This window comes from Schistocerca piceifrons, chromosome 3 (genome assembly GCF_021461385.2).
Source record: "Schistocerca piceifrons isolate TAMUIC-IGC-003096 chromosome 3, iqSchPice1.1, whole genome shotgun sequence".
In the NCBI taxonomy this organism is placed as follows: Eukaryota; Metazoa; Arthropoda; class Insecta; order Orthoptera; family Acrididae; genus Schistocerca; species Schistocerca piceifrons.
Genome location: NC_060140.1, coordinates 889,997,690 through 890,286,047, shown reverse-complemented (window position 1 = coordinate 890,286,047; position 288,358 = coordinate 889,997,690). Strand labels below are relative to the sequence as shown.

The 288,358-nt window shown below is 40.4% G+C and overlaps 1 protein-coding gene across 2 annotated transcripts; it reads right to left on the bottom strand.

The window, feature by feature from the left end:
• Positions 1–99,061: 99,061 nt before the first annotated feature.
• LOC124790061 (beta-alanine-activating enzyme) lies at positions 99,062–279,269 on the bottom strand. 2 transcript variants are annotated; one of them, XM_047257624.1, is made up of 15 exons: positions 278,897–279,269; positions 278,198–278,536; positions 249,309–249,587; positions 221,586–221,770; positions 206,321–206,409; positions 182,502–182,775; positions 172,624–172,917; positions 154,647–154,801; positions 153,667–154,454; positions 141,618–141,763; positions 120,470–120,633; positions 108,924–109,196; positions 107,722–107,838; positions 104,646–104,805; positions 99,062–99,377 (listed from the first exon to the last, which is right to left on the bottom strand). In XM_047257624.1, the coding sequence occupies exons 1-15, from the start codon at positions 279,112–279,114 to the stop codon at positions 99,253–99,255; spliced, it is 3,606 nt and encodes a 1,201-aa protein (XP_047113580.1). In that variant the 5' UTR covers positions 279,115–279,269; the 3' UTR covers positions 99,062–99,252. The 2 variants fall into 2 exon arrangements, with proteins under 2 accessions (XP_047113580.1, XP_047113581.1); XM_047257625.1 differs by having other exon boundaries at positions 154,647–154,798.
• Positions 279,270–288,358: the final 9,089 nt, after the last annotated feature.

Below are 288,358 nucleotides of genomic sequence, written 5' to 3'. Positions count from 1 at the left end.
TTTTTTTTTTTTTTTTTTTTTTTTTTTTTTTTTTTTGAGTCATCAGTCTTCTGACTGGTTTGATGCAGCCCGCCATGAATTCCCCTCCTGTGCCAACAACCTCTTCATCTCAGAGTAGCACTTGGAACCTGCATACTCAATTATCTGCTGGGTGTGTTCCAATCTCTGTCCTCTACAGTTTTTGCCTTTTACAGCTCCCTCTAGTACCTTGGAAGTCATCTAGTCACCCTGTCCCTTATCCTTGTCAGTGCTTTCCACATATTCCTTTCCTCTCCGATTCTGTGCAGAACCTCCTCATTCCTTACCTTATCAGTCCACCTAATTTTCAACATTCGTCTGTAGCACGACACCTCAAATGCTTCGATTGTCTTCTGTTCCGGTTTTCCCACAGTCCATATTTCACTACCATACAATGCTGTATTCCAAACGTACATTCTCAGAAATTTCGTCCTCAAATTAAGGTCTATGTTTGATATTATTACACTTCTCTCGGTCAGGAATGCTCTTTTCCCCCTGCTAGTCTGCTTTTGATGTCTGCCTTGCTCCCTCCGTCACTGATTACTTTGCTGCCTAAGTAGCAGAATTCCTTGATTCATCTATTTCGTGACCATCAATCCTGATGTTAAGTTTCTCGCTGTTCGCACTTCTGCTACTTCTCGTTACTTTCATCTTTCTTCGAGTTACCTCTCAATCCATATTCTGTACTCATTATGCTGCCCATTCCGTTCAGCAGGTCATTTAATTCTTCCTCACTTACACTCATGATAGCAATGACATCGGCGAATCGTGTCACTGATATCCTTTCACCTTGAATTTTAATTCCACTCCTGAACTTTTCTTTTACTTCCATCATTGCTTCTTCGACGTACAGATTGAACAGTAAGGGCGTAACACTACATCCCTGTATTACACTCTTTTTAACTCGAGCACTTAGTTCTTGGTCCTCCACTCTTCATTATTCCCTCTTGGCACTTGTACATATTGTATATTACCCGTCTCTCCCTATAGCTTACCTCTATTTTTCTCAGAATTTCGAACGCTTTTTCCTGGTCGAAAAATGCTATGAACGTGTCTTGATTTTTCTTTAGTCTTGCTTCTATTATCTACCGCAACATCAGAATTGCCTCTCTGGTGCCTTAACCTTTTCTAAAGCCAAGCTGATCGTCATCTAACACCTTCTCAGTTTTCTCCTCCGTTCTTCTGTATATTATTCTTGTCAGCAACTTGGATGCATGAGATGTTAAGCTGATTGTGCGATAATTCTCGCACTTGTCAGCTCTTACAGTCTTCGGAGTTGTGTGGATAATATTTTTCCGGAAGTCCGATGGTATGTCGCCAGACTCATATATTCTACACACCACCTTGAATAGTCGTATAGTCGTTTTGTTGCCACTTCCATCAATGATTTTAGAAATTCTGACGGAATGTTGACGATCCCTTCTGCCTTATTTGATCTTAACTCCTCTAAAGCTCTCTAACATTCTGATTCTAATACTGGATCTCCTATCACTTCCAAATCGACTTCTGTTTCTTGTTCTATCACATCAAACAAATCTTCCCACTCACAGAGGCCTCTCCGCTCTCTCCTCTGCATTTAGCAGTGGAATTCCCATTACGTTCTTAATGTTACCACTCTTCATTTCACCGAAGGTTCTTTTGACTCTCCTATATGCTGAGTCAGCCCTTCCAACAATAATTTCTTTTTCGATTTCTTCACGTTTATCATGCAGCCATTTCGTCTTAGCTTTCCCGCACTTCCTATTTATTTCATTCCTCAGCGACTTGTACTTCTGTATACCTGAATTTCCCTGAGCATTTTTGTACGTCCTTCTTTCATCGATCAGCTGAAGTATTTCTTCTGTTACCCATGGTTTCTTCGCAACTACCTTCTTTGTACCTATGTTTTCCTTTCCAATTTCCGTGATTTCCCGTTTTAGAGATGTCCACTCCTCTTCAACTGTGCTGCCGACTGAGCTATTCCCCATTGCTGTATCTACAGCCTTAGAGAACTTCAAGCGTGTCTCGTCATTCCTTAGTACTCCTGTATTCCACTTCTTTGGATATTGATTCTTCCTGACTAATCTCTTAAACTTCAGCCTACTCTTCGTCACCACTAAATTGTCATCTGAGTCTATATTGCTCCTGGGTAAGCCTTACGGTCCAGTATTTTATTTCGGAATCTCTACCTGACCATGATGTATTCTCAATGAAATCTTCCCGTACCACCCGTCCTTTTCCAAATATACCTCCTCCTCTTGTGATTCTTGAACAGAGTATTCATTATTACTAGTTGAAATTTATTGCAGAACTCAATTAGTCTTTCTCCTCTCTCATTCCTTGCCCCAAGCCCGTATTCTTCTGTAACCTTTTCTTTTACTCCTTCCTCTACAATTGCATTCCAATTCCCTATTATTGTTAGATTTTCATCGCGTTTCACGTACTGTATTACACTTTTAATATCGTCGTATACTTTATCTATTTTTCATCTTAGTTTTGTACAATAAGCATTTTTGCTACGTTTCTCCGTCAGTCGGGTTATCTGGCGCAGAGAACGATATACATATAACACAACATTAAGTAATGTTCACGAAGCCATCCACATGCTATGTGGGGTTCAAGGTGAGGTGATCATCTGAAACTATTGTTTACTGTCTTCATGTCGAGGCCTGATTGTGCTACAGAAGAAATTAAGTTTTCTACCTATTTAACAAATTGTTTAGACTCATGCAGTAATTTATAAAATTATGTATTAAAAAAAATTTAAAATGTTGTTGGCTGAAACAATAAATGTCGGTATTAACAAGAGTGTTATTCAAGAATTCCGTAAGTTGTGCAGCTTCAGATCTGCAGGGTACTGAATCAAGGTTGCAATATTCACAGTGCAGAGTGTGCTTAAGATTTCCTTTCCAATTTCCTACCTAGCTGTTTGCAATTCGTTTAAAGAAGAAAAACACAGACGCAGTATTCTAGTTCTCCACCAAAATCAGTACCAGCAGCTGCTTCTGACAGTGGCCGCAATACCACTGTGCTGGTGAGCCACAACTATGCTCTCTGTCGTTGCCATAGTGACGGCTAAGATGGATAATTGGCGATGTGGGAGATTAGTTAAGTTGTATTGCAATAAGGAACAATATTCCTGCCCTAAAACCATAAATCTAATATCTGAATCGGGCATCTTAACTGAAAATAACTCATATTGTTTAATGAAAATGACGAAAAAATAAAGTAAATTTAGCAGGATAATTCTATGCTATTCCAAGAGGTAACTCGAAGATCACAGAGTTACCAAACATCTTCTGCGATGTTACCAACTGAATTAACCAGAGGAAGGATACATATTCACAACCAAAGTGTTTCTTGAGAGAGTTTGGAAGTGAGAAGAACAACTCACATCTCAAAGACATAACCGCTGAGTTGAGCAAGGGCCAAAATAACAAACATACACTCCTGGAAATGGAAAAAAGAACACATTGACACCGGTGTGTCAGACCCACCATACTTGCTCCGGACACTGCGAGAGGGCTGTACAAGCAATGATCACACGCACGGCACAGCGGACACACCAGGAACCGCGGTGTTGGCCGTCGAATGGCGCTAGCTGCGCAGCATTTGTGCACCGCCGCCGTCAGTGTCAGCCAGTTTGCCGTGGCATACGGAGCTCCATCGCAGTCTTTAACACTGGTAGCATGCCGCGACAGCGTGGACGTGAACCGTATGTGCAGTTGACGGACTTTGAGCGAGGGCGTATAGTGGGCATGCGGGAGGCCGGGTGGACGTACCGCCGAATTGCTCAACACGTGGGGCGTGAGGTCTCCACAGTACATCGATGTTGTCGCCAGTGGTCGACGGAAGGTGCACGTGCCCGTCGACCTGGGACCGGACCGCAGCGACGCACGGATGCACGCCAAGACCGTAGGATCCTAGGCAGTGCCGTAGGGGACCGCACCGCCACTTCCCAGCAAATTAGGGACACTGTTGCTCCTGGGGTATCGGCGAGGACCATTCGCAACCGTCTCCATGAAGCTGGGCTACGGTCCCGCACACCGTTAGGCCGTCTTCCGCTCACGCCCCAACATCGTGCAGCCCGCCTCCAGTGGTGTCGCGACAGGCGTGAATGGAGGGACGAATGGAGACGTGTCGTCTTCAGCGATGAGAGTCGCTTCTGCCTTGGTGCCAATGATGGTCGTATGCGTGTTTGGCGCCGTGCAGGTGAGCGCCACTATCAGGACTGCATACGACCGAGGCACACAGGGCCTACACCCGGCATCACGGTGTGGGGAGCGATCTCCTACACTGGCCGTACACCACTGGTGATCGTCGAGGGGACACTGAATAGTGCACGGTACATCCAAACCGTCATCGAACCCATCGTTCTACCATTCCTAGACCGGCAAGGGAACTTGCTGTTCCAACAGGACAATGCACGTCCGCATGTATCCCGTGCCACCCAACGTGCTCTAGAAGGTGTAAGTCAACTACCCTGGCCAGCAAGATCTCCGGATCTGTCCCCCATTGAGCATGTTTGGGACTGGATGAAGCGTCGTCTCACGCGGTCTGCACGTCCAGCACGAACGCTGGTCCAACTGAGGCGCCAGGTGGAAATGGCATGGCAAGCCGTTCCACAGCACTACATCCAGCATCTCTACGATCGTCTCCATGGGAGAATAGCAGCCTGCATTGCTGCGAAAGGTGGATATACACTGTACTAGTGCCGACATTGTGCATGCTCTGTTGCCTGTGTCTATGTGCCTGTGGTTCTGTCAGTGTGATCATGTGATGTATCTGACCCCAGGAATGTGTCAATAAAGTTTCCCCTTCCTGGGACAATGAATTCACGGTGTTCTTATTTCAATTTCCAGGAGTGTATAAACCAGTGACTTTTACTCAAATTTCTGTAACTAGGTTTAAGGGCCAGAGTGTTGTTACACCCACTGTATGCTGTTCCTCAGAAACCAAAAACTGTCATAATGATTGTCGTCTTTTTATCTTAAGTGTGTTGGTAAGCTTTTTCACTTGACGCTGTTCGTTTCTTGGATCACCTGCAGTGGTTATCGTATAAACATTATGTGTAGGTAAACCATCTTTTGATCATTATAGATTTTTTTAAAATGTTTTCGTTAAGAATGCGGTAATTGGCACCCGCCACAAAGCAGAGGAACACAAATAAAATACAACAACATCAGCATTAATTGCTGAACGTGAAGATCCGCAGATAAATTTCGTAAGTTACTAATCGTTTACACTTCTGAAAGTAAGAAAGGTTAGCGCATAACAAAACCATTTTCAGTGATCGAAGAAATGGGCTCAAAATGTCGTGTGAAAATGAAACCAGCAAATGTATACATTGCAATTTCGATTCCAGCACCTGCCAACATGAAAGAAGAAGCAGTTTTCAGCAAGATGTATAAAAAGTACTAATGTGTAGATAAGCTATTCTTAAGGAAATCTGCCATACAGTCTACAAAATCATAAAAACGAAAAATATCACCTACTCAAATGATTTCAGTACAGCAGCTGATAATGTTTTGCCAATAAAGTGTGAATGACCTAATGAAGTGTCTTGAAAGGAGGATATAAAATGAACATCAACAAAAGCAAAACGAGGATAATGGAATGTAGTCGAATTAAATCGGGTGGTGCTGCGGGAATTAGATTAGGAAATGAGACGCTTAAAGTAGTAAATGAGTTTTGCTATTTGGGGAGCAAAATAACTCATGATGGTCGAAGTAGAGAGGATATAAAATGTAGACTGGCAATGGCAAGGAAAGTGTTTCTGAAGAAGAGAAATTTGTTAACATCGAGTATAGATTTAAGTGTCAGAAAGTCGTTTCTGAAAGTATTTGCATGGAAGTGAAGTATGGGAGTGAAACGTGGACGATAAATAGTTTAGACAAGATGAGAATAGAAGCTTTCGAAATGTGGAGCTACAGAAGAATGGGTAGATCACATAACTAATGAGGACGTATTGAATAGAATTGGAAAGAAGAGAAATTTGTGGCACAACTTGGCTAGAAGAAGGAATCGGTTAGTATAACATATTCTGAGGCGTCAAGGGATCACCAATTTAGTATTGGAGGGTAGCGTGGAGGGTAAAAATCGTAGAGGGAGACCAAGAGGTGAATACACTAAACAGATTCAGAAGGATGTAGGTTGCAGTAGGTACTGTGAGATGAAGAAGCTTGCACAGGATAGAGTAGCATGGAGAGCTGCATCAAACCAGTCTCAGGACTGAAGGCCACAACAACAACGACCTAATGAATGAACTATTCAGTTTGCAGTATATGACAAGAAGGAACTAAAATAACAGTAAGATGTTCACCAATTGAGTGAACACAGATCAGAAACAACACAGCAGTTAAAAGGGATTTACGTTTAGTGTGCTTGTGCGTTATGTTGGTATGAGTGTATGTACAAAGTATTTTTTATTTGAAGTTCAGCATTTTTTTCAGTTACAGATCGGATTTTACATATTTGTATCTCATGACTGTTGTTCAAGCGCTGCAAATTGATTCTCAAGTGAGAAAAAACTCTTTGAGATGTATTATTTGCGCTGGATTTAAGGGAGGGGTAAAAGCAGCGGAGGTAGCTCAGTACTTTTGTGCTGCTTGTGAGGCGAGTGCCAGAGACAAAATTATGCCATAAAATGGTGTTCACGTACCTGACATGAATGATTTTTCGCGTTTCTGACAGGAATGATTTTCCACATTCAGTGGCTTATTCAATGATTGTTCTCGCCAGTGTATCCGATAATATCCGAGTGTGATTAACTGGGACCTTTTAACGCTTGTGTGACATCTGCATTCAATGGGCAAGATTCAGAAGTCTCGTATAGGAGTACCTCATGTTCAAATTCAACAAGAATTTTTGCTTGAGCATCAGTTCATTCGTAGAACATACCCTTCCAATCTTTTTACTGGTGGCTGGTGCCTTTATGTAACCGTAACTTCATAGAAAGGAATTAATAGCTGAATCCTAACAACAAAAACATCTTCTCAAGAAACCGGACCAAGAGAAGTAGCGCAACGGTTAGCACTCGGGAGGCTGACAGTACAAATCCCTGTCTGCCCACTCTGACTAATATTTTCTGTAATTTTTCCTAAGTCGCTTCTAAGGCAAATGCCGGGATGGTTTCTGGAAGGGGCACGGCCTATTTCGTTTCATGTGCTTCTTAATACGAGCTTGTGCTCCATCTCTAACGACCTTGTTGCCTACGGGACATTGAAAACTATTCTCCCTTTAAGCGAAGGGCTGTGTGCGTTCTCAAAATACGATATTTTCATCTGTTGGCACAAAGAGGCTGTTGTGTACTACGAACTGCTCCCCAGGGATGTGTCCATGGTGGCTGGAATTCGTTTTAATAATTGAGACGCCATGTATTTGCAGTACAAGGAAACGATTAAAAATATTGCGTCAAGTGTCGTCACTTCCCTATAGCGGCAACCTGATCTACGCTGATTTCAGAAAAGAAGCTATCCAGCAGCTTAGTTGGAGCCCATCTCTTATTGCACCGTTTCTCCTGATTTTGTGATATTAGGAATTTATCTTTTTCGCTCCTTCTCGAATCGCCAACTGGAAAATTCCTTTCCAGACGAAAAGTCGCTTCAAACATGGCTTAGTATCTTTAATTCCAAAATAGTAATTTTCTGTATACGGGGAATCGAAAAACTACCCAAGGGTTGGCAGACAGTTCTGTCAATATTTTTTTATTTTTTATTTACTCCCTCCATTACATTTATCGGTTGTGTTCAGTAAACTAAAGAATATCGACAATAAAAACATAATGCAAATGAATTACAATTTATCAGGATAACCTCTCGACGAAAGTTTATTTAAATCAAAACAAAAAGTGTCTGTAATGCGAGCTACCAAAAATTTCACATGTTAAAAAGATAGTGTCCACTTCTGGCCTAACTATGGTCTATGTCTACATAAATTCCCTTTGATAACCCAAGTATCATTACAGGACTACGACGAAAATATGGAAAGATAGCAGTGAGACCAGCACACAAGAAACCCAGTTAACAAATTATTCAATGTGTGAGTGAGTCATCGTTCCTGTATCTCGATCGATACGGGAACACAACCCCTCTGAGGTGCGACAACGCGCGGTTTAGAGTCTCTGGGCTCGAAAATTAGTCTTACATTTGCTTGATTCTTGGCAACGGTACCCCATAGCTCTCACAATCAGGTAAAGGAAAAAAATAGTGTATTAAGGTGTTTTTCTTTCAAGAAATTTATTTAAATTTCGGTACTACGCAGGTTTTTAATGTGGTTGGAAATGGAAAATTTTTATTGTTACTTGTCAGTCGCCATTCGTTTTCCAAAATATTAAAAGTACTCCATACCCATAGGTCTAGCCTCCTCCCTGCCCCCTACAAACTATTGTATGGGCAACTTTGAGCACACACCACTAGGTAATGTGGAGTCTTCAGATGTGATCAGTTGCTAACTCTCGGTCGGAAAAAGTGTTCAAAAGAAAGCCAATACCCCACGCAAATTAGGAAATATGGGGACAATAATTTATAAAGTTTTGAAACCTTGGGAAAGCACTCATAGGAGATATAGTAATAAGAAATAGAAAAATTACCTCTAGTGGCTGAGCATTCCCCTCCTCACCCCGTTAATGCAGTTTTTTTTTACCTTTTTCAATTTTCACACAAAACGGCTCACTTTTCGAAGACATCTGTTATAACAAAAAATATTTCTAGTGAAATTCTGCTCGAATAAGTCATACGCTTGTTTTAAGAAAGATAAACAGTTTTCGAGACATTCTGTCTAGAAGATTAAAAATCCATTATTCTATGAATTTGGCATAATTTTCAAATTCAATTTTAGTTCATTCAAATCTTTCTTCTGTTTCTCCACAACTATTGGCCTTTTATGCGTGTAGAAACATTTATGAGGCACATAAATGCTAGTATTAAAATCTGCAGGAGGCAAAAAAAAAAATGAGAGAGTGAAATTCCTTTTAAAACCGACATTTATTGATTCAGAACAATTCTGCTATACTGTATTTTGTTCAGTATTATGCAGCTTAATATTTATATGGGACTCAAAATAATTTATCATGACAATTAAGAATTAGTGTACAATTAATCAACAATTACTGACATTGTAACATGTTTACAGTAATCCTATGTACAACAACCGCACAACAAGAAAACGGTTCAAATGGCTCTGAGCACTATGGGACTTAACATCTATGGTCATCAGTCCCCTAGAACTTAGAACTACTTAAACCTAACTAACCTAAGGACATCACACAACATCCAGTTATCACGAGGCAGAGAAAATCCCTGACCCCGCCGGGAATCGAACCCAGGAACCCGGGCGTGGGAAGCGAGAACGCTACCTCACGACCACGAGCTGCGGACAACCGCACAACAAAAATACCGTGCTATCTGTGAAAAAACTTATGTTCTATACAATTATTTACGGAAAACCACCTTCAAAAATTCTGTCAAACCACTGCAAGTCACGATAGTGTCGCTTTGTGCTCGACAGCTTTTACACATGTTAATCTTCATGCACTTGCATTTTATTCCGCAACATTGAGTGCAGCTGTATGAAACCGGTGCTAATATCTTCTCTGGAGCTGCCACAGTTCCAAGCGAATTGGAGAGATTGCTGAATTCCCTGAATCCCTAGCATCTGGCGTCTAAACTCTTCCCTAATTATAGCTGGACTCTTGGAGACACTTGGTAGGAGAGTAGGAGGCATCTTGCGTCAATAGTAGGTGGCAAACGAGAGCGTATGATAGTGTTGCTTGCCTGACCGACAATTAAAAACATTGAAATCTAGTATCATATAAAATGTCATCACAAAGGCTTTATCTTGTTTTTGGATAGAGAGAGCGGATGAATTTTCAACATCACGTTGCTTAATATATTCACAGCGAAATACCTTACACACTTCAATCACTCCAACATTTTGTAGAACCGTGGGAGCCTAACCCTTCTCTTCCTTGCTGACAAGTATCAAAATTTCCAGCTCCTCGACGACTTTCAGTCAGTTAGTTAGTTACATGTTCCCTGTTACATATTCCATAGATCTTTTAAATGATTGTTTTATCGAGATGGTGTGGAACGAATTAGATTATAAGTTATGTATACATGATTAGCGTTAACATTGCTGGAAACATTTTTAGTCGTACTATACTCATGCAACTGCACTTAAAAATATTTTTGTAATACAAGCTATTAGTTTTTAAAGAGAAATTCGTTCATGAAATAGGAATTGTCTATGGGTAATAACTTTAGTTTAGCTACCTGTCAAACATTTTATGTTTGCTGGGCAAAAAAATAAAGATTTTTGTTACTGCATACAGAACTCCTTTCTGAGCTACTGACAGCTTCGGCAGTGGGTAATAAAGGACACGTTTTCCTCTAGTGTTGTAGTTATGGACCTCATTGTGTTTCTTAAATTGTGATGAATTAGTTATGACAAAATTCATTAAAGAATATATGTATTATAGCGGAGCAATTACAATTTCTTGCTCATAGGGGAGACACCAGCATGACACCCGTGGGTGAACATTATATAGTATTCTTGCAGCTCGCTTTTGTGCAATCAATACTTCCTTTCTATTGCAAGAGGAGAGTTAATCCAGAAAATTATTCGATAAAACATTATTGAGTGGAAATATGCAAAACATGTCACGAGGTTAATTCGTTTGTTTCCAGGATCAGCAGTTAAAACAAAGAGCTAAAGTAGGAGTACCTCAACTGAATTGTTTGAGAAGCTCAGTAATATGTTTCCTCCAGTCCTATACACGCAAGAATTTGGAGCATTCTATCCAATTCAGTGACTCTTGCTCATGTGCTAAATCAATTGTTGGTATGACTTTATTTGTTGTACAGAAGTGAATACAGCAGTTCTTTTTAATGAACGGAGAGTAAGTTTTCTGAGAACCACTAAGTAATTCTTTAGAAAATATCATTTACAATCTCTTCTGCTGCTTTCATTCTAATGAAATTTGTTATAACACTTGTTCCAGTTCTGCCTGTTGAATGTTAAGAGGAAGTTCACTTATATAGGGTACAGGAATCCATCCAAAACTGAATGAAGCTGGACATGTGTAGGAAAAAACGGCAGCAACAGTGCCAGGGGAACGGTGAATAAATGTGTGGGGAGAGATGTTAGATTGTTAGATACCTAATCCTGATTTCAGTAATACTGAACACACAGGAAAAATCTTCAAGTTGAAAATATAGGAAATAGTTCCATATACTTAATTACTCTTTCATTTAAATAACGGACTAAGCAACAAAAGCTGAAAAAATTATGCATTAACATAATATCTGTAAAATTATTAATAAGACTTAAAATATGCATAAGACTTTTTTGCATAAAATATTATAATAAATATTTTTTTTTGTTACAGTTCTCTTCTAAAAAAAGAATCATCTTCTAAAAATGAACATTTTCCTGAAGTTTCAAAACTTTATAAATTATTTTTCCCATTTGCTGTATTTTTGACTAATTTGCCTGGGGTACAAGTCGTGCACTGAATTTTCCGGTCGCATCTAGGAAGAATATCGAACAGCAAGTTGCAGGAAGGAAATGTCGTTCAAGATTGAAGCCTTCATGAAAGATAAAGTTTTATTCGAATCTTGTGGCGTGATTCTGTTATTATAACCCAATAATACCTTTTGGCGAAGGATAGAATAAACTTCTCTGCCTCGTGATGACTGGGTGTTGTGTGCTGTCCTTAGGTTAGTTAGGTTTAAGTAGTTCTAAGTTCTAGGGGACTGATGACCATAGATGTTAAGTCCCATAGTGCTCAGAGCCATTTGAACCATTTGATAGAATAAACTAATAGTAACATCTCAATCCACAATTCTTCTAGTATTTAAGCGTTACTGTTACCCTAATTACCAATGAAGAAATCATGTATGGTAAAACATGATAATGAGGAACTACTGAAAAATGCTCCTGCAGGAGCACAAAAAACGCGAATATGCTGCTCTTTAAAATACTCTGACAGAAAAATGTATAACCACCTGCCTCAACCCTCATTCTGCCTTCTTCACCAAAAATTTTGTCTATGTGAAGATATTTGTGCTCCTTTAACACAGAGCATTCTAAATCCTTTTGCTCAGCCTCTCTTTGTAGTTAAGCCTCGATACTCAGTATCTCCATCTCACTGCCACTGTCTATCAACATCTCTCTCCCACTTACTACTTCTTCTCACATGGACACTTTCTCCTCTTTGTCTCTCCCACTGTCACTTTCTTCATCGATTTCTCTCGCTCTTCCTTATCAGTGCCTCCTTCCCTTCCACTTTTACTGTCTGTGTGTCCGACTGCCATTATCTTGGTCCCATTGTTTTTCTCTACCATTGCCACTATATCTTTCTTTCTGGCTTACAGACTGCTGCCTTTTCTTCAACCACCATTGTCTCCTCTCCACACATGTTCTTGGTGGTGGTTTCCTCAGGATTTAGAACCCTAGATGGGAAATATTTAACATGTGCATGTGAGGGATGGGGAAAACTCGGCAGATATTTTCTTGTTAAAGTTCGCCGATTGGGGAGTAAGAAGGGATCCTGATCCCACAAAGCTATGTACGGTCTCCACTCATCTCTCTTTGTCATTCTTTTTCATTTCCACTGCCTCCCCGCTCTTTTGCTACGACCTCCGTCATTCTCTCTTTCTCTTTTACTACCACTGTCATCTCTAACTATTACTATCTCATCTCTCTTTGGCTCCCATTGCCGTGGTCTACATCTGTCTCACTGCCACATTTTCTCTCCCACCATCATTGTCTCCTCTCACTTCCCTAATCACTACGTCTATGTTACTCTCTTTCAGCACAATAAAGCGCGAATATGTTCGCATGCCAAAATTTTTGGTGGAATTAGGATTGGTTCCCCACTTTTCTGTCAAAGTCTTTTAAAGGGGAACATATTCTCCTTTTTGTGCTCTGATAGGAGCGTTTTTCAGTTGGTTCTCTTCTTTTCACTGTTACAGCAGTGTGTGCTACTTATATAAAATATATTAAATGTTTATTTATATAATTCGCCACATTTACGTACTTTGACAAACAGAAACAGGAAATGATTACAAATAATAAAAGGTTAACATAAAATCGTCTCCAATATAAGCCAAGTTCACTTTACACTGCTTTACATAAAAATGCACAACATTTTGGGCTACAACTAAAGTATGCCAAAAAATGCGCCTTGCAAGCGAAAGGAATTTCGTATGAGATGGTTCAAATGGCTCTGAGTACTATGGGACTTAACATCTATGGGCATCAGTCCCCTAGAACTTAGAACTACTTAAACCTAACTAACCTAAGGACATCACACAACACCCAGCCATCACGAGGCAGAGAAAATCCCTGACCCCGCCGGGAATCGAACCTGGGAACCCGGGCGTGGGAAGCGAGAACGCTACCGCACGACCACGAGATGCGGGCTTTCGTATGAGAATATAATTTTTTGTAAGGTGCTTACGCCATCGAATTATTTCCAGGCCAAGACAGCCTGTTTAGGCTTGAAGTGTGTATACTGACAGTCCTTTTAAGGTGGAAAAATGGCGACCAAAAACGTAGTTTGGTGACTACAGAACCCTTGTGATGACCCTAGATCTCTTGCCATGTAGTCACTACGTCAGTTATAACTACTTTTACGCCTCAGATCGGATACTACGTGAATATTTTACATCATAAGTACGGTCTGAACACCTAAATCTCGGTAACGGATAATGATGTAAAACGTAGTTTCAAGGTTCCCCTAGAACATCGCCTTACGATCTTGTGGTAAACATTTTGAAGATTCGCCATCCCCACAATTTGTTCTTTTGGTATCCAAAAATCATTGCTTTTCTGATGTTTCATAACGGATAAAGATTACCGAAAGCGGGAAAATGGCATTTCCAGATAAATGTCTAAAGAATATATAGTTAAAATTTGAGCCACTTGATATGGTTAGTTATTTTTATAATAGCGGCCCACGGTGCAAAAGCGGCCAAAAACTGGTCTTTGTGGTTTCCTGCGTAAGCATGGTAACTTTGAACATCTGGATCTCGGTAACGGATAATGACATCGAAAAAAGTCTCTAAGTTCTCAGAGAACAACATCGTAAGAAGATATGGTAAAAATTTCGACGATTCGCCATGAACAGAAATCATGGAAGTGTCTGTCCCCACAACTGGTATTTTTGTACCCAAAAATGATGGTTTTCCTCGGAACCGCCCATGAACAAATGATGCCTTTATAAGCCGTCTAAGGCATAGCCTTGTTCACACCTAATATAAAAGAACCAACCGATCTGCTCCATTTGCCTGCTCTTGAGGATGTGCGTAATGTTTAAATTTTGAGGCTGTACTGTAGGATAGCTACATATGGCTCTGAGCACTATGGGGCTTAACATCTGAGGTCATCAGTCCGCTAGACTTAGAACTACGTAAACCTAACTAACCTAAGGACATCACAAACATCCATGCCCGAGGCAGGATTCGAACCAGCTACCGTAGCAGCAGCGCTGTTCCGGACTGAAGCGCCTGGAACAGCTCGGCCACAAAAGACGGCGGATAGCTACAGTTTGCTCGTTCTTCCGATATGTATATAGGTGGTCACTAGACCAAAGGATATCCAAAACACTACTTTTTACGATAATGATGGAAGTTGAAGATATGAATTAAAATTCATACTGCAGCCAGGAGGCAGGAAGGCTGACCATTACACCACCGCAGCAGTATGGTCAAAGTGCTGGAAGGATTACATAAGTCGAGTGCCGTCTCTAACACAAACTTCATATTTCAGCTTATTTCCCCCCCCTAAATTGTCACTATTGCCAGAGCTCTCCGGCTCTGGATAACGTTGGACGTAATGGGGAAGTCCTGTACCTCAGGTGATCTTATAGATTTTATAATTAAATGTCACGGGGAAAATTTAATTATGAAATCTATAAAATCACCTGAGGTACAGGACTTCTCCACTACGTCCAACGCTGGGCTGCTATTCCAATGCCGGAGAGCCCTGACAATAATGACGATTTAGGGGGAAAACAAGCTGAATATGTGAGCTGAAGTTTGTGTTCGGGAGGGCACTCGATTTGGGCAGTCCGTGCAGCAATGTTGAGCATAATGCAAAAGTGCATTTCTGCCTAGTAAGCAAGGAGACATGGGTTCGAGTCCTGGCTGCAACACAAACTTTAATTCATTTCGTTAGCCTCCATCATTATCGTAGATAAAGATGAGGCTTAAATGTCTCGGGGAAAATTTAATTATAAGATCTATAAGATCACTTGACTTTTCATCTTTGTGATCAATAATAGAAGATATGACACCCTTAAAAATAACATTTTCGCCCAGGGCTGTCTTGCACGGATTTATACGCTTTGAGTAGGTCGCTAGTAACATACGACTTTACAAGACGAGAATCAAGAGCAAACTCCTAGAAAGACATCATTTCACACAGAACTTAACACTGCACTCCAGGAATCAGGGTGCATGCGTTTTATTCATTACAGAATTCTCTCGAATTTCCGACACTACTAAACTGCAGATTAACATTGGCTGGCTCGATAGAAAATCCTGTCATTTTGTTGAACGAAATTTTTGAACCATTGACAATTATGCAGTCTCTCGCCATGATCAGTATTTTTCGGTTCTTGCACGACTGTCCCTTTGTATGGGACAAGTTCTAATTTTTTCCTTACAGCTGTGTGGGCCGTTCCGACACTAACATCACTCGAGAAATTATGCTGATTCCTTTGAGCGGGTGAAGATTCGGCGTTCTTCTGCTGTCAGGATGGATGCGAATCTTCACAGAATAGAGCAGTATTACCAATCTTTTCTCTTTCTCTTCCTCGTACAGGCATTTTGGAACTGCACAAGGGGACCGATCCAGTATTCTGAAGCGCGCAGTCCACTGCAGTACAATCAGTACACCTTCGCGTATTATGTCCCCAGCTTCTTCGAGAGCGCCCCCTCCTCTTGTTGCACAACGGAATCTCAATAGAAGTTTACCGTTTTTCTGTGGACAAACAAGAGCAATGATGGCTAGCAAATTATACTCAAATTATAGTTTTACACTACAGAGCTACTGAAGTAGACTCTGAAGAACATAGCCGTCTTTACTTAACATGCGAGGTGTGGCAATAAAGAAACTGGACTCATGCTGTAACTCTTTACCAAAAAAACTTAGACAACTGAAATTTTGAACCCTTCAATGTAGTCCCCTCCCCGATCGCTGACTGCTCCATGAGAATTTTCCACTGCTGGAAGCAAGGCTGGAAGTCTTTTTCTGTTATGCTGTTGAGGAGGATCGTCACCTTTTCTTTCACTGCATCCACGGACTCGAACCTGGTTCCTTTGAGAGCAGACTTCAGTTTTGGGAAGAGGAAGAAGTCGCATAGTACTAGGTCCGGCAAGTACGGTGGATTTCCATCACTGGAATCCTGTTTTTCTCCAAAAACCTCTTCACAGACGTCGCGTTATGTGCCGGCGCGTCGTTCGGACGAAGAATCCGTGAGCGATTCCACCACAGATGTGGACCTCTTTGTCGCACACGTTAACAGAGGATCTTTTGTACGCGTCTCAGGGAGAGTCCCAAGGTTATTCCCCGCCCCTTCTCTTTGTCATCGACAAAGCTGGAAATGCGCACAACAACCGGACAGATTTCTTTATTGCCACACCTCGTATGAGTGCAAATGTTAGAGTCGAAACAGAAACTCTTATTTTAAGTGATGAACAAACGTGTGAAATTTCAAGGTCGGAAAGATGTGGGATGTACGGCCAAGTCATACAGAAATGGCGTGACGCGGACGTCTGGCGGGGACGTGGCGCTGTTTCGCGCCACTTCCGTGTAAACAAATGCGGCAGTTCACACAGAGATGGAGAGGCGCGGACGCGTCACATCGTGGTCCGCGCCACGTCCGTTCGTCGCCACAAGTGGCGCACTGAAGGGTAGCGTGGTGCTGATATCCAATTAGCGTGCTGCTGTTTTCATTAATTTGAGGTCATCCGATATGTCTTAACAGAATTATTTTATGTACACCGCTGGCCATTAAAATTGCTACACCAAGAAGAAATGCAGATGATAAACGGGTATTCATTGGACAAATGTATTATACTACAACTGACATGTGATTACATTTTCACGCAGTTTGGGTGCATAGATCCTGAGAAATCAGTACCCAGAACAACCACCTCTGGCGTAATAACGGCCTTGATACGCCTGGGCATTGAGTCAAACAGAGCTTGGATGGCGCGTACAGGCACAGTTGCCCATGCAGCTTCAACACGATACCACTGTTCATCAAGAGTAGTGACTGGCGTATTGTGACGAGCCAGTTGCTCGGCCACCATTGACCAGACGTTTTCAATTGGTGAGAGATCTGGAGAATGTGCTGGCCAGGACAGCAGTCGAGCATTTTCTGTATCCAGAAAGACCCGTACAGGACTTGCAACATGCGATCGTGCATTATCCTGCTGAAATGTAGGATTTCGCATGAATCGAATGAAGGGTAGAGCCACAGGTCATAACACATCTGAAATGTAACGTCCACTGTTCAAAGTGCCGTCAATGCGAACAAGAGGTGACCGAGACGTGTAACCAATGGCACCCCATACCATCACGCCGGGTGATACGCCAGTATGGCGATGACGAATACACACTTCCAACGTGCGTTCACCGCGATGGCGCCAAACACGGATGCGACCATCACGATGCTGTAAACAGAAGCTGGATTCATCCGAAAAAATGACGTTTTGCCATTCGTGCACCCAGGTTCGTCGTTGAGTACACTATCGCAGGCACTCCTGTTTGTGATGCAGCGTCAAGGGTAGCCGCAGCTATGGTCTCCGAGCTGATAGTCCGCGCTGCTGCAAACGTCGTCGAACTGTTCGTGCAGATGGCTGTTGTCTTGTAAACGTCCCCCACTGTTGACTCAGGGATCGAGGCGTGGCTGCACGATCCGTTACAGCCATGTGGATAAGATGCCTGTCATCTCGACTGCTAGTGATACGAGGCCGTTGGGATCCAGCACGGCGTTCCGTATTACCGTCCTGAACCCAACGATTCCATATTCTGCTAACAGTAATTGGATCTCAACCAACGCGAGCAGCAATGTCGCGATACGATAAACCGCAATCGCGATAGGCAACAAAATGGCTCTGAGCACTATGGGACTTAACTTCTGTGGTCATCAGTCCCCTAGAACTTAGAACTACTTAAACCTAACTAACCTAAGGACAACACACACATCCATGCCCGAGGCAGGATTCGAACCTGCGACCGTAGCAGTCGCGCGGTTCCGGACTGAGCGCCTTAACCGCGAGACCACCGCGGCCGGCGCGATAGGCAACAATCCGACCTTTATCAAAAACGGAAACGTGATAGTAGGCATTTCTCCTCCTTACACGAGGCATCACAACAACGTTTCACCAGGCAACGCCGGTCAACTGCTGTTCGTGTATGAGAAATCGGTGGGAAACTTTGCTCATGTCACCACGTCGCAGGTGTCGCCAACGGCGCCAACCTTGTGTGAATGCTCTGAAAAGCTAATCATTTGCATATCACAGAATCTTCTTCCAATCGGTTAAATTTCGCGTCTGTAGCATGTCATCTTCGTGGTGTAGCAATTTTAATGGACAGTAGTGTAGATGAAGCAAAGCTACATTTGTGCCTGTAAATAGTTTCTCAGAAAAACTATTACTTTTCGCGTAAAAAATTAAAAACCACTGTTTTCGTACTCGTGCGTGTTCCCTGCTCTGCAGCCTCTCCCAATCGATATTGATGAAGCTATTCGGCAAAATAAACTGATTTTTCGCCATGTTATGATCTGAAATCACAGGTTAACATTGGACTGCTTTTATTCTTCATCTACTCTACATCTACATTTATACTCCGCAAGCCACCCAACGGTGTGTGGCGGAGGGTACTTTACGTGCCATTGTCATTACCTCCCTTTTCTGTTCCAGTCGCGTATGGTTCGCGGGAAGAACGACTGTCTGAAAGACTCCGTGCGCGCTCGAATGTCTCTAATTTTACATTCGTGATCTCCTCGGGAGGTATACGTAGGGGGAAGCAATATATTCGATACCTCATCCAGAAACGAACCCTCTCGAAACCTGGACAGCAAGCTACACAGCGACGCAGAGCGCTTCTCTTGCAGAGTCTGCCACTTGAGTTTGCTAAACATCTCCGTAACGCTATCACGGTTACCAAATAACCCTGTGACGAAACGCGCCGCTCTTCTTTGGATCTTCTCTATCTCCTCCGTCAACCCGATCTGGTACGGATCCCACACTGATGAGCAATACTCAAGTATAGGTCGAACGAGTGATTTGTAAGCCACCTCCTTTGTTGATGGACTACATTTTCTAAGGACTCTCCCATTGAATCTCAACCTGGTACCCACCTTACCAACAATTAATTTTATATGATCATCCCATTTCAAATCGTTCTGCACGCATACTCCCAGATATTTTACAGAAGTAACTGCTACCAGCGTTTGTTCCGCTATCGTATAATCATACAACAAAGGATCCTTCTTTCTATGTATTTGCAATACATTACATTTGTCTATGTTAAGGGTCAGTTGCCACTCCCTGCACCAAGTGCCTATCCGCTGCAGATCTTCCTGCATTTCGTTACAATTTTCTAATGCTGCAACTTCTCTGTATACTACAGCATCATCCGCGAAAAGCCGCATGGAACTTCCAACACTATCTACTAGGTCATTTATATATATTGTGAAAAGCAATGGTCCCATAACACTCCCCTGTGGCACGCCAGAGGTTACTTTAACGTCTGTAGACGTCTCTCCATTGATAACAACATGCTGTGTTCTGTTTGCTAAAAACTCTTCAATCCAGCCACTCTCGTTACTGTCCAGAGCTATTGTGATACTTACCAAATAAGTAAACCATTGAGCGTATTTTGAAAATTTGCAGTGAAAACTGTTGTCACTGACAACTTTATGTTTGGTAGGTTTTACAGGTGGGACATAGGTGGCTGTGCGCAAAATATAGCAGACATACCGACGTTGTTTTGAATGGTGGAAGGAAGCGATACCTCTTTCCACTCGTAAGTAAATAAGTTACATACGAGGGCTATTTAGAATGTAAGGTTCGATCGTTCAAAAAATGGTTCAAATGGCTCTGAGTACTATGGGACTTAACATCTGAGGTCATCAGTCCCCTAGAACTTAGAACTACTTAAACCTAACTTACCTAAGGACATCACACACATGCATGCCCGAGGCAGGATTCGAACCTGCGACCGTAGCGGTCTCGCGGTTCCAGACTGAAGCGCCTAGAACCGCTCGGTTACACTGGCCGGCGAACGATCGTTCGCGAAATGGAAACCATAGCGAAAATCAAAACTGTTACATTTGCAACAGTTGTCTACACCTTCCAGCTACTTCTCTACATAGTCGCCGATCCGGCTTAGACATCTATCACAACGTTGTACCAAGTTTCCAGCAACTTCGTCATACAAGGCAACCTCCTGTGCTTTCCGACAATTTTCAAGACTGGACTTCAGCTCGTTGTTTGTGCAGAAATTTGTCTTCGTAAACAGCGATTCATTCGAGCAGAGAGGTAAATCAAAGGGAACCAAGTCTGGGCTGTATGATGAGTGATCAGACACTTCCCATCGCAAACGATTCTGGAGTGTCCTCATAGCCACTGCAGTGTGTGGCCGAGAACCGTCGTGGAGAACGGACTGCATGACATTTGCGTTAAGTGGAGTTGCATAAAATCAGGAGAACTCTCCAGGAGCCAACAATACTTGGCGGGAGACACTGTTTTCTAGGCATCTTTACGCGCTCGCTGTGCGCTCATAACTGAGAAGAGCGACATGACGCTGTCTACAGACATACCAGAGACACTGCCCAAAACATCTGTGCAAAACTGTGGTTTCCATTACGCGACCGGTCGAAGGTTCTGTACTTTCCGAATAGCCCTCGTAGTTTGATGTTTGGACGCGACGAATTACGATGTGCAACTCTCGACATTATGGCCGCGTGCTATGCGATTTGTATCTCGTGTTTCTTTTTCGTATGTGGTTTATAAAGTAAGTTGCAATCATATTTTAAGTTAAAATTGCTTCAAGGAGGATTTTCATTTTAAAACTAAATGTATACAATCGCACACTCCGCGACAGAGTTAACTGTATACTGTACATGTAAATTTCTCTTGTCCACATTACCAGTTTCATTCACAAATACAATAACTAGTTTCGTTCACGTTGTCGAACAAATGGAATGTGTTCCAGCGAGCAATGGATGAAAAATGGAATTATGCTATTAAAATAACTAAAGTATTCTGTGTTCTGGCGGCTTTCTGCTTACGTATATGCTTGCCTATTTTATGTTCACCCATTTCCTTGTCTACTTACTTACACTATGTGATCAATAGTATACGGTCACCTAGCTGAAAATGACTTACAAGTTCGTGGTGCCCTCCATCGGTAATGCTGGAATTCAATATGGTGTTGGCCCACCATTAGCCTTGATGACAGCTTCCACTCTCGCAGGCATACCTTCAATCGGGTTCTGGGAGGTTTCTTGGGGAATGGCAGCCCATTCTTCACGGAGTGCTGCGCTTAGGAGAGGTATCGATGTCGGTCGGTGAACCTTGGCACGAAGTCGGCGTTCCAAAACATCCCAAGAGTGTTCTATAGGATTCAGGTCAGGGACCTGTGCAGGCCAGTCCATTACAGGGATGTTAATGTCGTGCAACCACTGCGCCATAGGCCGTGCATTATGAACAGGTGCTCGATTGTGTTGAAAGATACAATCGCCATCCCCGAATTGCTCTTCAACAGTGGGAAACAACAAAGTGCTTAAAACATCAATGTAGGCCTGTGCTCTGATAATGCCAAGCAAAACAACAAGGGATGCAAGACCCTTCCATGAAAAACACGGCCACATCATAACACCACAGCCTCCGAATTTTACTGTTGCCACTACACACGCTGGCAGATGATGTTCACCGGGCATTCGCCATACCCACAACCTGCGATCGGATCGCCACATTGTGTACCGTGATTCGTCACTCCACACAACGCTTTTCCACACTTCAATCGTCCAATGTTTACGCTCCTTACATCAAGCGAGACGTCGTTTGGCACCTACCGGCATGATGTGTGGCTTATGAGCGGCCGCTCGACCATGACATTCAAGTTTTTTCATATCCCACCTAACTGTCATAGTACTTGCAGTGGATTCTGATGCAGTCTGGAATTCCTGTGTGATGACACAAGTGACGCCCAATCTCTTGACCACGCTCGAAGTCCGTGATTTCCGCGGAGCGCCCCATTCTGCTCACTCACGTTGTCTAATGACTACTGAGGTCGCTGAAGCGAAATACCCTGCAGTAGGTGGCAGCAAAATGCACCTACTATGTGCGGATACTTTTGATCACAAAGTGTACCTGTTTTATGCTTACACATTTGGCCTTTCTTGATGCAGACAGTTTCTCAGTAAATCTTTTACTTTCGTGTAAAAAATTACAAACGACTATTTTAGAATTCAGGCTTGTCCTTGATTTGGCAACGGCTGGAATCTAGTTTCCTGGGTGAAAATATATTTTGTACCTTTCTATAAGGGCAAACTCTCTATCAAATGTTGGGAAACTACGTCCTGCAACGAAGAGTTTCTAGCTTACAGCAGTGAAATATTTACGGATGGTCAGCTATTGGAAAGGTGTCGTAATATTTTGAACATCTCTCAGTCAATGTTTGTGCTTACGTCCAAATGAAAATAATACGAAAATTAGGATTTGTGACCAAAGTATTCCGGTTTCGTTTCTTTTGTCCGAATGTTGTCCATCATTTTGTGTAACGCAATATAGAAACTCTTTTGAGACATTCTGTAAAAACGCTGGAAATGTTTGGGATACATGTTCGAATACGTCGAATGTATCATATTTATTCTCTTTTTACACCCATAACGATGTACCCAACATCTTCGCTGCTCCACATTCACGTGTTACAAAAAAGATCCAGTGCATCAGTACCTTCGCCTGAAGAAGACGACACATTCTGGTCGCATTCGTAACTCGGCCGTCGTGCGTCTGTCTGACAGCGCCAGTCCAGCCTCAACTGCTCACGTCCCACCCACGCCACGTGCCTGACTCGCCAACGCCGGGAGTCCGCGCCGCGCCAATTCCGACTGAACTGGGCCTAACACTGCGCCATAAGCAGCCAAGGAGCTACAGACGCAGCAGTAGAGTTGGTATGGCTGCATAACAATGTGGCAGACTTAAGAGGATTGACTTCTTTCAGCCCTCCACTCTTAAAAGCCGATTCGATCGGCTTGTTTAAGCGAGGAGTTGGAAGATCTTTCACATTCCCCTAGTCCTAGCGTTTTCAATGTTTATTTTAAATGGTACCACTCATATGGACAGAAGAAAGACTGTCCGTCACAGTTATTCCAATCGGTTATTCGGTATGGGATAATTTTCTAGCGAAATTCGACAAATAGCACAATGCTATCAATTCTTCAGTAGAAATTAGAAACATACGTGCTGCCCATAAAATGAGTTCTGTCGCCCATTACTCAAGAAATTAAAAATACTAGTCTCCTTTATTGCACATTTTTGAAATTCTGATTTGTTTATGCAATAACCAATGTAAACTTGAAAAGTACAGTTTTAACCATAGCTGTGGTAATCGTCACAAGGTGAATTTCAAACTTCACCTAAAGCTTTACTCTCAGACACCACTGTACATGGGGCTAAAATGTATACCAAACTACAAAGTAGGAACATATTAAACATGAACTTTGGCTCTTTGAAAAGATTATTCCATAATATTGAAGAAATCATGGAAGACAGTTTTACAGTTTGAACAATAGAAAGGCATACCCTATTAATCGTAAACTTCTAATATATATAACAAATATTTCAGTGTTATATGTATTTCTATTAGATGCACTTGTACAGTTGTTAACGTAGCCGCGCGGGATAGCGGCACGGTCTAAGGCGCCTTGTCACGGTCCGTGCGGCTCCCCCCGTCGGAGGCTCGAGTTCTCCCTCGGGCATGGGTGTGTGTGTCGTCCATAGCGTAAGTTAGTTTAAGTTAGATTAAGTAGAGTGTAGGCTTAGGGGCCGATGACCTCAGCAGCTTGGTCCCGTAAGACCTTACCACAAATTTCCAATTTGTTAATCTATAATTCATAACTTTCTAAAAACAATGTAAAAATATCTGTGTAAATCATCATATTCATTTCAAGTTTCATATGTCTCCTGTACAGCAGATCTATGATCTGCACACTGTATGTAATGAGACTAATAAATCACAGTACACATTTCACACATCGGTAATAGGCCCGAAGCAACACTTTACGTAAAGAAGTCAGAAAACACTCAGTTTTCAAAACGTAAGTTGTTCAATTTTAGTTGTCACAGTCAACATCAAAACCATGACAGTGATGAAATAATCCTCTGCTGTGATTACATGTGTTTAGTAAGCAAACAAAATGTTGTAGATGGCATGAAATCGACTACGCCCATTTTTAATGTTTGCAGTCCGTTCCTCCACTTCGAGGACTATTAATGTTAGTTATTTCTGTTGATATCAAACCGGATTTTCTCAATGGTCCGTTTATCTGTCTCAGATTTTTAATTTTGATTTCATATCAGATTACTAAATAGTCTTTTTGTAAACATTTTCTAACTTCAGTTCATAATTTTTGGATACAGTGGATTTAATCATTCGAGAGCAAAATTTTGGATCGTTGAATCAAAAGCGTGGCATCCATATTCATATTTATAACAAAAAAGATATATTTCGCATATAGGGGTGAATATGCTTACCGTTTGGTTATCAAAGTAATCTTCTTATTTTACACTGAAGCCCCAAACAACCTGGTATAGGCATGCGTATTCAAATAAAGAGCCGCGCGGGATTAGCCGAGCGGTCTTGGGCGCTGCAGTCATGGACTGTGCGGCTGGTCCCGGCGGAGGTTCGAGACCTCCCTCGGGCATGGGTTAAGTAGTGTGTAAGCTTAGGGACTGATGACCTTAGCAGTTAAGTCCCATAAGATTGCACGCACATTTGAACATTCAAATAAAGAGATATGTAAACAGGCAGAATAAGGCGCTGCGATCGGCAACGCTTTGTGAGACAATATTGCAGAACTAGCACTCCTGGAAGAAAAGATATTGCGGAGACATGGCTTAGCCACAGCCTGGGGGATGTTTCCAGAATGAGATTTTCACTGTGCAGCGGAGTGTGCGCTGATATGAAACTTCCTGGCAGATTAAAACTATGTGCTGGACCGAGACTTGAATTCGGGACCTTAGCCTTTTGCGGGCAAGAGCTCTACCAACTGAGCTACCCAAGTACGACTCACGCTCCGTCCTCACAGCTTCAAATCTGCCAGTACCTCGTCTCCTACCTTCTAAACCTCACAGAAGCTGTCCTGCGAACCTTGGAGAACTAGCACTCCTGGAGGAAAGGATATTGCGGGGACATGGCTTAGCCCTAGCCTGGGGGATGTTTCCAGAATGAGATTTTCACTCTGCAGCGGAGTGTGCGCTGATATGAAACTTCGAGTTAGTCGAGTCCGTGCCAAGTCGTGTTGCGGCACTTCTGCATGCTCGCGGGAGCCCTATACTATATTAGGCAGGCGTACCAGTTTCTTTCGCTCTTCAGTGCATATGCTTCTTGTAAAATATAGTTTCTGTGGCATTAAACGTTTTCAGTTCACCCAGTCGGTTATACAAAAAAATTCCAGTTTCAGAATTTTGACCCCTCTTGGAAAGTTTTCTGCGGATTTCTGTGACTGTGCTTAATGAATTACTCATATCCGATTATCAAATGATTCTAATGATGAAACAGTCCATCATCAGTAAGGAGATGAGTGATTATCATGAATTGAGCAACGACAAGGAACCTCACAAACGCCATGCGTTATTCAATCAAATACAGCATTCTTCAAAAAACTAAAACAACATTGGTTGAAGCTGAAAAGTTCAGATTCTGTGGATTCGTAAATACGATACAGACTGGCAGTTTGTGCTAGAATCTGTGTAAACTAACCAGACCTTACTAATTCATTTCACCAAATTACCACCATTCCGCAGCATCCGATGTTGTAGACCAGATTATAACACAAGTGCAGCGACAGAGCTGCTCAACACACTGTGAAGAGCTTCTCCACTTCTATTGCCACACCCAACACATATGAGCAACGTGCTGGTATTTCACGGAAATGTATCTTATACTTCATCTTTCTGCTGACGATTTAATTTCTCGCGCAGCAGGCAGTTACCTCGTTGTGCAGGCGATAAACATTTACATCTACGGCAGTGGGTACTTGTGTGCCACTGTCACTTCTTCCTTTTCTTGTTCCAGCCGTAAATGGTTTGCAGGAAGAATGATTCCTGGTAAGCCTCCTTATGAGCTCGAATATCTCTGATTTTACCTTCATGATCTTCTCGCGAGATATGTGAGGGTTGACTGGAAAGTAATGCCTCCACTTCGTAACTCTTCAACAGTTGGCAGCATTGGTATGCGGCAGGTACTGGCTTGTTCCGTAGCCTCTTCTCTACAGCTACAGTGGACGGGAAGCCTTAGCACTGAACGGTTCTTTTGTTACAGTGTAAAGTATGGAAACCTGCGCAAACGGTCGGTCAAAGCGATCTAAGCAAGGTGCAGTCATTGAATTCTTGACAGCAGAAGGTGTCACGCCAAAGGAGATTCATCAGAGAATGAAGGCAGCGTCGTTGGGCGAGTAAGTTTAAAGATGTTGAGGCGGGAACATCTGACCTGCATGACAAACAAAGAGTTAGACGTCCTGTGACAGCAGCCACCGAGTTTCACAAGCAAAATGTTGACAGATTGATTCAGGACGGTCGTCGTATCATTCAGAGAGAAACTGAAAGCACTATCGGCATTTCACAAGAACATGTGGATCACATTATTGATTTGCTTGGCTACAGTAAGATCTGTGCGCGATGGGTACTCCGGATGCTAGCTCCTGAAATGAAAGCGCACAGACTTGAAATTTGCGAGAACTCCTCTCTCGTTGCAAGTATGAGGGTGGCGCCTTTCTCCATTCAATTGTGACAGTAGACGAAACGTGGGTAGACCTTTACGACCCGGAGACGAAACGTCGGTCTATGGAATATCGACACAAGAACTCGCCCCAGAAAAAGAAATTCAAGACGCAGTCCTCAGCTGGAAAAATCATGACCACAGTGTTCTGCGACACAGATGGTGTTATCTATGTTGATTTCCTTAATCGTGGAACACCAATAAATTCAGAGCGTTACGTCACAATGCTGCGAACTCTGAAACAAAGGCTAACAAGGATCCGAAAAGAAAAAGGAAATGTTTTCCTGCAACATGACAATTCCAAACCACACACTTCACGTTCCGCCATGGCAGAACTTCAGAGACTGAATCTCACCGCTGTACGGCATCCTCCATACAGTCCAGATTCAGCACCGTCTGACTCCCATCTGTTCCCAGTAATTAAAGACGATCTGCGGGGACATTATTATGTTCCTAATGAAGACGTTGAGAGAACTGTGGGACTGTGGTTGCGGAAACAGAGTGTCGACATCTTCCGTGACGGCTTCAGAAAACTTTTACATTGTTGGCAGAAATGTATACAACTGGCTGGTGATTATGTGGAAAAGTGCATATTGGTAATTAAAGATCACATACTAAGGATTATTTCTGCATTTGATTTATTAAAATATTCCCATCCAAACCCAACTAACGAAGGTGGAGGCATTACTTTTCGTTGAACCCTCTTACGTAGGATCAAGCAATATACTGTATATTTGTTGACTCTGGTCAGATGAGGGTTGTGTAAGCTACCTCCTTTGTGGGCGAACTACATTGGTAGTATAATAGGGCAAGTTCTCGGAAAAAGTAGGTCACTGATGAAGTCATCAGTGGCGTCACTGATGTTGACTCCGGTCGGATGAGAGTTCTGTGAGCTACCTCCTTTTTGGGTGAACTACATTGGTAGTATAATAGGGCAAGTTCTCGGACAAAGTAGGTCACTGATGAAGTCATCAGTGACGCCATTTATGATGTCATTGAATCCCTCCCTCCCCCCCCCCCACACGTCTATATGAACTATTATGGGATATTTTCCTGTACAAACATACTAACAACTCGTCAGAAATAATAGTTGCGTGTGGTGTTAAAGAATTTGATGCCAAATGTTCAAATGTGTGTGAAATCTTATGGGACTTAACTGCCAAGATCATCAGTCCCTAAGTTACACACTACTTAGCCTAAATTAGCCTAAGGACAAACACACACATCCATGCCCGAGGGAGGACTCGAACCTCCGCCGGGCCCAGCCGCACAGTCCATGACTGCAGCACCCTAGACCACTCGGCTAATACCGCGCGGCAATTTGATGCCACTTCTGCGTATGGACCAGTGGGAGAACGAGTATTTGCCTCTCTCAGGTAACTTTAAGAGTTCGAGTGTGGTGAACCTGTGCAACTTGTACTCGGCAATGTGGATCACTTTGGAGAAACTGCCTATGGTAGACACATCTTAACTAATTATGGTGTCAAGAATTTGCTGAAACACAAAGTTAGCATTCCTGATTTCTTGTCGGTGTTAAATACAGTGAACAATATGGTCTGGTGTCTGACACTGGCGATTGTTTTTCGTGTTCAAATGTAGCGTATAAGAAGGGACCACACTATTACTATCGTAAGACGTATCTGTTTGGTCACATACGCTTACCATTGCAAGCGATCATATTATAGGAGATGATATGAACACACAGTAAGTTGCAAACTGTAATCGGAAATGAATTTCGTAAACACTTGCTGTTATACACCTGCAGGAACCAATAAATGGTATATGTCAGACAGAATCGATGTTGTATTTTGTGACCAAGGTAGTAATTTCACCCTCTCACAGTTTTTGAGCACAGTGTGCGGTATTTGCTAGCTGGATGAATGTTTAGGAGTGTTGCATGGCATATTTACTTTGTGTGTGGTCTGCATTCCGACCTTGTGTGCATGTGTCTGACTCTCAAGAATGACTAAAAACTGGTCTAGCAGTTCAAACACTTCACTGCGCGTCAGAAATGTGTATGGAACATTCAGCTTCCAAGTTGTGTTGATTTCGGGTCTGCGGTGGAAATGCGAATACTTTAATCTGATAATTTAATGGATAGTGCTACCATATGTTAGAACTACACCTGTTCTGCGAGTTCGAAGATGTAAGAGAAATGAGGTATCATTGAACTGCAAACAAACAAAGGATTATATCGCTTGTCGGCAGATTAATTTTGGAGAATGTCCTATGCCTTCCTCGAGACAGAATAACAGCAACATGTATTCCATCCTTTCAACCTATCAAGAGCTTGTCCAGTCCACGTAACACAGAATCACGACACCGTAAAGAGGTGAACCATACTGTGTACTGTAAAGTAAATACAATAGAAGATTCGGTGTAATCAATGGTGTGTGTATATCCCACATTGATAATAGAAGTATCACTGCATGTCGATCACTGACAAGCAGAATTTCATAACAGCCAGTGAAACAGCCAGCACCCATTCCACATAAATTTTGGGTGAATTTTACAAGCATAGTATCTCGAACTACGTTTTTTTGTTTTTTTGTTTTTGAGCCACTGAACAAGTATCCACCACGCAAGAGGCGAAATGTGCATCTCTTGATTTTTCAGTTTCCAAGCAGAACATATGTGTGGATTCTATGTTTCATGTTTCTCACAATTTTAACGTCATCGCATTGGGCTGTGGGTAAGTGCCATCGCAAATGTTACACAAGTGCTATAGTAATGATGAGTGTGGGAGCAAGGCTGGCAGGTTGCTTTCATTCAGGGGCAAGCATACATTCAGGGGCAAACCTATTGTTCTCTTTTCATTGACAGGTCCTTAACCTATTACTCTGCTAAGTTTATTATGACCTTCTGGGGATAATCCATCATTTTGATTGACGGGTCCTTGACCTATTGTTTGCTTAAGTGGTTTTTCAAGAAACCCCAACCCTTATCCTCCCTCCTCCCCCTCCCCAACTCATCCCCCACCCCTCAGGGAACTCTTCTCGCCGTTATAAACACACTTTTAATATAACACACTTTTAATATAAATTCGATTGACTAATTAATTAAATCGATCAATTAATTAACCCCTCACCCTCTGGGAAACCCCCCCAGCCTCCCCTCCCCTCCCCCACCTAGAAATTGTCGGGAAAAATAATCAGCTGATAGGCCATTTGGCGGGAAATCGATTGCAGTGTAAGGAATATTGTTGAAACAATTTAGACAATGTGTGGAATATTGTTTATTTAAACAATTTATGTGATACAAGGAGGTGTATCGAATATAATTTATTTAAATAATTTGTCAGGAACACGATAGCAGTTGGAATATTTAAACAATTCTAGCGCTTTTTTATTCTGATCGCACATGGAAACGCTGAGTAGGCTTAGTTTATATTTTCTGCCGGAGCCAGGAATATTGAGGCTCTTCTTTTTATTTTCCTCACTTTTGGAAGGGCAGTGATGTCTAAGCACAGATGGAGAAATAGGTGCAATTACATATCTAAAAGTTCATGCCATATCTCGATAACCACAGCCACTTTCTGCAGAAAGAGAAGTTACTAGAATCTCAGCGGCAAACTATTTTGTACAGATCGAGAAACATACAGCAGTCATATTGCACTGACAGTTCAACACTGCAAAAGTGGTCTACAGGTCATGAATGGTATGAAGTGTGGTATAGCAGCCATCGATTGGAGTCTATCGAGCGTGTGTTTGTCGTCAGGGCACCACCATGAAGGTCAAAACCACCCAATGTCCTAATTACAGATCAGGTACAAAATACTTAGATCTCGCTATCCCCAAACAAAACATCAAGTGGCGTAAATTCCAACTCGCTTCCTGTCTCTGTCTTTCTCAAGAAGCGACTCCCTGTTTCTGTGAACCAACATCCGGAAACATCTCTCTTCAAAATGCAGTGTTCTTGTTGGCTAACGCTGGAGACAGTGATGTAATTTCGATGTCAAAACCAGAGTGAAATAAGCCACACGCGCTACCATATCAAATAAATTGTTTAACAATTTACAGTAGTCAAATAGATCGCTTAAAACACTCACCTCCACCTTCGATGATTCTTCTTCGTAATAAAACATGTTTTCAACGCTTTATCACATACAAACATTATGCAAATCAAGTAATGAAATTATCACCACAAATAGATCGTGGCATTAAATACATCCGAGATCTTGTACGGACCAATGTCTGAGAGCACAAACACGCTCCTCCACCACACTGTTCGACTAAAAATATCTGGTGAAAAAAATTCTATCGACTACGCAGACTAGCGATCGCGAGGTGCTCGCCGTTCGTCGTCTGCAGGGTAGCCCCCACCAGTACCAGTCGGGGAGAGACCCACACTCGCGCAGGCCATGCCTACCCGTACTGACTGCAGTCGTGCACGTAATACAACTATCGGAAACAATAATCGACCAATCGGGAATTTGACGTCGCGATTGGGTTTTTAAAGGTACTATAGAATTCCTAAATTGGTTCTCTACGTTACATGTGGAATAAGGACGAAGAGGAAGGTTCTATTGTGTGACAGAATAGAGACAACAGCAAATACCTCTTAGAGTCCGCTTCGATGTATTGAAAAGTGCTAAACACTGGGATCTGATATGTAGTTGTCAGTTGTCTTGGCTAGATGTCAGAGGTCACTATCAACCGTAAATCTGTCGTCACGATTGGGTTTTTAAAGCACTATAGATTTCTCCCTGCTACATTCGGAAGGAAGAGGACGAAGGATCTACTGCTTGATAGGATAGAGAAAACAGCAAATATCACTGCAAGACAGAGTCCACTGTGATGTATTGAGAAGCAGTAGTTGCCATTGGTCGATGTCGGAGATCACTGAAACACTGGCACATTTCGTACAGTCATGTCCCAAGGTCAACACGCAGTGCGCCAAACCCCTCACACGTCACCATCGCCGAAGTTCAGAGGTCGGTAGAAACTAGCGACGCGATAGTAGCCGCAGTCGTGGACTCACGTGTATGCCAGTTGAACCACCCCTGGTCGTGGAGGGCATCCATGGATGGTTGGGGTGGTAGGAATTCGGATGTTATTAATACGTCCAGCACAAACGCCCATAATTGTGATTTTTCTGTCATGCAACACACCCAGTTCCGCTTCTGTCGTACTCACCCAGCACATTGGTCACTTTGCCCGATCAGACAGGTAAGCGCATTCTTTGAATGCATCACAGGTTGAGCTAATCTGTTACTTCCAGTTTCTGACTCCCCGTGACCGCTGCTGCAGCCAGCCACGATGCACTACGAAACAAGCAGCCGGAACTCGGATATATACAGTATTTTTAAACAATTCCACCCCGACATAGACTCACAAGTTTAAAAAATCCATGTTATCCAATCCAAGGCATCGATGTTGTTGACCATAGGCTTCGAATTTGTCACGTGCAATGTAGATTTCCCCCTTTTACAAAACTCATTTTCGAAGACAGAATAAATTGAGGCATACACGTTCTTTCACGTCGCTGAAGTATCGTTACTTGTGAAAATTCTGTAAAAGTATGGCATAAGATACATTTTCTCTTAGTACACTACTGGCCATTAAAATTGCTGCGCCAAGAAGAAATGCAGATGATAAACGGGTATTCGTTGGACAAATATATTATACTAGAACTAACATGTGATTACATTTTCACGCAATTTGAGTACATAGATCCTGAGAAATCAGTACTCAGAACAACCACCTATGGCCGTAATAACGGCCTTGATGCGCCTGGGCATTGAGTCAAACGGATATTGGATGGCGTGTACAGGTACAGCTGCCCATGGAGCTTCAACACGATACCACAGTTCATCAAGAGTAGTGACTGGCGTATTGTGATGAGCCAGTTGCTCGGCCACCATTGACCAGAAGTTTTCAGTTGGTGTGAGATCTGGAGGATGTGCTGGCCAGGGCAGCAGTCGAACATTTTCTATATCCAGAAAGGCCCGTACAGGACCTGCAACATGCGGTCGTGCATTATCCTGCTGAAATGTAGGGTTTCGCTGGGATTGAATGAAGGGTAGAGCCAAGGGTCGTAACACATCTGAAATGTAACGTCCACTGTTCAAAGTGCCGTCAATGCGAACAAGAGGTGACCGAGACGTGTAACCAATGGCACCCCATACCATCACGACCGGTGATATGCCAGTATGGCGATACACGCTTCCAATGCGCGTTCACCGCGATGTCGGCAAACACGGATGTGACCATCATGATGCTGTAAACAGAACCTGGATTCATCCGAAAAAATGACGTCTTGCCATTCATGCACCCAGGTTCGTTGATGAGTACAGCATCGCTGGCGCTCCTGTCTGTGATGCAGCGTCAAGGGTAATGGCAGCCATGGTCTCCGAGCTGATAGTCCATGTTGCTGCAAACGTCGTCGAATTGTTCGTGCAGATGGTTGTTGTCTTGCAAACGTCCCCATTTGTTGACTCAGGGATCGAGACGTGGCTGCACGATCCGTTACAGCCATGCGGATAAGATGCCTGTCATCTCGACTACTAGTGACATGAGGCCGTTGGGACGCAGCACGGCGTTCCGTATTACCCTCCTGAACCCAACGATTCCATATTCTGCTAACAGTCATTGGATCTCGACCAACGCGAGCAGCAATGTCGCGATACGATAAACCGGAATCGCGATAGGCTACGATCCGACCTTTATCAAACTAGGAAACGTGATGGTACGGATTTCTCCTCCTTAGACGAGGCATCACAACAATGTTTCACCAGGCAACGCCGGTCAACTGCTGTTTGTGTATGAGAAATCGGTTGGAAACTTTCCTCACCTCAGCACATTGCACGTGTCGCCACCGGTGCCAACCTTGTGTGAATGCTCTGAAAAGCTAATCATTTGCATATCACAGCATCTTCTTCCAATCGGTTAAATTTCGCGTCTGTAGCACGTCATCTTCGTTGTGTAGCAATTTTAATGGCCAGTATAGTATTTTTTCATCAGGTAGGAAAAATCTTTTTTTTACCTGTTATGTCGTGCATCACAAGACTACAAAACTAAACTCATTTTTGGCTCCTGACAAAGCGCTAACACCTACCACTGTCACAGCACGCCTCTTCACTTTCGAGCTCTCTCTTACAGTTAGCAAATGTATCATAACAGACGAATTCTCTTACGGTAACAGAACAAAGAAGTTGTAAACATAAGGTTTATACTATGTATCACTTTATAAATTCAGTATTACATCTGATTTTCTTACGATGGCGTTCTCTCCTTCCTTAGATAGAAAATTGAAATATCGTTAAAACATACCGCTGCAACGAAAAGACAATAACACCCAATTACCATTCCAAGTCAAGAATCATTTCCATGGTTCCCTAGCCATGACCTTCACCTGCCAGGCTGCATGTCACTGATATCAAATTGATAGGCTAATTAATTAAATTGGTTATGAGAGTCACTTTGAAAGGGGAGTAATTTTTGTTTTTCAGCAGTCGGATTACGCTCACCAGGTAGTTCAAATGGAAATCCCTGGAAGGAAGACTATGTTCTTTTCGAGAAACACTATTGAGGACCGACATTTCAAGCTGACTACAGAAGGATTCTACCGCAGGCAACATACATTTCGCATAAGGACGACACTATTAAAAACACGACCACAATGACTATGTTACCACCACCCTGCATAAAAAGCTGTCTTGGTTTCAAAGACACACACAAGAGTCGTCAGTAACAACCACATACTTGTGATGGATCATATGGAGAGGTTCTATAATGATTACAGCCACTGGTGAGTAACATTTGTACCACTCTCATATCTCAAAACGAGTCACCTTTTTCGAACCTATCCGCTACAGCGAAAACTCTAGCACAGTTTGGAAGACAGTCCCTCCGCATCTTGTAAATGCTCCTCACTCTCTGTCCCGCTCTCCCTAAAGATTCGAGCATGTGGTGATCCCAATTACTGTCGGAACTGTATGGAAGTCTGAGAGCACTATACCTAAGCTGAGTTGATGTGGCAGGACCGTATTTGATCACGCAGTGGAAATCAGAACATGCTGTCGTAGCTCCGCCAAACGTGTACAATGTGTAAGACCAGCCCAAAAGAAACTTTCCCTCTCCTGCAACACGGGGTAGCAGGAAAGACTGTTTGAGCAGTTACAGGAACTTGAAGAAGGATGAGGATTTTGCTACTGGATTGCAGCGTGTCTCCAAACTACATACAGGTACTGCAGTCCAAAGTAGATCTGTGTCCCTCAGGGTGCATTCATGTCTGTCATTGAAACATTGACACGCAAGTCGCCGAAGTGGCGTCAACTCGAAAGACTTGCACCAGGTGAACGGTCTACCCGACGGGAGGCAGTCGTCACACGACATTATTATTATTGAGACATTCTCCCCCTGCCCGTTATCTTGTACCATCCAACAGAGAAAAACAGCGAACTATGAAAACTCCACTGACATCACCGGGTAGAGAACTCGATATGATATCATTACATTCCTGTCTTCTGATACACTGGAAACAAGTACTGTTTGCATGCCGGCTTCGAGCATATGTGGCAAACCCATTAAATATGTAGGTACTGATTAATTGTAGCAAGTGGCTTGTTATTGAAGTCACTTCCACAGACCAGTGGAAAGTTTCGTCACATGTACTGTAGGAGGACCATATCCCACAGAATATCTGTCGCAAAAGAGGGTCCATTTATTGGTGTTTTATACATCGTTTTTTTCTGCTGTAACACATCCAAGCAGTGTATGATTACAGCTACAAATAACTAAGCCATACAATTTGTTTCTTCCACCGTGTCTTTGAGATCCGTGTCAGGTTCTAAACTGTTAATAACACATCTCAATGTATTGGCTCTCACAGAAAACTGGACATCGCATGGTGTAAATTATGCTACTGTATATGAGAGGTTTGGCACACTGCGTGTTGACCTCGGGACATGAGTGCGCAGAGTGTGCGACTGTTTCTGCAATCTGCGGCACCTAACAATGAAAACTACTGCTTCGGACTAGTTAGTAGTTTAAATGTGATGTGTTTTGTGATTCTCAAAACTTCGCAGTGGACTCTGTCTTTCAGTGATATTTGCCGTTGTCTCTGTCCTACCACATAGTAATTCCTTCCTCCTCCACCTCCTTCTGTGCGCGGTTGCGTTCAGTACGGGCAGGCATGGCCTGTGTGGGTGCTGGTCTCTCACCGACTGGTGTCGTGGGGGCTTCCCTGTAGATGGCGAATGGCGAGTGCCTCGCAATCGCTGGTTTATGTGATAGATAGGATTTTTTTTTTCACCAGATATGTGTAGTGGAACATTGTGGTGGAGTAGCGTGTTTGTGCTCTCAGACACTGGTGCGACCAAGATCTCGGTTGTATTTAATGCTAAGATCTATTTGTGGTGGAAATTTCATTACTTGATTTGCATAATGTTTGTGGGTGAAAAAACGTTGAAAACATGTTTTATTGCGAAGAATGATCATGGTAAGGTGGAGGCGAGTTTTTTAAGTGATCTAATTGACTGCTGTAAATTGTTAAACAATTTATTTGGTATGGTAGCGCATGTGGCTTATTTCACTCTATTTTTGACATCGAAATTACATCAGCTCTCCTATTGTCTCCAGCGTTAGCCAATTGGAACACTGCATTTTGAGGAGAGATGTTTCAGGACGTTGGTTCACGCAGACAAACAGGGAGTCGCTTCTTGAGAAAGACAGGGAGCGAGTCTGGAATTTACCGATCAACAGAATGCCGGCACTTGATGCTTTGTTTGGGGGCTGTAAGATCAAATAAGGCCGATATGCGGTCCGTGGTTGCTGGTGTTTAGTATCTGATCTGTAATTAGGATATCGGGCGGTTTTGGCCTTCATGGTGATGTGCTGACGATAGACTCACGCTTGGGAGACTCCTGACGGTGGCTACTCTACGGCACTTTTCCATTCATGACCTGAACACCACTTCTGCTGTGTTTAACTGTCAGTGCAATATGACTGCTGTATGTTTCGCGATTTGTACAAAATAGTTTGCCGCTGAGATTCTAGTAATCTGTCCATCTGCAGAAAGGGATCGTGGGTTTCGAAATATGTCCTGAACTTTAAGATATGTAATTGTACCTATTTTCCCATCTGTGCCCAGACACCAGTGTGCTACGAAAAGCGAGGAAAATAAAAAATAAGAGCCTCAACATTCGTGACTGTGGCATAAAATATAAACTAAGCCTATTCAGCGTTTCCATGTGCGATCAGAATAAAAAAGCGCTACAGTTGTTTAAATATTCCTTACTACTACCGTTTCCCTGACAAATTATTTAAATAAATTATATTCGATACACCTCCTTGTATCACATAAATTGTTTAAATAAACAATATTCCACACATTTTCTAAATTGTTTAAACAATATTCCATACATTCAATGAGTTTCCCGTCAAGTGGCCGATCAACTGAGTCTTTTTCCTGCCAATTTGAAGGTGGAGGAGGAGAGTGGGAGGGGTTAATTAATTGATCGATTTAATTAGTCAATCAGATTGATATAAAAAATATGCTTATGTTGACGAAAGGTGTTCCCTGAGAAGGGGGAGGAGGGGAGGTAGGAGGATGGGATGGGGAGGGGTTTCTTGGAAAACCACTTAACTGAACAATATCTTAATGACCTGTCAATCAAATGGATGAATTATCCCCAGGAGGTCACCAACCACTTAACAAAATGTATACTTGCCCCTGAATGTAGGCAAACCGCACTCACAAGAACACTCATGCTGGCCTTGCCCCCCCCCCCCCCCCCCCCCCCACCATGATACATCCCTCCGGGATTTTGTTGGTTTGTTTCGGATTAAATTTGATGTAGAAAGTCATGGTTTCAGAGACTCTTAAAGTTTGTGATCTTTGTGTTCAGTGTACTGTAACACATCGTCATCCCCGCAAAAGCATCAGGAGATGGGAGTTTACACTTCTGTGGGTGCAAATATTTATCGTTTTCGGTACTACATTCGATGCTTCCTATAAATAATTTCGATGTCTCCCTAACTGATGTACATCTACATCAACATCTGCATTTATACTCTGCAAACCACCGTGAGGTGCACAGCAGAGGGTACATCCCACTGTTCCAGTTACTATGGTTTCTTCCTGTTCCAATTGCGTATGGAGCTCAGGAAGAATGATAGTTTGAATGCCTATGCATGCTCCATCATTCTAATCTTATCCTCACGATTCCTATGTGAATGATATGTAGGAGATTTTTGGTATATCCCCAGAATCATCATTTAAAGCTGTTCCTTGAAACTTTGTTAATAGGGTTTCTCAGGCTAGTTTACGCCTATCTTCAAGAGTCTGCCAGTTCAGTTCCTACAATATCTCTGTGGCCCTGTCTCAACAGATCAAACAAACCTGTGACTATTCATGCTACCCTTCTCTGTGTAAGTTCAACTATGCCCTGTCTGTCCTATTTGGTATGGGCCCACACACTTCAGCAATATTCTAGAACTGGTCTCACTGCTGCGCGTGATTAGCCGAGCGGTCTAGGGCGCTGCAGTCATGGACTGTGCGGCTAGTCCCGGCGGAGGTTCGAGTCCTCCCTCTGGCATGGGTGTGTGTGTTTGTCCTTAGGATAATTTAGGTTAAGTAGTGTCTAAGCTTAGGGACTGATGACCTTAGCAGTTAAGTCCCATAAGATTTCACACCCACATTTAACTGGTCTCACTATTGATTTGTAATCAGTCACCTTTGTAGACTGATTGCACTTCCCCAGCATTCTACCAATAAACCGAATCCTACCACCTGCTTTACTGACGATTGAACTTATGTGATCATTCCATTTCATATCCCTACAAATCGTTACACCCAGGTATTTGTATGAGTTGGCAGATTCCAACTACGATTCATTCATATTATAGTCGTAGGATACTATGTTTTTTGGTTTTGTGAAGTGCACAATTTTACATTTCTGGACATTTAAGGTGAGTTGACTACCTTTGCACCAGTTTGAAATCTTATCGAGATCTTACTGAGTATTTATGCAGCTTCTTTCAGACAGTGTTTCACTGTAGATAACTGCATCATCTGCAAAAAGTCTGAGGTTATTATCAATATTGTCTGGAAGGTCATCAGTATATAACATGAACAGCAAGGATCCTAACACACTTCCCTGGGGCACATCTGAAGTTACTTCTACATCTGATGATGACTCGCCATCCAAGATAACATGCTGCGTCCTCCCTATCAAGAAGTCCTCAATCCAGTCAAAATTTCACTTGATACCATATGATAGTACTGTTGACAGTAAGCATAGGTGTGGTAATGTGTCAAACTTTTCGGAAATCAAGAAATACAGCATCAATCTGACTGCCTTGATCCAGATTTTTCAGCACATCATTTGAGAAAATGTTTGAGCTCAGAACATGTTCTAATGTTCTAAAACAAGTCGACGTCAAAGATACTGGACGGTAGTTCCAAGGTTCACTTCTACTGCTGTTCTTGTAAACCTGTGGTTTTTCCAAGAACTGGGCAAAGGGATTTGTTCGAGTGATCTACGATTGATTATTTAGAAGAGGAACTAACTCAGCCGCAAATTCGGTATAGAATCTGATAGAGATCCCATTGGGCCCTGGAACTTTGTTCAATTTTAACGGTTTCAACTGTTTCTCAACAGCACTGACACTAATACTTATTTAATTCATCTTTTCAGCAGTACGAGGACTAAATTATGGCAATTCTCCTGGGTTTGCCTTTGTAAAGGGACATGTGAAAACAGATTCAAGCATTTCAGCTTTTCCTTTGCAACCCTGAATTTCAATTCCTGTCTCATTCGCTAGGGACTGGACATCAACTTTGGTGCCGCTAACAGCCTCTACATACGACCAGAATTTCTTTGTGTTTTGCGAAACATCATTTAACAGTATTGTGCTATGGCAGTCACTGAAGGCATCATGCATAGCATTGAGAAAGGCCATGTCAGTAATTAAATCAGTCGTTAGCTTAGGGCCCATTAGGAAATTTCCTACCAGTATGTGTTCTTGGCAAATCAGTTTGAGCCTTGTTTGTCGGTTTACTTCTGTAACTATGTCCAATATGACTCCTTTTATTCTTGTCTTTCTTAATGGTAATGATGGCCAATTGAAGTTTTCTGCACATCTGTCGAAAGTGGTCTCTGCTGTCATAGAAATCTGACTTCCTCTGTCCAAGATCCCTCACAGTTTCATTTCTCCCACCTATTCTTTAATTACAGGATGAATACCCTATGTCACTGTAATCTGATTCTCTTCTAACAGTACTTTGGAAAAGTTGTAATATTTTATAACATTTATGTGGCTGATTCCGATTTGCGTGGTGGGTGTAAAGTCGACCTCTACTACATCTTCCCCTAGTCAGTGCTTTGAAGAGCTAAGTCCATGCTGGACACTGGATTCAGTGCTCTAATTTCGATAATCTCCTCTCATTCGCACTTCCTATCTTCAGCCACTTCATTCTGCATAGACCACTGTCCATTATTATTGAACCTGTGGCTGTTCCAACCCCCATTCTGTGGTCGATAATTGTTGGTCTTCTTGTGGTTCTAGCCCTAGTTCTGTGGATCATAATTGTTGTTTCTGTGGTTGCACTAGCTCCCATTCTGCTGTCCACAATAGTGCACATAATTTCCACCTCCTGACGCACCGTGCAAATGACTGCCACCACCAAAAGGTCAGTTCCTGGTATTGCAATTGGTATTGTTCTGACATTACGATAACCCATCGAATTGGCTCTCAAGATCTTGTCTTCCTTCTCTATTAAACTGCTCATTGAACACAAACTCCAGTTCATATAGCGGTGTTAAGAATCCTGTTTATGTCATCGTTGCATCGACCTGCCAACATTCGCTGATAATTGTACAGCTGCTTTGTGTAGCAGTACTGAACTAACTGGGAATTTACAGCACTTACAGGAAACGGTTCTTCTTTACTATCGTATCTAGGAATCTCGCCTGCATTTTGAAACCTGACGCAGCGCAATCTTTCCCAATTATCATTTCATGTTTAATTCTCTCTTGTGTTTCCTGTGTTCTACGTCAGGAATGCATCCCTAAACTCCTCATACGATTTACACACCGCTGCCATGCCTCATATTTCCTGCTACCGTTTCTTCAAAATGACCACACACAAATTCTAGTTCGTATTGCAGTGGCCGTGATGGAGGCATCGATGAATCAAACTGTGAAACCCTAGTTTTGGAGTGAAACACGTTCCCCTCTTCGTTATAATTTTGGAACGTCTGTACTTGCATGAAATGCTTGTAATCAAATGGCACCTCCTTACTTATGCTCATCCTACCTGTTGTTCCATTCTTCTTACTTCTTCCTGTCTACGTCGGCCATGAGAGTTCTCACTATTGTTAAGGGAATATCTCCACTCATTTCCATCTCTAGCATGACTGCTAATTAGTGGCACACAGTTGTGTGTTTCATTCGAACCTGACTTCTCTCCTAATGTGGCTCTGGCCTTCCACTGCAGGTCGCTATGATTTTTATCTGCCTCTTTGATTATCTTCTGCTGCTGTTTGTTCATATTTTCCTGCTGGTTCTTAAATGTGAGATGTTTCTGTGCTTCTTCGGTTTCTGCAGTTGGTATGGAAGCTGTCATGTTAAATCCTGTACCAAGTTTACGAATTTCCCCTTTTATTTTCTCATGATTCTGATTTGGTAGCTGATTTGTTGCATCTTCTGTCCTTCTCTCCATACCCTCCTCCATGTTTTCAACCTCTTAAGCAGGGTTCACACCCGCAACACCATAGCTTACGGCTTTCTGCAGTGCCACCATGAACTACCACTCACATAGGACGCCACAAATTCTACACAGTTGCACAGCGTTCAGCACAGCGTCAATTGAAATCATTCGAGCTGGTGTCAATGTTAAAGTATTAGAGCTGTGACAAGAATTAACTACAAGGAAGACGAAACCCAAATGTTGAATGCGCAAATAGATTTCGCGCAAGGATGAATCAGGACCCACAAACACATCTATAAAACAATAACATTCGGAGAAAAAAATGCTGTCTGCTACGGCGAACTTACCAACAGCTGGCATGTTAATATCATCCGCAGACAGTCCGCCCTACCTAGACATTTGAATCTTGTGTTCGTTGAGGTAGGTTTTCGAATAACACATTTTTTGTTTAATAACTGCCACGTCACATTGGGGGGGCTATTTGATGCACATAATCTATAATTTTTATAGTGCTTGGTCTCACAAATCACGAAGACGACACACTTTGCTTCTTGTTTACATATTGAGTTTGTTTATTTATTCACCCACCCACCCACACACACACACACACACCCACACACACACACACACACACACTGCTACAGAAAATCATGTAATTCCATGAAAGCATACCAGCCGACCACTGTTTTCACTTTTCTCAATAATCAAATGACAGTGCACTAAAATCGAATGGAGTATAGCAGCAATTACGCCACAATGACTGCGACAGAATGCTCTTGTTCCGAAACACAGCCACCAGGGAACAGTGGTGGAAGAAAAGTGACGCAACAAAGTACAATGAAGATGAACCTTTTGTGGCATGACGAAAGCTGCGTCTTTTGAAGTTACGCCCCTAAAAACTGAGAGTTCACACACGCAACTACACTACTGGCCATTAAAATTGCTACACCACGAAGATGACGTGCTACAGACGGGAAAACTTAACCGATTGGAAGAAGATGCTGTGATATGCAAATGATTAACTTTTCAGCGCATTCACACAAGGTTGGCGCTGCTGGCGACACCTACAACGTGCTGACACGAGGAAAGTTTCCAACCGATTTCTCATACAGAAACAGCAGTTGACCAGCGTTGCCTGGTGAAACGTTGTTGTGGTGCCTCGTGTAAGGAGGAGAAATGCGTACCATCACGTTTCCGACTTTGATAAAGATCGGATTGTAGCCTATCGCGATTGCAGTTTATCATATCGCGACATTGCTGCTCGCGTTGGTCGAGATCCAATGACTGGTAGCAGAATATGGAATCGTTGGGTTCAGGAGGGTAATGCGGAACGCCGTGCTGGATCCCAACGGCCTCGTATCACTAGCAGTCGAGATGACAGGCATCTTATCCGCATCGTTGTAACGGATCGTGCAGCCACGTCTCGATCCCTGAGTCAACAGATGGGGACGTTTGCAAGACAACAACCATCTGCCCGAACACTTCGACGACGTTTGCAGCAGCATGGACTATCAGCTCGGAGACCATGACTGCGGTTACCCTTGACGCTGCAACACGGACAGGAGCGCCTGCGATGGTGTACTCAACGACGAACCTGGGTGCACGAATGGCAAAATGTCGTTTTTTCGAATGAATCCAGATTCTGTTTACAGCATCATGATGGTTGCATCCGTGTATTGCGACCCAAATTGCGTGAAAATGTAATCACATGGCAGTTCTAGTATAGTATATTTGTCCAATGAAACCCGTTTATCATCTGCATTTCTTCTTGGTGTAGCAATTTTAATGGCCAGTAGTGTACATTGCACCTGCAGTATGCCTCTGGCTGTGGCAAAGTTTCTATTGCGCGTGCGAACCCAGCTTCAGATGCGAAAGATATGGGGCATTCCGTGGTGCCAAATGCTTGAGATAAAGCTGCCCCTGTACCACCTGATGATGCATATACTGCAAGCAGTACTGACTTTTGCGGGTCGAAAACCATTAGGCGTGAACGACTAAGCATGTTTCAGTTTCTGAATAGATTGTTTGCATTCTCTAGTTAATTTAAAGAAACATTTTTACACTGGAGGCGATGCAAAGGAGCAGCTATTTGCGCTGTGTTTGGAATGAACTTGATGTAGTATGTCAGTTTGTCAAGAACAGCTTGAAATTGTCACACACTTGTAGCAGGAGGCCTATAAATGCTTAGTCGAGGGATGAGCACAGTGGTCGTCAATGACCATTCGTCCAAACTACACTTGAACCCTGTGGCAAGTTAAAACTTGAAAAGGAGACTCCAAACTTTTAAGAATCGTTGTGGTGTTTGTCCAGATACAATGGTGTCATCTAAATAATTTGGGCAGGACGGAACTTTTCTAGACGTTACGTGTTCAAGAAACCGTTGAAATAACGCAGGAGCAGAGGCACTTCCGAAGGGAAGGCGCTGGTATTGATACAAGCTGACGTGCGTGTTAACCACGATAAATTTTTTAGTTTCCTCGCTCAGGGGAAGTTGAAGACAAGCGTCGAATAAATAAATTCTCGAAAAGAATCATCCACCTGCTAGGAATTCCGTAGGCACGTCAATACATGAATGCGGGAGAGCAGGGGCGGCTCGTGACCAAGAAAGCTGGTGGTACACTTTGCTCACCAAGGGAAACATTAAAAACGGAGTGAAAATCAGCACACTGCTCATGTTTTTGTAATCCATAATACAAACAGTTCGGTTGTTCATGGCACTGCAACATCTACTCGTAATAACACCAAAACATGTACACAGAGTAAAGTATTACTTTGCAGAAAATAAGAAATTAAGAATTGCAACCTTATTCACGTAAAAAGTAGAAGGCCTCCATTTCCGACCTTTTTCAGTAGCACCGATGTTAATGCTGTTCGATTGTATCTCCGTCGTTTGATTTGGTGGTGATCACTTATACAGGAATTCCACTCTTATTTCCAGCGTATCTGCGAAATTTTCAGTCACTCTTTGATTGAAGTCTCGTTCGAATTGTAATTGTAATTACCTCTTCCAGGAGTTTCACACATTCACTCAGTATAACAAAGAGTATTGTTTGTTATTTAATCCAACATGCTCAAAGCTCCACACATACTTTTGTACTCCTCTTTTCCGTAAATAACGAAGAGTTCTGTTCGAAGTTTGTTTGCTTCCAAAAAAGAATAGCGTTCAACAGTAGCTCTGACTGAAGTTTCTTGAAAACTGGAAAAGTAAGTAATGAATTTCTCTAGTAGAAAGAGGGAGGCAGCAACTAGGTGACCAGTGAACTTGAATTTATCTTTTGCCTCGTAACTTACTACTTCTTTTGCGTCCCACAGTAGATTACACATCACTCCTCGATTTTCAGTCCTTCCTCTTTTATGATACTCGTGCAAATTCGTTGAATTTTCAACCACACCTTCCCTAATGTTTGCAGTTTCTGGAGGAAATGCTGTCAGCTGATGTGCTCAAGTTCAGTCAATATCCGTTTTCTGCAGCTATACGTACAAAACATCTACACTGATCACAATTTTATGAAGAAAAACGAGAGCCAGAAAATGAACCTTTTATCCTTCAAAATCATAACTAAGCCGCAGGCTTGTAGGACTGTATTTTCATTACACAGTTTTTCCCCATTGGTCATACTATTGACATACTCGATAATATCTTCCCTTCGAAGACAGTATTGACACTCCTTAATGGTAATTCCGACGAGTAGGAACTAAATGTGACAGACATTTTCATACTACACTCCTGGAAATTGAAATAAGAACACCGTGAATTCATTGTCCCAGGAAGGGGAAACTTTATTGACACATTCCTGGGGTCAGATACATCACATGATCACACTGACAGAACCACAGGCACATAGACACAGGCAACAGAGCATGCACAATGTCAGCACTAGTACAGTGTATATCCACCTTTCGCAGCAATGCAGGCTGCTATTCTCCCATGGAGACGATCGTAGAGATGCTGGATGTAGTCCTGTGGAACGGCTTGCCATGCCATTTCCACCTGGCGCCTCAGTTGGACCAGCGTTCGTGCTGGACGTGCAGACCGCGTGAGACGACGCTTCATCCAGTCCCAAACATGCTCAATGGGGGACAGATCCGGAGATCTTGCTGGCCAGGGTAGTTGACTTACACCTTCTAGAGCACGTTGGGTGGCACGGGATACATGCGGACGTGCATTGTCCTGTTGGAACAGCAAGTTCCCTTGCCGGTCTAGGAATGGTAGAACGATGGGTTCGATGACGGTTTGGATGTACCGTGCACTATTCAGTGTCCCCTCGACGATCACCAGTGGTGTACGGCCAGTGTAGGAGATCGCTCCCCACACCATGATGCCGGGTGTTGGCCCTGTGTGCCTCGGTCGTATGCAGTCCTGATTGTGGCGCTCACCTGCACGGCGCCAAACACGCATACGACCATCATTGGCACCAAGGCAGAAGCGACTCTCATCGCTGAAGACGACACGTCTCCATTCGTCCCTCCATTCACGCCTGTCGCGACACCACTGGAGGCGGGCTGCACGATGTTGGGACGTGAGCGGAAGACGGCCTAACGGTGTGCCGGACCGTAGCCCAGCTTCATGGAGACGGTTGCGAATGGTCCTCGCCGATACCCCAGGAGCAACAGTGTCCCTAATTTGCTGGGAAGTGGCGGTGCGGTCCCCTACGGCACCGCGTAGGATCGTACGGTCTTGGCGTGCATCCGTGCGTCGCTGCGGTCCGGTCCCAGGTCGACGGGCACGTGCACCTTCCGCCGACCACTGGCGACAACATCGATGTACTGTGGAGACCTCACGCCCCACGTGTTGAGCAATTCGGCGGTACGTCCACCCGGCCTCCCGCATGCCCACTATACGCCCTCGCTCAAAGTCCGTCAACTGCACATACGGTTCACGTCCACGCTGTCGCGGCATGCTACCAGTGTTAAAGACTGCGATGGAGCTCCGTATGGCACGGCAAACTGGCTGACACTGACGGCGGCGGTGCACAAATGCTGCGCAGCTAGCGCCATTCGACGGCCAACACCGCGGTTCCTGGTGTGTCCGCTGTGCCGTGCGTGTGATCATTGCTTGTACAGCCCTCTCGCAGTGTCCGGAGCAAGTATGGTGGGTCTGACACACCGGTGTCAATGTGTTCTTTTTTCCATTTCCAGGAGTGTATTTCATCGAGGATTGCTGTCCTTTGTAGAAATGCTGAAAAGGAGCTGCAAAGCCCTTGAAGTGTGGTGAAGAACATTCTCTTATTCGAAGCGGCTTTAAGCATAATCATATTCAATTTGTGACCATAACAATGAATGTAAGAAGCGCTGTAAAATTTTTCCTTAGCAAGAGTCTGCAACATGCGTGAAGAGTCATTCATAATTGCTGCATCATCGTGTGTTTGTGCTACTGGTATGTGTGAACAATTATCGAAATGGTGGCTTGGCTTACTGGTTTTGGTACCTATTACAACCAAAACTCCGCACTCGTATTTGCTTTCAATTTCCCCTTGGCAGACATCAAGCACGCACTGAAGGGACTCATTCTGGACGGTTTTAGAGGTGGTTTTGAAAATTGTTGCTTTTTCTAAATGCAATTTTAATATCGAGTCTAACTGTGCACTAGACTTAATCCAGAATACAGTATATAATCATATTTAGTATGTACCGATTATGAGTGACTTGTTGGTTGTTTAACGGCACGGACCTTCTGTACCCACTGTCTAACTGGATAGCCATATTTACATTTGCTCGACTCGCCAGACTCAAAACGTTATTCGGAGCGCAGAAAATTCGTGTTCCTAATTTTGTCATGGAGGTGTTGAACGTCATAGACTCCATGTTTAGTCCACGAAAGCTCTCCAAATTAAGAAATAAGAAAACAAAATAAGGCGTTTCCCAAATCAAAATCACACAGTTCAACTTGCTATACATTTCGGAATTAAATTTTCTGATGAACTGATGACTGTCTGCGCAATTGTTAAAATTATTAGTCAGCCTCCCTAGCCTCTTAATTTCTAATTTTTCTTCAGACTTAAGTAAACGATAGGTTCACTTGTTATCTCAAAATTCTCTATAGCACACGTTAAAATAGCGGACACAACGCAGAGGAGATAATTATTTTGCTCGCAGTAAACTGTGAACTGGTAAGGGGGCGAGACTTCCGCTTTGTTCGAAGACCTGACAGCCCTGGTTCCATGGAGGTAAGAATAGAGGGAGACGCCGTGACGTCACAGCTGTGAAGCTATGTGAAGCCGAGGGTAGCCATCTCAGTCCGACCAAAACATTGCTGCTGTAAGCTTGTGTGCATAGGCTTGTCGCTCGCTTTTGGAAGGATTTTGCGCTATTATGGTGACTTGTGTGGTGTTCGGATGTACGAATCGTTTTGATTGTGATGCGAAATCGAGGGGAATAACATTTCATGTGCAAGTTGTCTCGTTAAGTGAGATTTTACAACTTCATTGTGAATGAACGTGTGCTACATCGGTACTTGTACTATAGCGTGTTTTTCTCCTGTATGATTTTAGATTTCCTAAAAATGAAAGTCGGACAGCTCTCTGGGAGAATGCCGTGAGGAGGAAGAATTGGCGTGCGTCTAAATGGAGCACTATATGTTCTCAGCATTTCCGAGAAGAGGACATAGACCGAACTTCCCTTTCAACAGTAAGGCTCCGAGAAAATGCTGTACCATCAGTTTTCCCTACACACCCAAAACATTTGCAAAAGGTATGTTAATTCAAAGAATTAAATTCTTAGTTTTAAAGTTCACGTTTCAGTATAATAACGTACGTATCGTCGATAATCGAAGTGTTGAGTAACTCACTTTGTCTTTATGATGTACCAAATTAAAACCTAACACTACATTAACTGGCGTAAAGTATAGGCCTAAACAGGACACTGTGTAGATTTGCCATTCTATGTACCGTATTTCAGTAAATATTGGTGGTAATGAACAGTGTTTCCCAGTAGTGTAACGTAACTGAAATGTCCCAGTACGTATTACAAACAAAATGTATTTATCGGGCTTTGGAGGAAGGGTATAGCTAACTTAGTTTTCAGTTTCTATTATTTAGTTTGTGATACACGTTTATTACTGAATTAACAAAATTGTATTGTTTACATTGGAGGCTAGCTATTCGTAATATTACATTAAGATCTATTTTTAATCAGAAGAAACGCGGAATTTCGCCTTTACGAGATTTTATTTTAAACTAAAACTTTGAAACAACCAATCTGATGACGTTACATGCGTATATGGTGCAATTAGCGCTATAGCACACTGGCAATGTTTTGGTCAGAGTGTCATGGCAGCGAGCCACGCCTCCATGGCTTCAAAACGTAGTACCGCTGGGATACGTAGTGCCATCTCCCCTTATTCTTACCTCCATGCCTGGTTCTCTTCGGAAGGAGGGAGGCATGCGGGTCACAGAGTATGCGCTCTATCAAGCCAAAGATACCACTGTATATTTATTTGTTGGGCTAAAAGGGGTGGGCGCTTTATTTTATATCTTCCAATTAGGAATTTATTATTCGTTTTACGACCAAGGGACCTCCAGAAACATCGATCGGGGCTGATGATGAGAACAATGTTGGTTGCTACTTGGCTACGCAAAGCGCAGTCATAGTGTCGCACGTTGTAATCGCGAAATGCTCGATCTGTCGCTCCATGGTAAGAACTACCAGTGTCTTGGCGCGATTTTGCAGCTCGCGTCTGCGAGTCCCGTCATTCTCGCAGAATGGCGCGGAGATTGTGTCTCGTCCGCTGCTCATTTCGCTCCTGGCTTCCATCTTCACTCCCGTATAGCTCGAGCACAGAATAAAAATTATACCGAACGGAAAGTAGGCTGAAACCCATGTGCCTAAATTTTGTGCGCATGCTCGAAGTCTACCGTATTGAAACAGAGTAAACAACTATGTCTGAAAGCAAAGGCGAAATAGGAAGAAGAATTCTTGATTTTTGAGACTCGATCTTTATACATCACGAACTTTCGGTATATGATAAAATTAGATACATTTTGTTTATTTTGTTAATTATATGCATTTTAGTACTGGGTTCACTTACATGCAAACAGTTGCCTGTTTGATGTACTGTTGAACTTACAAATATGTAATGAAGGAGAGAAGATCACAAAGGCAAGTATCGAGCAGTTCCCACGAAGCGGCTGATAGCGGTGGCACATGAGAAAATTAGTTTTCCGATTTTCTTGCTGTACATAATATACGCTCATCAAACTGTAAAAAATGCTGTGTGATATGAAGCAAAGATACATCAACTCCTGGAGCTAGTTTTTCGGCAGAGGTTCTCCTTCTCCTTCAAAAATTTAAAAACGACTTATTTCGCACTTTCACGTTTTCTTCACTACTGTGTATTATCTGTCTCATTTGAGTCTGAGGAAACTAACTCGCGTAAAAAATTGATTTCTTTAGTACCTTATAGTTTCATACCACAGCTCAATGATGAAGTGTCTGTTTTTTCAGTATTCCTCATAGTTACTGTGATACTTAACTTCTTAGTATTCTGCACCATAAAATTTGAAGAGTTCGCAGTGAAAAATGCCGTCGCTGGCTACTTTATGTTTGGCAGATTTTAGGTGATACGTTGCTGTCTACTAAATTTAACTCAGATATCGATATTGTTTTTATAATTGATAGGAAAGGTACATCTGACTGAAGCAAGGAGACAAGTTAAAGCATTTTATTTGAGTGCACAGCCTGACAGCCCCAAGTGCAAGTATGCTGCACCTGTTTCGTGAGCAGTTCGTGCAAGTGAACGCACGTCTCTTAAATTAGTGATAGCAGTTTATTGTTGTACTTACTGCTGGAAGAAAATGATGAAGAAACAGACATTCCACACCAACAGTTACGTAATGGAAAAGCTGTAAACATCTCATAATTTGGACAAATCTTGACAGAAGTTTCTTTGTGATACTTATCAACAGTAATTTATTAAACGACTATGCTTCATATTGCATAATATGTTAGAGTGAACTTATAGGCTTGGGCTTAATTCAAAACATGTATATAAATTAAATTTTAATGCAAGTATACTGTCTTCATTTTAAGTATTATCTATGATAATTGCAAAGAAATTAGTTGACTGGGAATCTCTTGGCATCAGATGTGTTAGGTATGGATATGTTATGTATTAGTGACATGTGAAAATTTGTTCCAAACCAGGACTCGAAATCAGGTTTCCTTTTATCGCAAACGGCCGCTTTAACCACTTTGGCTATCTATGCACACCAGTTTATTTCGAATTAATTTCGGATGACTGCCAATCTCATTAATGCCTGTTCATCCAGATATGCAATAAAATAATACCTATGTGCTACTTGCAGGCTGAAAAAATGAATGAAAATTCCAGGAGTTAATACAAACACCGAAACTCCTGCAGTGTATCCCATAACAGCTGCTCCTGTTTTGTAAGTGAAGTTGATTTTTCAACAATAACACCCAGAAAAGAAAAGTTAAGAAGTAAAATAAAATATTTGCAAGGAACTGAATGGACATCCAGAAACAGCTGACAGGTTTTGTCATATATGAATCAAGAATTTTATTCACTGTTGATCATTTTACAATGAAATAGGCTGTGTCATTGTTGTATAATACAGTTTGTATTATAATACATATGGGCATATAATAATAAAATAATGTCGTTTAACTATAGTTTACATATTAAGCGCCACAATAATAAAATATATCACAGGAATATTTCTAAGAGCCAGTATCCATAATTTATACTATGATGATGTATTGCACAAACACTGCGCAATAATAACTGGGTAGAGTATACAGGACATAATTATACAAAACATAGAAGCATAATTATAGAAAACATAAACACACCAATAATCGTCACAGAAGAGTGCAGGTGCTGGTACTTGCGTATACGGGTATGGCGATGAAATCAAGGCCCAATCGTCCCAATGGAAACTGTCTGAAGAGCCAATACCGAAAAAGAATTCGGCAAGTTCAAACACATTTGAAGGTTCTTGTAACTGTTTTCTTCAATAACAATCCAAAATCGATAAATGTTACTCTTTCACTAATAATTTCGTATTCATGCAGTAATATGGTGTATATGTAGTATCTTTCTATCAAATGCCTCGTTACAATTGTACATTTGGATATCACCTAGTGGTAGGTTTAGAAACCAGATTGACTTCGTCTGAGGGTGAGGAAGTTGGAAGACTTTATCTTGAACTAACTGTAAGACGTTTCATGGGGCTGACTGTGGGGGGAGGGGGGTAACAGCAGAGTATAGGAAAATTTTTTAAATGCTAATATCCTTCTCAGGTATCTCAAACAAATTTTGAATATGGTAAAGTGGATGATCTGATAGCCAGTTGTAGCGTTTAATTTCAAAAATATTTAGATCCATAGACCAAACATAGGTTAGTAATGTGATGAACATTTTGAGTCGGTTCATTTTCTGAGAATTTCCATTTCTTACTAATCTCCAACTTGGTACATCTAAATTAACCTTATTTTTGGTGTGTTAGTGAGTTTTGTCCCTAGAAGCAAATTCTGAAATATTATTTTTAACATAGAGCACAGACATATATAATCATAAATTTGTAAAGGTGAGTATTCTGAGCCTGGAAAAAAGAGGACAACAGTGCTCCATGTGTCTTGTTTTACACATTATATGCAGGACATTTTTTTGTATTTTTAAAATGCTAGTTAGCTTCATAAATCGATTATTAGCTCCATACAATGCCAGTGTTTATGTGCATTTTATAAATATTTGAAATATATATCCATAGTACCAGTAATAGTGACATAAAAAATTTTTTTGTTAAAAGGTTTATTGCATGATGAATTGCTTGTGAGGTACACTCTGTTGCAGGAATTCAGGGTAATTGATATTAAGTCTACTTTCATACAATAGTCTGATTTTTTATAAAACTGTCTGTGGTGTCTGATTGCCATTAGTGTTTTTGGCAATAAATACAAAGTAAATAAAGAGTGTCACCGCTAATGACAGTGAATTAAAATGTAAAAGCGCATTTTTTTCATCTGGGGAACCATTATAAAATTGGTGACAGTATGTTTCTTTGATACAGTTTGTAAACTTATAAAGGTCTCAGAAACAAGATATTTAAGTTGCACATAGGGCAAATGAGACAGTCTATATCAGAATTTTTCATATAAATATTTTTTCATCAGTTTCGACTTTGATGAAATTTTATGTAAATTGCACACATGAGAAGCCTAATATCTGGTATGTAGGAAGAAGAACATTGTCGCAATATCATTATTTTCATAGTTTTCTGGGATAGCAAGGTTTGAGACATTCAAGATAGTCAGGGAAAATGATCTTGAAATCTGTAGTAAGGTCATGCAGGTTAAAAAGGAGCCTGTATTTGTCAAGCTTCTCAAATGATTTTCACTCTCCAAAAGTTAAAAATAAATAAAATGAAAATAAAAGAATAAAAAATGTTTGACACTATAAATTTTTACGAAAAGTTTTGATTATTGACCTTATCTTGGACAATATAAGATTTTAATACTGCCCTATGCTGCAATGCTAAAATTGCAACCATATTTTTCCATGTTTCCAATGAAAGTTGTATTAAGATAAACAAATGCACAATAACCAAAGTACGTCACCAGTACACAGGGGCCTTCACACTTTCAGTATTTATTGACAATACTAATTTGTCAAAATTCAGTATACTGAAGCGACCTCACACCATTAATAATATTGACAAAAATCGTCAGTTGACAATGCAGTTCTTCAATGCTAAGATGTCGAACACCCAAAAGAAACTGCGTATTGCAATTATATTAGCTATAGCTTGCAAGCAACAGAAAATATCGAAAAAGAGGAAATGGGTCCAAGAACGGTTAAGGGAGAAAAAAGGAGCGACTGGGCACATGTTAATTTACGGACAATTAGAACCATGCATCCAAATATTCCATACTTTTTTCTGATGATTGCTGCACCACACCGGTACAACAAGACATTAAAGATGAAACGAGAAAAAACGGAAGCAGATACGTTGAAGAGAGAGGCAACCGCAGTCGACAAGAGATTAGGAGTTACTTTAAGATTTCTGGCGACAGGCAGGTAATTCGAATGCTCGAAGTATGGTTCTGCAATATCAGCAAACGCAATTACTAAAATTTTATGGAGCTCTGTGAAGCAATTATATCTGTCTAGCAAAGATATGTCCAGGCAACTGGGGTAAAACATTTTCTTACAATGGTGGAACTGAAATGTATTTCACAGACATCTTACTTGTCATTACATTACATTTATCATTTCCCATGGATCCTTTGGAGAGGAGTCTCTGGTATGTGGAAAGAGTCAAAGGTTTTTTTTTTTTTTACTAAGGTACTTTGATATTGTACAGTTCTAATGCAGACAGAGTTATGAGCTATAATCCTTGTGGAAGTATTCATCGATTGAGTAGAAGGAGTTGACCGACAGGAAGTTCTTTAATTCACTCTGAAACGGATCTTTATCACTTACAAGACCTTTGATATACTCTGGTAAGTTATTGAATATATGAATACCCAAGTATCTGACTCCTTTTTGTACTAATGTTAAGTTTTTATAGTCCTTATACAGACTGTTTTTGATTCTGGTACTGTAATCATGTTTTGCACTATTTTGTGTTAAAAGAGACATGTTGGAAATGACAAACGACATCAATGAGAATATGTACTGAGTAGTAGTAGTTAGAAAACCAAGTTTGTTAAAGAGGTCTGTGCATGATGATCTAGGACTGACACCAGATATAATTCTAATGACTCATTCCTGAATTTTGAAAATGTTCTCTTTGTGAGAGGAGTTTCTCCAAAAGATGATTCAATAACTCATTAGTGAATGGAAGTAGGCTGAATAAACTAACTTCTTTATTTTTAAATCACCTATTTCTGCTATCATGTGTACTGCTAATATAGCTGAACTAAGGCGTTTCATTAAGTCTAGAGTCTGAGTTTTAAAATTTAGGTTGTGGTCAATTTGTAGCCCTTAAAATTTGACACTCTCTACAGCTTTAATTTCATTCTTTAAATAGATTATTCTTATAGGGTCAGGTATTCTTGGTGAGGTACTAAACTGTATGTACTGGGTCTTGTCAAAATTCAGTGACAATCCATTTGCTGAGAACCACCCATTAATACTTACAAATATTTCATTAGCTGATTGCTCCGTGAGATCACAGGTACTGTTTTTTATACCAATACTTGTCTCGTCTGCAAATGAGACAAAATTTGCATTTTGTGGCACTGCATACGGAAGGTCATTAATATATAATACGAACGAGAAGGGACCTAAAATAGAGCCCTGGGGCACCCCTTGTCTGATGGTTTCATATTTTGAATGTTTGTTGTTATGTGGTAAGCCTGATACAGACACACACTGTTTTCTATTAAAAAGATAGGATGAGAACCATGAGCCTGCTACTCCTGTTATTCCATAATATTTTAATTTTTGTATAAGGATACAATATCTAACACAATCTAAAGCATTAGCCAGATCACAGAATATTCCAAGTGGTAATAACTTTTGATTTATTGATTCTAATATACCGTCTGTAAAAGTGAATCTAGCTTGATGAGTTGACAACCCTTTCCGAAATCCAAACTGATTGTGAATGAGAATGATTTTCTGTACTAAGTGTTTATAAAGTCTATTGTACATAACACTTTCAAACACTTTTGACAATAGTGGCAATAATGAAATGGGACAGAAGTTTTCCACTGATGATTTGTCTCCTTTTTGTGTAATGGTTTGATAATAGCATATTTAAGCCTATCTGGAAAAGCACCACTGTGGAGGGATTCATCACATAACTAACTCAGTATGTCATGAAGTTCTGAGGAGCAACATATTTAATTATGGTAGCGCTGATTTCATCATAATCACTGAAACATTATATATATATATATATACATATACACTCCTGGAACTTGAAATAAGAACACCGTGAATTCATTGTCCCAGGAAGGGGAAACTTTATTGACACATTCCTGGGGTCAGATACATCACATGATCACACTGACAGAACCACAGGCACATAGACACAGGCAACAGAGCATGCACAATGTCGGCACTAGTACAGTGTATATCCACCTTTCGCAGCAATGCAGGCTGCTATTCTCCCATGGAGACGATCGTAGAGATGCTGGATGTAGTCCTGTGGAACGGCTTGCCATGCCATTTCCACCTGGCGCCTCAGTTGGACCAGCGTTCGTGCTGGACGTGCAGACCGCGTGAGACGACGCTTCATCCAGTCCCAAACATGCTCAATGGGGGACAGATCCGGAGATCTTGCTGGCCAGGGTAGTTGACTTACACCTTCTAGAGCACGTTGGGTGGCACGGGATACATGCAGACGTGCATTGTCCTGTTGGAACAGCAAGTTCCCTTGCCGGTCTAGGAATGGTAGAACGATGGGTTCGATGACGGTTTGGATGTACCGTGCACTATTCAGTGTCCCCTCGACGATCACCAGTGGTGTACGGCCAGTGTAGGAGATCGCTCCCCACACCATGATGCCGGGTGTTGGCCCTGTGTACCTCGGTCGTATGCAGTCCTGATTGTGGCGCTCACCTCCACGGCGCCAAACACGCATACGACCATCATTGGCACCAAGGCAGAAGCGACTCTCATCGCTGAAGACGACACGTCTCCATTCGTCCCTCCATTCACGCCTGTCGCGACACCACTGGAGGCGGGCTGCACGATGTTGGGGCGTGAGCGGAAGACGGCCTAACGGTTTGCGGGACCGTAGCCCAGCTTCATGGAGACGGTTGCGAATGGTCCTCGCCGATACCCCAGGAGCAACAGTGTCCCTAATTTGCTGGGAAGTGGCGGTGTGGTCCCCTACGGCACTGCGTAGGATCCTACGGTCTTGGCGTGCATCCGTGCGTCGCTGCGGTCCGGTCCCAGGTCGACGGGCACGTGCACCTTCCGCCGACCACTGGCGACAACATCGATGTACTGTTGAGACCTCACGCCCCACGTGTTGAGCAATTCGGCGGTACGTCCACCCGGCCTCCCGCATGCCCACTATACGCCCTCGCTCAAAGTCCGTCAACTGCACATACGGTTCACGTCCACGCTGTCGCGGCATGCTACCACTGTTAAAGACTGCGATGGAGCTCCGTATGCCACGGCAAACTGGCTGACACTGAGGGCGGCAGTGCACAAATGCTGCGCAGCTAGCGCCATTCGACGGCCAACACCGCGGTTCCTGGTGTGTCCGCTGTGCCGTGCGTGTGATCATTGCTTGTACAGCCCTCTCGCAGTGTCCGGAGCAAGTATGGTGGGTCTGACACACTGGTGTCAATGTGTTCTTTTTTCCATTTCCAGGAGTGTATATATATATATATATATATATATATATATATATATATATATATATATATATATATACACAAATCTGTTGGTTCTACTGAGAAATACATCAATGGAGTAGAAGAAGTCGGCCACCAGTATAACCTTTAGGGTTCTCTTAAAGTGAATTTCATTGGTTGTTAAGTTTTTTATGGCTGCTGGCAAGTTATTGAAAATGTGTGTTCCTGAATAATGCACACCTTTTTGTGCAAGACTAAGTGACTTTAAATCCTTGTGAAGATTATTCTTATTTCTAGTACTGATTCCATGAATTGATCTGTTGGTTTGGAAAAGTGATATATTTTAATAACAAATTTCATTAAGGAATAAATATATTGGGAAGCAGTAGTTAGTATCCCTACTTCCCTAAACAGGCTTCTGCAGGATGTTCTTGGGTTCATACCACATATCTCGTAATGCACGTTTTTTTGCCCAAGAAACTTTAGCTTGGCTTGATGAACTACCCCAAAAAATAATACCATATGACATTATGGAATGAAAGTAAGCATATTATGCCAGCTTTTTCATTTTTATATCCCCTATGTCTGACAAAATTTGCATTGCAAACAGAGATTTGTTAAGACGCTTCAGCAGTTCTGTGGTGTGCTCCTCCCAGTTGAATTTATTATCAAGCTATAATCCCAAGAATTTAACACTGTCCACTTCTTCTATCTGCTTGTCATCGTACATTAGGCATATACTCGTGGGACACCCCTTACAAGTTCTGAAATGCATGTAGTGTGTTTTTTCGAAGTTTAGTGACAAAGAATTGGCTAGGAACCAGTGATTAATGTCCACAAATATTTTATTAGCCAATCTTTCTAAGATAACACTTGATTTGCTATTTATTGCAATGTTTGTATCACTGGCAAACAAAACGAACTTGGCATCTGGTAATATTACTGATGAAAGGTCATTGATGCACAAAAGAAAAAGTAAAGGCCCTAAAACGGAACGTTGTGGCACTCCACATGTAATTAGTTTCCAGTTGGATGATGCCTGATAGCTTAATACATGTCTCTTTCCTAATAACACCCTTTGTTTCCTGCCAGATATATATGATATGAACCATTTTGCAGCATTTCCTGTTGCACCATAATATTTTAATTTACTTAAAAGGATATTGTGATTTACACAGTCAAATGCCTTTGACAGATCACAAAATATACCAGTTGCCTGCAATTTTTTTGTCTAATGAATTAAGCACATTTTCACTGTAAGTGTAGACAGCCTTCTCAATATCAGAACCCTTTAGAAAACCGAACTGCGACTTTGACAGAATGTTATTTGAGATAAGATGTTTATAAAGCCGATTGTACGAGGGTAATCCCAAAAGTAAGGTCTCCTATTTTTTTATAAGTACAGAACTCCGTTTGTGTGGCAGTTGGTCACACTGTTATGAAGAGTGCTTCACGCACTGTGTGTAAACATGCACACACTGTGCTGAGGCACTCGGTCTTGGCTTGGCAGCCGTTGAGAATGAATCTCCCATTGGATGTTACCGGTAAGTGCGAATTGAGCGCAGTTATTCGGTTTCTGAATGCAAAGGGCACTGTGCCAATTGAAATCCATCGCCAATTGACGGAAGTGTATGGTGAGTCGGGCATGGATGTCAAAAATGTTCGTAAGTGGTGTAGAGAGTTTGCAGCTGGTCGGACCGAAATTCACGACGAACAAAGGAGCGGGAGACCGTCAGTTTCTGAGGAGACAGTGTTGAAGGTTGAGCAAAGCATGTGTGAAGATCGGCGTGTCAGCCTGGATGATCTCTGCAAATTGGTTCCTGAGGTTTCCCGAAGCACTGCTCACAGAATTTTAACGGAAACAGTGAACTACCAGAAGGTGTGCGCAAGATGGGTGCCATGCATGCTGACTGAGGACCACATGCGGCATTGAGTTGATGATTCCCGCGCATTTCTTCACCGCCTTGCAGACGAACAGGACAACTTTCTGGACTTAATTGTCACAGGGGACGAAACCTGGGCATACCACTTTACACCTGAGACCAAGCAACAATCACGCCAGTTCATAACTTTCTGAACAGCATGGCGGCGAGCTGGTATGACATGGGCATACAAAAACTGCCACAGCATCTACAAAAATCGACAGAAATGATGATTACGTCGAAAAATTGCTAAATGTTCAAACTGTACACTGATGTAAACCATTGTAGAAACCAACAGGTCTATGTACTTAAAAAATAGGAGACCTTACTTTAGGGTTTACCCTCGTTCATTACTTTTCTAAAATTTTTGAAAATGTTGGCAAAAGTGAAATTGGACGGAAATTTGATGCTATTTCTTTATCTCCCTTCTTAAACAGTGGCTTAACTTCAGCATATTTCAACCATTCAGGAAATATTACACTGATAAACGACTGGTTACACAGATAGCTTAATATGTTACTTAACTCAGAATCACATTCTTTAATTAACTTTGTTGATATTTAATCATATCCACTACATGTTTTTGATTTTAAGATTTTATGGTGGACATTATTTCTGCTGGGGTATTTAGGGTCAAATTCATGTTATGGAAATTACTTGAAATGTCTAGTCTGAGGTATTCCATAGCAGCACCTACAGAACGTGAGAACCCCATCTTTTCAGTAACAGTTACAAAATGTCTGTTAAAAACTTCTGCAACACTACACACATCTGTCACCAATGTGTCATTTACTCTTAATGCTATTTGTCCCTGTTCATGTCCGGTTCTACCGTTCTCCTCCTTCACTGTATGTCATATTGTCTTTATTTTGTTATCTGATATGACTATCTTTTCCTTGTAATATATTTGCTTTGATGTCCGTATTACAGTCTTTAATATTTTGCAGTATTTCTTGTAATGTGCTATAGCATCAACATCAGAACTGTTTCGGATTGACAGATACAGTTTTCTTTTTGTTTTACAAGGTACCCCTATTCCTTGAGTAATCCATGGCTTCTTTGTAGACTTTGCTCTAACCTTGGTTAGTTTTGGGGGAAAACTGTTCAAATGAGGTAAGCACTTTATTGGCAAAAGTGTTATATCTTTTATTCATGCCATGAGCACTGTAAACTCCAGTCTAGTGAATTTCTCTGAGGAGTGTCCTAAAATAATCAATTTTTGGCTTATTGATTACCCTCTTGCTCACAGATTTTATATCCTGTTCAGTATTAACGTTTAAGAGAAGGAACTGCATGTCATGGTCTGAGAGGCGATTAACTATTGGTTTTGTAACATAATTATGTTCATTGGACTTTTCTATAAAGATATTATCATTGGCTGTTTTTGAGCAATTGGCTACCCTAGTGGGGAACTTCACAGCTACATCCACATTTATACTCCGCAAGCCACCCGACGGTGTGTGGTGAAGGGCACTTCACGTGCCGCTGTCATTACCTCGCTTTCCGGTTCCAGTCGCGTATGGTTTGCTCGAAGAACAACTGGCGGAAAGCCTCCGTGCGCGCTCGAATCTCTCTAATTTTACATTCGTGATCTCCTCGGGAGGTATAAATAGGGGGAAGCAATATAATCCATACCTCATCCAGAAGCGCACCATCTCTAAACCTGGACAGCAAGCTACACCGCGATGCAGAGCACCTCTCTTGCGGAGTCTGCCACTTGAGTTTGCTAAATATCTCCGTAACGCTATCACGGTTACCAAATAACCCTGGGACGAAACGCGCCGCTCTTCTTTGGATCTTCTCTATCTCCTCCGTCAACCTGACCTGGTATGGATCCCACACTGCTGAGCAATACTCAAGTATAGGTCGAACGAGTGTTTTGTAAGCCACCTCCTTTTTTGATGGACTACATTTTCTAAGGACTCTCCCAATGAATCTCAACCTGGTACCTGCCTTACCAACAATTAATTTTATATGATCATTCCACTTCAAATCGTTCCGCACGCATTCTCCCAGATATTTTACAGAAGTAACTGCTACCAGTGTTTGTTCCGCTGTCATATAATCATACAATAAAGGATCCTTCTTTCTATGTATTCGCAATACGTTACATTTGCCTATGTTAAGGGTCAGTTGCCACTCCCTGCACCAAATGCCTATCCGCTGCAGATCTTCCTGCATTTCGCTACAATTTTCTAATGCTGCAACTTCTCTGTATACTACAGCATCATCCGCGAAAAGCCGCATGGAACTTCCGACACTATCTACTAGGTCGTTTATATATATTGTGAAAAGCAATGGTCCCATAACACTCCCCTGTGGCACGCCAGAGGTTACTTTAACATCTGTAGACGTCTCTCCATTGATAACAACATGCTGTGTTCTGTTTGCTAAAAACTCTAAATCCAGCCACAGAGCTGGTCTGATATTCCGTAGGCTCTTACTTTATCAGGCGACAGTGCGGAACTGTATCGAACGCCTTCCGGAAGTCGAGGAAAATAGCATCTACCTGGGAGCCTGTATCTAACATTTTCTGGGTCTCATGAACAAATAAAGCGAGTTGGGTCTCACACGATCGCTGTTTCCGGAATCCGTGTTGATTCCTACAGAGTAGATTCTGGGTTTCCAAAAACGACACGATACTCGAGCAAAAAACATGTTCTAAAATTCTACAACAGATAGATGCCAGAGATGTAGGTCTATAGTTTTGTGCATCTGCTCGACGACCCTTCTTGAAGACTGGGACTACCTGTGCTCTTTTCCAATCATTTGGAACCTTCCGTTCCTCTAGAGACTTGCGGTACACGGCCGTTAGAAGGGGGGCAAGTTCTTTCGCGTACTCTGTGTAGAATCGAATTGGTATCCCGTCAGGTCCAGTGGACTTTCCTCTGTTGAGTGATTCCAGTTGCTTTTCTATTCCTTGGACACTTATTTCGATGTCAGCCATTTTTTCTTTTGTGCGAGGATTTAGAGAAGGAACTGCAGTGCGGTCTTCCTCTGTGAAACAGCTTTGCAAAAATATGTTTAGTATTTCAGCTTTACGCGTGTCATCCTCTGTTTCAGTGCCATCATCATCCCAGAGTGTCTGGATATGCTGTTTCGAACCACTTACTGATTTAACGTAAGACCAGAACTTCCTAGGATTTCTGTTAAGTCGGTACATAGAATTTTACTTTCGAATTCACTGAACGCTTCACGCATAGCCCTCCTTACGATAACATTGACAACGTTTAGCTTCTGTTTCTCTGAGAGGTTTTGGCTGCGTTTAAACTTGCAGTGAAGCTCTCTTTGATTTCTAAGTAGTTTCCTAACTTTGTTGTTGAACCATGGTGGGTTTTTCCCGTCCCTCACAGTTTTACTCGGCACATACTGGTCTAAAACGCATTTTACGATTGCCTTGAACTTTCTCCATAAACACTCAACATTGTCAGTGTCGGAACAGAAATTTTCGTTTTGATCTGTTAGGTAGTCTGAAATCTGCCTTCTATTACTCTTGCTAAACAGATAAACCTTTCTCCCTTTTTTTATATTCCTATTTACTTCCATATTCAGGGATGCTGCAATGGCCTTGTGATCACTGATTCCCTGTTCTGCGCTTACATAATCGAAAAGTTCGGGTCTGTTTGTTATCAGTAGGTCCAAGATGTTATCTCCACGAGTCGGTTCTCTGTTTAATTGCTCGAGGTAATTTTCGGATAGTGCAATCAGTATGTCACTCAATGCTCTGTCACTACCACCCGTCCTAAACATCTGAGTGTCCCAGTCTATATCTGGTAAATTGAAATCTCCACCTAAGACTATGACATGCTGAGAAAATGTATGTGAAATGTATTCCAGATTTTCTCTCAGTTGTTCTGCCACTAATGCTGCTGAGTCAGGAGGTCAGTAAAAGGAGCCAATTATTAACCTAGCTCGGTTGTTGAGTGTAACCTCCACCCACAATAATTCGCAGGAACTATCCACTACTACTTCACTACAGGATAAACTACTACTAACAGCGACAAACACGCCACCACCAGTTGCATGCAATCTATCCTTTCTAAACACCGTCTGTGCCTTTGTAAAAATTTCGGCAGAATTTATCTAAGGCTTCAGCCAGCTTTCCGTACCTATAACGATTTCAGCTTTGGTGCTTTCTATCAGCACTTGAAGTTCCGGTACTTTACCAATGCAGCTTCGACAGTTTACAATTACAATAGCGATTGCTGCTTGGTCCCCCCATGTCCTGACTTTGCCCCGCACCCTTTGAGGCTGTTGCCCTTTCTGTACTTGCACGAGGCCATCTAACCTAAAAAGCTGCCCAGTCCACGCCACACAACCCCTGCTACCCGTGTAGCCGACTGCTGCATGTAGTGGACTCCTGACCTATCCAGCAGAACCCAAAACCCCACCACCCTATGGCGCAAGTCGAGGAATCTGCAGCCCACACGGTCGCAGAACCGTCTCAGCCTCTGATTCAGACCCTCCACTCGGCTCTGTACCAAAGGTCCGCAGTCAATCCTGTCGACGATGCTGCAGATGGTGAGCTCTGCATTCATCCCACTAGCGAGACTGGCAGTCTTCACCAAATCAGATAGCCGTCGGAAGCCAGAGAGGATTGGTGCCGACATGAGCGACCACCTGCAGATGGGTGCACCCTGTACCCTACATGGCATCTGGAAGGACCCTTTCCACATCTGGAATGACTCCCCCCGGTATGCACACGGAGTGCACATTGGTTTTCTTCCCCTCTCTTGCTGCCATTTCCCTAAGGGGCCCCATTACGCGCCTGGCGTTGGAGCTCCCATCTACCAGTAAGCCCACCCTCTACGACTGCCCAGATCTTGCAGACTGAGGGGCAACCTCTGGAACAGGTCAAGCAGCCATGTCCGGCCAAAGATCAGTATCAGCCGGAGACAGAGCCTGAAACCGTTTCGTCAGACAAACTGGAGAGGCCTTCCGTTCAGCCCTCCGGAATGTCGTTCGCCCCCTGCCACACCTCGAGACGACCTCCCACGCTACCACAGGTGAGGGGTCAGCCTCAATGTGGGCGGTATCCCGGGCGGCCACAGCCGTATTTCGATCAGGGGATGCGTGGGACGAGCTGGCCGTCCCCGACAAACCCCCATCCGGACCCCCACAGTGATGCCCATTAGCAACAGCCTCAAGCTGTGTGAGTGAAGCCAACACTGCCTGAAGCTGGGAGTGAAGGGATGCCAACTCAGCTCGCATCTGAACACAGCAGTTGCAGTCCCTATCCATTCGAAAAACTGTAGTGCAAATAACGTCTGAACTAATCTACAGAGAGCACAAACAATTCGACACAAAATTTAAACAGGTATTAAAATACAAGGTATCCTAGTAAATGCAGTAATGCTGCTACTTGCGCACTGCTGACACACTGCTCGGCAGCGGAAGGAGACTACGCGATTTTACACTATTCAGGTACTAAAATGTGATGCTACAACTCTCACACACTATAATATGCCCGAAATTTGGCCTATACGCAACTGTGTGTAAACAAAAACAACAGTGCAAAGTTTCTGAAACAACAACTTAAACTTTACGCTACTTTCCGGAAGTGTGAGCTAAATAATGAAGAGGTACACTACAGTTAAATTGCTGGAGAGAGCAAAGAGCAACTAAATGAAATTATATAGATTTGCTGTGGCAAAACTCCTAAACAGAAAATACGACTGTTCGATCTTTTCGCGTTATCTGCTATATTACGTAAAGAAAAATGAAACCTTTAATGGTACGCTTAAAAGGCACATTAATACACCTATTTACCACGTAATCAGTACTAAACTATGTGTTTTTATAATCTAAAATGACTTATCTTTACGAGAACACCAAAACTCGCGCTAGTCGCCCGGCTGAAGGGCAAGTCCACGAAGGCCATCAATACTGCTTGTCCATATTTCTAGTATTGACAGTGAATGATGTATCCACCCTCAGACGGTCAATATACTGATGGCTTGACATTATTATAGCGTGTGTGTGAGAGCCCCTTTAGCTTTCGCTGTCTGCCACATTGAAGCGCTAGGAACTGCAACAGGAGGAACAGGCCTAGAACTTTGTCTGACAGCTTCGTGGTAAATGTGGAAACTAGATTTGACATGTTGCTTCAGTTAGAAGCTGGTGAGCCTCAAGCAGTTGCAGGTGTAGACAAGGCACAACAAACTTTCAGCAGCAAATTGAAAAGTATGAATGTAGGGAAATCAGTAAAGAGAAAGAAACTGTTGTTGTTAGGTAGTTCCCATGGAAGAGGTGTTGGCCAACTTTTGCAGGATGAACTAAGTCGTCATTTTCAAATGTAAAACATCAGTTGGAGAATATAAAATGAGAATTGTGACCATACATCCGGCAACGATTTCGAAAAATAATGAAACCAGGCAAGCGAGGCAATGGTGGTACAATTAAGTCACTACAAGTTATGCCCATGCTTGCCCACCCATCCATTCCATATCGTACACCAGGCTAAAAACTGCCAAAGATTCTTGCAATTCTTGTAGTACTGTGACTATGGCTTCACTACTGTAATGTCAAATAAACATTTAACTAATATCTAACTGTAATGGTACAGATTGACTGCAAGTATACAAAGAGATGCACAGTTTTCAGTGTTTCCTCTGAATGTGACTATCCGTTCTGACTTGCTGAAGACTGTCTTTCGCTGAATTGTGATTGACGAAGTGTTTAGCCCGTACGTCTATAGATTTTTATCTGGGGCCAGCAAACATTCGTGTCGCTCGGGTGGGCCGATCGATTGCGCTGGGCCGGCCTTGGGCTTGTAGAAAGTCCGTGGTAGGCTCTCTAGCACTTCAGGTGGCAGACCGGGAAAGCATATACGGTATTCGTCTTAAGGGGCAAGGAGCTGTTTGATTCCTTCAGCGCGAAATTCAGAATCATATTTTAATTATCGAAGTTTGTAATTTCCTGCACGTTATCACAGTCTTCACATCACAATGTGCAGTTTTGAGGACCTACTGTTTACAGTGACGAAGGACATTAAAAAAAATATATCTCGAAAATATATCCCACAACTAAAAATAAAGGCAAATTCTCCCCAAACTACGAGTAACTTTTCACGACAAAACTGTTCTAGTTCTTATCATCTTAACTGACTAATAATATACCAGCACGTTTCTCACTGCATGGGACTCTGCAGATAGATTGGTCTCAATTTATCATAGGTTAAAATGTGTGCTACCATTAATTCTACACTATTACGTACTCATTTGAAATTAATTATGTGATGAAGATAAAAATTTTGTATTTTAATTTAAATCATAATCACAAAATGTAAATTTCACTATTTGTTTGCGGCATTGAATTAAAACTGTGTACTTCCATTCATTCTGCTATTTTAAGCACTCACTTGAACTTATATCTGTAAAATGCAGGATGCAGTAGTCTGCAATCAGTCGTTCAGAGAAAATAAATATTTGAATGATATACAAAATGCTCGCATAATTTTGTATTGTTTCGCTTGACTTGTCCTATATTACTAGAACACCATTTGTACAATGTGTAATTAACAGGACCAAATAAAAAATCCGTGTTTATCGCTGATGGCTGCAGAAACATCATGGACACTGGTTTCCTCCATTAACTGGGAGCCGAATTTGATCTTCAAGTAGCGAAACTGATGTAGTTCTCTCGAGAATTTCATATCCAACTACAGCGGTTTACGAGTAGATTTGTATTTTTATGTAACATTCATTTTAGTACCCTGAATCTGTCAATAACCCAAAGACATTGTAATGATATGTCACAATCCTGGAGGTGCAGAAATATTTACTAATATTTTGCACTAAAGTGGAAAATCAGAAACTGCTGACTGTTTAGCCTAATGAGAGTATTATCAGAGCAAGTTCTGTACAGTACTAGTGTTATTTAGTTTTTGTTAGTGTATAAAATGTTTTGTAAATTGGATGGACTGTTGCATAGTGCATGGTCTCAATAGCAGTGACCTAGGCAGTTTGCTAAAGATGTTTTGGATGAAAAATTTGTCAGTAAGGGGCAAACTTTTTTAACTTAAGTACCGTATAACAGTGTGAGTTTAAAATAAAAATCATCTGTGCCGTCATTGCCATTAGTGCATTTGTTGATAAATAAATAGCAAATGATAATTGTTACTAATGACAATGAGTTTAAAAAGTGAAGTAAATTGTCAAAACACATTTTTGTTGGGAGAACCAGACGACGTGACAGTATTTTTGTTTGATGCGATTTATAAACTTATAAATATCTCAGAAATTAATATTTAAATTGCACTTTCAGCAAATGAGGCAATCTATATCAGATTGTTCAAATAAGTAAATTTGTGTCTTTCATCATTTTCTCCTTAGTACGGTGTAAATTACACAAGTGAGAAGCCGAATATTTGGTATGGGAGTAGAAGAACGTTAAGGCGACATCTTTCTTTGCGTAGTTTTCTGGGTCAAAATGGCTCTAAGCACTATGGGATTTTACATCCGAGGTCATCAGTCCCCTAGACTTAGAACTACTTAAACCTAACTAACCTAAGGACATCACACACATCCATACCCGAGCAGGATTAAAACCTGCGACCGCAGCAGCAGCGCGGTTCCGTACTGAAGTGCCTAGAACCACTTGGTCACACCGGCCGGCTGTTTACAGGGATAGCAAGGTTTAAGACATTCAGGATTAAAAGTAAGGGAGAATGATCTTGAAACGTAATCTGTTATAAGAATTTGCAGGTTATTCTTTATTCCTTAGCTTTCCAGCTGATTCTCACTCTCCTAACGTAAAGAAAAAAGTTCGGCCAGTTGTAAGAGAGTTAATTTTTACGAAAATTTTTGATTATCATGCCTATCATGGACAATTTAGCGACATCAGCTTTTATTATTGTCATATGTTGCAGTGCACAAATTTCAAGGACATTATCCATTTTTGTAATGAACGTTGTAAATGCACAATAACCAAAACGCGCGAATTGTAAGCTTTCGCTGTCTGTCACGAGAGCTTGACGAGCTGCAGATCCGTGGGAACTGCAGAACAACCTAGCGCACCCGCTATGCACAAAGATTTGCTCTCTCCACACGCAAGTGTCTATTAGAGGAGAGCTGATTAGACTGAGGCAAGATTTGGACTGAGTGTTTTACCGTGTCAGGCCTGTGGTTTACACGGCTGTGAGCCATGTCTACACTGAGTTGAGTGGGCCGCTGTTGACAGAAATGAAATCTCATATGAATGCAGTGACTGTTTCTACATTTGGGATATGGCGCTATACTAGACACGGCCTACACCTGAATAGGACAGGGGAATATGGATTGTCTGAGAATCTTATCGAAAAAGTAAGGGGGGGGGGCGGGGGCAATCACACAATGCAAGATCCCTGTGGTTTAGGTTAGATTCAAACACCCTGTTTTGAAAGAAGTCAGAATAACAGTGCTTAAAATTGCACAGAAAAGTAATTTAGCTTATATTTTCAATATATTAGAGGATTGAGTAGCAAGGTAGAAGAGCTTCTTGTCTATTTGGAAATGTTGAAAGCTTGGGAAAGATAGACATATTGTGCCTATGTGAGCACCCCATAACCATAGGGTTAAGGAATTTATATGAAAGATTACTCTCACGCATTATACTCTTAGAGAACTAATGTGGAAAAAGAAGGAGTTGTTACATTGTTAAGACAGGGATCAGCACACACAAGTGTGTGTATGCAAATTAATGCTGAAAAATACTCTACTTCTAATTGTAACTGTATATAGGGCCCTACTAGGAACGTTTGAACTACTTATGAGGAATCTGGATTTCTTACTAAGCTATCTGTTAGACAGAAGCAAGCTGTTAATAGTTTGTGGTGATTTCAATGAAGAAAGGATTCTGATAGGAAAAATGATCTGGAAACCTTGTTTGAATTTTATATTTTGATTACAGTAATTAACTTCCCAGGATAGGTGAATGAAGACAGTACAACTTCAAATGATAATGTGTTTTGTGGAGCTCAGAGCAAGAAAATAACTATTTACTCTGTAACAAATGCTCTCTCTGATGATGATGATAGTTAGGTAGGATGGATGAGATAGTGCCTTACAATAAAAACACTCCTCAGTGGAAATCAGAAAAATTAATGCCTTCAGGACAAACATTTTTAAGAATAGTTTATAAGAGAAGAGCTGAGATGAAATTTTTACTGAACCAGTTACTAAAATAGATGTAATATATTTCATGATAAATTCATATCATTATTTGAAAATAGCATTCTGCAAAAACTAATCGAAAAAGACCTTATACAGTCATTTAAAAAACCATGGATCACTAGAAGGATCAAAATATCTTGTGAAAAAGAAAGGGAAATGTATCTCTTAGAAAGAACAAGTAGAGATCCTGCAAAAGTTCGCACAGTGCAAACATTCATCAAAATTACAAAGAAAAGTTTTTAAAAAATCAGGGAACATGCACATAATGTCAAAAATCAAGTTAAGGCTATATGGAATGTAGTGAAATGAGAGATAGGACATCCAACCACACAACAGGATGACATCACTACTGAACTGAATGGACGGGCTGTTGGTGATGAATCGCATGTAGCAAATACATGTAACAACCATTTAAAAAATATGGTAAAAAGTGCAGAGGCAAGCAGTTCAAGAGAAAAGTCACAGAAATTTGTTGAAAAAGCAACTCTCATAAAATTCAGTCCTATGAATGAATCACCAACTTTTCCCTCTGAAATTAAGAAAATTATATATTCTGTCAAAAGCGAAAGCTCATCTGGATTTGTTGGTGTTTCTATTAGAGTACTAAAGATTTGTTTGTACACACATCTAAAAAAGTTTTGCATCACCCCGGTTCCCAGAACTCCTGAAGATAGATGTTGACTGTGGATATTGTATCAAAGACACAGTCCTTTTGACTGTTCAAAGATGTCACTAAACCCGCAAAAAGATGTAAACAACCATGCATGAACAGCGCCTATTAGATGGAGAGGGTCCGACAGCCGATCAGTTCCAGTCGTTCCACCAGGAAGAAGGTACACAGCTCGTGTTGTCTGTAGGTCAACCATGCCTAGACGATCAATACCGCAGCTCAATCGTGTATACATTGTTACCTTATTCCAGGAAGGGCTCTCAACTCGGGAAGTGTCCAGGCATCTCGAAAAGAACCAAAGCGATGTAGTTCGGACATGGAGGAGATACAGAGAGACAGGAAATGTCAATGACATGCCTCGCTCGGGCCGCCCAAGGGCTACTACTGCAGTGGATGACCGCTACCTATGGATTATTGTTCGGAGGAACCCTCACAGTAATGCCACCATGTCGAATAATGCTTTTCGTGCAGCCACAGGACGTCCTGTTATGACTCAAACTGTGTGCAATAGGCTGCATGATGCGCAACTTCACCCCCCCCCCCCACCTCCTTAGTGAGGTCCACCTTTGCAACCATGACACCATGCAGTGCGGTACATTTGGGCATAACATGCCGAAAGGACCACTCAGGACTGACATCATGTTCTCTTCACCAATGAGTGTCACATATGCTGTAAACCAGACAATAATCGAAGACGCATTTGGAGGCACCCGGTCAGGCTGAATGCCTTAGAGCCACCGTAATGGCTCTACAATATGTGGATGCCATCCTCCGAACGATATTGCAACCATATCGGCAGCATATTGGCGTGAGACATTCCTCTTCATGGATGATAATTTGTGCCCCCATCATGCACATCTTGTGAATGACTTCCTTCAGGATAACGACATCGCTCAACTAGAGTGGCCAGTGTGTTCTCCAGACATGAGCCCTATCAAACACGGCTGGGATAGATTGAAAAGGGCTGTTTATGAATGACGTGACCCACCAACCACTTTGAGGGATCTGTGCCAAATCGCTGTTGAGGAGTGGGACAATCTGGACCAACAGTGCCTTGTTGAACACGTGGATAGTATGCCACGACGAATATAGACATACATCAATGCAAGAGGACGTGCTACTGGGTATTAGAGGTACCGATGTGTGCAGCAATCTGAACCACCACCTCTGAAGGTCTCGCTGTATGGTAGTACAACATGCAATGTTTGGTTTTCATGGTCAGCAGAAAGGGTGGAAATGATGTTTATCTTGATCTCTATTCCAATTTTCTGTACAGGTTCTGGAACTCTCGGAACTGACGTGACGCAAAAATTTTTTTTGATGTGTGCATATATAATAAGCTCTGTCTCATATGAAATATGTAGTGCATCACTTAACTCAAGGCATTTTTCCAGAGAGACTGAGATTATTTGGACTGATGACCATAGATGTTAAGTCCCATAGTGCTCAGAGCCATTTTGAGATTATTATGCTCCCATTACGAATGGTGATAAGAGACATTATTTTCCAAAGTTTTTTAGAAGAAGATGTATTCTAGAATAGTATCTCACTTGAGCAACAATGATATCCTCAGAAAATTAAAATTTGGATTTCAGAAGAGTTGCTCTACTGAAAATACTATTTACATGTTCACTCGCCAAATTTTACAAGCATTAAATAACGAAATAGCACTGATTGGTATTTTCTGTGATTATCTAAGGTAGTTCTCTTTGTGAATCATAATATTTTCCAAGATAAACTAATGTTTTACGGTATTGAAGATATAGTCTGTCAATGGGTAATGTCATGTGTAATCAAAATAATGCAAAAAGTTGTACTTAGTAATTCAACCAATGCAGTCCGGGCACATTATTCTGAGTGGGGAGAAATTACAGGCAGGATTGCTGCAGGTTCAACCTTAGGTCCACTATTGTTCCTCATACATGCAAACAATCTTCCATCTAATATACAACAAGCAGAATTAGTTCTTTTTGCAGGTGATACTAGTATTGTAATCAATCCCAGTATTCATACAGTAACAGAAGAAATGGCAAATAAGTTTGTTGAAAGTATCATTGACTGGTTTTCTGCGAATGGTCTCGCCATCAATTTAAAGAAGACACAACACATTCAGTTCTGTGTATCTAGGGATATTATACCAATGATAAGGAAATAATAATTAAAGGGGTAACTTCAAAATTCTTAGGTGTCTCTATCAGTGATAAATTGAACTGCAGAAAGCACATTTTGGAACTCCTAAAACAACTTAGTTCAGTCAGATTTGTGCTGAGAATCATTGAAAATATTGGGGAGAGACAAATCAAATGACATATTTTGCAAATTTTCATTTGGTAATGCCGTATGAAACAATGTTCTGGGGTAAGCCATTTTTAAGAAAGAAAGTCTTCATTGCTCAGAAACATTCTTTAAGAATAATATGTGCCCTCACTCACGATCATTTTGTAGACATCAGGGCTTGGGCATTCTCGCTACTGCTTCACAGCATATTTATTCCCTCGCAAAGCTTTTTGTAAATAATCCACTGCAGTTTAAATGAACAATTATCTACATAGTTATAATACCAGAAGGAAAAATGATATTCATTACTCCACATTAAGGTCATCTTTAGCACTCAAAGGGATGCCCAATCCTGTAACTAAATTTTTTGATCACTTCCTCAGTGATACAAAATCTCTGACAGACAGCAAAGTAAAATTTGAAAATAAACTCAAAAAGTTTCTCGGTCACAACTCTTTCTATCCCACAGAAGTATTTCTGTTATTGTAATGTGCAAGGGAAGTAGCGATTGGGAAGGGAGTGAGACAGGGTTGTAGCCTGTCCCCGATGTTATTCAATCTGTATATTGAGCAAGCCGTAAAGGAAACAAAAGAAAAATTCGGAGTAGGTATTAAAATCCATGGAGAAGAAATAAAAATGTTGAGGTTCGCCCATGACATCGTAATTCTGTCAGAGACAGCAAAGGACTTGGAAGAGCAGTTGAATGGAATGGACAGTGTCTTGAAAGGAGGATATAAGATGAACATCAACAAAAGCAAAATGAGGATCATGGAATGTAGTCGAATTAAGTGGGGTGATGCTGAGGGAATGAGATTAGGAAATGGGACACTTAAAGTAGTAAAGGAGTTTTGCTATTTGGGGAGCAAAATAACTAATGATGGTCAAAGTAGAGAGGATATAAAATGTAGACTGGCAATGGCAAGGAAAGTGTTTCTGAAGAAGAGAAATTTGTTAACATCGAGTATAGATTTAAATGTCAGGAAGTCGTTTCTGAAAGTATTTGTATGGAGTGTAGCCATATATGGAAGTGAAACATGGACGATAAATAGTTTGGACAAGAAGAGAATAGAAGCTTTAGAAATGTGGTGCTACAGAGGAATGCTGAAGATTAGATGGGTAGATCACATAACTAATGAGGAGGTATTGAATAGAATTGGGGAGAAGAGGAGTTTGTGGCACAGCCTGACAAGAAGAAGGGACCGGTTGGTAGGACATGTTCTCAGGCATCAAGGGATCACAAATTTAGCATTGGAGGGCAGTGTGGAGGGTAAAAATCATAGAGGGAGACCAAGAGATGAATACATTAAGTAGATTCAGAAGGATGTAGGTTGCAGTAAGTACTGGGAGATGAAGAAGCTTGTACAGGATAGAGTAGCATGGAGAGCTGCATCAAACCAGTCTCAGGACTGAAGACAACAACAACAATGTGTAAAAGGTGGTGGGTATGAATAACTAACATCTGCATATTTAATATTGATAATTTTAAAAAAATTAAAAATTTTCAGATTCTAGCCATAATTACAAATTAATTTGTGATATGAATGTAAAATGACTCGTTCCACATCATTACAATTTTTATGCAAATGATCTGTGGAACATGAAACTAACTAACTAACTGTGAAAATAGATAGCTTTCAACCATTATTTGTGTGGGATTGTGAGGAGCAGTGGGTACGGATTCAGAATGGGGATCTAATTTATTTCATTTTCTCAAGTCGAGATTTGTGTCAAACACAATTTATATTGCGTTGCATTGCATGCACACTTGCTGTATGTGTCCTGTGCAGTTGTGAGTGTCAGCGTTCAGCATGCCAGAGAAAGTAGTTTTTGTGGTCACATGTTACATAATATATTGCACAAGTCCTCAGGAGGTTTTAATGAGTCGAGAAAGCAGTTGAGCTACCCATGCTGTTTTTTAAGGACATCTTTGAGACCAGGTTTTTCATGTTTTAGAACCTCAGCCTGAATTCTGTTATCAGCATGATTTAGAGTAATGGCATTGCAAAGCATTTCATCTTGAGACAAGGTGCCAAAAGAGTAGATAAGCAGTATGATGATGCATACAAAAAATTTGAAATATATATGAATCTGCACTTGAAGTCATTAAATATGCAAATAATATTTGGGACTCTAACTGAGGGAAAAACTTGGGATACAATCAGAAAACATACATTCCTACCCACAAAAGAAAGAAAGAGCATCATGATTCACCAGAGATGTTGTATACAGTTAAATGCTGGTCTATCTGTCCTTTCCTTTTGTGCATTAACAGAATGGAAGGGTGGAAGAGACCTCCGGCATTCTATCTTTCAGTTGTCGATGTTTGCTGTGTTATTGTCCATTCCTCCATTTGTAAATAGCTGCTAGTAATGATCAAACTTGTTGGCTTCAAAACTGTATAAATGCAGTGAGGAATTGCTACTGCAGTGTAAAGACACTAGAAATAGATGTACGTTTTACAGAAAAATTACGAATGTTAGTGTTTGCTGATCACTTCTGTGATAAAACCGACTCATCACCAGTTGAAACTGATGTGTCAGTGTTAGAGGTGGCTAATAAAGACAATCACATCTACAATAAATAACACAGTAATAAGTTTATTTACAATAGGTACAGTTAATTATTGAGACATACATAACTTCGAAGTGATGTAAGCTCTTCTGTGATGCTGAATTATATGCAGTGAGAGCAATGTTCTTGACAGAAACAAATAGTATGGAAAGCTGAAGCACTTCGAGCCTCTCTGAGTATTCATAATCTTTAGTAACATTGTGCTTAATTGATGTAATGTCCCCATTGCTGTCTTCGATGCTGAGGTTGTTAAGAGTACAGATGCACTGAATCTGGGACCAAGCTCTGAATGTGGTTGCTTAAGATGATATGATAGCCAATTAGAGTTGCAAGCAAGTGATGTCACATCAGTTTAGCATCCTCTGGTGGTGCACTGCCTCTCAGAAAAGCTAGCACTGGAAGAGTGAGTTTGCTTAGTGGCATGGTAGCGGGAAGTTAAAAAGTGCTGTGTCTTACATAAATGTGAGCAGTGCTCAGTGTACTGGGTGCAACTGACAAAGATGTCATCAATACTGCAGATTGTCTGTACCAGTAGCAAAAACCTCTGGGGAAGTAGAGCTGAAGCCAGCCATAGATGTTAGTGCTTACCTGCAAATAAGCGTCTTTCTCTGTATCATCATCTTCCTCAGTCTTGGTTCAATCAGCAGTTCAGCATGGATCTGACCCTAGTAAGTTGGCTGCTGAATCATAAATAGTCAGGTTAAAAAAAAAAAAAAAAAAAAAAAAACTCGGCAGCAAACCTAAACAGTGTCTGTCAGTAAATCTATATATTAACTCAAATTTTGCGGATTTTCCCGTCTCGCTCATGTTGCAAGAAGAGTGGTGTGTGTGTGTGGGGGGGGAATAAGTTGCAATTGTAAAGACAATTTGCTTCTGACTATGGTTCATACTTGGCCTGTCTAGCATGTTTAAATCAACTAACAACTTATCAAGAAAACTTACTCCATCAGCACCAAGATTATCCACACTAATGGAAATCAGTCTCTCACCATCTATATCTTGTACATGTACATTACTCTGACATAAAAAATATTGTTCTTCTCCAGTGGTTCTACTACACACAACACGTTAGCAGATTGTTGTATCCTCAGACTCACCAAAAGTAATTAACCTGTGCAGTGCAGTACTGTAACATGTGAGTCAAGCCTTAGTGATTTTGCCTGTAATTTAATTGGATGATCCTTCATGATGGACGACCCTCTGATATACAAGTATATTAGAATGTATTGTGGAGAAGAATATGCTAATGTAACTTATCATCTGTAGGGTAGGAGTGGGCGAATGGTTCTCTGCTGGAAGTCGGCGGTGGAGCAGGTGAAGAAGGCACAAACAGACATGGTTCAGTATATCTGAAACAGAAAGGCTGCAAATAACAGGGCGTGATGCTCAGACCACAGAATACAGGTACAAACTTGCCAATGCAGGGGTTTCCCCTGGACAGTAGCCAGGTTATCATAGCATGCTGGTGAATGGCAGCTGACAGCTTTGGGGTGCTGGCATGGCAGCAAGGCAATGTCCCTGTGCCCAGGGAGGACACTCAGGCAGTGGCTATTGATTCACAGCCAGCAGAGGCAGTGTCATAGGTGTGTGGCAACGGATACAGGCTAAGCGTCATCGAACAGCCCACATGACGACTTGCTGAAAGGTTGATCCTGGTGGTTTAAACCACATTTCCACATGCTGACAGTTGTGGAAGGGCCCTCCTATCCAGGCCACATCAAAATGTCTGGAGCAAGGTCAATGGCTTGCCGTGACATAATCAGTAGGTCAGTCGATCAAGTGACAGGAGTCTCTCTTCTAGACGCCCAGAAGAGCTGGCTGCAGAAGCCATGTCTGCTGATGCTGCTAGGCTTTCAGGGTATTGGCCAATGGTCTATGGTCTAGTTTTCTCAGCTGGACTGCAATCCCTGCTGCCAATGTCTGGGGTGTTACACTGGACTGAAAAAATGTTTCTCCACTTTTAATATTGCACTTATATTTAACACCTATGTAGTCTTCATTGTAGTCTACATTAGCAATCTCCACATAGTTTACATATAAATAACTACAACTAGAAGCAGACCGAGAATTACCACGGCAGACAAATTGCAGCATGATAGTAGTGCCACATACATGCTCACACTCAAAACCTTTAGAGGGGAATCTTTTAAGCATGCTTGACATATTGGTTCTTTAACAAGGTTCCAGATTGAGAAAAAATATGTTTCCCCAGCTTTAACATAGCACTTATTTCATCTTTGTTAGAGTCTGTACCTGTTCTACATCTGTCTGTCCTCTTATTTTAGTACAGTATTGCTGTTTGGTACTCCCTCTCACTATTAACAAAAGTTCCATAAAAAACTACAATATTCCACAGTATATATACATCCCATACTAATTTTTGGAATGAATATTCCTTACGACATATAGTCAGTACTCCAGCAGAGCAATGGCATCAGGTGCATATCCTAAATTTTCATATATTCTACAAATACTCTTACCTTCCCACTTTTTTTTAGTAGAGTATTGCTGTTTGGTACTGCCTTCCACCATTACAAAACATTGTTTTAAAAATATAGTCTTCTAAGCACATACATTCATGAATTTGAAATGCATTATTTATTTATTTATTTTTATAAAGGATAACATGTATTCCAGCAGAGCAATGGAATTGATGTTGATTTGCACCATAAGTTAGTGTACAAATATACCTGTCAGTCTAATTTTATTAGAATAGTGCTGTGTGGTGCTGCATGTTGGCATTAACATCTAGGAGTATCTATCTGGAACGACCTTAACTGGAATGACCACATAAAACAAACAGTTGAAAATCAGATACTAGAACTGAGATTTATAGGAAGAATTTTAAGGAAGTGTAATTCATCCACCAAAGATGTGGCTTACAAGGCACTTGTTTGACTGATTGCTAAGTATTGTTCATCAATCTGAGACCCTCACCAGGTAGGGCTGTTAGAAGAGATAGAGAAGATCCAACAAAGAGCGCCATGTTTCCTCACAGGACTGTTAGTCGACACAAAAGCATTACAGGGATCTTCAACAAGTTCCAGTGTAAGAGTTACAAGAGTGGCATTGTGCTTTATGAAAAGGTTTACTACTGAAATTTCCATTTACGCACAGAAGTCATTGTTGGATGCTAGGTAGTCACACGGTTCCATTTTGTTAAAAATCCCAGCAAAGTCTTGTATTATCTCCCTGAAGCTGACGCAATAGTCCAAGCACTTGATCCATTAGAAGATGCATTTATTTAACATTGGTCAGCTCCAGAGGCATAGATTCTTTCTTTACATTTGCTCGAAATTGCTTCCAGCACTTCCCTGCTAAAATTTCTTTCCGAGATACCTACTGCTGATGCAGTATGACCCATCTGTAGGAGAATATTCCAGTCTTATCTTGGCACCACATCTCTACAATGTCCCATGTTTCCACTATTAACGCTGTGTATGTGGTGTCATCCCTCCTTATATCTAGTGGTCACATCAAAATCCTACAGCCTCTACTGCAAATTCCGACTACTCCCTTTGGAGAGGGAGTAATCGGAATTGCTAAATGCCCTTTTCTTTCTTAGTGTATATTTGGTGTCATCTCTTTCCTATATATCTAGTGCTGACATTAAAGTCATACAGCTTATGCCACATATTTCGATTACCCCCTCTGTATAAATACAGATATCTTTTACTCTCATTTTGTATCTGGATTATTTTCTTTATTTTTTCATACTCTACTAAAAATGAGGTCTCGCATGTTTATTTGTAGACTATGAGAAAATACAGATATCTTGTACTCTCATTTTGTATCTGGATTATTTTCTTTATTTTTTTCATACTCTACTAAACATAGGGTCCCGCAGGTTTATTTGTGGACTATGATAAAATTGAAAATACACATCCGATTCCATTGCTCTGGTGGAGTACTGGCTAGTCATCATATGGAAATCACATTTTAAAACTCAGTGTGGGATCTGTATGTGCCATAAGACACTGTGCTTTTTTAAATGCAGCATTTGTTAATGGCGAAAGGGAGTACTAAACAGCAATACTGTACTAAAAAAGGGGACTGACAGACATAGTGTAGATGATCTTTGTTAACAAAGGCTCCAGCATAGATGACGTTAAGTGCTAAATTAAACCTGGGGAACATATTTTTTCTCAATACAGGGCCTTGTTAAAGTTAAGTACCATGCATCAAAATTCTGTACTGAGGTGGATAATACCTAAAAAAGAAGCAATGTGTCAACCATATGTAAACCGTTCCCTCTTAAAACTTCTGAGTGTGAAGCACGTTTGTGGCACTACTATCGCTCTGAAATATGTCTGCTGGAGTAATTCACTGTCTGCCTATAGTTTTAATTATTTGCCTGTAAATTACATGGAGACTGTAAATGCAGACTCCAATGACAGCTACACAGGTGTTAAATATAAGTGCTACTTGAAAGCTGGAAAAACATATATTTTCAATCCATGATATTCTCCTCCACGATACAGTGAAATATAGAGGACAGGTGAGAAGTCACAACCTAGTCTTAAATGCTTATAATCTTTTTAATAATGAATATTTGCACATGCAAGAAGTTGCAGTCAGTTCTCAGGACGACGAGAATGTGTGTAGTACACTAAAATTCCACATATGCTCCTGCATTGTCAACCAAACGACATAAATGTACAGGAATGTCATCAACTGATTTCTGCAAGAAAGTCACAGGTACATTTCCGAGGACACCTATGATCCTCTCTGCTAATTCATCCAGAGTGCAAGAGTCTGTTTGGTACATCCCTTCCTTGGGCCAACGCCACAAGAGGAAGTCACAAGGGGTGAGGTTGGAACTTCCTGGAAGCCATTAATAGAGTCCTCGCCAACCCACTCAACATCCTAGAGTGTGTTCGTCCAGCCAGTCATGAGTGATGTAGGCAAAAATGAGGTGGTGCTCTCTCTGGCTGAAACAGGATATCTACCACATTGTGCCACTGTGACATTAGTGGACACACATATTCATGCAGCATCTGGCGATACCAGTCGCTGTTCATGGTGCCTTGCAATATGAATGGACCAATGAGATGATCCACAGTCATACTGCACCAGATGATAACTCCTGAACATAATGGGGGTTTCCATGATTTTCAGGTCGGGTTCTTCTTTAACACAACACACACAGTGTGCCTGCTGATTCCACTTTCATGAGCTGCCTGGCATGTTTTTACCAGGGCTGCAAGTGAAGATGTCCCTCACTGCCACTACTTTTTCTGGAGATCGTGCCATTCAAGGTCGTCCTCCTCGTGGTCTATCCACAACTGACCCATTTGTCATTAGCTTGGTGTGACAATTCCCAATGGTTTTTGTATCAAGTGTGGTAGGAGGACCATGAATGCCCAGTCACAGTCACTGAACAAGGGCCATAGATCACCACACTTCAAACCACAAAGTGATGTGGGCACATTCTTTTAATGTCAACTTTCCTGCAATATCATCATTCACAGTAAGAAGATGCTATGGATGGTCAAGGTATTCTTAGGGATCCTGTAATAAAACACAATGACGTTCATCGACAATCATAAAATTTACGGACATTTACAACTAGGGAGTGACTTGTCACCACTGTATATCCAAGGTTCATCCATCATGAAGGATGATCCAATTAAACTGCAGGCTAAATAACTGGATAAAGTACCACAAGACACTAGGAAATTGCTTTAACGGAGTGCAGGGATACAACTATCTGCTCACATGTTGTGTGTAGAAGAACCACTGGAGGAGAAGTTTGTATTGGAAGCATCAGGATTTTTTGTACATCAAAGTATCATGTGTATACAGGGTACAGATGGTGGGAGAGTGGTTTCTGTTAGTGAGCGTAATTTTGGTCCTGATGGAGTGAGTTTGGTTAAAGGGTCGTAAGATGCTAGTACTTTGCTACATTGGAATACTAGCTATACTTCATATTTTTTAATGTCTCTGTGAATATATACCAATTAAACAAGTACTGAACTAGATTAATTTGGAACCACTGCACTGAGTGACTACATAAAATCCCATTTTAAAATCATTTAGTTTGCAATGGGATGACCATAAAATGTTGTTATTTATTTTGGATTTCATTTTTCTTTGAAGAGAACTTGTGACGAAGCAAGTTGGGGTATTTTTACTTCCCTTCTTGTTTTGCCATCTGCATCCTTAAATTCATTTTTTCACTTTTAACTAATTACCATTAACACACGTAAGTATAATCTGCATTTTCATAAAAGAGAAAGATTAGCCTTCGGTTTTAAAGAATATTGCACCAGATCTAATTTTGTGCTTAGTTTTATGTATGTAATTGATTTTATAATTTGTTTTGACTATTCCTAGATAATATCTTTTGTTATAGGGTGAAATCAGTAAAAATTCTATACTAATTATAAACATTTGGACGAACAACTGATAGCATTCTTTAAGTATTTATTTGGCTCTATTCGAAAACATGTTAGTAAAGTCAGCCCTTAATTAATTCCAAAGTAATTACCAGTTTTATCGATAGTATTGTTTGTGTATCTATATCAGTTAATTTCATGATTTAAACAAATAATTCGGCTTAGCTCTTGTAGTAGAAAAAACTGTTAAAAAAAGGAATTATTGTGGATGATACATAAGGGCCCGATTTTTGGTCCCAAGACGGTCAGTCCACGGGCGAGTTTCTGACAAGAAACCTGTCTCGGGTAGAACAACAACAATGCTTCAACTTAACACTGAAATAAGTGTCACAGGCCGTGTGCTAAAATAATGACAGTATCTCTTCAATACTTACTGTATTATGCAGCAAGAACTGTGTGGTTAGGTGTTTACTTCTCATAGATGTTCAACAGTAAACTATTGTAGCAGTATGTTGACGTTCGCTTGCAACCTATTAATGAGACTTGTTGAAAGTTAAACAACAATGCACTGGCCATATAACTGTGTATTATTGGGGGTTGTGAACAGTGAAAATAAAGAACAGTGAAATGCAAATGTGCACCTGTCGGCTACATCATTTAAAGTAGTCAGTACTGAACTTCCACCCCCCATTTTTCAGCCAGTGTAGCAACACAGTACATTGACACCGAGGACAATCAAGCAGGCGAACATCACAAACTATCATAGGGGACAAAATTTTACAGTACATGGTAGGAATCAACATGTGGACACATCTTGCAGTGACATGTGATACATGATCAGTGGGGTTGTCATTGGACAGCTCATTACACACATCAATCATAGTTTACCAATGCATACAAAAATAAATGTATTAAAAGCATTCGAAATTGCGAATAAGTACAACCATTGCTGTAGCTTGGAACGACGACAGCGAAAATTTGTGCCGGACCGGGACTCGAAACTGGGTTTCCTGCTTATCGCGAACAATTGCCTTACCATTTGGCTATCCGTGCACCATCAACGGCCAGACCCAAACTTCCATACGTCGTCAACCTGCATCTACAACTTGTACTCGTACATCCATTATGTATATTCCTGTGCAGGTCAAATAAATATGATATTGCAGTTCCTGTGTTCTTCTGATTGCTATGCAAATTTCCTTTGGACGTGAATAAGCACAACCATCAGCTGTAGGATGGAATGACGACAGTGAAAATTTGTGCCGGACTGGGACTTGAACCCGGATTTCCCACTTACCATGAGCGGTCGGTCGCCTTACAATTTGGCTATCCGTTCACGACCAACAGCCAGGCCCAAATTTCCATATGTTGTCAACCATGAGTCTATAACTTGTACTCGTACATCCATTATGTATATTCCTGTACAGGTCAGATGTTACACTTGAAAGTCAATTGCCCACCAGTATCGCCAGATTAAGATGCAAAGTTCCTTTGGACATGCATTCATGTCCAAAGGAACTTTGCGTTGTAATCAGAATAACACAGGCACTGCAATATTGAAAACAAATGCTGTTAGCAGTACTCTGGTGTCATGCATAAATCATAGGAACGTGTCAGTTTCATAGTTTTGGAATGAGTTTTAGAAAAATATTGAAGGATGGTTACCCACTAGTGATGTAATGATTTTAATAAAGATTAATTGTTGGAAATATTCTCACATAATATAAAACAAATTAGACCATTTTTTAAGACTGGCTGCAGTCTCCTCTGCTGTTGGCTGCTTCTGATTGCATGCCAGTCTTATCTCCAGTGTACATAATGCTCGAGTGTTGCTTGTCTCAGGTGTGAGTACTCTCTCTCTCTCTCTCTCTCTCTCTCTCTCTCTCTCTCTCTCTTGCTCTGTCTGTCTGTCTCTGTCTCTCTCTCATTTATCTGAAGATGCATAGGGTGCTTCCAACTGTTGCTGGCAAAGGCATGTATTGTCTGTGCACTGAGTCCTGCTACCTGCAGATTACAGTGTGGTGGTACTTCCTCGGCTTTCTAGTTGTGGCGAGACAATTGGTTGCATCTTCGGATCATTGTGCCAGAGAGCCTTGAGCCATCTGGAGCCTCACACAGACCTGCTACAGTGTACACACCTTGCACAACAAAAGTCATTCAATTGCTCTAGTAAGAAGAGGGTCAGGGGGAGGGGGTTTACACCATTTCAATGTGTTCCTACTGGCCTAGATAAGAAAATTGGGGAGGGGTTTCCTGTCTTTTTAAAGCTAACTTGTAGACCTATATCAGTGGGGAGAGGGTGACCTCATATTACACCATTATCTTGGCTAGAACTGTCACAGTGGATGAGCAGCCTTCATAATCGTACAGTTTTTAGGGTTCCATATGTCAGTCAGTGAAACAGAACCCTTATAGGATCATTTTGTTGTCTGTTAGTCCGTCTGTCTGTCTATCTGCGTATCCAACTGTTAAGATCCCTTTTTATAAGGAGCAGGTAGATGTATCAAGTTAAAATTTATGTCACATAATAAGGTCTAAGGCCCCTTAGCAATGTAAAACATTTAAGCTTCTACGTCAGTGTTATCCAAAGATATGGCCATGTATGTCACATATTTTGAGACTCGCAAACTCAAAACCTATAGAGTACTTCCAGTTGACCTAGAATCATGAAATTGTCAAGATGTAAAATTCAACAGCACAAGAAAAGGAAACAATGCAAAAATTGTTTATTTGTCATTATATCACTTGCAAAAATATTTTTTGTCATTTGTTATCCATCAGTGTGTCTGTACTTCTGTTAAGACCCCTTTGTCTCAGGGAAGGATGGATGTATCAAGTTGAAATTCAAGTCATTTTATAATGTCTATGTCCCATAGCAGTACAAAAAAATTTAAGCTTCTACACCAATGCAATCAAAAAATATGGCCATTTATATCACATATTTTTATATCTTGCCATTTCTGATATTGATAACAGGCACAAATCATTGAGGTTCTCCATTCCTAGGATGGACAAACTATCTATATCCATAATTAAACTTGTATGCAGCCCTCAGTGCAAGAGCCCTACTCACAATTATCCAGATCTTTTTTAGTCACACAATTGCCTGATATGCACGGGCAGGGTATCAGGTTACATCGTGATCTCGGATGTACCACACACAATTGCCCAACTAACATGGGTGGGGTACCAGGTTACAGAGTTATCTTATCTTGAGTTGTGTGTCGCCCAATGTCTGTCTGTCCTTGTACTTAGTCTACCTCTCTACTATCATACAGTAAATGATCTTTCTGCTCATATCGCCAGTCCCTGCGTTAAGTGTTGATCCTCTGCAGGTCTTCTGCATTTCAGTACAATTTTTTAGTGTTGCAACTTCTCTGTATACAACATATCCATTATGTCATTTATACATGTTTTGGAAAGCATTGGTCCAATAACACTCCCTTGAAACATGCCCAAAGTTACTTTTACACCTGGAGATTTCTCTCTGGTGAGAATGACATGATGTGTTCTGTTTGCTATAAACTCTTCTATCTAGTCAGAGAGCTGGTCTGTTATTCTGTATGCTCATATTTTGTTCATTAGGAAGCAGTGTGGAACTGTGCCCAATGCCTTCCGGAAGTCAATGAATGTGGCATCAGCCCAGGCATTATTACCTACCCCTTTCTGGATCCTGTGTATGAAAAGAGTAAGTTCATTTCCACACGATTGTTAATTCCAGAATCTATGTTGACTGCTACAGAGGAGGTTCTCAGTCTCCATAAATGTCTTAATACACAAGCATAAAACATGTTAAAAATTCTACAGCAGACTGACATTAGAGACATAGGCCTCTAGTTTTGTATGGCTGTTCGGCAATCCTGCTGGAAAATAGGAACGAACTGCACTTTTTATTAAGCTGGGTTTATGCATGCAATTACAGCAATGTCACAGCTCAATGCAGTCTGCAGTAGCACTGTGAGCTACCATTCTGGTAGTTTCACAATTTCCAATCGGTGTCTGCTTATGATTTGGGTAGGTGTCATGAAGTAGCATAGATTGTGGCTTGTGGCATTAGAACTGAGCCGAGAGTTAAATACATAGAAAAGAAAACTCAAATGTTGCATATGATAATGGAGTGTCTGCAGAAGTAAAATGTCAGCTGCAATACACTTTATAACAGAATTAACTATCAGAGATGGAAATTCATTCATATACTGTTTCAAATAACAAAAACAAATTTGAAGTATTTGTTCCACTGCATAGTGAACTCTATCGGAAAATTTGATACCCACATTAAAGAGATATTGACACAGAGATTACCTGTCATCTCATTCCCAAATCTGCAGTTTCAAAGTTCTTGTGTGATATGCTGGATGCTATTTGTCACGTATGAAGGCTCATTAGAAAGCTAATATTTTCACTCTTGCATCTGACATCGGTTAAATAAGGCAAAATATTATTCTACATGGAATGTTGGAGTTATGCCTTCTACATCTACTTCTACATCCATGTTTGCGCAAATGTGCTGAAAGGCATTGTAATGAAGTTGATGATTAGATATTTGTGTTCCTTTATTAAGAGCTACAGTGAAGCTGAAATTATAGTACCACCAGTAACCTTGTTGTTTCCTTCCCCAAATGCACTGGACAAGTGTTTAGGTACAGTTATGTTGCAAGTACTAGATTAGAATATACTGCCAGTATTGCATAAATTTTCACCATTTGTAAAAATTAGTAAGCTGCTATGAAACTGCAAATTGCCTTTCACTAATTAGGGGAGAGTGTTGTACCGTGGTACACTTTTCAGACTTTCACCTCTACCCAGCCATGTAACAGGAGTTTAATATATATTATTATTCCATTTTTAAATGATGGCATTCATGTTTTATGTACTGCAGTCTTTTTCTAAAATTAGTAAAATTACTCCAGAAACTTAAGGTTTTCTCCAAATGTGAAAATATGTTCTAAGGTATGACATGGTAATGTACCTAGGTACACATATCTGTTGAAATTTAAAGGCACTGCAATTGAGAAATTCTCGTTAAACTGTATTTAATAGTCTACATGTTACATTATTACTTTACTACATTCTAATAATCAGTAAATGAAATCAAATTAAGGAGAAGTATTATCAAAAACCAGTTACAAGCTCAATAAACTTTGAAGTAGAAGCTAGTGGAAACCGACACAAATTTCCATTTTCAAGACGGGTGAATTTGTCACATTAAAGGAACTCAGTTCATTTGCATGTTCCAAGGTGAAAGAACTACTTCTGTTTCATGGTACAATATGGACAATATGGTGCACAACAGACAACGAATGGCTTAACTGTCCACATGTTACATAAATAGTTCTAAAAAATGCACACCATTTTACTCACTATAAAATTCCATTCCTGAAGAATAAACAACATACTCCAAATAGCTTTAACATACTATACAGCACTTAATGTGTAGATCATGAAATATTTATAAGTGCTGAGCAAAAAAAATATCATGTCTAACAACAAAAAAACTGTTGAAATGGCAGAAACTGTTTATGATGGTGTACAGTGTGCATTCCTTCACATGATTCTAAAATCACATCACTAGTTTGCAGTACCAACCAAAAAAACATCATGTGTTCCTAGGTACACTATCTTCTAGACACAACACTCTCCCCTACTTAATAATACTTTCTTATTCATAAATAAATCTTATCCATGCATCAGATTATAGAAATATTATATACTTTCAATACATAAATTGAACATCTGTGCTCATAACTGTAATGGTAAAGCCTTTAACTACCAGAAAACTTGAATGTAGAACATCAATATATTTCTCTTGAAATAAATCTCGTGTTGTCATGGTTCTGGGCGTTTACAATTTAGAATAATAACACACATATCATGTTTTCAGAGTTGCTTAGTTCACACTGTACAGAATAAAATCATACTCCACATCATTTTGTTGCCATGGTAGCTGTACACATACCATAAAGCACAAAATGATTAATTGTTTGTATTGATAAAGAACAGTAATGACCACATTTTAATGATTAATGGAAAACAAATCAGCTGTATTATTACACATTTATTGTGCTGCAACTTATAGTGCTAAAGTAACACTATTTTCCAATCAATTAAGTGTTTAAGGTGCCCCTTACTGAAACTGAAAGAATAATGAAATATTTTCAGAATAACTGTAGCTGCAGATTTTTCTAGAAATAGTTTGTATCGATGTTTTAACTCTTCATAGTGTGGCTGTATTTATATCAGCTGCAAGGAACACTACTGGCTGACGTATTCACGTGGTGAGACAAGTGGCATGCTCACATTGCATGGGCAGCAGTGCAATGAGACTTTGCCCTCTAGCAGCCATCTAGGTCTATTACCTCCAGCAGACAATTTCTGTGGAGTCAGATACCATACACCCCCCCCCCCCCCAAAAACAGGAGCATAGGGGCAGAAATGCGCCATATGTTGCTGTGGAGGGTGAAATGGAGGCACGGGCTAAGACCTGGTCCCTTCGATCACTGGCTGTGGGAAGGGAGGGTGTTTGGTGGCACCTATTGGAACATGGCTGGCACTGGGATGCCAGGGGGATCCACCGATCAACTCAGATGCAGAAGGGATGACCAGTGAAATGGTGCAGAGCCACAGGATGCCACCAGGGGTGCCGGCCACAGGGCCACAGTGTCACAGAAGGGGGTGGAGGAAGTGGCGGTAGAGGCAACACCTGCCCTTGAGGCTGGAGTTGGTTATCATGGTAGTTCGTAAGCCCCTTCCATGTTTGGTTCAACATAACCCACTGCCCCTGAGTCTCCAACACAGTTGCAGGTGTGCAAGCCTTAGTACTCCCATAGGATCAGGCCCATACAGCACCACCAGGTGCATAATCACAGGAGGGAGAGGAGTGGGGCTCTGAAGGAGGCAGTGCCAGAAGCTGAAGTAGGGTCCACATTGTTGCCCATAGAGGAGCTCAGTGGGGCTATAATTGTTAATTAGCGTGGTTCAATATGTGCTCAAAAACCATGTGAGGGCTGATGCAAGTGGCAGAGCATTCGACTGCTTTTGTCATTTGCTCTTTGAAGGCCTGAATGAGACATTCTGCTTCACTGTTTGAGAGAGGACAGGCTGGAGGGCTGTAATATGTTTTATGCCGTTGGCCTCACAGAAATCTTTGAAGACAGATGCCATGAACCCTTCAGTGGCACCCCTTTAATGGCAAAAACTTGAGCCAAGGTGTTGAGGATGGCATAGGTCACATTGGACACCATGCATTCAACATCAAGGGTACTCTGAGTAAGCGTACACAGTGAGCAAGCACAGTGATCCCAAAAATGTGCCTGCAATGCTAAGATGGGTGCGGTCCCACGGAAAGTGGGGAGTAGGCCAGAGTCCCAGGGAAGGTGGGGGGTAGGTCAAGGGGCAAAAGATTGTTGGGAGACTGCCTGGTGCCTTGCAAACATGGACAATTGCTTTGATGTCACCACTGATCCCCAGCCAGTACAGATGTTGGCAAGCTAGTGTCTTCATGAGGGACATACCCCAGTGTCCAAGTGCAGCAAGCTCAACACTTGTGGGCACAAGTCTGCCTGCATAATCACCCGGTTGAATTCATTTGCCAACTGGCAGGTGAGGTAAACTGGCCAGACATATGTCACACAGTGGAGGACCTGATGCAAGGTGTGGTTCAGACACGTGGTGGCAGCGACACAAGCAGCCATAATGAGAAATCTGTCCAATGTATGTTGCCACTCGGTATCAGTGTGGAAGCAGAGGACCACCTGTTGGTCAAAATCAGGGTCCGGGCCAGCGGGTAGATGTGAAAGTGTGTCAGTATTGGAATGTTGTGCCTTGGGCTTGTACCAGATGGTACAATTGTGTGCAGTCAGGAAAAATGCCCAGCACTGGAGGCATTGGGCTGTTCAGTTTGAGAGACTGGAGCACAGCCCAAATAATGCCAATGGCTTGTGATCCACATTTAGGGAGAACTGTGTCCCAAAAAATTAGACATAAAATTTTTTAATGGCAAACACTATTGCTGCTCTCTCCATTTGATCTGGGAATAGTTTCACCGTGCATGGGTCAGTGTCTTCGATGCACATATGCTATACACTGTTTGGAGCCATCCCCACTCCCGTGCACCAACCATCCCCATTCCTGTGCACCAAGATTACACCAATGTCAAAGGTGGATGTGTCAGCTGTCACAATCAGTGGGTGACTTGGAGAGAATGGCATGAGGCAAGGGACAGATTGCAGCATGGTTTTCAATTGTGTAAAAAGCTGGTTGCTGGCAGTGGTCCATTTATAAGGCATGCCTTTTTAAGCAACTGATTGAGGAGTCTATCATGGTGACATTCCAATCAGTTGGCTTGATTCCTTCTTTGGTGGACCAGTGCCCCAAATACTGCACTTCTGGCTGAAAAAACTTGCTCTTCTCTAAATGACAACACTAGCCTGCACCCTGCAGGGTTGTAAAAAGGAGATGGAGATTTTGCAAATGCTCTGGTGGGAGGATCCTGTGACAATGACATGTTTCAAGCAATTCACATTAGCTGGAACATGCTCTGTTAGCAGTTCAAGAAAAGGTTGGAAAAACTGCAGGAGTCGATGCAATGCCACATGGGATTGGCTTGTACTTGAACAAATTAAGAGACAAATTGTTGTGGTCTTCAGTCCAGAGACTGGTTTGATGCAGCTCTACATGCTACTCTATCCTGTGCAAGCTTCTTCATTTCCCAGTACCTACTGCAACCTACATCCTTCTGAATCTGTTAAGTGTATTCATCTCTTGATCTCCCTCTAAGACATATTAACGACAACAATTTTCTATAATTTCTAATCTAAGGGAAATGGAATTACGCATCAGTGAGGTTGATCTTTGAGTAGTATTCCCCTCTAGCAAGTATGATGATGATTTCTTCCAGCCAGTGGATGGCATAAGTTTCCATTTACAATTGAGCACTGAATGTAACCTTGAAATCTCCACACAATCTGAGGAACCATTGGGCTTTCACACAACCTGAGAGGATCATTGAGCTTTCTGAGGATGACTAGGGGAGTGGCCCACATGCTATGTTTCACCAATGCAATAACCCCAGCAGCCTGGAGATGATCTAGCTCCCACTTCACATCAGCATGTAAGGTAACTAGTATTAGTCTAGCATGGTAAAAATAAGGTGTGGCGTACGGCCAAAGGATGACATGAGCCTGAACATCTGAAGCACACCTCAGATCTGACTGATACAGAGATGCAAATGCAGTGCAGAGATCATTCAGTTCCTGGAAAGGAATTGTGGTTGATACAACCATGACTTCATCAAAAACAGAAAAAACAAACAATGTAAAGGCTTTGAGGCTGAAAATGTTAGCAGTAGATGGGTGGTTGACCACATATAACGTGATGAGCCGCTTCATGCTTTTGTAGGCCACATGACCAAAAACTGTGCATGAAAAGGAATAGAACCATCCCTGCAGGCCACCAGACACCATAAGGGTAGGGACAACTTGGTTAAGCCCAGTTGTGCATATGTCACATGACTTATCAAAGAAATGGTGGCCCCTATGTCCAGATGGAAGTGGACATCCTGGTGAGAAATGCAATGCATGAGAAATAATTTCTGCTTGAAGGGGACCCCTGGCGGGAGGGAAGAGGGGCCACAGAATACCTTTGTGCACATGGGGAGCAGGATGGGAGTGGGTTACACGGCTTTGACACACTGAACAGAGATCCCCTCTTTGCCAGAGCGATCCAGACATTCTCCATGCGAGTGAACAAAAAAACACTGCGGGCATGAAGGGTGCGGTCCCCATGACTATTGGCGAGGTGCGACTGGAGGCTTAGATGTCATCAAGATATTGGGCAATCACGAATCATAATGTTGCTGCAACTTGGGGGTTGCCCTATGCCTGAGACTTGGGTGTGGAACATGTGGTGGTGTGTTAACCACTACAACTTGAGGCCTCACCATGAGTCTTTGATTAGCAGCCTACGCAATTCAGAATGAGTGTGCAATGCACAAGGTGTCCTCTAACAATGGGTTATCCAGTCTCTGTACCACTGTGTGGACCTCAGTTTCAGGCTCAGGTGAACTCTGACATCACACATGAAGGAGTATGCATATGAAGCCTTGCAGCCTTGATTGGCACAAGTGAAATTGCATTTGCAGTGCAAGTCAATGACCCAGAAGTGGCAGACTGTCCAGGATGTTTATGATATTGGTGAAACTCAAGCCTGGAGTGAATAATAATTAGCAATGGAGCACAAATCTCCTGAAAGGAGAGTGCAACGGGGTCAGATGGAGGCACCAATTTGAGGAGCAGAAAAAATGTGTCTGGTGACCCCCAAGACACAAATAACAATCACTGCAATGAATCATACGTGACTTGGAATGCCATAAAATGCCGTTTCAGTTGGTGCAAATATGTGTCCCACTCTTCTGTAGTGTTATGATGCAATGTTCCTTTGGATATGCAAATTTGGCCAAACGAACATTGCATCATAATTAGGAATAACGCAGGCATTGCAGTATCATATTTATTCACCGACACTGGGCCAGTGACTTTCAAGTACAATGTCTCGCCTTTACAGGAATATACATAATGGATGTACAAGTACAGATTGTAGACAGACAGCTGATGACAATGGAAGTTTAGGTCTGGCTGTGAGTCAATCTCGGATTGCCTAATGCTAAGGCAACTGCTCGTGATAAGTGGGAAATCCGGGTTCGACTCCCGGTCCAGCACAAATTTTCATTGTCCTCATTCCATTATAGAGCTGATGGTTGTCCACATTCACAATTGCAAATACATTTCATGTATTTCATAATGGCCATAGTTGCCACAATATTGCATTGTAATTCGTAAGAGCACAGGCACTGCAATATCCTATCGATCTTAAAAATGCCTGATAATGTTCTAAATTCCCTCCTAGTGTACAACATCAGTGACACTAAAATATGAAGAACCCACTATGCCATAAACTGTATATCCATAACCAAAACAGGACTGTACAACACCTTACTAAGATTCTTGCACTCTATTCCCTGCAGCTTGATTAGGGTGACAGTTTATGTTAGGTGGAGGGGGCTTGGAGAGAAAGGAGACATGAATGAGATGGAAGAGGAAGAGTGGCTGATGCTAGGGATGTAAAGGCAGCATTTGCTTAGGAAGATTATGGGATTGAAGGATACAAGGGCTTGTTTCAATCTCCACTAACAACAATACCTCCTGCTCCCCATTTCGTTTCCCCCCTAGCCCATTCACACTGACACAACTGTTCCTTAGGTCTCTATCAAACATGAGAACCTTCACTGATATAGAGTACGTTAACAAGAGAGAAATAACTCTCAAAAACTTATTGTCATGGTGCTGACAAGTAACTACATGGGGGAGTTGGAAAATAAGTTTCCCCTGTTGACTGTGGTCAGAGTTGTGCGTGAAAGGAAAAAAAGAGAATGATACATTAAAGATAAGACATATCTTTATTTTTCTACATAATTTCCAAGTACAATGAGACATTTCTCATACCACTTTATAAGCTTCAAAAAGCCTTCCAGGAAAATATCAGGGCGTTGCATACGGAAGAAGCGTTGAACGGCTTGTTTGACGTCAGCATTGCTGCCAAAGTGCTTTCCGCTGAGAGTCTTCTTCAAAGCAGGAAACAGATGGAAGTCACTTGGTGCGAGATCCGGACTGTAAGGCAGATAGTGTAGGTGCTCCCTACCAAGAGTTGCAATATGGTTTTGTGTTACTGTCGCCGTGTGTGGTCTCGCATTGTCATCCAACGGCAGAATGCCAGATCTGGGAAGGCCAGGCCACTTTTTCCGAATCACCTCTTTCAATGTTGACAGAGTGGCACAGTACCACGCAGCATTAATGGTTGTATCCTCCAGAAAGTCCAGCAGCAAAACTCCTTTGGTGTCCCAGAAAATGGTGAGTAGCACTTTACCTGCAGACGGAATGCTTTTCAACTTCTTTCGGACAGGTGATGACGGATGTTTCCACTCCATGGATGCAGCCTTTGATTTAGGCATGTAATGGTGGACCTACATTTCATCCCCCATCACAATCCGAAACAGATGGTCATTGCCAGATTCATGGTAATGCACGAGCTGGTCCAGGCTGAACGCCATGCATTGTTCCATGTGTGTCAGGGTCAGTTGGCGGGGCACACATCATGCTGACACCTTCCTGTATCGGAGAATGTCATGGATGATATTGTGAGCTCACTCATGTCCAATTCTTCCAAGTTCTGCCGCTACTCCATCGATGGTAATATGGCGGTTTGCTTTAATGATGTCATCCACCTTCCTGGCATTTGTATCTGTAGTGGCCATGCGCGTCTGTCCAGGTCTCGGTGTGTCCTACGCTTGCTGATGTACATCACTGAATTTCTGGCACCCCAACTGCTGGCATCCCAATGGTGTATTGGTGTCTTGCACGTGCGCGTTCACCTGCCATGTCATCTTTTGCCCATATCACACAACTCTGCCCACAGTCGACAGGGGAAACTTATTTTCCAACTCCCCCTTGTACATATCACTATGCTACTTCATACTATTTGTGATTACACTATCTCATTGTAATGTATTAAATTAGCAGGAAATCAACCCCTTTGGTTTTTAAATGCTGCTTCCTCAGTTATTTTAAATAACTGTTGTTTATCTAAATTAAAATTTACTTGATTCAGCTACCTCTGATTTCTATGGAGCCTACAAAACACTTTTCATTTCACTAAAGCTGTATCCTAATGGAACGTGTTTTGCATCTGAGATGTACACAGTTTTCTAAATCACACAAAGCTATAAATGTTGTTATTTATACTTGTCATATCTGCTATCTACAGACTGTGCTGTTTCAATTGTGCAGTTCCTTTTACTTCTGTATGGGCTTTATCTTTAGAGCAGTACTTCCTCATTTTCTTCCTGAGGTAAACCTTCCTTGAATCAGTATACATTTTTCCAGTTTTTAATTTTGGATTTACTTGGAAATCAAGGTGCTCTCAGGGTTCCTTCAGTGGAATGCATTCTGTATATCTTCCTGTATTATCCCCACTTCTTGCAAGCCTTTTTCTAACTACCTAGTTTCTGCTTCCTTGGTTTTCACTATTATCATATATATTTAACACTCGAACACCCAGAGGGGTCAGAATGACCCTTTTTGGTTTTTAAGTGCTAGCTGTGTTTTGAAGAATGATTCAAGTGACATTTATTTATTTGGCCTGTACTTTCACTATATTAAAAAACAGTGCATTTTGCTTAATAGATTATCACTTTTACCTTTAATGCCCTTTAGAAGGAAGCTATAATTTTGTTTGTAGTTATGCCATACATTTATCACATGCATTCTCAAGCCTCGGCTACTTTACTCTGTAGTGCAATAACTTACTTTCATTCATATTACTGCCGTATGAAATGACAACAGTTGACTCGGTTCACCATTGTTCATCATTCCCTTGTACGAATCAGTCTTTCAAAGGTGACTGTGAGTTGAAGATTGAAATGAATCAGAAAGAGTATTTACGAGATGAAGAGATTCTTGGAAAGCTACAAAGAGTTATGGACTGTGATTCAGATGGTGGTGTGATGAAGCAAGCTGGGATATTTTTACTTACCCTCTTGTTTTGCCATCTGCCTACTTAAATTCGTTTTTTTTAACTAATTACCATTAACATACATGAGTGAAATCTGTATTTCCATACAAGAGAAAGGTTGGTCCTCAGTTTTAAAGAATATAACACGGGATCTAATTTTGTGCTTAGTTTTATGTATGTACTTGGTTGTCTAATTTAATTTGACTATTCCTAGTTGGTATATTTCATTACAGAGAGAAATCAGTAATTGTTTCATAACTTAAATTCTATTGTTGACATATAAACAAATATAAATTCTGTAATAATTGTGAACATTTGGAAGATGAAATGCTGGTAATCTTAAAGTATTTAGTTGGCTCTATTTGAAAACATGTTGTCAAAGCCAGACCTTAATCAATTCCAAAGTAATTAACAGTTTTGTCAGAAGTATTGTTTACATAAATATATTTGTTAATTTCATGATTAAAACAAATAATTTGGTTTAACCCTTGTAGTTGAAGAAACCGTTCAAAAGAACCAATTTTTTGTGTAGTCAGTTAATTTAATAAGTTAAGTTTTAATTGTAATTTCTGTAAAGTAAACTTTGAACAACTTGTAGTTTCAGCATCTATTATTGTGATGATGTATAAGGGGCAGATTTTTGGTCACGGTTCAGTCAGTCCACGGCCGGGTTTCAGACGAGGAACCTGTGTTGGTTTGAAGGACAACAATGCATCGACTTAACAGTGAAATAAGTGTTACACCAACAGGACGTGTGTAAAAACAATGACAGTGGCTGCTTCCATACGTACCTTTCTATTCTTCAAGAACTGTGAACTTTGTGGTTAGGCTTTTAATGCTCGTAGATGTTCAACAGTAAACTATTGTAGCAGTATGTGGATTTTCCCCTGCTAACTATTAATGAGGCTTATGGGACATTAGAACAATAGTGCACTGGCCATATATATAACTGTATGTTATTGGGGGTTGTGAAAAGTTAAAGTAAAAGACTGTGAAAGGCAACTGTGCATCTGTCTGCTACATTATTTAAAGTAGTCTGTGTTGTACTTCCACAACCCATTTTTCAGCCAGTGTAGCAATGCAGTACATTGATGCCGAGGACAGCACACCAAGAAATAAATAAAGCAGGCAGAACTGTTACAGTGGCAAACTTTTTTCTGACAATTCAGAGGAAGAGTTTTACTGCAGACATTGAGAGAAGATGAATCATCTAATACTAATGACTCTGATTCTTCAGATACAGATAATGGAAGTTTATAGTCTAGTAAGTATATTATTATTGTTGCTGCTAATTTATAATCATCATATTCTTATCTACATATAATGTTACTGTACTTAATTTAGATTTTATGGTGGCTTTCTTACATTTGTTCTATTATTCATGCTCTATAGATCAACAAGAATCAAGTAACAGAAGAGGAGATAAAACTGTTCCTCGGAGTGTAGAACAAGTGACTGCTTCTTCATCGTCTGATGAAAGACATAAAGACGTTGCTCCTGATGGAACAGTCTGGATAAGAGCAGTGCTTAATTCACAAGGTGGGTGTCTTCCTAATCACAATATTTTGAGAGACTTTCCTGGACCTACACCACATGCAAAAAGAAATGTAAGTGATGAACTTGTAGCAAGTGCTTGGCACTTGTTCATAGACAATTATATAATCAAACATATCTTGAAATGTACTGTGATGCACACAGAGTACCAGGAAATGACAGTTGGTCAATGACCAGGGGTCCACCCCCGGTAGCTGAGTGGTCAGCGTGACGGAATGTCAATCCTAAGGGCCCAGGTTTGATTCCTGGCTGGGTCAGAGATTTTCTCCGCTCAGGGACTGGGTGTTGTGTTGTCCTAATCATTGTCATTTCATCCCCATCGACTCGCAAGTCACCGAAGTGGCATCAAATTGAAAGACTTGCACCAAGCGAACGGTCTACCCAACGTGAGGCCGTCGTCACATGACATTATTATTATAATGGCCAGGGAAGAATTAGAAGCATTTATCCTAATTATTTATGTTCATAGTGTGAGTGGTTGCCGAAGTAAAGATCTTCACAGCTTATGGTCAGATTCCTGGGGCCTACCATTCTGTGAGATTACGAGATTCCTGAGGTTCGACAAGAAGTCTTCATGCTCTGTATGATTACAGAATGATAAGTTTGCATTGGTTTCTGCTGTCTGGAACAAATTCACAGAAAACTGTACAATGTGTTACAAACCTGGAAGTGACATAACAATAGACAAGCAGCTCTTCCCAAGTAAAACTAGATGCCTGTTCACACAGTTCATGGCTTCAAAGCCTGACATGTATGGGCGAAAATACTGGTTAGCTGTAGAAGTTGAAAGCAAGTATATACTCAATGGTCTCCCTTATCTTGGTAAGGATGCTGCACGATCCCAAGATGAAAGGGTTTCATATTATGGAGTGATGCCTCTTATGGAACCATTTCTGGGCAAAGGCAGAAATGTCACAACAGACAATTATTTCTTTTCACTCAAACTAGCCAAAAAATTGAAAGAAAAATCAACCTCCCTTGTAGGAACAGTAAACAGAGCATGAAGAGAAATATAACATTATCTGAAGTTATTTAGGGTTGACATAGTAGACAAAATGGCGAGGCAGTATTCAGTCAAGGCTTCCTCAAGAAGATGGCCAGTGCACTCCTTCTATAATATCCTTGATCTAGCAGGAGTAAATGCACATGTAGTATTTAGCATTGTTACTGGGAAGAAGATCAAAAGAAGACATTTTATTCAGCAGCTTGCAGATGAACTATGCTCACTCTGAGTATGTGAAGAGTCACTTTCCTCGTGTGAACACAGACAAGTATGAAAAGAATGAAAATGAAGAAGTGCCGTAAATGTCAAGTTCTCAAATTCTGCAAATGTAATAAATCTATTTCCAAGTGCAGTGTTTATTTATTTATTTTATTTATCCATCTGTTGACAATAAATATTGCATGGATGTTGTCAAGCCATTTCAAAGAAATGGACACAAACAATATATACGTAAAAAAGTACAAAACTAAATAATACAATCAGGTTAATAATAATACAATGAAAGTAACATAGCCTATATACATCCCTGCTTGTTATTTTAAATGCATAGTCTGTTTTTCATAAGGTTTTAGTTCTGTCCTCCCTAAACGGCAAGTCCTTATATGCACAACACTGCTTAAGTATATATTTACATCACACAACAGCTGTCCTTTAAGTATGTAAATGTAATGAATGATTAGGTACATATTGTATTTTCCATTTTGCCTTTATAAATATCATCAGAAAAAATTTATTGGCCTACGTAGTCATTTACACGATAAAAACATTGTTCTACTAGAAATTTTCATATTCTGTTTTAAATTTGTTATCATCTTCTAACTGCCTGATGTTGACTGGCAGTGCATTGTGCAGTTTTGCACCGATATGGCTCACATGCCTTTGTGTACTCGTTCTGTTTGTTCGCTGAGTATGGAGTGCTGCGCTATTACGGGTATTGTAGTTATGAAAGTCAGCATTTGTCTGAAAATCTGCAATGTGGGTCCTGACATACAATACACATTTGTATATGTATAATGATGGTATAGTAAGTATTCTAAGCTTTTTGAATATGGGTTTGCAGTGTTTCTGTGGATGACTGTGAGTTATTATTCGGAAGGCCCTCTTCTGCAACAAAAAAATTTGTTTTAGGCGCCCTGTTGTGGAACCCCAAAATATTATTCCATATGTGGCAAGAGATTGAATGTAAGAAGATGGTTTGTTAAATGTACAAAGGAAACTAAATACAAATGTATAAATTGTGAAAAACAATGAAGTAGCTGAAATTTCTGTGCACATGAAAAGTTCAATTTTTTTATGAATTTAGAAGAAAGAAAAGCCTGTCACTTGCTTGGGTGTTAACAGGTTCAGTGAAATTTGTTTACATGTCAATAAATAATATAATTTGTTTCTGTTTTTTATTTACAACTCTGTATCTGAAATGGCTATAAATCTTGTAAACATTAAAATATAATAAATGCTTAAAATTTTGAAATAATAGTTCAGAAAACATTTTTTAAATGGTAGGGGTCAAAACGACCCCTATGGGTGTTTGAGGGGCAGGCAAAGTCTGGGCATCCGAGTGTTAATCTATCTTAAAGAAGTACAATACAAGGTACTGACAACTAAGTGCTTTGCAATGCATCCAATAAGCAAGCCTACAATTAACACATCTTTAATATATCTTGCTCTGGTATGCAGTAAAGAATTCCAAGAACACTGTTAATTACGTTAACAGTCCTAAATGTGGTATGGAAATATTAACAGATTTATACCATGACACCAGTCTCTGCCATAGCAACATAAGCCCACCAATATGATTCCATGTTCATATAAAAATTCAGTATTTGGTTTCATGGAACCTTATCAGGCTTCAATGAGAAAACGACTGAAATGTTTCACAGACTGTCAAGTAACTGAACAAAAATTATATATTTCCACCATTGGAAATCATTCACTGTGTGTGTTGGAACATTTTTTGTGGGTCTTGATAGGAAGCAATTTCGTATTTTTAAAGTAAGAACTAGAATTTTCAATGAATTCACAATACATAATAGAAATATTTATGATATGCATTAGCTTTTATTTTAGGAATCAATGCTTTTCCTATATTTAAGAACACATATAGTGACAATCATCATAGTAAACTTGCCAACAATACTGAAAATTTCTTCAAAGGTGTTTTACAAAAATTGGAAATATTATCTGCTCAAATTCCATTCCAGAATATTTGGTGAATCATGTGGCACTGACTTCTATGTCTTGAGAGAAAGCCATTATGCATCTGTTAACTTATAACAATACAGATAATCATCTCGAGAGCCGATCACAAGTACTCCACCACATACCACCGGGGATGAAAATAATTCACAACCAATATTTTTTTTGTACAAGAGTTCACCTGAAACAGAACAAACCAATGGGATTCTTCATCTTTATTGTTGAGACATCACAGTGTCACAGTAGTTTTATCAATTTTCCTCTCACTTTGTTTATCACACTATATTCAACATAAAAAAAAGCAAAATACTAACTTCTCATGGGATGGCAAAGAGACAGGAAGTTGAATATAAAGATGAAGAAAAACAACAGACAAATGTTGCTAAAACTTGAGCTTTTAAGATTGATGGTTATTTTTAGTATAAAAAGACAAAACAGAAAAGGTAATTAGGTTTCATAAATAAGCACACTGGACAAAATATTTTCCACCTCCAGAAGACCTCATGCTAATATTGTGTAACATTGCCTCTAGCCCTGAGGATGGCCTCAGCTCAGCTAGGAAGAGTGCCCAAAAGTTCCTCCAAATTAGAATAAAACTGGAAAATTTGCCACACTCATGTTAGTACATAGAAACATTCCACTACTACAGCATACAACCTGATCCATCAAGTAGGATTTGGGCCATGTACCAACAATTTCTGTGTTCTTTATTTACATTTGTTATTTTGTTACTGTCATTCATTCACAAATAAATTATTCATGTAATGTAGAAAGCCTACTTTAACAACCAATTATTCTGATTATTGTAATAATAACTGCTATGAAATTATGCTTTCTAATTCCAATGTAACTCTATAGGTACACCCATATTAAGGTGGATTTCAGTTTTTCCCAAATTTGAAAACAGTTTGAACCTGACTGTACCAATAATTATTTTTTCCCTGTACCAGTTTGTTTGTAATATTTTGTATTTAAGATTTCAGACTGATTGGAAACTAACTGTCCATTTTTATTTATTTTTGAATTCCATGGATCCTTGATGCGAGGATCCATGTATTTCATGAAAATGTACTTTAGCAAACTGGTATACAATAATGTAATAATTTTTGTTTTTGCATATTTTAGAGTCCACTATGACTAATTACTGATCATAAAACAATATAACTAAAATTAGCATAATTAAAGTTATTTCTTCAAAACCATATCTATTACATTATTTATGCTAAAATTACCTTAATGAAGCTATGTGTAGATAAATATTTACATAGAATTCTAAAATAGCACTTTCTGTTGCATGAAATTTATATAGAAAGTTATAGGCATAAAATTTATAAACTTGTATTTTGAGTATGGGGTAGACATCTCATGCAGAGTGTAATGTTTGAGGGCAGCTGGCATTTGAAAGCACAAGGAGTAGGTATGTTTTGGAAACATTTCTGGAAATAATTACTTCCACGACAGTGATAGAAAAAATGCAAGATGAAGATAAATATATTGGAACAGTATTTTATTAATAAAACAAAAGTCTTGTCTGCAACTTGCAGTTAAAGGCTAACAAAAATTGAGGGAAACATTCCACGTGGGAAAAATTATATATAAAAACAAAGATGAGGTGACTTACCGAACGAAAGCGCTGGCAGGTCGATAGACACACAAACAAACACAAGCATACACACAAAGTTCAAGCTTTCGCAACAAACTGTTGCCTCATCAGGAAAGAGGGAAGGAGAGGGAAAGACGAAAGGAAGTGGGTTTTAAGGGAGAGGGTAAGGAGTCATTCCAATCCCGGGAGCGGAAAGACTTATGTCTGCTTGTGTCTGTATGTGTGGATGGGTATGTGTGTGTGTGTGTGAGCGTATACCTGTCCTTTTTTCCCCCTAAGGTAAGTCTTTCCGCTCCCGGGATTGGAATGACTCCTTACCCTCTCCCTTAAAACCCACTTCCTTTCGTCTTTCCCTCTTTCCTGATGAGGCAACAGTTTGTTGCGAAAGCTTGAATTTTGTGTGTATGCTTGTGTTTGTTCTCACACACACACACACACACACACACACACACACTTAAGCAGTTCACAATACCATTACCAGTTTCAGCCAGCCAGCCAACATCTTCTGACTAAATAGATAAAAAGAGGTTACTGATAAGCAATGTATGATCTACAAAATCTGCTGAGGGATTATCTACATACTGATAAAAAGAATGAATTCATATCTAAAAGGTACATGCTGTAAATGGTTTCCATTGCATTGTCAACAATACTGAAAGTACAGTAAGTAGAGATCAAGGTTTTTGTAGGGGGAGTTAAATCTTCACCTTGTCTATATTCATAGAAGAAATATCTACACTAGTAGATTTTACAGCTATGTTAATTAGAGTAGTGTAGTACAACTTTTACACAGTGTTTTTAAAAACTTTAAAAAATTGAAAACACTGTGTAAGTTCCAGCAAAGTGATGTAAAAAAAGATAAAAAAGAATTAGTTGCATTTATGCTCACTTGGTACAATTAGTGTGAAGTGCACACTGGTGTCTAGATAGCACTGGATTTTTCATGATACACAATTGTCAGGGCAAAATTTATTTGTAGCCAGCAAGGTTAGAGAGGATGACACACAGCAGCTGGGAGCAGCAGCTGGACACCAGGCACTAGTGGGATGCAAGGAAGGTGGTACAACAAATCTCAGAGGAAGAGTTCTTCACAAGTGTTGAAATAGGCCTCAGTCGAGAAATAGGCATCTTGTGACTTCACCTGGTTAGAAAAACACCAAAAGCTTACAGAAGAAAACATTGAACCCTGTGATGTCACTTGGTATGGAGGCAGTTTTATTCCTATCCTTTAAGCTAATATGCGCAGCATGAAAAATTTTCACCGTCACTCATCACTATCTCGGTAAGCTTTGGTGCCAAACTCATCCATAGACAGGATGACTAAGTACTCAGGAAGGTAATTATTACACTCTACAAAACATTTTAGTAACTTTTCCAATTTTTTTAGAAAAACATCAAATTGTCAAATTCTATTTCCATAATTTTTTATTAACTCCCTGTTACCTTGTAATTAACGTGATAAGTCTATAACAATTATCGACAATCCATAATAGTTGGCAGTTCTGCCTTTACACATCTTGAAATTGAAATACTGAATGATAATACACATCTGGACCTCCAGTTCATGTAGAACAATTTAACCATTTCAATTTTCTTGCCACAGCAGTAGAATGAGTGTCATCATACTAATCAGTTTCATAGCTTGTTTATTCATTATAAGTACAGAAAAACTGTGATGCAACATTTTCCAGCATGAGATGCAGAACAAGGTAATGTGGGATGATATGAAATCATGAAGTGGTAGCCTCTAGAATGATCTTGCAGAGGAATACTTCCACTGAGATCAAGGCACTGTTTCAAAAATGTGAGGGAACACCCCCTCCTGACAGAGTAGACTTGACCAGAGAGGCAACCCAGGGATGGGCAACAAATCTGTGCTAACCTTTAAAATTTATTTTAAAACATGGCTCCATAAGGAACATGGCTACAAATATTATATTGTTTTTGCCTTCAGCAGAGATAGATAATGAATGAAGAGGCAGCCAAATAAAGAAAATAAAATGTAAGAAAAATTTTCTCACTCGGCAAAAGATAAGGGGAGGCAGTTAGTAAAGAGTGCCAACCTGGTCTCTGGGCTTCCTGAGGCAAACTGCCCATACAACATGCACCAATGACAGCTCACTACTTCACTATCATTCAACAGTGGCATTACAAATCAAAATATAATTTAGCTGTTAACTACAGATAGAGAAGAGGTTTAATGGAAGAATTGACTCAGTAATGTTTACACACTGCAATATTTTTGGTTGTAGCATGGATGTTATTTATTGCTGTCAAAATTTCTTAAGTAACTCCTGATAATGAAGTTAATCACGTAAACATTCCTTGTCAGTGGTGAGTTGTTACAAGTCTGTAATAGAATGATGAGCCCTGACACCAAAAAAACTGATTCACATAAATACAATGGTTGTTCAATAAATAATGCCCCAAATTTTTACAGCCATTAATATATTAAATCATCTTTTCTGGTACTTAAAAACTGAAGTTTCTTCTGCATGTGAGCTAAGTTTTGAACACTGCTGATAAATAGCACAGCCATAGTGAACCATCACAATGGTGTCTACACAAGACATTCATTACAAGCAATGTGCTGTAACTGAATTGTTGGTTGTAGAAAAAGAAACAACAGTGAACATCCACAAATCTTTGTATTCATTGTATGGTAATGATGCAGTTAATAGGAGTACTGCTGGGTGACGAGTAAAGTGAGTCAAAGTGCCATGAAGTGCAGAAACTGAGTTCCATGACTGACCAATTTTGGGATGATTCTGTCACAGCCACTGCTTCCAACATAGTGAGTCATGCAGATGCCATTTATTCATGCAGACTTGTGCATTACAACTTGACAATAGGCTTTACAGATATAAGTGAGCATTGTAACTGCATGTGCAATGACTGAGACTCTTGGATATTAAAAACTTTGCTCAAGATGTGTTCCACGAAAGTTCACAACAAACCACAAGAGTCAAAGAAAAGTCATTTAATCTTAGGTGTTGGAACAGTTTGAGGCCAATCAAGTGATCTTTGTTCATGGATTCTTAGAGGTAATAAAACCTAGGTGCATCACTTGGAGCCAGAAACAAAACCAGTCACTGGACAGGCACCACCCAGAAACACCAACAAAGAAGAAATTCAGAGCAGCTCCCTCTAATGGAAATGTCTTGACGATATTCTGAGATAGTCATGGTGTCATTCTTGTGGGCATGTTGCCAGAATGGTCAACCCTTAATTCAGAAGCATATTTTAAGACTGTAAACAAACTCAAGAACCAGTTCTAAACAGTTCGGTCTGACAAGAGTCTAAAAGAAATCTTCCTATAACACAACGTGTATGCTGACACATAAGTCTTAAAACCTGGGAACATGCTGCCAAATTGGGTTGGACACCATTGACCTCATCCATTCTACAGCTCAGACTGAACACCCTTTAACTTCCATTTGTTTTGGCAACTGATGGATTATCTATGTGGGACATTCTTTGAAAATGATGAGAGTGTAATTCAAACAGTGAAAACATGGTTATGAGCACAGGACATTAGCCTTTACCAAAAGGGAAGTCATGCCCTTACACAATGCTGTGTAAGACGATAGAACGAGATGAAGATTAAGCAAAAAAACAGTTGGCTACATGTAAAAGAAATGTTGATGCATATTGTCACCATATTCTAATAATAAACATGTTCTGAGAAAAATTTGTGGGGTGTGATTCACTGACTTATTCTCCAACACAGAACAGATACATTGCTACAGTTGGTTCTAATTAAGACAAAAGAACATGTATTAATGCCTAATTATTGCTAGTAAGTTTAATTCATCAAGGCAATATATATTATGATGTTTGACAAACCTGATTTTGCATGAAGGATGCATAGGGCACCAGAAGTAGAAGCTGCAGCAACAAAATCTACTTCGCTGTTGACCGTACTAAAAGGAAAGGGTGTTGCATAAACGGGTGAATCCAGTTTAGTTGTCCACAACAACTGTCCATTTGTACCCAAGCAGTACACCTGTAAAATAGCACAACAGGTAAAACTAAGGAATATTTATTTTCGTGATATTAGATCATTGCATGAAGTGTCATAAAGATTTTATCTTCTCTGGGTTACAACTGTCATAGATATGAACTCTTGCTCACACTCTACAACTAACAGTTACTGTTTAAAAAGTACAAGTCATAAGCTGGGTGACAAACAAATAATGCAATGTATAATTAAACATACAAGCTGGAATCTGATATTATTTAATTCAATACTCTTAGTGATTTGGAAGCAATAATGTAGTCTGCCAACAGCCTGATAATCTCATCATGAGCCATTGTAAATGTCTTTTTCATGAATTCAGCATAAAGAGATATCTGTTTATTTTTTGTAGAATACAGTGTAAAGTAACAGTTCATACGTTAAACTCTATGATCACAACCAGTGATGGGGTAGTGAAGCAATATAACAGTTGCCCTCTTTATCTCTCTGCCAAATGAATTTAATGCAGATATTACACTGCATCTCACATTCCCTACAAGAGGTTATTCTGTGATTACTGTACGAGGAACATCTCTCTGACTGCACCCCATCCCACCACTGGCACTGGTCAGCGAGCAGATGATTCTGGATGAAACCCTGTGGTCAGGGTGGTTATCAAAACTGCCTAAAGATCTCCAGGTTCATCTCCTCCCCCCACCCTAAAATCCATCGGTTCACGTCTGTGGACGGCTGACCAGGTCTATTTGCTCACACATCACTGCCACCAGCAGGAGCTCACGCAACAGGTTGGCACTCCTGCACCAGTAGTTCGCCGGGCCACAGGCAGGGGCAGCCCACACACTGCCCCCCAGACTGTTGCGCCACCTGGCACCCAGCGCACACACACTCTGCCCACTGAGCTGCTGCATATCGCACCTGCGCTGACCGCCCTGGCGTACGAACCTGAAGACATCGATGACGATCGGCCGCCTCCTCTCCAAACATACCCTCACTGTTGGTACCACACCGTATACGGCGATGATGAAAAAAAGTGCCACTCCCCATGCAATCATCCGAAAAGCCAATCATCTGATAAGCACCAACCCATGCTACATTCCATCCATGCCTCTGCCCCGTCGAACGGCCACCTTTACATCACAGACTATTCTTCGAGTCACATCTTCCTCATGGACACCAGTGCTGACATCTCAATCATACCTAAATAGATGGTCACACACCCCCTCACATGCACACGCTCTCTCCTGCGAGCCATGAACTCATCTAAAATCCAGACATGTGGACCCGTCGAGCTTCAACTCTATCTCTCTAACGGCCTCTCCCTCCCATGGATCTTCCACGTGGTGAACATCAAAGAAGTGATCCTGGGAATCGACTTCTTATCACACCACCAACTGTCTCCAAAGTTCGTTCGAGGTTCTCTGTTTCATCACACCTCTAACTCTCACATCCTGTGTGACCGTGCTCCGACATCTGTTCTGAGTATGAATGCCGTTAACTGTGTACTGCATCAGTGCGCGGCTCTTGCAAGCATGACTTGTGCAACTGTGAATCGCGACCTGGCAAGAAGTACCAAGACATGCACCCACTGCTGTGAGAAAGCCGTTTTGAAATATCGCATTGCACGCACCGAGGACGAGCTTGCTGCAATAACCGCCCGCATTAATTCACACCACTCGGCAGTGCCGACACCCGAGCCTTCACCCGCCACACCTGGCCGCTCCGCCGACAACAGCACACAGGTTAGCAATATCACAACTATCTCATGAGACTCCAGTCTCAACCACACAGTGTTACACACGGCTCCACTGTCCCCACCAAGTGTGTTCCACTCAAAGGTCGTCGATCGTTCTGACCTCACGTCCCTACAGAATCAGGATGAAGACAAACAGCAACTTTTCAACAGCATCTCCATTTTGCTATCTTTCACAAAAGCAAAATTTGCTGGCGTCTGAGAGGAGGTCTGGTGCAACTCCTCCACTGGCACCCTCCAACTCCTCATTCCCACCCCCCTCTGCCATTCAGTGGTTGAGCACAGTACATTCCTTGTATACCCCGGAATTAAGTCATTGACACACCTTGTGACCGAACTATTTGTGTCACAAAACATGAAGTGCGGCTGTCAGACCTGGGCCCAGAACTGCATCACCTGCCAGCACAACAAAGTCATGGGTAGAGGCCATACCTCTCACCAACATAACCGTCAAAACCATGGATAAGGCTTTTGTTTCTTCCTGGATTTCCCACTTCGACTGCCCCACTACCATCACCACTGAGCACGGCCGGCAGTTTGAATCAGCAGTCTTCGCCCAACTCTGCCAGCTGTACAGTATCAACAAATGTCGCATGACTGCCTACCACCCCCTAAGCAAACGGTCACGACAGTTATCCTGTAGATAACCACAGCATTTATGAAAAGACTCTGTAACATCAGTATAATCTTATTGTGAAATTGTTTTTGTAATGCCATTCAGCCTAAAGGTGAGGTATTCCCTCGAAACATGTAGCAAAATAAATAAATAAAACAATAGTTAACAAAGTTTGTGACTGGTAGTGGTAATTTAAAAAACCTTTACATATTTGGTATAAGAAGATGGTCACGTGGGTGGAACTACTGGCAATAATACTCATATAACTTGCCATCTGGCAGAGTGCAAGCACTTCAGACTGTGCTGTGATTCACTGACAATTACTGCTATCACCATGCTTCACTATATCTGTCCATAAGGTTTAGGTTGGCTATCTATCTCATTTACGTCATCAAGGTATGGGCTAGGTCGCAAGCAATTAATGTATTTTGTGCGGTTTTGTTAGAATGACAAGTGTGACAATACACAGCGGTTCCATTGCACCTGAATATTATTGGCATTATGAGTCCATAAGACCCTGCAGAGTAAATAAATGAGCTTCAGCTAACTTTAACAGTAATTCCTTACAATTCATTACCTTGTGATCATGACAACCAAACAGCAAACATAAACCACTGTTATCTTCAGGCATGCAAGCAGATTCAAAGAAGCAGAGGGATGAGAAGACATTTCCACCAGCTTGAAATGTCCACAGCTGTAACAGAAGGAAATTCTTCAGGGACACTAGAAGAAATCGAGAAGAATTGAAATATTCATTACTAACAGAGAAAAAAAACCAATGAAAAGTATTAGCAGGACAACGCTGCCATCTTCAAAAATCATGATGTGGGTCAACTGGTTTCATCATAATACAACATCATAAAAAACGCACTGTGACCTACGTGAGAACCACATCAAAACATTGTTAAGTTTCTTGAACATTATCCAGAAATATGATTTAAGCACAAATAGATACATAATAAACCAGCCAGGTGAGTCAAAAGGAACGACTGTTCTTACAGAGACCCTTTGCTCCTGAACAGACTCATTCCAAGGTTATTTATTTTGCTGGTGGTTTAAAAAATTGTAAAAGAACTTTCTTCTACAGTTTAAAATTATACACATATCTTCAGCTAGGATATTTAACATTGAAATTGTTTGTTGTTATTTTTTGTATATATAATGACATAGTAATTTGTAAAGTTAATAGGTTAGGTTGTCCTGCTCCATAGCTGAGTGGTCAGCAGAGTAGAATGCCATGTGAGGGGTCTGGGTTCAATTTCCAGCCAGGTGGGAAATTTTCTCCACTCGGGAACAAGGTGTTGTGTTGTCTTCATCATAATGTCTTCCCCATCAACACTGAAGTTGCCGAAATGGCACTGACTAAAAAGACTTGCACCAGGCGAAAAAAAAAGGTCATAGAAACAGAAAGTACTTCGTCAATTATTATGTCAACTGGAGCCCACAAAGTCAAAATTGCAGCCTCAAGAACCTACCCCTAGATGTACTGCACCCAACAATGAGAAAATGAAGATAAATAAAAAATTTTTTTTGTATATCTTACACCTCTCGAAGCTTCTGAAACTAATGAAGGGACTGAAAATTTACTGGTGATGTGTGGGAGGGTAAGAGTACAAGGTTCAGATCGTACTAGATAACAAAAAAGCGAGCCACTCAATGTCAGATAGAGTTGCATCTTTACCCATATATTAGGCAAAACTGCAGGGCAATAAGATATTAAACTAATACAACATTTTTATATGTTTATTAAATAATAAACACTGTCTTGTTAATACTAACCTCATCACCTTTTGATGCACCATAACAGTGCACTATCCCAAGCACTTCTGCAACTACAACAACAGAGTAATCTGGCTGATGAAAGGTGACAGGTGATGAGAATATAGGTGCAGAGAGGTGACGCTGCCAAACAACTTGTCCAGATGTTTCTTCTACTGCAGCTATGGTACCATCAAGTGTTCCAGCAAAAATCAATCCTATGTGAGAATTGACACATGGTGAGCCACAAATGCCACCTCTACTCAGTTCACAAGACCACAAAGAAGTTCCATCCTGTAAAATGCATTACAATTTGTTTTAAGTTTAAATGGGGAAAAGCTTTCACTAAACTTGAAAACATTTGTATCATCTAGATAACAACAGCAAACAACATTAGGATATTACAAGATGTGGTGTTTATGAGAAAGATGCCTTCTGCACACACTGGATGGCAACCACTTCAAAATCACTATGTACAAGGATTCCCACAGTGTATACAAGTTTAAAACAAAATGTTAAAATGGAAGGCAAGGTTCTGGAATCAAGTCCCAGTCTAGCAAATATTTTGATCTGCCATGAATTTTTGAGATAGTTGCAACTTTGCTGGAAGGTCCATTATTATTTGGCTCACTCCTAGCACATTCAATACCATTTTCAAAATGAGAGTTATCTTGTGAACTTGTTTCCAGTATTATTTAAAAAATAAGAAATTATTCTGGCTCTTCTTTCTTTTTTGCAGGTTAGAAGGTAGTATAATGAGAGAATAAGAGCAAAAGAGACCTCTGACAACTGAAACAGTCGGATTGTCGAATAGTTTTTCTTCTGTGAGCGTAACAAGAAATTGACTGAAGTTTCCACTGCCAAACACCACATAATGGCTAGTTAAGTGTGTATCCAGTTGCAGATCATGAAACATATGCAGTTGGCAAACTGGTGGAGGACATGTGGGATCTGTCCCATACATCCACCTGTCATTTCCTAATTCAGACCTGTAATACCACGGTAGCTTGTAAGAACCATATCACATACCAGCTCATATTCAGAGATTCCTGTGATCATGACTCAGAACCAATTGTCCACTTGGATGAATAGGTTTGTTTTCTGATATCTTTGTGATGTACGAATGTAGTCTTTTGTTTTGCCCCTGTACTATAAAATCTTTGGAAATATCCTGAGCCATCTGTAACTATTATTGTATTCTGGTGAACTGCTGTCTTGCTAAATTCAACAAACTTCCTATGGAGGCAAATTGTGGGTGCTCATTTAATTGCTCCATCTGCAGCAACAGGCACAATTTTTTTATGAGTAGTCAGATCTACTGTATATGAGGGATAGTCATAAGGTTTTACTTATCATCTCAAAGAATAATTTTGCAAACTTATTTCATGATCACAGGAATTTCTGCATAGTGCTTACAGTGAGCTGGTATCTGATATGGGACTTATATGTTACCCCGCCCTTGCTCTAACATATGGTGACAGAGGCCTGAATTATGAAATGACAGGTGGATACATCGGATGGGTTCCACATGTCCTCCACCAGTTTCCCAAGTTGCCGAAGTGGCATCCAATTGACTCTTGCACCAGGCCATTGAGCCACATGAAATAATAATAATAATAATAATAATAATAATAAATAATAATATTATTATTATTATTATTATTATTATTATAGTGTCTATATAAAGTCATGTACTTATTTTTTTGTTTGCAGATAAGAATTTCAGTTTGAATCTGCAAGCAAACAAAATAAATATGCAATGTTATTTTTTTGAGGTTATTTTAGGACAATTCCTCATATAGTCTCAGAACTATGTACACAGTTCATAAGAAATAAATTGTCTGCTACACACACCAGTGGGACAAGTACTAAATTCACTAACTCGGACACAAAGTACTGAACAAGAATGGTACCTTTATTAAGAAGGCTATTGCAAGGCCAATGTCTGATGAGTTCGGTATTCATCTGGAGAACAAGATGCCAGTGGGGAGCATGTGGTGAGAACAACACAAACAAAAGATTCATGTTAGAGGTGCTATTTATGTACTTCTTGTAAACCAAATGAAGGGCCATTTTTGGTGAAAATGTTAATGCAATTGTACAGGAACTGTTTCCAGAAAGAGATTGCATCATCCAAGATGGAATGCCCTCATTTATATGGCAGCTAACGTCCTAGATTGGTTTTGTGAGTGTAGGGATACACCTTATCTGGGCCTCCAAAATCTCAGAATTTGAGGTATGCATTGCCTAAATGGCCCACTGCCTTTCACCAGATGCTCTCAGAATTGGAACAGTTTATTCAAAGAAAGACTATAAATATCATCCAATATCGGTACGTCAGACCTGGTGGTCTAGCAGTAGAGCGCATGCATGGAGACGAGAGGTCATGGGATTGAATTCCAATCAGAACAGGGATTTTTCAGTTTTTGTGTCAACCTAGTCCTCACCTCTCAATGATGTGAGAAGTTGTCAGAAGGAACCCGTGGTTTGAATTCCATGTTAAACTGTAGATCCCATTTCCTGGTTGGAAAACTTTTGTAGCCTAGAGGCATACAACCTGCCAAAGTGGTGTCCAATTGGAGTCTTGCACCAAACCATTGAGCCACATGAAATAATAATAATAATAATAATTCTTATTATTATTATATACCATATTAACAACGTAAGGAAAAGATAGATTGCTTCTTACCAATAAAGATGACATGTTAAGTTGCAGACAGTCCACAGCCTTATTTTTGCCAAATTCTTTTAATACCTCTGACATAGGTCATTCTTATTCGCTCCTGACTACATAGCACCATTTCACTGATTTACTGATTTCAGAAAGCATCATTTAGAGTTTATTTTTCTCTTGTTGAATTTCTACTGACACTTCTTCGATTCACTTCAAATGCTCCTCCAAGATGTGCTGCTTGCCTGCCTTTGACAGCAGAATGACAATGCTCACCAAATCAAGTAACAGGTTGCTTCTTAAGATTTCCTGTGAGCTTTCAGAAGAACCTCAGCAGCTACATGAAAATTCTGGAAACTTAGCATATTTTAAACATATTCAACAGGTTGTGTTGTGCCCAATCAGTTTTGTTGAACTCGGCAGCCTACTTTCTATGATGAGATGAGGTCATTAGAGTGGAGATCTTAACTGACTTTACACAGAGTAATATCAGTTGAGCAATGACAGCAATCGGACAAGTAAATGTAAAAGAAAGGCTTTGGTGCAGCGCTGAAATATGTAATCTTTATTCAAAATTAATAGATCTTCTGAAGTAGAAGGGATTTTCAACTACTTTACTCTTAGAGAACATTCGATTTGAGCTCCAATCAGCACTGTCCAATGATATGTCCACTAAGGGGCAAACACATGGTAGCTGATCAGTAACTTTGACAAGAGTCTCCTGATTAAAAGTACCACGAGGAGGTAAGGAAATGAAAGGGGTACATACTGTCATAGCAACTACCTTTAAATTGATGGTACAAAAAGTAGGTGAGGCATTGGATGTGTTATTTAAAATCATAGCCATCCTTATGTTCACCCCACTATCTCTAATGCATCCTTTTGGTGGGGAATGTGGCCTCTCAAAATGTGAATGCCAAGAGGTTAATACGGTTTTTCCATTAACAGACACAGGATGGTCTACTTTGCACAAAGACTTACGTTTTTTCAGATGCATCTGGAACCCATTCAGTACCAATGGACAGGGGAGACACTTAAATAGCATAATTTCTGTTTTGCTAAAGACAGCTCTTACAGTCACTTTTGTACTACTCAAGGCTTTTATGATTATTTTAAGCAACACTTTAGCAGCAGACAAATACTCTGCTGCCTAGTAGGTCATTTATACACGGTGAGTCAAAATTATGTGAACAATCTTAGTTTTGTGTCATTTTCTATTCCAGGTTGTTGGTACCCACGGCTGACAAATTCACACTGGAGCAGAGAAGAGTGGTTGCAAGCTTGGAAGTTGTGCAGTCGACAACAGAAGTGCATTGAAGGTTTGCAGAATGATTTCCAGCAGACAGCCACCAAATCATTAAACAATTTATCATATTACTAGAAGTTTGTGGCAACTTGATCAGTAGCAAAGAATTAAAATAGAAATGAGATGCTCCTGAACTGGCAGAAGTGAAGTCAACATTGCTACAGTGCAGGAGGCCATACTACAGAGTCTATCAAAATTGTTGAGACACTGCAGTCTGGAAACAGGGAATCCACAGCGGACAGTGAACTAAATCTAATCAAGGACCTTGGCATGCAACCGTATCACCTAAAAATCATTCAAGGTTTGATTACTCGGCAGAAACAGATAAAATGCTGTGAGGTTCTGATAGAATGTCATGGATGCAGCCAGGCATTGTTAGACATATGATTTTCTGTGATGAAGTTACTTTTCATACCAGTGGTCACATTAATCATCATTATGCAATTTTCTGGGGTACTGAAACTCCACATATCGTTCATGAGCATGAATGTGATTATGGGGTGTTCCGTGACTCTACTGGTGTAGTTGGCCTATTTTCATTTACAACCTCAATGGTGAATGCACTTGGCTACTTGCAAATGCCAAAATAGTTTGCCATTGATAACATGCCCCCCCTCCTGCCCCATCTACAACTTAGATGAGAAGGGTATTTCCAACATGATGGTGCACTGCCCCATTTTGCTAGTTCCATTCATGCTTATCTTGATCAGACATTCCCAAACCATTGGATGGTCATGATGGACCATTTTTATGGCCTCCTCTATCTCTGGATCTCACACTCTGTGAGCTCTCATTATTGGGTGTGATAAAGGAGGACATGTATAGCACAATAATAAGAGAACTCATAGAATTCTAGGACATGATACAAAGTGTGATATCCAACATTTCCCCAGCAAGGTGTGTTCCATCACTAAATTGTACTGTTGAATGCTGGTCTGAGTGCATTAATCATGCTGGTGGTCAGGTTGCGACTCTGTATAACGAAAACCCTGAGTGAATGCTTTCTTTCAAATAATGTTCACTAATTTTGACTCATCCTGTATTTTGTATGTTTCAATATATTTTTTCTTCTGTAGAAACAGAAACAACCCCTAGATGGGGAAAAGGGAACACAATGGGTTATCTTTAAGTTATTAGTGACATGTTATTCTTTGAGGTAGACTTCCTGCTTCAGTTCTCGAATTTTGCTGTTCTGAAATCAGAGGGCTTCTTAGCGAACTGTAATTCATATGTATGTATAATGTGAGGCATCTGCATGTAAATGTCTGCCTTTGGAATCATTTTTATAGGGTTAAAATAAAACTTACGCAAAGGTGGGAAGAGGAGGGGGAATTTCATCAATATGTAAGTAAGTTTTACTGGTCTCGGTATAACTTACTTCATGCTAGTATGTTATGGACAAACATTTGACACTTCAAACAGCCCACAATGGTACATAATAGAAGAACAGACATTTCGGTGAATAAACTCAACTTCTTTACATTTAATCAGAACCTATGATCCACTGAAATTCAGTGTGTCATATAACTCCATAATAATTGGACATTTCACCAATTTATCACTCCTCCAGAAGGATGTTTGCTGTATGGAACCAGCTGTTTCCACAAGGAAGCTCCTGGTCCAAGGCCGTTTTACTCATTTCAAATATCCCACTTTGCCATTTACAACCATGTGTGTATGAAGAAGAGGAACACACCCTCAGATGCCACCTAAGACTATAGTGAACATAAAACTGTGTTTTCTTACAGTACACGTTTACTAAAGACTCCTTAGAAGCTCATATCAATCATGTTTCCTTTATGGGATGAGTGTTAGTACACTCTGTTAACCAACGAAAGTCTAAGAGTTTTAAAATTTTTGATTTTATAGAACACATGGATGTTCCACCACAAATGAAGAAAATAGTAGACCAACCAAGAAAAGCTTCACATACACAGATAAGCCTAACAGAACTGAGGCAGTGCGAGTGCTCTATGGAGTGTTTCACTTCAACACTAAATATATCATCTTGATTACATAATAAATGATTAATGGAAAATCTCATATAAGATGTGAAACAAATACTAACAAAGAGATAGAGGGGCTGGCCAGTACTTACCTCAGCTTCGAGTATAGAAATCTGCTCCTTGGTCATGAGCTATTTGACAGCCGCTATGTGAACATCCTCATCACTGGAAAATCTGTGATTGCAGTGAATCTGTTCCTCGATTGCTTGGATGTTATCTGTGGTCGGTGTTGATCACTTTCCTTGTTTATCAGAATCACCTGTGTTTGTGTGGCCTTGGTCAATCTGTAGGCAATGTTTCACTATGGTTGGACACAACATTGCATTTGGTCCATATACCATCAGAATGTCATGGTTAATCTGTGTGTCATTTAGATGTTTTGCCCAAAAGAATAGTACCGTCCCATGTACTTCAAATTTGAAATACTTTTCGTGTTGCCATGCCATTTCATTCCCACACTGTGGTGCACATGATATCTGTAGTGCAGCAGAACTGTGTCTGCAGGAAATCCGGGACGTGTACTCTCTTCCAATAATGTGCCGTTCTTGTTGTGCAATAGTCTTCAAGTGAGACAAAATGTGTAACGTACTTCATGAAATTTCCTCGTAGACAATTTTAGCTCCATCAACCAGAAAACAGTTACAACATGTACACAGGGTGTTACTGCATTGAAGGTGTGCACAAGTTGGATTTTAGATAACACTCACATCATTTGATATTATTGTTAATATATGTATGATTTGTTCTATTAAGATACACTTTAACAAGATGGATTTATTATGTAATCAAATACTAACAAAGAGATAGAGGGGCTGGCCAGTACTTACCTCAGCTCAGTACAGCCGATAGATACACATAAAACAGAACTGAAAATTTACATTCCTAGCTTTCGGAACTTTGTTCCTTCATCAGGGAGGAGAGAGGGGAAAAAAGGGAAGAAGGGAAAGTGGATTCAGTTACTCACAACCCAGGTTATGAAGCAACAGGGAAAGGTAAACAGGGAGGGTAGCAAGGATGGAGGCATGGTTGTCAGAGGGAAGCCAAAGATATTCTACTGTAAGTACTGTGCCAGCTTCAAACCAAAGAGGATGCATACAGAAGTAAAGTATAAAGATAAACACAACTATGTAGGATGAAAAGATGCGTGAATGGCTAAAGAGGAAAGGGAAAGAGGAGAAGACTGAAGAGTGAATGGGAGTGAGGTTCTTTAACGTAGGTTCAGTCCAGGGGGATGGCGGGATGAAAGGATGTGTTGGAGTGCAAGTTCCCATCTCCGCAGTTCAGAGGGACTGGTGTTGGGTGGGAGAAGCCAAATGGCACATACGGTGTAGCAGGTTCCTAGGTCCCTAGAATTATGCTGGAGGGCATGCTCCGCTACTGGGTATTGGGCATCTCCTAGGCGGACAGTTCGTCTGTGTCCGTTCATTCGCTCAGCCAGTTTGGTTGTTGTCATGCCGATGTAAAAGGCTGTGCAGTGCAGGCACGTCAGTTGATAAATGACATGTGTAGTTTCACACGTAGCCCTGCCTTGAATTGTGTATGTTTTACCAGTAGCGGGGCTGGAGTAGGTGGTTGTGGGCGGATGCATGGGGCAGGTTTTGCAGCGGGGTCGGTTACAGGGGTAGGAACCGCTGGGTAGAGAAGGTAGTCTGGGAATATTGTAGGGTTTAACAAGGATGTTACGGAGGTTAGGGGGGCGACGAAAGGCAACTCTGGGTGGTGTGGGGAGAATTTTGTCAAGGGATGATCTCATTTCAGGGGTTGACTTGAGAAAGTCATATCCCTGGCGGAGTAATTTGTTGATGTTTTCGAGGCCAGGATAATACTGGGTGACAAGGGGGATGCTTCTGTGTGGTCTGGGGGTAGGAACATTGTTGTTGGACGGGGAGGAATGTATTGCTCGGGAAATCTGTTTGTGGACAAGGTCTGCAGGATAGTTGCGGGAGAGGAAAGCACTGGTCAGGTTATTGGTGTAGTTGTTGAGGGATTCGTCACTGGAGCAGATACGTTTGCCACGAATACCTAGGCTGTAGGGAAGGGAGCGTTTGATGTGGAAAGGATGGCAGCTATCAAAGTGAAGGTACTGTTGTTTGTTTGTGGGTTTGATATGGACTGAGGTGTGGATGTGAGCTTCAACAAGATGAAGGTCAACATCCAGGAAGGTGGCTTGGGTTTTGGAGAAGGACCAGGTGAAATTCAGATTCGAAAAGGAGTTGAGGTTATGGAGGAAATTAAGGAGTGTTTCTTCACCATGAGTCCAGACCACAAAGATGTCATCTATAAACCTATACCAGGCCAGGGGAAGCAGCTGTTGGGTCTTCAGGAAAGCCTCCTCCATGCGGCCCATGAAGAGGTTGGCATAGGAGGGAGCCATCCTGGTTCCCATGGCCGTTCCCCTGATTTGTTTGTAGGTCTGGCCTTCAAAAGTGAAGTAATTATGGGTGAGGATGAAGTTGGTAAGTGTGATAAGGAACGAGGTTTTTGGAAGATCTTCGGGTGGGCGTTGGGAGAGGTAGTGCTCAAGGGCAGAGAGACCATGGGTATGTGGGATGTTTGTGTAAAGGGATGTAGCATCTATGGTGACAAGAAAGGTTTCAGGTGGGAGAGGAGTGGGAATGGATTTGAGGCGTTCTAGGAAGTGGTTTGTGTCTTTGATGTAGGATGGGAGTCTGCGGGTGATAGGTTGTAGGTGCTGGTCTACCAGAGCTGAGATACGTTCGGTTGGGGATTTGAAGCCTGCTACAATGGGACGGCCAGGATGGTTCTCTTTGTGGATTTTGGGTAATAGGTAGAAGGTAGGGGTACGTGGCTCAGGTGGAGTGAGTAAGTCTATGGAAGCCGTTGTGAGGCCTTGTGAGGGACCTTGGATTTTTAGGATTTTTTGCAGCTCAGTCTGGATGGAGGGAATGGGATCCTGGGTAACAGCTTTGTAGTTGAGGTGTCAGAGAGTTGACGCAGTCCTTCTGCCACATACTCCACACGGTCAAGTACGACAGTTGTGGAGCCTTTATCCGCCGGGAGGATGACAATAGAGTGGTCTATTTTCAGCTCTTTAATGGCACGGGATTCAGCTGGGGTGATGTTGGGGGTTGTCGGGATGTTCTTCAAGAAGGACTGGGAGGCAACACTGGATGTGAGGAATTCCTGATATGTCTGCAAGGGATGGTTTTGGGGGAGGGGAGGAGGATCCCTTTGAGAAGGCAGTCGAAACTGTTCTAGACAGGGTTCAACACTGGGTCTAGTGCTTGGGGGCTGTGTTTGGGTAGTGAAGTGATATTTCCAGTTGAGGTTCCGGGTGAATGAGAGGAGATCTTTAACCAGGGCAGTGTGGTTGAATTTAGGTGTGGGGCTAAAGGTTAAGCCTTTTGATAGAACAGATGTCTCTGGAGGAGAGAGGGATCTGGATGAGAGGTTTAGGACTGAATTGGGACTGGTGATATGTGGCATTTGACTGTGGTTATAGTTGAGATTTGGTCTGTGTGGGGTATGTGCTGGGATGGGGAGATTGAGTAGGGTGGCTAGGCTAGGTTTGTTGGCTATGAGGGGGGTTTGTTGAAGGTTCTGTTGTGGTTGGTGTTTGTGAGGGATAGGGAGAGGGACCCCACTTCTTAGGTGTTGCACTAGCACTGTGGATAGTTTTTTCAGGTGTTGTGTGGCATGGAACTCAAGTTTGCAGCTGGCTTCTAGGATGATGTTCCTCAGTGTGTTCTCCAAGCAAGGGTTTGAGAGGTGGAGGACTTTGAAGAGAGATAGGAGCTGTTGGGAGTGGTGGTTACATGAAGTAGTGTAGAGATTCAGGACAAGTTGGGTAAGGGCTAAGGATTGAAGGTTCTGGAAGTCCAGGAGAGGCTGGTGGAAGGAGGAATTGCACCCAGAGATGGGAACTTTTAAGGTAAGCCCTTTAGGGGTAATTCCAAAGGTTAAGCAGGACTGGAGGAAAAATATGTGGGATTGCAGTTTGGCTACAGTGAATGCATGTTTCCGGAATGAATGTAAATAATGTGGTATAGGATTAGGGTACATAGTGGGTAACTGGTGGATAGGGAAATTAGATAACTAAAGTTGAGATAGTAATCATAAGAAGGAGTAAAACACGGAGGGAAGGACGAGAAGGAAAGAAATTGTGTTGGTAATGTTCAATACCAAAGGAAGACCAGTAAATAAGAAAAATACGGAAAAAGTTAACCAGACCAAGCAAGTATGTCCAGATCAGGGGAAAAAGAACACACGTAGCTCAAAAACAGAGATAGCGAGTGGCGAAAAAAGATCGCGCGTGCCGCAAAAGCGATCGCGCGTGCCGCAAAAAAGATCGCGCGTGCCGCAAAAAAGATCGCGGGTGGGGCAGAAATGTCCCAAAAAATTTTTCTTGTGGCAGAGAAAGATAGCCAATGGCACAAAAATATCGCCAGCAACAAGAAATCGACGGAAATGGATGATACTGGTAGGTGTGGAAGAGATTGTTGGCTGGGAAACAGCGAATAACGAACGTTAAAACTATGGAATGTTGAATAAATAAATCAATAAATAAAAAAGAGAAGAGGACTATAAACGGAACAAGATAATAGGAGGAAGATGAAACTAGCACAGTTGGTGACGAAAATATTTATTTATGTATATATAAAACACCGAAGAAGAGAAAGTGTTAAGATGACAGACGTAAGTGATAGCTAACAAAAGGGACAAAACAATGAAGGATGTGGACCATATAGGTGATCTAAATGATTAATGGAAAATCTCATATAAGATGTGAAACAAATACTAACAAAGAGATAGAGGGGCTGGCCAGTACTTACCTCAGCTCAGTACAGCCGATAGATACACATAAAACAGAACTGAAAATTTACATTCCTAGCTTTCGGAACTTTGTTCCTTCATCGGGAGGAGAGAGGGGAAAAAAGGGAAGAAGGGAAAGTGGATTCAGTTACTCACAACCCATACTCGAAGAATTGAGTGATTGGTAGAATGTTCCGACTGTTGTTTACAGAGGTTTCGTGACTATGTTGAATAATAGTGTCACATATCTCTATCACTTTGAAGTGTAGTTCAGCATTCAAAAGAGGTTACTTGGCCCACAACAATAATAAGTAAATTACTTTTTGAAGTCCCTTCTTATTATCTAATGCACTTTAGTGTAAATACATTCACATGTTTGTGACAACTGAAATATATTATTTTTTAAATGAAAATATGTTTTACATTTTTTACATATTCCATATCCCTGAAGATCATTTCACTTATGATCTGTGAAAGGAACCATGACATATCTGTTCTCCTGTACATTTCATATTATGCATTTTTGTTTTTATGCTACCTTGAGGATTATATTGGATCTATAGAAAAAGTCTATGTATGTTTCCATCTAGGGGATGGAGTTCAACTATTAAATGCATAATATGCTGTTTAATATTGCCAGAATCAAATTTTAATCTTTTTAAAAGCTATGTAACATCTATGAAAGCATAAAAAGTGCTAAATTGAGTCACAAAAATAAGGCCCTGAGCTTCATTTCCATACTAAACAATTATTTGCTTAGTCAGTGCCAAGAGAAGGCAATCTACACAATGGTCTCGTAAGATGTCCTTACCTGCACCTTAATACAATATAATTTGTGGTTGTAGCACCCAACAACAATGGCTGTTTGGTGACAACACAGAACAGGACCACTTTTCACCTTGTCACCAGCAGAGAATACCCAAATCAGGCTGCCCTGTGTAATGTCAACAGCATAAATGTTACCATCATAACAACCTGAAACAGACAAATGCCTCAATACTTTCTGTTCCTCTCTAAGAAGATGTGACAGAAGATGGTTCAGCAGCTTAAACTAAGGAACAGATGTGATTCATGCACATTTAAGAACTCATAAATTCACAATTTTTCTGAAGATACTGCACACAGGCAATAAGTAACAGCAGTCCATTAAAAAAAAAATAATAAAAAAATAAATAAATAAATAAATCACGCACACTTATTGTCATCATTTCTGTAGACTAAGGAAAACATTCAGTTTAAAATTCTATCAATGATTTGGACATTACAGATGGAGAAGTTAACAATAAGACAATATTATCATTCAGTAAGTTAAAAACTCAGTTACAAGTGTTCAGTTTATAATAACTGATTTTTCTGATGACCCAGTGAAATCAGAAACAATTATTTGGGCTTTTGCATCTGTTGGACAATCTGTTCCACATGGTATAAGTTTTCAGGCTTCTGGGATGAGTATCTAATGCACAAAAGATAAATAAACATAGTAAAATGGCAGTTAATTTCTGTTTGTGCATTAGTACTGCAGATGAAGATAAATAATGTGTAAGAGGAGTGTTAGCTTTTCTTTCTACTTAGTTGATATCATACAGAGTGTGACAGTGTTCAAAGCGTAATTTCACTTGCGTAGTACAATGACGTACTGCAGGAATGCGCACCAGTTCATGCTGCATTCATGTACTAATGAGCTGCCATTTCGAGAGTGACAGTGATATGGAGCAGTGAAGTGCACAGCGTCATGCCTTTCCTGCTGAAAGTTATTTCAAGAATAATGACTCTGTATTGCTACCCAGCATCTATTTCGGCAACATTTCAACTTGGGACGTCAAGGGAAAGTTCCAGATGGACGGACCATTGTGAGGTGGGTAGGTGCCATTTCGAACAACAGGTTCTGTTTGCAATCGCAAACCAGGAAGAAGTGAAATAACTGTGTGGACACCAGAAGCCATGGAAAATGTTCATGTACCACTATTTCATAGCCCAAAAAGATCTGCTTGTCATCATGCCCAAACTGTGCTTATGTCCGATCGCTCATTCAGGAGAATATTGCACGTAGATCTCCATTTTCATCCTTATAAGCTGCAGATTGGTCAGGAAATTAGGCCTCGCGACTGGGTTTCACGCAAAACATTCTGCTTAACCACACATGATCTCCTTTGCCAAAATCCACAAATGTTGCACACCATCCTGATGTCAGATGAAGCTCATTTTGAGTTATGTGCCAGCTATCACAACATTTCAGTCATTTCATGAGGCTCAAGAATACTGAGAAGTATATTTTGTAAAATTTATTACATATACTTAATTTTGTTTTGTATGGGTCCACAGCCTCAATATACAGGGTGCAGCAAAAGTCAGTTAACCAAAAATGCTGTACATTGTGGTTTACACAAAGTAATTTGTCCTATTAAAAGTGTTCAAAGTTTCCTCCATTGTTATCTAGACATTTAACACATCATTTAAACACTGATTTAATGTCACATAACTCCTCATTATTATCAAAAAGTTATCATATTCTTGTTCAATCAAAATCTCTAAATACTGTAATTTGAATAGTTTTGTAGTGAAAACATTACCGTTCAGTATCTACCATATTGAAAATAACAAGAAGTGAGGTCCAGCAAGCTTGGAGGCCAACTGATTTTACCCTGCCTTCCCACCTATTCTTAAAAAACTGTCAGCCAAAAACACGAAGAGTTGTAACCCCTTGCGTGGTGGAGTGCTATCTTGTTGCCAAATGAGATTGTTTTGTACAGCCTCAAGTACAGGGGTACTGTGTAAATAAATAACTTCTCTTAACAAATCAACATACTTTTTCTGCAGTCATGGTTCCACTGAAAAAGTATGGGCTTGCCATTCCTTTGTTACACATTTCAAACAAAAACTCCAAGAACATTTAACTCCTCCTCAACAACAAATCAAGGATTTTCAGGCAGCTGAATTTGTTAACTCTTCCATTTAATTTAATACTTGCTTCTTTACACCACAGCACTGTTTTGTAAAAGTTAGGATCACTTTCACTGCGGATCACACACCACTTACAGAATTCATGGCTTTGATCTCAATCATCCTCATTTAGGGCATGTAGTAAGGTAGATACCTAAGGCTTCAGATGTAGTGTTTTTAACAACTGTAGTTCCTTAGAAGCTCTTTTTGCAGATTTCTTGGATGACTGAACAAATGCCTGTGCAACAAGCTGAAGACTTTCTTTAATCGTTGCTACTTTGGGCAGCCACTGTGTGGTAAGCCAGCTACAGAACCTTTCACCTAGAACCTTCAATTTAATTTTTAGATAGTTTGCCTGCATGGTGGCTGTGTATGCAAGAATTTTTCAATTAATTATTGTCTTACACCTTCATAATTTCAACCACATTTCCACCATATCTGTAAAGCTAACACTCATTGTTCTGTAGACAATTTTTTGTTCCTTTACTTTCCACACTCACAATAAATGTGCAACTGACACCAAGGCTTAGGTTGTTATTTGTTAATAACAAACCAGTTCAGCCTTAACTCTTAAATCAAATTTCACTGTGCAGAGATTTCACAATTTTCAATACAGGGATTATTACTTAAATATTTAGCTAAAACATGACCATGAACCGAAATGCACAGCTGTTGAGTGACTAATGCCACACCCAGTATTTTTAAAATAAAATATTGCTGTATGGGCTGCAAAAATTTCAAATTTTAGCTGCTACTAGCTAATTTCAAATTTTTTGCCATTATCAAGTACAATTCAGATAATATCTATATAACACCTTACAACAGATGTAGCATGCAAACCAGTCCACCAGCCCACATGTGAGCCACTTGTAACCACTAATGTGATCATACAGAATTCACACTGTATCATGCACCAATGTCAAATTTACTCTCACAGTATGTCTACATGCAGACTCTGTAGGAAAACAGTGCAACGTGTTCTTGTAATTGACTCTACAAGCGGCAAACAAATCCCATGCTGTGGCAGCCAACCACCCGCATTCTCTGCAATTCTGCACTAGTGATACATGTTGTTTACCAATTGTCTGGATTGTTTTTTCTTATATCCCAGGTAGGAGTGGTCACATTACATCCTAAGCAGGAATGGTCACATTATGAGGTCAAGTATTCACAGTAAGGTCAAATTGCAGAATTATGCAGTGACACATGCCGGCACATAGCAACAAACCTGACCAATGCTAATAAGTAACATTTCTGATGATGATCAGTGCTGAAACTATGTAAAAGTTTTTGCCCGTGACTTCTCTTTTTGTTACCAGCATATCAGTTTCAGTAGTAAAGCAGGCTATGTACTTTAGTATGGGTGCTCCCTCTCTCTGTACAGCATAATAAAAGTTATGTACGCACAGCCACCAAAAGATGCCTCTTTTATGTCATGTACAACTACCAGTCACTTATTGTTGTGCTGGATTTGTCAGTTGAGTATATATTTGGCCTTGATGTATATTTCACTTTTGGATTTTCCTTTCATCATACAATGCATCCTCAGCTTGTCGGTAACTTGTGCTGCCACTGATGCACTTCATACACAATTTGCACCATTGTGTGAACAAGGCCTGTGGAAAGCAGTCAACTTTCCAGCTCATGCTGTCTCAAGACAGACAACAAATTCAATATTTTGCAAATCCTGATTCTGTTGGCTATTAAGGATGAGGTAAAGACTGAAGTGGATAGGGTTAACAATGAGTTCTGTACTCAGGTTCCTACAGTCAGTGGGATTCACCATTAGTGGTAGTCAAGAAATTTGGGGCCCCCTTGGATCTTGTGGAGACTTTAAGAAACTCATTAACATTCATATGGAAATTGATTCTTATACATTACCTCTTCTTATCCATTACATCGTTTGGATGAACTCTTGTCTAGACTTTCAGGAGGTAAACTATTCTCCAAAATAGACCACACACAAGCATATTTTAAATTGCCTCTTGATCAAGACACTCAGAAGATATTAGTCCCGAACACGCAATTCAGACTATATCGACATAACAGGATGCTCTTTAGGGTGACTGGTGCTGCTCCCATTTTCCAAAGGTCTCTTGAATGGACTTTTTTCAGCATTCTGTATTGTGTCAGTTACTTGGTTGTAAAACAAACACACATTTGCGCATTCTGTTTGTTTTTGCAGCCCCTGATTAGAAATGACTTAAGTTTAATTTTTCCAAATGTGCCTTCTTTCAGCTTTCAACCACAGAATATGTAGAGGCTATTCAGAATATGCCTGTGCCTAAGTCCGTTAAGGACCTTCAAGTATTTCTAAGAAATGTAAACTACTATGTGATCTCTATTCCCCACCTAACTTTCATGGTCTGACGACTCAGCCATCTCTGTTAACATACAGGAGTACTGTTCATTGGTCCGAAGAATGAAATCAGGCTTTTCAGAAGTTAAAATCAGCCCTCCAGTCAGCCACCTGTCTTATGACTTACCAGCCCTATTTACCACATGGAATCAGGGTGGCTCAGCTTCATAAGTTAGAGGATGGGAGAAAAAGGCCAATCAAGCACATGTCAAAGATACTTACTCCAGCTCAGGAGAATTATTCTTAGCTCAAAAAGGAAGTGCTGGTCATCATTTTTGGTATCCATAATTTTGCATTTTTGTGTGGTTGCCATTTTCACCCTATCACTGACCATAAACCACTCATGTCACTTTTTACCCCAAGGTTAATTTCCAGAGTGTACTGCATTGCCTTCATTGTTGGGCTCTCTACTAGCTGATCTCTCAGTATTATTTATTACTTGTAGTATTTCGAGAATTTCCGCGTAAATTCTAGAACCACTTGGCCTTCTATCTCTAACAAACAATATTTTAAATATAAGTGTGAGAGAGCCTATCTACTGCACGTCACCTGTGTGTGTGTGTGTGTGTGTGTGTGTGTGTGTGTGTGTGGTTGTGTGTGTGTGTGTGTGTGTGTGTGTGTGCACGCAGGTCTAAAGTGTGTAGTGAGAAGACTGTAGACACGGGAGTCGAACGGTACCAACAAGTACTTGTCGGTTGCGCCAAGGAAGTTCTAATGAAAGAACACGGCAGCCCCAAGGAACTTCTGTGTTATTCGGTGCTGTTTTATAACTCTGAATATTGTAGTGACGAAAAAAACAGTTGAGTTGAAAAAAGATTTTTAGTACCTTTTAACACAGACGTGCTAGAGGCATGACTTGTTCACGATTTCCGTGGTTGTAGAATCAACTATGTGGTAAATGTATCTTAATTTTTGTCTAATGTGAGATGACACGGGTGACTTACAAGAAGTCTAATGTTTATGTGAGAAATGATAATTTTGTTCTTTATGGAACTTGAAATACACCAACAGAAGTATTCTTCAAGTACCTACTTATTTCATGAGTAGAGAGTCTTTGGAGAAGAAGTTTTTGGAGACTGACGTAGCCGGCTATCCAGAGAAGAAGATCGGCTGTCCATACCAAGTAAGTCTATGCGTGTAAAAGAAGTAAGGAGGTTGCAATCCAACTTCACACATTCTTGTCACCAAAAACATTAGATACTGCTTCTCAGCATTCTAACATGAACACACAGTATCACCTTCTGGTAGGTCTGGATCTTGAATTTGACAGTCAAGAAGCAATTTGCTTTTTCAGTTACACAGTCAGCTGGAGTAATTGCTCGATGTACCCTATAAATTTCCATGATGTTGGTAAATTGTCTCTTCACACTTGCTTCTTCAATGGGTCATGCAATGTGTCCAGCAGTTGAGTTGGCATCCCCTTCTCTCCAGTGCAGATCTGCCTGGCCTTCATTGCTTTTATTATTTTTATTTTTTTCCCCCAACTGTAGCACTAACTTCAGGTTCAGCAATGTGTGATGCTCTGTATAGAAATTGATGAACGGCGCCGAGTGGTGTCACTGAGCTGTGAGGACATCCCTGTAGCTATAGCATCCAAGTAATACACAGTAATTTAGTTTAGATGCTGTTTTTCAAATGTACTTCTGTATTTTACTGTGCAGGCTGGTGTTCACTCCATTACTCTAAGTTTTTTGCATAACTTTTAGTGCATTCTTCCTGTGTGAGGCAACTTTCTTTGGTAAAATAGACCAGAGGTAGTGTAAAGCAGAGCTTACATTGCACTCACTGACAAGTCACATATTGTTGTACTGATTGAAATGGATAGGGACTGCACCTGTTGTGTATGGATGCAGGGGGAACTGGTCACTGCCTGTAAACAGCTGGGAACTGCATTGGCCATGGTTGATAGGCTTCAGGCTGCTGCCCTGGGCTGCAGTAGTAGTTGGGCACAAGAGATGAATGCTTTGGCACCTCTGGAGCCTATTGCATCACATGGGACACAAGATGCTGCTGAATCTTCTGATTCGCATGGCACTGCTGGCCAACATGTACCCAATGGTGAGTGATGAACAGTGCTGGGGTTGCAAATCTCTTGATTGGAGATGACAGTGGATACTCGTCAAACGGCTGCCCACTTATGCCCTAACAACAGGTTTGAAGTATTGCCCACTGCTGAAAGTACGAGGGTTGTTTCAAAAGTAAGGTTGCCAACTCTGTACCCTTACTGTGCATGGTGCAATGCGAAATCTGGCAACACCACCGTATTTGCTGGATCCACCACCACCAATTCCAACAACCAGCATGGGTCAGTACCGGCCTGACAGCCATAAGCGATGGAACCCATCATCACCATCACTGCCAGGTGTGAAATTCATGTGGTCATCTGATTTTTGCATGCAAGAAAGTTACCACCTGTAGAAATTCATCGGCAATTGAGTGAAGTGTATGGGGAAAGATGTATAAGCATTAAACACGTCTGCAAATGTGTAGGGAGTTTGCCAACAGCCGTACGGATGTCCACGACGAACAACGAAGTGGGAGGCCGTCGATCTCCGACTTAGCTGTGGTGAAAGTTGAGCAAATCCTGCTTGAAGATCGGCGAATCACCATCCGGCAACTTGCTGCTGAAATTCCTGAAGCTTTTGAAGCTTCTATTGACAGGATATTGAATGAAAAGCTAGGCTAGCACAATATGTGGGCACGCTGATTGCCGCACATAATTCGCGGATTGCCGCACATGCTTTCAGAAGTCCACAAACAGCAGCGCGTCGACTTTGCTCGGAAGTTCTGGAGTGAGTGTGACAAGAATAAGGAAGACTTCCTTGATTCCATTGTTATGGGGGATGAATAGTGGTGCCATTATATTACTCCAGAAACAAAACAACAATCGCACGAATGGAAACAGACCGGATCGCCACTAACAAAGAAGTTTAAGCAGCAGCTGTCAGCAGGAAAAATCATGGCATCGGTGTTTTGGGACCAGTGGGGTTTGCTGCTCATTGATTTTATGCATAGAGGGACCACCATAAACTCAACAGGTTATTGCAAGACTTTGAAAAAACTCAAACGGGCAATCCAAAATCGTCATAGGCGAAAACTCAGCAAAGGCGTAAGGCTACACCACGACAATGTGCGTCCACATGTGTCACAACAAACGATGGAGTTAACTGACAATTTGCCCGGGATGTCATTGACAACCCCCCTTACAGCCTCAATTTGGCACCCAGCAATTTACATCTATTTCTGAAATTGAAGGAGCACCTAGGCGGTCTACGATTCCAGACGGACAAGGAGTTGCAAAAAGAAGTTTCCAAGTTTCTCAACGGGCTGGCGACAGAGTTCTTTGAGGTGGGAATGCAAAAGTGGATTACTCGACATAAAATTGGGACTATGTGGAAAAATAGCTTAAAGATCAATGTTTCCAACGGTGTAATCGTTTTTTCGAATAAAAAATTCCTTGTGTCTAAAAAAAATGTGGGAACCTTATTTTTGAAACAACCCTCATACATATGAGCCGGCACAGGATTCCTCACCTATTGGAAGACAGATTCTGATGCCAATTTCTTGATCTCCACTATCAGGTGGAGATGTGTAGGAGCCTGCACCTATTATGTCAGGCATGCACTACACATAGGAAGTAGCTTCCAGGGTAGGGGAGTACGTGTTGTGTGCACACGTGGGTTTTTTTGAATAGGGAAACCCCTCCACAACCCAATAATATGTGTTGCGAGTCGAGACAGGATAGCAGTCAACAGCAATAAAATTTACACTCTCACTTGAATGTATATCACAAAAATAAGATGAACACTGGTGGTGGATATGTGTTTATAGCAACAAAAAACAATGATAATATCTAACAATGGAAAATCCGGAATGGAATGTAACAATATAATGAAAAGGATAGTTGATACACACTATATAGTGGAGACGCTGAATCGTAGAAAGGCACAATAAAAAGACTGTTGGAAAGTTGGCTTTCAGCCAGCAAGACCTTTCTCAAAAATAGACAACATACACACCCACACGCACACTCACACAAACTTAACTCACACACACATGACCACAGTCTCTGGCAGCTGGAGGCAGACTGCGAGCAGCAATGAATTATGGGAGATGCAATCGGATGGGGTTAAGGAGGAGGCTGAGGTGGACAGGGGGAGGGATAGCAGTGTGGGGGTGGGAGATAGTACGGTGCTGTTCTCTCCTTTTCCGCTATCCCCCCCCCTTCCCCCTCTTCCTCGCTCTCTGTCTTACCCCCCAACTGCACCTAGCTGCCTTACTCTCCATCTCATCCCTGCATGCTCCAAGCAGTACTTTACTGTCCCCTACCCCTACCCTGCTATCCATCCCCCTCCCTGTCCCAGCCTCATCCTAACCCCCACCTGGTTGCCTCTCCCATAATGCACTGCTGCTTGCAGTCTGGCTCCGGCTGCCATAGACGTTGGTGATGTGTGTATGTGAGTTGTGTGTGTGTGTGTGTGTGTGTTTTGTCTATTTTTGACAAAGCTGATAGCTAACTTTCTGACAGTCTTTTGGTTGTGCCTTTCTGTGAGTTGGCATCTACGCTGTATGGTGAGTAGCATTGTATTGTATTGAATTGTATTTCATTGTATTGCATGATAATATCTAGTGAGAGTAGTATAGATTCAGAATGCAAAATAGTATGGGTGGAGATAAATGTTAATGGTGGATCAAGCATGAGTATTTTTGTCTATAGACCCTTGCCCCGGTAACAATAGTGGCAGAGCATATGAGGGGGACACTTGGAGAATATTTTGTGTAAATTTCCTGCTCGTGTTATAGTTTTAGGTGGAGCTTTTAACTTAGCAGCTATAGACTCGGAGATTCAAGTGATTTTATAAATAGTAGGGACAGAGAATTGTGTGAAATTGTTCTCAGTGCCTTAGCCAAAAATTATTTTGAGCAGTTTGTCAGATAACTACTTAGACCTGCTGGTGACAGACAGACTTGAACTTTTCAATTGTTAGCACAGGACAGTGAATCAATGCCCATAAGGCCATTAAAACATCAATGAATGTGCCTGTACATAAGAACACAAAGAAAGGTAGGAAGGAAGGTTTTTCGATTCAGCAAGAGTGACAAGATTTCAGATTACCCGACACATCAACATGAAAATTTCATATCCACCACTAACAATGTTGAACATCAATGAACAAAGTTCAAGCACATCACACAATACACTTTTGAAAAGTATGTGTCGAATAAAATTGTAATGGTTGGAAAACACCTACCTGGTGTGATAACCATGTAAGAAGGCTGCTTTTTTTAAATAAAAAAAAAAAAGAGAGAAAGAGAGAGAGAGCTTCTCTGCAAGTTTAAATTCAGCCAAAGCCCCACAGACAAACAAAACAAAACATAGGCAAAATTAGTGTAAAGAAGGCCATATGTGTAGTGTTCTATAAATTCAAAAGTAAATTCTATCTACTGACTTGACAGAAAATCCTAAAAAGTTCTTGTCTTAAATTAAATCAGTAAACAGGCCAAAGCTATCTGTCTGACAATCTGGTGACCATAAGAGAATTGAAACACAGGATTGAAAAAAAGGCCAAAATGCAAAATGTCTTTTTCCAAAACTGTTTCACAGTAGAATATCACAGTGTAGTTCCCCCTTTAAATAATCATACAAATGACAAAACGATAAATATTGAAATAAGTGATCAAGGGATAGAGAAGCAACTGAAATCGCTTAATAGAGGAAAGGCTCCTGAATCTGATGGCATACAAGTTCGATTCTACACAGAGTATGTGAAAAAAACCTGCCACTATTCCAGTAGCGGTGTACCATACATCTCTAGCAGAGTGAAGCATTCCTAATGATTGGAAAAAGCTCAGGTCATTCCCATTTTCAAGAAGAGTCATCAAATGGACATACAAAACTATAGGCTTATAAACCTGACATCAGCATGTTGTAGAATTTTGGAACACATTTAACACTCGCATATTACAACATTTCTAAGCACTGAAAATCTCCTCTGTAGGAATCAACATGGGTTCCAAAAATACCAATCGTTTGAAACCCAGCTCGCTCTATTCATCCACAAGACACAGACAGCAGTAGATATTGGCACACATGTAGCTGCTGTGTTGGTAGATTCCATGTTCCTGACTTCAAAAAGACATTTGAAACAGTTCCACACTGTCAACCAATGAACAAAATATGAAGGTACAGAATATCAGACCAATTATGTGATTATATACAAGAGTTTCTAGCAGATGACACACGCATGTCATTCTGAACAGCGAGAAGTCTTCAGACGTATAAGTAGCTTTGGGCATGCTCCTCAGGAAGTGTTATAAGACAATTACTTTTCACAATATACAGTAAAGGAGAACGTGTATAATTCAGAAAACTTCCCAAAACCGTACAAGTATTTCAGTCCTGATGCATCCAATACAGTTTTGTATACTAACCTTTTGTAAAAACCAAAACATATCTAACATGGAAACAGAATGAAAATTTTAGGCCTTAATTAATAATTAATTGCATAATGTGGGTAAGAGCTTATACAGTACTACTGTATTACAGTGTAAATTAGTTATTCACGACTCTATAGAGTGAGACTGGGTTCTAGTCCATCCATGATCTTATTTGATCTGTATAATGGGCAATCATTAGAGAAAATCTAGAGTGCTACTTTTAGCACAAAGGCTGTTCAGCCCTGACAATGCTGTTAAGTGGTGCAAAACCAAGAAAAGATGTTTGGCGCAGAACAGGGCTGCGGGTGTGGCTTCAAACCATGCTGCTCCATGCAACAACAAACAAGTTATGCGCAGTGTCGGTTCATCAAAGGAATTCGTTCGTGAATGCTCTGTTTGTCAGCGTTTCTTGTTTTCCATTACTATTGATGAGCATGGGTGCATAATGGAACATTGTTGTGCACCTATGAACAGTGTGCTGCAATCTGCACAATGAAAGAGATGAGTACTGTTCCATTCAGCAATGGCTTTACCCGGCAAGGTCAAGCATTTCAAAAAAATGCACTACCTGTATTATTTTCTACTAGTTTCAGTTGACTAGTAGGACTTTATGTGATAACATGATCTTGAACAAAAGTATGAGTTGATAATACTTAATGAAAATGTTAGGGTAATTGAAGCAAATAAGAAAGGCAAACCCTCAGTCCGCAAAATAAGGTCGCATTTCAAATGTGGTAAAACACAAATTTATTAAGAAACAAGGATAAGATATGGGATGAATGACTGAAAGGAAACGGGAAAATGAAAAGAAAGGTGAAGAAGATGAGAAATGAAGAAATTAATGAGATAATATGGGAATGGGCAAAAATCTTACCTTTGTGTGGACCCATGTTGCAGAGAGAAGCCCTGAAAGTTGCTAAAGAGAATGGAAATGCAGAATTTAATGTATGCATTGTGTTATAATTTTCTTGCATGCTGTGTTGTTCTTTAGTGGATACAGGAGCATGGAATAGATGCTGTTCATGAACAAAAAATTCAGATGTTAATTTATTCTACACCCAATATCAAATTGTAAAAATAATACATAAGTTTGTGGCTGCAGTTGCAGAGTCAGTCGCTAACAGTAGTTTAATACTGCATATTTACAAATCAGTCAGTCTCCAATTTCAATAACTATTCAGTAGATCATGACTCCTGGTCCTCTACGGGGGACACCACCTTGACAAAGCACTGTCCATGCGGATGGAGAGGCTTGCGTATCCACGGGAAGCTGAGGGCTATGCCCAAGGTAGAGGACCTACCGCCGGAAAGGTCTCAGCCAATGGATCAGACTAAGAGTGTCCCACAACGTCCCATCTTCCCTATCCACTCCTAGTCCTACCCTATTCCCTGACCCAACTCAAGGTGTGATGCGATCCGTGCTGAGGGGTGTTTGGCACATGGGAAGATGTGTTGCAAACAGAGCCTCAGGTATACCGGTCGACCTCCCTGAGTAATTAGCCTTACACCGTGCGGGGCATTCGTGGTATGGACTTTCTAGATCCCCAAATCTCGTGGAACCAACATGGACATGACTACAGAAAAAGAAACTGAGGGGCAAATTGAGGCCTCAGATACCCAAACATTGGGGACTGAACCGATGGAAGGCACTTCCACTACTGAATCAGCTAGACCAGATTAAGATCAAAGACTTGTCTGGGGCCCAAAAGAGGAAGCTACTCAGGGAACAGAGGGAAAAGGAAGGAAAAGAATGGCTTCCTAAACACAAGTGGAGGGAAGTATAGGGACTAGAACCCAAGAGTCCCAGAAAAAAACTGTCTCAGGTATAAGGGGACACGCAGACCCCCACAACTTCAAAGACAGGTAGTAAGTGGATAAGGGAGGAATCAAAGACTCCCTCCTCCCTGGATAAGCGAGTCCAGAAAAAACTAAGGCAAGAAATAAGGAAACAGACCTGTAGTACTGCAGTCTCAGTTTTTAGGATGGCAGTTATCCAGGAAGGTTATCCACTGGTGGCCATTACCTCACAGCAGGAGTAACTAGTACATATGGCCCTCTTTGAAAAGATTGGGAGGTACGCTGGCCCAGAAACCAACTTCAGGAGGGTCTATCTAGATCGTGGTGCACTCATTTTTGTCAGTGAGGGTGTGCACACAGTAGAATGGTTCAAGGACAAGGTTCCCATGATATCTCCATGGGAAGATGCAAACCTGCTGGTCAAGACGGCAGCGGAGCTTCTTAAGACTGCAAAGATATCATTATGGGTACCCAAGGTCCTTAAGGAAGTCTCTTCCAGGACTCTGTTTGGGAAAATATGGGGCCAGAACCTAAAAGTCCCGACAGAAGACTGGAGAGACCGGAAACTGATTTTAGGGTTCTCGCAGTTCACCGTCAGGGTTCTCAAAGATGGCAGTAAGACGGAGCCTGGAGGTGCTGCAGATTAATCTGCAGCACAGTAAAGGGGCCTCTGCTGCCCTGAGCCACTGCCTGGGGAGGCAGGAAGTGGACATGGCCCTGATACAAGTACCCTATTTATACAAAGGGGGTGTATCGGGCCTCGGAGGCACTGGAGGTAATCTGATCTATGCTAGGAATCTAATAAACTCCAGAACATGCACCTATGTTAGAAACGGCATTTCTTTCATGCCAATGATGGATTTCTGCTCTAGGGACCGTCAAAATGCAACAATGTGAGGAAGGTATCATGAGGGAAATTGTCTTGGCCTCAGCATACCTTCATTACGAAGACGGTTCTCCCCCTCCCTTGGAGGTGAGGAGACTGGTAGGGACTTTCCATCAGCAAGGTGACCAAATGCTGGTGGGGTGCAACGCCAATGCCCACAACCTAGTGTGGGGCAGCAAGGACACCAACAGTAGAGGTGAGTGCCTTCTTGAATTCCTCTTAGCTAACAACTTAGAGGTCCTGAATAGAGACAATGAACCTACATTCAGGAATAGCAAAAGGGAAGAAGTAATTGACATAACATTTGGTTCCATGACGATGGGTAGCTATGTCAAACAATGACATGTGGCGTTGGAGCCATCCTCATCGGACCACATGTACATTAGATTCAAGGTTGAAATGGGAATCAGACTGACTATGACTTATAGAAATCCCAGGAAAACAGACTGGGAGACATATAGGAGGGACCTGACTTAGGCTTATCGGAAATTAAAACCACGATAAGGAAGCCAGTAGAATTAGAGGAAGTAGCAGAGGCTGTTATCTCTGCCATAGTGACCTCATATCAGGACAGACCTCATATCAGGACAACTCCACAATCACCAGGAAGTGCACAAATATGAGTGTTCCTTGGTGGAATAAGAAATTGGAAATGCAAAGAAAACAGGTACGGAGACTGTTTAATATTGTGACGTAAAGGACAATGGGCTAAATATCGTGAGGCCCTTGTCAGTTACAATCTTGCAATAAGACAAGCAAGGGAGGCATCCTGGAAGGCATTCTGTGAGGAAGTGGAAGGCACGGCTCCACAAGCCAGACTTCACAACATTCTCACTAGAGTACCAACTAATCCAGGGGGTACGTTGAGGAAGGAGGGTGGGGAATATACAAAGACAACACATGAGACACTGGAATTGCTCCTCAAAACTCACTTTCCTCAGTATGCTCTGCCGGATAACACAGACCAGTATGTGGCCCCAGAGAGACAACGGTTCTCAGACACTTGAAGAGAGGACTGGGAATTGGCCAAGGAGTGTGTGAACTTCAACAAAATCCAGTGGGTGGTGGGAACATTCCAGCCGTTCAAGTCACCTGGCCCAGATGGAATTTTTCCAGCTCTCCTGCAACAGGCAGGAGGAAAGCTTATAAGAATCCTATGCAGGCTATTTAGGGTTAGCTTAGCAGTAGGAATCATTCCCAATGTTTGGAGGGCAGTGAAGGCTGTCTTCATTCCAAAGCCTGGGAGAATTGATTATACCAAGGCCAAGGATATGAGTCCAATCAGTTTGTCCTCCTTCATTCTCAAAACATTGGAAAAACTGGTTAATGGCTAAGTAGGGTCCCTCTACACCTGAACCAACACGCATACTAACCAGGTAAATCATGTGAGACAGCTCTCTGCCAACTCGTCGGGAAGGTGGAGAAAGCACTTCACTTTCCAGAAATAGCCCTCTGCATCTTCCTGGATATCGAGGGGGCCTTTAGTAACACGACCTTTGATTCCATGGTAAGGGCAGCAGAGGTGCATTGCCTGAGGACCACTATATGTAGGTGGACCAGAGCCATGCTTATTGGAAGGAAGGTAGAGGCCACCATGATGCATGAAAAGATGGTAATTAAGACCACTAGAGGCTGCCCACAAGGAGGAGTTTAGTCTCCTCTATTGTGGAATCTAGTGGTGAACGAACTCATTGAGGAGCTAAATTCCAGACAATGCTTCTGCCAAGGATACACAGATGACCTTGTCATAGTAATACTTGGCAAATTCACTGATACAGTCAGGAATATGGCACAAGGAGGGTTGGACATGTGCAAAAATGGTGCATTAAACAGGATCTGAGAGTTAATCCCAAGAAGACTGTTGTGGTGCTGTTTACAAAGAGACATGCAAGTTGGAATCTAAAGCTCTTTGATGAAACTCTACCTGTGAAGGGGACAGTGAAATATCTAGGGGTAACATTGGATGAGAAGCTAACTTGGACCCCTCATATTAAGAGTAACTGCTCCAAGGCAAAAAGCACTTTAGTGAGTACTAGGAGGGCTTGTGGCAAAAAATGGGGGCTAAGCCCCAGGGGTATGCACTGGATATACACCACAGTGGTTAGACCTAGGATTTCCTATGGGGCTGTAGTGTGGTGGAAGAAGGTAGAACAGCGGGTTGCTGCTGAAGAGCTTGCTAAGGTGCAGAGATTGGCCTGCTTAACCATAACAGGCGGAATTAGCAGCACACTAACTGCTGGAATGGAAGCCATGCTGGATATGCCTCCACTTCACCTTTGGGTTAAGATGGAGGCAGCAGCTGGGGCATACAGACTTAAAACTGGCCAAAACTGGGTCTCATTCGGATATCCATAATCACACACTAACATAGTGAGTGAGGTGAATATAGGTATGGCTGGGGAAATGCCCGCCGACTATATAATAACTCCGAACTGCTTTGACAAGCCTTACAACATAATAAATGGAAGTAGGGAGCAGTGGGAGAAAACAGTTCGACACCGTACGGGGGACATCGTTTGGTTCATTGATGGGTCGAAAACAGATCAAGGCGTTGGGGCAGGGTTGTGCAGGGTTCAGCCAAGAGTGGAGAGCAGCATCTCTCTAGAGAAACTGGCCTCTGTATTCCAAGCCAAAATTACTGCAATCAGGACATATGTGGAGGAGAATATGAGCAGGTGCTACAATGACTGTAGCATCTACATCTATTCAGACAGCCAGGCAGCCCTGAAATCATTGGCAGCTCCTGCAACAAGATCTAAGATTGTTGCAGATTGCCACAGGGCTCTGGTGGAGCTAGGGGGAAGCAATAGGGTGTACCTAGTGTGGGTCCCTGGACACTCAGGGATCTGTGGCAATGAACAAGCCGATAGATTGGCTAGGATTGGGGGCAACAACTCCATTTATTGGACTGGAACCTGTCTTGACAATCACCAAAGCTATGATCAAATTATAACTACAGAACTGGCTTAGGAAACAGCACATAGGATATTGGACCAGGTCCATAAACAAAAACATGGTAAGGTAATGATGCCCAAGCCATGTTTTAAAAGAAACTCTGTAATCCTGGGATTGAACAGGAAAGAGATCAAACTCATGACTGGACTGATGACTGGCAATGGGAACTTCAAAAAACACCTACACACAATGGGTATAATGGAAGAGGACCCTAAATGTAGGATTTGTGATGAGGGTGAAGAAACTGCATCACACCTAATCTTCGAATGCATGGCATTGGAGTGTAAAAGATACAGAATCTTTGGGACAACTAGACCTGAAGAAATTGAGCCTAACAAAAAACTGGTAGGGGGACTCCTTGCACTATTTAAGGGCAGTGGTTGGCTTTACTAGATAACACGGAGCGATACCGCACAATAAGTTTTGGTGCGAGCAGTGGCGGGTTAGACCTAAGCTGTTTTAGCTCTCATGTTAAAATCAATCAATCCTCAATCAATCAATGACTCCTGGTCACTATGAAAGTTTGTAATTGTTATTCAACTGGCAAACACTGAAGACGGTGCTCTGAGCATGAATGTTCGAACTTAAGTACATCCACCGCTGGCACTCCAGAGAGGGGATCCTTGCATGTCATTAGCAAAGGCGTAACTGTTCATGTCAGCATCCTTGTGCCATGGCAATGGCTGTATGAAACGTGGCTGTGGATTGGTGGCATGCATATTTGAAAGTGCAGCTGACTGGATAGCGGCTGATACTGCACATAGGATGGCTGGATAGTTTCAAAGCTAGGCACAACACTATGTGGAATGAAGTGTGTAGGGAAGCTAAGGACGCGCAGGAAAGTGTAACAACAGAATTGAAGACAAAACTGCACAACCTAATTGCAAATTATGATCTCAAAGAAGTGTCAGTGGCAATGAAACGGGTCTCTTTTATCGTGCAATGCCTCCAAAGTCTCTAGCAGCAATTCAAGGTGAAAAGTGCACTGGCAGACAAATGTCCTGGAAAGACTCACTGCACTGCTGTGTTGAAACATGTTAGGTGAAATAGAGATGACACTGGTGATTGGAAAGGTGCCAAATCTGCATTGTTTCAAAAACATAAATGTCAGTAAGCTTCCAGTCATGTGGCCAAGCAACAGAATGGTGCGGATGGAGTGTGGTCTTATGGAAGAGTGGCTGTGGCCGTTCATTGCCAAAATGAAAAATGGAAATCACCAAGTGCTCCTTTACCTAACCATTGCAACCTGCCACCCAAAAGACAAGTTATCAAACATGAAATTGGGTTAATCTCACCAGATTCAATCAGCCTCACACAACTGACAGACCAGGGGGTTACTTTCACATTCAAGTCGCATTATAGGTGATTACTAATGCTGTCCCGTATTCTTAGTGTTGAAAAAGCTGAAAGTGCATTTGCTCTTGCATGGTCAGTTTCTGTATTGGATGGAGTAAACTGGATTAGCTTAAGAGAAAGGGAAATACAGCCTGAAACTGTTACCAAGTACTTCAACAAAACACAATTTTGATATTAAAAAAAGGTAGCAGCAATTGTTATATTAATTGAAATGCAAAACATTTAATGTAGTGCAGATAACTACATTTGAAGTGATGACTTTCTGTTAACTCACTCCACTTTTATAGATTTAATAGAAATCTGCAACACAGAAGGTGATCAGGAAGAAACAGAGGAGGAGGACGAGGAGGAGGAGGAGGAGGAAGAAGAAGAAGAGGAGGAGCAAAATGATGTCCTTACAAAAATTAATACACCTGAAGAAGCTATTGCATGCATAAACAATGTTATGCAATTTGGTCATGAGCTGTTGGAACTTTTGTACAGTGCAAAACATTGCATAGAAAAAACAATTTTGAAAAGGAAATTCAAATAAGTTTCCCTCCCTGGTATGTGGTGAAAAATGTGAAATGTAAAGAAATTAAACACAGGAGTAATATAGATACATACATATAACAATAAACAAATTTAAAATCAGAGTAAAATACAGAAATGCTGTATTATTTACCAGTCAGTGCAACATTCTAGTGTTCTGTAGTACAATACACAGTAAATGAACATCTACTGTGCATGTGTGAAGGTACATAAATAAGTGCATAATTACAAATATATACTGCGGTGCATGATAGCTGACAAATTTTATGTAGCCTAGTGAATTTTGTGTAATCTGGAAACTAGTCCAATTTGGAAAATTATTTTAGTCCCATTTCATTCCACTTTGAGCAAGTTTTACTGTCTATAAATAACCTAGTAGATTAAGCTGAAAGTTCCATGAGCTTTTTGTGGATGATACTGTCATACACACAGAAGTTGCAATGCTAGAAAAATATAGGAAGATGCCAGAAGACCTGCAGTGGGTTGACACTTAGTGCAGGGATCAGCAACTGACCCAGAAATCTAATATACTGCGAATACATAGAAGAAAGACCTTTTATTGTGTGATCACACCATTGCAGAACAATGACTGGATGCAGTTACTCACATAAAATATCTAGGTGTATGCATATGGAGCAAACTGAAGTGGAATGACTACATTAAATTAATTGCAGGTAAGGCAGATGCCAGACAGAAATTGATTGGATGAATTATCATAAAATGTAGCCCATCAATAAAGGAAATAGCTTATGAAACACTCGTTTGGCCAATACTTGAATACTACTTCTTATTATGGGTTCTGTACCAAATAGGATTGATAGATGAAATTGAGAAGATACAAAGAAGAGGTGGATGTTTTCTTAAAGGTTCATTTAGTAAGCACAAAAGTGTCACAAAGATAATCAACTAACTCCAGTAGCAGGGGCTGCAAGAGAGGCATTCTGCACCACGATATGGTTTACTGTTCAAGTTTCAAGAGCATAAGTTCCTAGAAAAGTCATCCAATAAAGTTAACCAATATATTGTTTCCTCCTAAGTATACCTCATGGAAAGGCCATGAAGATAAAATCAGAGAGATTTGAGTCCACATGGAGGCTTACCAGCAAATTTTCTTCCCACAGACCATACATGACCAAAAGAGGAAGAGTGGGAAGTGACATTGGTACACAAAGTACCCTCTGCCATATATCAAAAGGTGGTTTGTGAAATATATATGTAGATGCATGTGTAAATGTACTGTCCTCTCTGCAATGTCATATGATTCAGATCATACATCAATCACAATGGCACGTTTCCTGATCGAAGCAACCGGCAGATCGCCATTTGTGCTGGCATTCTATGGACAACAATTTTGCACAGGTAATGTGGTAGTGTACTGCTTGACAAGTGCACCAACTGGCCCAACCCCAGGCATTCACGCTGTACCCAGCACTGATACAGCCATGGGACTGAGTTCATGCTGACTTTGCAGCCCTTTCCTGGGTCCACATCGTTAATCATTGTGGACTCCTTCGCACACTTCCTGTATGTTGTCCATGTCCAGCTGACAACACTGGTGGCCACAGTGGGTGCCTTGGACATCAATGGTATTTGTCATTTTACGACAATTCCTTTTCACCCAGCCTCCGAAGGATTTGTAGAATGGTTTGTTCACACTTTTAAGCTGCAAATGCAAAAAGCTTTATGAGCTACTAAATTGGCATCAGCTTTAAACACCTTCCTAGTGTCTTACAAGTCCATGCTCACATGCTCATCAATGTTAGAGCCCAGTGGACATCCTCACAGGATACTTTTACATCTTCTGTGTCCACCCCCAGAAACTAAGAAGGCACAGTCAAAATGTTTCAGCTGCCTGACCCTTTCTTCCAACTAACTGCGGGACATGCCTGTGGACGCCAATCTGGCTTTAGTGACAGCTGAATCACTGGACCTGCCATGTCCTGCATGGTCACCTCCACTTTCAGGTGTCTACGGGCCTATGCAAGAAGTCCCAGATCCAGCATCAGCTACGTCAGACATCTGCCAGAAGCATTCTTTCATGTTTTTTTCCACCTTCAGACAGCTGCCACCACATCCTCCCCCACAGTGGCTGGGCAAATACTGGCTGTAGGTGACAGTTCAATGGAGGAAGGATCCAGTAACCCCAATGGACACATAAATGAATAAAGTGTAATGTTGCACACATCTGGTAGGGAGGGAACCTGTGACTGGCATGCCATCCTTACCACAGACTCGTCACATGAGAGTGCATATTGAACCAAATAAAAGGCCAGATATTCTGCACTGAAAAGGCACATTACAGTGTTAACAGGCTGTTTTCAGTGGAACTTGATCCTTCTACTCTGAAGCAATCTCCAAATGGTTTCTACTGTTACTCTGATGAATATTCCTCCAAATATTATTTCTACTTGACTCATGGACTAATTTGTTATTTATTTGTCATAGAATTTGTTTTCAGCGCTCAATTCTTGAAGTTTTGCATCAAGTCACTGTGTGCAAAACATGTATTCTGCACTGTACATCTACACATTTCAAACAGCAATTGCCTTCACAATGTTACAAAATCACAACAATAGCTGAAAATGTGCACTGCCTAAGAAGAATGAGAAAATTAGCACAATTTCAATAAAAAAATTACATAAAAAAACGATATAATTTTTATTTATGTAAGATATATGGTTTTTACACTCTACTTACCAATATATGCTTGCTGGCCACAAGGAGAGATACATGCAGGAGCTTCAATTCGACCTCCAAGTTGCAGAACAGAATGAACTTTTCCATCATCATGAATGGTGGCAAGTTGGCCAGAGTGAGATCCAACAATTGCTAGCCAGTGCTGGCTAAATGGTACATACTACAATTACACATATTCTTGTAAAATTGACAATAAAAACATACAAAATTATCTTACTGAACTTAAGTCACACATATTCAACTTTATACAGACAAATAGAAAGCCTCACATTCTGGAAAACATTTAATCACTCTGTCATGTGTAAAATCAGCCAACTCCATGCAACAGTCAAAGACAAAAGGAACACAAAATTCATCATTCATGAATTGAATGAGAGTAAAGTGCAATTACCACAATAAAATTCTTGTACATTGTTTGTTACTTAGGAACTAAAAAAGTTACACATGCAGGGACAACAGGACGGAAAGGTATGAATGGTGCAAATGCATCAAACAAGTTGCATTCAGTCTGATAGAGTTTACAGAGAATAACAGAATAAACTAAATTATTAGAGACTTCCACTTTTCATTTAAGATTGGAAGTGTGAGATGTACTGATCGTGGGAATATGCAGCATAACAAACTAAGTAAAAGGAACAGCAGAAATAAGAACAATAACAATGAAATTATAAGATAATTGAAAGTGTCATATTTAATGTACTTGTTCATGAATTTACATTTATTTCAGGGAAAATTAGACCACTCTATCAGAGTGTTTGTGTTTGGTAGAAGTAATAGACAATCATTAAAATTTTACTTTATAAAATGAACTGAGAACTTAAAGTACAGATTTGATGTAGAGGAGTTTTGGCAAAGCCTCATATAGAGGAGAAATTATTGTATATAAAAATAAATACCTAATAAAGCAATAACAAAACAGCATAGTTTGATTTTCATTTCATGGTAAAATTCAGAAAAAGTGGCAAAAGTGTAGATTTTTTTAAACTCTTGCTAGAAAAGATAACACAAGGAAATGAAAAAGGAAACTAAATGACTGCTTCTGCATTCTTGAGAAGGGCTTCATGTGAAGCCTACAATTTTCACATATAAAATACAGCAAAAGTTCCACCAGAAAATTCTATCACAATGTAGCCATATATACAGTTAATGAAAATATGAACTTTTATACAAGCTTTCTCTCTCTCCTACCACCACATTTCTCCTACCAAAAACTGGGTATGTTGGCTAAGATGTGTCTCAAGCACAATATTTAACTATTGTACTGACTTTATAAGCTATCTTTATAAATAATCAATGACCCACCTCATTTCTGGCAGACTGAAATATGTAGTATTAATACACAGCAATGCATGCAATTAGAAATATCCAAATCTGCTCACTAACAGGTCAGTTAAACTCTTTCCTGCCTTTTCAAAAGTTTTTGAGAAAATGGCCTATGATAAAACAGTGACTAGCTTTTTTAATATATATATAGACACACACAATAACAAACACAAACACAAATTTCAAGCTTTCGCAACCCACGGCTGCTTCATCAGGAAAGAGGGAAACACGAAAGGATGTTGGTTTTAAGGGAGAGGGTAAGGAGTCATTCCAATCCCGGGAGCGGAAAGACTTACCTTGGGGGCAAAAAGGGACAGGTTTACACTCGCACACAGAATCATATCCATCCGCACATAACAGACATATGCAGACACAAGCTGTCTGCTTGTGTCTGTTATGTGCGGATGGATATGTGTGTGTGTGTGTGCGCGAGTGTAAACCTGCCCCTTTTTCCCCCCAGGTAAGTCTTTCCGCTCATATGCAGACACAAGCTGTCTGCTTGTGTCTGTTATGTGCGGATGGATATGTGTATGTGTGTGCGCGAGTGTAAACCTGTCCCTTTTTCCCCCCAAGGTAAGTCTTTCCGCTCCCGGGATTGGAATGACTCCTTACCCTCTCCCTTAAAACCCACATCCTTTTGTCTTTCCCTCTCCTTCCCTCTTTCCTGATGGAGCAACCGTGGGTTGCGAAAGCTTGAAATTTGCGTGTGTGTTATTGTTTCTATCAATGTACCAACACTTTCGTTTGGTAAAATACAGAATCATTGTTTTTAGATATATTTTTCCCATGTGGAATGTTTCCCTCTGGGAAAAATATATCTAAAAAGAAAGATGATGTGACTTACCAAACGAAAGCGCTGGCATGTTGATAGATACACAAACAAACACAAACATACACACAAAATTCAAGCTTTCGCAACCAGCGGTTGCTTCATCAGGAAAGAGGGAAGGAGAGGCAAAGACGAAAGGATGTGGTTTTTAAGGGGGAGGGTAAGGAGTTATTCCAATCCCGGGAGCGGGAAGACTTACCTTAGGGGGAAAAAAGGACAGGTATACACTCGCGTGCGCACACACACACACACACACACACACACATATCCATCTGCACATACACAGGAGGTTGATGGAGTCAGGTGAAAGGTTTTGTAGGGGGCCTAAGTTTCTGAGGATTCCTTGAAGCTCCGCCTGGACATCAGGAATGGGATTACCTTGGCAAACTTTGTATGTAGTGTTGTCTGAAAGCTGACGCAGTCCCTCAGCTACATACTCCCGACGATCAAGTACCACGGTCGTGGAACCCTTGTCCGCCGGAAGAATGACTCCTTACCCTCTCCCTTAAAACCCACATCCTTTTGTCTTTCCCTCTCCTTCCCTCTTTCCTGATGGAGCAACCGTGGGTTGCGAAAGCTTGAAATTTGCGTGTGTGTTATTGTTTCTATCAACGTACCAACACTTTCGTTTGGTAAAATACAGAATCATTGTTTTTAGATATATTTTTCCCATGTGGAATGTTTCCCTCTGAGAAAAATATATCTAAAAAGAAAGATGATGTGACTTAGCAAACGAAAGCACTGGCATGTTGATAGATACACAAACAAACACAAACATACACACAAAATTCAAGCTTTCGCAACCAGCGGTTGCTTCATCAGGAAAGAGGGAAGGAGAGGGAAAGACAAAAGGATGTGGGTTTTAAGGGAGAGGGTAAGGAGTCATTCCAATCCCAGGAGTGGAAAGACTTACCTTAGGGGGGAAAAGGACAGGTATACACTTGCACACACACACATATCCATCCGCACATACACAGACACAAGCAGACTGTCTGCTTGTGTCTGTGTATGTGCAGAGGTCTACCACAAACATGGTGATTCATTACTTTGGTGAAACACGTCAATTGCGAGACAAAATTAGAGTTCATGGAGTGAGGGCACATAAGGTCCCCCCAAAAGCTGAGAAAATGTTTGCAAACCTTGTCAGCAAGGAAGTTGATGGTGACAGTGTTTTGGAACAGGCAAGGTGTGTTTCCTATTGATTTTCTCGAACATGTAGCAACCATAAATTCTGCCCACTACTGTCAAACTTTGCACAGCATTAGAAGAGCAGTTCAAAACAAACGCTGAGGGAAGCTGACGTCCAAAATTTTGTTTTTGCATGACAATGCCCGACCTCACATGGCAAACCACACTAAAGAACTCATTAATTCATTAAAATGGGAAATTTTCCCTCACCCGCCCTACAGCCCCAATCTTGCACCAAGTGACTTCCACTTGTTTCCCAAGATGCAGAACTGGCCTGCAACGCGGCATTCTGATGAGGATGTGGACTCACTGGTCGAAGTCTCAGGCGACAGAATTTTACAACGAAGGTCTTTCAAAGCTTGTCCACCACTATGGTAAGTGCCTCAATGTGTTTGGTGACTATGTTGAAAAGTAATATGTCAGTCGCTCTTTCAGATATATATAATAAGACGTATTTCTTGTACATAGTTATTTTTTAATGCCAAAACGTTCCCTAGTTTCTGGGTAGCCCTCGTAAAGAATTATGGGATTAATAGCCCCCCACCTCCACCCTCTTGCAAGGATGGAGTCTTACCTTCACAAAAGAAATCAAAGGGGTCCTACAGACACACTGGGTCATAAGCATGAAACTAACCTCAGGAAGGGGGAGAACATAACATGTGGATTCACAGAATGATCAGTTATCCATTCTTGCTTTTAACCTTCATAAACAATCTTTCAATGACTTTAATGGATGGTTCAAAAACCATGTTTGATGATGACACTATCATACTAATCAACTGTCTAAAATGAACCTTACTAGACACAACTCAGATATCAGGTGAACAGTTCCATCATTGGTTCATGGCAAATGATTCACATCTTAATCTCACAAAGATTCATATTATGTAATTTTGAGTAAACAAAAATGAGCTGCTTGCACCAGAAGTAGACATTAATGGTCACACAATCAATGGAACACTGAGTGTAAAATGCCAAGAGGTCCACTTGAATGACATGTTCAAATGTAGTCAAAACAGAGATAAACTAATGAAGAAGCTCAGTTCAATATGTCTGATGTTCAAAGTATCTAATTTCCACTCCCTCTTGTCTTGCAAATTCTCTTCTATGGCAGTGCACTTAAGAATTAATGAAGTATTCAGTCAAGAAAAGTGAGCAGTAAGCGTACTGTGAGAAGTAGCTAGCTCCAAATCTTGCACAGTCCTTTTTAAGGGTCTTGGAATTCTGACGCTAAGTCCCAATTACATTTACTCATTAATGATTTTAGTTGCTGACAATAAAAAGCAGTTTAATCTGAATTGTGATCTTCAAAATCACAACAGAAGCTCACAAAATAAATGTCATGGGCACTTTGCTTTCTTGTCTAGAGTTCACAGGGCAGTTATGGAATAAGGTACAAAGGTGTTCAACCATCTACTATAAATCAAGAAACTGAGGAACCCAATCAGTTCAAAAGATAACTAAAAATGTATGTTACGAGCCACTGTACAAATTATCTACTTATCTAGTTAGTAACATTGGCAGCAGCAGTGTAGGTAGTAAATCTTTATATACAAAAACTGAGCCTGCATATGTTTGTCCTTGCAAAATTAAAAAAGTAGTTGGTCGACAGACTTGAAATTTCTACACAATGTTGCAGCATTTTACCAAAAATCTCAGAACGTTCTTGACACAGTTCCTTAAAATATTATATGATACTCCAATGAACATTCAGATGGGTAGTAGGCTACACACTTTAATACATATATATAAAATATATAATACTGAAATGTTGTTAGCAAAAGTCTCGAAAAGTTCTTGACTGATTTACTTAAAATTTTAAATGTTGTTGTTGTTGTGGTCTTCAGTCCTAAGACTGGTTTGATGCAGCTCTCCATGCTACTCTATCCTATGCAAGTTTTTTCATCTCCCAGTACCTACTGCAACCTACATCCTTCTGAATCAGTTTAGTGTATTCATCTCTTGGTCTCCCTCTACGATTTTTACCCTCCACGCTGCCCTCCAATACTAAATTGGTGATACCTTGATGCCTCAGAACATGTCCTACCAACCAATCCCTTCTTCTAGTTAAGTTGTGCCACAAACTTCTCTTCTCCCCAATCCTATTCAATACCTCCTCATTAGTTATGTGATCTACCCATCTAATCTTCAGCATTCTTCCTTAGCACCACATTTCGAATGCTTCTATTCTCTTCTTGTCTAAACTATTTATCGCCCATGTTTCACTTCCATACATGGCTACACTCCATACAAATACTTTCAGAAACGACTTCCTGACACTTAAATATATACTTGATGTTAACAAATTTCTCTTCTTCAGAAACATTTTCCTTGCCTCTACATTTTATATCCTCTCTACTTCGACCATCATCAGTTATTTTGCTCCCCAAATAGCAAAACTCCTTTACTACTTTAAGTGTCTCATTTCCTAATCTAATTCCCTCAGCAACACCCAACTTAATTCGACTGCATTCCATTATCAGCGTTTTGCTTTTGTTGATGTTCATCTTATACCCTCCTTTCATGACACTGTCCATTCCGTTCAACTGCTCTTCCAAGTCCTTTGCTGTCTCTGACAGAATTACAACGTCATCGGCGAACCTCAAAGTTTTTACTTCTTCTCCATGGATTTTAATACCTACTCCGAATTTTTCTTTTGTTTCCTTTACTGCTTGCTCAATACACAGATTGAATAACATCGGGGATGGGCTACAACCCTGTCTCTCTCCCTTCCCAACCAATGCTTCCCTTTCGTGCCCCTCGACTCTTATAACTGCCATCTGGTTTCTGTACAAATTGTAAATAGCCTTTCGTTCCCTGTATTTTACCTCTGCCACCTTCAGAATTTGAAAGAGAGTATTCCAGTCAACATTGTCAAAAGCTTTCTCTAAGTCTACAAATGGTAGAAACGTAGGTCTGCCTTTCCTTAATCTATCTTCTAAGATAAGTCGTAGGGTCAGTATTGCCTCACGTGTTCCAACATTTCTACGGAATCCAAACTGATCTTCCCTGAGGTCAGCTCCTACCAGTTTTTCCATTCGTCTGTAGAGAAAACGCGTTAGTATTTTGCATCCGTGACTTATTAAACTGATTGTTTGGTAATTTTCACATCTGTCAACACCTGCTTTCTTTGGGACCGGAATTATTATATTCTTCTTGAAGTCTGAGGGTATTTCACGTGTCTCATACATCTTGCTCACCAGATGGTAGAGTTTTGTCAGGACTGGCTCTCCCAAGGCTGTCAGTAGTTCTAATGGAATGTTGTCTATTCCCGGGGCCTTGTTTTGACTCAGGTCTTTCAGTGCTCTGTCAAACTCTTCACGCAGTATCGTATCTCCCATTTCATCTTCATCTACATCCTCTCCCATTTCCATAATATTGTCCTCAAGTACATTGCCCTTGTATAGGCAAGTGGTTCTCTGTTCTCCAAAGGTCTCTTTAATTTTCCTGTAGGCAGTATCTATCTTGCCCCTAGTGATATAACTCTCTAAGTCCTTACATTTGTCCTCTAGCCATCCCTGCTTAGCCATTTTGCACTTCCTGTCGATCTTGTTTTTGAGACGTTTGTATTCCTTTTTCCTGCTTCATTTACTGCAGTTTTATATTTTCTCCTTTCATCAATTAAATTCAGTATTTCTTGTGTTACCCAAGGATTTCTACTAGCCCTCGTCTTTTCACCTACTAGGTCCTCTGCTGCCTTCACTACTTCATCTCTCAAAGCTACCCATTCTTCTTCTACTGTATTTCTTTCCCCCATTTCTGTCAATTGTTCCCTTATGCCCTCCCTGAAAATCTGTACAACCTCTGGTTTTGTCAGTTTATTCAGGTCCCATCTCCTTAAATTCCCACCTTTTTGCAGTTTCTTCAGTTTTAATCTACAGTTCATAACCAATAGATTGTGAGCAGAGTCCACATCTGCCCCTGGAAATGTCTTACAATTTAAAACTTGGTTCCTAAATCTCTGTCTTACCATTATGTAATCTATCTGAAACCTGTCAGTATCTCCAGGCTTCTTCCATGTATACAACCTTCTTTTATGATTCTTGAACCAAGTGTTAGCTATGATTAAGTTGTGCTCTGTGCAAAATTCTGCCAGGTGGCTTCCTCTTTCATTTCTTAGCCCCAATCCATATTCACCTACTACGTTTCCTTCTCTCCCTTTTCCTACTACCGAATTCCAGTCACCCATGACTATTAAATTTTCGTTTCCCTTCACTATCTGAATAATTTCTTTTATTTCATCATACATTTCTTCAATCACTTCATCATCTGCAGAGTTAGTTGGCATATAAACTTGTACTACTGTAGTAGGCGTGGGCTTCGTGTCTATCTTCGCCACAATAATGTGTTCACCATGCTGTTTGTAGTAGTTTACCTGCACTCCTATTTTTTTATTCATTATTAAATCGACTCCTGCATTACCCCTATTTGATTTTGTATTTATAACCCTGTATTCACCTGACCAGAAGTCTTGTTCCTGCTGCCACCGAACTTCACTAATTCCCACTATATCTAACTTTAACCTATCCATTTCCCTTTTTAAATTTTCTAACCTACCTGCCCGATTAAGGGATCTGACATTCCACTCTCTGATCTGTAGAACGCCAGTTTTCTATCTCCTGATAACGACGTCTTCTTGAGTAGTCCCCGCCCGGAGATCCGAATGGGGGAGTATTTTACCTCCGGAATATTTTACCCATACAGTAAAGCTGCATGCCCTCAGGAAAAATTACAGCCGTAGTTTCCCCTTGCTTTCAGCTGTTCCCAGTACCAGCACAGCAAGGCTGTTTTGGTTAGTGTTACAAGGCCAGATCAGTCAATCTTCCAGACTGTTGCCCCTGCAACTACTGAAAAGGCTGCTGCCCTTCTTCAGGAACCACACGTTTGTCTGGCCTCTCAACAGATAGCCCTCCATTGTGGTTTCACTTACGGTACGGCTATCTGTATCGCTGAGGCACGCAAGCCTCCCCACCAATGGCAAGGTCCATGGTTCTTCATTTTAAATGATACTCCGTAAAACATTCTGATAGACATAGATTAGATACTGATTTAAAAAACAATGTACAGGTTTTCTTTAAAACTGGACTGTAAGAAAGAAAATGCTCTGATATAAAGATATGCCAGTTTTAACTATGATAGTAGGGCATATATATATTTTAAACATAAATTCTATTCACAACAATGTGCTGCTTTGTTTCTTCCTGAAAGACAGTTTTCAGAGCAAACAGGAAAGTAGTACCTCTGGCTTACTGGCTCATGATTAGAATATTACTACATATTCTGATTTTTCAATAACAATAAACATGGCTCGAGGACAGAGGGGGAAAGGGGAAAGGGGGGAGGAGGAGATGGATGGAACAGTGGGAGGAAATGGATATAGAAAGCAGGAAGGAGGAGCTGGACAGCGAAAGGGGCCAGGTGGACATGGAGGGGGGTGGGGGTGGGGGGGGGGGGGGGGGTGGAGGAGGAGGAGATGGACAAAGAGAGAGGAGGAGATGGACAAAGAAAGGGGAGGAGATGGACAAAGAGAGGGGAGGAGAGGGTGGCCAGAGACAGGGAGGAGAAGAAGATTAGTTTTATATCCAATATCTCATACATATTGGAATGTGAGTTTTCTCTTTTCTTTCTTTTCCATTTAACCAGAATGAGTCACAGCAACATGTGGCTGGGTACAGCTAGTAATTATATAAAAACAACACTGTACATGCAGAAATAGATAACAATTTCCTTTGAAAAATACCAATGTAATTAAGTACACATTAAGCTACTAATTGGAGATTAATGGCAGCTACTTAATAAACTGAGGAAACAGCAGCTTTCTTTCTAATTTACTACATTACATTTATCTGTCATAAGCACAAAGAGCATTGAGCACTATAGTGATAGTTTAACGGTGTACAGATTAAGTTTCTATGATTTGCTTGTCTTTTGTTAATGTCTACCTCGACTTGTTCAACTTCCTTGAAAGTTATCCTTCATGGGACACAATGTATCAACTAATGAATGGTAATATGGAAATATGCATTCCTGCAGCTGAAAACAATTAAGACTACTCAAAGTGAGCTAAACATGAGGGCCTGACTTAATTTCCATAAAGTTTTGCACTAAGTACATTGGAGACATGGCCCCTTTCATAACTCATATTTATTCAAAATCTCTTGCATAATGAATAGTTCCATGTCACTAGAAAAAGAGTATTGGCTGTCCTTCCACTACCAATCAGCAAGTCTTTGCACGTGGCCACCAAAATTGGCCAATCCTGCAACCAAGAAGGATAAAAGAAGGGATGCACAAAATTTCAGACCAATATGTTTAACACTGACCTGTTGCAAAATCCTAGAGCATACTACAAACATTATGGAATAAATTGAAAAAAAAAAAAATGTTTATCTCACAGAACCAGTACTGGTTCAGAAAAATTCACTAACATGTAACACAAGTCGCTCTTTTCACACACAATGATTTGCAAATAACACATGCAGGTAAAGATCTAGATTTCGTGTTCTTATACTTCCACTAAGGTGTTTAGTACTGTACCACACTATTCACTGTTTTTTAAGATAGAGCACACAAAAATCTTAAGGAGACTACGATAGATATATAGGGTACAATGACGTTGCATCTCCTGTTTTTAATTGTATCCCTTCTGAGTAGATATTTATAGAGTTTTCTCATGTGTACTGCTTACATACTTGATACTATGCCACCAGCTGTGAAATATTTTGCTGCTACTACTGCTTAATGAGCAAAAATCCAACTTCCTGTATGTAATGGTGTTGAAGACTCTGCAATGATTCAACTTGGCAGTCAGAATCAAGTACATCCACCTTGGGGTAAGTGTTTCAAGTAATTAAAAAAAATAGTTGTTTGTAATATTCATGTTCTGAACAAGGACTGGTTACAATAATTCATCACATTTGCAAAATCCCATAATGATATGCAACACCCATAAAACAGTAACATTAGTTCATCTTTAAACGGCCATCCATATATTTTTTGTATTAAAAAGTTGTACCATTTCCACAAAGCTATTATGCTCCTCTCATAAATATCCACAAATTATGGAATAGTTGAAATACTGGTCTGCTATTTCATGCTAAAAGCATACCATGTACTTAAGAAACCCATAGTATTATGTTCTGATAGTTCTTAACAAAATTATGAAGATATTTATACATTCAATTCCAGTGATGAGTCTTCAAGAGTTTTTAAAATGGTCAATCAATGACTGCTACACATCCACCCCACAAATGGTTATAGGGACACCACAGCCAAAGAAAAAGAAATACAAGCCTTTTATATAGCGGAAATAACCATATGGCCTGTGTTCAGGCAAGGAACTTTCTCAATAGACTATGTCCCTCAGTTTCACAAATCTGCAGTTGATGCTATGGGTAATATTAATTCGCCTTTTAACAATGTTGTCTTAATAATGGGCATCTTTATTCAATATACTCATGATGTGAAGTTTAAATATTTTCAACAAATATATTAAAATCTTTCTACAGTTGCTCTGAATGGATTCACATTACAGCCATGAAAGTGACAAGGTTACAATTAAAATTTTGATACATCCATTTTCTTCCCTAGTGAAACAGATTATCATGCTTCCCTTTGTTGCATTATTAAAATCACTTTAGTGTGGGAATTGCAAGTAACAGTCAAATCAATGAAGAATAAGCATTATTACAACATTTCATTTGCCACCAATGAAATCTGACAAGGGTGTCTTTACATAAACCAATGAATGTCAGCTTAGGCTCACTATTACCTTCCACATATCAATAGGCTCACTATCCCCCTCCAAGTATCAACGGTTTAGGGTTAATATGCGCAAAACATTCAGTGTGTCACCATTGGAGCATTGTGGGACCACTCCAGGACTGGGATCTTCACAAAGTCAGGTGCAGTTAGTATGTCATATCAACATTCAACATCATAACAAAAAGATGGATTACTACCCACCATAAACATGACACACAGAGCTGTAGACAGGCACGACTAAAAGACAGTTACACATTGGCTTTCAGCCAAAGCCTTCGTCAGAAAAGGAAACACACACACACACATGTATATTTATTCGCACAAACTAGTACACCTCATACGCACGATTGCCATCTCTGGCAGCACAGACTGGACTGAAACTGTCATACAGAACAGAAGCAGCAGTCTGACGGGGTAGGGGAGGGGAAGAGGAAGGGATAGCAGGATATGGGTTGGGGAAGAGAAGAGTGTTGTCTGGCAGATTGTGCAGAGACTAGAGTACCAACAGGTGCAGCATCAGGAGGCTGTGGGTCAGTAAGGTGGCAAAAGGGGGAAGGGGGGGGGGCAAAAGAAGAGGGATAGAGGAATGGAGAAGGGGAAGGGGAAAGCTAGATGGGTGTGTTGGCAGCACATAAAACAAAGAGGGTGGGAGATGAGGATACGAAGCACGTGACAGGACAGAGGGGATGGAAACTGTTGGGTGGAGGGTGCAGGCCAGGATAATTTCGGGAGCAGATAATGTGTTGTATGGGATAGGAGTTATGCTTGTGGAAAGGAAACATGCATAATGGAACACCAGACTTAAAAAAAAAAAAAAAAAAAAAAGTCTGCTGACATGGAATGCGAAGAGGCACATGAGAGAGTAATAGAACACAATTATGAGTAAGAAACAAATGTAAAAACTATACAGTTTTACAAATGTGGCAATTTTTTTTGTTCATTTACCTTTTGTACAAAGCTATACACGGAGAAGAGTCAATACATTTGTTGAGGTATAACTTCCATTTTAACGAGGGGTTGATGCCAGAATATACTTTACAGTGACATGTATACGGTTCTACTGCAGAATAATTTTCTGTCCTACCTTGGCAATGAGAATGGAGCACACAGTCTTTTGCAAAGTCCAATGAGCAATTCTCTGAGCACCACAATATATTTTGTTCTACACCTTTCACACACACAGTTGATAAATTTTCAGTTAACTGTCTGTTCTGTCTTTCAATAAATTCTCTTTCTTCATTACTCTTAAATAACTGCGCACTCTCTAGACCTCCCCTCTCAGAGTACTGGGTAGTAGCTCTACGTTTCACACTTTGAATATTTCTGTTGTCCTGGAATACTGTTTCACTATTAGTACACTGTCCTTCATCCACAACGTCTTTTCTTTTTGATGTCTGGGGCATTTTTGGCACCAATGAGGAACATGCACAATCAACAGTTTTTCCAGGACATTCCTGCGTTATTTTGGTTTCTTCCTTTTTCTGCAGTATTTTCTCACCATGTAACATCTCTGAATATTGTTTTACACTACAATATTTTTTTGTGTCAGCTTTACAATTATTTTCAAAGCCCTGGGAATGGCCATCATGGTGCATTTTAATGACATCTGGTATATTACTACCATAAATTCTCCTACTGTCAGGATCGGCAATCAGATTTTTGCTATAAGATTTATTTTCAATGATTTGATATTCTACTGTAACATCCGTAGAATTGGTGCTTTGCTCCTGGTTCTGAAATGATAAAATTGTTATGTTAGTGCCAATAACTTTCCAACAAGATTTAGTAAATAAATATATTGTATCATATGAAGAATTTTTTATGATCTGGAGTACCCTCATGCTAATTTTCTGAGTGGCTCAATTGTGCACTGTATTTTTTTCAGTTCAAGTAATCGGAAATATAAAAATGCTTGTTCTACTTACACAAGAGACAGTGGGCACAATCAAAGATCCAGTGGAGAGTGTTTCAGAATTTTCCCCTGTTATTCTTGAAGCTGCAGCATTCACAGAAAGGCTATGTTGGTGCAAGTTACTGACAGGAAGTTTGTCCTCTAAGCTGACACCAGAGATACTGTCTGCTGCAAAAGAACTGTCATAATTAGCAATTCTAACAGATAAAAAACAAATAATGTAGATGGAGGCAATTGAGTTCCAGTTCATTATAAAAATTTTAATAAACACTGAGTTCTGTACTCGGAACATGACAGATATAGAAATTAAGAGATATATAAATTAATGACATATTTTACTGCTTTGCACACTGCTAAATACGTTGTACATTTCCCTGCCTCTTTTTTTCTGAGTCTGGCACAACGTACTGATAAAAATGAAATTAATGAAGCTGCAATGGCACGAAATGATATCAGTACAATCCATTCAGATGCACTGAACCTGCAATGTTTTCCACCAACTCCTTTCCCCCATTGGTGCTGTTCTTACATACTCCATGGAGAACCCTCTACCGGCAGTGATCAGAAATCATAGATAAAAACATCAGTGACAATGAAAGTTTGAGTCAAGTCTGGCTGTGTTATTGGATTGCCTTATGATTAAGGTGAATGTGGTATAGAGTGCTGGTACAACCCCAACTGCCTCTCAAAGTTGGCAATGGCAATGCAAGTTTCCCTCCGACGCCGACAGTAATTGTGCGGGATCTGGCAGACCCAATGTCCACTGAGCCACACCTCCTGCAGCTCTGGACTACAGGCACACTCTGCTGTTGCAATATGGGACCCTGGGCAGCAGCCAGATGACCCACTCTCACTCTGAGCCACTTCACTAAGTGATGCTATGCAGACATCACCTAGCTGCAGCTCTGACAACACAGTTTGATTTTTAGTTCAGAGAGCCACATTCTTGTCACTATTGTATTAGCTGGACTCTATTTCTTACTGCATTAGTTGTAATGAGTCTTCATGCGATAGGAGAAAGCTACCATTTAAGTAAAGTTTTTGTTTACTGTATTTGCTTATACGCTCATCATTTCTGCACCTGTCCAGCTTTCCTACAATGACAGCTGCTGCACCACTCTGTAGCCCACCTCTCCTCACCAGTGTGTATGAAGTGGTACGCAACAGTGAATGATCAAGGTAAGCAGGAAGTTCAACTTCAACGAGCCTGCGGATCATAATGACAAAAGTGACAACACAGTAGTTAAGGAGCCGGCCGGTGTGGCCTTGCGGTTCTAGCGCTTCAGTTTGGAACCGCGTGACCGCTATGGTCGCAGGTTCGAATCCTGCCTCGGGCATGGATGTGTGTGATGTCCTTAGGTTAGTTAGGTTTAATTAGTTCTAAGTTCTAGGCGACTGATGACCTCAGCAGTTAAGTCGCATATTGCTCAGAGCCGTTGGAACCATTGGTAGTTAAGGTAGATAACAATGCCACTGGTGGTAGAACAGTCCAATCAGTCAGAGAAGACATTATAGTTCATGGAGATGATAAGATTGATCCAGACAAAAAAGAAGAAAACGCAGAAGGAAATGATACAGGAGTATTAAAAGACATGGTTCTGAATGTTTCAAGCTTTTATAATAGTGAGTCACTGAATGGCCTTCCAGCAATATTTGAAGTAGTGGCAAATGTACATGCAGGAAAGGGCAGATTTGTGTGGGCAGCATCAACAACAGAAATTGTATTACCAGGAGATATAAGGCACACATCAGTAGGAGAAGGAAGTATGCAGATAAGTCCACTCAAAATTGAACTGAGTAAGACAAGGAATGGTCCAAATGTCAATGGGCAGGAAGGTAATTTTAATGACATAGTCTGTAGCACAATATGACAACACTAACTTAGCACATGCTGCTGCATTTACGTAGACTGCGTGGTCTGCACAGATTTTTGTTTTGTTTTCCTGTAATTGAATTTTTACATTCATAAATTACAACACTTTCTAAACTTTTCACACTAATTAAGGCCATCGAAGTGTGGTCTTTTCTGAATGTACTTCTGACTAAAAAATGATTCCAGCAGCTGCAGTCCAAGGTCCCTGTTAAACATGTTTTTTGTGTTCTAGTAATGATATTTCCATAGATACTTTCATCCCACATACTTCTTTATATCTAACTGAGAAGTGAAATACCAATTTTCATAGATTTGGCTTCAAAATTTTTAATATAAGAAATATTATTTTAAAAATTTTCATCCCCTTAGATGCTGAATTTACAAAAACTGTGAAACATGTTTATTTTATTTTATTTTATTTCTTACAGAGGCGCCAAATACAAATTTCCATAGATTTAGCTTTGAAAATGCTTTCATAATGATATAATTTCATAAAACTTTTCATCCCATATTCCACTCCCATTATGGGGCTGAATTTCCAAATACACTGAAACATGTATTATTTCAATTTGCAACAGAGAAGTCAAATATCAATTTTCATACATGTAGCTTTAAAAATACTTTAGTAGTTCCTTAATAATGATTTATTCTCAAAAAAAATTCTACCCACTATTTTACCTTCTTATAGGTTGAATTTCCAAAAGTGCTAGAATGCATATTTTTTTATTTCTTACTGAAAAACCAAATTCCAATTTTCATAGTTCCAGCTTTAAAATTGTCTTAATAGTGACATATTTTCAAAAAGCGTTTAATTCCCTACTTCAACCCCTTAGTAGTGGAATTTTGAAATAAAATCAACTCCCTCTCCAAATTTCAAGTTTCTGTCCTTGGTGGTTTGAGCTGAGTGATGATGAATCAGTGAATTAGTCTAGTCCTATTTCACACCCCGCCGTGCTGAATTTAGAAATAAAGTGAAATTCAAATATTTTTATTTCTAACGGAGAAGCCAAAAACAAATTTTCATAGATTTAATTTCATAAATGCTTACATAATGAAATATTTCCATAAAAACTTTCACCCCCTATTTTACCCCCACATACCATAGTGATTGAATTTACAAAAATAGTGAAACACATATATTGTTATATCTAACTGAGAAGCCAAGTTCAAACTTTCATAGATTTACCTTCAAAAATGCTTTTACAACGAAATTTTTCCATAAAATATTTCATCCCACTGTCTTAATATTGACATTTTTCAAGTAATCTTCCATTCCCTGTTTCATCCCTTTAGTGGTGGAATTTCAAAAAATCCCTTCTTAAATGATGCCTACAGTATATGGTCAACACCTACTACAAATTTCAAGTTTCTGTCCTTAGTGGTTTGGGATGGGAGATGATGAGTCGGTGAGTGAGTGAGTAAGTGTGTGAATGAGTCAGGATATTTACTTTTGAACAGGGTGGGGCAAATAAAAGTGGCCCATATGAGTGGATATGACTGTATGTGAATATATGTATGTAACCACATCAACTTACTTCCAACAGGATGGTGCAACTGTCCACACAGCCAGCCAAATCTTGGAGCACATTTACACAATCTTTGTTCTTGACAGAGTTATTAGTAGAGGTCAGTCTGGTTGCAGCCCTAGCTGGCCACCCAGGTCACCAAATGTTAAGTGTTAATTATTTTCTGTGTCTTGTAATATGTTATGCAAGGTGTTTTTATATATGTTCCATGCAATAATGCTGAAATAGTTACTCTGCATCAGTCAGCTGTTTTCTTACCCAAACATGCTGTAAGTGCTGTACATAAGTGAATGATACATTAAAGTGTTCTTGTTCATATACCACAAAATACTTATCTTTAAAACAAGAATTTATCAAGACCTAATCCGTAAGTGTGTGATTACTTTGTGTAATTACAGTCTAATGACTGGTTTGAGCCAGCTCTCCGTGTTAGTCTATTCGGTGCAAGCCTCTTTGTCTCTGCATAATTACTGCAACTTATATCCTTTTGAATCAGCTTTAACATGCACTATTCATTTCTCTTCCTCCTATCCACCTTTACTTTTCACTCTGTCCTCATAACAACTGGGTTTAAGCTGGCACAGTTCTCACCAAAAGTACTCTTTGATCTCCTACAAGCTCTGACACCTCCTGTTTCATTTTTACCATTCATCTTCATAACAGGTGGTGTTCCTCTCATCATGTGGTCTGAGTGACCTGCCTTTCCTTTTAATCTCCCAACCTATTCCTGTCTCCTAATAAGGAGATCTGAAAGCTAGGGTAGTGTTTGTATTTCTGTATGTGTCTACTGGCATACTAAAGATTACACTGGTGCATAAGTTCATAGCATTTTTGTTTCGCATGTTGGTACTCCGGTTACTAAGTGTTTGTTTATCAATCATCATTTTTTTATTTGCAATTTACTGTTGCTATTTGTGATTACTTATTGTAATTTTTTCATTTGGAGATAGTGAGTGGAGCTGTGGACATTAGAAAATCGAGTGCCAAGTCGAGAAATCAGAACATTTCCAACATATTCTTCTGTTTGACTTTCAAATGATAGATCACAGCAACAACAGAGGGATGGAAGCTGCTGAGGCAGTCAGAAACATTTGTGCAGTGTATGGGCATAATGCCACTAGACAGAGCATGCCAAGAAAATTATTTTCTCATTTTAAGGATGATGGTTTTGATGTTAGGGATTCTTGGAGTTCAGGAATTGTTTAAATGCAATGATCCACAGTAGTGTACTCAAGAACTATCAAATATGATGGATTGTGATCATGTCACCATCATGCAACAGTTGCATGCAATGACAAAGGTTCAAAAACCAGGTGTGTGGGTATTGCATGCTCTAAGCCAAAATTACAAAAATCAACATGTGGCCATGTGCGTATCTCTGCTTGCTTGTCATCAACTGATTTGTGAACAACATGGACCGTTAATATCCTGTATCATTAGTGATGAGAAATGGCATCTTTATGCTAATGTATCAAAATGAAATCAATGGCTGCACCCAAACAAAGCAGCAAATCCCCACACAAAGACTCGTGTGCATCCACAAAAGATAATGTCATACATGTGGTGGAATAGTGATAGTGTGGAGTACTACCAAACTGTTTCAATGGGGTGCAACCCTCACTGCTGACATTTATTGTCAACAACTGAGATGTCTTGGACTCGAAAACCAAGAAAAATGAACAGGAAGACAGCATAAAGTTATATACATACACTGGAGTTGGAGTGGGAAGTCATTCCGCAACTACGTTATTCTTGCACCCTCATATTTTATTTTTTTCTGCTCTCTATCAAACAACCCACACGGAAATTCCTTTCCCAATGAGATTGAGCTCCAAATGTGGCTCAAAGACTTCTTTCTCTAAGAACCACAATTTTTTTACAGTTGCAGAATCAAAAAGTTACACTATTGTTGGCAGACCGTTGCAAATAGGGAAGGAGAATACATTATTGATGACTAAAGTCTCTTTAAGTGTATCAGTTGTGTTTATTAAACTTCTGGAAACACACTACGACCTTTTGCAACAACTAAATAAAGGTACTTTTTGTCTGAATGTAAGTATTGGCCAGCAGTTCTGTCTCATAAGAAAGCTTTTATTTTCTTTAGCGAATTTTCAATTTGATACTGTTGTGACTCGCCAATCATTCAAAGCGCCGCCGTGCAATTACGCACGTCCTCTATGTGCGGCGCTGTCTGCCAGCCATGCAGCAGCTGCGCCACCTAAGCGGCCAGCCGAGCAGCGGCTGCTAGACTGGGACTCAGTGCTTATTCAAATGCTAACGTGTACACATGTCTTGCTTGTCAACTTACTCTGTGACTTATATGTGTTGTGTCGTTCTGAAATATATGTGTTAAACTTGACGTTATAACAGATACACTTAACTAATCAGCTAGTAATATAACCACATCGTATTTCTGTGTCAGTTGTTACATGTGTAGGTTTTGGTTTTGCAACTTTTGGTTCTACCACACAAGAATATTGTATACCATACCACCATAATGGCTGAAAATGGATGTAAAGAAATACATTGAGCTTCTAGACACCTCAAAACTACTTACTCTGGACTTGGACTTCAATTTTTCTTTTTTTGTGAGCAATGATATATCAACTGAACTATCAAAACACACCTCACAGTCTGACTAAGGTAAACTGAAGTAAATGGAGATACTTGAGGAGCCATATAAATCTGAGAGCTGTTTTAGTGCCAACACATTGACACTCTAAGACAAAAAAACGATGCACCATGAAGGAATTATGCAAATTGGTCACAAATTGATATTCACACAGGTATCAATTGAAAATGCAAAATTGTAAAATTTGGTGGCAGATGGATGGATGTGTGATGCTGCAGCGCAATGTCACTGTGCAGCTCGCAGTGATAGTAAGCGGGGGACATGTCAATACCAGGGAATAACATCTTTGAGAATTTCATTCCGTGTATTCAGTTTGACAGTAACTATGCCTCGCAGACAGGCACGTGAACAATATACACAGATGTCAACATTAGAGAGGGTGTGTAGTTGAGCTCAAAGAAGCCAGTTGGTGTAGTCGGCAAACCGCTTGATCTTGAATAGGAGTGATGCCCCTATTTGACAATGTTAGCAGGAATGGGTGGACCATGGCTGGGCACAGCATTGAGAAGGAAGAGCTAGACCTAGAGAGACGACAGAGCTTGAGGATTGAGCAGTTGTCAGTGAGGCACTAACAGCCCTGGATTTGGGCTTCAATGAGCACAAGGACCATTAATAGGCAGCCCACAGAAAGTGGCTGAGCTCACAGTGCCCCTTGCACTGACTACTGTTGACCTCTGAACACCAACAAGCCTGTTTGCAGTGGTGTCGGGTACACTCAGCCTGAAATCACATTGACAGTAGTAGAACTGTCTTCAGTGATGAGTCCTGCTTCAAACTGAGCCCCAATGACCAGTGAAGATGTGTCTGGGTACAACTAGTACAGTGATGGGATACCATCCTGATTGTTGCCTGCCATACAGTGACAGCCAGAAGTGATGGTCTGGGGTACCATTTCATTTCATAGCAGCATCCCTTTGGTTATCATCCATGGCACCCTTACATCACAGCAGTACACTGACATATTCTACACCTTATTTTGTTGTCCTTCATGGCAAGCCATCCTGGGCTTAAATTTCAGCATTCACGTTTTTCACGCATGAGAGTTTCTATTGAGATGCTTGTCTTCTTGCTTGTCAAACTGTACCCTGGCCAGAAAGGTCACTGGGTCTCTCCCCAACTGAGAACATCTGGAGTATCATGTGCAGGACCTTCCAACCAGGTCAGGATTTTGATGATCTAATGCACCAGTTGGACAGAATTTGGCATGATACCCCTCAGGAGGACATCCACCAACTCTATCAATCAAAATGCCAAGCTGAATAACTGCCTGCATAAGCACCACAGGTGGAGACATGCATTAGTGACTTGTTCAATTTGTGAAGTTCTTTCTCTTGAATAAATCCTCCAATTTTTCTGAAGTTGTAGTCATTTGTTTGCCTGTAAATGTATATCACTTCCATCCTATTTGAATAACTCCTTCTTTGTGTACTTTTTTTTCTTTTTCTTCCTTAGACTGTATTACTAATTACAAGGATAACACTTGTTGTGTAACCTGCTGTTCATTAGAACATCGTGTTCCACTGTGTTTTCTTACAGTAACCAAAGGTGATGGTGTTCTATGTTAACTTGGCGCAGCATAAAAAGAACTGTGTGCACCAATGTAGCTGTATGCACAGAAAGTGCAGACATTATATGGACATGCAGCAGCCAAAATCCACACTCAAATATGAAAAAAGAAGGTCACTGGTTATGGATGATGGGTGGTACATGTGGAAGGTGTGGTGAACTCCTCACAACAAGAGGGTCAACAACATTTTCAAGGGCCAGAACAAATAAAGACAGTCTTTGAACTGATTTATTCTGATGGTCGACATTCCTTAAAATGTTTCAACGTATGTTGAGTTAAATGATTGTCATTATTCAGAACGTTACTGTAAAGTGGATCTGTCATTTGTTTGACCTGAGTTGTTCAAATATAGAAGAATCATTGAAGAAAGTAGTAAACTGATAATTTCAGTACAGCTGAGTTGTGAAGAGTTTTCTTTCCGCACCGAATTGCAGAAAGAAGTAGTCCAATGAAATCGAGTTCGTTCATGGCCTTGATACAGAACAGCTGGACTATGATAACTTTTAGAGCAGCATCCGTTATTAGCTACAAGAATTAGCAAAAAGGTAACACTGACTTTGAGCGACAGAGCCAACGCAGATATTACGTACACACACACACACACACACACACACACACACACACACACACACTCTCTCTCTCTCTCTCTCTCTCTCTCTCTCTCCATTTCACTCCATGTGGAGACCTCACAATGTGTCGGAAGTGTGGTGTATAACTGAAAAAGAAACTTTAAAAAGAAAATTGAACAAATTTTGAAGATATTTTAACAAAATATTAAGAAGAAATGAGATGTTGCTTTGAGCAACAATGAATCAACAAGAGAACTTATAAAGTGACACAAAATTTCAAGGTGTTATAGAAGAAAAGTTATCCAAAACTTTCTTGAACCAATATTTCAAAACGTTAATTGTAATTTCATGGATGCAATAGTTGTGGAAACTTGTGAACACCAGCCAGAACAACTGCAATGGAGTATGTGCATCATGAACATTGAACACGTACTACATACTTTTGCAATCTAAAAATAAATTCACGATGGGATTGGAGAAGATAGCCAACTTGGTAAATGACATCTGGTTATGAGCCAATGCATTTTCGAGGCTACGGTATTGCTTCATGGCCCAGCAGCATTAGTTCATCAACAGCGTGCACAGCTCTGCGACACATTGCAGCCAGCTGCAGCCCATTAGTAACACAACACGCTGATCACTGGCAGCACATCAGCTATGAATCAGCAGTGTGCTGTCAACAATCACCGGTGAGTTAAATACAAACATTTTATGTCCACAGTACTGGCAGTGAAACTTTGTGACAAATGGAACAGTGAGATTTTGCGTCATAATTTTGTTTCAGTAATCAGTGATTAATTACTTCAACTATACGTTTATATTATAATAGATTTAACATAAGCTGGTCATTATGCATGTATGGAAGCAAAAGCAGTGGAATCCATGGCACCATCAGAAATGCCTACATGGCTTTCAAAATTAACAACTAGTCTTACGAACACATTAGAAGCTAATGGTAAAAGATTACAAATATTAAGAACACTAAAGTGAATTTACAAGAAGGGTATATTAAGCAATTAGAGGAAAACATAAATAAGAAAGTGCAGGAAACCTTTAAAACAAAATTTCTGTCTCATACAATAACACTAGAAATGAGAGTAGATTCCTTAGAAAATAAAGTCAGTACTTTAACCGAAAGTCAACCAGCAACAGTAGATACAGTACTACAGTGACTACTAAACTTAAAGGTCATTTTACAGAGTTCAAGGAGAATTTCCAAGTAGTAAGTGATGAAATCTCAATGATGCAAGAAAGAGACTAAACCACAGAAAGCTAGTAGGCATTAAATCCAAATACTACCTTAACCAGTTTAGAGGAACAACTGCATAATTTTGTACAGCAAAAGATGCAAGACACTGTGGAATCTTTTAGTGAGCATACTACTTCTATGGATAGAACTGCACAATAAAAAGAAGAATTTCAAAAATTGTGGGAGGCTTTAGAGAAAGCACAATCAGATACTGAAAAAAGTGGAACAATGCTAATGTAGGTGTATCTAAAGAATAGCTGGAGGAATTCCCACTAAGATCAGGTTTAAATTTATCCAAGTAAGTTCCTAAATTTAAATCTGAGGGCGAAGCACATCTTGTTTATTTTTTAGAAGTAGTTTCTAGATCATTCCCAAGTAAATGGGAAGACTAACAAAAAACAGGTTTTGCATTAGGTTATTTGATAGGAGATGCATCAGAATGTGGCAGTGCCCATTCTGAAGTCTTCAGATGATGGAATGATTTTGAAAGTGGTCTCAAAAGGAAATATTGGTCAGCTAGTACACAGGATAAATTAACATTTGACATACCTGAGCCTAAAAATTGTAACAACAGTTAGGGCTCCTAAAAGAAATATGTGAAGATGGCATTAAGCAATGGACATGTATTTCTTAAAACTATTAGTCGAACTATTGTCATTCAGAAGAATGAAATTTATTCATAGTAGATGCAGTGCAATGTTATGTGTTCTGCACTATGTAGATGCATTGTATTTATTATTAGGGAGCAAATTGGTTTGATGGAAACATAGGCTGAGGAGACTTGAAATGTGTCTACACTCCTGACCCTGGAGGAGGCTATGTCATTTACTTCAGATGGCATCATGACTCATTATGGATGTGATGTACGTCACATGGCCTAGTGCAATACTGCAAAAACTTTCTCTTATTTACCTAGAGATGTACTATATTTTTCTATATATTATTTTTGTACTTAACTGTGGAGATATAGCCATGTTAACCTATTTGTTTATTTGTGTTAAAGAAAGGGAGGGAGCACAGAATATTTGCCTTTCTGTAACTACAGAATGTGTTAAGACACATTGTACACTTGTATGTCACCTGCTTCTGCAACTCGTTTTGGTGGTATCTTTGGTTGGACTTTAACACACTTTAGCTTCACGTAACTACTGCCTTGCAGGTGGTCATCTATGACAACAGAATAAAAATGAGGCTGAGAGACAATATTGACCATAAGAAAATTGAATAACAGCCACCTCCTGATGTCGGTGAGTGGTTTCTGGTATTTTTAGACAAATGAATTGATTACTAATATGAAATACAAATATGGCTGTTTTGGCATAAGTAGCCTTGTTAGTAAGTTGGGCACTGTGGAATTATAAGAGAGAAGAATTCATTAATGAATGTACTGATTGAAGAATTCACAATAAGACATTGACATTTACACAAATACTTTGTTGGCACAGTTTATATGCATCAAGCTTTTGAGGGAGGACAATGAGACACAAAAATGACAATTGTAAAGGAAATGACACATTAATTTGCAGCAGAGTAATAACAGATAATCAGAGAATGAGTGATGAAAACACCAACATCAAAAAACTACCCTTGTGAATATTCATAAGAGTGTAATTGTTGTAGAAGGAATGTAAAATAAACTTCAGTATTTTCGGGAAAAATATTTCTATATAGCTACGATAAGCAAACCTATAGCTTGTAGAGTCGAAGTTACTGAATTAATTTTGAGGTAGTGAGCTAGGATATACATAATACAGTATAAGACAACAAAGCCAATAAAATTGGAATGGCAAAGGATATAGGTACAGTAAAGAAAGTTCTTCACATTATGTTACAAAGTAACAGAATTAGATACTGTGCACACAATGTGAAATATAAGGTGAAGTGCACCCAGGACTGAAGTAAGTAGAAATGGGAAGGCAAACCCATGGGAATGTGGTTTATACCATGGGTCATGTACATCAGAATGAAATGGGCTGCACGTTTACACGGAATGTTAGGGAATGTATTTGGAGCATTTACACTGATAAATAAATAAATAAAGACTGTTCAGTATCTACCCATAGACAGGTATTAATTTGTTATTTGTGAAACTAATGAAAGACTTTCTAGTGATAATTGGTCACGTAAATGAAGAACTCTCATTAAGGTATAGGAATGTACCTGGATCAAGATGTACAGAGATGATTTAATGTATTTATATCATAAAACTTTTGAGATTGCAGTGTATACAGTTACAGGTGAACGTAAAGTGAACCAAGGACTTCCCTAATTATTTATATTCTAAATTACCTAAAGCATATTATGTTGAGTGCAAGGCACTAAACATCAGATGTATACAAGAGATTTATGTCAAATGTAAACTAACTACTGTAGTAGAATTTACATGAGAAGTCTACAAGAAATATACTGAATGATGTAACATAAAAGACAGTACATGTAATTGTAAAGGAGTAATATAATAATCTAACGTATACATTAATTCTCAACAAAAGAACTCAATAAACTCTTTTCCATAAACTGAGGAAACATGCACTAATGGTGTTGCGGACTTTATGTTTGAATTGTATTAATAGTATAACAACATAGCACTTATATTCTTAGATAAGAATTAAGTGAAAGGAATAAATATCATTATTATAAGTCATATGATGAAAATAGTTATATGAACAATGTAGGAAAAGTTGCTACTTATTGTAAAAATAACACGCTAAGGTGTAGACAGGCACTATTTAAGGACAAATTATTTAGGAATAAAGGGAACAACTCACCAAAAGACAGAAGTGCTGCATCGTCGATAGGTGCACAAACATACGGTACAAAGCTTTGCTAACTTTTGGAATAAACTACCTTTTACAACACACACACACACACACACACACACACACACACACACACCTGTCTCCCTATAGTGTGCTCATTTGACTGCTAGCTCTTTCGTTGCCCATGGTGAGTGTACTTGGGTGAGGTGGGGGTGCAGAGTGGTGTGATGTGAGGGATGGAGAGAGGCGGGAGGCAGGGAGGGGGTTGAAGGGAAGCGTCTTGAAGGAGAGTGGGGAGCCGTCTGTGAGCTAGCTAGGGGTGCAGCTAAAGGGGCCAGGTGGCAGATGGCTGGGCATGCGATTTCACAGAGGGTACTGGGACAGAGGATGGTGTAAACACACACACACACACACACACACACACACACACACACACACAATAGGGCTGGGGGGACTGTGAGTTATCTTAGGAGATAACGAGAGCGAAGACTATCACAAGAAGATTAGTGACCTTTTGGATCCCACTACGTATAAAAAGCTTCAGAAGGATCCTACAACCAAAATTTTAAGAAATACCAATCAACTGGTAAAACAATCTTCTCTTTCTTTGGATGATAAAAAACAACTCTGCATCCGGAAGCTTATCCACCCAGACTATATGGACTCCCAAAGGTACATAAACCACAGATCCCATTGAGACCGATTGTAAGTGCTATGGGATCTCCAACACAAGAAGCAGCCAGATATCTTGCCTGCTTGCTGCAACCATACATTGGCAGAACGGACAGTTACATTAAAAACTCAGTGCATTTTATTGAAAAACTGAGGGAGATTGATGTCAGCCCAAGTGACATTCTTGTGAGCTTTGATGTAGTGTCATTGTTTACCATGGTGCCTGTAAATGAAGCTATTTCATATATATCAGATATTTTTCCGACTGACATAGTGGCTTTATTTAAACGCTGCCTGGCGACAAATTATTTCCAGTACAACAACGAGTTTTATGAACAGATCGATGGAGTGGCGATGGGAAGCCCTCTCAGCCCAGCTGTTGCCAATTTATTTATGGAGATCTTCAAACAGCAAGCGCTGCAGACTGCCAGAAAAAAGCCAGCTAAATGGTACCGCTATGCTGATGACACACTTGTAGTGTAGACTCATGGTGAAGAAGAGCTGGATGTCTTCTTGGTGCATCTGAACAGTATTAACCCGAAGATACAGTTTACGATGGAGAAAGAGAGCAATGGCCAACTCAATTTCCTGGATGTGTCAGTAATTAAACAGGTGGATGGGACGTTGGGCCACAAGGTATATAGAAAGAACACTCACATGGATCAATACCTCCCCAAGGAATCAAACCATCATCCTAGGCAATAAAGAGGTGTCACGAAAACCTTGGTGGACAGAGCTAACAACACCTGCGAGCCGGCTTACTTGCACGATGAACTCAATCACTTACAGTCAGCCTTCATGAAAAATGGATATACCAGCACAGAAATTGATTGAGACGTCCATCAAAGAAGAAAAGAAGCCAGAAGTCCAGAGCAACAATGGTCACCTGCTGGAAAAGTTTTCCTACCGTTCATTAATAAAGTCAAAGACAGTATCGGGAAAGTTCTGGCCAAGTGTGGGATGGAAACAATATTCAAACCCACCAAGAAGATTAAGGAATATTTGTTGTTGTGGTCTTCAGTCCAGAGACTGGTTTGATGCAGTTTTCCATGCTACTCTATCCTGTGCAAGCTTCTTCATCTCCCAGCACCTACTGCAACCTACATCCTTCTGAATCTGTTTAGTGTATTCATCTCTTGGTCTCCCTCTGTGATTTTTACCCTCCACGCTGCCCTCCAATACTAAATTGGTGATCCCTTGATGCCTCAGAATAAGCCCTACCAACCGATCCCTTCTTCTAGTCAAGTTGTGCCACAAATTTCTCTTATCTCCAATTCTATTCAATACCTCCTCATTAGTTATGTGATCTACCCATCTAACCTTCAGCATTCTTCTGTAGCACCACATTTCAAAAGCTTCTATTCTTTTTTTGTCTAAACTATTTATCATCCATGTTTCACTTCCATACATAGCTACACTCCATACAAATACTTTCAGAAACAACTTCCTGACACTTAAATCTATACTTGATGTTAAAAAATTTCTCTTCTTCAAAAATGTTTTCCTTGCCATTGCCAGTCTACATTTTATATCCTCTCTACTTCGACCATCATCAGTTATTTTGATCCCCAAATAGCAAAACTCCTTTACTACTTGAAGTGCCTCATTTCTTAATCTAATTCCCGCAGCACCACCCGATTTAATTCGACTACATTCCATTATTCTCATTTTGCTTTTGTTGACGTTCACCTTATATCCTCCTTTCAAGACACTGTCCATTTCGTTCAGCTGCTCTTCCAGGTCCTTTGCTGTCTCTCACACAATTACAATGTCATCAGCGAACTTCAAAAATTTTTATTTCTTCTCCATCGATTTTAATACCTACTCTGAATTTTTCTTTTGTTTCCTTTACTGCTTGCTCAATATACAGATTGAATAACATCGGGGAGAGGCTACAACCCTGTCTCACTCCCTTCCCAACCACTGCTTCCCTTTCATGCCCCTCGACTCTTATAACTGCCATCTGGTTTCTGTACAAATTGCAAATAGCCTTTCGCTCCCTGTATTTTACCCCTGCCACCTTCAGAATTTGAAAGAGAGTATTCCAGTCAACATTGTCAAAAGCTTTCTCTAAATCTACAAATGCTAGAAATGTAGGTTTTCTTTTCCTTAATCTATTTTCTAAAGTAAGTCGTAGAGTCAGTATTGCATCACGTGTTCCAACATTTCTACGGAATCCAAACTGATCTTCCCTGAGGTCCACTTCTACCAGTGTTTCCATTTGTCTGTAAGGAATTCGTGTTAGTATTTTGCAGCAGTGGCTTGTTAAACTGATAGTTTGGTAATTTTCACATCTGACAACACCTGCTTTCTTTGGGATTGGAATTATTATATTCTTCTTGAAGTCTGAGGGTATTTCGCCTATCTCATTCATCTTGCTCACCAGATGGTAGAGTTTTGTCAGCACTGGCTCTCCCATGGCCGTCAGTAGTTCTAATGGAATGTTGTCTACTCCCGAGGCCTTGTTTCGACTTAGGTCTTTCAGTGCTCTATCAAACTCTTCATGCAGTATCATATCTCCCACTTCATCTTCATCTACATTCTCCTCCATTTCTATAATATTGTCCTCAAGAACATCGCCCCTGTATAGACCCTCTATATACTCCTTCCACCTTTCTGCTTTCCCTTCTTTGCGTGGAACTGGGTTTCCATCTGAGCTCTTGATATTCATGCAAGTGGTTCTCTTTTCTCCAAAGGTCTCTTTAATTTTCCTGTAGGCAGTATCTATCTTACCCCTGGGAATATTTAAGAACTGCAAAAGATGCCCTAGCAACACCTGGGTATACAAAATTCCATGCAGTTGTGGACAAGTATATATTGGAACAACGAAAAGAAGTGTAAACACCCACTTAGCCGTACATAAAAGAAACTGTCGCTTAGGACACATCGAAAAATCGGCCGTAGCTTAGTATGTTTTTCGAGATGGGAACCACGAAATTAAATTTAATGAGACAAGTGTTCTAGCACAAACATCCCATTATCATGCACGCACATATAGAGAAGCAATAGAGATTCACAAACACCATAATAATTTTAATAGAAAAGAGGAAGTTTTAAAGTTTGACAAAATATGGATGTCGACATTGCACCAGCAGAATGACAATTGATTACTCTTAATTGAGAATGATGACGCCTTCCAAAGACAGGTATACCGTCGGCATCACGTGACGAATGGTGGTGCCCTCTATGTGCTCTATAAATGCGAGAGTACCTGGTGCATCAGTGGCAGTAGCCAGACGACCTCAGACGATGTCTCCCGCAGATGGAGACGAAACATTAGGTGGAAATTTTCCACATCGACCATGGCCTCTCAACCCGGAGGTTTTAACTGAAAACGGTGGTCATGTTCTGTGTTAACTTGGTGCAGCATAACAAGGAAAAAAAAGTCACTGTGCACACGCAAACATCTGTGTATGCAGAAAGTGCGGACTATATATGAACATGCATCAGCCAAAACCCACAGCATATGGAGAAAAAGTTATTGGCTATGGATGACAAGTGGTGCATATGGAAAGTGCGGTGATCTCCTCGGAGCAAGAGGGTCACTGACATTGTCAAGAGCCAGAACAAATGAAGACGCTCTTTGAACTGACTTATACTCATGGTAGATATTGCTTGAATTGCTTCAGTGTATGTTGAGTTACGTGATTGTCATTATTTAGAACATTATTGTAACATCGATCTGTCATTTGTTTGACTTGGGTTGTTCAAATACACAAGAATCATGGAAGAAAGGAGTAAAATGATAGTTCAGTAGAGCTGAGTAATGAAGAGTTTTCTTTCAGCAGCACCCCACAGGAAGAAGTAGTACGATGAATTCAAGTTTGTACATTGCTGTGGTACAGAATAGCTGAACCACAAGAACTTTTATCACAGTAACCATATTTATTTACAAAAATTAGCAAAATGGTAACATAGACTTTGATTGACAGATCCAATGCAGATATTATCTACACATACACAACTACTCAAAGTGTATGTTACACATCACACTGTACGCCACATGAGTTCAAATCATAAAATTTCCTTCAAAGTCTACTTTCAGTACTAACTACATATGTCCCATTCAAGTTCAGAGCTACAGTAATGCAATTTGGAATCATTTTGACAGTAAATGCTCGAATAAATGCGTTATGTCAAGGAACAAAGAATATGGTTAATGAAACGTTAATTAAAGATGGGAGCACAATCTCAGTTGGGGGAAAGATGGTTAAGGTATCCAGCAGTATCCTCTCAAAGGAAGCATCCTACACTCACCTTTAGCAATTTAGGGAAATCATAGAGAAGCTAAACCTAGACAGCTAGACAGGTTTTGAACTACCATCATGCTGAATACAGTTCTAGTGTTTAGCATTGCATCATTGTGATCTATTATATAACACGTTAACAAGATTGTTAAAAAGCTATTTACACTCTTACAAAGTATAATTTTATCAATAAGATTTCAACATAAGTAAATAGTGATTTTAAGCTCTCCATAATCTGAAACAATCAAAGATAGAAAATGAGCAACAGGGGCAAAATAATCACTTTTGTCAATGGAAAGATGACTAAATGTGAGCCGAAGACATTTTTAAAAAAAGGCTATACCCTGTAACATCCAACAGCAGTCATCATGTTTTTTAAATTTTTTTCAAATAAAGGTCAATTTAGTTACTGTCTACCTAATTGTAATAAGAAAATATGTTACAATCGGAAAATGACATAATGTCTGATCTGCAAAGTAAGAATGAAACAATTAATTTTTATTCACTTCATTATTTACACTAGATGTAGTAAAACAAAACTTGAAAAATGATAGTCAGCTACGGACAAAAAGAAAAGTGTTGCATTGTTTAAATCCCCACCCAGTGAAGCATCCAGAGGTACTTTTACCTTGTTTTATGAGGTCTTTCACTGGCAATCTTTCATTCTATGAAAAGTGACTGTTTCCTCAGTCTTGTTACTGTTCAGCAAATAAAAGCAAACCAAAACCTTGATAAAAACATATTATATGGGCAGTTTATGCATTCTGGTAACCGAAAAGACACTTAAATGACATTCTCTTAGAGGTACTACCAGTAGTATACATAGATAATTTCAGTAGCTCTATCCAAGAATCATACATAAGAAAGATTCTAATTTTATTATTTTATAGTCTTACCGTTATCCAAAATGTCCACACATTCTCTGAATGTAGCACCTCTTCCAGTAAGAAGAGCAGGCAATAGAGAGGCAGGAGGGTGACGACCTAGACGTAATTCCAAGAGAGAGAAAAGCTGAAGAGCAAGTATGGATGATCCACCTTCTTCCAAAAAGCCCCCTGATGATGGTTCTACATTCAGTAATTCAGACCACAGTGTTTTCAGTGTTCTTTCAGAGGTTTTCTTCCTAAAATCTTGTTCGCTGTGGACTAATGACACAACACAAGACTGGACAGAAGGAACATCCACTTTTCCTGAAATGTTACAAAGGAAATTAATATAATATTAACAATTAATTGACAGAAATGTAAAATTAAAGTGTTTTTGTACAAGTTACCATGCTGTATAACAGTTGGGAGAAGCTGTAATTTATAACATAAAACATATTCTCAAAAGTGCATGAGCAAATTAGGAAAAAAGAAATAAAAATGGTCAAAATTACAATTAAGAAGCCAAAAATAAATCACTAATCAGCTACAATGTTTGAGAACCTGACTGTGATTGATTTTAGGAATTAACAATGGAATGGCCCTATGAATGAGAATTGTAATCATAATGCAGCAATTTATAAGAGGTCTGAGGGGAAGCTTAGCTTTTCTATTAAGGAGATATACTTGTTTACATGAGGCTGATGTGTTTCATTTACAGGAAAACATCTCAGTCTGAAATCCTTCATGGGACAGGATGTGTGAAGAGGATTGAAAAGATTCAAAGTAGAACAATTTTTGATAGTTTTTGTATAGATGGTATACAAGCACCACTGAACTGCACTATGAACTTCAATAAGATACCCCAGAAAATGTAATTGTACAGAAAATGAAGAACTGCTCTTAGAATTTCAAGAATCTCTTTTGTAGCAGGTTCTGCAAAAATGTTACTCCTTTCTGTATACAAATATTGTGCACAGACTATACTGATAAAATTACAGGATACATGGAAAAGTGTACAGGTGTAATTTTATTGATCAGCATCCAAGAACACAGTGGATAGCTTGAAAAGCATTAATGCAGCTGTACCAAAAAGGATAATAATTTTTTGTTGTGTACGTATGTTGGATAGCTGTCAACTGTCTGTCCCACCTTCAGATAGGCAATATTTTGCACCAAAAGATAACATTTTGTTGTAAAAAGTTGTTACAGAAATATAAAAATGGCAAGCAGGTGTCACTGCCAAAATATAGTGTGATGGAAACCCCATTTATTCAGTGAATTGAGAAAAGCATTAAACAGCAGATAATTTCTCATTAATCTGGTGTCTTTAGACACAAAAATCTCTTGCCTACTTAATTACACTAGATCAAAATTGTTTTTCCTGCATATAAGGAAACACCTTGATGAAGATATGAGGGAACTAAATTAAAATGTTATAGTGCAGTTTTTCCACACTGGGCAGTGAGGGGACAATATGATGTCAGAAACCGCAAGTAGAATGCAGTTCAGATACACATACACTAACTTATCAGAAGTATCCAAACAGCTATTAGTAGATGTTAATGTGGCATGTGTCCACCATTCACCTTTATGGTGACTTGATCTCACTGCGGACACTTTCACTGATGTAACAGGTCTGTTCCAAAAATTCAAGAACTTTCATAATTTCATGCCAATGGTGTGTTGGAGTGAGATGTGGTTGGAATCCCTGCAAACACCTGTGTTTAATGTGTAACTGCTGGAAGTTTCACTGTTGTATGTCTGTTAGTTATTGTTCAGTGCTGTATTTAGTAGAATGTTGTGTCACACAGTTTGTGAATTTTGAGATGGCAGAGTTAGAGGAGCAATGCATCTGCATTAGATTTGTGTGAAACTCAAGAAAACCTTTCCAGAAACACACCAAATGATGCAGAAAGCCTACAGTGATGAGTACTTAAGCAAAACTCAGTGTTACGAATGATTCACACAGTTTAAAAATGGCCGGAGGAAGTTAAAGATGGCTCCCATTCAGGATGCCCTTTGGTGTCTACCAATTGTCAGCAATGTCAATGAAATCATGTGCCAGTAGAAGACTCACTGTTGAAGAGATTGCACAAGAACATAACATTTCAGTTGGATGATGTCGTGAAGTCCTGACACATCATCTTGAAATGCATTATGTTGCCACCAAGATTGTCCCATGGCTCATGAGTCAAGACCAGAAAGACATTCGCCTTGCAATCTGTGAAGAGCTTTAGGACTGTGCAAATGAGAAGGAAATGATCCTTAAGAAAACCACTGCTGGTGATGAGACATGGGTCTATGGTTATGATGTTGAGACCAAGGTTCAGTTTTCACAATGGGTTGGGAAAGGTTTTCCAAGATAAAAAAAAAGCTCATCAGGTCAGGTCACTTGTCAAAGCCATGCTGATAGTTTTCTTTGTCTTTGAAGGATTAGTTCATCACGAATTCATGCCACAGCGACAAACTGTTAATCAATGGTACTACCTGGATGCGTTCCAATGCCTGTCAGAAAATGTGTGAAGGAAATGGCCTGAAATGTGGCAAGACAATTCATGGTTCTTGTGTCACAATAACACACCTGCACTTTCATCCCCGTTGGTGCATGACTATTGCACAAAAAATGAAACCACTGTGCTGTCTCATCCTCTGTACTCTCCAGACCTGGCCTCTGCGGACTTTTTTTTTTAATTTCCAAAGTTGAAAACCCCATTGAAAGGAGAAAGATTTGCAATGACAGATGAGATAAAAGCAAATTCGCAAATGGCACTTCACGTGATCCTGTAAGAGGCATACCAATACTGCTTGGTGGCTTCAGCTGCCAGAGGCTGCAGTCATGTGTGCGAGTTGCTCCGTTTGCGTGTGTGTGTGTGTGAGAGAGAGAGAGAGAGAGAGAGAGAGAGAGAGAGAGAGAGAGAGATTTATTTTTGACAAGGGCCTTGGCCAAATGCTCATTTTGTGACAGTCTTTTAGTTGTTCCTATCTATGACTCACCATTTCCGCTATATGGTGAGTAGCAACTTTCCTTTTCATAATATTGTTACACTCCCTCCTGGATTTTCCACTGCTAAAGAAACTAAGTATAGTCACTGTGCTAACTGGACTGCTGGTACATCTACATCTACATCTATACTCCGCGAGCCACCTTACGGTGTGTGGCGGAGGGTACTTATTGTACCACTATCTGATCCCCCCCTTCCCTGTTCCATTCACGAATTGTGCGTGGGAAGAACGACTGCTTGTAAGTCTCCGTATTTGCTCTAATTTCTCGGATCTTTTCGTTGTGATCATTACGCGAGATATATGTGGGCGGTAGTAATATGTTGCCCATCTCTTCCGGGAATGTGCTCTCTCGTAATTTCGATAATAAACCTCTCCGTATTGCGTAACGCCTTTCTTGAAGTGTCCGCCACTGGAGCTTGTTCAGCATCTCCGTAACGCTCTCGCGCTGACTAAATGTCCCCATGACGAATCGCGCTGCTTTTCGCTGGATCATGTCTATCTCTTCTATTAATCCAACCTGGTAAGGGTCCCATACTGATGAGCAATACTCAAGAATCGGACGAACAAGCGTTTTGTAAGCTACTTCTTTCGTCGATGAGTCACATTTTCTTAGAATTCTTCCTATGAATCTCAACCTGGCGCCTGCTTTTCCCACTATTTGTTTTATGTGATCATTCCACTTCAGATCGCTCCGGATAGTAACTCCTAAGTATTTTACGGTCGTTACCACTTCCAATGATTTACCACCTATGGCATAATCGTACTGGAATGGATTTCTGCCCCTATGTATGCGCATTATATTACATTTATCTACGTTTAGGGAAAGCTGCCAGCTGTCGCACCATGCATTAATCCTCTGCAGGTCCTCCTGGAGTACGTACGAGTCTTCTGATGTTGCTACTTTCTTGTAGACAACCGTGTCATCTGCAAATAGCCTCACGGAGCTACCGATGTTGTCAACTAAGTCATTTATGTATATTGTAAACAATAAAGGTCCTATCACGCTTCCTTGCGGTACTCCCGAAATTACCTCTACATCTGCAGATTTTGAACCGTTAAGAATGACATGTTGTGTTCTTTCTTCTAGGAAATCCTGAATCCAATCACAAACCTGGCCCGATATTCCGTAAGCTCGTATTTTTTTCACTAAACGTAAGTGCGGAACCGTATCAAATGCCTTCCTGAAGTCCAGGAATACGGCATCAATCTGCTCGCCAGTGTCTACGGCACTGTGAATTTCTTGGGCAAATAGGCCGAGCTGAGTTTCACATGATCTCTGTTTGCGGAATCCATGTTGGTTATGATGAAGGAGATTTGTATTATCTAAGAACGTCATAATACGAGAACACAAAACATGTTCCATTATTCTACAACAGATTGACGTAAGCGAAATAGGCCTATAATTATTCGCATCTGATTTATGACCCTTCTTGAAAATGGGAACGACCTGCACTTTCTTCCAGTCGCTAGGTACTTTACGTTCTTCCAGTGATCTACGATAAATTGCTGATAGAAAGGGGGCAAGTTCTTTAGCATAATCACTGTAGAATCTTAAGGGTATCTCATCTGGTCCGGATGCTTTTCCACTACTAAGTGATAGCAGTTGTTTTTCAATTCCGATATCGTTTATTTCAATATTTTCCATTTTGGCGTCCGTGCGACGGCTGAAGTCAGGGACCGTGTTACGATTTTCCGCAGTGAAACAGTTTCGGAACACTGAATTCAGTATTTCTGCCTTTCTTCGGTCGTCCTCTGTTTCGGTGCCATCGTGGTCAACGAGTGACTGAATAGGGGATTTAGATCCGCTTACCGATTTTACATATGACCAAAACTTTTTAGGGTTCTTGTTTAGATTGTTTGCCAATGTTTTATGTTCAAATTCGTTGAATGCTTCTCTCATTGCTCTCTTTACGCTCTTTTTCGCTTCGTTCAGCTTTTCCTTATCAGCTATGATTCGACTACTCTTAAACCTATGATGAAGCTTTCTTTGTTTCCGTAGTACCTTTCGTACATGATTGTTATACCACGGTGGATCTTTCCCCTCGCTTTGGACCTTAGTCGGTACGAACTTATCTAAGGCGTACTGGACGATGTTTCTGAATTTTTTCCATTTTTGTTCCACATCCTCTTCCTCAGAAATGAACGTTTGATGGTGGTCACTCAGATATTCTGCAATTTGTGCCCTATCACTCTTGTTAAGCAAATATATTTTCCTTCCTTTCTTGGCATTTCTTATTACACTTGTAGTCATTGATGCAACCACTGACTTATGATCACTGATACCCTCTTCTACATTCACGGAGTCGAAAAGTTCCGGTCTATTTGTTGCTATGAGGTCTAAAACGTTAGCTTCACGAGTTGGTTCTCTAACTATCTGCTCGAAGTAATTCTCGGAAAAGGCAGTCAGGATAATGTCACAAGAGTCTCTGTCCCTGGCTCCAGTTCTGATTGTGTGACTATCCCATTCTATACCTGGTAGATTGAAGTCTCCCCCTATTACAATAGTATGATCACGAAACTTCTTCACGACGTTCTGCAGGTTCTCTCTGAGGCGCTCAACTACTACGGTTGCTGATGCAGGTGGTCTATAGAAGCATCCGACTATCATATCTGACCCACCTTTGATACTTAACTTAACCCAGATTATTTCACATTCGCATTCGCTAATAACTTCACTGGATATTATTGAATTCTTTACTGCTATAAATACTCCTCCGCCATTGGCGTTTATCCTATCCTTGCGGTATATATTCCATTCTGTGTCTAGGATTTCGTTACTGTTCACTTCCGGTTTTAACCAACTTTCCATTCCTAATACTACATGCGCACTATTTCCTTCAATAAGAGATACTAATTCAGGAACCTTGCCCTGGATACTCCTGCAGTTTACCAATATTACGTTAACTTTTCCTGTTTTTGGTCTCTGAGGACGGACGTTCTTTATCAACGATGATAATGTCCTCTCTGGTAAGCCGTCAGGTATTTTATCGTTTCGCCCAAGGGGGGGTCCCTCTAACCTAAAAAACCCCCGTGTGCACGCCACACGTACTCTGCTACCCTAGTAGCTGCTTCCGGTGTGTAGTGCACGCCTGACCTGTCTAGGGGGGCCCTACAGTTCTCCACCCAATAACGGAGGTCGATGAATTTGCAACCATTATAGTCGCAGAGTCGTCTGAGCACTTTGGAACTCATGAGTGATTCCTTCCAATGATTTCATGCAGTTTTTTACAATCGCTCTCCGCAATGCTCAGTGGTCCCTGCCCATCACTGCATAAGGCCTGCCTGGTCTGGGTTGAGCTGTGGTTCCATTTCACAGTCGCATCATCAGCATTCTGCATGGGCAGCTTTAGAAGGGTTGAAATATCCCTGATGGATCTGTTACCCAGGTGACATCCAATGACTAGCACAAATTCATACCCACTGAGCTCTCCTCACTGACCCATTCAACTGATGTAGTACATCTCTACTGACAACACAATATCCTCGACCTCTTTTGACACTTGTGGATCCACCTCTTGTGACATGTAGTGATCAATTCCACATTACTTAGGGGTGTCTGGATATTTTTGGTCAGGTAGTGTGCCAACAAAAAAAATAACAGTACCATAATTAACTAGGTTGAATGCAGTATATATGCAAAATATGATCTTATCAAGCAGGAATATGGAGGGATTAAATTACAGCAAACAATTTTTTATATGTAGATATATTTTACCTGTATCCATAAGTTAACACAAAATGTATTTAACAGTACAAAAAAGGTTATTCTTTAAAAAATTAAAAAGAGAGAGAAGAGGAGTCATCTTGCATACTTTAATTTCTGCACAGTTATCTAGAACATAAATTAACAATAAATAACTAGAATACAATGAACAACCGTTTAAATACAAAACTGTTGGTCATAAATTTGTATATCTGGAAGAGTAGTCGTGAACTCACGAAATGTCTCCTCCTCTCTTTCTAAACTTATATTATGCTTAAAGTTCAGTAATGACTAGTAAAACTGACTATTTACATCTGCAAAACATTCAGATGTTCATGCCAGAGAAAATACAATGGAATTTGCCTAGTGAAATATATAGCAGATACAAATAAACTGTGAATGATACAGAACATGGTTGTTATTTGCACATGACTAATCAATAACACTCCTCAACAATCAGGCCACTTGGGTGAAATATTATTTATTCCTGAAGTAAAGCATGTTTCTCTTTGTGCCCTTGTTGTTTTTATATTTTCTTAAAATTCACAGAGTATTACACTATTCAAGATTCTATGAGCATGTTTTTTAAGTAAGTACTGTTTTGAAATTAAAAAAAGACGTGCTAAGATATCTCAATAATTTTATTTTTGCATGAAAGCCTATACCTTAATCTACTATTCTACATAATTTCCATCAATATTGAGGCACTTGTCATAACGTTGTACCAGTTTTTGAATACCCTCCTCATAGACGTCTGCCCCATGAGTTGTTAACCACTGCATCATCACTGTTTTGACTTCGTCACCGTCTTGAAGACGCTGGCCGCCCAGGTGATTCTGCAAGTGCAGGAACAGATGGTAGTCACTGGGTGCAAGATCGGGGCTGTACAGAGGATGATCTAGAGTTTCCCATCGAAAAGATGTGATGAGATCTTTGGTCTGATTCGCCACATGTGGACGGGCATTGTCTTGCAGCAAAACGAAGCCTTTGCCCAACTTGCCACTTCTTTTGTTCTGAATTGAACGGCCCTACAGTTCTCCACCCAATAACGGAGGTCGATGAATTTGCAACCATTATAGTCGCAGAGTCGTCTGAGCACTTTGGAACTCATGAGTGATTCCTTCCAATGATTTCATGCAGTTTTTTACAATCGCTCTCCGCAATGCTCAGTGGTCCCTGCCCATCACTGCATAAGGCCTGCCTGGTCTGGGTTGAGCTGTGGTTCCATTTCACAGTCGCATCATCAGCATTCTGCATGGGCAGCTTTAGAAGGGTTGAAATATCCCTGATGGATCTGTTACCCAGGTGACATCCAATGACTAGCACAAATTCATACCCACTGAGCTCTCCTCACTGACCCATTCAACTGATGTAGTACATCTCTACTGACAACACAATATCCTCGACCTCTTTTGACACTTGTGGATCCACCTCTTGTGACATGTAGTGATCAATTCCACATTACTTAGGGGTGTCTGGATATTTTTGGTCAGGTAGTGTGCCAACAAAAAAAATAACAGTACCATAATTAACTAGGTTGAATGCAGTATATATGCAAAATATGATCTTATCAAGCAGGAATATGGAGGGATTAAATTACAGCAAACAATTTTTTATATGTAGATATATTTTACCTGTATCCATAAGTTAACACAAAATGTATTTAACAGTACAAAAAAGGTTATTCTTTAAAAAATTAAAAAGAGAGAGAAGAGGAGTCATCTTGCATACTTTAATTTCTGCACAGTTATCTAGAACATAAATTAACAATAAATAACTAGAATACAATGAACAACCGTTTAAATACAAAACTGTTGGTCATAAATTTGTATATCTGGAAGAGTAGTCGTGAACTCACGAAATGTCTCCTCCTCTCTTTCTAAACTTATATTATGCTTAAAGTTCAGTAATGACTAGTAAAACTGACTATTTACATCTGCAAAACATTCAGATGTTCATGCCAGAGAAAATACAATGGAATTTGCCTAGTGAAATATATAGCAGATACAAATAAACTGTGAATGATACAGAACATGGTTGTTATTTGCACATGACTAATCAATAACACTCCTCAACAATCAGGCCACTTGGGTGAAATATTATTTATTCCTGAAGTAAAGCATGTTTCTCTTTGTGCCCTTGTTGTTTTTATATTTTCTTAAAATTCACAGAGTATTACACTATTCAAGATTCTATGAGCATGTTTTTTAAGTAAGTACTGTTTTGAAATTAAAAAAAGACGTGCTAAGATATCTCAATAATTTTATTTTTGCATGAAAGCCTATACCTTAATCTACTATTCTACATAATTTCCATCAATATTGAGGCACTTGTCATAACGTTGTACCAGTTTTTGAATACCCTCCTCATAGAAGTCTGCCCCATGAGTTGTTAACCACTGCATCATCACTGTTTTGACTTCGTCACCGTCTTGAAGACGCTGGCCGCCCAGGTGATTCTGCAAGTGCAGGAACAGATGGTAGTCACTGGGTGCAAGATCGGGGCTGTACAGAGGATGATCTAGAGTTTCCCATCGAAAAGATGTGATGAGATCTTTGGTCTGATTCGCCACATGTGGACGGGCATTGTCTTGCAGCAAAACGAAGCCCTTGCCCAACTTGCCACTTCTTTTGTTCTGAATTGAACGGCACAGATTGTGCAATGTCTTACAGTAAGCTGCTGCATTGATTGTCTCATTACAAGGACGAAATTCCACAAGCAATACTCCTTTCCTGTCCCAAAAAACTGTGCACATAAATTTCCAGGCAGAAACTGTTTGCTTAAACTTCACTTTTCTGGGTGAATCTTACCTCTGTACAGCCCCGATCTTGCACCCAGTGACTACCATCTGTTCCTGCACTTGAAGAAAACACCTGGGTGGTCAGCATCTTCAAGACGATGACGAAGTCAAAACAGTGGTGATGCAGTGGTTAACAAGTCAGGCGGCAGACTTCTATGAGGAGGGTATTCAAAACCTGGTACAACATTATGACAAGTGCCTCAATATTGACAGAAATTATGTAGAAAAGTAGATTAAGGTACAGGCCTTCATGTTAAAATAAAAATTATTGGGATATCTTAGCATGTCGTTTTTTAATTTCAAAATGGTACTAAAAAACATGCCTCGTATAAGTCAGCTGTATAAGGATAAGGAAATAACATGTTTTTTTCCCAAGATGTAGGAAATGTTGGAATAAATTACCATGTCTTGTGAGAGGAAACTTCTTAAGTTCAACAACAACATCAGGAACATGATCCACAGGTAAGACGTCCATAAGGTTCTTTCGCAGTTGAGAGCAGTCAACACATTCAGAAACAGCCAAGATGAGACTGGAATCCACTAATACTGCACAACATATTGCACCAGAAGTCAGCCTTGTTGCTGTAGTTTCTATCAGTAACAAGTCTAATCGGCGTCCCCATCGTTTTGTCATTCTATCATGCCGGCCCATGTAGAAAAGATGGTCTGGACCCACCTGAGGAACATAACAAGATTGGTTATGATTTTGCAGCTAATTTTCCTTTGCCAGATAAAACTGCTAAAATGAAATGAAATAAATTCTCATTTATAAATTGCAGTATTATTCACTTACTTAATCACTGACTTGACAGGAAATAAATACAGAAATAAAATGACAATTATAGACATTCAAATCTTTGTAAGTGAAAGCAAAGAACAACACTAAACTCTCTTCAGTGACAAAATGTAAAGTACCAATGAAAATTATATGCATGCATTTACAGTTCTCATCAGTCAACATATTAACTGATGAACTCTGCATGCTGGCCCTCTTCATCACACCGGTAATTTCAGCTGACAAGAATCTAGAATCTAAAGCTCAAACACTTCTCAGTATTCCCTCTGCTATGATAATGACAAAGTAATGAAAACACAATATTACAGTGTTGTTGTGGTGTTCAGTCTGATGACTGGTTTGATGCAGCTTTCCATGCTAGTCTATTCTGTGTAAGCTGCTTCATCTCTGTGTAGCTACAACAACTTGCATCCATTTGAACCTACTTACCGTATTCAAGCCCTCGTCTCTCTCTCTCTACAATTTGTATGCCCCACAGTTCCCTCATTTACCAAATTGATAATTCCTCGACGCCTCAGGATGTGTCCTCTCAACTGATCCCTACTTTCAGTCCAGCTGTATCATTAACTCCTTCTCCCCTAATTCAACAGAGCATCATTTGCCTTGTCCACAGATTTATGTCATTACCAACTCACAATGTTTTTTTTTTCTTTTTTTTTCTTCCTGTTCCTGAACATTAACTCCCTTTCCAAATTTCTCCTTGATTTCCATCACAGTTTGCTCAGTGTAAAGATTGAACAACATTTGAGATAGGTCCCAACCTTGCATTACTCCTTAATCAACTATTGCTTCCCTTCCACATTCTTCAGCTCTTGTAACTGCAGTCTGGTTTCTGCACATGTGGTAAATAACTTTTCAGGCCCTGTGTTTCACCCTGCTACCTTCAAAACTTACAAATGCTACAAGCATAGGTTTGTCTTTCTTCAACCTATCTTCTTATATAAATTGTAGGGTCTGTATTTCTCTTGTATCCAAACTGATCTTCCCCAGGATTGGCCTCTTCAAGTTTTTCCATTCTTCTGTAAATAACTGATGTCAATATTTTGCAACCATGAATATTAAACTGAAGGTTTGATAGTACAAACAACTGTCTTTTATGGAATTGGAAATGTTACATCCTTCTTGAAGTCAGAGGGTAATTCCTGTGTCTCATATGCAGTATCTCACACATCAGGTGAAATAATTTTGTCATGGTTGCTCTCCCAAGGTTCTCAATAATTCTGAAGAAATGTCGCCAACTCCAGGAGCCGTGTATCTACTTAGGTCCTTCAAATTTTTCTCCAGTAACATATCACCTATCTCAGCTTTGCCTATTTCCTTTTCTCTTTATGTAATACTGTCCTCAATTTTGTTCCCTTTATATAGTTCCTCTATATATTTCTTCCACCTTTCAGCTTTCCCTTCTTTGCTTAGTGCTGGTTTGCCATCTGAGCTCTTGATATCCGTACAGTCACTTCTCTCTTCTCCAAAGGTCTCTTTTATCTTCCTACAGAGAGCATCCATCTTTCCTCTAGTAATGCATGGTTCTATATCCTTGCATTATTCCTCTACCCATTCCTGCTAGCCATCTTTCATTTTCTGTCAACCAAATGTTTTACACATATTTATTCCCCTTTGCCAGCTTCATTTGCTACATTTTTAAATTTTCTGCTTTCATCAATTAAATTTAATATTTCCTTAGTTATTGAAGGATTTGTATAAGGCCTTGTCTCTTTATCTATTTGATCCTCTGCTGCCTTATCTGTTTCATCCATCAAAGCTACCCAATCAGTTTCTATCATATTCCTTGCCCTCATTTCAGTCCAGCATTGCATAATTCTCCCTCCGAAACTCCCAAAAATCTCTGGTACATTCAACTTTTCCAGGTCCCACCTCCTTAATTTCCTATCTTTTTGCAATTTCTTCCGTTTTACTCTGCAGTTCATAACAAATGAATTATGGTCAGCGTCCATATCTCCATCTGGAAATGTCTTATAACTGTGCAAAATTCTACCAGGTGGCTTCCTTTTTCATTCCTTTCCACCAGGCCATGTCCTACTACTATTTTTTTCTTCTCTTCCTATTCCTACTACCAAGCCCCAAATCACCCAACACAATTAAAGTGTTATCTCCTGTAACTAGCTGAATAATTTTCTTTAACTCATCATACATTCTTCCAATCTCTTCATCATTTACAGAGATAGTTGTCGTATAAACTTGTACTACTGAGATTAGCATTGGCTTCATGTCTCCCTTGGCTATAATAGTGTGTTCACTATGCTGTTCATATTTGCTTAACTGCATTTCTATTTTCTTACCCGTTATTAGACCTATTCCTGCATTATCTTGGTCATATTTTGTGTTGATAACCCTGTACTATATGACCAAAAGTCCTGTTCTCTCTGCCACTGCACTTCACTAATTCCCACTATTTCTAACTTCAACCTGCCCGTTTCCCTTTGTGAAACACCTAACCTACCGACCCACTAAGGGACCTAATGTTCCACACTCTTGATGACACTGTCCCCTTGAGTAGCCCCCATCTGGAGATCTGAATGGAGAACTATTTTACCCTGGAGGATGCCATCATCATTAAGCCATACAGTAGAGGTGCATACCCTTGCACCAAAAAATTACAGCTATAGGTTCCCCCTATTTTCAGCCATTTTCAGTACCACAATAGCAGTGCCATGTTGGCTAGAGTTACCAGACCAGATCAATCAATCATGCACCCATCATGCAGACTGTTAATGCTGCAACTACTGAACAGGCTGTTGTCCCCCATCCCCTTTTTTTCAGGAACTAAAAGTTAGTCTGGCTATTGTCAAAATATAGGTACCGTTACTTGTTAGGAGGTTTAATATGAAAAGAAGTGTGCAGCTGACACTTGTTGAGAATGAGGTCAACATCATGGGATTTGGGGTAGGACCACGTGAAATTTAATCATGAGAATGTATTTAGGGATTCCAAACATTTAAACAGGTCAGTCTCACCATGAGTCCTTATGGCAAAGATGTCATCAATGTATCTAAACCTAATGAGGGGCTGAAGACTTGTGGATTCCTGGATAGTCCCTAGAAGAAATCCATGAAAAGGGTCACTTCCATGTCACACTATCGAGGCGAGTGTCGCAGCTGCTGATCTTCCACTCCTATGCATTAATTTGACGAGGGTGGGACCCACCATGACTGGATGGCCCAAGTGCTATACATTTATGTTAACATAATTATTTGGTGACAACTGATGATAAAGCTTTATGCTTACAAACCAGTCATGCAACAACTAAAAAATTACTCGCAACTGATGCAGATTTTTTATTCTATTAATATGTTCTTCAGTTGCAGATGTTTGCCGGATCAAATACTTTGTACTATAGGTTGCAGGTGTTGATCAACTAAGGCAGATATATGTTTAGTGGGTGCTTAGAAGACAGCAATTTTGGGTAGCTAGGGTAATTAGGTTTATGGATCTTAGCAAGAAGATGAAGAGTAGTGCTGCTGACCCTTCAAAAAACCCGCTTAGAAGTACGTCTCTTGTCACTCAGTATTATGCTGCTCTTGAATGTATTAATCAACTACTTTGACAAGGCTATGACCTCCTACAATCAGACCCTGAAACGAGGTGCACTCTGCGTGATATTTTGTCCACCACACTTAGAATAGCTTTTCCTCACTCCAACACTCCACATATTCTGGAATATCCTGGTCATATCCTACGCTCCTTCTCCACCCTATTTCCCTATGACTGCAAGCATCTTCACTGTAAGACTTGCCCTATGAACCTCCTATCACCACCTATATCAGCCCTGTAACTGGCAAAACATACATCTATATCTATACTCTGCAAACCACTGTGAGCTGCACGGCAAAGGGTACCATATATTGGGGTTTCTTCCTCTTCCATTGAGGTATGGAGCACAGGAAGAATGATTGTTTGAATGTCTCTGTGTGTTGAGTAATTATTCTAATCGTATCTTCATGATCCCTGTATGAGCAATACATAGGGGGTTGTAGTAGACTCCAAGAGTAACCACTTAAGACAGTTCTTGAAACTTCGTTAATAGACTTTCTCGAGGTAGTTTACATCTATCTTCAAAAGTCTTCAAGCCAGTGCCTTCAGTATCTCTGCGACTCTCTCCCACGGATTAAACAAAACCTGTGACCATTCATGCTGCCCTTCTCCATATAAGTTCTCTATGCTCTATTAGTCCTATCCAGTAAAGGTACCACACCCTTCAGCAATATCTTAGAACCAGTCACACAACTGATTTACTGATTTGTAAGCAGTCTCCTTTGTAGATTGCTTGCACTTTCCCAGTGTGCTACCAATAAACTGAAGTCTGCCGCCTGCTTTAACCACAACTGAACCTATGTGACCATTCTACTTTATATTCCTACAAAGTGTTAGACCCAGATATTTATATGAGTTGGTCGATTGCAACTGCGACTCACTGACATTAGTCACAGGATACTATGTTTTTTCATTTTGTGAAGTGCAAAATTTTACATTTTCGAACATTTAAAGCAAGTTGCCAACCACTGAACCACTTTGAAAGCTCATCAAGATCCGACTGAATATTTATGCAGCTTCTTTCAGACAGTACTTCACTATAGATAAGTACGTCATTTGCAAAAAGCCTGATTTTACTATTAACATTGTCTGCAAAGTCCTTAATATACAAAACAAACAGTAAGGGTCCCAACACACTTGCCTGGGGCACACCCAAAGTTACTTCTACATCTGACGATGACTCTCCATACAAGATAACAGGTTGTGTACTCCCTACCAAAAAGTCCTCAATACAGTCACAAATTTCACTTGATGCCCCATTTGATCATACAAAATGACAATAAGCTTAGGTGTGGTACTGAGTCAAATGCTTTTCAGAAATCAAGATATACAGCATCTACCTGATTGCTTTGATCTAAAGCTTTCAGTATGTCATGTGAGAAAAGTGCAAGTTGGGTTTCACATGACTGATGTTCTCGAAATCCATGTTGGTTGGGATTGAGGAGGTCATTCTGTTCAAGACACCTGATTACATTTGAGATCAGAATATGATATAAGATTCTACTCAGAATATGTTCTAAGATTCTACAACAACTCGACATCAAGGATATTGGATGGTAGTTTTGTGGATCACTTTTACTACCCTTCTTGTAGATGGGTGTGACCTGTGCCTTTCCCAAGAACTGGGCAATGTTTTTCTTCGAGGGATCCATGATAGATTATAGTTAGAGAAGGAACTAACTGAGCCAAAAATTCAGAGTAGAATCTGATAGGGATTCCACCAGACCCTGGAGCTTTGATCAAATTTAATGACTTCAGATCTTCCTCAATACCACTGACATTAATACTTATTTCATTCATCTTTTCAGTGGTACGACAATTAAATTGGGGCAATTCTCCTAGGTTTTCCTTTGTAAAGGAACATTTGGAAATAGAGTCAAGCATATCAGCTTTTGCTTTGCTACCCTCAATTTGTGGAGATGAAGATGAAATGGGAGATATGGATACTGTGTGAAGAGTTTGACAGAGCACTGAAAGACCTCAGTCAAAACAAGGTCCTGGAAGTAGACAACATTCCATTAGAACTACTGATAGCCTTGGGAGAGCCAGCCATGACAAAACTCTACCATCTGGTGAGCAATATGTATGAGACAGGCAAAGTACCCTCAGACTTCAAGAAGACTAATAATTCCAATTTCAGAGAAAGCAGGTGTTGACAGGTGTGAAAATTACTGAACTATCAATTTAATAAGTCATGGTTGCAAAATACTAACACGAATTCTTTACAGACAAATGAAAAAACTGGTAGAAGCCAACCTTGGGGAAGATCAGTTTGGATTCCGTAGAAATGTTGAAACACATAAGGCAATACTGACCCTACAATTTATCTTAGAAGATAGATTAAGGAAAGACAAGCCTACATTTCTTGCATTTGTATACTTAGAGAAAGCTTTTGACAATGCTGACTGGAATACTCTCTTTCAAATTCTAAAGGTGGCAGGGATCAAATATAGGGAGCAAAAGGCTATTTGCAACTTGTACAGAAACCAGATGGTGGTTATGAGTTGAAGGATATGAACAGGAATCAGTGGTTGGGAAGGGAGTGAGACAGGGTTGTAGCCTATCCCCGACATTATTCAATCTATATATTGAGCAAGCAGTAAAAGAAACAAAAGAAAAATTTGGGGTAGGAATTAAAATCCATGGAGAAGAAATAAAAACTTCAAGGTTTGCTGACAACATTGTAATTCTGTCAGAGACAGCAAAGGACTTGGAAGAGCAGTTGAATGGAATGGACAGTGTCTTGAAAGGAGGATATAATATGAACATCAACAAAAGCAAAATGAGGATAATGGAATGTAGTCAAATTAAATTGGGTGATGCTGAGGGAATTAGATTAGGAAATGAGACACTTAAAGTAGTAACTGAGTATTGCTATTTCGGGAGCAAAATATCTGATGATGGTCGAAGTAGAGAGGTTATAAAATGCAGACTGGCAATGGCAAGGAAAGCGTTTCTGAAGAAGAGAAATTTGTTAACATCGAGTATTGATTTAAGTGTCAGGAAGTCGTTTCTGAAAGTATTTGTATGGAGTGTAGCAATGTATGGAAGTGAAACATGGGCAATAAATAGTTTAGACAAGAAGAGAATAGAAGCTTTCAAAATGTGGTGCTACAGAAGAACGCTGAAGATTAGATGGGTATATCGTGTAACTAATGAGGAGGTACCGAGTAGAATTGAAAGGAGAGGAATTTGTGGCACAACGTGACTAGGAGAAGGGGTCGATTGGTAGGACATGCTCTGAGGCATCAACACATCACCAATTTAGTATTGTACGGGAGCGTAGAGGGGATGAATTGTAGAGGGAGACCAAGAGATGAATACATTAAGCAGATTCAGAAGGGTGTCAGTTGCAGTAGGTACTTGGAGATGAAGAAGTTTGCACAGGATAGAGTAGTAGGTAGAGTTGCATCAAACCAGTCTCTGGACTGAAGACCACAACAACAACAACAACCCTCAATTTCAGTTCCCGTGTCACTCACTAGAGATTGGACACTAACTTTGGTGCCACTAACAGCCTTTACATACGACCACAATTTGAGAAAGATCACTTGTAAATATTCTGATACAGCAGTCACTGAAGGCATCACGCATTGCTCTCTTGACAGCCAAATGTGTTTCATTCAGCATCTCTCCATCTACAGCCCTAACCTTTGTTTTACACTTATTACACACTAATCTCTGTTTCTTTAGAAGTTTCTTTACAGTGACTGTATACCATGGAGGTTCCCTCCTATTATGAACCGTTTTACTGCATAAATATTTATCCAGTGCACAGTCAACTATTCTTTTAAACTTGAATCAGAGTTCCTCTACATGCTCCTGCCCTCTGCTGAAAGTTTCAAGTTCCTCATGAGATATGACACAACAGATTTTTTTACCTAGTTTACTGAACATATATATCTTTCCACTTGTTTTAGTTGTTCATTGTTGCCACAACTGCATCATGGCCACTGATACCAGCTGTGATGTGGACATCCTCAAAGAGGTCAGGTCAATTTGTTGCCATTAGACCCAATACATTTCCATCACGAGCTGGGTTCCTAACTATCTGTTCTAGGTAGTTTTCAGAGAAGCAATTCAGTAATGTTTCAGAGGATGTCTTATGACGTCCATCACTAACAAAACTGTAATTTTCCAAATTAATTTCTGGATGATAAAGTCTTCACCAATGATTACAGTATGCTTGGGAAACTTACATACAAGTAAACTTTGGTTTTCTCTAATTTTCTGGTTACTTCAAGAGAATAGTCTGGTGGGTGATAGAAGGATCCAATTATCACTTTATGCCTACCCCGATACTGGGTCTTGCCCAATTTCTACCTCGGTGGATTTGAGTTTCTTGTCTACTGTGACAAATATACCACCGCCATTTACAATTTACCTATTCTTTCAAAATACACTCAGATTTTCCCCAGAAGTCTCAGTGGTATCTATTTCAGGTTTCAACCAATTTTCTGTGCCTAGTATTATGCGAGCTTCACTGCTTTTCACAAGCGCTTCAAACTCTGGCTCTTTGTTGTGAATGCTTCGGAAGTTTATCATTAGAATTTTAATACTCCTGTCAGTGGGAGGCATTTCTTTCGATCTTACACTGATACTTTAGGGTTTCCTACAGCCTTCATCATGTAGATTGGATGGAGAGTTGCCTAATCTAAAAAACCCTTGTGTACACCCCACACATAGTTATCTATCTGACTAGCAGCCTCTTATGTGTAGTGCACACCTGACCCATTTAGGGGGCCCTACAGTTCTCAACCCTATGGCGCAAGTCCAAGAATCGTAGCCTGGCTTGTCACAGAACTCTTGAAGTCTCTGGTTCAGTCCTTCCACTCAACTCAGAGCCAGAGGGCCACAATCAGTTCTGGGGACAATGCTGCAAATTGTGAGATTTGTTGAAACTCCATGTGCGAGGCTAGTCTCAGTCTTCGTTGAAATGACCCAAGAATGATCTTGGATCCCAGATAACAGGGGATCATTCATTCCAACATGTGCCAAAATTCGCAGTTGTTTGTACACTGTTCCTCAATGGCTGTTGGAATAGCCTCTTCAACATGTTGAATGAGGCCCCCACACATGCACACTGAGTGCACTTGGTGTCCTTTCCTGTCCCTTGCTGCCATTTCCCTAAAGGGCACCATCATTCGCCATATGTTTGAACTGCCGATGATTAATAGACCCCTACCCTTTTGCATTTGCTTCCTTCTGACACCGGACAAAACAGGTTTTCCCACAACAGATGAAGTGGGTCAAACTGGCTCATTTTCACTTCCAGAGACAGATAGCACCCCAAACTTGTTGGTTAGGAAGATCGGTACAACACCCTGCATCCTCCCTGGTCCCCCTCCACCCTGTACAGGACTCGTTGATCTACTATTGACACGCCACTCACAGTCAAGTGGACGAGTTATGACAGATCCTGTACTTTCAGCAGAGGAGATGTGATCCATGGGAGAGGATAGTACTTGAAGTACCAATGGTACAGGTATCACAGGTACACGACTCTCAGGAACTCTTCCAACGCACCAATTCAAAGCAGCTGCCATTCTTTTGACAGTAGTCAGGGTGATTTCCAGCTGCTGACGAACATCAACCAATTCATCCTGTGTTCAAGAACAGCGTTCATAGTGGGGCTGCATTTTAGCTGGTGCATTGTATTATACGGCAGTAAACTAGTAACTTTACGTTAATCCCACTGATTATCTTTTAATCTGTTTAGTTAAAAAGTTGGTGATTTCCAATTAGAATTGAAGCAATTACACAAAACGAGATTTCTATTAAGGCAACACAAACACCTGTGGTAAAAACTACTAGTTTCCTAAAACCCTTCCAGGTTAATTATAGTTGTTAGCAAACTCGAAAATCAAAGGGAGAGCCATCTGTGAAACAGCACACGTTGTGTACCAGCTGTTATGTAAACAGTGGAGTCATACCAAAATAAAAGTCCATTCAGTACGAGTACCAGCAAGTTAACAGTTAGGATGAATGGGCATGGACAGAGGAGGTATAATTGCAGCACAGTATCCTATTGCAGAGCATGCTCTACACGACAGCCATGACCTTGGTGCTTGTTTCGCCACCTGGATTTTCCTCTGACATCAGTTTCTTAGAACTCCACTGGTGGGAATTGGTGTTACAACAAGACCTAGATTCTCACCACCTGGCCTTAATTTACATTAATTTCTTCAGTCTCAACATTTCTTTTCAGTAACTATTCCTTTCTTTACTGTCTTTTAGTTTTCTATACATTGTATTTTCTGACCCGCCCATTTTTTTTCACCCCTCACGTCCACCTGTCTACCACATCTAATACAATTTCTGCTCTTATTAAGTTTTATACGGTGTTTTGTCAGTAATCCATCTTGCTTATTACCCTATCTTCCACCTCCAAACGCTTGGGTTTTCAAATCTCAACCTGTACTGTCCCCAACATTCAGTCTTCCCTTCTCATCCTGCCTGGCAAGTCTCCCCTGACCTGGGGTTCTGACCCCACCAGTTCTTTTTCTTCATCCCTCTTCCTTCCATTTCAACCCTTCTGCTACTTGGTGAGTAGATTTTTTATCCAATTATATTAGAAATACTGCCATTTATAATTTTTATGGATGTAAAATAGCGGTATACATAAAATTTAACTGTCTTCATTAACTTTAACAAGCAGCTGTAATGACTGTACTGTTTCCAGCAAAATGCCAATAAAATAAATATAAAAAATTAAATAAAACTGCATAATAACATTTTAGCTCAAGGATGACATATAACCTTTTTTTTTTCATTATGCCTACAGGTAGTTACTTAATGGGCATAATTTTCACTTTTACTTTACTATGTTTTTTTCCTAATCATGTTCTGAGACAGGGAACGGACTTTTAATGTATGAGAGTTAAAAATGAAATTTTCTTCATTCCTAAGATCACACACCTGTTAAAAGTGGTTCCCTATAAATAATTATGAACTGTTGTGCATAAAAATAAAGATCTTGTAGCATATCAACTACACCTACTGTTTTCATTATATAGTTGTTTTTCCCCTACACAACATAATTAAACAATTTTGTTTCATTTCACTTAATAAAAATATGCCTATTCATACAGGCTTCACCTAGATTTGATGCAGTAGGAATTATGGCTCCAATTAAGTGCCATTATTCAGAAATGCATTTTGCAACACTGTAACTCAGTCTGTACTCATTTGCAACAAAGAAATTTGTACAGTGCATAGGGCACAAGTGAGATAGCCATGTGTTGACCTACGCAGAGAGGGTAGTATGTTGCTCTTGGTAGCAAGCCCGTCACAAACTCACTTGGCCACAACTTGTCTCTGACAAGCAATAGGAGGTCATTCTATTGGATAATAGCCCTCAGTTTATGTGCAAAGTGTTCAGGAGTTCCCTGCAATCTTAGGGTGTGCAGCATACAAGGACCACCTGACAATTTCGGCGATACAACCCTAATGAGAGAGTAATGAAATAGTTGAACAGAATGTATTAATAAGGTAGAAGGGCATGACACCACCTCATATGAGATATACATATTCTATGTGAGGGGAATAAAAAATGAGCTGCAATTGAGAACAGGGAATAGAATAACAACAAAGAGTCACTCGCCACCCCCTACATATCCACTGACTGATCACAAAGGAGCACCCCCTTTGTGGCTGAGCAACTTCCAGGAGTGGAGAAACTGAATCACATTATTACCACTATTACCTTCTTGAAGATGTGGTCTCTCTAAGCAACTACATGAAAGGTTGTTTGTTTTTATGCTATGGATGTTTAACTTCTTTTAGCTAACAAAGCATCATAGGTGGCCTGTAATACATATTTGTTGTCTGAATGCAGTAAACGTGTTATATAATGTTTCCAGATGTTTTTCTACTTTACAGCTTTTTGGAACACAAGTTTCATAAGGTTATTGTTACTGTTTGGTACCACCTAAGATTTTTTACTGTCACATATGAATCTCCTTGGAATTGTATCTCATTGTCCTGCTGTTGCAAATGTAAGAAACATTTCAACCAATCCATTAATTCAGTTTAAGAAGTAGTTCTTGACCGAGAAGCAGCTGGGCACTTGCACTGACTCCAGAAGATGCAAGCTAATATTTGAACTGGATAATGAGCCTACAATGTGCAACAGCGGCACATGACTAGCCTCTCAGTTTGCAGGGTCCAAAGATGTAAGGCTAGAAAATTCCATGTGTATTAAATACAGAGGGCATCATGCATTAACCACATGATCAGCCATGCACAGGGCAGAATCGTGAAACCTTCTAGTAGTAGTGCATATCAATAGTTAGCCACTTCTACCCTTCTCCTTGAGCAATCCTACAGAATTTTGTGCTCTGCGTCACTCAAAGATTGCTTTTCAGCCAAGGTCAGAGAACCAGCAGGTGGCCAACCACCAGTTAACCTCAGTGAATTCCACCGCATGAGGTAAGCTCTTCTATCATGCTTACAGCCGTCCTTCTTACTCCTTCTCAGGGCACGACACTGCATACATCAAGATGTCCAGTTTTCCGGATTTTTTTAATACATTTCACATGACCACTTCACTTTCTTTGTGTGTTTTTTAAAAATGTGTGTTTGTGTGTTTATCAGTCTTTTTTGTTTGTGCTGAGGTGTCTGTATGCAGTTTGATATTCATGTGTTTGTTATGTAAGTGCATTTGTTATTGTGCATGGTGGGAGATGCGCTCTCTCTCTCTCTCTCTCTCTCTCTCTCTCTCTCTCTCTCTGTGTGTGTGTGTGTGTGTGTGTGTGTGTGTGTGTGTGTGTGTGTGTGCGTGTGCGTGCGTGGGTGCGTGGGTGCGTGTGTGTGTGTGGGCGCGCGCGCGCGCGCGCATATGCATATGCACGCACACACTTTTAGTGTGGAAGGAATTGTCAGAAGAAAGGAGATTGAGTGAGTTGCTATTTAGCCTGGTAATGTTCTAATCCCAATTTGTTATCACTTGATCAGTGAGTTGTTACTTATATTAATTTAGTCATTTGTTACTATTTTGTTCTTTGCAAGGATTCTTTGAATGTGAAAATTTTCTATAATGTTGAGAGTTTTCTGTTGTGACTGTTCATTCTGATAACTTTAACATTTTGTTCCATGTTGGATGGTCCATGTTTGTTTTGTGAAGGTGGAATTGCTATTTTCATACTTCCACCTTCTTATGTGTTATTTGTATCTAGTTTTGAAATTTCCATTTGTCATTCCCAGATACACTGACTTGTAAATTTGACATTCTAATTGGTATACTTTATTTGCCAGCCCAGCTCTATGGTATTTCTCTGGTTTTTATAGTGTGTGAGTAAATGTGACTAGAAAGTTTTTGTTGTTTGCATGCTTTGTGTGATCCTTGTTTCTTCAGTATGATTGCCATCCTGTGTGTTGAACTGTGTATTTACATTAATTTGTTAGTCCAGTCGTACATGTTTGTCTTCTGTATGTTTGTGTGTACTGTAGTGACTGTATTGATTGTGAAGATTTGGGGTGCTTATGCCCTCTATCTGTTTTAATTTTTCTTTAGCTGTGTTTTGATTTTGTCATCAAGTCACTGTACTGTATGTGTGATGTACCCACTGTGTCTGGCTGCGAGCTATATTGCTTCTAATCCATTTTCAAAGTTTTCTCTGCTGAGTGGATTTTATTTAGACAGTCTGTCATGTGTTGAACAACTGCTAGTTTGCGGCTTTGTGCATGAGTTGATGTGGCATGTGTAATTGGGTATGTTGATTTTCTGTAAATGTCAAACTTGTGCTTATTGTTTCTCTCTTTACTGTTGTATCCAGGAAGTGTATTTGTTTATACATTCATTTTTTCATAGTGAACTAAATATTTCAATGTATACTGCTTATTTATTTTCTGTGTTGATTCATCTAGTACACATATTATACCATCCACAATTCTATACCAGTAAATAATTTTGTATCCCTTTTTTGTGATATTACTATCTATTAACATAGCTATGTTGTTAGCCAGTCAAAATTGGAAGACCGGTTACTGTTATAAGATTAAGATTACACAAGCATTACTGTAGAAAATTTGCATAAGTATGCATGATAATACAGAACAAATTTGCATAAGTACAGCATAACACTTAATGACATATAGATTGAGAGCTTTTTAACAAGTACATTTTCACTTCTTTTCAGATGGCAGTGCATTGTTTAGGGAATCCATTTTGCTGTTTCATGGTCAAAGAACTTATTTAAATTGTACTGTGGTTTTTGGCATAGATTTTGTGACATATTTCCTCAAAATTTCATGACGTTCAGGGACTGCAATTTAGTATTTCGATGGTTGAAAATTTTCACAGCTGCTGTTGGAAAACTGTCCCGTGTCACGGAGTTAACAGCTTGGAATGCCTGTCTTCATTATTGCACATGTTATAATTGTCGTGTCAATCCTATTGGTAAACATTTCATGGTTTTCTTTCACGTACATAAGACAGGTGGAGACACACTGACTGAAAATCATCACTCCTATACGTGTGAAGATCAGTTTGCAGTGGTCCAGTTTCCTCCTTGATGTTATGATCCTTATTACTCTTTTTTCAGCCTGTAGAGTGACCCATAGTAACAGGCCATAGCTGACATGGCTGTGGAACGGTGAATAACATACCATCAGCTGATTCTGGTCAGATATCACATGCTTCAGTTTCCTCAGGAAGTATACGACTTGCAACAGTTTGTCACAAACATATGTAGTGTGCTCTTGCCAAGTGAGTTTACTACCCACCATAAACCTAAGAAGCTTCACAGTTCCTGCAGTTTAGAGGTATCCTGTGTCAATGAGGCTACATACAAATTTTTGTGTTTTTTCTTCATTTATTTTCATTTTTTTATAATAACTTCTTCTAGCATCTACTTCTTCTTGAGCCTTGCTGGCATCAATGCCTTTTCAGTACAGAACTGTGTCATCTGCAAATTGCAAGTACTGTCCATGAGAGCTTAAATCATTTACAAATAATAGGAATGGGTGGGGGCCCATTACCAATCCCTGTGGCACACCGTATCCCACCTTCCATTCACAGGATAGTCCTCCTTGGACTAATACGATCTGTTTTCTGTTTTCCAGATAAGATTTGAGGGCTGCCAGAACAGTGGCTCCATCTCCACATTTACTGGGGTTGTTTAGGAGTACCTTATCAGGAATGCAGTCAAACACCTTACTAAGGTCACAAAGGGTTAGTGCTACAGATTCTTTGTTCTCAAAACTCTAACCTAGCAACCAGATCTAGTGTTGCTGTTGTTGTAAATTTGCCTTTCTAGAAACGATGCTGTGCATCTGTGAAGTATTCTTTAATTTCAAAGTAACTTGATATTTTGTATTTCACTGCAGTCTCAATGACTTTTGCGAAGACTGGAATGATTGAGATTTGTCTGAAGCTTGCTACCATGGCTGGGTTACCTTTTTTATAAACTGGCACTGTCCATGCAAGTTTCAGAATATCTGGAAATACACCAGCAGTGAAACACTCATTAATTAACATAGTTAATGGTTCATCAATTTCGTACATAATTTATTGAGGACATTAGTAGACATCCCATACATATCATGACTACCAGAAGGTTTATAAGATTTTACAATCTTTATTATTTCATTTTTTTGTAATTCCCTCCAGTTCATCATGGTGCATCTCTTCTCATTTATTATAGCAGCTGCTGAGTCTACATTGAGATTTCAGATTGTACTTATAAGAGTTTCTCACAATGTCAATAAAATAACTACTAAAGTCATCTGTACTACACAAGCTTAAGGCAGAAGTGGTTTTCTTCCTGTGTTCAATGATCAGGTCCCAGGCTACCTTTTATGGGTTGTGAGCTCCTTTAGTAAATCTATGATTGCTTTTCCTTTTGCTTTCTTCTACACTCTTTCCATAATGTCTTTTAGCTTGTAAATATCTGCTGTAGAACACTTCCTTTGCACTGGAATCTGTTGCTGTATCGTAGTGATCACAAAATTTTAATTTTTTCAATTCATCAGTATACTATGGTTCCCCCCTCCCACACACACACACACACACACACACACACACACTCACACTGTGGGTGTGTTGTGACCTGCTCTTTTTAGGGCCCCGTTGGTCTTCTGTGGATAGATATAGTCAAATTTGGCTTTGATGATCTAAGAAAACTCTTCAAATGTATCAGTCACCGTCATTTCTGGCAATCCAGGCTGCCACTTTACTGCAGATACTGCTGTCTGAAAAGCTTTTAATGTTCCCTTATTCATGACCCTTTTTGTGAATACTTAATTAGAATGCAGCTTTTATCTCTTTTTGTATATATTTCCATAATTAACGCACTGTGGTCAGAGATCATTGGGTCAACCACAGAAGTCTCATGTCCCCCAGTATTTAGGTTTATGATCACAGTGTCAAGGCAGGAATCACATCTGTTTGGTAGATGGTTTGCTACAGACGGCCTATGACTGAGTACTAGGTTCATAAATTCTCTCTCCTTGATGCTTTCTTCACCAAAGTGTGCACTGAAATCACCAAGCAATGTAATTTTTGATTTCAAGTGCATTAAGTAGCACAACCAAGATTCCATTTGGCTGAGAAAATTTTCAAAGTTTCCATTTGAAGAATTGTATACTGAGACAACAATTAGATTACGATCTAATAACTCCAAAGCAGCTAACTCTAAATCTTGGTCCATAGAACAGCTTTTTAAATTAGTTTCTTTAACACTGTGTTTTCTGTTGGCATATACACACTGAAGAGCCAAAGAAACTGGTACACCTGCCTAATATCATGTATAGCCACTGCGAGTATGCAGAAGTGCCACAATACGATGTGGCATGGACTCGACTAATATCTGAAGTAGTGTCGGAGGGAGTTGACAGCATCAATCCTGCAAGGCTGTCCATAAATCCGTATGAGGGTGGAGATCTCTTGTGACAGCACGTTGCAAGGTATCCAAGATATGCTCAATAATGTTCACATCTGGGGAGTTTGGTGACCAGCAGAAGTGTTTAAACTCAGAAGAGTGTTTGTGGATCCACTCTGTAGCAATTATGGATGTGTGAGGTGTCACACTGTCCTGCTGGAAATGCCCTAAGTCCGTCGGAATGAACAATGGACATGAATGGATGCAGGTGATCAGACAGGATGTTTAAGTATGTGTCACCTGTCAGAGTCATATCTAGACGTATCAGCTGTTATTACAGCTATGATGATGAAGTCCAGAAGATCACTGTGAGAAATACAAGGTCAAATTACTACTTCTTCTTCTTGTACCTTTGTCCCACATCAACACAGGGTCAGCATATTTAGTAACAAATTTGGCACATTTAATTGAAGGGGTGGCCTGTTGCCCTTCCTGGCACCACCCCATAACCCAACAGAATGGAAGATGTGTACCTCAACCGTCTGCATGTAGCGTTATCCATATGAAAATGAGTGAAAGTTTTCTAAATGTTTGTGAATTGTGTAAAGGAGGGTTACCAGCCCAGTATTCAGCAAGTGGAATGTAGGAAATTGTATAAAACCCACATCCAGGCTGGTAAGCACATTAACCCTCATCGTTAATCCACAGAGCGGATACGAACCGGGATTGGTGCACCTCCCATTCTAGAACTGGCACTTTAGCACGCACAGCTATCTGGGAGGTGCAGTCAAACTACTTTTACCCAAATATAATAATAACCCCATATTTGAAAAAACAGCTACAGTTCAACTGTTTTTTCCCCATTACCAAGAATTCAATTGCAGCACACTGTTTGTACTGCCTTGTGTAGATGCCATTCTGATGATTCACTATGGCTCTGGAGGGGGCCTTTATTTATCGAACAATCCTCATGGGTATGTCGGATATCTACTTATGTAAGCTTACTGTGGAAAATATTAGCCACTCCCTCAAAAAAGCACACTGGTTACTTTGGAGCACTGTAGTTGGGGTACCACTGGTACCAAATGGTCATGTGACCATCCACTACTGATAATGGGAAATCCAGGATGGAATAATGACAATATTATGAAAAGGATATTGCAAGTCTTTTTAGATGATGCCACTTCAGCGACTTTCATGTCAATGTTGATGAAAACGATGATGAAGGACACATAACAAACAGTCCCCTGCTGGGAATCAAACCCGGGCCTGCTACTCACTATACAGTGGAGATGCTGAGTCACAGATTGGCACAGCAAAAAGACTCAAACAAGTAAGCCTTCAGCCAAAGAGGCCTTCATATATATGCGAGTCACATGCACATGACCAGTGTCTCTGTGCGTGTGTGTGTGTGTGTGTGTGTGTGTGTGTGTGTGTGTGTGAGAGAGAGAGAGAGAGAGAGAGAGAGAGAGAGAGAGAGAGATGTCTAATTTGGATGAAGGCCTTTTTGGCCAGAAGCTCATTTGTTTGACAGTCTTTTTTGTTGTGCCTACCTGCAACTCAACATCTCCACTGTATGGTGAGCAGCAGTCTATCCTTTTCATAATACTGTCATTCGCCACTAACGTAGGTCATGGCAGTGACGTGGTGTGTATGTATCAGTCAGTTTTATGAAATTAATGCAGTAAGGTGGACTATCATGGAGATGTAACAGAACGGCAGTAAGGGGCTATCATGTTTGGACATGTCCATGAGCACACTGTGAATCCAGTGACCACACTTTGTCAGTGTATCAATGCAGACTGTCCAACTTGTTTACAACTGTCCAATTTGTTTACAGGGAATGATATAATACTCACAGTCATCTAATACAGCAATTATTTAAAAAAACATAAGTGACATGGGCTGGAACTAATGTCACTCCTTGCCAATGACAATTGGTTTCAAACCTGAAACAAATTACCGTTGTTCAGTGCAGGTCCATCTCAACCAGTTTGCAAAGGAACACTGCAAATGGAGGGAGTGGGTATTTGAAGTTGGGTACCTTGTAACAGGCCATTGCTCACAGCAACATGTAAAGCAACACTGCTGTAATGAGCCTGCAGCACCAACACATCATATCATTCGTAATTTTCACAATCATTTATAGATACTGTTTTGCCTGTATTTTGTTGCTATTTATGCTTATTTATGTTTTTGTACTAAATGTGTGCCATTGCTGTATTTCTAATGTAATCTGTGAAACTACTGCATGGTTTACTGGTTCATGTCTATGGTAGACAGAATTGAAATATCAGGATAGGAAAATCTGGAGAAAAGTCCCTCTGCATTATGAAGCACACCAACCAAAAAGATAGAGAGTGCGTGAACAGTGTGTGTCAAATGTGGATAAAGCAACAGTTCATAGTCAGGTATCACAGTCAGCACATCCCAGCTTGGTGACAAGGCTAATATCTATAAAGATACATGGAATTATTGCCTCAGATGGTGATCGGCTCCTCCAGTAAAGATATGGAATGTGTTAAGAATGGTCCATGGCATTTGAGCTACATAAATGCCAAGACAAAAATCACATAATATTCTATGACAGTGACACAGTGCTCCAAGTCATTGCCTCCAGGCCTTGTACTGCTTTTTAATATTGTAAATCAGTTGGCCCAGTATTTATATGCTATTTTATCAATATGGTTTAATTTACGTGTGCATGAAGCCAGTTATTGACCTAAGTCATATTATCTATAATAGGTTCCTGGTTCAAACCTTAAAATGTACCTTGTAGCATAATTAAAAAGGAGAAAAAACAAATTTTCATTACAGCCTAGTTACGTGGTGCAGTTAGTTGCACAATGTTGTAATACGTTTTGAATTTCATAAAACAAATAGCAAGCAATCTAAAAGTTACTTTTTATGACAATTATATTCAACAATATTATGAAAAGGATAGTTGCTACTCACCATATAGCGGTAATGTTGAGTCACAGATAGGCACAACAAAAAGACTGTCACAAAATAAGCTTTTGGCCAATGCCAGCATTTATCAGAACTTGACAACACACACACACACACACACACACACATGAGTGCACGCATGCACAGATGCAAATGCAATTCACACACACATGACCATAGTCCCTGGCAGATGAAGCCAGCCTGTCTGGCTTCGCAAATGCAATTCACACACTCATGATCATAGTCCCTGGCAGGTGAAGCCAGCCTGTCTGGCTTCAGTTAGCGGTGACTGGTCGTGTGTGTGTGTGTGTGTGTGTGTTTGTGTGTGTGTGTGTGTGTGTGTGTGTGTGTGTGTGTGTGAGTTGTGTTTGCGTGTGTGCGTGTGTGTGTGTGCGTGCGTGTGTGTGTGTGTGTGTGTGTGTGTGTGAGTTGCATTTGTGTGTGTGTGTGTGTGTGTGTGTGTTTGTTGTCTATTTCTGCCTTGTTGGCAGAAAGCTTATATTTTGTGACAGTCTTTATTGTTGTGCCTACCTGCGACTTAGCATCTCCACTGTATGGTGTATAGCGACTACCCTTTTCATAATATTGTTACATTACATCCTGGATTTTCCATTGTTTAACTATACTCAACAATCATTCACAATAACTGATTTAGCTGTGTTTAGCATTACACTGTCTGCAAAGTGTGGAAGGTGTATGATTATTTACATGTGGTTGTGAATTTTGGAAACCTATGTAGAAAAAGTTGGGTTGCAGAATGACTTCCTCGGTTGCGTTAGAAGCTGTTTCACTCAAAACTGTACGGAATATTTTAGTAGCTGTTAATGAGAGGGAGTGATTTTCTGGTTAATTAGTGTCTCACAGTAGAGTGTTTAATCAGTATTACAGGTAAATATATTATTATAGGAATGCAGTTCCGCCTTGAGCAAACACTAAAACATGTTTCGGTGATGTTACCATTTCCTTACTCATTAAAAGAATGTCTGAATTGGACTGGTGACTGTGATTTTACCTTGTTACAACACATAATTACTAATTTACATGACCAAACAGAAACAATCTGCTATCCACATTGTTTTGCACACTAATTGTGGTATGTTTTGGAGAAGAGTAATTAATTTTCGGTCAGACTGGCTAAATGAACCACTAGTAACACAATCACAGTTAAAAATTTAGTAAAACAACAGCTCACATGATTTGTAAAGAGTTGTGTGAAGGGATCTTATAGGTCAACTTCCAACAAAGGAACTGGACAATATCTAACTGGAGGCATATAGTATTGTCTGACAAATTACAAATTTGCATCTTTTCGAATAATACAAGGTGTCTAGTGCACTGATGGCCCAATGAGGCATTTAATGTGCAGTTTGTGAAAGTACAAGGGTCATTCAATAAGTAATGGCGTATTTCCCCCCCCCCCCCCCCCCCCCCTCAGAACATATTTATTGATAAGAGTCAGAATTTGGTGACAATATATATCAACATGTCTTGTCCATATAATATTTTTCTACATAGTCTCCATCACGTTCTATGGCCATAAGTCAACATTGTGGCATGTATTCCCCGCTGGTAAAAGCTCTCGTCCTGCAGGGGCATAGCAATATTTTAATTGCATGATGACACTCTCGTCATCTTCAAAGTATGTTCCCCTTAGAGAATCTTTAAGCGGCCCAGTCTCAAAATGCTCTGACAACTCAGATGAAAAGGCCTTTCTTTGAAGCTTTTAGTCCACTGTGAGCATTCGTGGAACCCATCGTGAGCACCTCTTTGAATATCCTAGAGTCTCGATCATTGCAGACGCACTTCCAATGCTGACCGACAACTGTAGAACCAATTGTCAATTTGTGATGTGCTGGTCAGCACGAATAATGGCATCCGCATGATTCAGCATGTCTGGAGCAATGGCTGTGATAGGACGTTCCGAGCATGGCTGATCATGGAGCTCTGTTTCTGCATTTCCTGAGGCTGTAACTTCCTTACCCATTTCCCAAATGTACTCCTATCACAACTGCAGCATCACATTCACTGCACACAAACATTTATGGATGTTCACCACAGTTTCTTTTTCTGCACACAAGGATTCAATAACAGCACACTGCTTGTAACATGAGTGGTATGTAGATGCCATCTTGATGCTGTACTACGACTCTGCGATCTGGCAGAATAGTTCGAAACTTCACCAGCGCACGGAACAAACATCAAATGTGAAGCACCAACAAGGATGTTTGTCTATGTGTATTAATGGCTTTTTAAAACAATGTGGGGCACTACTTATTGAACAACACTCGTATATAAGACAACAGGTGATGTTATGATGTTTTGGAGTGTTTTTCATATTGCGACTTGAGCCCACTGATTTAGGTTGAACCAGAATGGCTACGTCAACATTCTCTGTGGTCAAGTGTTGCCCCTTCTACTATATCTTCCAAGATCACTGAAGATCATCACAACAGGGCAGTACATATATGTTCCTTGTTTGACGAATGCTCAGGCACCCTACCCTGCCTCAAATGTATATTACAGGCAAAGGTTGATTCAAGAGCTTTCTCATGAAATAGATAATGAAACCAGTTACTTAGTCATTGAAATTTACCCAATCTTAATTTCATTCAAAATATTTGGAACTATTTTGGCATAGCAGGTGGACTATAGCAATCAACATCCCCATAATCTGGTAGCTCTACAGGATCTAATCGTAACGAGCTGGGTCCTGGATAATCAGCTGGACATGACACACTTGAAGAAACTTATGGACTCCCTTAATCACTGATTTGCAGTTGTTATCAAGGTTACAGATAGCATTACATGGTATTCAGAGGATGTCTCCTGATGATGTATAATTTTTTGTCCAGTTGGCTTATGTCTTTCATAATTTAGTGATGGGGAATGATTTTCTTTTTATTTTTCCTACTTCTACATTGAATGATGGCCCAATTCAGCCAAAACCAGTTGTTGCATCTCAAAAATGATCTAGACTACATTTTGTGCAAAAAAGATAATTTTATAGATGTTTTCAATTTTTACAATATGTGTAATTGTTAATGAGAGTGGATTGACATCAGCTACAGCTTTTGTTAGTTTACTTCACAGAATTTTTCAGCACTGGGTGTTTCTGAAGATTAATGTATAACTTGATTTGTTCCAAATGTGTGACGGCACCCTTTCACAATGGAATTTTCACAATGCACAATGCAATTTGTGAATGAGTCTATCATATGCTAAGGTATCACAAGCAACTACAAACTAGCACTACTCACATTCTTAACTCAGGAAAGGGTGATCAGAACAATCTAACTGGTAATTTCCTGCACTTCATCTGGCCTGTTATTCAAGTGTCTTGGGATACCAACTTTCATACCAGTACATATACTTCCTCATAAGATTCATGTTTAATACTGTATACCTAAAAGAAACTCAGCCATTTTTACTCAGTGGACTTGAGAAAGAAAAATGACCATATTGACAATTCTCATTCTCAAATTTGTTTCCCTAGAGTAACAGCAAAAGCTGCTCTGAACAAATGGTGATATTGCTTATAATAAGTCTCTTGCTAGACTAGATATAATAATGCATAGGACACTAATAGAGTCAAACATCAGTAGTCAGCTAAGACATGGCTTAAATGCTCAAGATAACTTAAACATCAAATTCCATATGTACCAAACAATTTGATCAATTAAAAGGTGAGATGTGATTCTTAACTGCTCATTTTAATCTCATGTGGATTCTATGTTGTTATTTTTTATTCAAATTTTTATTATTATTTATTGTTAGTATTTAATTATCTTCAACATAAAAGTAAAAAATGGGGAAATTAGATCAGATCAGTAAATTACCATATTATACCATTTCATGTAGTATGCCTGTTTTTAAATCTGGGCAACATAAGCTCATAAAATTCTTATTTTCATTATCACCATATTTTATGCAAGGTGAGGAAATATAAGTGTGATGCCTTACATACCTATAGCCTGACCACCAAAAAAATTTAGTTATACAATATACATAGTGATACTGAATGAAATAATATCTGTTAAGTAGGTTAACAGTATGGATAAAAAAATAAAATTAAAGAAATAAAAATTAAAGGAATCATACGTACTAACCTTAACAATGTCCCCTGTTGGCCTGAAGACAACTGCTGGAAGATCTTTTTCTAGCTCATTATTAACTAGGCAAACTCGATGAGAACTCCCTAGAAGAAGGAACAGAGCTTTGAAGTAACATCAAGTATTTCGGTCAGTAAGGAATACTACACACTTCTGTCAATATACAGGGTGGAGAAAAATTGTATCACGAAATTTTAACCCTGGATAGCTGATGCCAGAATTACTAATGTTATGTAGGTTGACAACACACTATTTTTAAACTATGGAAACTTGACACCACATGCTCCGATTGGCCGTGGGATTGCCCTGTTGCCATTCATCCATTGACAGGCAGCGCTATGGTTGTTGGTTCACACGTACATACATCACTCACTCCATCACTGCCCCAACGTGATACACACACATGTCGAATATGTCTTGCTGTTTGTCTACATCTCATGTCAGAGGCATTATCATGTAAGCTTCACTTCGGAGCACACACATGTCACCTGCGATTTAGTCACACTGTAAGCATGGCGGCACAGTTTGGTTTTAGTTTATGGACTAGCTGACGGCAATGCGCATGAAGCTCGACAGTTGTGTGAGGAACAGTACCCAGCAAGATGCCACCCACACCTGCAAACATTTACAGCAATTCACTGGTGACTTGGCAAAACAGGCTCTTTAGCGGGATATGATGGTGATGCTGGAAGACCTTGAACACAATGGGATGCTGCATTTGAAGACTGTTCTTGAGCACTTCGAGGAAGCACCTACAACAAGTACTCGAGTGGTTGGACATGAAATGGGTCTCACTCATTGATTAATCTGAGAGGTTTTGAGGGATGATGGCCAGCATCCATTTAGTTTTCACCCTGTCCAAGACCTAAATCCTGTGGAAGACTATGAACACAGGCTAGGGTTTTGCCGGTGGTTTCTGTGACATGTTGCACGAGATCCTGACTTCCCCGCCATTGTGTTGTTTACCAATGAGTGCACCTTCCGTCGGGATGGCCTTTACAACACTCAAAATGTTCACTACTGATCAGGGTGAAATCCTCATTTCACGTATGTCCACAGACACCCGGAGCACTTTTCGCTCAACATTTAGGCAGACATTGTAGCTGACCATCTGATTGGGCCAGTCTGTCTACCTCCTCAACTTTCTGGGGCAAATTACCTTTACTTTTTGCAAGAAACTCTACTCGGCCTGCTGGTAGATGTTGCCCTGGACATATGGCTACGCATGTGGTTGCAGCATGATGGGACACCCGCACATAACAGTCGTGCTGTGCGCAGATATTTAAATGAACTCTTCGATGGCCTCATAATGGGCAGAGGTGCATGTAGGACATGGCCCCTCGCGATCGCCAAACCTCACACCACCAAACTTTTTCCTGTGGGGATTCTTCAAGGTTTTAGTTCACCCACCCAGACACAAACCACCTAGAAACGAAGATGAGTCAATGGGTCACATTCATCATGCCACCCATCACATCAGGGTAATGCCAGGAAACTTTGAAAGAGTTCAGCAAAACACTGTTCAATGTTACCAAGCTTATGTTGTGTTAGAGGGTCACCAGTTTGAGCACCTACTTTAAGTAAACAATGTCCTAGTTACAAAAAAGGCCCTTTTCAGGCCTGGCACAATTTTTAAAAGGCTTTCTGTACGCAAACTAACAGCTGTTGACAGTTTTGTTCCCACTACATCTTATCATGAAATTACAATGGATGTGTCGGGACCCCAGCAGATTTGCCCCCAGAATGGAAGGCTGGCGTGCTACCACAGAGCGTGCAGGCCACCTTGGATACATTGTGATCTCTGGTGCACAAAGCATTTGCAGTCATGTGTTGTCCAGAGCATCCGGCAGTAGGACAATCCCACAGCCAATTGGAACACGTGGCGCCAAGTTTCCATAGTTTAAAAATTTTGCATTGTCGACCTAAACAACATTAGTAATTTTGGTTCCTACTGTCATCAGCTATCAAGGTTAAAATTCCGAGACACAATTTTTCTCCAGCTGGATACCACCTAAAACAATAACTAATGTTAGCTGCACTCAACTGATAGATAAACCATTGTTAATTCCTAAAAGTACCGCAAGGTTGGAGATCATTCTATAAAGTAAAATGAAAATTAAATATCATTCACTACTGCACAATGTTCTTTTTCAGGTGACTGTGTATGCTATAATGGTATATATTTAATATATTCTAGCCAAATGCTACTTACTCATGATAATTAGGAGAAAAACTGTCAGAAGTATTATTTTCAACTTTCTAAGTATGATATTTGTTTAGATTTGTCCCTTCACCCATGACGAATACCCAAATATTACTGTTAATGCTTCTGCAGAAAATAAGTCATATCCACTACATGTGGAGGTGTACATATATGTGACAGCTGCCCATGTGTACACAGCGCAATTAGCTATTTGCTGCCCTCTGACAGCCTCTAAACTATCTGCACCTGAGAACCACAAATGAATAGAAGAAATGAATAGAAGCAATTGGCATAGACAGCCACAGATTGACTCCTGTCCGGGTCTCCATTGCAAGCCCACATTTTATCTCCTCTTGTCTTTTCATCTGAATCCACACAACTACTCTGCCATTCAATTTATGTATATGGCAGAGATTCCATAGAACCAATTTCAGATTATTTTTCGACCATTCCACTCTTGAAAAAAAATGAACATCAGACTCATTCTGAAAGAGCTCTGATTTCCCTTATTTCATTACAATGATAATATCTCAAATGTGTATGTGATAGTTAACAAAACATTTTGGCATTCAGAAAAGCAAGTTGGTGTCTGAAACTTTGTGAAAAGATCTTGCTGCAATGAAGAATCCCTTTGTTTTAATCAATGAAGAAGCTCCGTCTGGATCATTATTTCCTTTATGAATAATAATCGGTTTCAATCTGCACAGCAGAGCATCTTCAGACTTCAGAGTAGTGGTATGTCAACAAACCATACTTCACAGTGGCAAATCTGTAGATGATCTGCTGAGCAGAACAACACCAGTAATCTCTATATACATGTAAATTGAAGTCGCTTTCCTGTGTCCATCTCTGTATGCAGCCTAATCTCAGGATTGCCTGTATGGATTTTTATCCAGTTTTGACTAATTGATGCACAGATTTATTAAGAAGATTTTTGTATATAATTTATAAATGTGTCGTGCAAATCGTTTGAATTATGATGAGTTCAAGTAAAACTGTGAAAACAATATAACTGCCACCTAGCGAACAGCTGAGATAACTTGAGAGAGCAGGAGAGAGAGAGAGAGAGAGAGAGAGAGAGAGAGAGAGAGAGAGATTGCAGCAAGCAGAATTTCACTTGCATCTAGTGTAGTAGTCTAGTGGTAGAGTGTGTAGCTGGAAACCTAAAAGTTTTGGGGATTGAATCTTGGCTGGGTCACTTTCATTTACTTTGTCTTTTAACCTAGCATTTATTTCAGACTGGCAATTTCTGCTTCCCTCAGATTACCAACTGCAATTTGCACTCTTAATTTACTGCATATTCTTTAAACAATGGGCAGAGATTTACTCATCTTTAAAGTATCATAATAAATATAACCACCTTATCATTAGGCTGTGATGTGAGACTTATAACTTGAAATAATCAAATATTTTTAACCAGTAGGTTCCCTGCAGTCATTTGAGAACAATACCATAGCAAAAAAATCATATGAATCCAAAATATGTGAGGTTTTATTTTTATGCTACAAGTAAAATGTTCTGAGAAACTACTTCAGCAATTTTGCTCTGTTTACATACAGCACTTCTTTCAGCAGAGCAGCAGATGACTCAACTTTCACCTTTCTGCCTTCCTTGATTTAAACCCACATGTAGACATGTCTCTTTGAGTGGTACAGAAAAGCGGTCTGCCATAAAGAGTCCACAGCAAAGAATTGTGGCAATGAGTCTCAACAGTGCATCACATTGCTCACTAAGCTTCATAGGAGGAGTGCTGTAACACAAGCCAAACATGTACATCACACACACACACACACACACACACACACACACGATTCATATACAGTATTTGCATTGGTCGCAAACAATGGTTGCAAACATATTACTTACATCACAATGTAACAATGTAATTCCTTCATTCTCATGAGATGTCACTGCAAAAGCCAATTCGACATGGAATGCATAACATTTATGCCTCCAGACAATTTTCCAGCCATGCGCTGCTTCCATCGCACAAGTTATATGAAAGTGATGATATTCAGTTACTTAACATTGTTCTCTGAAATCTGCTCACAACTTTACATAGTAGCCCACAAAATAAATACACTATGCCACACTAATCGTATGGAGTTCCTGTGACTTGTGCCAAGCTGCACTAGATTGCTGTTCCTTAATGAGGTGACCAGTACGGGGGTGATAAGAAACCCATGCTTCTGACTGCCAGAATGGCTATGGCTCCCCACCTGTGTATTGGGCAGGCAAGGGCTACAGAAGTGCATCAACAGAGGTCAGATGGCTGCAGCAAGATAGACATTGCACCTGACAACTCTTTATTTTTAAAACAAACTTGGAGCAGCTACAGATATGCAACCTCATTTGGTGGTGCAGCCTGGCATCAATCAACAGTGTCTGTGATCCATGGCATGGCCAGGGAGCTACACTCCACAGTGGCACACACTTGGTGGCAATTTGGCTGCTGGGCTGTACTGACATACTGGGTGCTAGTGGACAAGGCCCTGAGGCTCAGCTGGTGATGGCTGACGAAGGCCGTAGTGCTGTGCTGGGTAGCAGCAAAGAGATGTGGCGGCACAGTGCACCGAACGCGTCCTCAGCATACGGGTAGCAGTCTGATGGTGACAATAGCCATCCAGCAGATGCTGCAGGGTCCAGTAGCACTGTGGTCACTGTGTACAGATGTTGGCACAAACCTCTCCTTGGTAGTTCAACTGACGCATATAAATAACATCTCGGTGACTGTTCAATTTACTGGCTGGCAGCAAAGGACTGCACCATCAGTTGGCACAATGCTGCATTGACAGGTCAGTATGAGAGCCTAGCCACATGTTGATGCAATGACACACGCATTCTGCAAGTCACCTACGTCATCAGCTGTGTGTCTTTCTGATGGTAATCGGAACACTGTGTCCCTAACTCCTTGGTGCCATGTATTTAGTTCACTTCCCGACAAAAGAAGTAGTGATCCAGATGGTGTTTTTTCATTCATTGTAACAACTGAGATCATGGTTCCTGAGACATGGTATCAATTTTGAAACTTCATTTTAATGATTGTCTCCACAACTTGCACAATATATGCATGACACTATTTCATCTTTTTAGTGATAATACAAAATGAGCTGCCCTTTTTTCAACTGTTCAATGTCCTCCATCTGTCTTATCTAGTAAGGATCCCATACCATGTAGCAATACTACACAAGAGGATGAACAAGCATTGTATAGACAGCTTTTTAACAGATTTGTTGCAAGTGTTCTGCCAATAAAACACCGTATTTGACTCACCTTATCCACAATATTTTCTATGTTTTGGTTTCAATTTGAGTTATTTTTGGATGTAATCCCTACATATTTAGTTACATCTACAACCATTAAATTTAAAATATTTATTGTGTAGCTGAAATTTAATGGAATTTTTTTAGTACTTATGTGGAGGACCTTACATTTTTTATTGCCTTGGGCCAATGACCACTTTTCACACAATGCAGGCATTTGCTAAACCATTTTTTATGTCTGTCTGATCTTTTGGTGACTTTACTAGACAGTGTAAATGACATCATTGTCCGCAAACATTCCGAGACAGCTCCTCAGATTTCCTTGCATATACAACAGAGGCCCAGGAGCACTCCCTTGAGGAACCCCAGATATCACTTGAGTTTCACTAGATGACTTCTCATCGATTACTACGAGCTGTAACCTTTCTGAAAGTAAACCACAAATTCAACTGCACAACTAAGACAGTATTCAATAGGCATGCAATTTGATTTGAATCCATTTGTGAGGAATGGTGTCAAAAGTCTTCTGGAGATCTAGAAACATGAACTCAACATGGCATCCCCTGTCAAAATATTTTGATTATTTTGAGTGAATAAAGGGCCAGCTGCATTTCACAAGAATGATATTTTCTGAAACCACACTCATTACATCTCAAAAGATCATTTTCTTCATGATATGTCTTAATGTTGGAACACAGTATAAGCTAAAACACAGTACAAGTTCCAAAATGCTACTAAAAATCAGTGTCAGTTATATGGGTTTGTAATTCAGCAGATTGTTTCTATTTTCTTTATTGTTAGTGATAAGACTTGCACAATTTTTCAGGCTTTAGGTACAGATCTTTCAACAAGTGAGTTGTTGATTACGATTAATGAAAATGGAGCTATTTCATCAGTATACTCAAAAAGGAACCTAGTTAGTTCACAATCTGCTTCAGAAGATTTGCCTTTATTAAATGGTTCAACTTGCTTTGCTACATTGAGGGTATCAACTGCCAAATTACTAGTTTTGGCAACTGTTCTTGATTCAGACTCTGGACTACTTGCGGTACCTGAAAACGATGTTCAATAACTCCACTACAGTGGCACCGTTGTCAATACCATTATGACTGTCACCATACAATGAAGCTATTGTGTCTTGCCACTGATGTATTTTACATATAACTAGAATTTTTTCAGATTAAACTGTATAACAATGAACATGCACTTTCAATGTGAGTCCTATGTGATACATTCAAACACACAATTCCAGAATGAATTTTCAGTCTGCTGAGGAGTGTGCACTGGTTTGAAATTTCCTGTCAGATTAAACTGTGTGCCGGACAGGAACTTGAACCCATTATCTTTGCCTTTTGCCAGCAAATGTTCTAGTCTCAAGCAACCCAGGGATGACACATAACCAACCCTCACAGCTTTACTGCCACCAGTACCTTATCTCATACCTTGCAAAACTCACAGAAGTTCTCCTCACTCTAGAAACAAGCCCCAGGCAGTGGCTAATCCATGTATTTGCAATATTCAGGAGAACTCCTGGGGAGTTTGGAAAGCAGGAGAGAGGTACTGGTGGAAGTGAAGCTGTGAGGGCGGATCATGAGGTATGCTTGGATAGCTCAAAGGTTGAGCATTTGCCGGCAAAATGCAGGGGTTCAGAGTTCTAGTCCCAGTCTGGGACCCTGTTTTAATTTACCATGAAGTTTCAATAATGTAATGATTCAAACAGAGGAAATGTCTGGTCTCTTACACTACTTGCAGTTTTTGCATATCTTAAACTTCATCTAACATAAGTATGAAGTGCAGTTCATTGTGATCCTTAGAATGTTAGCAGTGGTTCAGTGGAGTTGGTATATGATGTAACTAATTTCACAGGTGGTCCTGCCTCTGACAATCCAGGGAAATGTTAGAGAGAATGACCAAACAGGAGCTGGTCAGCAGATGTATGAGGTCTGTTGAAAAAATTCTGGAACTTTGTTCACATAATTTTTCTACGCTTACCTTTTACTTAGTGTTCTTCAAAATACTCTCCCCTACAACTGACACACTGCTCCCAATGCCGTTTCCATTTGCAGAAGCAGTCTTAGTATGCCTCTTGCTGGATCACGCGAGCCGCTGTCTGTGAATGTTCCTTTATCTCATCTATCATTGCAATCTTCGTCCCTTCAATGGGAAACAAAAAAAAGTCTGCAGAGGCCAGGTCTGGAGAGTAGGGAGGATTAAGCAGCACAGTGACTTCATTTTTTTTTTTTTTTTTTGCAAAAGTCACACACCAAAAGGATGAATGTGCAGGTGCATTATTGTGATGCAAGAAGCATGAATTGTGTTGCCACATTTCAGGCCATTTCCTTCTCACATTTTTTGACAGGCGTCGCAACACATTCAGATAGCACCATCAATTAACAGTTTGTCCCTGTGGTACGAATTCATGATGAACTAATCATTCAAAGACAAAGAAAACTATCAGCATGGCTTTGACATTTGACCTGACCTAACAAGATTTTTTTTTTGTCTTGGAGAACCTTTCCCAACTCATTGAGAAAACTGAACCTTGGTCTCAACATTATAACCGTAGACCCATGTCTCACCACCAGTTATAATTCTCTTAAGGAACATCTCATTCTCATCTGCACCATCCAAAAGCTTTTCAAAGATTGTGGGGTCTTTCTGGTCTTGACTCATGACCCGTGGGATGAACTTCGTGGTAACATGATGCATTCCAAGATGCTGTGTAAGGATTTCACCACTAGACCCAATTGAAATGTTACATTCTTCTGCAATCTCTTGGACAGTCAGTCTTTGATTGGCACGCGTAATTTCGTTGACATTCCTGACATACGTGTCATCAATAGACACTGAAGAGTGTCCTGAATGAGGGTCATCTTTAACTTCCGTTAGCCAGTTTTTAACATTTTTTAACCGCATGGACCATTCGTAACACTGAATACTGCTTAAGCCCTCATTACTATAGGTTTCAAATACTAACAAAGAGATAGAGGGGCTGGCCAGTACTTACCTCAGCTCAGTACAGCCTATAGATACACATAAAACAGAACTGAAAATTTACATTACTAGCTTTCGGAAATTTGTTCCTTCATCAGGGAGGAGAGAGGGGAAAAAAGGGAAGAAGGGAAAGTGGATTCAGTTACTCACAACCCAGGTTATGGATCAACAGGGAAAGGTAAACAGGGAGGGTAGCAAGGATGGAGGCATGGTTGTCAGAGGGAAGCCAAAGATCTTTGAAGATCTTTGGCTTCCCTCTGACAACCATGCCTCCATCCTTGCTACCCTCCCTGTTTACCTTTCCCTGTTGCTTCATAACCTGGGTTGTGAGTAACTGAATCCACTTTCCCTTCTTCCCTTTTTTCCCCTCTCTCCTCCCTGATGAAGGAACAAATTTCCGAAAGCTAGTAATGTAAATTTTCAGTTCTGTTTTATGTGTATCTATCGGCTGTACTGAGCTGAGGTAAGTACTGGCCAGCCCCTCTATCTCTTTGTTAGTATTTGTTTCATATCTTATATGAGATTTTCCATTAATCATTTAGATTACTATAGGTTTCCTACATCATTTGGTGTGTCTCTGTAAAGGTTTTCTTCAGTTTCATGCACAATTTAAAGCAGACGTGTTACTCCTCTAACTCTGCCATCTTGAAATCCGCAGACTGTGCGAACAACATTCTGCTCAATACAATACTGAACAACAACTAACAGACATAAAACAATGAAACTTCTAGCACTTACATATTAAACACAGGCATGTCCAGGGATGCCAACCACATTCCGCTCCAATACACCATTGGTGCAAAATGATGGATGTTGCAGAATTTTTTGAACAGACCTCATATGGTACTGGTATTGCATCTGGACCTTCCACATGGATAGGACCCTGGACAGTTGAGATTTAAAGCTGTATTATGTGGCTAGTGGAATACCACATATGAAGAGATGGGAAAGATAATGAGAAAAAGGTGTCACCACAGCCCTTCCATGTGCCATCAAGTTGCACACCAGCACAATCTTTTTTAATCCCCTACCACACTGTTCCCACCTCCGCTCATCCTACATTCCCTCCGCGTTCTCCCACATATCCAAGGGAACACTGCTACACTATGCCCAGTCAGGCTGCAGTGCCAGAAGACAACAGTAATGCTCGCTCTCTCTCTCTCTCTCTCTCTCTCTCTCTCTCTCTCTCTCTCTCTCTCTCTCTCTGTGTGTGTGTGTGTGTGTGTGTGTGTGTGTGTGTGTGTCTTGTTAGAGACATAGACATATCAAAAGCTAGGGTTAGTATTTTCCATTTTGCAGTGATAAGAATTTCAGTTCCTGAACATAAGTAATTACCAGTCATAATGTCTCCTTGTAAATTTAACAGTTTTCTCAACTGAACTTTCCATTTGATATGATGGCTCTATTCAAAAGTTTAACATTTGGTCATCCTTTTGGTGTGCCTGTCTGTTTGTAACTTACCGACCTGTTTCATGTGGCTCCTAAGTCTCATCAAATTTCTTCTTTTGCTTTACTTCTTCTTGACGATTATTAGTAACTTTGACCCATTATCAAATGATTCTACACAGTGTTTCTAATTAAACCTTCATTACTTGAGCCGGTGTAGGCAGAAAACTATTTACCATATGAGTACCAAACTTTATCGGAACAATGTTCATACTGTGCATCACAGGATTTGCATTGTAAGCAATTTTAGAATCATGATTTGCTGTTAGGCATCGGTACTGATACCTCAACTTAGGGTTGAAACAGAAGCATCAGAGTGCAGTACAGTTAGAGACAGTCAACATGGGTCTGGACAAGGTGAGTAAAACTTTACTCATAAAGCTGTTTTTATCAAAACAAAGCAATAGTGCTGCTGCTGTTTGTAAGTATTGACGCATTAAAGGAATACAGAGAGGTCCTCTTTTCATACCAGTGCTGAATAACATGATTCGGAAGTTCAAAATAACTGGTGATTTGGTAACTGCTCCTGGGAGTGGCTGAAAGCCAATTGTGCTGCAAATTGTTGAAGAAGATACTGTTGCCATGGCTGAGAATGCTGGACAAAATGTGCAATTTCCAAACAATGCATGAGTTGTGTCATGACAGCTGAACATTGCATGTGCAACTGTTCAAAAAGTGCTGTGAACAATTGTAAAATGGTATCTCTAGGGTGGCTCCACACTGTTGTGGATGCAGACGGTCATCACCTTGAGCATCATTTGTATCCTGGAACGTAAATATAGTACACAGTTAACAGATGTTACCCTGTCAGGTTGGAATTAAAATGTGTTTCCTTCAATGGTTTATTCATTATTTCTCTTCTACATGTCTTTATAAATGTTTCCACAAAGTTCCATTGATCTACAATCATTCGTTTTTCATGTAGCCCCTCTAAAATAGCAAAATTTTAATATAACCACCCTCTACTCAACCTAGATTATACTAACTTTCACTTTTTTCATATTTATTGTTCATAAGCACTTTAGACAATCATTTTGGTTGTCATGAACTATTTCAATTTGACATCACAGGTCAGAAAGCTACATACGCTGTTATTAGCTTATGGAACACTAAGAATTGACATCACAAATAAAAAGTTGTTTTGAATAAAACTTTACATATTTACTCCTGGATGCAGACTGACTGACACTGAACATTATATTATGATTATCATATACTGAATGACTAACAACATAGTGACTGTGCTAGTTGAAGACAACTGACATAGAAATTTCCTTATCAACTACCTGGTTTTGACTGCCGTGGCTTATTGTGTGACACTTAGTAGTAGACACACCAATTACAGAAGCAGCAACATATTGAATTACATTCTGGAATTAACATAAAAGACAGAAAATGTAAAAGAAACAAAGATGTAATTGGCAGTGACATAAATTTTGTTTACCTAAAGGCTGTGTCCTTTTATATTCGTATAAATGAAACTATTTTATGAGAGGGAAGTTTTAACATGCAATAAGATTTCCAAAGCCCACCAAGAAGTTGCTGGAGAGTTACATTTTACAATTTGGATGTTTCATAAACTAACATGTTATTTTAAGAATCAGAAAAATTGGGGCTACAAAACTATAATAGTAGATTTTAGAAACAACTGAATTTTAAGAATGGAACATTCTGGAATATGATACTTTCGAATATGAATAACTTTTGAAATATTGCAGTTTTGGAGAAACTAAAACATTTTTTTGAAAGAGAAGGATAAGAACTTTCAATTAAGATATGTCAAAGCTACAACAGAGAATTATTAGCATGGTAGAAATCTGATGTGCACACAGTTTACAGGTTTTATAAATTTACGACATTTCTTTACATAAAGTATTTCAATGTGGACCGTTTATGCTACTGCCGTGAATAATCGATAAATTATGTTATGAATAATAAAGTTCAGTATCAATAAGAAATTAGTTATTTTATGTAATTATGGTATATGCATTATGAATTAAAAAAGATCAGAAAAAGAAAAAAATTTATATGGATATCAGGACTGGTGTAAGAACAAGGTGGAGAATACCACCATGCTCTGTTGCAGGTGCTCAGTGGCTTTTCTATTTTATGAGCAACGATCTACCTTCATATAGATAACTATATCCCATACTTGATTTTTCATTAAATCTAAAGCAATAATCAGCTGAATAACAGAACTACATGATCTGAAGACTGTTAAGTCATAAACATGGAACTTTTATTTTGAAAGCCCTATTGGCTGTTTATAAATTAACTTTTCTGTTGACTGATATGTTAAGTTATATAAGTTTTAAGCATTCACTTTAATTTACATATGCTTCATGCAGTGCACTGTTTCACATTGGTGCCCTTATTTATTTCATTAGTTACTTGAGGTACTTTTCTTGTCATTATTTTCTCTGTGAAGAATTCACATTGCATAAAGCAAAGATGTGCATCACTCAAAGCAAAAAAATGAAATGATAGCTCAGTTTTCCGTCTTCCTCAGTACCTTGAATTCTCAGCTGGCTAAATTAGTTACTCAAAGCTTGAAAATTAAATGCTAGCTTCTTTTAGTGTCTTCCTCAGCACGTTGAATTCTCAACTGACTAAACTCTTTATTATCATTATTATTAATTTTTTTAGCTGCAGACATAATAGCAGAAGTAGTATTAGTAGTGGTAGTGGTAGTGGTAGTGTGGTAGTCGTAGTGGTAGAGGTAGAGGTATTAGTAGTAGTAGTCATAGGAGGAGGAGGAATCAAAGTTTCAATGCAATTTATGCTCAAAACGGTTGAACATCTACTAGATTTCTTCATAAGCATCTCCTGTTTGTCCAGTTGACGAAGCTTGCAGATATACATCATCAACACAAAAGAAACAAGACTGCTCAGATTATTACTGAACTATTTGTTCATTGCATTAGTGTCTAACTGATTTATTAACTTGTATTATGGCCTTTTAGTGGAAAATGCCATGTAGGAAGAAAATAACAAATGATATTGCAAATTTGTGTATCAATTATGTTCAGTGGTAGTCATCTTCAAACTAGCACCCATTTCAGTCCTAAAATGTTCCTTCCAATGCCCAAAACATATCTGCACCACGTGTTCCACGAGACTATGAAGGAGCTTCCCAGTGGAGCACAAGAATATGTATGTAATCATTTTCTCATCAGCTCCTGATGAGCAGTCCAGTTTTGATGAAAACTGTAATAACATAAATCAAAAATCATTTGTGCATTAATGCCAGAACAAACAGGTCTTTAGTAATGCAGCAGTTTCATTTTCTCCCCATCTTCTTCTTCTTCTTCTTCTTCTTCTTCTTCTTCATAAGGCTGGTAGATTAATGAACACGCTGAACAGTAGTTGTCTTTTGATTATTCAGCCATCACACAACCTCAGATATAAGTTTACTCAGTTTTTTATAAAAATAAAATATAAACCTGTGATATCAAATTAATGGGATGGGCATACACAGGGTGTTACAAAAAGGTACGGCCAAACTTTCAAGAAACATTCCTCACACACAAATAAAGAAAAGATGTTATGTGGACATGTGTCTGGAAATGCTTGATTTCCATGTTAGAGCTCATTTTAGTTTCATCAGTATGTACTGTACTTTCTTGATACACCGCCAGTTGGCCCAATTGAAGGAAGGTAATGTTGACTTCGGTGCTTGTGTTGCTCTACAGTACTATCATCAAGCACATCAGTACATAGCATCAACAGGTTAATGGTTTTGCAGTCAGTGCAATGTTTACAAATGCAGAGTTGGCAGATGCCCATTTGATGTATGGATTAGCACGGGGCAATAGCCGTGGTGCAGTACATTTGTATCGAAACAGATTTCCAGAACGAACGTGTCCCGACAGGAAGACATTCGAAGCAATTGATTGGCATCTTAGGGAGCACGGAACATTCCAACCTATGACTTGCAACTGGGGAAGGCCTAGAACAACGAGGATACCTGAAATGGACGAGGCAATTCTTCGTGCAGTTGACGATAACCCTAATGTCAGTGTCAGAGAAGTTGCTGCTGTACAAGGTAACGTTGACCACGTCACTGTATGGAGAGTGCTATGGGAGAACCAGTTGTTTCCGTACCATGTACAGCGTGTGCAGGCACTATCAGCAGCTGATTGGTCTCCACGGGTACACTTCTGCGAATGGTTCATCCAACAATGTGTCAATCCTCATTTCAGTGCAAATGTTCTCTTTACGGATGAGGCTTCATTCCAACGTGATCAAATTGTAAATTTTCACAATCAACATGTGTGGGCTGACAAGAATCCGCATGCAATTGTGCAATCACATCATCAACACAGATTTTCTGTGAACGTTTGGGCAGGCATTGTTGGTGATGTCTTGATTGGGCCCCATGTTCTTCCACCTACGCTCAATGGAGCACGTTATCATGATTTCATATGGGATATTCTACCTGTGCTGCTAGAACATGTGCCTTTACAAGTACGACACAACATGTGGTTCATGCACGATGGAGCTCCTGCACATTTCAGTCGAAAAGTTTGTACGCTTCTCAACAACAGATTTGGTGACTGATGGATTGGTAGAGGTGGACCAATTCCATGGCCTCCACGTTCTCCTGACCTCAACTCTCTTGACTTTCATTTATGGGGGCATTTGAAAGCTCTTGTCTACGCAACCCCGGTACCAAATGTAGAGACTCTTTGTGCTCGTATTGTGGACGGCTGTGATACAATGCGCCATTCTCCAGGGCTGCATCAGCGCATCAGGGATTCCATGCGACGGAGGGTGGATGCATGTATCCTCACTAACGGAGGACATTTCGAACATTTCCTGTAACAATGTGTTTGAAGTCACGCTGGTGCATTCTGTTGCTGTGTGTTTCCATTCCATGATTAATGTGATTTGAAGAGAAGTAATAAAATGAGATCTAACATGGAAAGTAAGCATTTCCGGACACATGTCCACATAACATATTTTCTTTCTTTGTGTGTGAGGAATGTATCCTGAAAGTTTGGCCGTACCTTTTTGTAACACCCTGTATATTCAGTTCTAGTAGAGAGAATCTTCATAGAGACATGAATTTTTCTCTCTTACAAACAGCCTACAACTCAGTAAATCTATAGCTAATCCTCCTTTTACTTTCCTATTCTTCTGATAGAAGGGACATACACCTGCTACGAGCATACAGTGAAACACAGAGTCGCTCCGCATATACATGGTATTTAGGACCTGTAGTCCTTCTTATCCCCAATACAACAGGAGGAAATGTCACTGTCTCCATATGGGTGTCCAACAGAAAAAGTAACAATAAAGTAACAAACAAATGGATGTTTAAGAGGTCACTATCATACTTCAGTTTTAGCCTTACCAATATACATGTGACCTTCTCCAACAGTCAAAATATTTCCTTGTTCATCTCGTACTTCCATCAATGTTTCTGACAGAGGTTTGCCAAGAGGTACTGCCATTGCTTCTTCTGCATCAAGCTCAACACGCTGGAGGGATGCCCAACATGAAACCTCTGTGATGCCATACGCTGAGAAAACAGCAGGTCTATAAAGAGTGTATTAGTTCTTCATCAAATATTTCATGCCAAACAGATTTTGAACAAATAATTATACAGTGTTAAATTACTACATTTTACACTAACTAGCATAACATAAGTACTGCCATTTTTGTTCTGAAAGAGCATGCAAAAAGAGTCAAGCAACATACACCGATTCGCCAAAAAATTACAACCACCGACCTACTATTGATATAAAATGGCCACGCAATAGCAGTGCCACCTGGCAAGGAGTGATTGCTGGTACACCACATGCGCAATGCATGTAGCATCACTGAGTGTGCTGTTTGTGTGTAGAATTGGGAAGGCACATGATCTGTCTGAATTTGATCAAGGACAGATTGTGATGGCCCTGAGGCTCGGCATGGACATTTCGAAAACTGCACGACTTTCTGGGTGTTCAAGGAGTGCTATGATAAGTGTCTTCAGCATGTGATGAAACAATGTCCAGACATCAAGGGGTTGAGTAGCCACCCCTCATTACACATGGTCAGACATCGTAGGCTGGGCAGTATGGTAAAACAGGATAGGCGGTGAACTGTGGCAGAACTAACATCAGACTTTAATGCTGGGCAGAGTACAACTGTGCACTGAACACTCCTAATGATGGGCCTCTGCAACTCATGAGCCATGTATGTGCCAATGTTAGCACCACAACATCAGCAACTACCACTAAAATGGGCACGTGACCATCAGTACTGAACATTGGTGCAGTGGCAGAGCATTGCATGATCTTATGAATCCTGATATCTTCTTCATCATGCCAATGGGAGGATGCAAACCTGTCGTCTTCCAGGGAACAGCTCCTTGACACCTGTACTGCAGGATGAGACAAGCTGGTGGTAGCTCAATTATATTCTGGGGAACATTCACATGGGCAACAACCATGGCTCCAGTGGAGCTCGTACAAGGCACCATCAGGGCCAAGGAGTATTGTACACTGGTTGCAGGCCATATACACCTCTTCATGACAATCATGTTTCCCAATGGCAGTGACATTTCTCAATAAGATAATGCACCATGTCACAAGTCCAGGAATGTGATGGAATGGTTCAAGGGACACAGTGGCGAGTTCCAATTCACGTGCTGGCCCCTCAGCTCGCTAGATCTGAACCTGGTCGAACGTAGTGTCAGAGCTCATCCCACCCCCCTCCCCCACCCCACCCCCCCACTATTTATGAGAATTAGGTGACTTGCGTGTGTAGATGTGGCGCGTCAATCGCACCCTATAGTGACCTACCATGGCTTCATTGCTTCCATGCCACACTGCATCGTTGCTGTTATCCATGCCAAATATGGTCATACTGGCTATTAGGTAGGTGGTCATAATGTTCTGGCTCACAAAATAAACAAAAGTGGAAACAGTGAAAGTCAAGATGTTGTTGTTGTTGTTGTTGTTGTGGTCTTCAGTCCTGAGACTGGTTTGATGCAGCTCTCCATGCTACTCTATCCTGTGCAAGCTTTTTCATCTCCCAGTACCTACTGCAACCTACATCCTTCTGAATCTGCTTAGTGTATTCATCTCTTGGTCTCCCTCTACGATTTTTACCCTCCACGCTGCCCTCCAATACTAAATTGGTGATCCCTTGATGCCTCAGAACATGTCCTACCAACCGATCCCTTCTTCTGGTCAAGTTGTGCCACAAACTTCTCTTCTCCCCAATCCTATTCAATACTTCCTCATTAGTTATGTGATCTACCCATCTAATCTTCAGCATTCTTCTGTAGCACCACATTTCGAAAGCTTCTATTCTCTTCTTGTCCAAACTATTTATCGTCCATGTTTCACTTCCATACATGGCTACACTCCATACGAATACTTTCAGAAATGACTTCCTGACACTTACATCAATACTGGATGTTAACAAATTTCTCTTCTTCAGAAACGCTTTCCTTGCCATTGCCAGCCTACATTTAATATCCTCTCTACTTCGACCATCATCAGTTATTTTGCTCCCCAAATAGCAAAACTCCTTTACTACTTTAAGTGCCTCATTTCCTAATCTAATTCCCTCAGCATCACCCGACTTAATTAGACTACATTCCATTATTCTTGTTTTGCTTTTGTTGATGTTCATCTTATATCCTCCTTTCAAGACACTGTCCATTCCATTCAACTGCTCTTCCAAGTCCTTTGCTGTCTCTGACAGAATTACAATGTCATCGGCGAACCTCAAAGTTTTTATTTCTTCTCCATGAATTTTAATACCTACTCCTAATTTTTCTTTTGTTTCCTTTACTGCTTGCTCAATATACAGATTGAACAACATCGGGGAGAGGCTACAACTCTGTCTTACTCCCTTCCCAACCACTGCTTCCCTTTCATGTCCCTCGACTCTTATAACTGCCATCTGGTTTCTGTACAAATTGTAAATAGCCTTTCGCTCCCTGTATTTTACCCCTGCCACCTTTAGAATTTGAAAGAGAGTATTCCAGTCAACATTGTCAAAAGCTTTCTCTAAGTCTACAAATGCTAGAAACGTAGGTTTGCCTTTCCTTAATCTTTCTTCTAAGATACGTCGTAAGGTCAGTATTGCCTCACGTGTTCCAGTGTTTCTACGGAATCCAAACTGATCTTCCCCGAGGCTGGCTTCTACTAGTTTTTCCATTCGTCTGTAAAGAATTCGTGTTAGTATTTTGCAGCTGTGACTTATTAAGCTGATAGTTCGGTAATTTTCACATCTGTCAACACCTGCTTTCTTTGGGATTGGAATTATTATATTCTTCTTGAAGTCTGAGGGTATTTCACCTGTTTCATACATCTTGCTCACCAGATGGTAGAGTTTTGTCAGGACTGGCTCTCCCACGGCCGTCAGTAGTTCCAATGGAATATTGTCTACTCCGGGGCCCTTGTTTCGACTCAGGTCTTTCAGTGCTCTGTCAAACTCTTCACGCAGTATCATATCTCCCATTTCATCTTCATCTACATCCTCTTCCATTTCCATAATATTATCCTCAAGTACATCGCCCTTGTATAGACCCTCTATATACTTCTTCCACCTTTCTGCTTTCCCTTCTTTGCTTAGAACTGGGTTTCCATCTGAGCTCTTGATATTCATACAAGTCGTTCTCTTATCTCCAAAGGTCTCTTTAATTTTCCTGTAGGCGGTATCTATCTTACCCCTAGTGAGATAGGCCTCTACATCCTTACATTTGTCCTCTAGCCATCCCTGCTTAGCCATTTTGCACTTCCTGTCGATCTCATTTTTGAGACGTTTGTATTCCTTTTTGCCTGTTTCACTTACTGCATTTTTATATTTTCTCCTTTCATCAATTAAATTCAGTATTTCTTCTGTTACCCAAGGATTTTTACTAGCCCTCGTCTTTTTACCTACTTGATCCTCTGCTGCCTTCACTACTTCATCCCTCAAAGCTACCCATTCTTCTTCTACTGTATTTATTTCCCCCATTCCTGTCAATTGCTCCCTTATGCTCTCCCTGAATCTCTGTACAACCTCTGGTTCTTTTAGTTTATCCAGGTCCCATCTCCTTAAATTCCCACTTTTTTGCAGTTTCTTCAGTTTTAATCTACAGGTCATAACCAATAGATTGTGGTCAGAGTCCACATCTGCCCCTGGAAATGTCTTACAATTTAAAACCTGGTTCCTAAATCTCTGTCTTACCATTATATAATCTATCTGATACCTTTTAGTATCTCCAGGGTTCTTCCATCTATACAACCTTCTTTCATGATTCTTAAACCAAGTGTTAGTTATGATTATGTTGTGCTCTGTGCAAAATTCTACAAGGCGGCTTCCTCTTTCATTTCTGTCCCCCAATCCATATTCACCTACTATGTTTCCTTCTCTCCCTTTTCCTACACTCGAATTCCAGTCACCCATGACTATTAAATTTTCGTCTCCCTTCACAATCTGAATAATTTCTTTTATTTCATCATACATTTCTTCAATTTCTTCGTCATCTGCAGAGCTAGTTGGCATATAAACTTGTACTACTGTAGTAGGTGTGGGCTTCGTATCTATCTTGGCCACAATAATGCGTTCACTATGCTGTTTGTAGTAGCTTACCCGCATTCCTATTTTCCTATTCATTATTAAACCTACTCCTGCATTACCCCTATTTGATTTTGTGTATATAACCCTGTAGTCACCTGACCAGAAGTCTCGTTCCTCCTGCCACCGAACTTCACTAATTCCCACTATATCTAAATTCAACCTGTCCATTTCCCTTTTTAAATTTTCTAACCTACCTGCCCGGTTAAGGGATCTGACATTTCACGCTCCGATCCGTAGAACGCCAGTTTTCTTTCTGCTGATAACGACATCCTCTTGAGTAGTCCCCGCCCGTAGATCCGAATGGGGGACTATTTTACCTCCGGAATATTTTACCCAAGAGGACGCCATCATCATGTAATCATACAGTAAAGCTGCATGCCCTCGGGAAAAATTACGGCTGTAGTTTCCCCTTGCTTTCAGCCGTTTGCAGTGCCAGCACAGCAAGGCCGTTTTGGTTATTGTTACAAGGCCAGATCAGTCAATCATCCAGACTGTTGCCCTTGCAACTACTGAAAAGGCTGCTGCCCCTCTTCAGGAACCACACGTTTGTCTGGCCTCTCAACAGATACCCCTCCGTTGTGGTTGCACCTACGGTACGGCTATCTGTATCGCTGAGGCACGCAAGCCTCCCCACCAACGGCAAGGTCCATGGTTCATGGGGGGGCTTATTGACTGTCGTTCTACCTACATGTCATTCACAAATGGAACTGAAAGTGAAGAAATGGCAATGGTGCACATAGTACCCTTCACTACACATTATAAGGTGCTTGTGGAGGAAAGAAGGACAAAAAGCATCTTTTTTTCATATATGCACACTGAAAGTTACTTTAAATTGCAAAATACATTATTTTGCTGCAACACTGATGACCATAATTATTTTAGCTTTCACTGAAATGTACTCACTACCATTTTCACTTATAGATATGTGGGGTTTAGAGAGTCAAGGAACAACACTATAATAACAACCTATTAGCCAAATCATTTAAACCATAAGTGCACAGATAAGTGTACATCCAAAATCTCACCAGCATGTACAGGTAATAAATATAAAACACTTCCTCAAGAAAAATTAAAAAAATTAAGCCAATAAATTTCAACAGATTTGTGTCAACAGCAAATTTCTGAGAGAAGAGAGTATTAACCAGCCATTTTGTACAATATTAAAAACCAAGTGCCACATAAAATATGAAAATATCTACCTAAGTAACAGTCAGTACACCATAACATCTTACTAACTTGGAAGAGGAATGATAAAGTCAGGTGGTAAGGTAAACTGAGCACTGCTTAAGTTCTCTCACTTTTACCCTATGTCTTCCAACAAGGCATAACAGTCTCTGTAAGCTATTCACTGAAAACTGTATAAATGAAAAGTGACTGATAACTCAAATTATTACAGTAACATGTAATGGTAAAAATAGTATGAACTAATCAGTAGATTTGAAAGTGCTGACACCAATCATTAGAAAATAATCATTCCACTATTTCCAACAACCTGATTCATTTTTCTGAAAATAAATTAATTGGAAAGATAACTGCAATTAAAGTTCTAACTTATCCAAAATTACTTTTGCCATCTGAGTCAGCATACATGTTAATTCCAGGATTTGAGTTTATAATTTTGTTGCCCTTATTTTTTAGAACCAGATACAATCCATCATTACTCAATAAATCAATTAATTAAAGAATTGACTAAATGAACATAATCCATACTCAAATCATAAATGGAATAGTAACTCTCACTGCTACATTTTCACGACTAAACTGTTGAACTGATTTTGATAAAATTTGGTACAGAGCTTGAACCCCAAGGAATAACAAAGGCTACTTAAAAAAAGGGTGAAGTAGGAATGCTTATGACTTGGAATGTTTATACATTATTCAGTGGCAGTGCAAATCCAATGTTTACTCATGCACATGGTTTCTGAAATTTTAAAAAGAATTACTATACCACCTGTTGAAGCTGGACAGTTTTTACAGAAAAATATCTGTGGAAATATAACAATGAAAACAATCAACATTTGACAAAATAATTTAATTTGATAGATAAAAAAATCTACTCACCACGCAGCACCAGAACACACACAAAGAAGAAAGTTATGATTACGCAAGCTTTCGGAGACAGTAGTTCCTTCTTCAGGCAGAAGGGTTGAAGAAGAAGGAAGAGGGGTGAAGGAAAAGGACTGGAGACATCTAGGGAAAGGGATGGATTTTGGGAAAGTCACCCAGAACCACAGGTCAGGGGACACTTACCGGACAGGATGAGAAGGAAAAACTGCACAAGTTAATCAGAATGAAAAGCTAAGTGTATTGTATGTAACATAGATGGGAGACGGACAGTGAAAAACAGATGGGTAAGTCAATGAAAGGTGTATAAAACTAAAACGGAGTGAAGAAAAGATCAGTTACCGCGAATAAATGCTGAGACAGAAGAAATTAACGTAAATTAAGACCAGGTGTGTGGCAAAAACCAAGGATATGTTGTAGTGCAAGTTCCCATCTGAGGAGTTCTAAGAAACTGGTGTCTGGGGGAAGAATCCAGATGGCACTTGAGGTGAAACAGGTACTGAGACTGTCACGTTATAAAGCGTGCTTTGCAACAGGATATTCCCTGTTGACAGTATACACTCTCTATGTCCATTTATCCTAATTGATAATTTGGTGGTTGTCATGCCAATGTAAAAGGCCGAACAGTGTATACATAACATCTGATACATCATGTGTCATTTCAAATGGTTCAAATGGCCCTGAGCACTATGGGACTTAACATCTGTGGTCAGCAGTCACCTAGAACTTAGAACTACTTAAACCTAACTAACCTAAGGACATCACACACATCCATGCCCGAGGCAGGATTCGAACCTGCGACCGTAGCAGTCATGCGGTTCCAGACTGAAGCGCCTAGAACCGCACGGCCACACCGGCCGGCCGATGAGTCATTTCACAGATGGTTCTCCCTCTGATAGTATATGTTTTGTCAGTTACAGGGCTGATATAGGTGGTGGTAGGAAGGTGCAAAGGACAAGTCTTGTGGTGGGGATGGTCACAGTGGTAGGAGCCATAAGGTAGGGATATAGGTGCAGTAGGAGCATAAGGTCTGACAAGAATATTGGGGAGATTGGGAGAGTGACAAACAGATCTTCTAGGTGTGGTGGGTAAAATCTCAGACTGAATGGATCTCTTTTCAGTGCAAGATTTTAGGAAGTCGTGCCCTTGTCAAAGTAGCTGAGTAATACACTCCAGACCAGGATAATAATGAGTGACCAGGTGCTGTGCTCCAAAGTTGTTTTTTGGAGGGATCAGCAGTACCAGGACTGGATGTGATGGCTCAGGAAAACTGCTTTTGAACTAGACTGGTGGGGTAATTAGGTCTAGTGAAGGCTCAGGTGTGAATGGTGGTGTATTACTGTAAAGAATCTGCATCAGAACAAATACATTTACCTCAAACACCAAGGCTGTATGGAAGAAAATGTTTGAAGTGGAAAGGATGGCAAGTGTCAAAAGGTAAGTACTGTTGTTTGTTAGTAGGGTTATTGTGGACAGAAGTGTGTAGAAGGCCTTGGGTCAGGACGAGAACAACATCACAGATAGTGGAATAGGATTTGGAATAGGACCATGTGAAATTTAATTGGGAGATGGTATTAAGAGATTCCAGGAATTTTAACAGGTCAGCCTCACCATGAGTCCATGTGACAAAGATGTCATCAATGTATCTAAAACAAACAAGGGCCTGAAGGCTTATGGATCCCAGAAAAGCTGCCTCTAAGTGACCCTTGAAAAGGCTGGTTTAGAAAGGATCCATTCTAGTTCCCTTGGCTGTACCCCTGATTTGTTTGTATGTCTGCTTCTCAAAGATGAAGTAATTGTTGGTAAGTACAAAGCTGGTTGAGGTGAACAAGAAGGATGCCATACTTTTGGAATAAAGTGGATGCTGATTGAGGAAATGTTCAGCAGCAGTCTGACCACGTATGTGGAGGATGTTGGTAAAGAGGGGAACAAGCAGGGTGTGTAGTGAGAGTGGGACAGAAATGGATTTCAGACGATCTAGGAAATGGTTGGTATCTTTGACATAGGAGGGAAGTCTTTGTACTATGGGTTGCCGTTGTTGATCAACTAAGGCAGATATACTTTTGGTGGGTGCCTTGAAGACGGCAATTGTAGGATGGCCAGTATGATTGTGTTTGTAGATCTTAGAAAGAAGGTAAAAGGTGGGGATCCATGGTTTGGATGCGGTAAGAAGTTCTATGGGTTGAGGTGTTTGTCTTTGTGAGAGGCCTGAGGTTTTAAGGAGGGACTGCAAGTCAGCTTGAATCACAGGGATGGGATCTTGACGGCAGACACTGAATGTAGAGCTATCAGACAGCTGGCCACGACCTTCTCTAACATACTCCTTTTGGTGAAGTACCACAGTGGCAGATCGTTTGTCTGCTGGGAGAATAATGATGGAGTCATCAGGTATTAGGGAATGTACAGCCTGAAGTTCTGCAGAGGACAAGTTAGGGTCATGTAGGGACCTGAGGAAGGGTTGCGAAGCAATGCTGGATGTGAGGAGTTCTTGGTAAGTTTGTAAGGAATGATTTTGAGGAAGTAGTGTGGATCAAGTTGATATTGTGACTGGAACTGTTCAAGGCAGGGTTCAATGTCAGATTTGCTGTTGCAAGGGGTTTGGATTTGGTTTGCAAAGTGATATTTCCAGTTGAGATTACATGTGAAGGAAAGTTGGTCCTTCACCAAAGCAGCATGATAAAATGCAGGTTTAGGGCTGAAAGTAAGAGCCTTAGATAATACAGATAATTGAGGAGGGGAGAGTGGTTTAGATGAGAGGCTAAGGACACTGTACTGTTGTGACAGGTTCTTGTGATTATGGGTTATTCTTGGTCTGGAAGACAGTGGTGAAGGCTGCCGGATGTCAAAGAGGCTGGCCAAGCTCGGTTTGTAGGAGAGAAGTGGTGTTTGATGGTGTGGCTGTTTAGGGAGCTGCAGAGGGACAGGAAGGGAAACACCACTGTTCAGCTAAGAGAAGGTGGAGTAGCTAATTTTATCTTGAACTGCAAGTGAATATGGGAAATAAAGAATGGTTCCTGGTGGACAGTTTTGGTGCTGACTAATGAATTTGTAGGAGAGATAAATGAAAAAAAAAAGTCACAAGGAGAAGGAGATATTGTGGAATATCTGACTGAACAAGTCACCTCATACCCTACAGAGTTCTTTCACTAATTGAAATTGTGAGGAGTGCCTTCATATAAATTGAGGTTAAAGGTTAGTGTTCTGGTCCTCTTAAGGAGAAATCTTGATGCGACCAGAGTGCATAACAGTGCACACTTACAAGTTACATATCTGGGCCAAAATACTGTTAGGGCTATTATAATCAGTGTCACAGCTAAAGGAGAAAGTGTTTTGATTTCACAAATCCTAATTATACTGAAAAATTTGCCATTTCAATTCTGAATAAAAACTGCTTTTGGAATGACAATAAATATAGTCCAATGGTAAAAACTCAAATTTGCCAGTGTGCATATAGTAAAATTACCTTTCTCTCATGGAAAATCTATGTCATGCTCACCTGTATCCAGCTGCCACAAAATCTTTACGTCTTTGCAGAAGGAGATGAGACTAAAAATGTTGTTTATACAACTCTACATCTACATTTACATGATTACTCTGCAATTCACATTTAAGTGCTTGGCAGAGGGTTCATCGAACCACAATCATACTATCTCTCTACCATTCCACTCCCGAACAGCGCGCAGGAGAAACGAACACCTAAACCTTTCTGTTTGAGCTCTGATTTCTCTTATTTTATTTTGATGATCATTCCTACCTATGTAGGTTGGGCTCAACAAAATATTTTCACATTCGGAAGAGAAAGTTGGTGACTGAAATTTCGTAAATAGATCTTTGCTTTAATGACTTCCATCCCAACTCGTGTATCATATCTGCCACACTCTCTCCCCTATTACGTGATAATACAAAACGAGCTGCCCTTTTTTGCACCCTTTCGATGTCCTCCGTCAATCCCACCTGGTAAGGATCCCACACCGCGCAGCAATATTCTAACAGAGGATGAACGAGTGTAGTGTGTGTTAAGTTTGTGCAATAAATAATTGATAAGGAATAAAAATTTTTGAGCTTTTGGTATTTTTTAACTAAGATTTGTCATACAGCAAAATAATACAAACTTGTTAATTATGTACCTATATACTGGCAATACAAACAATTACACACACACACACACACACACACACACACACACACACACACACATATACATATCTACATCACTATATATGCAAAGTAACTGGATAGATAAAAAATCTATTAACCAAGTGGCAGCAGGGTGGTACAAATAAATAAATGAATGGACTAGCACATAAGGTAGAAAACAGATGCAGTTTCAACAAGACAGATGACAATGTAGACTGACCAGGGGGTTACATAAGAAGGAATGATTGCCACATGGACTAATACAACAAAAAAATGCTGTCACTTGGTGAGCAGATTTTTTATCTATCCAATTACTTCATATTGTCAGAAATTGACTATTTTTGCCACTATACAGGGTGTCCCATTTATCTTGACCACCATAATAACTGTTTGTCCAGATGCAAATTACAAAATGCTTCAAGCAAATGTTCTTTAGCCGTCAGGGGGACACCAATCAGCATGATTGCCTTGGTTGTAGCTTTGCTTTTTACAAAGATATGAACAGCGGTATGACTTTTTTAAATAGCACCCTATATTTTTTATTTGGTAATCCATTTCCTCTCCAGAAGACCATTCAAAAATGTATCACAGTGTACCATTCACTGAAACACAATGTTATTAATTACATAATACAACATTGACGCTGATGCTCCCAGCACTGGTGCAGGTACTCTAGGTAATGGAACACATCCACATGCTGACGTTGACAGAGGACAAATGCAAACATAAGTAGAATGCACACCCATCATTCTGTCAACCATCATCAGTTGAAGAGTTGTGTGAGTTGAATGTACACCAATGAAGAGAAGGCAGAAACGCTACTTATCTATGGTGGATGTAAGTTAGTAGAACAGTAATTGCAGTACTGTTTTCTGATGTACAGGTAAATTTAGTATAGTAGTTTAGTCCTTTTAAACATTGTTGTGTGGAGTAGACGTACAGTAAAGACTGGGATTGAACCGTCGTCCTCCCGAATGCGAGTCAGTGTCTAACCACTGCGCCACCTCGCTCGGTTTAATGTCTGGTGTGGGATGCTTGGAACTACAATCATTGACCCTTATTTCATCAATGGTAGTCTAAACAGCATAGTGTACACCATCTTCCTCAGATGAGTTCTTCCTCCTCTTCTGGATGAAGTGCTGCTAAGAGCCATAATGCTTATGTGGTATCAACACGATGGATGTCCAGCACATAGTGCCTTGCGTGCACGTCGTGTTCTGAACTGAAGGTATCCTGCCAGATGGACTGGTCGAGGAGGAACAGTTACTTGGCTTGCTAGGTCTCCTGATTTAAATCCTCTGGACTTTTTTTCTTTGGGAATGTATTAAAGACGTTGTCTATCACGATATTCCAACAACTCCAGAGGACATGCAGGAATGTATCATGCTTTCTTTTAATTCTCTTCAGCAGGCAACACTGGAAGAAGTACATAATTCTTTCATGCAACAAGTGCACCAGTGTATCAGTGTCCAGGGTCACCACTATGAGCACCTATGAATGTTCTACTCCTGGGCAATGGTACAGGAGACTCAAAGTCAAATTTGTGTTATGTTTTTACTTGGTTTTCATTTGTTTTCTGACAACTCCAGCAAGTGGACAAGTTTGTGATCCCAGGCTCAAAATCAATGTTGTGTTATGTAATTAATAATGTTGTGTTTCAGTGAATGATACATTGCAATACATTTTTGTTTAAGTCTTTAGGAGAGGAAATGAAGCGACAAATAAAAAATACAGGCTGCCATTTAAAAAGGTCATACCACTGTTCATATCTTTGTAAAAAACAAAGCTACAACAAAGGAATCATGCTGACTGATGTCCCCCTGATGGTTAAAGAACATTTGTTTGAAACGTTTTGTAATTTGCATCTGGACAAACAGTTGTTTAGGGTGCTTAAGATAAATGGGACACCCTGTATATGCAGATATTTATAAATTACTTGCTTACTTTCTCGCCATTACTCATCATAACAATGCTACTAATGTGTAAGTGCAGCCACAAGTAACAGTTAGTTTCAAATATGGCACCTTTACTTGTACATAGGTAATTTACAGTGGAGGTATACAATTTAGTCAGCAATGTTTTTTACTTTGTTAATAAAATATTTTAGTTGAAGCTAGTTCTTCTTGAAAGCTATAGAGTATCTGCTTTAGCAAAATTTCCACTCTACAATTTTATAAAATACAATGGTGTTCTCACAATCACAGAAAATCATCACACCAGTCAGTGGGTACCCCTCTCATCCCAAAAATCATTAGTCTATGTCCAGCAATCACATAAGTATGGCCTACGGATAATGAGTACACGGTTAGATGCAAGACAATAAGACTTGTGTAAAAAGTCTGTGTACTGTTACCATCAAACTGACAGCTAAATGAAAGTACACTTAAAATTTTGCTCACATTAGCATTTTTGTGGTATTTCCATTAATGAAAACCAGTAACTCACTGTGTATAGTAATGTTTACTTCAGGCTGCATAAGACTAGCATTTTGTTAACTGTTCTACTGTGAATAACAGGACACATTTGTGCAACAGATAATGACATACTGCATTAATTTTAATAAACTGTGATGTGAATGACGGTTAGGTTCAGTGTCACTAAATACTGAATGTACATTAGTGGACTGTAAAGTAATGTTATGTACAAATGAACTAAGTATAGACAACAAGAATGGACTGTGTAGATAATCTGACCACTGAATGTTATTCTTGTTTATAACACCAAGAAGTAAGGGTGCTTTACTTGATTGCTTAATGACATTGCCCTGAATGAAAATCAGCAGAATAACTGTAGCTAGATTTACAGGTGGAACAGTACATAAAGAACTTTCAATTGACAGATACTGGTTGTCACACCAATGAAAATGCCTAATTTTAGTAAATGTGCATTCATGAAAAATTTTGCATGTGGTGTTCCCCTTTGAACTGTATGACTACTAACAAAAGCAATTTCAGGTTATGAGAGTTCAATGCTGCACATGCCACCAAGGAACTTTAATCTACACCAAAATAAGTAAATTTACAGCTTTCTGGAAAAGAGAAAGGATATGCAGATATTACAGACAATTTTCTGTTTTGGACTGCACTTCCCAACAGAAATTGATAATAATTTCAAATTGCATTAGAAGTGCTTTACAAAGCTTCAAAATATAACTTTGCCTCAGGTGTTTCTACATTTCTCAGGAACCCAAACTGATCATCCCTGAGATGAATGTGACAATTACAGGCAATCCTCACTCAGTTTGACACCATGAATCAAGACAGCCCTGCAAAATTGTTTTCTGCCAGGTACAAAAACATATTTCCTGAAACTACAAGTGGCATTTAGTATGTAATGTAACACTTATTTTCCGATTCAGGTTGGTTTTATTCTGGATTCCAACACACCACATCACTCCCCACTCTTTTCAATACAAAACAGTATTTTCCAACATAACCTCTACTACAAACAGCATAGTGAACGCATTATTGTGGCCAAGATAGATACAAAGCCCACACCTACTACAGTAGTACAAGTTTATATGCCAACTAGCTCTGCAGATGACGAAGAAATTGAAGAAATGTATGATGAAATAAAAGAAATTATTCAAATTGTGAAGGGAGACGAAAATTTAATGGTCATGGGTGACTGGAATTCGAGTGTAGGAAAATGGAGAGATGGAAATAATAGTAGGTGAATATGGATTGGGGCTAAGAAATGTAAGAGGAAGCCGCCTGGTAGAATTTTGCACAGAGCACAACATAATCATAACTAACACTTGGTTCAAGAATCATGAAAGAAGATTGTATAGATGGAAGAACCCTGGAGATACTAAAAGGTATCAGATAGATTATATAATGGTAAGACAGAGATTTAGGAACCAGGTTTTAAATTGTAAGACATTTCCAGGGGCAGATGTGAAATCTGACCACAATCTATTGGTTATGACCTGTAGATTAAAACTGAAGAAACTGCAAAAAGGTGGAAATTTAAGGAGATGGGACCTGGATAAACTGAAAGAACCAGAGGTTGTACAGAGATTCAGGGAGAGCATAAGGGAAGAATTGACAGGAATAGGGGAAAGAAATACAGTAGAAGAAGAATGGGTAGCTATGAGGGATGAAGTAGCGAAGGCAGCAGATGATCAAGTAGGTAAAAAGACGAGGGCTAGTAGAAATCCTTGGCTAACAGAAGAAATATTGAATTTAATTGATGAAAGGAGAAAATATAAAAATGCAGTAAATGAAGCAGGCAAAAAGGAATACAAACGTCTCAAAAATGAGATCGACAGGAAGTGCAAAATGGCTAAGCAGGGATGGCTAGAGGACAAATGTAAGGATGTAGAGGCCTATCTCACTAGGGGTAAGATAGATACTGCCTACAGGAAAATTAAAGAGACCTTTGGAGATAAGAGAACGACTTGTATGAATATCAAGAGCTCAGATGGAAACCCAGTTCTAAGCAAAGAAGGGAAAGCAGAAAGGTGGAAGGAGTATATAGAGGGTCTATACAAGGACGATGTACTTGAGGACAATATTATGGAAATGGAAGAGGATGTAGATGAAGATGAAATGGGAGATATTATACTGCGTGAAGAGTTTGACAGAGCACTGAAAGACCTGAGTCGAAACAAGGCCCCCGGAGTAGACAACATTCCATTGGAACTACTGACGGCCTTGGGAGAGCCAGTCCTGACAAAACTACCATCTGGTGAGCAAGATGTATGAAACAGGCGAAATACCCTCAGACTTCAAGAAGAATATAATAATACCAATCCCAAAGAAAGCAGGTTTTGACAGATGTGAAAATTACCAAACTATCAGTTTAATAAGTCACAGTTGCAAAATACTAACACGAATTCTTTACAGACGAATGGAAAAACTAGTAGAAGCCAACCTCGGGGAAGATCAGTTTGGATTCCGTAGAAACACTGGAACACGTGAGGCAATACTGACCTTACGACTTATCTTAGAAGAAAGATTAAGGAAAGGCAAACCTACGTTTCTAGCATTTGTAGACTCAGAGAAAGCTTTTGACAATGTTGACTGGAATACTCTCTTTCAAATTCTAAAGGTGGCAGGGGTAAAATACAGGGAGCGAAAGGCTATTTACAATTTGTACAGAAACCAGATGGCAGTTATAAGAGTCGAGGGACATGAAAGGGAAGCAGTGGTTGGGAAGGGAGTAAGACAGGGTTGTAGCCTCTCCCCAATGTTGTTCAATCTGTATATTAAGCAAGCAGTAAAGGAAACAAAAGAAAAATTAGGAGTAGGTATTAAAATTCATGGAGAAGAAATAAAAACTTCGAGGTTCGCCGATGACATTGTAATTCTGTCAGAGACAGCAAAGGACTTGGAAGAGCAGTTGAATGGAATGGACAGTGTCTTGAAAGGAGGATATAAGATGAACATCAACAAAAGCAAAACAAGGATAATGGAATGTAGTCTAATTAAGTCGGGTGATGCTGAGGGAATTAGATTAGGAAATGAGGCACTTAAAGTAGTAAAGGAGTTTTGCTATTTGGGGAGCAAAATAACTGATGATGGTCGAAGTAGAGAGGATATAAAATGTAGGCTGGCAATGGCAAGGAAAGCGTTTCTGAAGAAGAGAAATTTGTTAACATCCAGTATTCATTTAAGTGTCAGGAAATCATTTCTGAAAGTATTCGTATGGAGTGTAGCCATGTATGGAAGTGAAACATGGACGATAAATAGTTTGGACAAGAAGAGAATAGAAGCTTTCGAAATGTGGTGCTACAGAAGAACGCTGAAGATTAGATGGGTAGATCATATAACTAATGAGGAAGTATTGAATAGGATTGGGGAGAAGAGAAGTTTGTGGCACAACTTGACCAGAAGAAGGGATCGGTTGGTAGGACATGTTCTGAGGCATCAAGGGATCACCAATTTAGTATTGGAGGGCAGCGTGGAGGGTAAAAATCGTAGAGGGAGACCAAGAGATGAATACACTAAGCAGATTCAGAAGGATGTAGGTTGCAGTAGGTACTGGGAGATGAAAAAGCTTGCACAGGATAGAGTAGCATGGAGAGCTGCATCAAACCAGTCTCAGGACTGAAGACAACAACAACAACAACCTCTATTCATTCGAAGGCCTTACGCCACCTTACTGACAGGACATGTATGCCCGCATGGTATCAATCTACTGGTCGATGTCAGAGCCAACATCTTACTGCATCAATAGCCCATCCCTCATCCATGTACTGCTTCCCGCTGAATGCATTCCCCAATGGGCCAAACAGATGGAAGTCGGAAGGTGTGAGATTTGCCTGTAGAGTAGATGAGGAATAATAGTCCAATGAAGTTTTGTGAGATCCTCTCAGATGTGCGGACTTGTGTGTGGCCTTATGCTGTTATGAAGAAGGTGAAGTACATTTGCATTTTTGTAGTGATGAACACAGTGAAATCATTTCTTCAGTTACCTGAGGACAGCACAGTACTTTTCAGTGCAGAGTTGATCATTGCATCACAAGGAAGGACATAAAACAGTCCCAGTCCCAGAAGATCATAGCCACAACTTTACTGACTGAGGGTGTGGCTTTGAACTTTTTCTTTGGAGGAGAGGTAGTATAGCACCACTCCATGAATTGCCATTTCGTTTCTGGTTCTAAGTAAATGAGCCATGTCTCAACACCTGTGATGATGTTTGACAAAAAATTGTCTTAATCAGCTTCATAATGCAGAAGAAATTCTGCACATATGGCCCTTTGCCACTCTTTATGGTCTTCTGCTAAGCGGCGAGGATCCCAGTGGGCACTAACTTTTGAGTATCCCAACTGGTGGACGAGGGTGTCAGCAGTACCAACAAAGACGCCCAGTTGTGTAGCAAGGTGCTTGGTTGTCATTTGTTGATCACCTTGAGTGAGAGTGTCTGCATGTTCCAAAACTGCAAGAGTCACAGCTCTGCTCACATGCACGAGATCGGACAGGTTTGTGTGATCTTTTTGCAATTGTTCAGTCAAGGTCTCCACAGACATCCTGCAAGTGCCTTGAATATCTGTGATGCTCTGGTTTTCCTCCAAAAAACTAAGTGATAGCTCTGTGCTTGAAACACACCTCCGTTACAGATTCATTTTGAAGGTTATCGGAACTTCATGAAACTACAAAGGCTGAAGCGGGAATATTCCACAATGTCTCAAGACAAATTCCACATTTTTTTCAATTGAAATTGGCTGATGAAAAAAATGTGTTGAATTACTTATTGAACACCTCTCGTACATGGGTGTCAAATCCTAGGTAGTAGTACAAAGCCTGAGAAGAGAACACACAATCGGAACATTATAAAAATGTTGCAAGAGAGAGATTACTACTGAAGCAATGTGCACTAGTTAATAAGAGTGAAAAGCTAAGTGCATTGTATGTAACCAAGGTGGGAGGGGGGACGGCGAAAAATAGACAGGTCAGAAAATGAAAGATGTAGAAATTAAAATGGAGTGAAGAAAGGAGTAGTTACTGTGAAGAAATGTGGACATAGAAGAAATTCATGTAAATTAAGGCCAGGTGGGCGGCGAGAACATGTTGTAGCACTAGTTCCCACCAGCAGAGTTCTGAGAAAGTGGTGTCTGCAGGAAGAATCCAGATGGCGCATGTAGTGAAACAGGCACTGAGGTCACAAGCAGGCTTTGTAACAGGATACTGTATGTTGCTGGTATACACCTTCTGCCTATGCCCCTTCATCCTGACTGATAACTGGGTGGTAGTTATGTCGATGTAAAAGGCCAAACAGTGTTTACACAACAGGTGGTATGACATGTGCTGTTTCACAGGTGGCTCGCCCTTTGATAGTGCATGTTTTGTCAGTTAGAGGACTCATATAGGTGTGATATGAGGATGAAATCAGCTTCAAGGAAAGTGGCAAGAGATTCAGAACAGCACCATGTGAAATTTAACTTGGAGAAGGTATTAAGAGATTCCAGGAACTATAAAAGGTCAGCCTCACCATGTGTCCAAATGGAAAAGATGTCATCAATGTATCTAAATCAAACCAGGGGCTCAAGGCTTCTGGACCCCAGGAAAGTCCCCTCCATGCAACCCATGAAAAGGATGGCACAGAAAGGAGCCATCCTGGTTCCCGTGGTCATACCCCTGATCTGTTTGTATGTCTGTCTCTCAAATGTGAAGTAATTATTGGTAAGTATAAAGATGATTAAGGTGAGCAAGCCAAATTCAGACCGCAGCAACATGCCAAATTTCACCTCAAAAAGATATCCCACCTTCTCCTAAACTACATCGACAGTGGTGTTTTCCTTCCTGTCCCTCTGCAGTTCCCCAATCAGCCACACAATCAACCACCATTCCTGTCCTACAAACAGAGCTTGGCCAACATCCAACAGCCTTCACCACTCTCCCACACCAATAATAACTCATACTCACAATAACCAGTCACAACAGTACTGAATTTCACCAAAAAATCTCACTTTCAACCCTAATTATATATTTAAAAATGCTGCTTTGGTGAAAGACCTATTTTCCTTTACACTTAATTTCAACTGGAAATGTCACTTTGCAATCCCACCCCAAAACCTTTCCGACAGCGAACCTGACATTGAAACTTGCCTTGAGCAGTTACAACCACAATCTCAACTAGATCCACCCAGTGTTGCTTCACAACCCTTCTTCAGGTACCTACAACATGACACTAACCTGTCCTCTGCAGAACTCCACGCTCTACATTCCCTAATACCTGATGACTCCATCATTATCCTCCCAGCAGACAATGAATCTACCACTGTGGTACTTGACCAAAAGAAGTATGTTAGTGAGGGTGTATGGCAGCTGTATGATAACTTTACAAAGACCATCTACCATCAAGATCCCATCCTGTGATTCAAATTTATTTGTAGTCCCCCGTAAAAACCTCAGGCCCCTCAAAAGGACTTACACCTCAACCCATAGAACTTCTTACCCTACCCAAACCACGGATATCCGCCTTTTACCTTCTTTCTAAGACCACAAACACAATCATACTGGCCATCCTACAGTTGCTGGCTTCAAGGCACCCACCAAAAGTACATCTGCCTTAGTTGCTCAACACCTTCAACCCATAGTACAAAGACTTCCCTCCTATATCAAAGCTACCAACCATTTCCTGGAGCGTCTGAAATCCATGTCTGTCCCACTCTCACTACACACCCTGCTTGTCACCACTGATCCCATCCCCCTTTATACCAACATCCTCCATGCACGTGGTCAGACTGCTGCTGAACATTTCCTCAATCAGCATCCACCTCATTCCAAACCTATGGCATCCTTCTTGTTCACCTTAATCAGGTTTGTACTTACCAACAGTTACTTCATCTTTGAGAAGCAGACATACAAACAAATCAGGGTTACAGCCAAGGGAACCAGGATGGATCCTTCCCAGACCAATCTTTTCATGGATCTCTTAGAGGCAGATTTTCTGGGATCCATAAGCCTTCAGGCTCTGGTTTGTGTTAGATACATTGATGACATCTTTGTCACATGGAGGTTGACCTGTTAAAATTCCTGGAATCTCTTTAATACCATCTCCCAATTAAATTTCACATGGTCCTATTCCAAATCCTATTCCACTTTCCATGATGTTGATCTCATCCACACTGAAGGCCTTCTATGCACTTCTGTTCACATTAAACAGTACTTATATTTTGACACTTGCCATCCTTTCCACGTCAAACATTTCCTCCCATATAGCCTTTGTGTTCGAGGCAAACATATTTGTTCTCATGCAGACTCTTCACAGCAATACACCACCATTCTCACCTCAGCCTTCACTGGACCTAATTACCCCAAAAGTCTAGTTCAAAAGCAGATTTCCTGAGCCATTACATCCAGTCCTGGTACCGCTGATCCCTCCAAAAAACAACTTCGGAGCACACCACTGGTCACTCATTATTATCCTGGTCTGGAATGTATTACTCAACTCCTCTGACAAGGCCACGACTTCCCAAAATCTTGCACTGAAATGAGATCCATTCAGTCTGAGATTTTACCCACCACTCCTAGAATAGCTTTCTGTTGCTCTCCCAATCTCCCCAATATTCTTTTCAGACCCTATGCTCTTTCTGCATCCATCTCCCTGCCTTATGGCTCCTACCTCTGTGACCATCCCTGCTGCAAGATTTGTCCTTTGCACCCTCCTGCCACCACCTATACCAGCCCTATCACTGACAAAACATATACTATCAAAGGGAGAGCCACCTGTGAAACAACACATCATGTATCAGCTTTAATGTATACACTGTTCGGCCTGTTACATCGATATGACTACCACCCAGTTATCAGTCAGGATGAATTGAATGGGCGCAGGCAAAGGGTGTATACCAGCAACATACTGCATCCTGTTGCGAAGCATGCTCTACTACATGACAGTCATGACCACAGTGCCTGTTTCACCACATGCACTCTCTGGGTTCTTTCCCCAGATAGCAGTTTCTCAGAACTCCACGGGTGGGAACTAGCGATACAACATGTCCTTGGGTCTTGCCAACCACCTGGCCTTAATTTACATTAATTTCCTCCATCTCAGCATTTCTTCACAGTAACTAATCCTTCCTTCATTCCATTTTAGTTCTCTACATCTTTCATGTTTTGACCTGTCTATTTTTCACCATCCCCCCCTGCCAACACTGTTTCATACAATGCACTTAGCTTTTCACTCTTATTAACTCGTGCACAATGTTTCTGCACTAATCTCTGTCTTGAATATTAGCCTGTCTTCCACTTTTAAGTTCTCAGGTTTTCAAATCTCATCCAATGCAGTCCCCAACAATTAGTCTTTCCTTCTCATCCTGACCGAGGGTTCTGGGTGACTTTTCCAAACCATACCCCTTTTTCTAATCCTCTCCAGTCGTTTACCTTCATCTGTCTTCCTTCCCCTTCAAATCTTCTGCCAGAAGAAAGAGCCATTGGCTGATAAAGCTTGCATAAGTTAAACCTTTGTGTGTGTGTTTGTGTGTGTGTGTGTGTGTGTGTGTGTGTGTGTTCTCCTGCCGCCACTTAGCAAGTAGATTTTTTTTTTTTAATCTACCCAATTACATTACATTGTTAATAATTGATTATTTTTGTTCTTATAAAAATGAATTTAGGCTTTCACAGAAGAATTAAAATAAACTTTAAATGTAGTAGTATGGCAATATGTATTTCATTAAACAAGAATGTATAAGTAACTGTAATCTTACTAATAAATGGGACAGGAGAAGATCATCTTTTCATCAACTGCCAAAACAGTAACAATAGGAACAAGACTTGCTGGCTAGTGTGGCTGAGCAGTTCTAGGCGCTTCAGTCTGGAACCGCGCGACCGCTACGGTCGCAGGTTCAAATCCTGCCTCGGGCATGGATGTGTGTGATGTCCTTAGGTTAGTTAGCTTTAAGCAGTTCTAAGTTCTAGGGGACTGATGACCTCAGATGTTAAGTCCCATAGTGCTCAGAGCCATTTGAACCATTTTTTGAACATGACTTATGAATAAAGAGATGTTAATATATTTCAATCTTCAAGCATCTTGTAGTTTTCTGTTGTCACAACAGGGTACTCAGTGGTTTGGAAAAAGGCAAAGACTACATAAATGAGAGAAAGTTATTCAGAAATCTGTGCCAAGGGAAACATACTACATGCCAGAAAGGAATCAGAAATAACAACCAGTAATGATTAATAATGCAATGATACTACAGCTTCAGAAGTAGATCAGATCTCTAGGGCAAAATTCTGTTAGAAAATATATAGAGAGGAATGTGTTAGACAGTTCGTTACTACAAAAGTTGCTCCAATATTTCCACAGCTGCAGATGAAGAATGGTGATTACCCCTCTCCCTTTACATATTTCCTGAAGCATTTTCTGTTAAAAAGATGAAATGAGATATTCTTACGATTGCAGATTTCATGTCATGTAAATAAAAAACAATAAAACCTTCATGGTTAGTCTGGTAAATTTCCATTAAGGAATGGAACACTTTTGTTGCACCTTCATAGTTGGTTTAAGCTTGATTATTCCCAGGGTCATTCAACACTGTACAGCATACACCTGATTGTTAACAGCCTTCTGAATTGGTCAGAGTGCGTTTGATAATGGAGAAAAGAGATGTTTGCTCAATAGGATGAAGTTAACACAAACTCTACAACATCCCTGCAGACCATTTGTTTCTAGGTTAACGAATTTAAACGCAATTGCACAAGCACCAAAGACAAAGCATGCTCCAGCCATGCAACTGAGGTCACCACAAAAGAAACCACTGACAAAATCAATGACATGATAATGCAAGATTGACAAATAAAAATTCATGAAATATGATTGTAGGCATCTCAACCAAGTGAGGGTATAATATTGTGCATGGAGAATTGACTATGCAGAAGCAGTGTGTGAAGTGGGTGTCGCGATTGCTCACAGTCAACCAAAAGTGCTTCTGGCAGAACTTTTCAACACAATGTCTGGCAATGTGTAATCGCAGTCTGCAAGACATTTTGCACTAATTTGTGACTGTTGATGAAACCTGGATCTGTCACTACACACCAGATACAAAATGGCAATCAAAACATTGGGTCAAGGCTGGTGAAATTGCACTGAAGAAGGCAAAGACCATTTTGTTAGCTGGTAAGGTGATGGCCGCATTTTTTTGGGATTCCCAAGAAATAATACTCATAGATTACTTGGATAAAGGCAGAACCATAACTAGACTCTTATATGCTTCACTGTTTGATCATCTGAAACTTGTGTTAGATGAAAACTGTTGAAGTCTGGCCCACAGAAGAGTGCTCTTTCACCAGGATAATGTAACATCCCACACGCCAGCAATAACAATGGCAAAAGTGAGTTTATTGGACTTGCAGTTGGTTCCTCAACCATCCTATACACCAGGTATCCACCCAAGTGACTTCTTCCTGTTCCCTAACTTAAAACTTTGCATTGCTGGGAAGAAATTTTCATGAAATGAGGAAGTGATCGTTACAGTCAATGAGTATTTTGCAGAGTTTGACAGAACTTATTTTCCCCGATAGGATGAAAAAGATGCAGAATCACTGGATCAAGTGTATATTCCTCAAACGAGATTATGTCAAGAAGTAAGGTGAGTTGTTTACATAAAAAAACACTCTTTTCTTTCTTTTTTACCACACTTATCAAACCACCGTAGTATGTCTCCAGTCATAAAAGGGACGCTATGGCTGTTGTATTGTCACGTCTGTTAACATGCCTTCAAAGGCGATTTCAGACTTGGACTGTGTCCACAATGTCACTTCACAGTAAAGAGTAGTTATCCATCCTGGAATTTGCTCGCTGATTTGGTGTACATCTTAGTGACATCATTTAGTAATTCGATCACTATTAAGAAAAAAAATTAACTGAAGTTCCCCCTCATAATGGTCACCTGCAATTAACACCACCAGCTGATAATTGCTAACCACAGAGTATGGTTCATATGTACTTAAAGCAGAAGGCAACAGAACTGTGCACTGCCTGTTTAGAGGCAACAGTGAGGGAGGTGTTGACCCAGACAGAATGCAACAGTCTCAACACAATTAATTTTGGTCATTAGCCGACCATTATAGACAACAGTACAAACTTCCCAGCCCTGTGGTGTGCACAGAGGAGGGCAGGAAATACCTGATAGAACATGGATCAATGGCATCACGTCATTTTCACTGAACAGCACAGTATTTGTCTTATGCCTGACAATCATTGAAGAAGAGTGTGAAGATAGCCAGGTCCAGTGCACACCTCAGAAACAGAGTCCTATGGGGTCACCAGGGATGTGGATCATCAAAATCAGACATGTCTCGTCACTGTCAAGAGTATTTTGAAGGCTGTGCAATATAAGAACAATGAAAGTGTATGTGATGTTATGATGACTGAAAGAACAGCCTATGAGCACTATAAGACAGTGCCACAGGTTACCCAACAGTCTTACATACAATACATCCACACCTTATTAACTGACAAAAATCCACCTCATGACAGAGATATTATTCTCTGAAACATATTGTCAATAGTACATGCTGGTGCCATTAAACGTAGCCCGACTCCCCTTTAAAATGTGAATGGAATGTTTTGGCAACTGAAACAGAGCAAACTGCTACAATGATGGACAGTTTTATGCAATAATTGATTATTAGCAATCTTCTGTCAGCATTTCAGTTTCATCAGTGAAGTTAGATGTTTCTCTTTGTGACCTGCAATAGGACTTTGTCAAGAGAAGAAAGACTTGAAATTGTGGAAGCATATGTGAAAACAGGTTCAATTAAGGAAATTTGATAAATTTTTGGGGTCGAGTATCTGGACAGAGGACTACCAGCAAAGAGAGCAATATAAACACTGGCACACCTACGGATCTGTGCAAAATGTGAAATGACAAAGAATTCTTTCAGTTCACACACCAGAAGTTATTGCAAACATCAGCTGAAAAATTATTCAGAGCCCAAAGAAGTCTACACAAAAACTGGCCCAACAGGCGGAGGTAAATAGGAGGAGTTGCCAGCGGATATTGAAAAGTCTTTATATGAAGCCATATGATGTGATGGCTGCGCAGCAATTATGGCAGTATGACAGTTAGAGATGTGTAGATTACTGTACATGGCTTTTGAGTATCACCAACAACAGTTTATTAGACCCTTTCCATTACATCATGAGTGATGATGACCAATGGTTTCATCTTTCATGTCATGTGAATTCACAGAAAACAAAGTACTGGGCAACGGAAAAACCTAATACTGCGGGTCAACAATCACTCCATGATGGAAAAAAATTGACATTTGTTGCAGTGTAACAGGAACGAGCATCATTGGACCGATATTTTTTTGACATTACCCTCAACACAGTTGCACATATGGAAATTTTTGATACGTTTTGTGGTCAACTCACTGAATATGAAAGACAATACTGCTTCTTGCAGCAAGATGGGGCAACATGCTGTATGTCTAAGGTATCCCTGGGACGAGTCCACAATGTCTACACTGAGGAATGAACTGTCAGCAAACATTTATGGCCACCACACTCGCTAGATCTAACAACAAGTGATCTTTTCCTGTGAGGACATTGGAAGAGCAAGATCTATCAAACAAATCCACACACAATACAGGAACTGAAAGACAACACAACCACGATGTGCTGCCATCAATATCCAAACTTCACGTCAGATGTATCTGCCTATGTTTAGAAGTGCGTAGCTGTGTATTGATGTTGCAGGGGATCACTTTCAACATCTTCTGTAAATGCATTTTTCACTATATTTTTCATTGGAAATAAATGGTAAGTCCATTTCAGCTCTTCCTTTCTGTAATTTCACAGCATTTCCTTTATACTTAGATGGGCTACTTTTATCTAGACCATTCTGTATAAGTAGACTGGTTACAGTAATATGTAGTACAGAGCAGCATGCACCAACATTTTATCCAGCTTACAGTCAAAATTTTAGCAGCAGGTTCATATTTAGAGACTATAACGTATGAGTACGCTGTGCCCACCTTGCGATTACCTTTCTCCAAGAGGCAGGGATGAACCAAATGGAACATCCTGCAGTATCTGCCTTATGAGAAGCTGATTGAGCATGCCTGAGCCTGTTAAAACTTGCCGTGAGTTATCACAGGGACCCTCTTCACATACTAAATGATCTCAGGAGGGCCAGCAACTGTGTGCTGGATGGGGCTGAGCCAGAACAACAGGAAAGTGAGCCAAGGAGGATCCAAGTATGATGGGGTGGAGTAACATGACACTGGGTGATACCCAACAGTAGACTTTGGTTTCATGGATGTGCATTTATGGACAGAATTCATTTATTTTGGTTACTGTTTTACTTTTATTTCATAGTGAAGCTTCTTAAGAGTTATTCTTTTGCTCCCCACTCCCCTTGAATCTAAGCCCTACATACATCTGCAGATATGTAAGTAGTGCAAAACTGGTTTTGAGCAGTTTATTTTTGTTAGTTTTCTTAAATATACAGGGTGTTTCAGGAGGAAATGAACACAATAAGAGGTAGATTCAAAGGAAAATATCACATAAACATCGGCTCTTTCCTCAGTAGGGTCTGAAATACTACTGCACTGAGATGACAAAAGTCACGGGATACCTTCTAATATTGTGTCGGACTTCCTTTTGCCTGCCATAGTGCAACAACTCGATGCAGCACGGACATTTTGTTGGAATCACCCTGCAGAAATATTAACCCATGCAGCCTCTACAGCCTTCCATAATTCCGTATGTGTTGCCACTGCAGGATTCAGTGCACGAACTGACATCTCTATTATGGCCTGTAAATGTTCAATGGGATTTAAGGCAGATGATCTGGTGGAGAGAACATTCATTGATATTGCCCAGAATGTTCTTCAACCAATTGTGAATAACTGGCCCAGCAACATGTCGAATCATCATTCATAAAAATTCCATCATTGTTTGGGAACATGCAGTCCATGAATTGCTGAAAATGGTCTCCAAGTAGCCAAACATAACCATTTACAGCCAATGATCAGTTCCGTTCAACCAGGTGACCCAGTCCATTCCATGTAAACACAGCCCACTCCATTATAGAGCCACCACAGTGCCTTGTTGACAACTTGGGTCCATGGCCTCGTCGGGTCTGTGCCACATTCAAACCCTACCATCAGCTCTTGACAACTTAAATGGGGAATCATCTGACCAGGACAACTTTTTCCAATCATCTAGGGCCCAGGCCCAACTGATATGGCCACAAGTCCAGGAGAGATGCTGCAGCCAAATTTCGCCACACAGTCTTAATGGATACATTCGTCATACATCCCACATTTATTTCTGTGGTTATTTCATGCAGTGTTGCTGTCTGTTAGAATTGACAACTATGCACAAACGCCACTGCTCTCAGTTTTTAAGTGAAGGCCATTGGCCACTACATTGTCCATGGAGAGAGGAAATACCCGAAGTTTGCTATTCTCAGCACACTATTAACACTGTGGCTCTCAGAATACTGAATTCCCTAACAATTTCCAAAATGGAGTATCCCATGCATCTAGCTCCAAGTACCATTGCATGTTCAAAGTCTGTTAATTCCTGTCCTGCAGCTATAATCACGTCGCAAAACTTTTCACATGAAACACTTGAATACAAATGACAGCTTTGCCAATGCATTACTCTTTCATACTTAGTTTACATGATACTACTGCCATCTGTGTAAGTACATATTGCTGTCCCATGACATTTGTCACTTGAGTGTATTTGAATGAATCAGTCAGGAATAGGGATGATGTGGTGATTTTCTCTTCTTTAACATCCAATCAGTGTTACTGTCACTGGAGGATGATCAGTTTAACTTGCAGTACTTAACACAAGAGACATCACAATGTATATAACTTCTGATCAGATATATGAAAATACCTACCTTGATGGTAGTAGGTTTAAACATTGTGCTAAAATGGAAGGTGATGGACAGGGTTCACCACCCAAAACTAAACACCGTAACTTCGGCATCATCTTCCAATTGTATAGTGTTCTCATCAATGATGGTGTCGTCTGCACTATTGTTGCCATTTCATAGGCAGTTGGTAATGCCAGACTAGCACCATTTGCCAAAGCTAGAAAGAGTTCCACAACGCTAGGATCAAATGTAAGTGACGTCCCAAGTAGTACGACATCTGATGTTTGAACATGGAGAATGTGCCTGTTGATTCCAGAGAAAAGCAATCACACATCAGCTGAATAAATTTAAGTAGTTATTTCTACTGCAATTATTACAATGAATTTTCTAACTGTTGCATATTTGAGAAATTTCTGGCAATGATAATTCCGGAAATATTACACAAAAATGCCACTTTAACTCACATAGATGTAAATAGCTCATTTCACATTTACATATGCATTAAGTACGTTTCACCATCAGGCACTCCTTAAGTCTGTTCAGACATAACTAAACACTAAATGTGGTAACTGGTAACTATATAAGACTCTGCAGCATACGCATCTACAACTATAATCAATGTTTCAAGGTATAAGGTAGTTGGTGTTTGGGGTTAATTAAAAAGCAACAATGAAAGAGGTACAGAATATACAGAAAGGCTGTGGCACATTATTCACTGCTCCCTGCACTGCCATGCCATACTACTAGTCACTACGTTTCAGAAAGTCATTCTGCAGTTGTTTTGGAAGTGAGAAGTTATGTCTACTGTTTTGTAATCCACACAATTGCTGAATTTGTTTTCAGGACCGTGCCTGCCATGTGTTCAAAGAATAAATGCATGCACATACCCTGGAACATGATTGAAGATTAGTGTACATACTTTTACATACTTTCTATAACTGCACTATGAATTGTGTACATTTATGTGTTTGTTTACTTGCGTAATAAAGCTTGTTTCTTTCACACTCTCCATGGCATATACCTTAATCCATACGATATTCACAGAATTTGCATCCTTCGTAACATTTCCGAAATGTCAGTATCATGGGACTACACATTTTTGTTGTGACTGAAAACTACTGGATGGAAGGTGCAGTGAATTACGTTCTTTTTATATAAGTAGTATAAGGAAAGTGGTCAGTTTTTCACAGATGTAGTATGCATTACTCCAATAATTGTTTTTGTTGCTTTCTGGAAGTTTTAAATGAAATATGCTTTCACATTATAAAATATGGGTTAACAGACAGGAAGGCCTGTAATTTTCTGTGGATATACAGTTGCTTGTTTCAGATTACAAGAGGAGCTCTTTGCATGCAAAGTAAAATGGTCAAGTTACTCTATGAAACAATCTTCGTATGCTTTCATATGTGAGTAGTCATTTTGCAAAGTTTAGATCTTTATAATGGATAGATGATAAATTAATTCAGTAGAAAGCTAGTTTAGCTAGGGTGTGGCTTAAGAATTAATTTTATAAACTTATGATCATCCAACAACTTCACTGTATATTTGACTGGCTGGGTGGGTTAAGTTGTACTACATCTGATCCATGAATTGGAGTTTTACTTGATCTATGTAACAATCAGTTTACTTCACTTATATCAAATACAAATTTAACAATATGTCACATACAATTCATATAAAGTGCAAATGCTGTGCTGTGGGGCAGTACGTATGGTTGGAAACAAAGAACACACCTTGTACATCGTGATTGCAGTCTTGGAACAATAAAAGTGTCAACATTGCAATTGTGGCATAGGAAATGTGTTCTTCACTTCCAATTTACATAAAAGCAAAATTTTCTCAAACATTTCTCTCTTAATTCTGTTCTCCAGAAGTTGTGGATTGCACATATCTCCAGCTGAATTTGGAATTTGCTGTTTTGGATGTGTCTTATGTATAGTGTAGTATGCATTAATCCACACAAACACTGATATCAAACTGAATTTTCCAGTCCATGTCTTCTTTTTCTGAATGTCACACAACAGATCATCTGTGACTGAAGTATTTGTATGTATGTATAACAGCAATTGCTGAAAGCAACCAGTGTAATTTCACTTCTGCCTTTAACTGCTCAACATTAACAGATGGACTTTATCTCATAGCTATTGACACATTATCCGCCTATGTCCTGTATCACAACATTTTCTTTTGACTTCTGAAAATATGGCAGAGGCTTATTAAATTTGCTGTATTCTGGCTGCAGTGTTGTCTCTATTCTATCTCTTTGTCCCTATGCTATCTCTTTGTACACAAGTCTTTGAATTTCACAGAAATAATCAACAAGAAAACACTAATTGTTTGCAAAATTCAATTCAGGTACTCAAAAACTAATCATAACTAAAGGCATAATATGCCAATTAAGATCATCATCCATATTTGTCCTTCTCATGGCATATATCTGATTTATTTGTAATTTTCTTTGCAGATAACATTTCCGTTACTACTAAAGAGATTGAGTCTATAATTATTTATATTCCAATTTTCATGCATGAGAAGTTTGTTCTTGTAATGAAATGCTATTATGCATACTTCCACACCCGTGTGCATTAAAATTTGTTTTTTTACTTCAACTGTCATCACACTGAGAAGGTAGGGTTTCCTGCTTGTGATTTGTACCATGGAAGAAGATTGTGCACTGCATATCTGTTTATTTATAGTGAACCAGAAGTTTGTGAGGGACACATCATTACCACTGATCTAATAAACGCTAAAGGTACACTAATGTTGAAAAAGAGAGATAAGCATCTGTCCCAAAACTATTTACCAATTCCTGTTGTTCTCATTTTCTCCAAAGTTTTCAAGTCTCTTACAGACAACCAGCTAAACAACTATTTCGACAAGCATGCTCTCCTCTCCGACATACAGCTTGGATTCCAAAGTCATAACAATTCTACTACTGTTGTCACTGAATTTGTTAACCAGAAGTTAACTACATTTGAAAATAAGGGCTGGTATCTATTGTATTTTATGGTCTCAGTAAAGCCTTTGGCTGTATACTCTTTACAATCCTGTTTGAGAAACTGTAATTTTATGGCATATACAACCTACCCTTAGCTGTAATCAAGTCCTATTTAATGAGCAGAAGGCAGTTTGCCACAATTAACAATAGATGCTCTTAGTTAAGGAAGATCAGATTACAGTGTCACAGGGCTTGGTCCTTGGTCCATTTCTGTTCATCATTGCAAGTAATTATATAACTTACCACGCCGGAGCTAGTTGTGTAGTGTTTTATGCAGACACATTGACACAACTCAATACACACCAACTCATGAATGAACTGGTTTTCTTCTAATGAACTCGTCCATAATCTGATAAAACACAAGAACCAACGCTTAGGTGATTACTAAAGCTGTAGAAAGTAAAACAGTGAAATCATTATGCTTTCGTAGTGACTCCAAATTAAACTAGGAGGAACATATTGGTCAGGTCTGTAAGAAAGTAGTGAAGTGTGTTATCTCATGTGGAAACTGACAGATACAGTCACTAATGAGTATGTGAGATGGCATGTTTTAGCCTTTTCCTGTCACATATCTCCTACAGCATACTAATACAGGGTGTCTACAGATTTTCAGAGGATCAAATGCCCAACATTTTTATGACTTTTTCATTATCTCTTTAGTTATATTCATGACCTCTCGAAAATATGCATAGTACAATGATGAAAATACTTCTTTTTTACTAACTTGAAAGCTGGTTGAAATAAAAGATAAATGTAATAAATCTTGTATCACTTAAACTGTATGTCAGCATGAATAATGTAACTGTGTGTGAACTGAAGCACACCACTCACCAAATGCTATAAAAACATTAAACTCTCACACAGGATGGGGTATTATTATTTTCAGATGTATTTATCATCAAATCAATTAAAATACAAATTGTTTTAAATATTAATGTAGTGAAAACTTACAATTTTCCTTAAGACAATATAACAATTTTGAAGGTACAAAATTTATGTCAAATGTTAAACTTCACAGTAAAAGATGCTATGTTTAAGTTTCTCAGCTAAACTTGAAATTTTAACACCTGAACCTTCAGCTTCTTCTTTTGCCTTTTCTATAATCATTCTTTTTTTAAATTTTTGAGGTCTTATTTCTTGAACTATTCTTCTTCCAATATTGGCCACTTCATTTTCATCAGATTTCTTCTTTTTTGAGGCTTCTACTCTTTCTGATGAAGCATTCTTCAGAGCTAATATCACTGATTTTGCAACTCTATTGCAACCATCCCACTGATACACCAGGTAGAAGATACCCGTTTGGAAAAATATCATGTCTTGCTGTGTGAAGAAGTCTACAACTACCAGCTGCACGTCATCATCCAACAGGAATTGTTGACACTTCAAGGCCTTTTTTAAGAGTTCCGAAGTAGTGATAATCACATGGGGAGAGGTCAGGACTGTCGGGTGGGTGATCGAGAGTCTTCCATTTCAGGTTGGCATAACTTTGGCGTTATGTCGTTTGCTGTATGCGGATGTGCATTATCATGAAGCAGTAGCATCCCTTGCTGCACCATTCTCCAACAGCACTTTTCGACAGACATGCTGCTCCTTACAAATTCTTCATTCTCCAATGGATGTCTGCCAGTGTTTATCCTACGGCAGCCAAGAAAGAAATAACAGTACATTTTTCCTGTTTGGACGCAACTAGTAATAATGTCACCACGGTTCAGGTTTCTGCATTTACCACACACGTCGGAAAGACACAAAAGCCAAACTAATTCCTTTCCCACCTGTTGGTGCTTATATACCCACATCAGAGTCACACTATTTGCATATACACTGCAGGAACATCCTCAAATGGAAACCATTTCATCGCCCCTCATATCTTTCAATGTCACTACACAATAATTACGTCATGTGTAATTTCATTTGGGTGATAGGGCAGGTCCAGATCCCATGGGTCCCCTCTGGCTACATCCTTGTTTGCAGCAATTTTTACATACAGACTTTGCAAAATACCTGTACACACACTTCTGAGAATAAGGATATCCTTTTGCATGTAGTTCTTCCTAACATCAGTGACACCAAATGCAATATCTACATAACAACTTGTTTTATGATTACATCGTTTCATGACATCAATAGGAAGTAACATGCTACAATTTGTCTCCATTTCCATGACAGTTATCTTTATGGATCAAGAAGCAATGCTATACATTAAACTGAACAAATCTTTGTACAAAAAGCGGAAGAGAGAGGCGTTTGACCAATACTTAGTTAACAGTTCCTCAAATTCAATTGACAATGATACACGAAACTCAAGTTTTGCATGAAGGAATTTGTCTTCCCAGCAATGTTTGGTTTCTTCAAAGTCTCGACTTTCGGTTGGTCTTTTCTGAACTTCACCAACATACTTCTTCAAACGAGCAATAAGTTCATGACTTCAATATTTCCAATCCATCTCATAGGACAAAATTTGAGAGCACACTTGGAAAAACCCAGTGATATTTGAGAAGGTTGCAAACATTTGTGCTTAATTATCTTCTTCATTGATTAGAAATGCTTCTAAACCATGCAATGTCTTCAACTCACATTTGGCACATGTTAAATTTTGATTTATATTCTTCAGTGACAAATTCAAACATTTCAGACCCTCCAGGAAACTTGCCAGTAAATCAGAAGATGTGCCAGAATTCAAAAACATAGACGTTAAATATTTTGAAGGTACAGACTGATTTTGTTCATTCCAGAAATGAACCACCAAATCCGTCAGTACCTTTTGGACAACTTTGTCTAATAGGAAAAATAGTGAGACAGACACAAGTTGTGCTTAAAAGTCCTAGAATCAATGCCAACACAGCTACGGAGCTCATGTCGAAAGTTCCAGTGCCACCAAGAATATATGGAGTACCTATAGTCCAGAAGGAAGACAGTTCTTTGAGATCAGTTATCAATGGGATCAACTCACCCCATATTATTTGGAAAAATATCTGAGCCACAAATTATGCAGCCTGGATGGCCATTTGAAATGTTGTCTTTAGGATTCGACACATTTCATCAGCTTATAAGGGAACAGCAAGTAGTAGCTCTTATGGTCAGCTTTCACATAAACTTTTTGTTTACCGACATGCCTATAGTTGAGACCACCAATGTCCTCCAGGAGCAAATATCGCCAGATTTCTGCAACCTAGAGCACTTGTGTTTTGTATTTTAGTTGGCAGGGCAAATTTTATGAGCAAACAGACAGAATAGCCATGGGCTCCCCCCTCCCACATGTATCAGCTGACATATTCATGGAAGTCTTCAAACAAATTGCACTAAATTCCAAGCCATTGTGCCCATGTTACTGTCCACGACGACATTGGATGCCACCTAGTGGCATTGCGGGCATATGACACGATAACAAAAGTTGTAAGTGGAGCAGACATGGACAGGGGATCACCCTATCAAAGATATGGGCTGTAAATAGGGAAATTCACTGAGATGGCAACTTTGACAAAGGGCAGATTATTATTATGCAGAGCCTGTGAATGAGTCTCTCTAAAATGGTGGAGCAGGTCGAATGTTCATGTGCTATTGTCTTGAACATGTATGGAAAGACTGCCATTAGGGGCTAAATGGTACGACATCCACAACTCTACACAGAAGACAAGGTTTGGAGGCTTGTCTGCCTTGCAAAGTAGGATAGATGGTGATATGTGGCATCTGTGTTGACAGATCACAACACTGATGCAAGCACAAGTGTTTTAGAGCACATCATTCATCATACATTGTTGAATATGGAGCTCCACAACACCCCACAACTACATGTTCCCATGTCGACCCAACAACATCTTCAATTACGACTGCAGTGGGTATTGGGCCTTCAGGATTCGACCGTCGATCAATGGAAATATGCTGCTTCTTTGGGTGACACACATTTTGCTACACTAGGTTAATGTTCATCTCCACAAATACCTTCATAGAGGTGGACAGCAGCTCAAAACATGCTGCATGCCATGGATGTAGGCTGGTGGTAGCAATATTATGCCATGGGAGACATTCTCCTGCACTATCATGGGACCTGTGGTGGTAGTCAAAGACACAATGACAGCTGTGAACCACCTGCATCCCTTCACGCTTCATGTCTTCCCCGATGGCAATGTCATCTTTCAGCAGTATAATTGTCAGTGTCTCAGAGTCAGAACCATGCTACAGTTGTTTGAGGAGCATTATAGTTAACTCATATTAATGTCTCAGCAATCAAATTTGTCTGACTTAAATCCAATGGAACCCATCTGTATTGTTATCAGGTGCCATCATCGCATAAGCAAATCAATAGCCCATTTTTTATGCGAATTATGTGAACTGTATGTACATGTATCCTGATGTGCGTAATCTGTGATGTATTTCATTCCAAAATGGATGAACAAGCTGTTAGGCAGGTGGTCATAATGTTTTGGCTCATTAGTGTACATACTTTTATTAAATGGACTGCTGGATACAACAGTTTTGGAGGTAGTACTAACTCGCTAGAGAGAGGAGAACAAGTGGGAGGATGGGGTGGGGTGGAGGGACGAGGGGGGGTTTGGTAGGGGGTGTTTCATTTGTTGCCTTCCTAGCCTCACTGCACACTTTCTTCATACTTACCCCCCATGGACCTGCAACCCACATTCTAGTCATTTTATTAATTTTTTCTTTAATCACATAGTGTTTTTCAGGTTGATTTCAGTTGGTTTTCCACCTTGCACTACCGACCTCCTCCCACAGATTCCCCCAGATGTCAACCATTGCAACCTTTTCATGATTTTTCTCACGTGTTTTGGTGTATTTTTGCGGATTTTTTTGGACATACTTCTATGTGATTTACATATTTTTTACGCGTTTTTATCCTGCACAATGAATCCTTGCCCCTTCGATCTGCATCAATACAGAAAAGTTTCCTTATCCCTAGCCAGAGCCCAGTACCATATATTGTTCCTTCATTGTTGCTTGGCTCATGGAATCATCCCAAATGGCCTTACCATCAAATTACCCAACCAGCTGCAACCCTTCCTTCCACAATGACCTCCATGTGTACAGATTCCGCAAGTCTTTAACCCTCACCAACAAGGTCCTGCAGAACCATATGAATCAAGCCAAAACCTCCTTGCAATACCTCCTATCCATCCATAAAATTCTCCTTCCTTGCTATCCCAAATTCCTGAATCTTGTATCACACATTGAAACTCTTGCTCACCAGCAATTACAGCAGTATGCACAATACCACCTCAAAAATCTCTCCACCCTGTTCACTTCCAACTCCCACCTCGGACTACCACTATCCACCTCCTCTACAACAAGCTCCAAATCTCCCCCACATCTTCTAATAGCTGACAAACCCGCATTGCAGGCCTACTAATTTACCACACCTTCAGAAACTCACTCCCCCTACCTCACAGAGTCCAGAACCTAAACAAACCCGAAACAGTCACGAAACTGTCCTCCAAATCCTTAGCCCCACAAACATATCAGTCCTTTCCAAAGGCCTCAATTTTTGCCCCATTCCCAAATTCAATCATGCGGGATTTGGTGAAGGTACTCTCTCCTTCTCCCGGTCCCTACAGTACAAACACTGTTTTGCCAGCAACCCTACCAATCACATTCAACCAAAGATCAATGTTGAACCCTGCCTGATACAGTTCATACCTGCTTCCAACTGTGATCCACCCCCACTGCCCCCAAATCATCCCCTGTTAACTTTCCAGAATTTCTTAACCTCGAACCTTGAATCGCCATCATTCCTCAAATTCCTCAAAATGGAAACTGACCTTACATCCACAAAAAGAACTGTATTCTACCACCTAATAACTGACAAAGGTTTCAGCACTGGTATTTTGAACCAAAAGGATTACCAGAAAGGACTCCGCCACCTGTCAGATTCATCAATCTATGACCCCATTTGAGAAAGCAAGCAGGATCTCCAGGCTCTCCTCAAATCATTAGGCCCATCTCAGAACTTCTCCTCGGAGTCCATCTCTCTCCTCACCCCTACCACTCCATGCACTCCTCCCTTCTGCATGCTTCCTACAGTCCATAAACTCAATCACCAAGAACACCCCATTGTGGCCTGTTACTGTGCCCCCAATGAGAGAATCTCTAGGCTACTACCCACCACCTACCCTCTTATATAAAAGAGACAAACCATTTCCTCCACCGACTCTCCACAGTTCCTGTTCCTTTACCACATGGTGTGCTGCTCATCACTACTCATGCCACCTCTCTTTAAACTACCATCCCTAATTCCCATGCCTTTGCGTTACTGAACACTACTTTACCCAATGCCCTACAGATTCTAAACCTGTAACTTCTTTCCTAGTCACCATGACCAACTATATTCTCACCTACTGTTGTGTTGGCTGAAGAGCCAACACCGTGTTACAAGAGGAGACCGAAATGCACACGTTTAGCTCACGCAGGCTGGCTTGAGGAGGGAAGAACTATACTGACGTGAGGTCTGGAACATGACAAGGAATGAGACTTCAGAAAGCAGACGTAATTAGTTTCATACTTAACTTTAATCCATTAATGATGAACGTCGCTCTTGATGGTACATGATTCACAATATTATCTGTTCAGAATAGTAACTGAATATGGCGCCTTGCTAGGTTGTAGCAAATGACTTAGCTGAAGGCTATGCTAAACTGTCGTCTCAGCAAATGAGAGCGTATGTAGTCAGTGAACCATCGCTAGCAAAGTCGGCTGTACAACTGGGGCGAGTGCTAGGGAGTCTCTCTAGACTAGACCTGCCGTGTGGCGGCGCTCGGTCTGCAATCACTGTTAGTGGCGACACGCGGGTCCGACGTATACTAACGGTCCGCGGCCGATTTAAAAGCTACTACGTAGCAAGTGTGGTGTCTGGCGGTGACACCACACCTACAATTATTTCTCCTTTGAAGGCATTGCCTACAAACAAACTTGTGGTGTGACTATGGACACCTGCATGACACCATGCTACACCAACCTGTTCATGTGCCCTCTACAGGAATACTTTCTAACACCCAGAATCCCAAACCCCTCACCTGGTTCAGATTCATTAATGACATCTTCATGATCTGGATCAAGGGTGAAGACACCCTATCCACAATCCTCCATAAGTACAACACCTTCTCCACCATTCACTTCACTTGGTTCACATCAACCCAACAAGCCATCTTCCTCGATGTTGACCTCCACCTCAAAAATAGCTACACCTGTACCTCCATTCATATCAAACCTACCAACCACCAGCAATACCTCCACTTTGACAGCTGCCACCGATTCCATACCAAGAAGTCCCTTCCATAAAACCTAGCCACCTGTGGCCATCACATCTGTAGTGACAAGCAGTTCCAAAGTCCCAACATCTGGTCATCGAGGAACATTCACCTTGTGGCGCAGTACCAGCCAGGACTGGAGCAACTGAGACACATTCTCAGCCAGGGTTTCGGCTACCTCTAGGGTTTCAGCTACCTCACGTCATACCCTGAAACGAGGAATGGCCTACCCACTATCCTTCCCACCCCTTGTACAGTGGTATTCCACCACTGACCAAACCTACACAATATCCTTGTTCATCCCCAACCCTTTGCCTCACGGCTCGTATCTCTGTAATAGACCAAGATCATGACCTGTCCCATACAGCCTCTTACCACCACCTACTATAGTCAGGTCACAAGCATCACCTTCCCATCAAAGGCAGGACTATCTGTGAAGCCAGTCATGTGATCTAAAAGCTAAGCTGCAACAACTGTGCTGAATTCTATGTGGACATGACAACCAACAAGCTGTCTGTCTGCATGAATGGCCTCGACAAACTGTGGCCAAGAAACACTTGGACCATACAGTTGCTGAGAACGCTGTCCAACACAACATTCTTTATTTCAATGACTGCTCCACAGCCTGTGCCATCTCGATCCTTCCCACCAACACCAGCTTTTCTGAACTGTGCAGGTGGGAACTCTCCCTACAATATATGCTACATTCCTGTATCTCTCCTGGCCTGTCTCCATTAATCATTGTCCTTTGACCACCTACCCCCTTTCCTGTTCCCATCCCAGCCTACATAGCCCTCTGTTCCACCACAACACCCACATCCTTCGTATTTCTCACCTTTTCCACTACTCCCTCCTCCTGCCCTCCATCTAATCTCTTGACTGCATCTAGCTGCCCTGTCTGCTCCCACAACCAGCACTTTACTGTCCCCGATCCTTATCTTGCTATCCCTCCATCTCCCTTCCTCAGCCTCCTCCTTATCCCCTACCAACGAGTTTGCTCGTCCCATCATGCACTGCTGCTCGCAGTTTGGCCTTGGCAGCCAGACTGTGGTCATGTCTGTGCGAGTTGCATTTAAGGGCACATTTGTGTGTGTGTGTGTGTGTGTGTGTGTGTGTGTGTGTGTGTGTGTGTGTGTTGTCTAATCAGATAAAGTCCTGTTTGGCTGGGAGCATGTTTGTCAGTCTTTTTGTTGTGCCTCCCTGCAAGTCAGTAGCTCCGTTATATGATGTGTAGCAATTATCTTTTTCACAATATAGTCATTTTCACCTCATTCTTTTTGTCAAACATTTGCTTCTAGCTCCTCCCATGAGCTTTTCACAGAAAGCTCAGAGAGGAAGCTGCGTGGCATTAAATTTCCTTCAGTTTGATGTATACTTTTGCACTTTATCTTCAACCAATCAAAAGTTATAGAATTTCTAGGATGTACGCTCAAATCCAATGCTCCTCTAGAAATGAGTATTTCAGAGCTTGCTGCATTTTAACTGCTGTATCTTGCTATTTGGGTGAATAATGACACTTTAACAGTGGAAATAAGGTAATCTCAACTGAAACACAACACTTTTTTTTATAATTATAGCTTTTATCATATCATTACGAATCATATAATGAAAGTATTTACATGGACTGATAGTAATTAAAAAATGAAAAAAAGTGCATTCAAGGCAACACCTTGATTTTTTCGAGGCCGAAGGGTCGAGGTTCAGTCATCTTTGTCAGAAGTGAAGATGTCGTCCAACAATACAGGTAGAATACCGATGTCGTCATCGTAACCTTCTTCCTGAATTAATGTTTTCACTCCATTGTTGCACTTGCTCTTGCAATTCGGGCATGCAACACATTTTTACAGCCACATGTGCCACTGTCACAATCTTTTGCGCAATGGCAAAAAAATAATCTTCAAGGTTTCATCAGGGGCAGCATCCGGCTATGAGAGTTTTGGAACTAGTTGATCGTTCCTCCCCTCCCAATCCCAATTTGGTGCCCCATCTTTATGTTCCTCCTCTAACCACAGGTGTAGTTGGTGGTATGTCAGGAATGCATGCTGCTTAACAGTTCCTTCGGTTGGAAAGGGAGTTGAGAGAGCAGGCTTCATGTTTCCACCTGCTCTGATAAACTATTTGTAGCAGAACTCGTTGAGGGACATTTTTGTGGCTGTAGTGCCATACTATATGAGAGTACCCAATGGAGAATTGTGGGAAAATAGCTTGGTTGCACATTGTGTGATTTTGAACTTCTGGTACATTTTGACAAAAACAATTTTACTCTTGCAATATACTGTCGATGTTGTGTAACACCCTATAAATGCATGTAAGAATAACAAATGGGCATTGTCCTTCATTTTCAACTCCTGCTGCAGCTTTTGTGAGGAATATGCACTCATCTTTACTCTTCCATTACAGGTTTTACCAGCAGAATGTCATGATCAGTTGGGGTTTGGTTACCAAGACAACAGCCAAGTCTACATCTACATCTACATCTACATTTATACTCCGCAAGCCACCCAACAGTGTGTGGCGGAGGGCACTTTACGTGCCACTGTCATTACCTCCCTTTCCTGTTCCAGTCGCGTATGGTTCGCGGGAAGAACGACTGTCTGAAAGCCTCCGTGCGCGCTCTAATCTCTCTAATTTTACATTCGTGATCTCCTCGGGAGGTATAAGTAGGGGGAAGCAATATATTCAATACCTCATCCAGAAACGCACCCTCTCGAAACCTGGCGAGCAAGCTACACCGCGATGCAGAGCGCCTCTCTTGCAGAGTCTGCCACTTGAGTTTATTAAACATCTCCGTAACGCTATCACGGTTACCAAATAACCCTGTGACGAAACGCGCCGCTCTTCTTTGGATCTTCTCTATCTCCTCCGTCAAACCGATCTGGTACGGATCCCACACTGATGAGCAATACTCAAGTATAGGTCCAACGAGTGTTTTGTAAGCCACCTCCTTTGTTGATGGACTACATTTTCTAAGCACTCTCCCAATGAATCTCAACCTGGTACCCGCCTTACCAACAATTAATTTTATATGATCATTCCACTTCAAATCGTTCTGCACGCATACTCCGATATTTTACAGAAGTAACTGCTACCAGTGTTTGTTCCGCTATCATATAATCATACAATAAAGGATCCTTCTTTCTATGTATTCGCAATACATTACATTTGTCTATGTTAAGGGACAGTTGCCACTCCCTGCACCAAGTGCCTATCCGCTGCAGATCTTCCTGCATTTCGCTACAATTTTCTAATGCTGCAACTTCTCTGTATACTACAGCATCATCCGCGAAAAGCCGCATGGAACTTCCGACACTATCTACTAGGTCATTTATATATATTGTGAAAAGCAATGGTCCCATAACACTCCCCTGTGGCACGCCAGAGGTTACTTTAACGTCTGTAGACGTCTCTCCATTGATAACAACATGCTGTGTTCTGTTTGCTAAAAACTCTTCAATCCAGCCACATAGCTGGTCTGATATTCCGTAGGCTCTTACTTTGTTTATCAGGCGACAGTGCGGAACTGTATCGAATGCCTTCCGGAAGTCAAGAAAAATAGCATCTACCTGGGAGCCTGTATCTAATATTTTCTGGGTCTCATGAACAAATAAAGCAAGTTGGGTCTCACACGATAGCTGTTTCCGGAATCCATGTTGATTCCTACATAGCAGATTCTGGGTTTCCAAAAACGACATGATACTCGAGCAAAAAACATGTTCTAAAATTCTACAACAGATCGACGTCAGAGATATAGGTCTATAGTTTTGCGCATCTGCTCAACGACCCTTCTTGAAGACTGGGACTACCTGTGCTCTTTTCCAATCATTTGGAACCCTTCGTTCCTCTAGAGACTTGCGGTACACGGCTGTTAGAAGGGGGGCAAGTTCTTTCACGTACTCTGTGTAGAATCGAATTGGTATCCCGTCAGGTCCAGTGGACTTTCCTCTATTGAGTGATTCCAGTTGCTTTTCTATTCCTTGGACACTTATTTCGATGTCAGCCATTTTTTCGTTTGTGCCAGGATTTAGAGAAGGAACTGCAGTGCGGTCTTCCTCTGTGAAACAGCTTTGGAAAAAGGTGTTTAGTATTTCAGCTTTACGCGTGTCATCCTCTGTTTCAATGCCATCATCATCCCGGAGTGTCTGGAAATGCTGTTTCGAGCCACTTAGTGATTTAACGTAAGACCAGAACTTCCTAGGATTTTCTGTCAGGCCGGTACATAGAATTTTACTTTCGAATTCACTGAACGCTTCACGCATAGCCCTCCTTACGCTAACTTTGACATCGTTTAGCTTCTGTTTGTCTGAGAGGTTTTGGCTGCGTTTAAACTTGGAGTGAAGCTCTCTTTGCTTTCGCAGTAGTTTCCTAACTTTGTTGTTGTACCACGGTGGGTTTTTCCTGTCCCTCACAGTTTTACTCGGCACGTACCTGTCTAAAACACATTTTACGATTGCCTTGAACTTTTTCCATGTCCTCTCCAGTAACAGCAACCAAGGAATTCTGCAATTTGTTGATAGTTGTCTTCACAATATCAACTCTAGCATCACCTGAAGCTTGGAGCATATTTATCCCATTTTTCTGCAGGTGCATCAACAGTAGGTTTATCAGCTGATTCTTACTATGAAAGTTGGAAAGGAAACCATTTTGTTTGACTTTAATTTCAATTTCCAAACTGAGACTGACATCACACATCTCTTGGGTCATTACGATCGACTCTGTTCAGCTTCAGCTGCTAGCTGCTTTTGTGCTCTCTCATGCGTCAGCGTACCATCAGAAATGATGGTACAATCTCTTCCATGATAATGGGTCTTCAGAAATCTAACATAACCATCACAAATGGTTGATACAGTTCTCTACTTTTACCAAACGACTTTGTGCACTAGGAATCCCAACAACAAATTCAAAGGTAGTTAAATAAGATCCTTTTCAGTTTTCTTAAACCATGTGTATAGTGCTGATTTCTGCACTTCCTCATTCCACTTTCATTGATGAATCCCAGGAGGTACAGAGCCAGTTCATATAGGATATAATTTTTCAAATCGTCATCTGATTTCTTGGTAATGTAGACTCACTGAAAAAACAGGAATGGATCCACAACAACTTTTTCATTGTCAGTCTTGATTTTCCAATTCATTGAGGAAGGAGGAAGTACACAATCTTCCATGACAGTTTGATTTTTATGAATTTCAAGTTTTCCACTTTTACCATTTCTCATTTGCCAACTGTGAGTGCACCATAACATAAGATTAAATCATCTCCTACAACACCTGTCCCTATTGACACGATTTTCTGAGTCCTCAGGAAAAGGCTGTGATTATCATAATAATATAACATAAGTTGTAATTATAAAAAAAGTGTAGTGTTTCAATTGAAATTACCTTATTTCCATTGTTAAAATGTTGTTATTCATAAAAAAGCAAGCAGCAGTCAAAATACAACAGGCACTCATGACAATTATTTCTAGAGGAGCATTGGATACTGAGCTTACATCTTCGAAATTCTGTAACTTTTGGTTTGCTGAAGATAAAGTGCAAAAGTGTACATCACACTGAAGGAAATTTAATGCTCTACAACCTCCTCTCTGACAATTTTTCTGAATAAAGATTGTGCGAGGCACCAGACATAAAGTTTTGACAAAAGGAGAGAGGTAAAAATGATTTTTTCAAATATCATCAATTTTCACCAATGCATATCTCAAAGACCATTGGGAATTCTACAAATACGTATAGAGATAATTTTATAGTAAATTTAATTGGCTTTCATTTTTATTTGGAACAGTTTTTTCTACTGATATAATCAAAGAACCAAACAATGTGACCTTTCCATCACCTCCTGCCTAGCTCACCTCACAGGGGGTGGAGATTTTTAGCATGTGTGCCACCTAACTATTCCCAAAGAAGTCAATTCTTGCATAGTCCACGCACTCTACACCCCTCTTTGATGCACTCATTGACTGGATTATATGGAAAATTTTGAAGTAACGACCCCACTTGAGTGGGATGCAATGGCATGTAGGTGAACAGTATATGTCATAATCCTGTGCTCAGAATATAATTTCATGGATACTGCATCACGAATTTCATTTCCTTGGATTCCTATATTGCAGGTATCCAATGGGTGACTCATCTATCTGTTGCCTTTACTGTAAGTGGAGAGTATGCTGGATGTATTGGGCGGTTTTTTTCTGGTGGGTACTTGTACTGAATGAATGATACAGCACAGAGGCCATCAGAGCAAACAAGGACTCCTGTACTATTTTTATGACTTACCTTTTCCATTGTCCTCAGTACTGCTTGTAGCTGTACAGGAACAATAATGATGATAAATACAAATAAAAACCATAAACCCACTGTAGATGTGAATCCTGAAGGCATATTTAAGAGAAATGCCTGTGCAAGTAACTAAGCTTCCTTGCTTGCACCAACCAGCATGTATGACTGCAGAACTGAATATAGAATTTGACGCACTGATTCTGTAACACTCTAGTAATTTTAAAAAGGGTTTAGGGACTAAAAAATCCACGATGGACACTCTCTCCCTCTTCCATGAGGCCTGAATGAGGCTACAACCACTTCACACAAAACCTTGCAAGGGTCATAAAACGGACACACATAATTATAGGCTTAGACCTATCTTAGTGAGAGTCTCGAAGGTCAGCAGAAAAACAATTTATAATTGGGTTATAAGTTTTCTTGTAAAAACTGCTTACTAAGTTAACAACAGTTTAGCTTCAGAAGGAGAAAATCTATTAATTGCCTCTATACTCTTTGTTAAATGAAATGATACAGGATTTAATGCAAAAAAGCTAACACCAGGAATTTCCTGCATCTCAACAAAGTATCTGATTTTGAAAAGCATGCATTACTTCTACTACTACTACAGAAAATGCTAAATTATGGGACAGGGGCACATTTCGATCCTATCTACAGGTCAGGTAATAGAGTGCGGTAATCATATCACAAAGTGAGGGAACTGTACAATCCAGTGAACAAATTGGCAAACAAGGCCCTCCATAGTTGTCAATACTCAGTACACTTTTCTTTATAATGTTTATTAATGATCTCCCAAGCTACATTAAAAAGGGGCTACCAGTAAACTTTACCACATTGTAAATGTCCTACTCATTAATCATCTGACACAGGAACTAAGACAAATGATTCACAAATCAACAACAGAATAATAAGCTGGCTAAACGGCAACAAACTATTACTGGGCAAAGAAAATATGGTGTGTTTCCAGGTGTTCTGCCTAGTTGTTGTTTCCGCAGAATGATGCATAAAATGGAAACAACACCTTGGCAAAACTCCCAGAAGCACACCATTAATCAATAAATCAAAGAAAACCTGAGATATCACACAAATGCAAGATTGTACACAAAAATTTTACTTCTGCACAACAGTCAGCATCTAAAATTGATCATTTAGTCATTGACATTACTCTCACCAACCAACAAAAAGTAACAAAACTTCTTGGCATATGGATGGATGACATTTACAAATACATATAAGGAAAAACTTTTACATGGACTGAGTAGCCGTTGATACTCTTTCAGCGTCATCAGCAGCGTCTGTGACAATGAAACACTCAAAACAGTACACTTTGCAAGACACTCTCATGACATATGGAATCTCTTTCTGGAGTGAAAAACACAGAGGAATATTCCTCATGTAGAAAAGAATCATTAAAACACTGAAGCAAGTTTCAGTACCCTCTAGTACAAATACTCCGTTCCATGAAGTGTCTATCTCACATGTCCTTGAAACTGTCCGTTTCATCCATGTAATATCCAGCTGTTTACAAAGAATGATGAGGAGCACGAAAACTTAACCTGCTATTTGAATAATACCTTTATAGTGGACAAGCATTTGCATAACAATCATGGCAGTGTGAGACATAAGGCGTACTTAAGAACATAAGTTCCCTCAATGAATTTAGCAAAATGCTAAAAAAGGTACTCCAGAAACACTGCTTCTACATTGTAAAAGACTACATGGGAGCCCAATTAATCTAATTAACATAGGACAGTCTGTTACTGATTATAGTTTCACAATAAATGTTATTAGTAATTAATAAATGTGTATTTTGACTTTTAAATTTTTGTAATTTGACGCTACTGTATGAAATTACCAAATGCAGTTATCAGTTGTTCCACTACAGAGCTCTTGTCAGTTATTTCTTGTGTATAATATAGTTTTTTATGTCCTACATTAGCTTGTAAAAAAGCACAAAACTAGCTCATGGGATACATAAATAAGTAAACAAAGTTACACTCACATTACACAATTTCAAACAAGCAAAAGTGACTGTCAATTCCAGCCAGTCTTCCTCCCAATGGCTCATTATCTTCTGACTCAACAGTTACACCAAATCTCACCTGCAGATACTAATGTGTATCTCTAGAGAAGACCAGGTCAGGTTCTAGCCAACCTGAACTCCCAAGTCCTTCTCACAAATCTAGTAGGCCATTGAACAATAGCGATGCTGCTTGGAGATGTTCGATCATTCCCAAGTCTGAGAGGTGTAGTTAAACCAATTTCATACCATATATCAGTAAATCGTCTTCTTCACACATAAAGTTAAAATAATTGTGGGGGATGTACTTGCAAGCTGTGAAGCTGTGGAGAGGTGCCACAACATATTGTGATTAACTATGCCAGAAATCTGCGATATGGAATGTATTATAGAAAAAACTAAATCCGGCTCTCATCCATAAAAAAGTGCATTTGTAAACTTCACTACTGGCCGAACTGAGGTCTCAGCTGCTCCCCTCAACAATCCCTGACTGGAAGCAGAAAGCTAGACTCAATGTGATGACAGTGATTTGTGTGAAATACTCTGCCGTAGTTTCCCCAATGCCTGGAGAAAAATATTCCTCTTTGCAGTATTAACGACACATAGAAACCTCACTTACAATGATAACAACAGTCTCCCATACAGATGATGGTAGGTGCCTTCATTTTGCATGGTGTAATGCTTGATCAACTGAACCATAAAAAAATCCTTTCTACTTTGAGTATTTTAATTGAGAAATATCCTATTATCTTCCGAGCAAGCCATAAGACTGAGAATACAGCCCTCCTGTCTGACAAAACTTTTGGACTATGCCAACTTGTAGGCACAGATATAAACAGCTGGTAAGGTGCCACACAGGTGGCAGTGGTATATATACTGGCTGCATGTCATCTACAATGGACATATTGGTGACACACATGAAGGGTACTAGGCAATACAAATGTGGATAATACACCATCGACTTTGAGAAATTAGTACTACATTTTACACTCTAACCGAGCTGAAGCCACCGTCATACTTAATCAGATTGTCCTTCACTAAAATGACAAAAATGGCTGTCTTTGGTTGAGAGTAAGAGAGGAATTTCATTTTGAGTTTCACAAGAGTCTGACGTACTTTAGATGTGGTAGAGGGACATGAACTTCTTTTTCTTCTCTTTTGAATCAAAATGTTTATCTGAGGTTTGAACTGTAAATCCTTAATTCTATGTGGTAGGTGCAGTACCTGTCCCCTATTAATCTGGATCACCAGTTCATAAATTATTTGTTTGTTTTTTGTACAGTGTTTGATATTCTGGAAGTAGGGGACACCAGAGCTGATTAGCCCACTTTTTTCTAATTTTTTTTTCCAGCTTTTATTTTAAATATTTCCATTGACCTTTTATGTCTTGCGACAGAATGCCACATAAGTATAATGAAACGAAGACGCTAAGGTAGACAGTGGACCTCACTAAGTTAGATCACATTTCTAATGACATAATTAGGAAACAGCTTGATGTTGCACCAATTCAAGTCAAGATGCAGAAGACTCTTCTTCAATGGTTTGGGCACGTTTTACAGGCCGGTGATGACTCTACTGCCAAGGTGGGTTACAAACTTGAAGTCATTGGCTGAAGACCCAAAGGATGAGCTACGCAATGCTGGGCTGATATAATTCATAAAGATCTTAAATGCATGAACACCCACCCAGATGCAGCCCGTGATAGAGCGAAATGGAGACACTGGACCTACATAGTGGACCACACAGGCACGTGGGACAAATGATGAAGGAAAAGAAGAAGAAGATCTTTTATGTGGGAACATTTGTACATGGCTTCAGCATAACTATGGCTTCTCACTGTTTGACTATTCATAAAAAAATATTTAGCACAGTAATACCACGTAAGCCAACCTATGGCACATACTATTTTATCATTTAACTTAGTTATGACATTGGTTAATTAACAGGAAATGTATTGACTTTAATACTCACAGTAAATTTTAATATAAATTCCTACAAATTTATGGCAAAATTACAAAAAGTAATTTGTGTTATCATTGTTATACAAACAGTTTGACATAAAAGTATGTCCAATATTTTCATCAGTCTTTATCTGAATGCTCAATAGTATCTTTACAGTTCACACATTCATAAAAGAGTCCTATCATGTTATTTTTAACACAACACATGAGCACTTGTGCACTGAATCCATTCATCACCTCGAATGTTGTAAGAAAATGATTTAAGAATCCTAAGAAACAGGTCAGCCTCATCCTCATCTTCTTCATCTTGAAGAATCTTCCCACGAATTCTCACTATTGCTAAAGTTCTTTTATGTTTGTTTTTTGTCTTTCACGGCTGTGATTTCTCAAATGGCATGACTTCTTCAGGCTTTGTTGCTGACAGTATAGGCTTACCATCACATTCGTGAACAGTTGAAGGGTCAGCTTCAGCAATTAAACCACAAGCAACAGCATTAGGATCAGGTCTATCTGTTACATATGAAGGCAGAAAGTCACTATCAGTGAAAATGTTCCTGTTTACGGGAGAGATGTCTGTCACTTTGAATACAGCCAATATATTTCTGGGTGTAACTGTGTCTGCAGAGCAGTTCTCCACAATACCTGGGAGGGTGTATATTGTCATTGGTCATTTGTTTGTTGTCACTCTTACATTCCACACTGAGTTTACAAACTTCTTAAAGGGGCAGTAAAAACTTCTGTCTAAGGACTATAGTTCATGGCTATAGTGAGCAGGAAAAGACAAAAGTCTGGCACCACTTTCCCTGCAAAAGTCTGACTTGAGAGGATAAATGGGAGCTATGGCTGTCAATTAGTAGCAAGCAAGAATGGCCTTTGGAGCATTGAACGTGTACCACAAAGTGTTGCATGTATTCAAGAGGCTGGTTTCTGTTATTCACCCTCGAAGATAGGCACTACCTTTGCTCCCAACAGGATCGTCTCTGATACTTACTATACTTTTTCGTGTCCGGAAACTACAATTTGTTTGCCCAGTATTGGGCAATGTCCAATGCTTCTTCTTTAGCCAGCCATAGATCGTCGAGGGTGCATCTGTAGGGGCAGGCAGGGCATTGTAGAAGATGTTCCATGTCCTGTTGAGTGCCGCAGACGCATTTGTCATCATTTTCATCCAACAAGCCCCATTTGATCAGATTAGACTTCACAGACAAAATGGAGCTTGAAGTTAACCCTACAGAGTATGAGAAAAGGTGGCACACTATTCCCATTTGCCCTAACAGCTCAAGCACTAGTGATAAATGATCCTCTTTCAGCAGCTGTTACCCTCACTATTTGAGATAATCCCATTAAGCAACTACTCTATCAGTCTTTGGATGGCTGTGATTCCAGTTTCATCTACACTATGTGATCAAAAGTATCCTGACATCCGGCTGAAAATGACTTACACATTTGTGGTGCCCTCCATCACTAATGCTGGAATTCAATATGGTGTTGGCCCAACCTTAGCTTTGATGACCGCTTCCACTCTCACAGGTATATGTTCAATCAGGTCCTAGAAGGTTTCTTGGGCAATGGGAGCACATTCTTTGTGAAGTGCTGCACTAAGGGCAGGTATCGATGTCGGTCGGTGAGGCCTGGCATGAAGTCAGCGTTCCAAAACATCCCAAAGGTGTTCTATAGGATTCAGGCCAGGACTCTGTGCACGCCAGTCCATTACAGGGATGTTACTGTCATGTAACCACTCCACCACAGGCTGTGCAATATGAACAGGTGCTTGATCATGTTGAAAGATGCAATCGCCATCCCCGAATTGCTCTTCAACAGTGGGAAGCAAGAAGGCACTTAAAACATCAATGTGGGCCTGCACTGTGATAGTGCCATGCAAAACAACAGGGGGTGCAAGACCCCTCCATGAAAAACACGACCACTTCATAACACCACCACCTACGAATTTTACTGTTGGCACGACACACGCAGGCAGATGACGTTCAACGGGCATTCGCCATACTCACACCCTGCCATCAGATCGCCACATTGTGTACCTAGATTCATCACTCCACACGATGTTTTTCCACTGTTCAATCATCCAATGTTTATGCTCCTTACACCAAGCGAGGCACCATTTGGCAGTTAACAGGAAGATATGTGGCTTATGAGCAGCCGCTCGAGCATGGAATCCAAGTTTTCTTACCTCTCACCTAACTGTCATAGTACTTGCACTGGATCCTAATGCAGTTTGGTGGTCTGGTTAGATGTCTGCCTATTACATATTACAACCCTCTTAAACTGTTGGTGGTCTCTGTCAGGCAACAGACGATGTCAGCCTGTACACTTTTGTGCTGTACGTGTCCCCTCATGTCTCCACTTCACCATCACATCGCAAACAGTGAACCTAGGGATGTTTGTTGTTGTTGTTGTTGTTGTTGTTGTGGTCTTCAGTCCTGAGACTGGTTTGATGCAGCTCTCCACGCTACTATATCCTGTGCAAGCTTCTTCATCTCCCAGTACTTTCTGCAACCTACATCCTTCTGAATCTGCTTGGTGTATTCATCTCTTGGTCTCCCTCTATGATTTTTACCCTCCACGCTGCCCTCCAATACTAAATTTGTGATCCCTTGATGCCTCAGAACATGTCCTACCAACCGATCCCTTCTTCTAGTCAAGTTGTGCCACAAACTCCTCTTCTCCCCAATCCTATTCAGTACCTCCTCATTAGTTATGTGATCTACCCATCTCATCTTCAGCATTCTTCTGTAGCACCACACTTCAAAAGCTTCTATTCTCTTCTTGTCCAAACCAGTTATCGTCCATGTTTCACTTCCATACATGGCTACACTCCATACATATACTTTCAGAAACGACTTCATGACACTTAAATCAATACTCGATGTTAACAAATTTCTCTTCTTCAGAAACGCTTTCCTTGCCATTGCCAGTCTACATTTTATATCCTCTCTACTTCGACCATCATCAGTTATTTTGCTCCCCAAATAGCAAAACTCCTGTACTACTTTAAGTGTCTCATTTCCTAATCTAATTCCCTAAGCATCACTCGACTTAATTCGACTACATTCCATTATTCTCGTTTTGCTTTTGTTGATGTTCATCTTATATCCTCCTTTTAAGACACTGCCCATTCCGTTCAACTGCTCTTCCAAGTCCTTTGCTGTCTCTGACAGAATTACAATGTCATCGGCGAACCTCAAAGTTTTTACTTCTTCTCCATGGATTTTAATACCTACTCCGAAATTTTCTTTTGTTTCCTTTACTGCTTGCTCAATACACAGATTGAATAACATCGGGGATAGGCTACAACCCTGTCTCACTCACTTCCCAACCACTGCTTCCCTTTCATGTCCCTCAACTCTTATACTGCCATCTGGTTTCTGTACAAATTGTAAATAGCCTTTCGCTCCCTATATTTTACTCCTGCAACCTTCAGAATTTGAAAGAGAGTATTTCATTCAACATTGTCAAAAGCTTTCTCTAAGTCTACAAATGCTAGAAATGTAGGTTTGCCTTTTCTTAATCTAGCTTCTAAGATAAGTCGTAGGGTCAGTATTGCCTCACGTGTTCCCATATTTCTACGGAATCCAAACCGATCATTCCCAAGGTCAGCTTCTACTAGTTTTTCCATTCATCTGTAAACAATTTGCGTCAGTATTTTGCAGCCGTGACTTATTAAACTGATAATTCGGTAATTTTCACATCTGTCAACGCCTGCTTTCTTTGGGATTGGAATTATTATATTCTTCTTGAAGTCTGAGGGAATTTCGCCTCTCTCATACATTTTGCTCACCAGATGGTAGAGTTTTGTCAGGATTGGCTCTCCCAAGGCTGTCAGTAGTTTAATGGAATGTTGTCTACTCCCGGGGCCTTGTTTCGACTCAGGTCTTTCAGTGCCCCGTCAAACTCTTCACGCAGTATCATATCTCTCATTTCATCTTCATCTACATCCTCTTCCATTTCCATAATATTGTCCTCAAGTACATCGTCCTTGTATAGACCCTCTATATACTCCTTCCACCTTTCTGATTTCCCTTCTTTGCTTAGAACTGGGTTTCCATCAACGCTCTTGATATTCATACAAGTCATTCTCTTTTCTCCAAAGGTCTCTTTAATTTTCCTGTAGGCAGTATCTATCTTACCTCTAGTGAGATAAGCCTCTATATCCTTACATTTGTCCTCTAGCCATCCCTGCTTAGCCATTTTGCACTTCCTGTCGATCTCATTTTTGAGACGTTTGTATTCCTTTTTGCCTGCTTCTTTTACTGCATTTTTATATTTTCTCCTTTCGTCAATTAAATTCAATATTTCTTCTGTCACCCAAGAATTTCTATTAGCCCTCGTCATTTTACCTACTTGATCCTCTGCTGCCTTCACTACTTCATCAATCAAAGCTACCCATTCTTCTTCTACTGTATTACTTTCCCCCATTCTTGTCAATTGTTCCCTTATGCTCTCCCTGAAACTCTGTACAACCTCTGGTTTAGTCAGTTTATCTAGGTCCCATCTCCTTAAATTCCCACCTTTTTGCAGTTTCTTCACTTTTAATCTACAGTTCATAACCAATAGATTGTGGCCAGAGTCCACATCTGCCCCTGGAAATGTCTTACAATTTAAACCTGGTTCCTAAATCTCTGTCTTACCATTATATAATCTATCTGATACCTTTTAGTATCTCCAGGGTTCTTCCATGTATACAACCTTCTTTCATGATTCTTGGACCAAGTATTAGCTATGATTAAGTTGTGCTCTGTGCAAAATTCCACCAGGCGGCTTCCTCTTTCATTTCTTACCCCCAATCCATATTCACCTACTATGTTTCCTTCTCTCCCTTTTCCTACTACCGAATTCCAGTCACCCTTGACTATTAAATTTTCGTCTCCCTTCACTATCTGAATAATTTCTTTTATTTCATCATACATTTCTTCAATTTCTTCGTCATCTGCAGAGCTAGTTGGCATATAGACTTGTACTACTGTCATAGGTGTGGGCTTCGTGTCTATCTTGGCCACAACAACGCGTTCACTGTGCTGTTTGCAGTAGCTTACCCACATTCCTATTGTTTTATTCATTATTAAACCTACTCCTGCATTACCCCTATTTGATTTTGTATTTATAACCCAGTATTTACCTGACCAAAAGTCTTGTTCATCCTGCCAACAACTTCACTAATTCCCACTAAATCCAACTTTAACCTATCCATTTCCCTTTTTCAATTTTCTAACCTACCTGCCCGATTAAGGGATCTGACATTCCACGCTCCGATCCGTAGAACGCCAGTTTTCTTTCTCCTGATAACGACGTCCACCTAGGAGTGTGGAAATCTCGCATACAGACGTATGACACAACTGACACCCAATCACCTGACCACATTCGAAGTCCATGAGTTCCACAGAGCACCCCATTCTGCTCTCTCACAATCTCTAATAACTACTGAGGTCTCTGATATGGAGTACCTGGCGGTAGATGGCAGCACAATGCCCCTAATATGAGAAACATATGTTTTTGGGGGTGTCCGGATACTTTTGATCACATAGTGTACATTTCAGGTGTCACCAGGGGTCAGCTTCAGTCTTGTCTGGACATTGTTCAGGTTGCCAAAAAACAAGGCTGTGTTGTGCTTGTTGAATCTAGTGCACCATGCCTAACTAGTTGCCTGAAAACCAATCATGTCCCGCCATTCCAAAGTTGGTCCAAGAGTGGTGTATTTTAGGTTGACAGGAAACTGCTTGGGTATAGGCAAGCTGCCTAACTCGTTTTGGTGAAAAGCCAAAGTATATGTCAATAGCTTTAATAAGGTACTCTTCAGCATGTTTTTCTGCATTGGATGTGATCTAGACTTTACCTATGTTGGACCTATTAAACTTAATAAGAGTACTTACTTACAAAAAGACACCAGGTTAGATTGGCTATGTCGGACGATGTGCCGCCATTTAAGTGGGCCAGTGTATCTCATTGTCATATTGGAGTTATTTTAGTTCATTTATGAAAACGTTTTAAACATTTATTGCTGTATAGTGTCAAATTAATTTTAAATCCATGGACTTTAATCGCTGTACTTGTTTAGTAATATCGTTGTCTTGGAGTACACCACAAAATATCTTGAGCAAGCAAATTTACTTTAACTGCCACGAAAACACAAAATATGTGAGCTTGCTCACTCAACAATCTAACTGCACTGGTCCGTTTGTGGAAAGGTGACAGTATTGTTGCCATCAACCTCCTTGGTGCAGTTTAACAAAATAATACCAATTGTCCATTGTACCCCTACATCCAATATTCTCATGTCTCTCCAAATAGTGGCAATAATCAGTGAAGATAAACATTAAATTTAAATTGAATCGCCTGTCATTCACAGATCCTGGAATGATGTCATATGAAAAGTTAATATTGAGTTCTACAGTACAGTATTGTTCAAACGTAAAATAGCACGAAAGAGGAAGAGGACGGTAGAGTCCATGGACAAACAGTTAGATGCACTCTATAGGATGGATAAAGGTAAACTGTTGAAAAACATTAATGCTGATTATTAGCTACAACATTGTCACATTGGAGCAACAACCAGAAAGTAACTAAAGAACTCAGAGTGTACATGGACAAAAAATTAAATGCACTGCTTAGGATGGATAAAGGAGGATTGCTGAAACACACTGATGGTGAGTTTGGTGTCGTGATTCCACTGTTGCCGTACTGGAATAACAACAGAAAAGTAAAGATCTCAGGCTCAAACTAATGATTTCTCATGACAATATTATTGCCATTGTTTGTCTACAGATGATAACAAAGAAATAATCAATTAACTGATGATGTTGGCGCTCAATGTGAATGCATTATAACGCATACAGGGGCAACGAAGCTCCTGGACAATGTAAAGGTTTACTTGGACAGCCAGATGAACACAATTCCAGCCAAACTAACAGCAACAAAAGGCCTGTATGATCATGCTGAACACAGATGACATACAAATCTGACTCAAAGGAAACATGCTGATTATTTCCTTGTACAAAACATTGCTTTTTTCAATATCTGGTCAAAATTTTGATTAAAATATTATGTAATTGGTGGATTTATGTGAAATAAATACGAGCATGTTCTTGGCTTGTAACCTGTGCCATTCTAATTTTTTTCTGACTTTCTGGATTATTCAGATTTTTGACAATATGGATGAGCTACAGCACCTAGTCAAGATAAAAGATATTCCACTGTAGCTTTCATTTACAAAAACCTCTCCTTAGATGTTCATCACGCATGTGGTCCTTATCACAAGTAAAATTTTCTGTGTGTAGAGGCATTGTGAGCAAAGGGTGATAACAACTGTCTGATTCACATTCAGTTTTGTGTCTAGGGACTTGAGAGCTAACGTACCTTCGATTTTGTTGTGCATAGCATGCAGCATGGAGGAATGCTACATGTGTAACAACATTTACCTTCTAGTAACCATACCTACCTGTCTTCATTCTCCGTGTTTACAAATCTCACGTGTTACTTCCAGTTTTTCTCAATTCTGAAGATAAGTCTTCTATGTTTCATTTGTGTTCTTCTCAAACATCCTATTGCAAATTAAATTATTAAGCCTTTCCCTGAGCCCACAGCACAATATACATGGTACAGTATAGCACCCTAGGCTGGTATTCTGGAAGGTGAAGGTTCAAATCCTAATCCACTAAGCCAGAGTTGAGTTTAGTTTACAAGATGTTAAGCCCAAAACTCCCTCGAGCCCGCAGTGCCATATAGATCTTTAATTTCTATTTTTCCTAAAAGTATGACTTGGATGAGCAAGCACAAGGTGACATTTCTACAATGAAGGCAAACTCATGATTGTTTGGAAAAATGTTATGTATTGGACCCCCACCTCCCTTTTCAGTATGTCATATAAACATTAGTCTTCATAACTGGTCAATTTGTTACCACAACCAGATCTTCTGTTTTCACATTCATTGCCTTTGCCAATTCACAAACAAATTGTCACCTTACAACCTCACCTAGATCTTGGGCTGCACTACAAATCTGTCTGTCGCCACAACCAAGATTTCGAGGGGGGGGGGGGGGGGGGGGGGGGTCCAACATGTGATTTTAAAATGTTTTTTGGGAGTCTCTTCAATTTTCTTTCTAACTATTCTACAAACAAAACCAGCCCACTTTTTTAAATACTGTGGCAACTATCAATCTAGCAAAGAGCACCAATCAGTGTTTTAAGTTGTGTATGCAGGGAGGCAACGCTTCTGTTGATATTGGTATTAACGGAGATATCTTTTCAGGTTGTTATACTTATTTTGTCTTTGTAGCCCCAAAATCTCTCTCTTCGACCATTCATTTAAAACAGATATGATAATTTATTCTTCACGTTCATAAGAAATCATATAAGCAAGTATGTCTTCATTGAACAGTTATTAATTGTTTACTTACCCAAAGTCCAGGATATTTGGGATTACACATCTGTGAGGAACTTTAACGATCTTTGGTTTCCCAGTTGTGCCTGACGTTTGTACAGCATAGGCATAACTGAATTTATTGTGCAGCTTTGGCTGATTAATAATTGCTTCAGATCCTATATCCCACAAATAAATTGTGGAGCCACATAAGGTGATACTCTTATTAAGCCTTGCATACTTCAACAGCCGAGTCTGTGACACATCAGATGTTGATATTATCCAACGAATGTTCAGCTTTCGCACAAAACTCAAGTTCCGTTGGCAAGACGATTTATCATCTATAAAAGCAAAAGCTAATCGCTTCTTCAGTACACTGCAAATAAAAAAGGGTTTGAAAACGAAATATTAATCTGCACAATGTCCACAAATAAACAGATGCTAGTGTCAAATCATCACAATCCACATAAATCGCAATAGATTGAGTGAATTTTATTTGGTCCCATTTGATTACATTATGTAGGCTACAGGTAGTGTACTTACAACACCGAGTAGGTTACCTTACACCTATTAACTTAAAATATTTAACTTACATTTACAACAAAAAACAACATACTATGAGTTATTTACATACATCGTACTACGATATTTTCAACTGATAACAATACATACATACAAGTACTAACAGCATTCTCATTCTTCATATGCATAATCTACTACACTATAAAAAGCTTACCCTAAAACAACACTGCACAGAAGTGGAACGCGGTCCATTAAAATACCTACGAAGCATCCTTCTTGATCAATTTCACTTAAAAACTCACAAATCTTGATTGCACATTCTCGAAGAAGACCGTACTTGATGTAAGAAACATCAGAGTCTTTCCACACTAGCGCAACATTCGCTTCGTTTTTTGCAACAGAAGCCTCAAATAAATCATATAATGTCGCCATATTTCTGGAGGAGACGGCTATTCATCGTTTTGAATTAAGGAACAAGGGATGTGTTTTATAAGTGAATGACATTTAAAATGATGCGTCAACAAACACAATGTTTACATTTTTCACTCTCTAATGCACAACGTAAACAACTCAAGCTCAAAGCGGAAGGTCTTTGGAGCAACTACGCTTACCATATTCAAACATTTTCAAAAAGATATGTCACTTGAACCCGGCAATTCACATCTGTGAGGAAGCAATTCCACGGGGTTGAGACTCTTGTTGTTGTGTTCAAAAAGATATGTCACTTGAACCCGGCAATTCACATCTGTGAGGAAGCAATTCCACGGGGTTGAGACTCTTGTTGTTGTGTTCTTAAGTCCGAATAGTGGTCTGATGCAGCTCTCCATGCTACTCTATTCTGTACAAGTCCTTCAATTCCGAATAACTATTGCAACTTACATCTGCTTACTGTGTTCATCTATTGGTCCCCTCTACGATTTTTCTCCCACACACCTCCCTCTAGTACTAATCTGGTGATTCCTTGAGGTATCACAATGTGTGCTGTCAACCAATCCCTCCTCCTAAACAGCCTGTACCACCAATTAATTTTTTTCTAAATTCTGTCCAGTATTAGCGCATGTTAAGTGATCTACCATTTAATCAGCATTCTCCCATACCACCACGTTTCGAAAGCTTATATTCTCTTCTTGTCTAAATTGTTTATCGTCCATGTTTCACTTCCATACATGGCTACACTCCGTACAAATACATTCAGAAAACACTTCCTAACACTTAAATCTATATTCGATGGTAACAAATTTCTCTATTTCAGAAACACTTTCTTGCCATTGCCACTCTACATTTTATATCATCTCTACTTCGATCATCATCAGTTATTTTCCTGGCCAAATACTCATCTACTACTGGTAGTTTTAGCGTCTTGTTTCCTAATCTAATTCCCTCAGCATCACCAGATTTGATTCGATTACATTTCATTTACTTTTGCTTTACTTTTGTTGACGTTCCTCTTATATCCTCTTTTCACAACACAGACCATTATGTTCAGCTGGTCTTCACGACCTTTGCTATCTCTGAAAGAGTTAAAATGTTATAGGCAAACCTCAAAGTTTTTATTTTTTCTCTCTGGACTTTAATTCCCACCCTAAACTTTTGTTTGGTTTCCTTTGACGCTTGCTCAAGGTACAGGCTGAATAACATTGGGAACCAGCTGCCTTACTCTCTTCTAAGTCATTGCTTCCGTTTCATGCGCATCAGCTCTTATAACTGCTGTCTGGCTTCTGTACAGGATGTAAATGAATCAGTCGGAGCTGAAAGGCATAAGTCCATTTTCACAACTTTTCAGGAGAAGGAAAAAGCTGTATAGATGTATCCAAGCCAAATAAATATTGATTATAACTCCTATTACATATAAAGTAATTTCTTAGAATGTAAATTTTTTTAGTGAAAATACAATTTCAATGTTTAAACTGCATTTATTTTTGTATAATGGTTCTCGGGCGAGACGTCGGATGTCGTAGTGAAAACTCTACAATATTTCGTCAGCGCAACTGGCGTGGAGGCGCCAAATTCGATGGCCAATAGCGACGATATCTACCGATAGCTGGAAGGACAGCAACGCCCCCTACAGGATGAAGAACCAAAGACTTCGGCGCACGTACGGAGGCTGCCGCCGCTGCTCTGCGCTGACATCGGCCGCTCCAGCGACCTCTGTCGGAAGCCGCAAGCGCGGAGGCTGCCGCTGTTACTCTGCGCTGTCATCGGCCGCCCCAGCGACCTCTGTCGGAAGCCGCAAGCAAAAATGCGCGTTCACGTAGGCGCCTTGATTATCCTCCCGTTGTCAACAGAATATTTATGTTGGTGGTGAATCGTCATTCGTCTTATGACCAATAGTACTCCTCGCTGCTCGAAGCGACTTCAATATGGCCATTGCTGGATCCCAAGCTGTACTAAGCTGAAAGCCCGTGTCTCTGTTTACAAGATTCGTCGAGCTACGTATTTCCACTGCTCCCTTAATAACACTGTCCCAGTACGAACTCGTCGATGCAAGAATTTTTGTATGTTGATAATTCATAGAATGGCCTGTACTGAGACAATGCTCGGCCACTGCATACTTTTCAGGTTGCTCCAGACGAGTGTAGCGTCGTTGTTCAGTGCATCTCTCTTCTATGGTGTGACAAGTTTGTCCGATGTACGACATGCCGCAGCTACACAGACTAACACCGGGTCTTCTTAGGCCAAGGTTGTCCTTAGATGAGCCCAAGAGATCTCTGACTTTTGCCGGCAGACGAAAGACACATTTAACTTTATGCCTCTTCAATAATCTTCCTATTTTTGAAGAGACACTGCCGATGTACGGCAAGATGACCATTCCCCTTTGTTCTTCGTCTTCTTCCACTTCCTCGCGTTGGGTAACCCGCTTTGGTTGTAAGGCACGGCGAATCTCCCGTTCGGGGTATCCATTTTGTTGGAAAGTGGTACGCAGATGGAGTAGCTCCTTGGATAAGCTGTCTGAGTCTGATATGGTTCGTGCTCTATGGACCAACGTCCTCAGTACGCCACTTCGTTGCGAATGATGGTGACAGCCGGTGGCCTTTAAGTATAGGTCCGCGAGCGTTGGTTTACGGTACACTGTGTGAGCTAATGTGCCATCTTTTCTCCATACCAACACGTCCAGGAATGGGCGTTCGCTGTTTTTCTCCATCTGCATCATGAACTTGATGTTGGGATGAAGCGAGTTAAGATGCTCAAGAAAAACGTTCAACGATGCAATGCCGTGAGGCCAGACAACAAAGGTGTCGTCCACATATCGCCAAAAGCACGTAGGTTTCAAATCCGACGTCTGGAGTGCTCTCTCCTCGACGTCTTCCATGAAAAGATTAGCCACAATGGGTGACAGGGGACTACCCATTGCGACGCCATCAGTCTGTTCAAAGTATTGTCCATTAAATAAAAAGTATGTCGAGGTGAGCACATGTTGGCATAAGTCTAAAAGTTCCCCATCCAGCTTCTCGCTAATGAGCAACAACGATTCCTGCAATGGTACTCGAGTACAAAGTGAGACTACATCAAAACTCACGAGTATATCTGATGGTGCGAGTCGTAAGTTCTTGAGCCGACGAATAAAGTCTTGTGAGTTACGGACATGATGCTCACACTTTCCTACTAAAGGGCTCAGGTGCGCCGCCAGATGTTTCGTGAGATTATACGTTGGTGCCCCGATATTACTCACAATAGGCCGCAGTGGCACATTATCCTTGTGAATTTTGGGCAATTCGTATAGCCTGGGAGGTATGGGCGCCTCTCTTAGCAACCACATCGGAGATTGTGCTGTTTTTGAGGAGCTCCAAAGTTTTTCACTGAATTTTGGCTCTGGGGTCCTTATTTAGTGTGCGATATGCAGAGTCGTCCAGAAGCTGGTGCATCTTGCTCAGATACATTGACATGGAGAGGATAACAGTCGCATTTCCCTTATCCGCCGGTAAAATCACCATATCAGGATTTTCTCGTAGGGATCGAACCACTGACCTCTCTGCTGCTGTTATTTTGGTCTTAAGCACTTGAGCCCGTGTCAGAGCACAGCAGGTCTCCCGCGGATCTCCTCGGTAGATTCCCTGGGAAGTTTTAGGATGCCTTGTTCGACGGAGCTAATGATGTCCAGAACAGGTGGTGTCCTCGGAGTGGGTGCGAAGTTCAATCCTTTCTCCAAGACCGATACCGCCGTGTCAGGCAAAGGTTTATCCGCTAGATTGTATACAGTTCGTCTACGAACTTCGTTGTTCTCTTCTTGTGGTAAACGGTCTCTGAAGCGATGAAACTTATCAATTTGACATGCTGCGTCTTGTTGTCGTTTCAAGTCTGATAATGCCCAAGTAGCGCTGTCAACCCACATACAAGAATCAGCGGACAATCTTGACGATATCTTCAAATGAAGTGCCAAGAGCTCTCTGGATACGAAGTCCAGTTCTCGCCGAGTATGGTGAATCCTTTCTCTTACCAGTGCGTGGCTTGCTCGGTTTTTATCCTTTTAGCGGCTGCAGAGGTTGTGAAGTGCGTCACCTTAGCGAATGTCGGAATAACTCGATGATCTCGGCATCTTAATAAAAACGTAAGTGCACATAGCAGTGTGCTCTTCTTATTCCGTAGTTTATCAAGACTATTAACTTCTTTTATCATCTCCTCCCCGTACAGGTATCGGATGTGTTGCTTGAGGCTTTCCCGATGGACTTGTTGTATATACGGTTCTCGGGGGAGACGTCGGATGTCATAGTGAAAACTCCACAATATTTCGTCAGCGCAACTGGTCAACATCTTCAGGTGCGATGAACACACTGCTAAGGCAGGACCAGAGCCCCCTATTTATGCTAGTCTTAGGCAGGAAGTGCGCATGCGTGGAGACGCCAAATTCGATGGCCAATAGTGACGATATCTACCGATAGCTGGAAGGACAGCAACGCCACCTACAGGATGAGGAACCAAAGACTTCAGCGCATGTGCGGAGGTTGCCGCCGCTGCTCTGTGCTGCCATCGGCCAGTCGGCGATATAGTAATTACAATGTTTACAACCCCACACAGGATGACAATTATTGAACTACATAAAATATTATTGAACTATATAAAATAAAATCGTCATAACTTCTGAATGGTTTGCGTTAGGACATTCAAACTGCACAGTTGGCTGTGGGGCATGATGGGAATTACACTCCTGGAAATGGAAAAAAGAACACATTGAACCGGTGTGTCAGACCCACCATACTTGCTCCGGACACTGCGAGAGGGCTGTACAAGCAATGATCACACGCACGGCATAGCGGACACACCAGGAACCGTGGTGTTGGCCGTCGAATGGCGCTAGCTGCGCAGCATTTGTGCACCGCCGCCGTCAGTGTCAGCCAGTTTGCCGTGGCATACGGAGCTCCATCGCAGTCTTTAACACTGGTAGCATGCTGCGACAGCATGGACGTGAACCGTATGTGCAGTTGACGGACTTTGAGCGAGGGCGTATAGTGGGCATGCGGGAGGCCGGGTGGACGTACCGCCGAATTGCTCAACACGTGGGGCGTGAGGTCTCCACAGTACATCGATGTTGTCACCAGTGGTCGGCGGAAGGTGCACGTGCCCGTCGACCTGGGACCGGACCGCAGTGACGCACGGGTGCACGCCAAGACCGTAGGATCCTACGCAGTGCCGTAGGGGACCGCACCGCCACTTCCCAGCAAATTAGGGACACTGTTGCTCCTGGGGTATCAGCGAGGACCATTCGCAACCGTCTCCATGAAGCTGGGCTACGGTCCCGCACACCGTTAGGCCGTCTTCCGCTCACGCCCCAACATCGTGCAGCCCGCCTCCAGTGGTGTCGCGACAGGCGTGAATGGAGGGACGAATGGAGACGTGTCGTCTTCAGCGATGAGAGTCGCTTCTGCCTTGGTGCCAATGATGGTCGTATGCGTGTTTGGCGCCGTGCAGGTGAGCGCCACAATCAGGACTGCATACGACCGAGGCACACAGGGCCAACACCCGGCATCATGGTGTGGGGAGCGATCTCCTACACTGGCCGTACACCACTGGTGATCGTCGAGGGGACACTGAATAGTGCACGGTACATCCAAACTGTCATCGAACCCATCGTTCTACCATTCCTATACCGGCAAGGGAACTTGCTGTTCCAACAGGACAATGCACGTCCGCATGTATCCCGTGCCACCCAACGTGCTCTAGAAGGTGTAAGTCAACTACCCTGGCCAGCAAGATCTCCGGATCTGTCCCCCATTGAGCATGTTTGGGACTGGATGAAGCGTCGTCTCACGCCGTCTGCACGTCCAGCACGAACGCTGGTCCAACTGAGGCGCCAGGTGGAAATGGCATGGCAAGCCGTTCCACAGGACTACATCCAGCATCTCTACGATCGTCTCCATGGGAGAATAGCAGCCGGCATTGCTGCCAAAGGTGGATATACACTGTACTAGTGCCGACATTGTGCATGCTCTGTTGGCTGTGTCTATGTGCCTGTGGTTCTGTCAGTGTGATCATGTGATGTATCTGACCCCAGGAATGTGTCAATAAAGTTTCCCCTTCCTGGGACAATGAATTCACGGTGTTCTTATTTCAATTTCCAGGAGTGTAGTATGGACATTGTTGTTTGGTTTAGCGATGCATCCACTTTCGTTGGTATGGGTTCATTAATAAGGAAAACTGAGGAATTTGGGGGACTGAGAATCCGCATTTAGCAATCGAGAATTCTCTTCACCCTCAACGCATGACTCTGTGGTGCGCAATGTCCAGTAATGGAATAATCGGTGTGATATTCCTTGTAGCGTGGTGACCACTGAATGATAAGTGAAGGTTTTGGAAGATGATTTCATGCCCTGATTTCAACAAGACGTGGTTCATGCAAGACGGAGCTCGACCCCATCGAAGCAGGAGAGTGTTTGATGTCCTGGAGGAGAACTTTTGGGACCGCATTTTTGCTCTGGGGACCTGGAGGGACTGACATGGGCCTTGATTGGCCACCATATTCTCCAGATTTGAACATATGCGACTCCTTTTTGTGGGGCTGTATCAAAGACAAAGTGTACAACAATAACCTCAAAACCATTGCTGGATTTGGTTAGATTAGATTCAGTTTTCGTTCCATAGACCCAAAAAATGAGATGATTCTCATGAGTGTGGAACATGACAGAAAGTATAACATAAAAACGATAAAACATTTGGATATAATACATACTACCCTGGTCATTTGTCAGGGTATTGTCAAAATAGGTGAATACATTACAGTAAACTGGAACTGCTAATATTTACAGAATTAATACATTGTCAGAATGAAACATTGTTATTCACTTTTAATAAATTTATCATACACAAAATACCTAATCGTGACTGTGGTGACTAAGTGGTGTCAAAACTGTTGTCTAACGTGACTAAGTGGTGTCAAAACTGTTGTCTAATGGACATTTATACTTAACCTGGTATAACAGTCCCTGCTAAGATGTTCATCTATAGAGTAGAAGGAGTTGCCTATCAAAATGGCTTTCAAACTCTGTTTAAATCGTGCTTAATCTGAAACTAAATTTTTAAACAGCTGAAAACAGCCCTTCATGAGGTCATCGATGTTCTGACATTTCGGCGGATCACGCAGAATTTCACTATTCCTCTGCAGGCGTATCGAACACATCATAGCCTAAATCTAAATAACTTAGTGACATTCGCATGTTGGAGGAGGAGGAAATTAGTGTTTAACGTCCCTTAACATAGAGATTATTAGAGATGGAGCACAAACTCGGATTAGGGAAGGATGGGGAACGATATCGTACCCTTTCAGAGGAACCATCTTGGCATTTGCCTGAAGTGATCTAGAGAACTCACATTTACATGTTGAATAAAATGTGTGCATGCCACGGTTTGTAACTAATTTATGTTTTTTTCATACACTTCTATAATTGTCACCATGTACATAACTCAAGATACTGTCTTGAGAAGCAATTTAATTGTGGCTAGTACTTGATTTACTTTGGCAATGGTCACATATGGTATAAAAAACTGAAAAGTCAGCCAAATCACTGTGAAAACTTTGAAAGACAGAGTTAACACAATGCATTTCAGAGTATGTCAAAACTGTTGACCCGGGATAAAATTCATCTGTTAATTATGTAAATTGTTTCTCAGATCAAATTTTGGAGACATGCCTAATTCACTCAAATATGGCAGTAACATCATGTTTAGATTTTTGTAATACTAAAACAATGTTTAAATACTGAAGAGTCATGTTCAGAAAAAAGACAGCATGAAATTATAGTGTTGTCTTTAAGGGTATCACCAACAATCACCCTGATCAAATCACTTGGCTACTGGAAACAGAAATGCTAAAATTGTATTTATATAGAATGTGGTCATTACACAGAAATGGATACATTGGGCTGTACGAATAAAGTAAAGCAAATGCTTTTCCTTCGAATTTTGAAGCTAAAGCTTCGAAATTTATGAATAAAATGTGAAGCAAGGGTTTTTGCTTGTGGGAACAAAAATAACAACGAAAGCTTTTGCTTTCCCCTTGAGCTCTTGCTTTGGTATTAGATGAACTGTAAGAATAAAGAGAAGCTCTGACTTTATTCTGGGAGCAATTGTTTGTAAAACTTGAAGGCTGATCAGTAGCAGGCTCACGTTTGCAGAGTGCAGATATGGGTCAAATAGCAGCACGTTTACGTCGTGAAAAATGCTACAGACCATGTCGATGTCCACCTAGAGAACATTATAAAACTCTGTAATGTTTCAATGTAGAAAATGTTAAGTGGATTGCAAAGAAGCATTTTCTGACAGAGACAGGGGAAAGAAAGGTAGAGCACTATCGTCAGAACAGAAGATGAAGATTTTCCTTCGGTATGTAGCTGATCCAGGATTCCAGTCTGGAATAGCAGAAGAAATGGACATTCATCAAACTACAGTGAGTAAAACAGTGAGTAGTGTTTCTAAAAAAAAATAAAGGAAAAAGCTGATTTATGGATCAAGTTTCCGTCATTAACACATGATATTACTATGGCTAAAAATGAGTGGCTACAAAAATGTAAATTTCCAAGTGCTATTGGTGTAATTGACTGTACCCATGTGCGAATTCCAAAACCTGTGCAATTTCGCGACGAATACGAGGTGTGTTTTTTTTAAAGTAAGTAACATTTTAAAATTTAAAAAAGACTTGCTAAGATATCTCAATAATTTTATTTTTACATGAAAGCCTGTATCTTAATCTACTTTTCTACATAATTTCCGTCAATATTGAGGCACTTGTCATAACGTTGTACCAGTTTATGAATACCCTCCTTACAGAAGTCTTTCGCCTGACTTGTTAACCACCGCATCACCACTGTTTTGACTTCGTCATCGTCTTGAAGACGCTGACCGCCCAGGTGTTTCTTCGAGTGCAGGAACAGATGGTAGTCACTGGACGCAAGATCGGGGCTGTACGGAGGATGATCTAGAATTTCCCATCGAAAAGATGTGATGAGATCTTTGGTCTGATTCGCCACTTGCGGACGGGCATTGTCTTGCAGCAAAACGATGCCCTTGCTCAACTTCCATGGACTGTTGCTTTCATTCTGGTGTGACGTAGGCCACCCATGTTTCATCGCTCGTAACAATTTGGCTTAAGAAATCATCACCGTCATCATGGTACCGCTCAAGGAAAGTCAAAGCACTGTCTAAATGTTTGGTTTTGTGCACATCCGTCAACATTTTTGGTACCCAACGT

Excerpts from the sequence above, each read along its gene's own strand:
- LOC124790061 (XM_047257624.1), bottom strand. The coding sequence starts at position 279,114 with ATGGCGACATTATATGATTTATTTGAGGCTTCTGTTGCAAAAAACGAA. Across the intron at positions 221,771-249,308 it reads TTAAACCTACTACCATCAAG|ACCTGCTGTTTTCTCAGCGT; the intron begins GTAGGTATTTTC and ends CACTCTTTATAG. Across the intron at positions 154,455-154,646 it reads TTGTGCCCACTGTCTCTTGT|AACCAGGAGCAAAGCACCAA; the intron begins GTAAGTAGAACA and ends TTATCATTTCAG.